This window comes from Cyprinodon tularosa, unplaced genomic scaffold, assembly GCF_016077235.1.
Source record: "Cyprinodon tularosa strain WSP-4 unplaced genomic scaffold, ASM1607723v1 ctg51, whole genome shotgun sequence".
NCBI lineage: Eukaryota > Metazoa > Chordata > Actinopteri > Cyprinodontiformes > Cyprinodontidae > Cyprinodon > Cyprinodon tularosa.
This window is the reverse complement of record NW_024039241.1, coordinates 3634546-3889307: the sequence shown is the minus strand read 5'-3', so window position 1 is coordinate 3889307 and position 254762 is coordinate 3634546. Positions and strand designations below refer to the sequence as shown.

Genomic DNA, 254762 nt, shown 5'->3' with positions numbered 1-254762 from the left:
TATTGCTAACATGCACCTAGGTGTGAATTGGATTTAGACTGATAGGGAAAGTCAGAATTTTCAACCTCTGAGAAAATTTCTATCAGAATGTCCCGTAAACATACACAGCCTTAGAATTAAGCATGGCTGCAACTCTCATCAGCAGTAGTAAAGCAATTCATTAATATCATTCATTAATATTACTTTTCAGTGTTAACAACAAAATGTTTTACTGTTCCTTATTTGTACAAAATACAGAACAAAAGAGTTCCCCCTAATCTTTGAGGGGTAGATGAACATCTGTCTCCTCCATCCAAGCTGACTCTTCTGTTTTGAGCCACGGATCGATGGAGAGTCTCTTTAGTTTCTCCAAAGTAGTCTAGATATTGCTCTCTGGGCTGAACTGCATTCACCACCTTGCTCGGTTTGTGTTTTTTTTTATTCTCTTGGATGAAACAACCTCTGTCAGAGTTTGTGAAGTTCTCACATGCACAGGGATATTGTTTTTGGAGAAATTCTCAGATGTTCAAACAATGTATGGAATGACAATGTTTTTGCATTTGTTCTGTTGTGTGGTGATTATTTGTTGGTTGTGCTAGAATATCCACAGGTCTTGAGAACTTTTTTGATGTGGTTCTGTTGTTTTTTTCCCTCCCTGTTTTCTTCGTGGGGATGTGCTCGCCTTGATGGTGTAGAGTTTTGATGACAGAAAGTTTGTTTTCCAGTGGATGGTGAAAGTCAAACACAAGGTACTGATCTGTGTTGGTTTGTTTTTCTGTAGACCTCAATGTTGAGACTTTCATCTTTCTATGTGCACCAAACAGTCTTTTGTTGTTGTTATTCTCCTCTCTGGTCAAGTTATTGTCATTGTCTATAGTTCACATATCCAAACCTGTGGAATAGTGGTGTTCCTCCAAGTAGATCTGGGACACTCATTTAGGCTCTGGCTTTACATTTAGGGTTATCATACCACTGATAGGTGAATGTTTGCCCCAATTTTATTAACATTTTGCTGTTTCTGATGGTTTTTCTTATTCCCCCCTTTTCTCTGTCTCCATCATCTCCTCAGTCGCTGATATAGAAAAGCATCCCAGGGATGCAACCACTCCAATCATCAACTTTCAGTTCTCACAGTGTGTTCAGCTAGATGTGCATTAGATGTATTCCTAAAAGGATGACAAAGAATTCTGTGCATACAAGTTCTAAAGGTACATTTTATTTTTTTGCCAACCTCGGATAAAGGTCAGATTTGTGAAGAAGACGACTAATAAATGTCTTGTGGACAGGTTCTCTTTCACCCCAGCTGTGGATCTCTGCTGCTCCTTTAGAATTAAAATGAGCCTCTTGGCTGCTTCCCTGAGTAATGCTCACGTTGCTCGGTCTGTCAGTTAAGCTGGACAGCCAAGTCTCCCAAGCTTGGCAGTTTTGCCCTAATCTGGTGGATTGAAAAATGCTTTATGCGATGCTATACAATTTAGTAAATTTTTAAAATCCAACTTTGATTCAAACCTATCCACAACTTTATTTCAGACATTAAACAACTGGTTCTATACTTAAATTACACAGATTCTAACCATATTTAGTAACTATGTGACTTTTTTCCTGATATTTTCTGTATAGTAATTAGAGGTGTTAAATGCAAATATATGATATCTTTTTTAGATTTCTTCTTGTAATAGCAATAAAGTAATGTATCATTTATCTTTTCTAATCATTTATTAATGAAAGGTTTTTATTATTTACTTAAATGTAAGTAAATAAAAATGTAAATGAATCTTTATTTCAGTAGCGAAATAAACAATACTTGATACATTATATTAACAAACATGAAACACAAAACAAATTACCCAAAGTTCACATTTCATTATTTAATGCCAAATTGTTTTCATTGTTTCATTAACAGTTGTGCAGAAGCAAAACTGATCAATATTCTTCCATTATTTGCCAGCAACACAGAGACATGAAAAGCAAGAATGCTTTGAAGAGCACCTTTTTAGAGTCTAGTGTTTTGCAATCAAACCAACCCCGTATGAACACAGCATGTAGCATGTGTTTATGTAAAAATGTGCATGTCATAACTTGAGAACAAAACCAACCACATACGCAGAGTATGAGGGGGCCACAGGAATCCCCATGGCGCCTGTTGTGTATGCAGTGACCGTTCATCCAGCGAATTCCTGCAGCACAGTGTCCTGCAGCTCTTGCAACAGAACCTAAGTGATGATTCCAACACAAGGAAATGATGATAGATGGAAAGTGTCTGTGCAGCCTTATCAACACACATTGTCTGAGATGAGAACACGGAAGGAAGGGGTTTAATTGTCCCTCAGTGGCCAGTGCTCTCTCTGAATCTGCCACTAACACTCACACACACATGCACACACACAGCCTGACCTTCATCATACCTCCACTGACTCAGCATTTGCTCCGTAATGCTGAGTGATTATTCTGCAGCAAGTGGCTGTCTGTGGGCGGGATCTGCAATTCTTTTTTTTTTTTTTTTTTTTTTTTTTGTATCCTGATGTATGAATTACATTTAAAATATAGGCAAACTGAAGCTCATAAAGCCAAAGCACGTGGAGCAAACCATCTGAAATTAATGTTTTGTTTTTTTAACAGGTAAATGTTTATGATGAGCAATCAGTGTTGGCATATATGTTTACTGCAGAGGCAAAGAATATGATCTTGGCTGAGTTATGCTCCAGAGTCTGCCAGAAAGTTTATGATTGTGAAATTAGGTTGATTGAAGCAGGTGGCTGAAGCAGAAAGTGGAGGAGCTGTGGGAGTAAAATGCTTCTTGACAGACGTGTGATTTCATTTATCAACTGCTCAGTGTATCTGTCACACTATTGTTTCTTTTTTCTTAATCATTACATCTGATTGTTATGAACTCTGTGGCAGTTAGTTGAAGCTCAGAGAAAATGTGATCCAGGAAGTATGTACGTTTAATATCTGATGGTCAGGTTTCAGGCAGCGCTGCATGAAACTGATCTGTGATAAGGAAAATGAGGTCATCTGTGGGTTTCATATTTTCTGTATTGAAAGTCAACAACAATCTGTCATTGCTGCACAGATTCAGATGTGACTTCCAGTTTACTTCAGTAGTCAATGTCATACCATTTATTTATAAAATAGATTATATTCTGGATGACTTTTTCAGTCCTTTTTTATTTTTGTTGAGAAATATTTGTCCCAGCTCACTGCTTAAGGTGACTGAGGTTTGAGAGATTTGCTAATGCTTACCTCTCTGAAAGTTTAACATCTTCATCTTATTTAGTTTCAGGTCTTTGCTTTAATTGGAAAATTTAAACACCTTGACTCTTTTCTTTCCTTTTGTTGTTCTGAATCACGACCGTTGTCAGTGATCCAGTTTAAACCAATTTTTCACCCTTTAATGGCTGAACCCAGGTTCAGTCTAGCTAGCAGCAAAATTACCTGTGCTTGCTTTAAGAGCAGCAGCAGTGAGTACAGCAGCAGCTTTTAGCAATACAAAAAGGATCCATTTATTTGGGAACAGTTTAAATCCTTAGACACAGATGCGGATAAAAGAAATGAACAAGTTTGAGGACTTTGTAGAGTCGTTGATGGCTGGCAACACAACAGATCTATGAACCAGATTGAAGCTTAAACAAATAGATCTTTGAACAACTACTGCAGAAAGTCACCAGATATTTCAAAATGTCGAAAATAAAAATATGATTGCAGAATCTTTCTGGAACCTACGGTAGTTTCCTTAAGGTGTTTTTACACCTGGAGCTCTAGGTTGATCTAAATGTAGATCTAAATCTCATCCTGTTTGGGTCAGTATGAAAGCACAATCGGACTCTAATGTGAACCAAACTAGTGTGGGATGAAAGGTGTGGTCTTGGTTTGGCTCCAGCCGAACTCATCAGTTTTCTCGTCAACCCTTCATGTCTGCACCAGGTGCGGATCTCATGGTTCATGATAAGGAGCATCAGTCTGCAGCTTCTCCAGAATCAGGCAGATCTTTCCATTTAGGGTCTCCAGTGCATCAGGATATTATTTTCAAGCTGCAGCCACACTTCATTCCTGCCTACTGCAGTCTGCTTATGAAAGTTTATGCCTTTAACTCTGTTACTTTTTCTGCATCAGGCCCAGATTTAAACCAGTTTTCAAAGAGATATCATGCTCTCCAAGCACTGCGGCGTTTGGTCCCGAGTGAGAAGAAGCTGGTGTCAAAGCAACTTTATTAACTGAAAAAATGAAAATGTGTATCATTTTAACATCCAGAGCTGCACTTTGGTGTTCACTAAAAAAGTGTGAAAGAAACCTTGGATGCAAGCAAATTTGAAGGTAAAAACCATTTTGTCTTATCTAAGAAATCAGTGTCAGGATTTGTGATAGTAGGCACTAGACCAAAATGCAGACAGTACAGTGCAAGCCACATGGTGAGAGTAAATAGCTTGTTGGGAGAAAAATTAAAACAACACACATGCAGTCACAAGGGGAGCCAAGCATGGAGCAAGGGTATTAAATTGGGTGAACAGCGAGAAAAACACAGGCATGACAATAGAAAGATCCAGTGGAGAGCAATAAGAAGTCAGGGGCTTATATACAGTACTGAGGTGGGCTAGGAGAAATAGCAAGGAAAAACAGTGAGGAGCAGCTTTGGCAGAGAGGAAGGAGAGACATTGATGAACTGGAGCTGAGCAGAAAATACACACCGGTACACAGAACTAACTGAAACTAGAAAGATCATTGAAATAAACTAGAAAGCTAAATGTAGAGAAAGGTACTAATATGTAAAATATCAAACACAGAGAATGTCACATCTACTGAAAAAAATACCAGATTATGACAAAACATGTCCTGCTGGACACGATAAGCAGTAAGAAAACAAGGAAAACAAACAAAAACATTTAATGAATACCGACTAATGTTTTTGCCAAGCTTTGGCTGTCAGACTTTCAGATTCACTTTTAACTTTTTGTCATCCAGTGGAATTAAGGGTTGACTTAATGACCTCATGGTGCCCAGGCCCTTTAAATGCAAAACAGTCCTGAGCCATCAACTTTCCTCTGGTTTTAGTTGCCTTCAGGTGTTTGAGGCAGTTATAGCTGCTTTGGTCTCATCCATCCTGTTGATATTGCTCCACAACTCTTTGGGTTAGAGTCAGGAAGTCAGTACAGTCATGCAGTCATAATCATTTAGAGACCTGCTTTTTACCAGCAATTATTTCAATAAGTCTTGCGTATGCAGTCTTTTCTAACTGTGGTCATAGACTTAAGTGTAAGCATGTTAAAAAAGCTCCAACTGGTTTTATTTCTTAATTCAATTATCAGTAAGTTCTCTAAGCATTGCATAGCCTGGGTTTGAAGTGACTTTCCTGAGATATCTGCTCGTGGAAAGAATGGTACCGACCTTAAATATGAGCATGAGTGATTGGTGAATTTAAAGAAAGTGGCCTTGTAGCCCTTCCCAGAGTGGTTACGTTTGGTCATTGCTGACAGCTCCTGTCCCTGGCAACATGCTCCCTCAGATCTGCCTGCTAAAAAAACCCCAAAATGAACACAAATAAAGCTTTCTTAGACTTGGTGATTACCAGTTAATCACTGGCATGGTCATATCAAGCAGAAGTGAGTGGAGTTTTGTCTTCTGCTTACCTTATTAATCATCCATTTTTTTTTTTACTCAGACATTTCTTTTATTTGTACCCTTTGATTAGTCTTTTAGAAATGATCATTGATTCTGCTACGATCCTGTTTGATGTCCAATTAGTAGATTATTACCTCCTCTCTTGTAACCTGTAAGAGCTCATGTACCATTGATCTCCTCTCTTTTTTGTCATCAGCAGTTTCTTAGTTATGTTTCTTGTTTATAAGCTCTTCCTTGATCTGTTTCCATTATAATTTTTAGGTTTCTTGTGGAAGATATATGTCCTATACCTATTCTTTGTGAAGTCTCCTTTTTAGGGGTTAGGTTTTTGCCTTTCAAGTCAGTGTATCATTTTCAGCTTATTCCTTCCAGTGAGGTAAAGTTTCTGTCGTTTCATGTCTGCCTGACTCCTTTGAGTTGTGTTTGGCTCCTCAAATTAAAAGGATTATCTTAAATACTGTATCTCACTGATTACAGAACACATGGTACTTCAAGCATTGTTCATATTTCCTATTCACTAAAGCATGTCACAGTATCCTACCAGATCAGCTTTTTATTTTTCTTTGGAAAAAGGAAGAAAGTCTAATAACTTTTCCTGAAAATTAAAAGAGGAATTCAGATGTCTAACTGTGTGATCATTGTCCATCCTGGTTAGATATGGGTAGTTTGTTTATTTCTGCTGTGTTCAGCCTCAAAATGACCTGTATCAGTTGATAGACTGCATGTAAACAACCAGATGTTGGTGGGTGGCATACCAATAAAAAATACAAAGTCTTATTGAGTCAAATCTGCCACTGCAGTTGTGTTTAACCAAGCTTGGGAATGATCAGAGGGGAAATCTATTTGAGTAAGAGGAGTGCCCATACATTCTGCCAAAGCAAACAGTAGAAGAGGTTTCAAAATCACTAGGTTCCCAAGCTTCTTTACCACTGAATACCTGAAAAAAATAAAAGAATGAACCACAGATCCCATGTGCTAATGACAGCATCAATTATTGATCCTCCGTTGTTTGCCTGTATCCCGCTTATCTGCGAGGAGTAACACATTAACGAATCTACCAAAACCTTTCTCCACAAACACAGATTCAGTAGATTCTGTCATACACATAACTGAAGTTCATAAAATGACACCAAAGATGAAATGGGGCACTGCAGAAGCCATTTGTTTGTTTTGAAAACTTAACCAAAAGCAGCTGTGAGATAGAACCTCAACGCTGCAGCTGCTTCTCCAACAAAAACACAGCCGACTGTGTTGCAGTGATCTCTGACCTTGCTGGTGTCCTGCTTTACAGGAGATGCTGCTCTTCCTTATCCAAACACACGACATTCTCCTTGTGAAAAATAACTGACCCTGTCTGTGCCAGAAGCTGTTTAGTAAAACTCAATTTTAAGAGAAAGTAAACAAACTGCGGAGCATTTTGAGATTTACATTCCTCTTAATAATACTGCGGGGGGTTGGGGACATTTTTGTGAGTAAACTTGGTCTGACTGGAGCCAGACGTAGAGGCCAGACAGTTTTATTGCATTGTGGGATTACGAGCTGGCTGAAATGAAAGTGTATCTTCATGGCTACCAGGCTCGTGATCCTCAGGGCTGCTGACAGGCTAGTGCGTGGCCTCTGAAGGTAACACAGCCTGGGGAGATTATAATTTTTTTACACCAGAACAAGCACGTACATCAGCCGGAGGAATGATGCCCCATGACATTCGTTCTAAAATCACTACAGGAGACAGCCGGATATTTGGCTAATTAGGAAGGGAAGGAGCTCTGAGTGTCCACAGTGATTTCACAGTCAACGTGAAACTTATTTTAACTCACTAACTTGATGAAATCAGACAAAGCAACTGGCCATCAATTTTTTGTAGTGTAGTGAGTAACATATATAGAGCATACATACGATATGCACTAAAGTGATTTTTTTAATTCAAATATTCACCTAAAAGTCAACATTATTCATAATGACCAATGGTTATGGTAGTTAATCATTTTAATCAAACATTTAGGAATCATCAAATAAAACAGAGTTTTACTGCTCAGTGCAGGGGGCAGTATCTGCAAAATGTCAACCTATTATTGGGATCCTATACTTTTATATAAATACAGATGAGGTCACAGAGGTTGTTTCCTGCTAAATAGAATCTGCTTGATTCAGGATAGATCTTTAGATGCCTAAATCATCAGGTAACGTACACTAACAGCCTAAATCACGTGTCTGTTTGACTGGGCTGTCTCTCTCTCTCTCTGCTCCTTAAGAAGGATCTCTTCATGGCGGACAAAGCACAGCTGATCAGGGCCGCTGGAAGTCACTTTGATCAGGGGATACTGTGAAACCTTTTTCTGGGACAAAAGACCTATGAGGCCTATTTAACATACAATAAATAAAAAATAAATAAATAGATTGAGATTCACTATTTTATTTTCATATACACTTCAGTGCACGCAACCAGGGTCTCTAACAAACCAACATCATCAGTTCTCAGGTAAGTATATGTGCTATTGATAAAATTTCACAATAACAGTATGCGTTTCTCAATTCACGAGAACGCGAGTACGTACTCGCGTTCTCGTCAAGTCCGTTCTTGGCGAGAACGCAGGAAGATCGGACTTGACGAGCACGCAAGCACGCAAGCACGCAAGCACGTATGTGTATTGGAGCAGAGCGTACTCGTGACGTCATCACAGGCAACGTTATTTAGCATTTCTTTAACAGTCAAAACTATTTATTCCCTACACAAAACATTTTGAAAACAATATTTTTAATTTCTAAAGCTTAAAAAACATTAAAAAAAATTACCGAACCGCAAAAAACCGCCATCAGAACGAGCGGTAGTTCACACATAACTAGACCGAGAGAAGTGCACTACAGACGGGGTAAATTTAGCCCTGGCTGCGATTACCCTCGGAGGTATGCTGGTCACTCTGGTCCGCTCAACGTCAGACTTTTTTTTTTTTATTTTGCACTAACTCTGTAAACAGACTACACAGGGAGGCTTAAATGTATAATGTTATCGCCTCAAACGATTTCAAAACGTACTTTTGAAGAACAACAGCAGCAGAAAAGGGAATGTTTAACTTAACACTGTGAGCGCTGTCTGGAATCAAGCTGCGGCCGCGGGGCATTCTGGGGAAGCGGTCAGTCTGAAGAACGCACAAGTCTGCTCTGATGCATGCTCGATAAAGAGGGCGGGGTGAGAACAACATCCGGGGATTTGATGCGTTCTCGATCTGGCGTTCTTGAGAATTGGAACGGTACTCGGGCTGAGGCTGATGACGTGTCACGAGTACACGAGCACACGAGAACGCTCAAGAACGCATATTAAGAAACGGCCACAGTCTCCTCACGCCCAGCTGCTCTCCGTTGTCATGGTTGCGATACTAGTGTTTTTCTTCAGTGGTGGTGGTTTTCCAAAAAATATCCAAAATGCATTTCTGGGCCATATTTCATCATCGTTTGTGTCATTAGGCTATGTAAATTTACTAGTCTGCTGCCAAGAGTGTATACCCTTTACTCAGTGACCACTAGCTTGACTGACGTTGCCATGACAACGTAACTTCCGTAAACTTGTGTTGATTAGGCTTTAAAATAATTAAATTAAAATCCAAATACACGCAATAGTAAAATAAAAAAAAGCAAATTACTTTGCACAAATTTATAAATTGTGCAAAGTATGTATAATACATTTTTTTAAATGGTGCTGCAGCACCCCAGCACCCCCACTTCCCGCGGCCATGCCTCTGATTAGCAGAAACACCTCCACACTTTTCATAGAACATAGATTAGAATTTAATTCGCTGTGATATTTCAGTGGCTATTTCCTGTTAATTCTACTCACTTGGCAAACTCCCCTTTTTACCTGTGCTATATTGCAGCTGGATCTTTCAGAGCTGCATACTGCAATTTGAAATAGAAGGCAGGCATACCTAAAGTGGGCCCTTTCCTGCCGGTTTTAGATACTTCCTTTCTTAAGCACAGCTGATTGTGATGATTACAGTTCAGCAAAAGCCTGTTAATCAGCTATCAATGATAATCAGCAGTGAACAGAAAACCTCTAAAACCTGAAAGACAGTGACCTTTGAGGGCATTAAACTATTTACATAGCTGTCCTATAGTTCTGTCTACTTGTCCCAGGTAAGATTTGGACAATTACTGCATATGTGTTTCAATCCTGCTTTTGAGTCTAAAATAGTTTGGAGGCCGACTCATGTTTAAGAGGTGCATGGCATCTGATCTTGAATCAGTATAGGTTTTGGTTCACTCATTATGGCGTGTTACCTGGGAAAATTGAGGTGATTAGCTCTGGATCATCATTCTGATCACTGCTCATGTTTAAAACTTGAGCGTTATGAAATAAGCAGATGAGCTATGAGTTGGTTTTCATACCGAAAGGGATGGAAAAGAGCATATTCAGTTAGTCACAATTAAAGCTGAGTAATTAGCTATATCTAACAGAGAAACAGGACTAAGTACTGAAAAACAGACCCAACTCTATCATCTATAATTGAAATTGTTGTTGCATTATTACACAACTTAACAGAAACAGTCCAGATCAAGCAACTATTATGAGAAACAGTAGAGATAAAATCAGATTATGGGTTGAAATAAAAATCAACAACTCAACAACAATTTGAAAGTAGAAATAGAATGAAGAAGAATGATTGGTCCCTAAGTCCTCCTGCAGCCTAAGCCTACAGCAGATTAACTGCAACTGTCGATAACCCAAACCATTATAAATATAAGTTTTATTAGAAAGGAACATTATAAGCATGTCTTAAAAGTAGACAGGTTGTCTGCCTCATGGAATAAAACTGGCTTGTTGGTTCCACAGGAGAGGAACTTGATAACTAAAAGATCTGCCTCTGAATCTAGGAACCACTTGTAAACCTGCAGTTCCATTCGTTCCACTTTTTTTTATATGAACGGCTTAAAATAATTCCAATTCAGTTTATTTAGAGTTGATTAAAACTGAGTTCCTCTTAGACTTAGAGACTTAGACTTGACTTTATTAATCTCTTGGGATTACTACCTTAGGGAAATTGTATAGAACTGGAGAGCTACTGGAGAGGCAGCCGTCTCCCACAGCGCCATTAGCTATCTTGAAAATAATCTGGACTTTAATCCTCCAATAATCAAAGCTTATTTTGCAAATGGAAAACATCATAGAGAGAATCACCTGAAAAGTTATTTTTTCCACCCAGGACTTAAAGGTTCAGGAGAAAATCAGTTGGCATCTCTTCAGAACCCCCACATCATGCTCACAAACATTTTAGTCTTTTACCTTAATGTCAGCACTACAGTGGACCATGTGTAAAAGTAGCCCTAGTCTGTATTCTTAAAGAACAAAATACTTGGACTTGTACTTGGACAGATTTGTCATTTTGTTTACACAAGTGTAAAACAAAAATAAATTTCATTTAGAACAGCTCTCTGGACATTTTTTTAAAGTGCAGCCTAAAAATAAATTACAACATACACACCTCACAGCCTGAGCCGTCAGCTATAAAAAAAAGAATATTTACTCTATCACACTCTCTCTGTTTTACATGCACAGATGTTCATAGTGTTGTTTACATATTCATACCTATTACCGGGACACTGAGTGCCATAACCAGGAACAGTTTCCTTGATTATGCATCCAGTCATGATCAACAAAACAGATTCTGCTATTAAAAGAATAATATTTTGTTTATTCTATCCGAACTTTTACTACTGTTTTTACTACTGTTTTGTAACTAAATAAAATTGAAAGGTGCTACTTAATGTGAACTCAGCTCAACAGTGTATCTCTTGCTGAGTCTCTACTTTGAAGTTTGTAATAATTACTTCCTGTTAATTGACCTTCATTTTTTGGGGGGGCTCAATATTTATCTGGACTGCAACCAGTAACATGTGATTGCTCAGCTGGAGCTTCACCTCAGACCATTACGGATCATTACTGCCGGTACATGGTGTTCAATTTAACAGTATGGGTAAAAGATAGGAAAAGCTAAATTTTAAAAAGTTGAAGCTCATATATATATATATAATGCAGAAGATGGGAAGATACGATTGTATTTGCTCAGTAATCGTGGAATGCTGTGGAGTTTAATCAGTGATAAGCTTCTTTATTTAAACTGACAGAAATTAAGAAAATATTCTGCTATGTTTCTGGTTTCAGTCTTTCCTCTGAAGCCGTAGGGGGGTGGCGTGGGGGGGCAATGGCCTCCGACTCCTGACCATCGCAGCATGTGCAGAGAGCTGGCCAGTGTTGGGTCTCAGTAATTAAGACTTCACGCTGTTCAACTTTAAAAGCTCCTAAATGGGTCTCCGGCCTCCCTCTGGCCTTACTATTCAAAGTAATTTATTTGATTTAAAGTGAGTTTTGCTTCACTTCATCCTGGACTCTAGCAACACTTGCAAGTGATGTGTTGAAACAATGGAGTTCCTCTCCTCCTTTTGTCTATTTTTGGTTTTGTGCTTCCTGCCTCTGTATATGATTATGGTTGAGTTTAATTAAGTCAAAAGTGCCTCAGTTTTAAACATGGGGGCAGATAGTTAGTGAGTTAAGCAGTCGAAGAAAAAAAGATTTATAAGCTGAAGGAAGTTTAGGAAGCAACAGCAGTGTAATTGTTTTAAAAATATTTGTCGCACAAATTCACACTTAACAATGTAGCTAACTACAGTGGTTTCAATCATTATGCAAGAGACATCAAATTAGTTTTAATTTTAAGTTGCCAATGTTAAATAATCTCTGTACAGTTCAAAAATTTATGGAATTGTAAAATGCAGCGAAAAGGATTATTGTCTGTTTCTCATTTTAATGCACTTGTAAAATATACTTTAGATTTTAAGCTAGTTATGATTTATTTAAAAAAATAAACAATGAAAGAGCATGAATCTAAAAAAATCACAAGGGAATTGTAAAGAATATTGTATTCCTTTGTGTAAAATTGCACTCTCCTGGATTGTATTGATTTAATATATATTGTATTGATAAGGTCATATCACCAAATAGTATGCTACTATGTTGTATTTTAGCCTTTCAAATTATATTGCATTGTTTTATCATCTTACTATACCATTGTCATTGGTTTGCTGTTTTCAAATAAATCCAGTCCAATATTCTATAATTGTGTTTTGTGATTGATTCTATTGTATCATATAAAATCCTGCTTTGTATCAGTTATACCATGCTGTATTTTAACTAGTTGGTTCGGTTGCACTCTATTATTTTATATAATGTTTTGTGAAATCCTATCCCATTAAATGTTAGCAGATTCTACTGTTTTGTATTAGGTCACAGAATATCAGACAGAACTGTTCATTGCTGTACTATCATACAATAGTGATTGATATTCACTGTGGTTGTGTCCAATCTTTTCTGTGACCACATCGTTTCTCAGTGGTCTTCGAACTCGGTCCTCAGGACCCACAGTCCTGCAGGTTTTAGTTGATTCTCTGATCCATCGCACCTGCATCAAATAATTGCACTCCTCCCTCAGCAGCCACCGTAGGCTGCAGGGGCCTGCTAATCATCTCTCAATTTAAATTAAGTGTGTGCAGCCAGGGAAATACATAAAACACACAGGACAATGGGTCCTAACGAACAAATTTGAAATATATCAGACCCAATTTTATCAAATGGCATTGTTTATTTTTTATTATATTTTGTTTTGTATTGTCTGTATCAGCTTATAGTGTGTTGTATTGTATAAAGTTATATTATGTGTTTTTGGATTATCTAAGCAGTCTTCTATAGTTTCAAACAATTTTGTATTTCATTGCACTGTATTGGAGTAGCTATAATGATCAGTCTGTGTTTGTATTATTCCTGGAGCTGTTCTTAATTAATCCAGCTAAAAAACTCCTCCTGGCCTCCATGACCACAGAAAGCCATGGTGCTACAGTATTCACTGCTGGATGTCTTCCCCTTGTTACTCTGTGCTGCTTTCAGGCAACTTAAGAGAGTGTTTAGCTATTTTCATTACCATTTCAAAGATTTAGATCTATTTAAATAAAGGTCATTGTACCAAAAATCTAATTCTATGCAAATAATGTTGGGAGAAGATAATGGTTCCTGGATCTAAACCTAAACCTGTGGACTGAGCCTAATATCTCAATTAACAATAACTATGAGGTTAAAACAATAATTGGGGCAATTTCTAAATGAAAAATCTCACCAGTACTATAACTTCTAAAAATGTTTGATTTGGAGAGCCCTGTATTGTCCCAATGAACAATGTTATTCATGTTTTGATGTAAAAGTTCCAGGTTCTTTAAATGTTTTTGACTCATACAGAAAATTTCATTTATATTTTTTAGGAAACTCTTTTATAACGTTACTCACCCTAAGACACTCACCCTTTTCCAGAGGTCCAAAAAAAGCAAAACATTTTCAGTTGTGGTTTTTTTTTCTGCAAAGAGAGAGAGTTAATTTTAACACTTTTTCAGTGTTAAACTCTTTTTTTTTTTTTTTTTTTTTTACACTTTTTTAACTCACAAGACAAAGTTAAATTAACACTCCGTGGATGCAATAGTCAACACTGGTAAATTGTAATAAAAGTAAACTAAAACAAATTCATTCAGGCTTTTTTTTGCAGTTATATTTTAAACATTTTGTACAATGAATAAACATCCATCAGAATCTTGAAATGAGTTTGAATGTTAACTTACTTATTCTGACTAATTTAAGCTTCAGGATTTTTACAACATATGTTTCTTCACATCATGAACAAGCATAATAAGAAAATGAGAATATCACTCAGGGTGCAAAGATTTCATGGCCAAAATGGAGTCGGGTTTGGACTGCACTCAAACGAAGACCATGAAGAAGGAGGAGGAGCTTATTTCTCTCTCAGCTGGCCCAATCAACTCTGGGAAATAACTTGAACACCAAATACCATTTAAATCTCCTGAGCGTTAAAACATTTATTGAGTTAAGATCAACTCTGAAACATTTAACTCTGAAATGTTGTCTTTAGTTTTTTCTGTGCACAAACCAATTGCAACAAAATACCCTAATATTGATGGAAAAACATGCTAAATGTAGCTTATAAATACTACGAATGAAATCCCAGCTAATAGTGAAGATAAGGCACCTGGAATTAAAAAAAAAGGACAAAGTTGTCTTAATTAACCAGACCCTGATCTTCTGATAGTGCAGGCTTCTGTCTGCTTTTGATACACGAAGCCTCCGATGGCACAGAGAATGAACTGAAGCTATAAATCTGACACATAATAGCCTCGTTGATACTGTAACAAAAGAGCCACATGTCCTGATAGTGAGCCTGATGATATATCATCTAGCTTAACAGCTGACTGTGACAAGCTCATCAGTCCCAGTGAGGAGAAGTCTTTCTGTCTGGTGAAAGACTTAAGAAGAAAGGGGAGCAAAACAAAGGCAAGACACAAATCCCAACTAAACAGATGATTAAGCATAATATTTAAAACTTGCTGACTGGGACCCAAAAAGCTGAGCTGGCAGTGGCTTAATGCAAAGTATAATGGCCACTCCTCTGCTTCAAGGATCTGGAACTAACTACAACAGCTTCTCTGGTGGTGGTCTGCTAATGTGGAGCTCTGACACCAAATCAAGCAGACAGGAATCACATGACAAGCTGTACCACGTACAAAAACACACCCAGAGCAGAGAGCGGATGGGACGTCTGCGGCTGTCAGACTGCATCCACGCGACCACGTCCACCTGCTCACTGGGAGCACACACTGGGATCCGTCTGGTCAGTCAGGTCAGGCGCAGCTTTCTGTGCCCAGTAGGAGGCACAGACTGACAGACACAGACAGGTGAAGGAAACAGAGCATCAAAGCTAAAAATAACAACAGAGGAAGCAGAGAATAACAACCATGAAGACAAACAGATGGGAACTTAACCCGAAAAGGAATATGGATGCAGCAAGTCTTTCTTAATATACCAACATAAAAGTAAGATACTAGCTAGGCAATCTGTTAGAGTTACTGTGGGAAGAAAAAAAAACACTTTCTAACGATGTTTTCCTTAAGCAACATTAGGAAGGACATTTAATGGTATTTTTGGAAAAGTTTTTTACGAAAATAGTCACAAATATGTAAGAATCCGTGGGATAATTTATGCTTGAAACATCCTACTGCCCAAAATAGGTCAGAATAAAAGGGATAGCAGAACTGAGAGACAAAATGTCTTCAGGAAGCAGAAAAAGTCAAGTTGATCTTTACTTTAGCAGTTGGGATTGTCATCTGTGACTGAGAATCTGTACTAGCATTTTGAAATAACAACAGGCGCCACAGAGCTTTTTAATTTATACGTTAGCTGCAGTTGAGATTCCTCTGGCAACATTTTCCAACAGCAACCATTCCTGGCAGTCAACAGTAAACGTTATCAGTCAATTTTATTAGCTGGTGCCTAATAGAATCGACAGAATCACATTTAACCAATAAGCTTTTGTGTGGGTCCTTTTAACCATCAATTTTCTTTATGCTTTCTTTAAGGATTTGTAACAAATCCAGAATCTTCCCAGTTAAACTTCTTTTGCACCACAAATCTTTCAGCTTTTTCACAAAGAAACGTGCCAGTCAATTTATGACTCTATTCAAGAGTGTCTTGTTGTTTTTCTTTTATAGGTATCCCTCACAGACATTTCCCAGGGAACACAGCATTGTTTTGAGGGGATTAAAATTCACTGAAGATTATATCTGCTCCAGCACTGCAGAACAATGCAAAAGGATGTGGGGGTCCCACTTGTCACCGCTCAGTAAGGTGACCGCCCACCCATCCTGATCAGAGCCTGTGGCATGCCATGAGCCCAATTAGCAGCTGATCCATTGGAAAAACAGTCTACCTGCTTGCACTTTACACATAACGGTGAATGCTACATGTTTCTGATGGTCAGACAGGGACATTTTCCTTTGGTTATAAAAGGAATCATCTTGGGTTTATCCTTTATTGTGGAAAAAGTAACATGCTGCCTTCAGGACTTTTGTCTCTGGAAAACATTTTGAGTCAGCAGAAAGAAATGCACCCAAAGTTTTCCGTGGCTGGAGAGTGGGCTGGGAAGCAGCCCACAGGATCTGCTGTGTGAATGGGGCTTAGTGCAATCTAAGTAACAATGTGGCTCCTCCATGAAAACCCTTATTGTCTTTGCAGGCTCTCACAGAATAGGTTTCCCTGAGCCGTCGTCTCTCACATCCTACAGAGGTTAAATGCTGTTATAAGATGATGTAACATGACATCCAGATTTGGCTAATCTGAGGGGCTTTTGGTAGATTTCTGCCTTCTTAACTTCAGCACAAAGCAAATAAACAGCTTCTAGTTTGTCTGATGGCTATAGACTCTGCTACTCAAGTGCTGCTTTAAAAATCAAAATGCAAACCTGCTTTGTGGCCAGCAGATTGGAAACCAAACCTCTTTGTGGAACCACACACTTGAAGGAAAACTTCAATGAAGAATGGAAATCTTTTTTTCCTTCATCTTTTGTTCCTGGACAAAGGATCGTTTCAAGGTAATAATTAGGTGTTTGGAGACATCTTTCCCCCCTAATTTGCTGCAGAGATGCTTGAAAAGATCCAGATGCTAAAGTTAGGGTGTTTCATAAATTACCTTAGGGCTAAACTTAAGATCAGTGATTACAGATTTCTTTTTTGGCAAATTTTTGTTCAAAAGTCTCACAACTGACAATAAAAAAAGTTCCCTACTGTTTCAGAGGTGAGAACGTCTGGGTCAGTGAATGAACAGCTGGCAAAACGGCACAAGCCAAACAGCAGATATGCAGAAGGACCAAGACTTAGCAGGAACTCAGATCACCATCTGCTTTTATGTGACCAGAAATACACAATCAAACATCATATTAATGCATGATATTAAGTCAGTTAAATAAGTTTTAACTCATAAAGCTTAAAGGGATAGTTCGGTATTTTTGACATGAATCTGTATGGCATCCCCATCACCAGTGGCATGCAATCACACTGACTTACCCCTGGCAGCGTCCTGTGAGCAGAGTTCTCGTCCAGTTTTGGTCAAGCCGAAAGTAGTCCGGCAGGTTTTTAGGAACAGCGAAATAAAACTTTTCTCTTCCCAAAACATTATGTGTTCAAAAGAGCGATATTTTTGCATCCCAAAAACATTGTAGTGGAAAAAAGTCACACGTCGTTATCACTTGGTCCTATTTTCTCTCTGTTCGTATCAGTGCGCGCCGTCATTCAGACAGCGAGAACCTGACAACAGCCATGTCTCCCTCCGCCTAGCTGGGCGTGTGATTGCATGCCACTGGTGATGGGGATGCCATACAGATTCATGTCAAAAATACCGAACTATCCCTTTAATTACAGAAAGAATTATTTATTTTAAAGCTTTCTTTCTGTCAATATTCATCATTATGGTTTACAGTAAAAGAAAACATAAACAACAAAAACAATAATAAACAAAATCAGATTGATAGACAAGATTAGTTTGAAGAATAGATTAAAACAAAAATGTGTATCTACTGAAATGTATATCTATGTACTTTGACCCATGAGTTCATTATTCTCTTCAATCCATATAAAATGTTTTTCTTTCTGGGTCATATCTCTCTCCAGGAATTCACAAAGAAGGACACATCATGTCCTGGATGCAGACATGTGAATAAATCAGGACAAATTATGAAATTCTAAATAGCATATAAATATTATATAAAACTTTAAAAAAATATTGAAATGTTCAACTAATTGAACCAAGCAAAAATAAACTAAACTAAAACTAAAAGGACTTTAAAACTTGTTGTCAAATAAGATTTTAAAAATTGTGTATTCTGGTTTGCAGAGCTTCTCAACCATGGTCTTCAGGGACCCCTGCTCTGCATCTTTTAGATATGTCTCTTTTCAAGGCACACCTGATTCAAATGAGGGCTCCTAGTCTGCAATGAAGTGCTGCAGAAGCCTGTTAATCATCTATTCTTGGTGTGATGCAACAAGAAAATACTTAAAGCATGCAGGACAGGGGTCCCTGAGGGACAGGGTTGGGAACCACTAGGTTAGAGTAATATTAGAAGAGACTGATATTTGCTCCCGTTAAGCATGGGCCAGTTACCAGTTTCACTGCATACCATCATACCATTCAGAGCAGCATCACAATGCCTACCCCCGCATAGCCCTTTGTAGTTGCTTAGCTCTACAGGGAGGACACCCTGAACCTTTCCCTTTATTTGGCTCTTAGAGACAAGTAACTCTGAAACCCAATAAAATCAGTTATATGAGAATACTTCAACTACCCTAAGGCCCCATCCACACAAAGTCAAAACGAACACGAAACGCTGATATTTTCCAAAACGTTTGCCGTAAAGACGGAGACGTAAAATAAATGTGATCGTCCACACGAATGCATGAAAACGCTGCAAAATGTATGCCAGGCCTGTAAGTGGCGCTGTGGTGCCAAAGCAAAAATAAGCGACGAAATGTTTGGCATGCGCACTAATATTTATACATGGTTGCCCTGCGGGTCCATTTTCGTGGTTAAGTCAAATTCAGGTGCTGAACTATGTTGTCGATATTGCTCTGTTCTTCCTGGAGATATTCCAGAAGAAGAAGATTCTGTTGTAAGCCTGACAGCAGGGTGAGTAGCATTAGCAGCAACGGCGCCATTGTTGTTGTGATACTGTGTCGCGCATGCGTGTTTAGAGGCGACGCTATGACGCATGCGTGTAAAAAAAAATATGCGGCTAGAGCGTAAAGATGGAAACGCCAAAACGGCGTTTCGAAATCTTCCCACTCTGAAGGCTGAATAAAAAAAAGATCGTTTACAGACCCCCGAAACGCCGGCTTTGTGTGAATGAGAGGCTGGTTTGGTGAAAAATTTGTGCGTTTAGGCCAGGGTTCGTGTTCGTGTGGACGGGGCCTAAGAAGACAGACAGCAACGGCTTGAAGAAAAAAAGTTGCCCAGCTTGATTCTGAGGCAACAGCTTGGTGATTCTGGAAGAGGTTTCACGCAACAAAGTATAAATACTTTGTTACTGTACTTAAGTAAACTTTTCACGTATCTATACTTTACTCCATTACTTATTTTTCTCCTACCTCTGACTTGTACTCATTAAATTTTCACACAAGTATCTGTGCTTTCTATTCCTTACATTTTTAAAGCAAACGTTACTCGTTAAGGTCAGGTGGGCCATTCCTTGCAACCAGGCCTCCCCAGGTCTCACTGTCATTGCCCACGTGAGCGTTGAAGTCCCCCAAAAGAACAAGGGAGTCCCCAGGAGGGGCACTCTCCAGAGACTCCAAAAAGGGCGAGTAATCTGAACTGCTGTGTGGCTCACAAGCACAAACAACAGTCAGAACCCGTCCCCCCACACGTAGGAGTTTAAGTATCTTGGGGTCTTGTTCATGAATGAGGGGAAGATGGAGCGGGAGATCGATAGGCAGATTGGTGCGGCGTCTGCTGTGAAGCGTGCGTTGTACCGGTCTGTTTTGGTGAGAAGATAGCTGAGTTAAAAAGCAATTCTCCCGATTTTAGCGGTCGATCTACGTTCCTACCCTCATCTATGGTCATGAGCTTTTGGTCATGATGACCAAAAAAATGTGATCCTGGATAGAAGTGGCTGAAATGAGTTTTCTCCGTAGTGTGTCTGGGCTCTCCCTTAGAGATAGGGCGAGGAGCTCAGTCGTCCGGGGAGGAGAGAGTTGAGGTGGCTCGGGCATCTGATTAGGATGTCTCCTGGAAGTCTCCCTTGTAAGGGTGTTCCAGGCACGTCCCACCGGCAGGAGGCGCATGGGGAGGCCCAGGACACACTGGAGGGACTGTGTTTCTTTGCTGGCCTTGGAGCATCATGGGATTCCCCCAGAGGAGCTGGCCCAAGTGGCTGGGGAGAGGGACGTCTGTGCCTCCCTACTGAAGCTGCTGCCCCCGCGAAGAAGATGGATGGATGGATGGACGTTACTCTTGGCTTCGGTTTAATGTTATAAATATTTATTTCACGTCATGAGCGCCATCCAATGCAGATCATTGGCGCCATCCCCATCTACTGAAAACTAGTGTAATTGGATGAGTCATATAACGCAAACACTCATTGGTTATTGGTTATTTGTCAAATTTGGGCTGACTCCAAAGAAAATCTTCAGAAGCAAGCAGGAGATGCCGAAATGTCTGAAAGGTCAGACACAGGGGAGAGCGTATCGGGAGATGGAGACGGAGACCAACCAGACCTCCCTCATCCTTGGCCCTATCTCAAATTTTTTTTTTCGAAAAATTGAGCTTTCAATTCATATAGTGGCATCTGGCTGTTTTTTAAAGGTTACTTTATAGTTTTATACTTTAAGTAGTTTTTGGAGCACATACTTTTTCACTTTTACTTGAGTATAAAGGTCAAGTTGATACTATAACATCTAATATTTCCCCGCAGGATTGTGTCACAACATAAAAGAACCAGACCAGGTGAGGCTATTATCATGTGAAAAAGAAAATAACATAAACAGAATGTGATACAAGCATATGACTAGTTCCTACTTAGGGGGTTTAAATGACATGCAGCCTTTCTACAAAAGTCATACATGCAAAAATCATTAATTAACATTTTGAAGAAGGTTTTTCCTGTAGCCTCAGAAGTTTAAGTTCATCTTTTTTAAATCTGCTACTGTGGCAGATTTTCAAAACAACTGCTAGTCTTTTCTTAGGTCAACAGTCAAGAGCATTCATCATGACTGAAGACCACAAAACTATGTTAGAGGTCTCCAAAAAAGCTAAAATGTCATCATAGGACTTGCAGCATAATCATACAACATTTAATGTGAAAGTGTATTTATGTAAAATCAGAAATACACAGCACAAGTTTGACTTTTTTGGGAGTTTTGCAAGAAGGAACCACTTACTTTCTAAGCAAAACACAAGCTTTGCCAGAGAGAACGAAGACAATAACCTGGAACCTGGAAATAATTTCTTTCGGCAGACTGGACACAAGTGGACAAGCTTTCTATAAACAAAATGCAGCATTTCTAGAAAAGAACCTCTTACTATCAAGCACTAAGGTGGAAGAGTCATGGTTTCGAGATGTTTAGTGCTGTTGACTTGGTCAGCTTACCACCACAAATACCACCATCTTTTTCAATGTATCAAAGGGTTATTAAGGATAATTCAAGAACATTTGTAACAAAAAAGTGGAACATTGTCCAGATTCTGAAAGGTTCACAAATATCTCCCATCTGAAAGTGAGGGGAAAAATGGATAAAGAATTTCCTCAGACTGGTATCAAACCCTGGTTGGTTTTGGCAAAAGGCCATTCGCTCTGATCCTTGTTCTGCAGGAGGTTTCTTCCTGTTGATCAAATTGTCTCTGTAAAGTGCCTCGGGATGATGTGTTAGGAACTGGCACTACATAAGTAAACAAAACTTTATTGATAAGATACGAACAAAAAGGTTTTTGGTAAAGTTATTTCAGTTACCGGTAGGTGTTTGCATATTTTCCTTGGCTAGTGTGGCAGTTCCACTCACGCTGTTATCTCTGTTGCTTGTCCACCACCCTTTTTCCTTCCTCTTCCTTTCCCATTAATATGCTAAGATAGAGTTCTCTGAATATCCATCACTGGCAAAGACCCGTGTGATTTACCCTGCTTGTGTAGAAAGCCAATGTTGATTTCCTGGACAACTGTCAGCCATATTGGTGTATGTAATGTTTGAATTTCTGGAGAGGATTTATTCTGGGATGTTAGCTGTAAATCATAATCATCAAATCAAACTAAAGAAAATTTTTAAACAAATGATTTTGTTTAATGACCCAAATAAGATATAATGTATATAATCAATACTGAAATAAGGGTTTTCTGGATTACAAACAAACTTTAAACTTATGACTTTGGTCTGATTTTTTCCCAGAAGTCTCCTCCCATCACGCAGGTGGCTGCAGTCCTTTACTTGCACGCCTAACACCGAGACAAAGGCCAGGGGAGACCGCAGGCCATGTGACAACATTTTTGTTTTAGCTGCTCCACACTCTCCCACCCTCTGCAACATTTCATTATTTCCAAACCCATGAGCTCAAACAACTTGTCGGTGCAGCTCAGTCAGTAAGGGTCTTTGATGTGAACTCCACTGGTTATCTGGTTCCGTTTAGTAGCCTCAGATTTTGGAGAGGACTTCACTTTGTCTAAATATGTGGTTTGAAGTAATATAAGCGATCAAAACTGCTGTGTGAATGACATGGAGCAAAAAAAAAACAACAAAAAAACAAAAAAAGGCGCTTTAGTTCAATCAAGATCTGGCGCTCATGTTCCCCTTTTAGGGTGGGGTCTTCAAAGCTTGCTGAAGTGACCTGCTGCTGTTTTACGAGGCAACAAACCAAACATGTTTGCTGACTGATTCATTACCTGTGAAAAAATTACCCCCCCTTGCAGCCATCTGCCCAAAACTTAAGAAACGGGGAAAACAAGCAGTAACTGAAGCCCACCAACACAGCCTTATTTACCCACCCTGCCTGCACAAACATGCAGATGCTAACAGTGATGGATTAGGATTGGGTTATCCCAGTCAGCCAACACGGTGATAACAGAATGAGTGCTTTTGGGCTGGGCAGAAGTGGACACTGACGTCCATTAAAGTAAAGTCCAAAAAGAGGGGAGCTTTCTCCCCAGCATGCCACAAGGGATTAGGTGTCTGGTTTCTTCTCCTGCTTCCTAATCTGGACCAGAGGGGACGATTGTCACTTTCCTAAGCAACTCTTATTGATATTGTGTGTGAGCACCTCCAAAGCCAGGTTAACTCTAGGGATTAAAGCCATGCACTTAGAGCAGGAGAGCCTGGATTTGGGATGCCATTGTGAATTCCTTTGTGAATGTTCTCAGGGCATGATTTCAGTGTGAGAAGTTCACAGTTTAAGAAAAAAAAAGACAGATCAGGCTCTCTGAGGAGTGACGGGTGACAGGGGAAGGAGGGGGAGATGTGGGTGGTCACTGCAAGAGCGACATAAAAACTCTTCACCTTGTGAGCCGGTGACGAAGAGGGTGCTGATTGGGACAGGATGGAGAGTCGCGTCAGACGGATCACTTGGTCCCAAAACGTGCGGAGAGTAAAAAAGGCAGAAGCTGACAGAGATCGATGCTCTCTGAATCTACAGACTGCTGCTTCAAAGAAAGAGAATGTTCTGCTTTTATTACTAGTCTGTCAGCTTTGGTGCTTATCCAAAAGCATCGACAGTACAAAGACAGGGCTGTGTTTTTGTTAAAAAAGTTTTAAGACAAGTGGACAAAAATTTGTTTCATAAAGTGCAACAGTGATCAATTGTAAACAGTGTGGGAGAAAAACATAGTGTAAAAACACATTGATATGAAGGTTATGAGCATTAAATATGTATGGTGCAAGTATGCAGTATATTGGTTTGGTGTTGTCAGTGTGATGCAGAGTCTGTGACATGATATAAAGTTTTCTCAACAGTTCAGCTGTCTGATGGCGGTGGGGAAGAAGCTGTTCCACAATCTGCTGTACCTGCATGCTTCGAAGCCTCTTCCCAGAAAAAAGTCTATGTTGGGGGTGTGAGGGGTCATTGATGATGCTACGGGCTCGGGACACCAAGAGCTGGGAGGAAATGTCTTTAATGGAGGGAAGAAGAGCCCCGATAATCCTCTCTGCTGTTCTCTCTCTCTCTCTCTCTATATATATATATATATATATATATATATATATATATATATATATATATAAATATATATATACATATATATATATACATATATATATATATATAAATATATATATACATATATATATATACGGTATATATATATATATACCGTATATATATATATACTATTCCATCTAAGCGTTTGATGGAATCTATGGATGGACTATCAGACACAATGAGCTGTGTTGGATGGTTTAAAATGCTGCAGGCAATGTTTGACTGTATGCACATTAACTCTTCTGTTCATGCAACCATAAAATAGATATTTACCTTCATCAATCATTATTCCATCAACTCAACTAAAATCAATAGTGCAGTCACCAGACTAGACTAATGTTTTAACAACACAATTATCTATAAAAACAAACTGACAACAAACAAAATGTTTGCTGCAATGGAAACCTAGAATATTCCCTCAGATTTACAGTATTACTGAGCATGTTTTCATGTGTTTAAGTTAAGGTCCATTCCTAAATCATCCTTGCAGGACACTTCATGAATGAACAGACGTTTCTGAATCAACCTTTCACGCATTAAAATTATATCGGTTCTAAACCAGATTCTAAAATGACCCAAATCATCAACAGTTTTCACTTTTTTATGATTATTTCAGCTTATATAATTGGATATTTTAATATTTTGTACATTGAAACCAATGTTTAATCAATTGTTTTATCCAATTACGTATTTACTGTATTTTGAATGTTTTTTTATGTAACAAGTATATGACTATAAGTATCCAGGAAAAGATTTTTACCTGAAAACTTACAGGTTTGGTTAACACAGTGTTAAATATGAATGAACTAAGACATGTAACCATTGAAACATATCAATCTTTGATGGATTATAAAAGCATTTTCAGACTGACATTAACTATAGGACATCATTCTATGGAGAGGGATTGAGATTTAGAGTAGAAACATTTAGGAAAACTGTCAATCTTCCAAGGAGTTTGCATCCCAGCAAACAGCCTTCAAGGTCGTTGCAATGAGAAAAACTGCAAAAAGATCCATCGCAGAAGAGGCAGGCTTAAAGTAGCATTTTAATTTTAAAAGTTTATAATTTTAGCTAAGATTATGTCAATGAATAATAATTAAAAAAAAATCAAAACACATAAAAAACATTGAAAGTAAAGCTTTTCTGTGAGTAGTTAAAATATAGTTTTGCAAAACTCAAACACTTACTTGAAGGGTTTGTTGCTAAATAATTAAAACTGTACCTCGCTATATAGTGATCCACCCCGTGCACAAAGAAGAGAGAAAGGCAAAAAGGAAAACTCATTAGCAAAACTACTTTGAAAGCAGGACACAATGACACGTTGGAGTGGAACGATGATGGTTTTATTGCAAAAAAAAGAAAAAATGAACAGACAAAATCTCCCAACTTCCTTGATTTCCTGTGAGACTTCAATCATTCAAAGAACACCGTACAAAATAATTGGCCACCAACGCTCCAGAACAGATATAAAATGTAGTGAAAACAGGGTCTCAGTCTTACTCTGAGAATGAGCCCATTGGAAGCTTGTAAAACAACCTAATATTCTGTGAAAATTACAGACCTCATACAAAAAAATAAGATTTTTTTTTCAATAATAAAAAAGCCAGCATATTTACAGGAAAATAATATTTTCTATGAACCTGGCTTGCCTTAATTCCCAGTGGACCTTTGCTTTATTACAATTTTCCCAGTAACAAACTTGTTACATGTGTCCTTTTTACACTCTGTAAGGCATGGTAATAAACCTTTTGTCAATGCTGCTGCTCTGAAAACAGCTCATTTTAAATATGAAAGTTGGATTACATATTTCAAAAAAAGCACCTCTGCCCTCTTTTAATAATAATCTTTACATTAATGCTTTCAGTTTCTGTCAGCTTTTAAAGTTTCTGTGCATTGCTCAGCCCATTTAAGGCACCAGCTATTCAGTAGGGGAGTCCAGAACAAACCCAGAATGACAGAGTACTACTAAGGCCGTTCTAATGCTATACCTAATATGTACATATAAACATTACTGATGGAAAAATCATAGGCAGCCAATAACTGCACATGCAACCAGTTTTTAAGCAACAAACCATAATGCACAACAAAGTAAAAAAACAAAAAACATTCATTCAATCAGTTGGTTTTGCTTTCTGAACTAAACTGAAGCTAATTAGAGATCATTTTTAGAGTCAAAGCAGCTGCCTGTATGGAGAAAACCTTCCCAAATAGCTGAGAGCTATGAATAAACTATACAGGGAAAATGCAGACGAGGTTGTGCCGTATATCACAGACTGTGAGAGCTGCCGCTGCCAAGCTTGATGAGGAAGGGTATAAAAGTTGATTAAAAAGCTGAAGGTTATGAGGTGAGCGCTGCTTCTTCAATGTGGCCCGAAGTGGGACCCCAGCTAAACAGATTAAAGCCTTTTATTCTGAGACATCTAAACCTGCTTTATGAAAACCAGGGTGGAGTTGTGCACCCAAAATCTATTACAAACCCCAATAAAAAAGGAGACCTCAAACTACGGCTGTGCTTGTTTTATCTGAATGGATCACATACTGAAGACTGCATTACAATGTGGGCCTGCAGAGGATTCTCTCATTTTTTTATGCTTAGTTTAAATCACTAAACCATATTAAGTGTTACAAACAATTGATTTATTAAGGGAAGAATTTAATTTTTAAAAACTGTGATTTAGTCATAGGATAGAAAAGAGATTTGCCCTCTTGTCCTGTTAACTGGTTTTGCTACTCTTAGGCTGTGTCCAAATGTCTTGGTTATGCCATTTTAATGGGGGTCCAAATGTGTAGTGGATGGAAAAGTAGTGGACTCGAAATTTCTCACAATGCAACTTAAAAAGTAGTGATCATCCATGGTCACTAGACAAGCAGATATATCCTGCAATGCTTTGCGAGAAGAGCTCTACTCGCAGAGAATCATGGGACTTGTTACAGGAGCCCGCTGTCGCCCATGACTGTCGCTATGCGGCAACGGCGACAAATAACAAAGATGGCGCAGGCACTGTGGGGAGGCGGAGTTACGTAAGCGAAAAGTAGCGATCATCTGTCCGAACGGTCAGTTAACTGAGTTCACTATAAAATCTACTATATATTACCCACTCTATATGGTCATTGAGGGATTTAGGGGTTAGGGAGGACATCAAGGGCAGCCGCTCCACTGTTATTTACAACCATTTTGTAAATAACAGCGGAACCTCCAAAAGATTCCATATTTAGCTTTAATTTTTAGTATTTTCTTCAACAGATGTTTTCACCTTGAGTTCTCTGATGGAGGCCATTTTTACTTTATAACTGAAACTAATAACCTAATTTTATGAAATGTTTAAACTACTTAGTATAATGTATGCAGAATTTTCCTGATTCTACAGGGTTACATTTTCAAATAGAGCACAGGTGGGAAAACTTTTTTCCCTCGATTGAAAATATAATGTAAAAACTGGATTTTGTTATTTTCTCACTACATTTGTCTGACACCAATATTTGGCAGACAAAAGGATTCTTTTATTTTTTTCCTGTAATGTTGTGGTGAGACAGCAAAGGCCACTCTGATCCCTGCATCATTCCTGAGGAAACAAAGCAAAGGCTTTAAGTGAAGAAGTGTGGCAAAGAATCGAGGAGGAAGAGATGAGATCACTGATGTTGTCAGCTCCTTTGACTGAAACTTAGTTTCATAAGAATTGTTGTTTTTTGGGGAAAACAATTAACAAGCCTTTCCCATTGGGAGCCATTATATCCCGGATCTGCATGGACCTGTTTTCTTTTCCCAACTCGTAGATTAGGTTTCTTATTTCCATGACCATTTCACATTCTCAGAGGAGCCAAACCCCAACATTACAGCATGCTCTGCAGTGATGTCAGCTGCTCACCAAGCTATCTGAATAATCCAAAATTCAACAGAGGGATCTGTTCAATGCGTCTCCCTCTCTATGTACATTTTGGCGATCCTGCCCCATGATGGCTGAGCGTAGAGCAGCAGCAGTAAAACTGTTGGTGGTTTATGTAGCCACATAATGTCAGATGATGACAGCCGTACCAGTTACATCTAGTATTTATAACAGATCACTTTGATCTTGAGTTTAAAAAAAACTCTTAATGACCAATTGGTGTAGAGACAGAGATCTGAAATTATTCAGGAGGAAAAAATGGAAAAGACTGCGGTGCAGCCTGTTATCAGCCCTAAGCGGGAGAAGATGGGAGGCCTGGGCTGTTTGAAAGTTCACTGAGAAGTTAAATACCAGCTGCTCTTCAAACTGCATGGATGGAATAACTTATGTCAAAGTAGTTTAAGTTATCATTAAACACCCTTTTTTAAACAGTTTGTGATTGGTGGAGTTTTTACAGTAGGTATCTGCGTGTAGCCATTTGACCTTTGTGTTTCAGATTAAGAAATAATGAGCAATTGCCTGAACCTGGTATATGATCAAGTGCCATCACTTTACCAATGGGAAGCAGACAGAAATTGACTGGTAACTGAAATTAGACATTTTTTTGGCTTAAATAGGCCTGAATGGTAACTTTCAAAATTCCACCTAGCTGCTATTAAGTTGGACTGACAAGAGTCTTTGGTGCGGAAGCTGTTATTGAAAAAAAAAAGTTAGCTATTTTTAGTATCAGTGATGTGTTTAAAAAGAAAAACAGTGAAAGCACAGAATTGTAAGAAGAGGTAAATTAAACAAACGGTATTTATACGATAGGTCTATTATCCATTAAGGCTGTAAGACTAGGGAAGAGAGCAAGACTTTCAGCAGATAACAGCAAGGCTGAACAGAGGACAGCAAATGTGCTCTGTTTTATTCTTTGGAGCCGTTATCCTTTATTTAAGGGAAACTTTGATTTTAAAATGTTTATGGGATCCTGAGAACTATGCTAAGGATTACATTATTTCTAGCCTGTAATGTTATAGGCAGTTCTATAACCATTATGTCTGTTTGGAAATTGCAAAATAATTTTTAAATGCTTTTTTATTGGTTATTTTGGAAACCTTTTCATTACTTAATTCTTCTTAATTTTAAAAAGAAATCAAAGCGGTGGAAAATTAGCATTGACGTATCAAAGCTTCATCAAGTTCAAACATCATAACCCTGCATCCAAAGTTGGACTCATCTTTAAATCAAACCAGCAAAGAGCATTCATTGTAAATATCCATGTGGCTGATAGGTCGATTAGTGACCTAAGAGCGCATTTGACCAAAACCAGACAACAGTCATCTTAGTGAATCTATTGACATTTCAAACAATATAGCTACTCCAAGGCACGCCTACTGAAGTAAAAAAAAAAAAAACATGGTAGAAACTAATTTACATCCTTTAACTTGTGCAGCTTGACTCTTAGAACCAGGTACAAGCTGCTTTACCTTGGCATGGTTACACATCTGTACTTAGTTAAACCGATATGAATTCCTGCCATATATGTTTGTAATTTTCTCGTTAATGCTACAGCCTAGGCGGCACAGCAGCTGGTGAGGGAGTTGGCAGATTAAAAAATTGAAACAATGGATTATTTTGAGTAAAGTCACGCACAATCAACGCTTACAAGCATCCCTTTTTCATCAGCTTATCTGTATCAGTTTAGCTATGAAATGACAACAAGAGTAAGCAGCTGCAGACAGCTTGTAGATCAAGAGCTGCCAGGAATATGCTACACACAAAGACTAAGATACTTAAGCGAGTCCTTCAGCTGTTTGGAAAATAATAGTGAAAGAATTAAAAATAAGATTTTAGGAACAGTTTATTTAATAAGAAAGCAAACTGAAACTGCCTTTTGCACCATTCTTACTGTATGAGACAGAAAAAGAAATAAACTTCAAGTTTGAAAAAATAAACAACGTTGCTATGATAACCGTTGATTGTTTAGGTTTAGGAACAGCTGAGTGACGAGAGTAAAGATGCACACTGATCAATTACATGTGAAGGGGACAAGTTAAACTTCTATGACTGGTTAGCATGTGGTTCTGTCATACATCCGCAGTGGCGTTACACCAAACATTGGTCATGTTAGTGTCAGCATTATGCATATGGCTGGTTACCAGAATCGGAGTACAAAAATGTTCCAAAACCAGTTTTACGATCAGTCATACTGTATTTTAGGTGCTGGCACATCTGATATTTAAAGTCTTTGTAAAATGATGCCAGATAAAGTGACAGGGGGACCAGACTTTAGTGGAGTCCTACAAGTCAGCTGATTGGAAGACTTCAACACTTTTCCCTAACTTGTAGGAAAGGCCAGAGAGCCACTGAACATTTAAAGGTGTCATCTTACCAGAAAATGCAATAATTATTGCTTCTCTATTTTCAGATAAAATCATTTATATAAACACTGACATTTAATAGTTTAATTTAAACAGCTTGATGTTGTGATATTTCTACCGTAGGTTAATAAACCATGAGAATCTTAAACTAGACCATGCCTGCACACTCGGCTCCATCGCTCTGCTTTACCTCGTGTATGACGCGCCAGCAAGTCTCCCTTTTTATCTTGTAAATTTCCCTTTCACTTAATGATACTTTAGTTTTACGAAAGCATGCAATATAATTTGCTTTAAATACTGGTTTTAGCCATAATAAATGTTTCACTTGTGTGTGAAAATGCACAAAGACCTCTTAGGAGATCCTTTTCTAAATGCCACTGAAATTGTGAGGTTCCATTGGAGCAGAGCTCATTAATTCAGCGGAATAAATACATTGATAACGAGACTGCAAACAGCTAACCTGTAGAAAAAAACGACAGGTGCGAACACAAACTGGCAGAAAACAAAACCTCGTTCACATTGTTCGACACGTCATTTTAGGCCAAGCACGAACAGGTGAAATCTCTAAGGCGTTCCAACTTTGTTGCAGGTCTTTGCTACAGACTTGAAATACAATCCAGAAGAAAAAAAAAATCTTTAAGGTTAAGTGGTTACAATCAAGGCAGAGCAAAATTGTTCATGAAGCTCAATGTGGAAGCTCAGAAATTTCCTTTATGCTTTTCAGATGAAATGATGCATCCTGTAAAGACGTGTCTGTCACTTGTTGACTGAATCCCTGTTTGTACTCATTTGTCCTCAAACATACCACTCTCTGCGTGAAATCACAGATCCGTCTATATGCGACACGTAGTCACTGTCTGTACCATTTTCATAGCAGTCATCCGGAAGGTAGGGGGAGCCGTTGTTCACAATGGGGCTGTGCACAGGAGGCCCACAGGGGTGCATGTTTTGGTTATTGTAGTGCTCTGGGTAATAGTTTCCCTCCTTCATGCCCCTATGAATATCCCCCCTGTCGTTCCAGTCATCCCTGTCCTTCCGCTCAGGAGTGTAGTCTGGGTAAATAATGTCCCCCCCCAGTTTGGGTTTCAGCTCCTGGCTACCTTTGCTCATCTTGTCCCCATAAACCTCCTGCAGCTCATGAGGCTGTAGAACATCTATCTGAGACTCCTTCTGCATGTCAGAAGGTCCCAAATACTGTTTGGTGTAGTAGTCTCCTCTGAAGGTTCTCCGCTGGCGCATAAAACAAGCACCAGTGAGGATCAGCAGGAGAATCAGAAAGAGAACCCCACCCACTACCCCGCCAATAATAGTGCCAAGGCTGCCATCGTGGATAGAGGCCAGGGTGGGGGAGGTGAACGGAGCTCTGCGCCGGTCCACATCCTTTCCGGTTCCGGACTCATAGCGGACGGGGGAGGCAGTGGTAGTTGGGGCTGCAGTGGTGGGAGGGGGATCTGCAGAGCAAACATAAAAGGATTTAAACCATAGAAAACAGACAGCAACTGGAGTGAGAGGAGAGTCGTAAAACTATAGGAAGGCAAAGCCATTATGTTCTGTAACAACTGATAAGGCAAATCTGACTCTTTTATTGATTTATAAAAACACTGTTGAGAGTTAGAGCTTCTTTTGAAAATCAGAAAGTGAAATTATAGCAGCAAAAAAAATACGCAAGGTCTTCTCACAACATCCATCTTTAATTCATGTAGTCTCATTACATTTACAGACTACAATGTATTTAACAGTTTGTGATGTTTCAATACATAATGTAAGGTTATGTGAAGCTGTGCAGTGAAAAACAAAGAACTAAGTGGACAGATTTTTGTTCTTTTAATCAAGAAAATCTAAATTATGTTAACTTCTGTGACCGTATATCTGATAGCCTAAAAAAACGAAATGGCGTTCGCTGCAGAAATATTTGAGAGGAGCTGAAGCAGCTTCAACAGTTTTAACTCTACCCAACCTGCCTAAACTCCACCCATTGTCTATGTGCAGTTCAATCAATTGTGACGTCCCCACTCCGATCCCACTGAAAAGCTAACTTTAGCTACTGTACCTGAGCCAAAAGCATAACCTTGAGCAGGTTGTGTTTTTGAAAAAAATGTGTGGGATAAAATATCAAAAGAGATGCTATAAAATAGTATCTTTGAATTGATATTAAAAAATAAAAAGCTAAAGCTGTTACAAGCTGTCACTGCATTAATCAAGCAGCTGATTGCTAGTATATACAGAGGAAAACTGATTCTGAACACTAGCCTGAATGTTCTGCTCCATGGTGAACCTTGGTGGTGACAGTATCATGGTGGGGTTGATGGGAAAACTAATGAAATGACATCAAGATAAATACAGTTTTAAAATGGGCTCACTTTTCAGAAAGACACATTGCAATGACATAGCTTAAAGGAATAGTACACCCAAAACATGATTAGCCTTCATTTTCTACTCACCCCCATGCTGAACAACACTCTGGAGTACTTTTTTGATATCTCAAATGCATCTTGAGATCTGGGAGGCTTCTTGCTGTCTGCTGACATTCAAATAATGGAGGTCTATGGTGACCGAGACAGAAAGGTCCATAAAAGTCCACAAAAAACGTGTCAATATTCCTCCATACTGGTCGTCCAATGTATTCCAAGTGTCCTGAGTGGGTAGCATCCAGAATCTACTTGAAACGAAGTCATTTAGAATGTTTTTAGAGCATAAACAGTAGTGTATAGGATTTCCTGAAAGCGCGCACATGTGCGATCATGACGCTACGGAAGCCGGCAGACCAAACCAGATGAAAGTGCGCATTCAGCGTCTGCTCTTCCAATAATGCAAGCGTAGAAGAAGAAATGTGCCGTTTACCTGTGCAAAGAAAGAAACAACGAAAGAAAAATGTCTGAGGACTTCAGTGTTGAGGAAGAGCATGAGTTCTTTGCCGAGCTGAATGCGCTGGTTTGGTCTGCCGGCTTCCGTAGCGTCGTGATCGCGCATGTGCGCGCTTTCAGGAAATCCTATACACTACTGTTTATGCTCTAAAAACATTCTAAATGACTTCGTTTCGAGTAAATTCTGGATGCTACTCACTCAGGAAACTTGGAATACATTGGACGAGCAGTATGGAGGAATATTGAAATGTTTTTTTGTGGACTTTTATGGACCTTTCTGCCTCGGGCGCTGGGTACCTCCATTATTTGAATGTCAGCAGACAGCAAGAAGCCTCCCAGATCTCCAGATGCATTTGAGATATCAAAAAAGTACTCCAGAGTGTTGTTCAGCATGGGGGTGAGTAGAAAATGAAGGCTAATCATGTTTTGGGTGTACTATTCCTTTAAGTCAAAGCGTATCTTGTTTCGATGGCCCAGTGAAAGCATAGAGATTGAGTGAATTGAGAATCTATGAAAGACTGATGATCATAGATGCTTAATTTTGAAGAATGAGCTTAAACTGACTACTTTACAGCTCTGAATGTATAAATTTGGTGGAGACCTACCAGCAAGAGACTTACCGGTAGTGCTATAACAGCAACATAACGATACATCTCTGGGTCTAAATACAAACTCATACCAAAATCGCATCATTTGTCAAAACCATGGACTCCTTTCCTTTCACTAGCAAATATACACTAGTTTGTCTTGTATAATCAATAAAACACCATGAAGTTTGTTACAGTAAAATGGTATAAATATTTGTGGAAGGTACTTTAAGTGTTAAGTGACAGGTTGTGTCAGCATGTGAGACTCAGATGGTCTACCTGCTTCATTTCTAAAGCCAGCAGAGCGAGAGACATGTGAGAAGATGAAACCCTGTTTGATCGATGCAAGGTTTCCTGAATCTGATGTACAGTATCCTCCAGCTCTTCTGATTGTAGACAGAGCTGCTTGGAGCTCAAGGTCAGGATAAGTGTCTCCAGGCTGACCTGGAGCCTGTAGGTCTAACCCAATTCGATAGGCTCTCGTGCAGATAATAAGCCTAAGTGCATTAAGAACACAGTCTAGGTCCTTGTAGACCTATAATTACTGCCACAGTTGGTTAAGTAAGAATCTAATTACCTAATATTGCACGCAAGGTGTGAGAGCAAAGGATCAGAAGGAAAGTAAGACATTAGAGAAGATAGCAGACACAGATCAAGGTTGGTGAAGTTAAACACTTGCTGTTGTTTTGGTTTTTCAATTAACAACATTTTGTTTAGGGAAAAGGAATCTAAAGGGCATGTAGCTGACTATCTATAAAGAGATGTGCAAAGAAAGCCCAAGGCTACAGAGAAAAACTGGGAATGTGAAACATAAAAGCTTAAAGGGGGCAGTGGATATAACTGAGTTCGAACAGGTCATTTCCACAGGGGATGGAGGCAAGAGGATGCATGCCCAAGACTTAATATTTGACAAGAAAAACAAGATAATTGCTCAGTGCAAATCTGTTCTGGACAAGATGTCAGCTGTGCTTTCATTCGGAGCAGGCCTGCCTGAAAACAGGCAGTCCACAGATGCAGCCTGTCAGTGTGTTTTGGGAATCCTGAGGCTCTTTCCTGGTCCTCAGTAAGATACCAGGATGACTGTGATGGTTAGAGGAAAACAGTGCCCAAAAGTAGCTTTTTACTTTGCTTGGAAGAATAAAATTAAATAAAAGGAATGATGAGAGGTAAAAATATAAAAAAAGAAAAGAAAAGAAGGGTTTTTAGTTTTCAGAGCCAACAATGTAATGAAGGAACAATGACAAAGGAAGCAGATGGGGGCAACTTAGATTCCTTAAGGTTTATTTTTAGGATGACCTGCAGCTCAAAACTATTCCCACAATGCTGAACATTTTGTCACATACCAGCAACGTTTAATATGACATTCAAGTTTTACTAATAGATATTCCACAGTTGTTGCTGAATGAGGTCTCAAAACAGACTTCCACATGCTGCAAATCAGAGAATCTGATTCATTATGTCCTGCTGTGTAACCTGACCTTAACAAAGCACAGTAAAAAGGTGATATGGGGGAAAACTTTGCTGAACCAGCAGGGATAAACAGCTTCTTTCTTATCTGAGTCATCTAATGTAGCAAAAACCACAACACAAGAAGCTTTTGGTTCTAAGATTGTTTATCTATGCCCCGTGCTCCTCTGTTGCCAGGAACGTGTGAAAGTGCATCTGGACACAGACATTTTAGATTTATATGAAACCTTAGATGTTCTAGCAGCCTGAATCACTGAGATTTATCCTACATGAATATTGCTAAATGTAAATAAAAACTAAACTTAAACTAGCATTGTTTTTCATGCTAATGTTCAGCAGATCTGGTAATACAGTATCTAACCACACTGTGAGAGAAAGTAAAAAGTACCTTGAACCCAGAAGGTGACATCTTGAATGCTGCGACCAATGTCATTAGTCACCTCACAGCGATAGACTGCTGAGTCATTGCGCTCCAGTGGACGTGTGAAAGAAAGATTGTTGTTTGAGATCTTAACACCTTCCGGCATTGATCCATCCATCCTAGAACAGAAATTAAACGTGATATATTCTACCGTGCAGACAAAACGGAAAAGTCAACACTTGAGCAGTTATTGCATCATGAAAGATTTACTCTTTTTATTTTTAGCTTTAAACTGTTAAAATCATTTTTAAGTAATCAAATCCATTCCCAAAGAAGTATTTCCCATTTTTCATCCCTATCTAGGTAATCCTCATGAACTGATACTTCCAGCTCTAGAATGCACCTAGAAATACTGGTCATGGAAGTTTTGTACAGGACTAAGAACAGAAGAGTCCAACTTATATAATTACATGACTGTTCATCTGTTGATGAAATGTTTTAGGGTTGAAATATCTTACCGTATTTTCACGACTATAAGGCGCACTTAAACGTCTTTTTTTTCCCTCAAAATGTGCGGTGCGCCCTATGGTGCGGTGCGCCCTATGTGTGTTGTAACTGCGACTTTTGAGACCACCTCATTGAGGAGATGATGAAAGAGTGGCTGAATGTAAGGAGACCAGGTGTTTTTTTTTTCCACCCCTCACCATCGCTGTTAATATGTAACTCCATGCGTGCCCATCTCACAGCTGATGTGAAAAACATGGGGAAACAAATGAATGCTGTGCTTGCTGTTCAACCGCTCGACATCTGTGTGAACCGGACCCAGCAGGTGCAGCAGAAGCAGCGAGTTTACATGCAAAGTCAATGGTTGACGCGCGTATAGGTGCAGCAAAAGGTCCTGCAGCGCGTTTTGGTGCAGCACGTCGGGAGCGTTTAAGCATCTGACGCACCGCCAACGCGCTGCTGCTGCTCAGATGGAAAAATTGAAGTTTTGCTGCTGGACGCGCCGCATCAACCAATCAGAGAAGCTGATCTGGGAGCTGACAGCGAGACAGACAGCGCTCTGATGACATATGATATTAGATGAAAAAGGCTGGATAGATGCGTGGCTGAGGCAGGTGTATCTGAGAAGACTAGGTGGTTTTTTCCACGCATCACCATCGCTGCGTGCCCATCTCACAGCCGATGTGAAAAAAAGGTGAATCAAATGAACGCTGTGCTCGCCGTTATCCCGGGGGTCTGACAAAGGAACTTCAACCGCCCAACATCGGTGTGGAGCGCCCGTTCAAAGTAAGGCTGCGAGCGGCGTGGGAGCGATGGATGACAGACTGAGACCACAGTTTCAGGATAAATGGAAGGCAGCGCCGGGCAAGTTACGCCACAGTTTGCGGATGGATTGTAGATGGACTGTGTCTGCTGGCTCTGTTGTTCAAGCTTTTGCAAAAGCCGGCATTATTTCTGAGGAGCCGCGCTGCACGGAAAGTGACTCTGACAGCGCAAAAGGGGAAACTGGCATGTCTGATTTAGCGCAGCTGTTTAATTCAGAAACAGAGGATGATGACTTTGAGGGGTTTGATTAATACTTTGTAATAAATACTTGAATAAAGCACAATCATACTCAGTTTTGCTCCCGCTCTATTTTTCTACCTGAAAACTTAATTCAACAGCAGGCTCTGGGCCGCGGCGCATCCGGACTCACCTCGGCAGGTGTTTTTTCATCTAAATCTTTTTAAGTGAGAAAGTCCACCTGAAAATTTAATCATTGCAGTCAGCTCATCCAGATTATTATCCTGCCTATGTTTTAAGTTAATTTATGCGTCAATAAACGAAGAAGAAGGGGAAACTGGCATGTCGGATTTAGCGCAGCTGTTTAATTCAGAAACAGAGGATGATGACTTTGATGGGTTTGATTAATACTCTGTAATAAATACATTAATAAAGCACAATCATACTCAGTTTTGCTCCCGCTCTATTTTTCTACCTGAAAACTTAATTCAACAGCAGGCTCTGGGCCGCGGCGCATCCGGACTCACCTCGGCAGGTGTTTTTTCATCTAAATAATCTAAATCTTTTTAAGTGAGAAAGTCCACTTGAAAATTTAATCATTGCAGTCAGTTCATCCAGATTATTATCCTATGTTTTAAGTTAATGTATGCGTCAATAAACGAAGAAGAAGGGGAAACCGGCATGTCGGATTTAGCGCAGCTGTTTAATTCAGAAACAGAGGATGAGGACTTTGAGGGGTTTGATTAATACTTTGTAATAAATACATGAATAAAGCACAATCATACTCAGTTTTGCTCCCGCTCTATTTTTCTACCTGAAAACTTAATTCAACAGCAGCCTCTGGGCCGCGGCGCGGGCTCACCTCGGCAGGTGTTTTTTCATCTAAATAATCTAAATCTTTTTAAGTGAGAAAGTCCACCTGAAAATTTAATCATTGCAGTCAGTTCATCCAGATTATTATCCTGCCTATGTTTTAAGTTAATTTATGCGTCAATAAATTGTATCAGAGGAGTAATCACAGCCCTGTGTCATCAGCGATGTGTCTCTCATGGCCAGCTCCCAGGTTTGAATAATACTTTGTAATAAATACACCTTGCAGCTTTATTTGCTGTGATCAGTGGGAATAAAGTAGTTTTAATATGTTTTTAAGTGGGAAAATCCACCTGAGAGGACATGTACCTGTATATAAAAAACGCGCCCTATAGTCGGGTGCGCCTTATGTGTGTGTTAAATACAGAAATGGGACACATAACTGAGAGTGCGCCTTTTAGTCCGGTGCGCCTTATGGTCGTGAAAATACGGTAAAAGTAAAGCAGCAGGAAAAAAACACACTAAAAAACAACAAGGCTCAACTACATATTGTGATAGAACACCAAATTGAAAAAATAAATAAATAAATAAATAAAATCACTGCATTGATGCAAAAAGTTGGTCTGTTTGGAGTCCTGGATGATGAGAAGTTGTCACCAAGGAATCATTTTTTCATTAAGGGTGCAGTGCTAGGGTTAACAGTACCAGGGTCAGGGCTAGACTGCCCGTACTTTACAAAGCAGAACAAACTACTGATTTTACTGTAATGGAGAATTAATGAGCTGTTTTAAGGTACAGCTCCAAATAGCAACCAGTCTCATGTTCTGTTTGATTTTACTTTGTGAAATAAATCTTTTGGTACGGATATAAAATAACTATTTGTATATTTTGCACCCTCTTATTTTCTAGCTCATACAACCAGCCAATTTCTTTATTGTACTTCAGTGGAAGCTTTTACTAAATTATGATTCTCAAACTTTACATTGTTGTGTTGGACAACATGACTGTATTTAACACTTTTACAAAAGTTTCTAAGTACCAGTGAAGATTTTACTACTCTAAACCTGCTAAAAGGGCTCAGACAGTTTCATCTAATGATTATCTGCGGCCCTTCAGAGAATTTAGTCCTCACATGAGTTTTTAGTGCCATTCAAGAGATTTGAGGCACCAAATCAAGATGTGTGAAGCAATTGCTTATGTGTTTTTAGTTTAAATAAAGAATATTATATCACAAATCAGTACAGTGAGTTTTCCCCTAAAGGATTTAGTAGCAAAAGTGTTTGAAAATACAGCATATTCCTGATTTATTAGTACCTTTCCTTAAAATAAACTTTGACTCAAATATAGAATATCACAATCTAATGTTTATTATGGGAACTTGGTGACCCCAAGCCTAAAAAGCAACTATAAACCTTCAAATATAGAAAACGTTATATATTGCTTTTTTTTTTTTTTTTTACTGTGCTCTTTAATATCTACTGAAGTGTGAAACTATTTGTCCTCTGAGTCATACTCCAGGGAAAAACAAGTCTTTGACTTTTGTAACTTCTGTCAAGTTACAAAAGTCAAGTTACTAATTAAAAGTTCCTGATGCTGGTCAACTAAAAAAAGGTCATGTAAAACTTACAGAAAATGCTTTATTTATTTGATAAAAAAGGATATTTAAAAACAATTTTACGCATGCAGTTTTCTCCCCAAATGAAGAAATGTACACACATTAAAGGACATTGTGCGTGAGGTGAAGTATATTTAACGATAACTGTATAGAGGGCTGTAACGAAGCATGATAGTTTTACAGTTAATAAACAGAAACTCAACTAATTCAAATAAGGAAAGGAGAGGAATCTTCTACCAATAACCTGTGTTCTGGTAAAGTTTTCTGAATAAAGAATGAACAAGCTGTGTTTGCAGGTGGCCTGTAGGTTTGCTTACAGAAAAGGTGGCAGAGTTAAAAAGAGAAAAAGAGGAGAGTCAATAAAGACACTGACCTGATCCATTTGTAGTCATGGGCAGGAGGGTTGGCTTTGGCTGTGCAGCTGATTTTCACATTTGTTTGACCCACATACCAGATTTGATCAATTCCTTGTAGGGATATATTAGGTGCAACTGTAAACAAACAAGCAACAAATGATTAGATTAAAAATTTGCCTTAGTATAAAAAAAAATAAATACATGTTTTACACCTCTTTCCATTTTCTTTAACCTCCTACAAAAATCTTTTTGGTTATGATGATAATTGTATTTAATAAAATTGTATGTCTAACAATACGAAACTAAAACTTCTTTGTCAAGTGAAAAACAGCTTTGGCAGTGGAACAAAGCATGTATTATGCACAGAACAGCCATGACCTAAGAACTGACAGGAACACTGTACAGCATCTGCTGTAGCACAAACAGATGAAGATCTGATGATGGAAAGTTAGAAAACAGCAGACTCAGTCAGTAGATCATCACTGCCTCATAAACCTCCCTGCACCATCACCTGTAATACATAATTGAAGCCCTGCACATGCTGCTGTAATAATACAAGGCAAACAGTGACACAGACATCCAGTCTTTCCTTTTGATTTCTCTGGAGAACAAATGAAGAACCGTGCATTTCAGGAATAGATGTCACTACTGGAGCCTCTGCTGAACTTTCTTCACAGCTCACAAATGTGCTTCTTTTGCACTTAAAATCCCTTGCCTCTGCACTTGACATGATTTATTGAACTAGAGAGCCTCTTTCTTCCTGCATTAACCTTGCTTTCCTCGTGTCTCCATCCTCTGCTACTTGTGTTGCTGTTAAGGCTTGATCAATATTTAATAAAACACCTTCATTAGTCTGCACTCAGGCAGAGCAAATAGACTGTTAGTTAAGGAAGCATGGTACACCTTAGTGACCCTGACTTTAATTCAGTGAAACTACAGCAAATTGATACTTTAAGTGATGCATTCTCCCTTAAAAAGGGGCCTTTATATCATTAAGCTGTCACTGCTGTCAAGATTTTAAGCAGTTCCAGTTTGAAAGTTTAAATCTTTAGTTTTCCATTATAGACAGCTGTAATTTCAAATGATCTGCTGGAGATCATTCATGCTCATTTTATTCCCATATAACTACACAAAGTGTCTCCATCTTAGTAAATAGTTTCGTAAAAAATGTAAACAACAAAAATTCATTAAATACAGCATAAGTGCGGTACATACCATAATTGTTACAGAGTTGTTACATTTAAAATATAGGCTGGAATAAGGCCTGTTTAGGTTCATCTGCACTTCAGTTTTGATTAGTGTGTCAGTCAGAATTTACTGAACAGAGACCTTCTTAGTTTTTATTGTTTTTAGGTTGGCAAAGTAGGAAAAGTTACATTTGTTTTGCAGTATACTATAAATAGCAGCATTTATTGCAAAAATGAAATAAATTTTCAAAGACTGATAAAAAAAATGAAAGAAATAGTTGAAGCTAAATTGTCAGAGACAGTTGGTGAAACAATAAAATGATGAAGAGAGAAAAGTATCAAATCTGTGAAGCAAAATACACAAGTTTATGATCAGTATGGATTACACAACCTATTTACTCTGTGTTTTGAACAAGGAAATCCTGAAACGTTGATTTTTCAACATGTAAAGTTTATATTTCGTTTTTGAACAATTATACATGATTCAATAGCCAAATAGATGCAGAACATTATCAAAGTAAAAGAAAAAATGTCTGTAATTCATATGTCGACAGTCAATTATATATATAAAAACAAAAAAATCTCTGTTGTAATTATGTGAGGGAGTTGTGTTGATTTAGTACTTACATTGAACATTTAACTTGTAGGGTATGCGGAATTCTGTTTGCAGAGTTGGGTGGCGCACCACACAGGTGAGCGTCTTTCCTTGAGCGTAACTCTGAGGTTTCCACATGTAGTTAACTCGCACTGTAGTGGTACGATTTAGATCCTCCTGCTTTTGCCCGTCAGATCTACCATACAGCTCAGCCTCCCAGAAAACCTCAGCGGCAGGACGGCCACGCTCTGCTATGCAAGTAGCCACCAGCGCCTCATCCCCACCATCCAGAAGAGCTGCAGGACCTGCAGATACGTACACCTTGGGCTCCACTGTTTACAAGAGGAAAAAAAATGGATTGGAAACAACATCTTAAAACAATTATTGATTGTTTTGTATGCATGCATGAATAAGTAATGTCCAGTGGCCTCAATATACTTAACTGCAAAAGAGGTAACATCGATTCTGCACTTTCAACAGAGCAGACATCAGGAAGTTGATGTCATGCCCTGTATTTATTTTTTTTGTTATTCAGAATGAGAAACAACTTTAGTTGTCAATTTAGTTTGCACAAACAAGGAACCCAACTATGGTTTTCCATCACCGATATTGTAATCAACAGTACAGACAACCACACTAGGGCTGAATGATTTTGCCGAAAAATCAAAATTGCAATTATTTTAGACAGTTATTGCTATTTTATTTTAATTTTCCTATGCACTAGCCACAAGCAAGTCAATGTTTTACTCCGGGGTTTCAGTTGTTTCATTCCCTTGAAAGCTTGCTTGTGCAGGGTACATTGTTGCATGATTTCACTGTAACCTTTGCTTGGAAAAGTGCTTATTTCTACTTGCATACATGGATCTGCATGCTAGCTGAAAATGTTTATTTCTTTTTATGGAAGCAAACCCACAATAAACACATTACTGCCACTGCAATTAAAAAATTTGTCTCTTAGTCTTGTCAAATGTAACGTAACCAAAATTGAGGGCCTCTGCGATTTGAAAATTACATTTTCTAAAATTGCGATTATATTGCAAATGCAATTAATTGCCCAGCCCTAAACCACACTATATAAAAGTGCGCTTAAAGAGGGAAAATACGACTATATAAAAGTAGTATGTACTAGTAAGCGTTTATATTTGGGGGATTTTCTGAGCAGTCCTGCTGCATCCTGTCTTTATGCAGCTATGTTGGACGCCTGGATGACATTGAAGGTGACGTCATCTGCAAACTTCAGGAGCTTTAGAGATGGGTCCAATAAGGGGCAGCCATTTGTGTCCAAAAGTTACTAGTTTATTCCAGTGAGTCATCAGAATCACACAAAACAACAAACCACTAACTATCACCACCGACCGTCAGGAAAGGTAAAGAAAAAGTAGGTACAGTAAGAGGACTGTACATAGGAACAAAGGAGAACACTCACTGGTCGGGAACACAAGAAAACAACCAGCATGATTAAAACTGGTTCATTTCTTCTGATTTGTACTGCAGTGCACCATCCCCACTTTCTCTGCTAGCTAAAACCAAATCAAACAACAAACAAGTTGTTGATCAGCATGTAAAGCTTTAGAAATGGAGCTCAAACTACAATCTCTCATTCTTGTCAGCAAAAAAAAGATGTCCAACAAGAAATGAACAAATCTAGAGGTACCCCCCTGTTTCCAAAAATAACAAGCCATCTCATGTACCCCTAGGAGGGGCGGGGACGCCCATCTCACAGCTCCAACTCACATTCTTTCCTCACTTCTTTCTGCCCCTCCTTGCAGCCCTATGACCTTTAAAACAGTAGCTGCTCTATAGTAGCAGCTGAAACATCAGAATATCTCATTCAGACAGACGTGTTAATTTGGAGTCGAATTCAGAAAAGGAAGGGAACTCTCTGAATGTGTGGAAAAGGGTTGGGAGTGAGAGGGTAACAATTTCCCTTCAGCAAACTGGCTGCATTGGCCCTTTTTGTTTCACTGACACACACACCCTGATGGTTTGATACTGATGTGAAAGATTCTTGAGGGGAATTGAGGGATAAATGTTTTTGGAAGCAAAATAAAATGAAAAGTTATATCTAAAAAAACCCACCATGACTGTGATGGTTACTGTATAGCAATAACACGAGCACATTGCGACATTCTGACTCATATTATATTTGGGGAAACCCAGAATCTTTTTAACAGGCCAAATGCAGATCTGAAACTACTTTATTGCAATCAAGCCATGACACTTATCTCATGTCAAACCAACTGAAAAACTCAATTTAAAGACTTATTAAGCCAGTCATTAACCAGCTAAATTAGAGAGCTGTGTTACTAAAATAGGAGACTTATAATTTAATTTGCCGAGCTTGCATGCTTTACAAAAAGGCAGCAGTAGTTTCTTATCTGTAAAATGCACTTTGTAAACCTAATTGCATCCCTGTTTTTTAAAGGTAACTCACTTGCTTGGTAGATTTCCATTGACCCACCAGCAGTTAAACACAAAGGCTTATTGTAGCTTATTCACTTAGGGTAATATTTTTCTTCCTTCTGCTGACATGAGAGGGTTTTTACCTCGAGCGGAGTAGCACAGCGCCTACTAAACTGATGCCTAAATATTATGTCCTTTCCTGTTGTTGTTGAAAAAGAAGAAAAGAAAACTCAGGCCAGAAAGCTTATGCGTGGGTAAATATTTTGGTTTCTCTCTCCTGATATTGTTCATATTCAAGATGTTTGTATCAAGAGTGTGACTTCTGAAATTACGCCAACATCCACTGCACCTGTTAATCATTACAAAGTGTGCCGTGACTTTAGTACATTACTCAAGGGCTTGACTGTTCAATGTTTTTACTGTAGCTAATTTAAAAGGAATGGAAATGCAGTCGTGTGCTTTTCAAGATCCTCAAAATATAAACAGGAATCAAACGAGGAATCTAGGGATAAAAAAAGTAACCAGTTGAAAAGGACGTAAGTATAACACATATGGAATAAATCTCAAATCAAAGGCTATGTTAGAGGTCAAGGTTTATAAAAGTAATTCTTTTTTGTTCATAATTGTACTCCCTGCAGGTTTGTAAGCGAACTGCAGGCTGTCCAGGACAACAGGAACGGCAACTTTAAAGTACATCTAAGACGTATCTGCTGCCGTGCACAGCCTGCTGTTCGCTTACAGGAAGAATTGTTCCACACAGGAAGCGCTCTTCTTATAACTGCACATTCGATCTGACTCATCTGTGGATTTTCAGCTTTCAACACTGTCCTTCTGGACATGAAAGGACTGAAAGCCCATAATCTGGGTTTATATGCTCCTGGATCAGAAACTAGAAACTTACCCACCAACAGGCCCCAGGTGGTTGGGACAAAGAAAGTCACGTCGACCCTACTGATCCTACATAATGGTGTGCCACAGGGTTGTGTTCTCAGTCCTGCCCTCTTCACTCAAGAATGTTCTGCTAATCACTAAGCAAACATGGCCTGAGCATCATTTGCATTAGTGTGACAGTGTGGTACGGAGCTGCATGGCACAGAACAGGAGGGACCGGAGGTGAGGACAGCATAAAGGATTGTGGGATGCCATTAGATGTGGATTTGGTTTGTGTTAGACAAGAACAGAGTTCCCTTCCCGGGGGATGCATTGTTTTTGCCAATTCCATTTTGAAATTGATACAGGAACATTAAAAATAATGGTCTGTTGAGCGATTCTCAACATGATCTCTGAAGCTCTTTCAGTGTTACCAGGGCCTTATTTGTTGCCACTCAGATTAATACTACCTCCTCTCTTGGAAGCTGTGCAGCTTGTGTCGCACTTTCTGTTTTTAGATTAAGTATTAAACAGTGGGGCTGCAAAGTGCTGCATTTGTAGCATGATTGCAGGTAAGCCTTTACTTCATGTAACATTGCAGCAAGAAGGTTCTAGGTTTGAATGGAGTGTCTTTTGCATGGAGTGTGCATGTTGTTCTCCAGGTAATCTGGTTTCCTTTCACAGTCAAGAAATATGACTGCTAGATTGATTGGTGTCTCTAGGAAAAATGTTATGCATGGCTGTATGTCTTAGTGTTGCCCTGCTATAAACTGGTGGTTCAGGGTGTACTGCTAGGGATAGGCACTAGCCCGCGGTCACCAGCAGTAGAAAAAATGGATTGAACAGTGCTCTATTAGATTGGTGTGGAATAATAACCCTAAATATCGGGTGTTTTACTTGGGCTTCATTGTAATATTTGTTTACCAATGGTCTGAATAAGTTCTGAGGTTTTCATAGAACAGCTGGATTTAAAATGAGAGTTAAAACATACAGGTTCCCCTCTATTTAACAGTTAGGTGAATTCTGAAAGGGATTGGTTGTTTTGGTTTTAGGCTATCACATCAAACTTTTTAATTTAACTATTGGAAACAATTTTAAAAACCAATATATAAATAATTCTTTAAGGCAGTGAATTATTTATATATTATTTAAAATGGCATTGATCATAATTTGGTTAGTGCCATTTGCTGCAGTGGAATTGTGAGCTTCATTATGATAACAAAGAGTAATTTGAAATATAGGTAGCAATACACAAACAAAAAAATGTATATAAAATAGAATATGGGAATGGCAACCAGCTGACTTTAGTTCTTTGCACTGTGAAGCTCCTTGTCTACGAAAACTACCCATTAGGGTAACCTAATTCCCACATGGCACATATCAGACACCAAAGGACACATACTTCCTCTGTAATCACATCCTAATTACATCTAAATTGTAAATAAGGCGTGGGTTTACATATGGGTGTGCATGTTTCTCCTATGAGCCAAAAAGTGCCTGAGAAACTGCTTGGAGACGACAGCAAGGTGTAACAGAGCTCTGCCAGGTTCCAGACATTGTGGCTTTTGCAATACTTAATGTAGCACTCGTTAGACATCACAGTCTTCTGTCTCTGTAGGAGGACAAAAAGCTGCACTAAATAGCACAATATCTTATGGTCAACATTGAGTCATATTTAGAGCTTAAGACATAAGCTAAAAGCAGAGAAAGGTCATCAACTTCTTTAAAAATATATTTTATGTGTAAATATGTTTGTATTGCAAACCCTGTTTGCAAGACAGGGTTTTACTCTTTTTTAAACAGTCATTTAATATTTCATGAGCTTAAGTATGGTGTGCTCACTGATCAGAACAATTATGGATTTATACATTTCTGACCTAGCTTTCATTTGTCACTCTAAAAATCAAAGATTATGGTCACAAATTGATTTCTCTAGCTAGATAGCACTTGATAAACTGAGAATGATTTTAAAAAAACCTTTAAGGTAGGATGATAAAAAGCACAAAAAGAGCCAGTAGTTGTTTTGCTTCATCCCAGATCTACATTTTCATCCAACTTGGTTAAATCTAACTGAATGTTATGAGACTCATTTTGCATCACACCCTGCAATTAACTTGTTTCTGTGTCTGATTCAAATTCAGCCTGAAGTTCTTTCATTTTGTTTAAAGGAAACAGATGAGAGACACCGTCATATTTAAAATCGTGTTTTGAAACAGCAGTGACTGCTTTTGGAAGATTAAAACTTAAAATAACTGAGGTCAAGCCAGAGGAGATTCTTCTTAGTTATAGAATCCAACATAAATTTCAAAAGAAATGTCATCATTTCCAAGTAGTAGTTTAAATGTTAGGCAGCATTTGGGAGCAGTTTATTTTATCAGAGCAAGCAGTTAGTGGTCTGTTTTGTTTTGTTTTAACACAAGAAACAGTGAACTGCATTGAAAAAATTTAAATCAAATAAAAATAAAAGAAAAACTCAAAGGACCCTTTGATTATACATTACCTGAAACATTTACAAAGGTTGACGCTTGTGTGTTGCCCAAAGGAAAAGTCGTCACTTTGCAGGTATAGGTTCCAATATCGGCCAAACCAACACCTTCGATGGTAATGGTGGCATCTCGTATGGAAGGGGAAACGAATGTGATGCGTTTGCCATATTCCTTAGCGTATGAAGTTCCATAGTCTGGATTGTAAACTGCCAGGGTAACGGGGCCTGAAGGTGAACGACGTTCCCAGGAGATCTGTGTGAGGCTGAGGTTGGATCCTGCTTCTATTAGGCAGCTGAGAGTGATGTTCTTGCCAAGCACTGCATTCACTTTGTCAGGAACAACCACTTTGTTACTGCTTACACCTGCTGGAAAAACAAGGCAAAAAAGAGGTTGAGATGTTATTAGAAAAGCAGCAAATTAACAGGAAAACTATCACTCAAAATTTGTTCATGAAGTGGAAAGATTATGGTCTTCAATTAATGAATGTAAACCAGAGGTAAGGCATAGATAAAGATTATCAGACAAGAAGGACTTTGTAAAAGTGAGATGTATGATCAATAGATTGGATTAAAATTTACAGGCAGCCAATCAAGATCAGATCTTGTATTATTCTATATTAAAATGGGTAAACAAAAAAAGCAAACAATATCTTTACTTGTACAGATAGAAGCACACCAAATCTTTCCACAACAAATCATGTATGCCAAAGATTTTAGTTTTATTTCCTTCCGTTGGTGAAAGTAGCTTCTGTGTTTAATGCATATTTTTGTTTCCTAATGTAAGAAGAAGCAGACTTCCTGTGCGTGACTGCGGGTTCTGCTTTGCCTCCATAGCGGCACACTTTCACCACAGGACACTCAGACTGCTCCTCTAGCTAATTATTAGAGCACCTTCCAAACTAGCGGATACAACTTTCTGGAAGGAGACGAAACAAAAGAACTAATTGATGTATTTTATTCCTGTTTCTTTACAAGGCCACTAATTTGACTCAGGGGCTACCTCATAACTTTTGTTGTCTTTTTTTAGACATATAAAACATGCTTTGAACATTAAAGGACAGACAGAAAAGGAGAATGCTCCAACAAATTTAGTCACAGATAGATTATCAGTATAAAAGTTATGCTTTCAAAATCTGCTGTTATACTATTTCTAGTGTTTAAAGTTGCTTTCGTGCGATTACAATGAAAAAGCTGCTACGCCTGGAGTTACATCTGCCTGGATGTAGAGTAAAATAAGAGCACTGGTTGCTCTTTACCTGTTGCTATGCACTACCAGTCAGATGCCTAAAAGTACAAGTATACTAAATGTCTGCCTGACTTAGACAGAAAGATTTGACCTGAAAATTATACTACTTGTAAAAAGCAGCCATAGAATATAACTTAAAGTGTCATCCATCATACTTACTAAGATAACACTGCCCTGAAGCTACAGCTGGCAAGCTGGTAGGGGTAACTATATAATCCAAACAGCAAAAAACATTCTGCTGAACAGGCATTTCAGAGCCACAACTCAGTTCACTTCAGGTATACTTTTTGCAAGTTTCTTGCAAGCCTTGGAGAGAGATGGTGTACATTCCCACATGCTGCTATTTATCCCAGGTTCCTCAAAAAATAACCATACACATTTACTTCTAAGGGTGGTTTTAAGAGACTTTAAGAGATGTAACTTTCAGTTCCAAATTCCAAGTTTCAAACTGTGAGACACAACAATTAATATGCTACCAGACCAGGTTAACAGTTAGTATCAGGTAATATTTTCTGGAGGAAGATGAAACAAAAGAGGCCATTTGTGTTTTTTATATATTTTTTATTCCAGCTTAATAAATACAACATATTTTTTTGCTATTTGTACTTTAAACAAAATAGCAACCGGAACTACACAAGGCAGCCATATTGGTTTTAGGGATGGGCTTTAAGAAAATTATTGGAGTTATTGAAATGCAACTTGTGTTAATTTCCCATCAGCTTAGAAGTTTAAACTTCTGACCAAAAAAAAAAAGAAATGTGAAAACTCTGATTAATACACCCATATCTAAGCAGTACAGCAGAGCCCACACTAACAGACTATGATGATGAGTCTATGAGAGATGTACAACACAACCATGCACACACACCTAAGGACCATTTAGATAGACCCAAATCCTTATATGTTTTTGGACCCCATCAACATGTTTGAACATGTAAATGCCAAGTGAAAAACTCCAACCCAAATTCCAACCACGGACTTTACTGAGTCATGGTGATTTAATACAAACTGCACTCACTGGATGATCAAACTGCATCCACAACAATTTAAAAACGATCAAATCACAGAATAAACTGGTTTGTAACACAGTACTAATGTTTACTACAAAGGCTTGCATTTTGTGCTAATACAACCCATCAGACAGACTTGAACGTAAAAATACATTTAGGGTAGGAGTTAAGAGGTTCATCCAAAGTGATGAAAAGTGAAACGTCATTTAAGGTATTTGCAGGAAGTGTAGTTTTGTGTTTACTTAAAGGCCAACATATCTTCACCTAAGCTCTAGTTCAGGTGAATCCGGTGATCAGTTTACAGACCCTCTGGTCTGATTCTATATGTTTTGAAGAAATGGGACTGGAGCATGTCAAGTCAGTGTCCAAGCGGTGTCTTTTAGCCTTAAGGCGTTGTCTATCAACATTATGTCAAATTTGTGATGAGCTGTAAACCAGAGCACATCCAACGTTTTAGCCAACTTAAATAGAAGGTGGATGTGTAGCTGGTAAAGTCAGATTTCAAATTCTAAAGTAAAATGTTAAATTAACTTTAATTAAGAGAGAAAACAAATTCCAACTGGATTCAGGTGCTCCTTTCATGCTCCTAATAAAAACCTTTTGAGAGTCAGTTATGTCTATTGGTGGGTAATTAAGCAAATACAAGAGATTGAAACTTTTCAATGTATGTGGGGTTTTAACTCAGCACTTCTCTTTTTTGAAAGCTATTTTGACAATTCTAAAAACCATACTATGTTACTAGTTTACACCATCAGTAATCTACATCATTGCTAAGAGATGGGCTAAATGGTTGTAACAGAAGGAACAAACACATCCAGCTCGGCGGTGCTATATGCTGCATCTTGGAAAACTAACCTGAAATAAATCCTAAATTACAGGTTAAGGTTGCTGCCAGGACAAAAAAAGCCATCTTAGTATGTTTTCTTTCCACTTTTTGTGAGAATGACTCATTGATTTAAACACATGCTTATTTTTTTTAAGAGGCAGTACAATCATTCATAACACTGCACCATACCGAGCAGCACAGCAGACACATTAAACCTTAGAAATAAATGTTTTATCAAGAAAAAAAAACTAAAATATTGCTCAAAGATGATTTAATGAAAGAAAATCCGTGGATTAAGAATAAACTATATCTTTGTTTGCCGTCTAAAATCTGTATGAAGTAAAACTTCACTGGTGGGTATTTCAAGTCTTTGGCATGAATATGAGTGGTAAACCACAGCAATGCTATCAGGGTTTGTGAGGAATAGAGCAGAGAAGGCTGACGTTCCCGGAGCTCCGTTTGGTGCCCTGTAATTTTAGTGATTACGCTCACACTCACACATAAATGGAGTATTTCTCTCCCCCAAAATAAAAAAGTAAGTGTGTGACCATCTGTCCAAAAGTATGACTGAATAGATGCTTCAACATGAGGAGTGTTTTGTTGGGAAGTTTCAAACTTCTTTCCTATTGAGTTTTATTCTTCCTGGGTATCTACATGTAAAAAATAAATGTAGCCTTTATTTGACTATGCATACACAACTGTGTACAACTTCATTTTACTAAGAATGTTAACACAAAATAACCCAGTGATAACGCTTCACACGTCCTGTGACGTGGAAGAAAGCATGATTTAACTTGAAAGTACCATGTGTATTTATATTTATCCCAATTTAGTCTAATATCTGAATAAAATTTAATGCACTCAGTTAACCTTAAAAGGGACATCATTAGTATGTATAGTTCAGCTGTAGTGACTTTAATCTCAGAATAAATACAGCTGTTCCAAGACCATTAGTCATTAAAAAGCATAATGAATATCTTCGTCCTCGGGTCAATGTGTTATGTTTAAGGAACAAGTCAGGGGTAAAGTTAGAGTAACAGACTACTAAACCAGATCTCACACCAGGGATGCACCAATACTAATATCAGACCTGATATCACATGCCTGTACTTGTTGTATCTGAAAATGCCCTCCAATACCTAAGGGCTGGATACTAGTATTGTTTTCCCTCTAACAGAGAGTAGAAGTTTGAGCTCAAATACTCCTGCCAAGTAAGTGGCATCATAACGCATAATAAAATGAAGTCAAGCCACAAGAAGGAGCAGTGGGAGCAGTGATGGCATGTAACAGCTATAGCAGTAGCGTAACCCTTAATTTTACATAGCGTCCAATCTGCTCCACTCCACCCAGCTGCAAACTGTGCAGCAAATATGCAATAATAATAATTAATAAGAGCATTTACAGTGTCTCCACATGGTGGTGAGGGGACGGCGTGCTGGCAGAATTTCATTTTAGGGCCACACCCAATATTTAAGTGAAAGATTGATCTATTGTATAATTTCTCCAATGATCTGAGAAGGGTTACTCTAAGTAAATAAATATTTCAAAATGTGTATTTATATACCAACCATTTAATCGAAAAAATTGTCAATTTTTTTATAGTTAGAAATTTGTCTTAATTACTGCTGTTCATAGGTTATTCCTAGGCAAATCGCATGTTTAAGAGTCTGTGTACCATTAATCTAGGAAATGATCCGATTACCAAATTAGTTGACAATTATTTCAATAATGGACTGATCATGAATAATCAAATTAATTGCTTCAGCCTAATTGATTTTAATTCTACTTTTGCCGGACACCGCAGTAAGACCACAGTAAATATTTAAAAATTTACACAGTACAATAGGAAACTGGAGTTAACATAAGACTGCTGTATTTGCTGTAAAAAAAATTGTATATATATACAATTTGAAATGCCTACATGTTATGAATGCTGGCGTACCATAAAAAATAAATTATGAACAGTTTAGTTTGTTCCTTCAACTCGTTGCCCATAGAAGGACGTTACTTGCATTACAAAACCGAATATCTTCAGGGCAACTCCAAATGATGCAAAACTAATATGGATGAGTAGAACATAATAATATAATATAAACATAATAACGTAAAATCAAGGGGCCAATGTAAAAAAACAAAAAAAACAAAACGGTGTTCCCCTTTAAGTTTAGGACTAAGGTGTAAATTGAGTTTAAGTTAGGCTTAGGGTTAGGTAGGTATCTATTGCTAATGGTAAGGCTTAGGGTCAGGGTTAGGCTATAGAAATTAGAGGGAAGTCTATGCAAGTCTATATGCAAGTGGTGTGGCAGTATTTTTAAGTAAACAAAGGTGACAGAAGAAGCAGCAACTGCTTGTTTACAGGGAGGCTTAGCTTAGCATTAGCTCAGCATTCAAAGTGATGTGTAAGCAGAGCTCCACTGCTCTGAAAACTTCAAACACACATTTTAAAGTAGACTCATTCTAGATAAAGGGTGACTGGAGATCGTGTTCAGCAAAGTTGTCCAGAGGAGTTAAAAAGACTTTGTATGAACTGTTCCAGATTTAGTTTAAAAGTCAATCTCTGTCTGCCTAGCATATTGGAGAATACAATCAATCTTTTATGTGGTATTTGGATAGGTCCTCTGTATAGGAGAGTACTAAAATGTGAATACTTGTCAATACTGAGGGCTGAATAAACATGCACATCTCACTTACCAGACTTTTATTTGTAAAAAGTTTAAAAAATTACTTTATATTTCTTTTCCACAGAATACTTTTGATTCTATAATCACAATAAAATACCTTCGGGCTTGTGGTTGTTATGTGACCAAATGTGCGAGGTATGAGCACTTCAGCAAGGGACTGTATATTAAGGCTGTTAACACATTTCCCTAAGGGAAATAAACCAGTCTCGCCTTATTTGTCATCTACTTGAAAAGACATTTGGAAAAGTCACTTTGGATTATAACTTTTCACCACCATAGTTTAGACACTTATAAACGTCTATTCCCTAAATTTGATTCATGAACCTGTCTAAAAAAAAAAAAAGGGTCTGGTGTTGCTATAATCTGTTTTCCAGTGCATGTGTTGCCCTGTTTGCATTGCTTCTGTCACAGTCACCAGGGTGCAATGCTGTGGGGGAGTGTTGGGGGTCAGAGCCATGATTCTCCTGCTTTTCTATCTCACAGTCATCTGAACTGATACAACTGTTTGCTGTCACACTATTCGTCCAACTTTGTTATTGTAGTCGAAAAAAATAGCAAAGCTTTGCAACAATGCAAACAGCTGTACAGTCATATAAAGATTTACAATACATCTATAACTGGACCATGGACGAAGATGGACAGACAGATGAAAGAGATTTAATGATGTAGGTTGGTCGAGTGGTAAACTGTCATGCTTGGCATGCGTGACATTGCATTGATGCCTGCAGACACGTGTCTTACACCAGACTTCTCCTTACGTGCCGTAGATAGTGCCTGACATGCTGCTCCAACTGCTACTGAACGATGTGGCTTGTTTCAGTTTGTCAGCTTTCAAGCCTTTCCAACCATAAGATGAAACTAGACTCCATCCATACTGTGCTGTTTGTTTTACAGTAAAGCATTGGGAAATAACGAGACCAAGGAAGGGACTCCACCCTTTACCATTAGGTGGAGCGGGAGACAGATGGCCTCTGCATGGGATACCTTCAGCCAGGAGGAGGAGGGGGGGGGGGACTTGGCTTTGCTCGCTGCAACAACACAGTTGGGCCTCATAAACTAGAACGCTGTGACATATTATCTAAAATACTGCAGGCAAATGAAATATAAGGAGCACGCTAAACAAAGCTGTCATTTAGTTTAATCAAAGGAATAGGCATATCATGGAGGTATAGTTCACAATGACCAATAGTTGTATTACTAGTAATCCATGTGAGTAAGTAAGCACAAAAAAATCTGTCTTCAAGGAAAAGCAGCAAAAAAATGGTCTTGATAGTTGTCACGACACAACACAATTGATGTTGGGTCTGAAAGGAAAGAAGAGCCCAAACCTAAAAAATCATGACTAATAAGAAATTGGCTGCACTTTTATCCTCTCCTCAATGAGAAACCCGAGGAAAGAATGAACTCATGGGCAGGAAATGCTTGCTCTTTGAAGAAAATACTTCATATTTGTTTCTTTCCCTTCTGACATCACTAATTGCGACAAGCTGCTCGACAGACACAAGGGTAAATCAAAACCTTCCTTTTTGCCTGGCAACTGGCTCAAACATTCCACACCAACCACTTGATGAGCCAAAAAATCTCCACCTACCAGGACCTGACCCAGCTTCGGCCCTGACCTCCCCAGGAGAAGTTGACTCCTGGCCTAAGATCCTCCCAATAAAGCCCCGCGGAGCATGTCAGGACCTCAAGAGACGCCAGAGGGATTCACGGTCAGAGACACTCACAAGCAGTTAAGAAAACACACAATATGTCATGTTCATGTAGACAAACTCCATGCATAGATTATCATGTCAAACAGCACTCATAAGGGACTGATCTAAAGACCTCACAAGAGAAGAATGCAGACATAAGATCTGTGCAGGAGGGAGTGTGGTTTTAGGACCAAAGTGAGAGGAAACTAAGTTCAGTAAAGAATGGATAAGAACAAAAAGCAAAAAACTAGGTCAAGTATGGACAAAGTACGGAAACAAAGTGACAGAACGACACTCCTGTGACACGTTCTATGCAAGGACAAAAAAAAAGCAGTTGGCTGAACAGGTCATTCCTACAGAAATACATTCAATATGGTAGAGAGCCTCAACATTTTGGGAAGGCCGAGATCAAAATCTTCTATTTCTGCAACCTATTGTAATGCTAAATGGCACAAGTTGTTTACAAGATGAATTAAGCAAGCATATTTGGAAAACATTTTTTTTATATATGTTGTACATTTTCTCTGATGGCTTTATAATGTGAAACAACTTTTTCAAAAGTTAGGTTTAAAACAACTGGTTTTAATGCATCAAATAATGGGGAAGGAACCCATGGTTATTTCCCAGGAGGGATGTTACGAGGACACAAAATGAACCTTCACTGTTTCTAAAAAATGTCACAAAAAATGTGAGCTTCAATTGATCAGGTTTTGTGGCAGATTTCAGGTTTTGTAGCGTTTCAGCTTAATTTGATCAAACAACACAGGTACTGATCCTTACAACGTTCCGTTGTGTCTCAAATGTGACGTTTTTTTCATTCTACAATCTAAAAAAATATCCTCTTTGCTCGACTTTAGTTATTTATCTGATCATGTAAAGATCCTCATCAAGCTCTTCTCACCTTAAAGGGTTTGAATTTTCAGGGGACTAACTCCACTGAGATGCACTGATTAGTCATCCTGGGATACGAATCAGACAGAGTCCTCACAAGGTAAAATAGTAAATTAATTTTTTCACCATTTTCAGTGTGTGAATCTATTAAGAAAAAAAAACTTTTTTTTGTACTCACTTGAGTCTATTAAATATAGATACCAACAGAATATACCGAAACATAAACTTGATACATCAACAGGGTATCTAGCTAAGAACTTCAAAAATCTTGGATTCAAAAGTAATGCTTCTGACAAAAAAAAAAAAAAACTGTAGCACTTCTTTATCTTAGAGGTGTTATGATGTGTAGGAAAGAAATCAGAGTCAGCAGGTAGTAAATCAAACAATACCAGAAATCAGTATCTAATTTTCAGACCAAGTTTCTAATGGGTTAGTACCATTGATTTCCAAAACCATTGCTACAGTATATTGACTGAGCAATTGTACCAAAGACAACAAATCACTGAGGTCTGTAAGAAAGAGTAAAGCCAATAATCTACAGCAGGGATGCAACAATCGACCAGCCCTAATTTCATACATTTTTGTGTGATCAGCAAAAATCGGAATCAGCAGGTAAAGTTTTTTAAAGATCGGTGATCATTCAGAAACCTGCGATTAGCTCATGTATAATCATTGTGAAAGAGAAAAAGTATAAAATCCCCTTACATTTAAAGCATTCATGCTATTTGCATGTATTGGGATTTGGGGAAAACATTTATCATCATTGACATATCAATTCTGGCTTTGTTTTTTTTTTTACTTAAGATTTGAAAAAAATTCTAAATTTGGTAAAAACCGAAATTCTAAAGCATTAAATTTGGCAGAGTTTGTTGTTACTTTTTGCCTTCAGACTGAAGTTGGCAAACATGACACAATGACTAACACAATCCTCAGAGAACTCCATTCTTTAAAACCCTATAATACTGTCTTAATCACTCAGAAACAGGATAGGCCAAGTGGCAAATTGGATGTTTTATAGCATGCCTTTATTGTAAGAAATATTTGTGCAGGGCGAAGAAAACATTAGTCTCTACACCAGCTCTTATCTACCCCCTTCCTTCCTTGCATTGTATTTTGTGAGGGTGTGAGGTTCTTTAGAGAGCTAATTGATGGTGGAGACAAACACAGGCTGACAGGCTTTTAAATAAGGGGCCGGCAGGCCTCTTTCACATGTCACTGTTCTCTTGAAAAGGTTTTGTCTATGCCCCCTGTAGTGATTTGGACTTAGGTACCCTTGTACTCTGATTCACATTTGATTAGAAGATTAGAGCTTAAAACCAATAGATCAGTTATGATGATATAGAAATTTTCACAGCGGCTAAAACGTCTGAGCCAAACTATAACTTTGCTCTCGCTGCTAAAGGGGACAATGTCTGCCACTGTGTACCAAAGGAACACAAACATCCCTTCAGCATCCCGTCTAAGAGTGTGGGATTTGTTATTGTTTGTTATGGGGGGGGTTAGGGTTTTAGTATGTGCACTGAGCAATATAGCTCTGGAGGTGGGTGGAAATGTTATTTTTCCATGCATGCATGATACAGAGGAACAATTTAGAAACGTCAGAGGTGGTAACCGAAATCACGGAAAGGAAAATATCTGTGCTATAAGGAAAGACTTTGCTCTTTTTCTAGACATATACCTGCCCTTCAAATGAAATAATAGAGATATGGTAGCTGCATCTAGGTCCTGTTGCTGTTCAGTTTAGTTTAAGGAGATGGTATTACTGTAATCATCTAATTTACTGAAATTAAGTTAAAAAACATAAAGAAGGTTTGCATCACATCCATAGTTCTTAACTGTTTCTGCTGACAGTAAGTTATGCTCTTGAAATCAGGCTCCCTCATTTCCAAACTTATATGCCATATACAGAGCACTTATTAGTTTGGCTTGCCAGGCTAGGGATTTGGCAGGGTTTTTGTCTCTTATTAATAGTTTTACAGCATACCATTTTCCTAACTAATCCAACATAACTATCATCAAGGCCATCTAACAAAACATTACAGCCATATATAGTAGATGTGCCTGGCTTATAGTTGAAGAAACATTTACATACACATTACCACATGATGGTTTTACACAAACAGGGCAAACAAAACAATGCGTATAAAAGAAACAACATTTTTTTTGAATGTTCTAAAAAAAAACACACTGTACAAACAGGAAAAAGTTTTGCTAAATGTGTAATTTTGCAAATGGAACCTTTTTCCTCTTTTCTGTGGGAACTTACCCATAAGTTTTGAGATAGAGAATTCATTTCCTACAGTATATACAGACTACTAGTATGTTTTAGTAGCTTTTTTTACTTATGTCTAGTGGAATTGTTCAACGTTTCAAAAGTTTAAATCTATGGCAGAATAAGTATACAACACAATAAGAAAATAATTTGTTGGTAATCATATCCCAAATGTTTTGCATTTACCTTTAACAATACAATAGATGTGCACACCAGACAAAGAACAACGTCTTACAGATGCTGAAGATGACAAAAATATTTTGGGGAATTAGATGATAAGCTCAAAAAGAGAGGATAAAGAGAATTTTGGCCTACTGCAATCGTTGTCCTTATTGCAATATTTCAAATTTCACAGCTGTTTGATTTTCTATAGTGTGCAGCCATACTACAGGTGAATCTACCTACCGGTAATCCTAACCTCAGATTAATAAATAACTCAGTAGATATTATTTTGACTTTGAATTATTAATACAGTCAGTTTGAAACCCTACAGTTGCATACTTGTTTTCAGAATAGAAATAGTCCTGTTAACACAATTTACCGTTTTTTTTTTTACTTCCCTATTCTAATTCCAAGTCGCCTGTTGGGATATATGTCTGTACATTTATACTTTTTTGTTGCTTGTAGATGAGTTTATGATAGCCTCTTAAAAGTTCAACAGTAATGATATTAAATTTAAAGGAAACAGAGCTCTGGTATAGGAAAAATATTGGGATCTGCAGATATTCAGACTACAACAAATGATTATAGACAGGGAAGGAAGGGATTTGAACTAACAGGATGAGTTAGCATCTTAAATGATAGGCTTAGCCTAACAATGGGATTACTAAGAACTAAGTTAAAACAAATTAAGTGTGAAAAATGTATAACACAAACACTGATATACTGATATCACAGCCAATTCCATTTTTAAGTCCATTAATTTGACTGAAGATAGGATGATAATGAGAATTGTATTGAAAATATAAGATGTGATCTTAAATTCTAAGGCAGCTTACCATATAATTAACAGAGCCTTAGTTACTATGCCTGTTAAAATCATTTCCCAAGACCAAAATGGTCTAATGACTATTAATGGTATGATCTTTCAGATTCCCCTTTGTGTTCAATAAAAGATACATTTATCTAATCCCTTTTATCAAGTTTTCAATCTGTGTTGCCTCAAAGCGTTCACACAAGATACTGTAGTAAATGCATAAAACCAGCTGGGGGAATATAACAGCTTGAGCCATGAACCCTCCAGAATGGCACAGAAGCTAATAATAACAAACTTGTTCTATTTTGGGTATATTCACAACAGGACACTCGCATTTGCTTGCTTCACCTAGACCGAAAGCAGATTTCTTTTTCTCTTTGCTTTTGTTTGCCTTTAAGATGTACTTTTTGCAAGTGAACTATAGCTTGGGACAAAGTGATGAGTGTGACATCCATGATCCCATTGCTAAGAAATGACTAGGGTGAGACAAAGTAGACTAAAGCCCCATGTCACACCTTGATGATTTAGACAGCATACGCCTGACGTACGAAAAATCTGGCAAAAAAGCTGGCATACATTGGATAAGTTATGGGTACGTTTTGTATAAGTTATGAGCACGCTGAAGTACGCTGAAACAAGCTGGCACACGTTGACATTGGGCGAGTATGTCGAGAAATTTTGAGCATGCTGTGCCAGCGTGTGCTCTTACGTTTGGTATAAGTTACAGGTTAGTTATCTGATTGTTCACATATGTTAAGTGTAAGTTACTCATTAGTCATTTAGCTTATCCAAAACCTAACTTGTCAAGAACTTATCTCCAACATTTATCAACCCATTTGACTTGTACCAGACCCCCACTGAACGTGTTTCTAACTTACAGCTACTGTCTAATGGTGTTTTGGCAACGTTTGGGTATAAAAGGGGGTTCACTGGAGGAAACCGTTGGTTCTCCTCCAGACTTCTTCCCCATCGTAAGGTGAGCGAGAAGGTGAGAGCGATGGATCCTCCCTGCGTTCACAGCCACGGCCACAACCGACAAACTTCCAAGCAAACATGACGCTAATTCTGTTGCAACTGCAAACCGTCTTTCTTTTTTTTTCTTTTTAGTTATTCTTTTTTTTTTTTTTGGCGGGTGGTAAGCAGCAGCTAGGTTAATACCGGGGTCAAAGAAATCTTTTTATGCAGGCACCTCCGGGCGCATCCCTCCCCCCCTAAGGACACTGGCTTGTGCGTCATTTTATGGGCATTCGCTGCCATTCGTTATGTATAAGTTAGGCTGTTGTTGGACATACGCTCTGGACTCGTTATGAATACTCTATATGTATGCCCAAAATTGAAAAAATACATAGACAGTTCAGAGTACGCCAGCATTTTAGAAAATTCTGGGATGTCAGGCATACACTGGCTAAATTGTCAAGGTGTGACAGGGGCCCAAGAATAAAAAAGATATATATATATATAGAATAGCTATATGTGTATATATTTTATCTCTTTTTATTCTTTTTTTTTTTTTTTATCTTTATTAGGGGGGCCACATGCCGAAGGCATGGCCCACCTACTACTATCTCACATATTTATTCCGCGTATTATTTTTATTATAGCTTATAGTTCTCCTCGCCACCAAAAACTTCGGCGCGTAACTAGTCACGCACCATTCGTCGGATCGGGTCCAAAGTTGGCACACGCGTCGGGACCAATGGTGCGATGCGTGCTTGTATAAAACTTTCTCATTAGTCCGAAGGTTCGCGAATTATTAGCGAAAACGTCGCAAAAAAAATCCCATAGGAAATGAATGGGGAGAGGAAAAAAAAGCATAAAAAACAGCACTTCACTGTGTCGGCATACATTCATGTAGAAAAACAGTTTAAAGCTCAGTTTGTAGATAAATCCTTCGTCTATTTAAAACTGAAGACGGTATGTTGATAACTGCTACGGTTTTTGTATAATCAGACCTCAAGCGCCACAAAGTTTTAGCAAAATCCAGCCTCCTAGAGTGGAGCAACTGAAAATTTAGAGTGTGAGGCAGCCGTTTTTTTAAGACCCAAAAACATTTTAAACTCGCCCTCACGGCCACATTTTTATAGCTAGAGTCACCATTTTTGGTCAGTTTGTAGACTGAAACCTCTGGACCCACACAATGTCTTCGGAATTACGGTAGGATTAATACTTTTCCTTAAAAACCCTCCAGACCGACCTAAAGTCGATGAAAATCAGAGCCGTTTTTCATTGGTTTTGGAGCAGAAGAGGGGAGAAAAACGAACAACACTATGCGTTTTCAAATCGTCATAAATATTGTTCTGAAAGACACACATACACCAAAGTTGGCACAGTTGGAGTCGAAGGATGGCTGACGCTCACGGTGAAAATTTTTTTTGAATAACTCATACGGTTTTTGCTCAGCAGTCGTTTGTTCGGAGGGTGTTCTAAGCACCTTAAAGCTAGGGGACAGTGAGCTGCTGCAGCTAGCAGTTAGAATCTAAGGACTGAGGACCCGTTTTTTCTTATTCTTTCTCTTCCCATTCAGGTTGTAGATGACCTACAGCCATGAAAGTTACTCCAATTGAAGACAAGATATAGCTGTCGCTTAGATAAAAATAATTTTTCAGATACCTTTTACGGTTTTTACTCAGCAGTCGTTTGTTCGGAGGGGTGCTTTAGCAGCTTAAAGGTTAGTGAGAGTGAGGTCCTGCAGTTAAAACAAAGGGAGGAGCAGGTGGGATCAACCATTTTGTTTGTGCTTCGTTTTGGGTTGTGAAAGACCTACAGACATGAAAGTTACCCCAGTCTGAGACAAAGGATAGATGTTTCTTTCACTGAAAGAATTTTTCAAATACCTTTTACGGTTTTTGCTCAGCAGTCGTTTGTTCGGAGGCTAAGCACCTGGAAGCTAGCTGACAGTTAGCTTCTGCAGCAGCCTGCCTCAGTGCAGCTGCTGACATCTTAGTGTGAGGCGGCCGTTTTTTTAAGATAAAACATTTTGTTCTTGCCTCACGGCCACATATTTGGAGCTACAGTCACCATTTTTGGTCAGTTTGTAGGCTGAAACGTCTGGACCCACACAATGTCTTCGGAATTACGGTAGGATTAATACTTTTCCTTAAAAACCCTCCAGACCGACCTAAAGTCGATGACAATCAGAGCATTTTTCCATTGGTTTTGGAGCAGCATTGGGGAGAAAAACGAATGACATTATGTGTATTTAACTCGTCATAAATATTGTTCTGAATGACACACATACACCAAAGTTGGCATAGTTGGAGTCGAAGTATTGCTGATGCTCACGGTGAAGAAATTTTTTGAATAACTCATACGGTTTTTGCTAAGCAGTCGTTTGTTCGGAGCTGTTCCTCACATTCAAAAAAGCCTGAGAGCGAAGGAACCATAGTGCTGCGCTTTTCTCTCTGTCACAGACAGGCTCGTTAAGCGTTGTCAAGGTAACCGTGCTTCAAACAGATTTTACCTCTGCTGTTTTAAACAGCACATATTAATCTAATGGAGGGTGAAAGCACTGATTTAACGTTGGGAAATGGATACTATATGACTGCTGTCCATGACACTTCCCTTGCCACTCAACACTGATAGACTTTCAAAATAAGACTCCAGGGACCCTACAAAATAAAAGCCTCTATATTTTTTACATATATTTATTGCCCTATATGGCTCAACATTATGACCCAAACTCAACCCCATTTTAGAGAATAGACTCTAGGAGACTGTTTAAAACACACCCTATGGCAAATTTCAAAATAAAAGCCTCCCATTTCATCTTCATCTACTGCCCTAATAACATGGAAAAAAGAGTGATTTAACGATTGGAAAGTCATCAACTATCATTGCTGGGTCTGAACATTTTCTCTAAACACAACTCTGTTGGACTTTCAAAATAAGACTCCAGGGACCCTACAAAATAAAAGCCTCTAGATTATACTAATGCAATAATTGATGCAAATGGCTCAACATTACCAACCAAACTCTTCCAGGTTGTTTTTATTAGACTCTAGTGACCTTTTCAAAACACACCCCAGAGCAAATTTCACAATAAAAGTCTCCCATTTACTCTGTAATACAGCAGCTATTCACCTAATAACATGAAAAACCAGTGATTTAACATTTGGAAATGGATTCTATATCACTGCTGGGCATGACCCATCTTTTGATGCACATCCATGATAGACTTTCAAAATAAGACTACAGGGACTCTACAGAATAAAAGCCTCTTCCTTATACACACTCATACATTCTGGCATATTGCTCATAGCCATTTGTAATTTCATCACTGCAATGGCTCTGAGCATGCGGGCGGAGCCCGCCATTGGTGATTTCATCACTGCAATGGCTCTTAGAAGGCGGGCGAAGCCCGCCAATGGTGATTTCATCACTGCAATGGCTCTTAGCAGGCGGGCGGAGCCCGCCATTGGTGATTCTTTTCATCGCTGCAAGGGCTCCTAGCAGGCGGGCAGAGCCCGCCAACTGCGCTTTACCCACTGCGGTTCAATATGGACAACCCATATTACCCTTGTGCATCATATGCTGTGCACGTCTATTTCCCAGATTTCAGTACAAGTGGCACTCAGCTCTCTTTGCCCATGACCTAGCCCTCTTTGCTTCCCTCAGCAGCCCTCAAAGGCGTAAGCAGCCCCAACGTCACTTGCCAGGGCCGTATTGGCCCAGTTACCCAGACGGGCAGTAGGTGGCCCCCCTCAAAATTTCTTTAGAAATTTTCTAGTTATATTGTATAGTTGGATGTGTGTATATATTATATAAAACTGTAACTGGAGCGTGTAACAAAAGTAATTTCACTCTGGGATTATTAAAGTATTTCTGATTCTGATTCTGAAACTGTAGAAAACCACCAACAGAGTCCTGAGGTAGTTGTTTGATCTTGAGTGGGGTTTAATGTGTTCAGACCTGAGCAAAAAGGTCAGAATCAAGGGAAACAAACTCTGGTCTATATCAAGTCAATCAAGAGTGGTAGATGTCAATTCATCCTTAGCATCAAACACTGTTTCAATTACATATGCATGAATTTTCCTCAGAAAAGGTTCCCACTGAAAAAGAAGTTAAAGCAAAGCACAATCATCTTTAAGGTCCACAGTGACCAAACACGGAATTCACTGCCCTCCTCTGGATCTAAAAACTCTACTTGTGCGTCATTTAGATTGGCGGATCTAAAATACCAAACATTGTTTCCCACATTACATAGAGACCCAGAATAGAATTTTAAGTGTTTTCCTTTGAACATAAGTTGCCTGATTAGAATTCTGTTTTGTTTTCCATTTCTACCCCAAATAACGCCAATATATGGTCAATAAACACAATCATTACATGTATTAGATGCAAAAGTAATAGCAAATGAGGAAAAATAATCAGTCATATATGTATTTAAACAACAAGATTTTTTTTCTTTTAGCTACAACTGGTTTAAGTATGGTTTTAATCTATCTATACTGAAGCAGCTGATGAGGACAAGGACAACACAAAACCAATGTATTTTCTCACTGAGATAATTGGCCGATGTCTACTGGTGAGTAATGAGTGGGACACATTCCTAAGATCGACCATCTAATACTGATGAAATGCAGAATGTTATCATAGTATTTTGAAGCTATAGAAGCAAACACATGGCTTTGATATGAATAAAATGTCCTGGAAGTCTGCATCAGCAGATGTCCCTTTTCTTAATTACCCAGATCAGTATCTAAGGCAAAAATCCTGATTGCAAATACCAATCAAACATAGTCAGACTCTGTTCCTATGCTGTTCTAATCAGGGGGGTTTGGCTGCTGGTTCATTCTTTTGAATGAAAAATATAAAATAGTGCAGAACAGTTGTTAACATTAAGGCTGATTAAGGTAAATGTGATAAATGAATGCTCTTTGCACTGTTGCTCTCACCAGGATGGGTTTAATTTCAGGTGTTCCCCACTGTGCAATCTAAGAAAAGCTTAGTGCTACACACACGGTATGTTTCTGTGCATTCTGTGAGTGGGACATTTCTTTTCTACCCCTAGAAGTACAATAATGAACTGCCAAATAGAGTACAAATAACACTTTTGCATACTAGAAACAACAGAAAGAACAAAATAATCATTACAATTTATAAAAATATTCTGAGTACAAGACAAGGGTTGCAGAAGGTACCAATAACCTTGACATAAAAAAAAAGAAAAAAAGAAATTAAATTAAACTAGAATCAGCCAAGAAACTGCTATCTGTGCATCTCTGATAGTTTGCTCTTGTCATGTAAACAGCATTAGGCTTCTGGGTTTTGAATCATCAGCATCACCGCTTTGCACGTCAGCACTTCTCAACACAGGAAGGAACTGAATTTAACCAACAGAAACCTGCTGTGGTCCTGTGTGTTTTCAGTAGTCAATAAAAACAGGAAGCACTTTGGTCAGTGTGGTATCCCCAGAATTATTTTGGTCAAAGGAGTCCATTTTCCCAGCACGCCCACTTTTCCAGATGCATACAGGACACTGAACCTTTTTCTGCCAGAGGTTAGACGAGTAACATCATCTCACATGCACCAACCACTTCTGAAGGAGACGGCATAGTACAGTACCCAGGTCATCCTTACTGTAAAAAGCCATGCACAACCATACTGATTTCACAGGGAAAAAATGTTTCCTGTTCATTCAATATAACCAGCTACTCTTGTTATGATTCCATTATTTTGCTAAAATTCTATTAATTATACCTAGGCATCAGAATTGGAGATAACCTGCTGTTTGTAATGTGAAAATGTACATTCCCCTATTTATTTATTTTTTCCATCTTAAAATACGACTTTATCTAGTCTGACATTCCTTGCAGTTTTTTTGGGTGATTCTTCTCTGTCTTGAGACTCAAATTGCTTTGTTTTGACATGAAAAATAAATTTTATGAACACATAGAGATTCTAATTATACGTACTTCTTGGTCTAACAGGGTTTGGATCTATAGTGGAAAGGGTTCGTATCTACTTTAAACTTTAATACCCATTTGTGTTAGATGTAATGCAACCAATGTTATATATGATATTCCAACAACATTTTACAGCCTAAAAGAAACTAGACAGTTGTTTTCTTGCAATCCAAGTCGAGGCAAAAAATAGAACTGAAGTTTGCCAGAAGTGGGCAGGACTCCATGCCTCTGTCTTCTCTGTGTCATAGCAGCTAGGCCATTGGAAAAAAAAGAAGAAAAAGGTACAAAGACATTCTCCACTTTCCGTTGTAAATATTTAACAGAAATAAAACCTACAGTTTATTTGTTCTTCTTGTCTAACACTTTGATCAGGATGGGAACATTTATTCTGGTTTGGACTCTGTCTGAAAAGGGAAGAGGACAAAGAACTAATATATCAGGAAACTGGTTAAATGCAACCAAAACAGAATTATTTGCTAAAAAAAAATTAACAAAATGTGCTATCATCCTGGTGTGCAACAACCAGCTCAATAGCTATGTTTTTTATTATTATTATTTTTATAACAGGATGTGCTCCCCATGTAACATATGGATAACTCCGAGTCACACCCAGAAGTATTAAAACCTTTTAAGAACTGCAAGACATTAAACATTTATGAAGTGGAAATACACGTTTATAGGTTTATTCTGCCTGAAGGTCAAATGATTCTTTGTATTTTTGCCACTAAAGATTTGACCCAACAAGAAGATAAACTGTTCTTTTTCTAAAGAGATGCCAAAGGGAAACTAAGTATCTGTACACTATACTTTATGCTATTCAACAACAAAACCACAGCAATCCTAAAAGTGGAAGATGCTACTGAGAAAAGAAGACTCAACAATGTCTATTTTCAGTATCAGGAAGTTGATTAAAAACAAAACCAGAAGAAAACGCATTGATGTAAAAACCCTTTTTAAAAGAAATATATTTGTTTTCAACAGGAATAGACTGGTGTTGATTCAGAAAATTATTGTTTTATTTCACTGTAAAAGTTGTTTATTTCTGATCTAAACAACAAAAATTGTCTAAAATCTGAATGCAAAATCATTCTCATCTTAGAAGGCAGATCCTTTTTGTGTTATGTGAAACCTACTGGTTTGATTAGTGCATGTGCAATGGGAAAGGAGATTTGAGAGCTTGTTAAATCCAAGCTAAACACAAAGCAGGTGGGAAAAGTAGGCAGGAGTAGCTATTGTTCGATCTGCTACAGTAAAATGCATGTCAACTATATTGTGTACTCCCAAGAGAGATAAGGGCAGATAGAACAGCCCGCCATTTAACTGGTGGGTGTTAATAATCTCCCACTTGGGTGGTAGGGGGGTGGGTCAGAGCACACAACTCACTGTGTGCCCATCCCTTGGCTGAAAGGACTGAAACAAATAAGATTGAGAGGTGAAACTCAGCCACACCTGTTTCCCATAACCTTTGTGCTCCTCTCATTGGGGTTTTAAATGCTGACTAAGCACATGCTCCGAGTATAACTCTTTAATATAGACAATAAAGCCACAGCATGTCCGAGTGACCCTGGTCACAAAGTGGGATTTTGACTTTTAGGGAAAACCCCCGATTCTTGAAACAGCAGGGAAAAAAAGAAAGAGTTAAAATGTATCCCTCTGTTCATTCACAGCAGGCAATTAACCATGGAAATATCTGGAAGCCATTTATATAGCCCAGTTTCCTATGACTCAGTGACTGAAACAGTGAGCTCCTGTCTATCCAAGATCTTTTGGTTGACAAGACATGGCATAAATCACAGTAAAAAAAATACTACTGCTAATATTAGCATTCTAATATATGTCATTTCACCCATTTCCTTTAATTTTAATGTCTACTTAACATTAAGTATTAAATTCAATGGTGAGGGTAAAAGCAACAGATGATTCTATATATATGTATAAATAGGTGCATATTTCCTGTATTGTCCCAGAGTACGGCAGAGTACCTAATAAGGCTCGGGCACATGACGTCACACGTTGCGCGGCAGACATATTGATAGCTGGTCAGCCCACTGTTTACACTCTTCTGCTAGTAGTTTGCTTAGTTTTTTGCCGTTTCATTTTACCTCTGCTGTCGTTATGGTCGCCCGTTGCTGTGTCGTAGGGTGTAGTAGCGCAAGCTGTGACTGGACGGGGAAAGAAATCCCAAATGGATTGTCTTTTTACCGTTTTCCAACCTGGAGGCGTCTCAATGGAAAACAAATGTCCTCCATAACAAAGAGTCGCCGGCTAGCATGGGTCGCTGCTGTAAGACGGCCAAATATAACTTTCAACTCAATCCCTGCGTCCATGAGAGTGTGTTCCCGGCATTTTCATTCTGGTAAGTTACAGAACATACTGTTTTTATTCATGTATCATTTCAAGTTAACCGTTGTTGGCTGATCTGTAGCATGTAGCATGAGCTGAAGTAGGGTTGTGTTCCAGAGGGTTAGCCAGGTCCACTGAAACACAAAACAGTTGTCCTACTCTGTTTATTTTGTCATTAATAGTTTATAATAGGGTTAATAGTTTTGGTTGTTTCACCAGGAAAGCCAGTAGATACATTTTTGATGTTTTACGTTAGTGCCAGCACCTAGTCTTATCACCACAACAAACACCACACCATGTTGAGACGGTAGCTTACCTTGGCTCTGATGACTGTGTTCTCATTCGGTTTGATTACTTCCATGTCATGAACTTTTCCATCTGTCAGCTGTTTGTAAGCCTCTAGCGACTTGTAGCAGCGAAACTCTTCATGTGTGTAGGCACTGACGCCACTAACTGGATACGAAAATACGTCCTCCCTCGCAAACGGCGGTAGAAATTCTTCCCCAACGCTCCACTCCTTGCTTTCTACTTCGTAGGGATCAAGTCCGTTTATGAAGCCCATCTTTTGCAGATAACGGTCCCTGGCTTCCCTCTGCAGTGTGTCTCGGTATATTCCGCATCCTTTCTTCACTTTTAACATCGCTGTTTACTCGTCTTTCTGCTCTGTCTCTATGCTGTTTTAGGTCTTTGTTTACCGTAGCAACTAGCTACTAATATGGCGGCGTACCCAGAATGCAACGCGCTGTGCCCAAGCCTTATAGAGACCACTATAGTAGGGTCATGTGCATTTTCAAATAGAAATTCAGAGGAATAGCATTACTTTCAGTCTGAACAGGCTTATCCTACTGTACTGACTTTTATGTAATGTTGGCATTATTTTGTCAACATTACTTATGTTGACAAGTATTTTTATTGATTTTTTTAACCTTACATATTTACACGAGAGACACAGTCCAGTTATTTTAACTTAAGTCAAAAAGCAAAGATGTACAAGGCTAAAACAAAAAAAAAGTATTATTAACACTGCAGAGTACAGTTGCACCATGAAGTTTGCTGGTAGAGTTTGATCAGCACTAAATGGGAAAATTCCTTATATTCAACCAGTAGTGCTTTTGTCTTTTTTGTGTCAGGTTCCTCTAACTGTATTAGTCTGTTAGCACAGCAGCACACAGGTTAATGTCTTTTATGGGTTCTAGTTGGCACAGTTGCTTCTGCTACTTAATTATTCTTTGCTGCTGCAGTTTTATGGTAATTTTTTTATATAAAAATAGTGACATTTCTAAAGTCTAACATATTTGGCTTCTGTGATTCACAGAAAATATATTGGTACTTCTATTTGCAGGTTAATTGTGACCTGCAATTTTTTCTGAAATATTCCAAGCAAAACCATAACTATTTGAGATGCCCTGCGATGATGGATGAAGTTATCTATGCGCGTAATGAGTTGATTAAAAGTTGATTGATCTTAATGATTAACTAATCATTAAAATTTTCTCTTGTATCAAGAGGCTCTTTCCATAATACAAGGGCTAAAAGCTTTTACAATATGCTGAACTTTAAAAAGAAGCACATCATCATCATTTGACAATATGTATTAAACAGGAACCTACGGTGATGCCCACATCAATACGGTTAACGAGTAAAAAAGGCAAAAGGACTAATATATGTAAAACACCTATAATCCCCCATGAAAGGAGATGTAAAACTACCATATAGAATAGATTAGAAAATCCCTTTATTGTCCCACAATGGATAAATTGTGGTCTTTACAGCAGCAAAAGGTTATAATAGAAGTGGTCATAAGATGCGCACCTTATCATCATCTTGATATACTCTCAGACTTTCCTTTCCTTTCCTTGCAGCTCTGTGTCAGCAGTTACATTTACATGTACAAAAATGTCCAGATCTGATCTAAATGTTGGTTAGTCGGAAGTTCAAAATTCCTGTTTATATGGACCCTAAATAAAGTGATCCGATCATGACGTTTGTATACATGTACCAAGAGTTCAATCAGAATAAACTAAGTTGCCTGCTTTGTAAACAAACCCAAACTTCTCCGTTCATCCTTAACTTTAGCTATTCAATGTGCCTGCCCTGGACATTTCTTTTTCCCCCCGTCGTGTCTGTAGATGCAGTTGTTTTTCATTATGGATCTTCTTGCATCATAGTTTGCTCTGGTGGTCATTTTAGCGAAGAGCTCAGCAATGCTCCTTGCTACAGGGGTGGAGGCAGGATGGTATGATCCGTACATTACAACATGAAAATTTTTTTATTTAATCAGTCCTTCAATCCGATTTAAACAGTCCATTTAAACATTTAAACAGCTCCAGGACAAGCATTAAATCACATAACACCTCACAATTAACCCTGGACGTTTGTCTAAGTGGAGATTTTTATTTGAATGGAACATTTTTGATCTAATAAACAATTAATGGACAGTTAATCTCTAAGCAAAATGTTAATAACTTTTGACAGAAGTGTTAGCTTATTCTAAGCTATGTAAAATTATTTTTTAGGTAAATATACAGCACTTGGGGCATATTGATGCTTCGAGCAGGCTGTCCTTTTGAAAAAGCTCATCTATCTCACTTGAGAGGGTAAGATTAATCTCTGAATGGGTCATCTGACCTAGAATAATGCTTGGCAGTCTGGGGATCATTAAGCAACAGACCTAACCAAGCTAAAAGTTGTTGTTAGGCAACAATATCATTATGTCTCTTACCTGACATATTTTTGTTCTAGTGGGGTAAATGTGACTTTGTCTTTATAAGTAATTCAATGATTTGACAATCTGCTGGTCCAAATCGGTCTCCCGTCAGATTACAAAACACGGAAGACTGCACTTATAGGGTAGCCCCTAGTGGCTACAAGTTATAAAGTTGACTTATTATATCCAAACAGTTAAGGCCAATTTATACTTCTGAGGCATAGCCTCTGCAACTGTCAAATCTGTGTCTGTGCATGACCACGCCCCCCATGCAGAGGCTCTGCAACCTTCATTGCGCACCTCAAAAAAATCTTGACTACAAAGCCAGACGGTCCCAAACCCGAGCAGACCTCAAGCAGAAGTGCGTAGACAAAAAGCAGCTGTGGTTGTTCCTTGGTATGCCTTTCTGGCTGTCCATGTGGTCGTCCTTCACGGGGGTACGCCACTTTTAAAAACCGAGTAATAACAACAATGGATAACCATGTCGAAAGGTTGATCGAAGAGGTTCGTAAGTACAACCCCTTGTACAATGCCTCAGACATGTTTTGGAGAATAAACACTCCTGCCGGCGCTGCCGAAGAAGTTCTTGAGATCATTCATTTTAGTTCTTGCGAGTTCTCGTATAGGCTCACTGTAGCGCTTTGGCAGTAAACTGCTATGTGTCCCTAGAAATTCCAGACCGAAGTTGCAGATTGAAGCATACCAGCAAAACTGGTTTGCGACCAGATGCAAGCCACATTTGATGTGTGCAGTTACAGAATTATAATCAGCCCTTTAGACCTTAATAACGTAAAAATCCCCAACCACAATTGCATGTTTACGTTGAAATAAGTATTCAAAAGGACTAATCAGAATAATAGATGTGTTAAGTAAAAAATATTACTCAGAAGAATCTAATCAGATACTGCTTAATTAGAAAGAAATACTATTCTTAGCAAGAGTGGTGGTTTATGTCGATCCTCTATATGGAAAGTTTCCATTTAACACTTGCGCTATCATGTCAATTGGACTGAGGCAAACTAATCTGATGGTGTATGTGTGTGGATGCTGTGTGTAAATGAAGGGGCAAAAGTGCTATAGTTGGAGGCAGCACAAAACTAGGAGGAATGTTTATTTTCTCCCCCTCTCTCATCCTGTAATGCAGGAACTACAAAGGCGTGAGATGTTAAAACTTTTGCTTATCTATTAAAATCAATCGGCCTCAGTCACTGTGAGAACCATCAGACCATCTTGGGCACATTTAGAACCAATACATTTCAGGTGTTTTACAAAACATAATAACTTTGAAAATGCACACAGATCCATGCAGAAAAGAATGGAATAGAAGTACTTCTAGCAGAAGGAAGCACTTCTAGCAGCAATACTTCTAGCAGCAAGCAAGAAGTAGGCACTTTTCAACACAATGCAAAAGTTCCCTAAAATGCCATGAAAACAGAGAAACCATGAGCCCAGGAGTCAAACAAATATATGCTAACGATTACACCATAGGAAAATCAAAATAAAATTACATTTGCAAGTTTCGGTGAGAAAAACAAAACAGTAACAACAATTTCTCTCAAGTTGACATGTGTTTGTCGGTTTTGCAGAATTGTGAAAGAATCTCTAAAGTTGTGTGAAACGCTGACTTATTATGCACAAAAAAAGGAAATACTAAAGCAGAACATACACTAAAACACCAACAACAAAGTGTAATGTTCATGTATAGGATTATCCAACAATGCTTTCATATGCAAAGGTAGAGAGGGAGACTCAGAGAAAAAAATCATCTCTTATCAGCTAAGCATACTTTGATACTGATTGATCAATGAAGATGCTAATGCCTTTTGGGGTTATTTCTATAGGAAACCATAACTTCCTTAACAACCCCTGGCAGTTGCACGGCAACAAAAACATTTGGTAAGAGGAAGTTTTCATCATAAAAACTGACAATATCTGTTTGGACACAGAGAAACACAAATATATATACTAATAAAAAGGAAACTACATACAGTTTTACAATTAATGTGTTTGCCTGGGTGTGGTTGCATGAACTTTGTGATGGGTGTAACATTTTTAAGGAAATTAGAAATAAATGAATAAAGATTAAGGAACCAGAGAAACCAGATAAATTTAGCAGGATTATTGAATATTTTTTAAGGACTTTGGAAAAGTATTCAGATCTCTTGTGCTTTTATTACATTTTGCCACTTGGCAACCACAAACTTCACTGCTTTTTATTTTGTTTTATTTGATAGACAAAAGCAGAGAAGATAATTGTGAAGTGAAACAAGCAGACATGATATTCAAACCTTTTTACAAGTAAAGATCTAAAGTGTGTCATATGTATAATTTTTTTTTATCCCCTTTCATTTTCATTATCTGTATGAAAATATCAGGCTTCCTATTGATCCAAACAAAACAAAAACTGGCTAGGCAAAAAAAGCTTTATTAAAAAATAAAAAAAAGTTACACATCTAGAGGAACTGCAGAGATTCACAGCACAGGTAAAACCAGGCATACACTGTACGATTTTTTGCCCTTTTCGGGACGATTTTTTCCTGGGAATTTTTCGATCGGGTCGACTTTCAGCCTGATCTTGTGTCGTGTAGTGTACAGCGGGTAACGAGGAGCGATCAGCCTCTCACGACCACCTTCCGATCAGGAATCGTAAAGTTGGGTGAAAGTCAGACACGTTTGAAATGCAGTCAGCCGTCGTAGGACCGCTTCAGAGCGTCGAGCCACACAGCGCGAGAACGTGAGCTGTGAACCCTCTAAAACCCTGCGGTTTCATCGTACAGTTTGAGCTGTAGCTGCGTGCAATGATTGAAAATATTGCACAGTGTATACCCTAAAGAAACTTTATGAACAAGACAATCATTAGTCGTATCCTCCATAAATCTGGCTTCTATGGGGAACTGGACATAAGAGCAGCCACCGATGAAATAAAGACTAAAAATAAAGACTAAAAATAAAGATGAAATAAACTCCTCTCTGCTCAGGGTTTATACAGGAATAAGTAACTCTAATTTAATGCTCTTAGAAATACTTTTAATGCTATATATATATATATATATATATATATATATATATATATATATATATATATATATATATATGAAACATGCCAAAGTCCTTCGTCTTCTTTACCGTAGACAGGCTGCAGCCATGTCCCGAGTTCTTCGTATTTCCAGCCACTTTTGTTGAAATTGGCATTTTTTCCATTGTCTAGCTTTTTCTCTGCCTCAAGCATCTTTTCCGAACATACGGCTTTACGATCAACCGGAAGCCGTTCCGCACATGCAGAACCAGTTATATCTGATATAAATGAAACAAATCGTCTTTATAAATGTTTTTTTTTTTTTATATATAAAGCATTTTAAATGCCAAAATAATCACATTTTCTGACTTTTAATGCCAATAAAGGCCTCAATTAAAAAAAGTAATAATTTAATGACTTTTCATTTTTATTGACCCGCGGAAATCCTGTTCCTGTTTGCTACAAGCTATTTAGGGTCAACATACAGAAGAAGGTGCTATGATTTTTAATCTAAAACTGAACTAATCTAAAACTGAACTGAAAACTATAACGCAATGTGTTGACATGAAGGTTTTCAGATTCCCATTTATGCAAAAGAAAACAAAAGCAATTTATCAATTTTTCCACTTCAAAACTACATACTACTGTGTATTTCTACTACATAAAAATCTTAGAATATACAGTGACATTTTTAGCTGTATTGTGAAAAATTTAAAAACTGATGGAGTATGGACACCATTGCAAACAACTGCTTGTATAGAAATCCTGTGCTACTTGTGCATTCAGGGTAATAGGAGCTAAAATAATCTGATATTAGCTGTCACTGGTATATTGGTTTTTTTTTTTTTTTTTATTGTTTTTGTTTTTTTTCATATTTCATGCTACGTATGGCATGCAGAATCTGTTCAACATGCAGCTAAGAAAGCCCTCAGTAAAAACTGAACATATTTTAGCTAAATGCTTTTGTAGAATAACTATACAAAAGTAAAACTTTGAAGTTGATACTTGACTTAAAATATGTCTAATGATGTGGCATGCCCCCTGTGGACATATTTATATGTTTACGCAAACACAGGGTCTATTTACCCCATGACTGCTGGATACATTACTTTTAGCAGTGATTGTCAGCCTCAAAAATTGATGTACAGATAGTAAAATGACCATCCAAGACTTAGCATGACCCTTAGATCAAATGTCTTAGGAAAACACAGCTTTAAATATGTTAGGAGATACAATCCTGATAAAAAGAACTTGACGTTTTTAGCTCCTTTTTCATTAATAGACCACCAGGGAGGGGACAGCTTCTCCCAGCAAGTCACATCTGTTGGGGAAAAGGAAGCAAAGGGTGGAGTCAACAGAAGCTGGTGACCACAGCCTGCTCCCTGAACCCCACACAAAAAACTAAATGTTCCACAACAAAGCCCCGCACTCATCTGCTGCTGCCAGATAAAACCCTGCCTGGGTTTAAAGTGATTAAGAGCATTCAATCAGCTGCTTCGCAACTAAGATTTAGGATCAAATTAGAAGGATCAGATGGGTGTGACAGCTGTGCACTTAAACATCCTTTAAAATCATTTTCTGTTAATAATTCTAACATTAAACAACTAAAGTGAACACCCAACAATGGCCACCAGAAAGCGGATCATTTATTTCTGTGAACTAATGTTTTAAACTTTGAGTCATTCAAAGTAGTCTTGGGTTACAAATGGTACCCTAATATTACCATAACAATAGCATAGAGGGGCCTGCATGTGTCTATGTATCTGTATTAGGTTATTGGGCAATCGTGTTGAACAAAAGGCCCTGACCTTAGGTGCCCCATACCATGTGGCGACGATGCCATTAACCCTACCAGGGAACCATATATGCTCTTTCAGTAATTCATCTTTTTTTTTTTTATCTATTTCTGACTCTGTAATTTCGGTGGCTCTATTACTACATTATTTATTTATATTGTGAATCATGCGGCCCCTGGAGAAGAAACCACACGACGTTGCTCTTCAATTACAGACCTCACAGTCTGTAGCCACGCCTTGGATGAATCCCCTCCTCAGAGCCCTGAAAACTGACAGCAACACTTTTTTGTCAAACTCTTTCCAACAACTTCATATTTCCAACAACTTCATATCAGTTACAGTTTTCACCAAACAGGCCACTAAAGCTGTTACTTTTCAGCCTAGTTTATTGTCTGCGCTGACAGTAAGCTAATCTGACTGTCAAGGTGAGTATTTAGACAGTACATCTGCATCCATAAAGTACAAAGCAGGCTGCATATTTGGATGCTAATCAGCTGAGATTGCAACAGTGTGTTGTTTATCGGTTCTTCTTGTTGATTTATGACCCAGTGCTTTGTGGGTACAAGCAGGAAAAGAATGGTATGAATGCAAAAACATGTGTCTCGAGGATGTGTGTGTATGCTTAAAGAAATGGGGTTGGTGAGCATAAACAGAAGCTATTACATGAGCAGCTTTGACTAATGTCAGAGGGTTTCCTTAGTTAGGGTTTCTCAGATAATAATATTTTCAATTCATCTCTAATAGCAAGTTAAACGTTGTCGATTTCTTGCGAGATAACATGTTGGGCTCTGTGAACCTGAAAGCGATGCTTTAACAAGCAGAGCAATTGAGCGAGCTGATCATTCTTTCATCCAGGTATAGTGGAGGATTTTCGCCTTCTCCATTTAAAAAAAAAATGCACAACCCGGTTCCTGCTCCTGAGAGGGAACGCCTATTAAACGCGTGTGAGAGCATGAACGAGCCCATTTCTCCTCGTGCACGCTCTATTTACGGTAAAAGTTGCTGTTTGCATCTCTCATACAAGCTTACTTCCCAAAAGAAGATTTACAATTTTTTTCACTATGACAGGCTCACCACTGCTAAGTGAAAATCAGGATGAGCACGTAAGACGGCTTTATGTAAACATTACACCAGAATGATTGACAATTGGGAGGACCACTTATTTTGATGATCCACCCAGAGAAGCACATCCTCCACTATGTCTTGTGTTACTCTTATTAACTTTGTGTTCATGCAATGCTTTTGCTCTCCATTGGCAATGCACTTGGACAAGTAGCTGTGTGTTTAACAGTGTCTCTTTTTGGAAGAATATAAATAAACATTTTTTTTAAACTTGTTCCATAAAATCTAAAATAAACATAACACTTAATAGGTTGATTTTGTAGTATTTGGAGCATTTATTTATACTTGTACAAAATTTAAGGGTATGGAGGACGATCTTTTATTTCCGGGTGGATCATCAAAATAAGTGGTCCCCCTAATTTTTAATCATTCTGGTGATACGTTTACATAAGGCCATTCTAGGTTCTCATCCCCAGTTAGCTATCAATTTCTGGGCATGCGCACTTTTAGGGCTATATGTGTTGTGAGCTACAGTTTCAGACTGTCATTGAACCTCACAATTCTCACCATGGTTCTTTGAAAACGGCCAAGGGTGGTGAGAGAAAAAATGTCTATGAAGTGAATGAGAAGAAAAGAAAGGCCTTAGAAGAGGCAGATATATCTCGGAATGCTTTGCACAGAGAGCTCTCCTCGCAAAGCATTATGGGATTTGCTGTCACAGCGGCCCGTTGTCGCCATAGGCTACCAGAGAGTGGCGACTAATAACAAAAATGGCGCAGGCACCACATGGTGGAGGAGGAGTTATGTGACCAATGGTGCAAAAAGCAGTGATCATCTGTCCGACTGGTGAGTTATCTGAGTTTGCTATTTAGTTCACTATAGTCCCCGCTCTATATAATAATTGAGGTATTTATGGGGTTAGTGTGGACGTTCGGACACAGTAAGCTTGTATGAGCTATGAGAACAGCAACTATTAAACAGAGTGTGCACGAGGGGAAATGGGCTCGCGCATGCTCTCGCACACGCATTTTTTTAAAGTGGAGAGGGCGGGTCTTTTAAAAAATTTGTGAAAACCCTCCACAATACCTTTATATATGCATGTATAATACATGGCTTTAGATAAACTATAAAAGTCTGTTATTAGTCCATAAATAGGAGAAAATGTATGTGGATCAGCCTATTATAATTAGAAGCTCAAAGGGATTTATCAAAAATATTGATACATAGGCCATGCAATGATAAAAGCATAATTAGACTTCAATAAAAAAAGAAAAAAGAAATATTCATTCATTTAATTTACACCTATACAATTTGTGAAGTTACATAAATATATATATATGTTGTTTTTGGTACTATATAACTTAACTGAACAGACTTTATTGGCTATGTTAAAGATATTAAGGATATCTATGCAGGAAGACTTTATTTCCTATGGTAGAAGTTGGCTGAGATGCACAAATTTGTGACAAGCTTTTTTCTGCCCTTGAATTTATTGATTAATGTAATGCTTCATGGTAGGATAGTATTTACTTAGCAGCCTCCTGTGTTTGTCCCCTGTTCTGTCTTTGCAGATGAGCCATGCCCTGTAATCCCAGCTGAAGGGTGGGATACAGCAAAGCTCTCCAGCTGCTCTACCCTGGTTAGTAAAGGGATGGGAAGGTGCTGGCTGGCATGCAGCCCAACTTCAGGTCAATACTTCCAGAGACTTAGCAACTGCAGTGGCTGCCTTAAAAATAAGTCTTCATCCCCTCCTCTTCTGTATCACATAACCTCTTTTTTATCCCCCATCTGCAACCTACAGCTTGGCAAACTTTTCACATCGGGAGCTCCCTCTCTTCCCTCACCATAAGTGACGCCCAGATTATTCCATGTCGTTTCTATTTTCGTCTAACCGCAAAATCAGTGCTGCTGCCTCTCAATGGGTTCTGAGGCAGACTGTAGGGAGAAATCCCAGCCGGTATTTCACTCATATTTCCCCGCATGATGTTAGCTACAAGTACCTTTGCTGCAAAGTGTGCAGCATAATCTTCCCCGGTTAAAAACAGCAGCGCACCACGTTGTCTCCTGGACTCCTTGAGTTACTTTTTATTTGCCTTCCACGCATTTGGTTTGCAGTCTAAGTTAACGCTGTTTTAAAGACAGTCGCATTAAAATGGAAGGTTTAGCTAACGGTCAACGGATGCCTGCGATGACTTTCACTCGCTCTCGAACGATGACTGTCCACAGACAAGGGCTAGTCCCGTTTTATCATGAACTTATTGATAATATTGTTAGAAGCAGTGTTTGTTAACTCGGCTGTAATGAACAGTAACGACGAAGGACCGAAGAGAACAGAAATACTTCAACTTCTCTCCGTTACCACAAAAAAGTAGCCTGGGCGAAGACAGGCAGAGGGACCGTTAACTCACCGGCGGCTCCGTAAAGGATGAAAACAAACATTAAAAGTCGCATTCCGTTATTAGATACAGTCCTCCGGTTCTGTGCTCGGTTTGTGGGTCTAGCCTCCATGGTTTCTCTGTGTCCGTGCACTCCGGCACTCTCTGATACGTCCTTCTTTCTTCCCCACTCTTGCCCTCTCTTTCTCTCTCTCTCTCCCTCACTCGGCTCGCGCTTCTGGTGAACCGCTCTCCATGGCAACGGAGCCGCGTGGGTTGTACCTCCTAGACAGGACAACAAACAGATCCACAACGTAGCTCTGCTCAAAAAGTGTACCACAAAAATTACAGATGAGAATATTTACAAAACAATAAAAATTTATTTTAGGGGTGTTTTATTTGGAATTACAGAATATAGAAAACAACTCTCTGACCATTTCTTTGTATGTGATCTTTAGCTTCTGTTGGCCAAATTTTATATATTTATACTTTATATTATATACTTTATATTTCTATATATCCATAAATGTAAAATTACTATGACTAAACCATCATGTTTTTTCTTTCTTAAAGGAAGCAACAATTTATTTCTCTACATCATCCTCTTCCAATAACAAAAAGGCTGTTAAAACTTTATCTCTATGCTTTATTTTATGTATGTAAGGGGACATAAGGGTTAGGGTTAGGGGCATATAAGGGGCATATAAGGGGATTCATATAATCCCCTTATATGCCCCTTATAAATATGCTTCTATGTCTTCACTTTACTATTTTTACGTTGAGTCTGTTTTTTATTCATTATTACCGTACTATTTTTGTTGAAACCCCTGGCGATTGTTCTTTGGAAATTGTACTTACATCTTCTTGTATTATAAAATTCTTTAATAACGCTTAAAAAAATGAATTAGAGATGAGAACGGGGTCAATTACTTACATTATTATTAGTAGTGTGTAGGCTTAAAATGTAACATTTAACACTTATTGTATTTATGGACACATTTCTGGTGAAGATGGCTACATTGTAGCCACAGCTGCCCTGAGGCGTGCTGACAAAAGCAAGGCTCTCTCAACACCATCAATATCTGTGCCCCAGCTGAATGACACAGTGAAGGGTGGGATACAGCAAAGCAAAGAACCTTTGCTGCAAAGTGTGCAGCATAATCTGCCCTATCGAACCAGAGCAGCAGACAGATATTTTTCTTAAACTTCTGCTTTAGTTAGCTTGTATTTGCACTGAAAAGAAACAAAAAGCAAGGTTTTGCTAACGGTCAGTGGATGACTACTATGACTTTTATTCACTCTTAATCGACTGTCCATATAGACAAGAACTAGTCTTATCTTTTATTGGCTCACATTTACAAAATAAGACAACTATACATACATTTTTTAATGGTTATCGTACCTCAAACAAAGCTTCCAAGTTAGTGGAAGCCTGAGTAAGTACTGCCAGCAAACAGCAGAGGCAGCAATGTTTATGCCTGCTGATCTTGCAAAATTTCTTTTCAGGCTCGAAAAGGACAAAGCAAACACTATCAGGACGAAGAGTTGGTACATATTGCTTTATTTAACATGACTGTATGGGTTTTTTAGTGTTTCAGTATAGGCATGGTAGCTGACTGGGCCTCTTTAAGATAGGATATGATACCTCCAAACCCCCAAGAACACAGGTTTATGACAAAAACATTTTAATATGCAGCATTTTTTACATGAATGTCTTATTCTTATTTAATTTGCTTGTTTGTTTTTAATGCAAAATCTAAAATTGGGAATTAAAGGTGATAGCAACACGTTTAGCACCTCTTGGCAAGTAAATGACATACTCAGGTTTGCCAGCTCTCTCTGTACTTTTTATCAGCCGAGAAAGTGTAAAAATGAACTTTGAAAATAAATTCTTATCTGGGGTAGGGTTTCTTCTTTCTTAGGACTAACCATGCAGGCATTTTAAATACTTACCACTAACCTATGTCTATTTTAGTTTAGATTAACAGGAAATATGTTTAACAACTTCTAATGATTCTATGAGGTTTGCTATAAAAATGATCTTGCTTTCACAATCTGATAATGTTTGGCATACTAAAATGTTCTAGCAGTAGAATATTTATTGCAATGAGAAAAAGGGAACAACAAAAACTATCTAATCAACTTAATTATTCCAAAGGGAAATTAAATGTTGTTATAAATTATAGTCTTTTGTTTATCTTAACAAGTTGTTGTATATGTCAATAGCTGTAGACAGGAAGGAACAACTAATTTGTTCTCTTCAGCTGCTTCTGTGCTTACAGATCTTAAGAAATGAATTTATTTTGTTATGACACTTTGTTGAAATGGCTTAGAAGGTTGGCAACTTTAAGATGAGAAAACGAGAAAACATTTTCCTCAGATAGGTGGAGAATACTGTATGTTGACACGCGTGGATAAAGAGGAGAGCATTACGTTGAATTAGTACGTCTTTTATCCTGATTTCATCAAGTGTATCTGTGGAGATAAGGAGACAAATCATTCATGGAGGTCAACAGGCCACACATTGTGATGCTGTGCAACACATTCATGGGTGGGATTATTATTCCTCATGTATGGCTTGAAAAGTTATCTGTATCACATGAAGTCCCAAAGGTTGTAACTCCAGCTTTTCTGGCTGTAGCTCTAGCTTATCATGCTTAGTGTTTGTAATATGGCTAATTTACTGGCTAAATTGCAAAATAATTTGTGTTGGAAGAAAGCTGCTAAAACTTGGAAACCACTAGGCAGACACGTTAATGTTTCTTAGGTGTTTGAGTTTCTTTCCGGTCTTTCTTTCTCCTGCTGTTTATTTTGCCTTACTGTTGCAATTTTAGTTCATTCTCCTTTTCACTTTGTATTATGATTCCCTGCAAAAGTGCTCAGCTCCTTCGAACTTTTCTACATTTTGCCACTTTTCAGGCTTCAAACATAATGATATAAAATTGTAATTTTTTGTGAAGAATAAACAATAAATGGGGCACAATCATGAAGTGAAATGGAATTTATTGGACATTTTACACTTTTTTAACAAATGAAAAACTAAAGACTGGGGAATGCAAAATCAGCTCCTTTACTTTCAGTGTGGCAAACTCTTTCCAGAAGTTCATTGAGGATCTCTGAAAAATCCAACGTTGACCTAAATGACTGATGATGATAAATAGAATCCACTTGGGTGTATAAATGCACCAGTTCTGTGATAGTCTCAGAGGTCTGTTTAAAGTGCAGAGAGAATCATGAAGAACAAGGAACAAACCAGCAGGTCAGAGATACTGTTGTGGAGAAGTTTGAAGCTGAATTTGGACACAAAAAGATTTCCCAAGCTTTAAACATTTCAAGGAGCACTGTGCAAGCGATAATATAGAAATGGAAGGAGTATCAGACCATTGCAACTCTACAAAGACCTGGCCGTCCCTAAACCTTCAGCTCAAACAAGAAGAAGACTGATCAAGGATGCAGCCCATGATCACTCTAGATGAACTGCAGCCTTTATGGAAGAAAGTCATTTCTTAAAGATATCCATACGTGGGAGACACAGCAAACATGTGGAAGAAGCTGCTCTGGTCAGATGAAACCAAAATCAAACTGTTGGCAACAATGCAAAACGTTATGTTAAAAGCAAAAGCAACACAGCTCAGGTGGTGATAGCATCATGGTTTGGGCCTGCTTTTCTTCAGCAGGGACAAGGAAGATATTTAAAATTGTTGGGAAGATGGATGGAGCCAAATTCAGGAGAAAATTCAAGAAAATCTGTTGGAGTCTGTAAATGAGATGGAGATTTATCTTCCAATAATCCAAAACGTAAAGCAAAATCAAAAATGGAACAGTTCACGGATAAACATATCTAGGTTTTAGAATGGCCAAGTCAAAGCTTGTCTGCCTGGGTGTGTGTTTCCTGGATGGGGTCGCCATTTACAGTTACTTTTTGTATCTCTGCTTCTGTCTCCTTGAACCCCAGTCGGCCTCGGCAGATGGCCGCTCACACTGAGCCTGGTTCTGCTGGAGGTTTCTTCCTGTTAAAAGGGAGTTTTTCCTCTCCACTGTCGCTACAAGCATGCTTAGTGTGAGGGGTTGTATTTGAGTCAATAAGTGATGCAATCAACTGGTTTTCCTTAGATAGAAAAACTTTGAATCAATTTGACTGTATGATCTGGTTGAACAGTAAAGTGCCTTGAGATGACTTGTGTTATAAATTGGCACTATATAAATAAACTGAATTGAATTGAACTAAAATGTTCCCTTAAAGTCAGGTTTCCCACCCTGAAAGGCCGGGTTCCAATATGGAAGTTCCTTGTATAATCAACTGTAAGCTATGATGAAAACCTGTTTCATTCAACAAGACACGCTAATAAGTGTGCATCCAGAATGTTAAGTGTAGCAGCTGCGACTCTAAACTGAACCAATTAAAAGTGGAGTTTGCATAGAGGAAGTAAAGCTTATGTTAATGAGAAGTACTTTAACCTTTTCTGGTTGTCGCCATCCTGGAATCCTTGTAGTGTCCTTGGGGATCTCTAGTTGGTGCTCGACCTTGGTCATGCTAGACAGGTGCTGACGCCAGCAAGATAAGCCGGGGCCAGGTGGATGGGTGATGAGACAGCCATCCACAAGGCCCGCCTCTTATGCAATGGGTTCTGGTAGGCATCCCCTCGTCCTGGCCTATGAAGGTGATGCATAATCAGCCTGTCCTAACTCTGTCCCTCCAGGTTCCGGCTGCAGAGCTGAATTGGAACCTGCCTGGAGTACTTGGGGCTCTGGGGAGGGGGCCCCTTTGCTGTGGGTGGGCGCCTTCACACTAAGCAGATGTTTCCCCGGTTGTGACTGGGTAGGTTTAAACTGTTTCTCTTTGGCTTCCATGATGCTGTTCCTGTATCTCACTGGGGACCTACCACTGTGCAGGGAGATGCTTTCTGTGAGGGCGCCTGAGACTGCTACAGCCTTTCAGTGCCCGCCTGCCCTTTGCTGCTTTTAATTGCTGGGAATTGCAAGCCTTTTACTGTCCTAACCACAATTAAAAATATACATCTCCAGGTGACAAATTCACACTCATATACACTCTGTAAACAGAAACCCTCACATGATCCACACACCAACACAGATACAGAAATGGTTAAAGGTCCTGCTAAGACAGTTTGATATAAGATCAATTTCATACTAGATTCAATATATTCAGTTTTTCATTAAGATTAAGTTTCAAGATGTCCTTTTTTAAAGTGAAACTGACTTGGCACATGTAGGTCACCATTTAACATGGTATGCCTGAAATTCCATGACTTTATATGCACACAACACCAACGAAAAAATAATTTGCCTATGACTAAACTTCCAAAAACCACACTGAAAACGACAGTTTGAAAAAAACTTCTGTTACGTTACATTCAATTAAATTCTGTTTTTGTATGCTTTTTCATTGTGATTGTTGTTTTTAGATAATTACAAGTAACTAATGTTACACTTTTTGCTGTTTGTCTAAAATACCTCCAATAAAAGCATAATCTTTAGGAAAAGGCTGGTTAAAAGATGTTAAAAGCAAGAAACACTCTAAATAATTATTTTCCAAATTGTTCACCCAATATGATGCATTTATGTGAAGTATTGGTCTATGCAAATGGGTGGAGCTGTTAAAAAAAACTTAAAATTTAGTTTGATACACAAGTCTAAGCATTTTCATGAAAGAAGAAATAGATCTAGGTTATTTCTAAAAATGTTTACTATGTTAAAAGTAAAATCATTTTTATGCAGTATGTGTGTTCAACAGAATAAAAAAAAGGAAAAAAAAGTGAATTATTGGGAAATCCCCTTTTCAGACACACTCCTTGCAAAACACATATTAAGATTGAGCAAAAATTATTGTAAAACCTCTCATTGTTCAAACTACCATTTACTTTTTACTGATGATTATTGCTCTTGCAGCAGCAACGGAGAAAAAAAAGAGAAAAAAGTGTTGGATATTGTTTAAGAAGAGACGTAACTTTTTCTGGTTTCGGCAGATCCCTGAGGAGTAGTATCAACTCTGACAGCTACTGATTACACTGCGGTGTCTCTATTTACCCAGTCAAGCCTATTTTTAGATTACACATTTAAATACACATCGCCTTCTAAAAATATTCATACATGTGTTTACTTTTTGACCTTTGTCTGCATAAAACACTCAATTTTGTATGTATTTCACTGGGATTTTATGTGACATATAAATGCAAAGTGGTGGATAATTGTGAAGTTAATGTTTTACAAAAGTCTGGTGAAAGTTTGTATTCCGCCCCTCTGAGTCTGTAATTAGGATGACTACCTTTTGTCGTAACTTCAGCTGCAGGCCATTGGGAGTACGTGTTTACCTACGTTACTCATCTAAAGACTGAATCATTGTCCGGTTCTTTTATAGAAAGTGGTTCAAGCTTGTTAATTTATGTCTGGACTTTTACTTTGCCATTGTCACTCATTATGATAAACATGTAACCCATTCGATTATTGTTTATTATTTGGCCATTGTCCTGCTAGAAGATAAAAATGTCACAGCTTGGTTGATATGCAAAAGTTCATAAGCATACGGTTGTAATAAAATGATCATCAGAGGAAGCAGTTTTTTCCTTTATAGACTCGTTTTCTGGATATGTAACTCGTATTAAATGATAAAACTGGGTGAAAAAAAGCCCAGAGGATTATCTAGTGAAAGAAAAAGCAGTCACAGGCCACTGGAGCGCTGCAAACATTTTCTCCTAAAAGCTTCACTACCCCCCCTACCACGCTGTTCTGAAACAAAGTGGTAATAAAGCATTCTCGCATTGTTCTTTTCATTGAGATAATTACAGCTTTTACTCATTCAGGAATCTCTTGCTGTGTGCAGCAGTGCTATTATCGTGCACCGAGGCCCGAAGTGTTAAACATGCTTCCTCAGCAGTTCGAGGTAGACATCATATTTATTCAGTAAAGATAAGGAGAAATGCTTGTTTCAGTGTTGCTCCTTTGCATCCAAATACTAGTTTTGTTTTAATCTGTGACATCCTGAGATGTCCATCTTTGAGTCCCTACTTAGAGACTTTAACATCTCTTTCAGATCTGTAGTTTGGCTTCATTGTGATAAAAGCAAGACCTACTGTATGTATATAACACCAGGCTTTTATATTATCTGGTGGCTCTCAAAGTGATATAAATCCAAAAATGAAAATACTTTCATTTTGTTAAACAGCTGGATCCCCTCTCTTCGGAGAGACAAAGATGGTTAAAGAGGGAGTTTGATGTTGAATGAAAAAAACATTCCCACACTTTTAGTTACCTCTAAACATTTAGAGGTCCAAAAGGTAAATTGTTTCACTAAGTCTTATTTCACGCCATTTGTGTAACTGTATGATGTTTCAGAAATGCTTGAATGTGTGGCAGTAAACAGCCTAAAAGCATTTATGATGCATAACCTTTGTAATTGTGGTTGCCTCACTGGAGGGTTTGTGCTGCAAATAATAAAAAAAAAAAAAAGGTCCTTCATGGCAAACCCGCATTGGCACTAACTCCCCTGTGACCAGCGGTTGCACATCCACAGAACACAGGCTGTCTGGGACGTTTGGTTTTCATGGTCTGTGAAAACAGCCTTTGTTAAACAACAGCATTCCTCACAGCTCACACTGGTGAGCCATTTGTCTCACACCTCAAACACCTCCCCAGTCCTATCCTCCTCCCTCCTGTAGCCACTATCACCGTCCCATCCTCTGCCAATGCTCGGACGTCTACGGTACGGAGAGGTCACCTAACTGCTGACGCGACACACTCCTGTTTGCAGCTCCATGTAGGTTCTTTCCCATAATGAGCTTGCACTGAAATGGCCCACTGCAGTACACACTGACCTTTAGAGTGTGTGTATCAAGTCAATTAACACAGCTTACCCGTTACAGTGAACTTCAACATAGTGATGAGTAAAGAAAGATAAATTTGCTTATATTACGCATGTCCTTTAAAATAATCTAACGAAAGGGATCCTTTATGATGTGCATCATGAACATGATAGGAACAAGGCTGTATCACAAAGCTTTTTATGTTGAAAGCTATACAATTACAGCCAAACTGTTGGACAGGAGAACAATATACCTGTCTTAGTGAGTGATCTTCACTGATAGGATATATTATCACCTAAAGAGAAGTTATCTAAATGTATTAGGGTTACAGGTACAGAATATAAAACTGCAGTTTTATCTGAATTAATAGAGAGCGCCATCTGCTGGTGTTCTGGTAAAGTATTTACTGTCTTCACATACACGGTGCATAGCAATAACGTTGATGAATATATCTAGAAATGTTATATGATAGAATAACACAAGTAATGCAGGATTTGAAAATGTCTCAAAGTGTCTAAGGTATTGTCTCTGAGGTCAACCTTATCAACCTTTTCCAGGCTGAGGGCCATTTCATGGGTACTGAGTCATAGTAAGGGCTACTAATACTGATCTATGAACTGGAGGGATTAGCGGTCACCTAAAATTCATGTTTAATCAACATATTTTTAATGTTTTTTTTTTCTTTTTTTTTCGTTATTAAACAAACTGTAACCTACTTCTACTAAGTATTTGAGGCAAATATTTTCCATATTTCTACAACAGAGGACATTGGCCATTTCAGATTCTGGAGAATAGAATAAGAATGACCTTCATTCATGACCTCTCATATGGAAATAGACATAGTATATAGTGTATGCCCCCAATGTGCAGATACACACAGGGGTAAAAAATATCAAAATTAAAGTAAGAATTAAGGAAGGGCTTCATCAGGGAAAATTGGCAACATAAGAAGAAATAATGTACAATTAATAATTGAAAAAAAAAAGAAACATATTAAATGATTCCAGAGGTTGGCAGGTTTGCATGGTAAGCCTAAGAAAAGCGCAAAAATGTGTAGCCATATTTATGCATTATAATACTATTAGACAATTTACAAGAATAAAAATACCTGTTAATAAAACAGGGATTTAAGCTCTTATAGCGTTTGTTGGGAGCTGTGATGGTTATTAGGTCTAACAGCTGCTGGCAAAAAGAATCTGTAATAATGCTCCTTTGCAGTAGTCTGTCACTAAATGACCTCTCCATCTTTACAACAGCTTTGGATAAAGGCTCAGTGTGCAATGTATTACTAAAAGATGACCTTTTTTTGGCGTTCCATTTTACTTTAACACAGTTTGGAAGATTATCAAATAGTTGTTTCTGATTAGAATATTTTAGTTTTCTTGCCAATCCTGACTGCTAAATTAAATCATGTGACCCACTTTAAAAGATTAAAACCAAAATAAATTTTGCTCTTCGGATCATTTGTATTTGGAAAATTAAGTCACTCAGTTCTACGCTACCTTCTTTGGTCAATAAACTGCTCAGAAGTTATAAAAAAAAAAAAGAAAAAAGCATAGAAATTCATTGCTATTAATTTGTGTTGCTAATAGCAGTTAGCATAGCCATGAAAAAAAAAATTATATATATATATATATATATATATTTTTTTTTTTTTTTTAATAATCAATGTTTAAGTGGGACTGGTAAAAAGCATATTTCAAATGTAAATAAAATAAGTTCCTTTATTTGCATGAACCATCCTTAAATTTGCCTCCTAACTCTTAACATTAAATTGAATATTTTGGATGTTTGTTTTTCTAGGATGACTAGTTGCCCTCAGAAATAACATTTTTAGAAATTTTAATTTTAGTTGCAATTTTAAAGCAGTTTTTAAGCAAATTTAATAAAAAAAAAACACACACAAAAAAAAACAACAGTACACGACAATACATTGAGTTCTTCATGTTGCCTCATGAAAGCTCGAATGCTCTCTCCTATGTGTCCGTTTTTGGAAGATGAGATGTTGCAGATGAAGTGACGACAGGGAGGGATGGTGGAGAAAGGATGTGAAAGCCCAGAGGGAGAGGGTCATGGGTAATTTGCAGTGAAGGCAAGAATGCCGAGTAAAACAGAAAGGTATGAAATAACAATCAAGTGAACTGTGTTCTCAAAAAGGTTCTCAGATGAATAGACTGACATGGGCATTTGTGCAGGGTTAGTGAAAATAAACTAAAATAATACTGGTATAGTTTATTTACACATAATAAATTAACATTTATTAGATAAAAGGTCTAAACTTAAAGATAACTCACACCACTGTTTAAGTTTCATGTCATGTGCCATTATTGGAAACGTTAAATTAAGGTACATTTTAATTAAATAAAAATATCCTTTCAGTGTTTTAGTATAATTTTTTTAACAGCTGTTATTAAAAATTAATGTCAAACCTGAAGAGGCCTGAAAACTAAAAGAGGAAAAATTTATAGTGACCGAACACAGAATTAAAAACTAAAGGATAACGAAAAAGGGATATCTCATAAACCTCCACACTACAAAAGCAAAGACCTCAGAAAACACTGCATACAGTACAAGGCAGCAAAGCAGTGAACATTCTGCAGAAAATCCCTTTGCTCCTAAAAACTTACAGCTGTGATTCCAAAGGCAGAGTTTATGGTTTTTAGCAGTAAAATATAAAGGGTGCAAAAACATATGGCTGCTATTATAGGGTGTACGTTGTCGAGTCAGAGCATTAAAAGTATATATTAACTAGGAAAACCACCAACATGTACCAGCCTTTTTTGGATCAAACCAGCACTAAAAATGGAATACTTGCCCAAAATGATTGGATGTTTTTTTTTTCTATCCACAGAGCTCGAAATAACATGTCTCATCCACATGGAAGCATGAAATTCACCATATTTTTTAACTACCCCACTAAATGTGCATTATATTGATGAAAGAGGTGTTTAGAAGACATCTAAACTTTTATCAACAAGTAAATGAAATGGTCAGCCACAATGTTTAATCCAAATAATGCTAATTTTAAAAGAAAATATTACGTTAGACCACCAGCTTGAACCTTTCAGGCCATGGGGAATCCCTTTGGTCAAGTTTAATCCAAACTGGGACTCTAATGCTGGATTTTGCAGCTGAAACCGGGACTCATGGGACCAGGCAATGCTTCAACTAACTTGAGTCTAAGTTAAAGGTAAAGTGGAGGATTTTCACAAATTTTTGGAAAGACCCACCCTCTGCACTTTAAATAAAATAAACATGCACAACTTGTACTGGCTCCTGAGAGGGAACGGTTATTATAAGCATGTGAGAGCATGCATAAGCTCTCTTCTCCTCGTGCAAGTCCTGTATAAAAGTTGCTGTTTGCATCGCTCATGTCAGACTCCCCACGATAAGTTAAAAAGCGGACAAGCACGGAATGATTGACAATTAGGAAGACCACTTATTTTGATGATCCACCCTGAAAAAACTAAACATCCTCGACTATACCTTAAAGCTAGGTCACTGCTCCAGGGATTTGGACTTCTGCTGCCCTCGCCTGTTTCAAGGTGACGTGCATTTAGATAATGTGTCAATTCAAATTAGTTTCTTCCTTCTTTTCACATTTGAAAACGTATTTCAAGCCACATAACTGCTTCCCAGTGGCTATTTTTCATTAATCATTAATTAGAGATATCTGTGAAAAGCAATAGTTGCAATTTTGCTAGAGTATCTAATAGGATTATAGTTACACGGATAAAGTGTATAAGCCCTAGAAATACACTAAATGCATTCAACCCAACCTCATTGTTTAATCTTAAAAAATGTAAAGTCTGTTTAAAGGGTTAAAAAAAATGTTCAAATAATTACGTTCTATGTTTATTGAAATAAAATCAGAAAAAATATAACACAGAAAACCCCTGCATTTTAAATTACCCCAAAACAAACACTTACATGAATAGTTTGCAAATATGCATCAACAAACTATAATTTTTAAACTAAATTCTGAATTATCAAGCTATATTTATTAAGCTTAACTTCTAAAACGACAGATGAGACAGAAGAGATGTTTTTGTCATGCTCTCTTTTAAAGACAACCAATCAACTTTTACCATCCAATACCAAAAAGAATCCAGAAGGGAGTGCAAAGCTCCATAAATTATCTGATATTAAATGTATTTCAGTCTTCTCTTAGGTAGGCCTCAGGTATCTCCTCTTCATCATTGTTGCTCCCTTGGCTGGCAGCGTATTGTGTCATCTTTTCAACCTCCATGACTTTAGTCTCTGCAAGCTTCTTTTCAGCATCCAGTGACAGTTTCTGGGCCTCCTCCACCTGCGACTGGGCCAACAGAATGTTTGTCCTGACCGTGACGGACGCATTCTCTGCTCCTAAGCACACACAGGTACAAAACGCTCAAAGTTCTAAGATACAACATCTCAAGTTCAGACTTTAAAACAGCTTCATTAAGCAGGACATGTTGTCCATCATCATTCCCTTTGTCTCCCCCGCCCAAAGACCTGCAGAGTGACAGCTAACGATCCGTCCACTGTCTGAAGATGAAAACCAACAGGTGAAAACACTTCAGACTTTCAGATGCAAACCTGATATGTACGCCGCCTCGGCAGCCATCTCACACAGCCTCACTGAGGTCACCCAGGTCGACTCAAAGCGCTTCATTTCCTCTTGTTTAGAGTTAACCTGCCACAAAATAAACCCTAGTCAGACATAACTAGATTTACAGCTTTCTGCTTTAAGATTTTTAGTTGTAAGATTTGAGCATGTAAAAGAAACTCTTCAATGTGAAAGGAACACAGAGACTGACCTCTGCACGCTGGCTAATGATCACCTGCCAGATGGCATCTTCTTGTGCTGGACTCAATTTTCCTAAAGAGTCTAAATACTGCCTTTGTAGGGCGATGAGTGTGTGCACAGCCTGTTAGGAAGCAAATGGAAGGGTTGTAAAGTTTATAACAAAAATAAAAGACAACTTAAAGAGACAAAACTTATTAAAATGTAGGATTTGATTTAAACACCCTGGGGTTAAACTAAAAGCTACTTCTTTTGACAAAAGAAAAAACAATAAAATCAGACCCTAATAGAAACAAAACTGTCTGAATTATTCTTCAATTTTCTTAAGCCAAATATCTGTATCTCTTTAAACGGATGCACCTTTGATAAATTGTATCTTTCGTATATTTCTTCTGACATGGAGCAGTTTTTGAGAAAAAAATGTAAATCATTATCAAGTCTATGCAGATTTGCTTATTATTTCAGTTTGATCGATACAGGCATTGTGCCGATGCAATGACTTTTCATATTTGCAGATTGATTTGTAGCTTTTCTTCTTTTAAAGTTGGAATCCTACAACTTTATTCTCATTTATCTTTTTTCTTGTTAGTCTGACTCCAATGCTCGGACATAATTTTAAACCAAAATGACAAATAAATAATTTAATTCATTAAACCACAGTGATTCTAGCATATGTCTTTTTTTTTTTACCCACTTTTGGAAAAGTGTAGGGTCGTGACACTCATGTACATAGGGTTAAAATCAACTATAGAGATTATGCTAGGTTAATTTGTTTTTTTTTTTTTTTATATTTGTGCCTCTAAGGCTACGTTCACACTGCAGGCCTTGATGCTCAATTCCGATTTTTTTATGAAATCCGATTTTTTTTATGTTGCCGTTCACATTTCCAAATATATGCGACTTGTATGTGATCTCCTGAGTGAACTGCAGTGATGCAACGCGTGTCCCACATGTCCCACCAGCAAGCTCTGTGTTTACGGAAGTAAACATGGATGGTAGTTCCGGAGCACATCTAGTGGTCTTTTCCAACCATAAAAACTCAATATTTTCAATATGTCGAAACATAAATACTGCTCTCCGCATCATCATCCGCAATGGTTGTTGTTTTTCTTGCCGCTTCTGCCTAGCAAGACGCAGAATAGTGATCTTTGCCGGGTATTAATGACGTTCAGGTCAGATGAATCTGACCTGGCCGTTCAGACACAGGTCGCATTTGAAAAGATCAGATTCATATTGGATTTAGGACCACATAGCCAAGTGGCCTGGGTCAGATTGGAAAAGGGGTGTAAATCACACCCATCATGGCGATTCAATTCAGTATCGACTTCCTGACCCAACGATTCGATTATTTTCGATAGCGAAGAATACACCCCAAAATACTTCCACAGAAATGACTTGAACCCGCAAGGGGTGTGTAAGTCACCTTTTAGTGCTTCAGGAGTCAGAAATTACATAGGAGCGATTGGATAAAAATAGACCAGAGGGGGAAAAAAAAAATCTATACTCTTGCGGACGTGTCAGACGTGAAAATGCATTGGATCATCGGCTGCTGGATCGACGCATCGACACAAAACTGTTATTATTTACAACCCTAATTTATAGAGGACATTTTATAGTAGAATAAAGCAATAATTGTTACTTCTTTTAATTGATGTAAAACTCTTGGATGGCTCTTTTTGCAGAGAAGCAAAAGTGTCCTTTAAAGAGGTTTTTTTTTTTTAATGATCACTTGACTTTAGAGCTTCCCCAGCAAATGTAAAGTATCAGTCAAGTCTCACATTAAAGGAGTTTCAGTCCCAACATGAAGCCATACCTTTGCATACTCTGTGATGGCATCAATCAGAGCCAAAGTGACCTGAGAGAGGAAAGTGCTTGAACTGTCTGTAACCAGAGAAGCTGCTCGTCGGACCAGGTTGTCATGAGAAAGGTTTTCAGCCTGCAGAGGTGGAATTCAGATGGGTTTACTTCAGCGGAAACTTACAAATATGCCCAACGAGGACTTCACTGCAACACTCACCTGTTTAAAAGGCACAGCACACAGACCACTGACAACTAGAGGAGCCACACCTGAACGCAGCACACCTGTCCATAGGTGGGATTTGGCAACAGATGGATTTATCCTGAACAGGAACCGAATAGAACTCCTGAACAGAACATGTAGTGTTAACAAACAAACAAAATATCCCAGAAATGACAAAGACAAAAACGCCACACAACAAATCTGAGAGGAAAATGCCGATGATTAAAGATAACTTCTCTTTTTAAGGGTCTTCTAAAAACTATCTAATGACAATTTAATCAGAACATTTCGTTTACATATATTAATTGTCGATATAAGGACAGAGTCACATTATGTAACTGTAATTACGACCAACCTGAATAAACTGAGATAGTGCAATCTCCTCCACAGCGCGGCCATGTTGGTCCGCCAAAATAAAGAAGTTCCTCCCACGATCAAAGGTTCCCCCTTCTTCTTGATAACTTTACAGCACTGTGCAAGATAATAGATGGTCACCTAGCGCCATCTCGTGGCCTGTAGTGAAACGGAACCTTCTTAACATTAAAGATTTGATCCATAAAAAAAAAAAGTTATTTTCACTTTCGTGTATTGCTGAAATTACATAATATATTTTTTTCCTATTTGAGTGCATGAAGAATGAGAAATAGTTTTCTTATAATGAAAATTATTCATGGTTTGTCCATAAAATGATCAGAGACTGAAAAACCTGGAGGTATTTTTATTGTTGCTTTTATAGCATTTTTGTGGCTTATTTTTTATTTATGTGTAGTGTGTTGAGCAGTTGTGGTGATTTTGGAGGGAGGATACTGTTGTTCATGTGGTTAAAATGTGTTTACAGTATAAACACTATTTTTCTTACACAACATTATGAGTAATAATTTCTCCCTAAGTTAGGTCCCTATGAAGATTTTTATTAATATTATTATTTTTTTTTTTTTTTTTTTTTTTTTTAAGGTTAAGGACTAATGAGTGAATATATCTTAAAATATGTGCTGGTTGTGGTCAGGGTCAAGTTAGGCCAAATTAGTCAATTAACAATAAGGAGAGGTCAATACAAAATCCTTCTTAGGATAGAAAAACACAGTGTGGGGTTATGTGTGCTATTAAGAAGAAACATCAACCAAATATAACACTTGTGATATGTTTTTATTTTACATTAAAATGAGATTTTTCTTCATTAAATCAAAATGTAGAGTCAAACATAATGGTCAGAATTAGGCTTTAGAAGTTCTATAAAATGATTGGAGCTTCTAGTGACCTACAAATACAATCTTCTGAAATATCATACGGAAAATACATTTATGGATATGTTGATTATCACATTTTGCATTATTTTGCTGAGCCTGTGTTCACAACTTTGCTGTCAAAGCTTCTGGTTCAACTACCTGCCTCCATGACAAGACAAACTCAACACTGCCCTCTTGTAGTGGCTGATCAAGTTTTTTTCTCCCTCCTCCTTTCATCTCCTTCTACCTGAGGAAGATTTTATTTTATATTTATTATTTCAAGTTTTCAAGTCTTTCTGTCTGATAGACTCAACTTTTAATGACAAACCAGATCTAAAAAAATCTAAAAAATAAAAGCTTAAAAAGATATTATCAATCATTATAATTATTACTGTATATTACCGTATGCCTGACTGACGGTATAGACAGTGTTTGTGCTTGATTTTTATTGTAATAAATGGCATAGTTATACAATAACATGTCTCCTCCTTTATTAAGGTTTTTAACATTTTATCTGGCCATGACAGGATATAGAATTTTTCCCTAATATATACCTTTCTTACATCATCTGTTTTATATAAATAAATTCATTTACGGTTAAAAAAAGGTTTTTAGTCTTTTTTATATAATTTGTACAGAGTGCATAAAAAAAAATTACCAATAAGCCATCTTCTCATTACATTCTCATAAATTAGCCTAAGAGACCTTAGGGCAACTTTTCTTTTTCTTTTTTTTTTTTGCTGTGTAGGCCACAAACTCAACCATACTACTTCTAAAACTGAAAAAGTTTAACCAACATCAGCTTTTATGGATAGCAAACAAGGAATTTTCAGTTTTCTGCACTTACAGTGTACAGACATCAAACATGATTTAATAAACTTTTAGAGAACAAAAGAAAAAGAGCAACTTGTTTATACTATACATGTATACAGCCAACATTTCTATAGACATGCAGGTTTTGGTAATGTAAATATGTTTATTTCTATTTCACATTTTATTAAGCTGACTACTCTGTCCTCTAAAGTGTATACAAAACATGTAATGCCATTTAAAAGATAAAAATTTACCAGTGTCACTATTTTATTAACAAAATGGTTTAATACAACTAAAACAGTAGAATAAAAGCCTTAAAATGTGCAATGCTTAGAAAAAAAAAGTAATGTAACTCAATAAAAACGTGTCACTCCAAAAGCGATGAGGAACAAAAGACACACCTAGTGTCCATGGAAGGCTGCCTGGACCCAGACCCAGTCAGCAACAAACTATGGGCTAAGCTTGAACTTTTATTCAGTTTACTTCAGTTTTCCAAAACAGAGATAAACAGATATTAAAGGTCTGGCAAAGTTAGGGAAAGAGGTTCTGGCTAAACAGTTTGGGGTTTTCATGATTTGTGATCATTTAATGGGTTTTACTGTTATGTAAAACTTGCTAAGAAGATGTTAATAGCGACCATTTGGTGGCAAAGCTAATGCTGACAAATCCCATTTGCTCTTAATTTGTTTAAAAGCTCCTTTGACTTGATTCCAAATTCTTCAAGAAAAACTTTGGTTCTCAAACATAAACTCCATGCCAATTTTTGAAATGAGAGAGGTTGGATAACGGGGACAAAAGGTCAGACTGGATCTGTGTGGTGAATAAAAAATAAAAGGCGAATAAATAATTCATTTACAGCAGGGCACATGCAGATCAGGAAATAAAGGAATCTCAAATGCAGATGAGTTTATTCGGAGATCATAGAAGCAGCTTGGGCAGAAGGAGTGCAGGAAGACTGAGTATGGGAGTGAAAATAACAGGTGGAGATGAATAGAGACACAAAGACTATGTTCACACAGCAGGCCAATGTTGTGCAACTATAATATATTTGCTGCCCACCCCAGTAGGGGTAGTAAATATGTTTTTTAATCAGATAATATTCATCTGGATGCTCTACTGGCTCAGGTTTAGAAAAACAAATGAAAGTGTGAATCGAGCTCATTCCAAGTTCCATTCAAAGTAAAAACTCTTGACTAAACTCAACTAAACTAAGCTACTATATTCAAAGAAGAACGAAAAACATAGTTGAAAGCCATAATCAATAAAATCATCCAATATTACAGTTCGTCATGGATTTTATGTTTGAAAACCAAGGTTTAACTTGAAGAAGTTGAAATGTGGTCAAATTAGCTTTTGACTAATTTAGAAGAATTGGAATGTGTTCAAAACTATACACAATATAAATCCAAGAGGTAAATAAAGCATTATATAATGTCTCCCACCCCATGCATGAAGCTGCTGCAGAACTGGAGAGCTCCTTCAGTGACAGACTGCTGCTCCCTAAATGCACCAGGGAACGTTATCACAGATCCTTCCTCCCAACAGCTGTAAGACTCCATAACCACCACTGTTCCCAACAACCTTAATAAGTTGTTACATCCATGCTGATTTTGCACAGTTTCTACCTTATTCAGTTAAATAACATGCTCATTTTGCACATCTCTGATGTTGCTGCAAATTTCAAATATCCATTACTGTAAAAATGTCCATAGCTGTATATTGGTTATTTATTCTCCAGCTGCACAGTTTTATATCGTTAAAGCACTTTAAAGTGCAGCATTTTGTTTGTTCCTTTTTTTAAATTATGATTATGCTATTTTTAGACACTCTTCTAAGGTCCACATTTGTGTGACAATTTTTACTATAATCTTTTTCCTGTAACGCTAGCATTTACCCACTGTGGGACAATAAAGGGACGCTCTATTCTATTTACTATTTGGCAAAATAATGTTTTATTTTAAGATTTTCTTAAACAGAAACCAAATAAAATTCAGTTAATACATTTTTAGCCTTTTTTTGATTGAGGTAGTAGCTAGCAAACATGAGGACTCCCACATTTTGGTAATCAAAATGTAATGAGCATATGAGAAAACACATGAAGGTAAACCATATATTAGTGCTCAACCCCTTAGTTTTAGCTTTATAAACAACAGCTTGAACATGTCAGCATGGTGTCCTATACGGTTTAACGAGTTAACATGTCCTTAACCCACATTAAACACATTAAAATTGTCAAAAATCATCAAAGTGACAAATTATTTATCCAGAAACCCTCCCTGACTAGTGCCAGACGTTTGCATCTTTATTTCCGTTTTGAAGGCTTGAGTTTTCTACAGCATTTAGCAGCATAGCAGCAGGCCACAGCAGAGTAATTCTTTGTTTAAGCCAGGTACTGAACATTAGATTAGATTAGATGAGCTTTATTGATCTCACAGCGGAGAAATTCACTCGTCACCTGTTGGCATAGAAGTTACTGAAGGTGCAAACAGGGAGGAAAAGGTGCATTAAGAATAAGCAATATATATACAGTATATCCAGGTATATACAGTATATCAAGATAAATAGAAATAAGGTGCAAGTGTACATGTATCGCACACAATGAAAACAAAATAAAAATAAGAAATAAGACAATAAGAAATAAAAAATATGTACAATCCGGGTGGCTTATATACAGGGGGGAGAAATATTGCACATTTAGCGTATTGCACAGGATATTGTTCACAGTCAATAAATAAAAATAAAAATGTAGCTGCACAGTGGTTTTTACAGGAGTTATTGTTATTATAGTGCAATATTATAGAGTCTGGTGGCAGCAGGAATTAATGCCCCATTTATACTACCCCTCTGAAACCGATCAGTGCCGAGTTTGGACCGAGCATGGATTTATACATCACGCTAGCACGGTTCCTTGCCTCCAATCAGTGGTGCACGTCACTACAGCTCTCAAGGAGGAAATTAATATATACACAAATGGTGGCGTCCATAACATTCAGGAACTAATGTGCCTGGATAGCGTCCTCTGCCCAAAATTTCAATGAAAGCATCGGTCTCGCATTATCCCAGGTCGCACTGCGCTCTTTTGATGCCATTTGTCGTTATTATGCTAAGAAGCAGTTTTTGTTGTGAACAGGTGAAGAGATCTTTCAATTACAAAGCCATACATGGCAAATAACCTTGCAAATGAGTCAGGTGACTGTAAATAGGAGACAACGCAGTTTGCTCATGTGCTCTTGGTTATCAGAGAACCGAGACAAAACTGAACCGTGCAGATCCCTACTGTTGAACTACTAATAGATTTAGCGCGGTTCAGTTGGGTCTGGCACGGTCCAGTTCAGTTGCGTTTCATTTACACTCAATAGTTATCTAGGTTACCGTGCTCAGAGTGTTCTCGGCATGGTCTCAGAAGGGTAGCGTAAATGGGGTAAAAGGAAGCTTCACGCTTCCTGTAAGAATATGAACGTTCTAAAAACTCAGAGGGAAATTTTGCAAAATGTTTTGCAGCAATTTGGTCCTGATGTCACTCATCAGCTCGACTTAGCCTTTGGCCATTTTACAGCATAAGGTCTTTTGCATGTGAGCTTTCATGCTGGCAACACCAATGTGATCCATATTTAACTTTTCATGGCAGTCTGACCATTTAAGTTCTGATCTTTTCACACAAAATGAAACCTGATGGGAATCATTTCAATATATAGAGACTACATCAGATACATATCTGATTTCTTTTAAAGCATCTACAGTCTAAACAGTCATGTTGCATTGCATCAGACTTACGTAATTTCCCTAGATCTGACTAAACATCTACAGAGACTTCTCCACAGCAGCAGCAGTCACTGCTTCTGTAAAGGGGGTTGTTAATAGTGATGCTTTTTCTTCTTTGTCTTCTTGTTTTGATGTTTTTGTTGTTTTGATGTTTTGAGCTGCCATTGCTCAACAGTTTGACAGTAGCACATACATTAACATCAGTATATATATATATATATATATATTTATATTTTTTAATGGAGCTTTATTGAACATTGCTTGTAACAGTTGCCACCCCGGTTCGTAAGGGAGAAATCTCCATGTATTGCAAAAAGGAAAAAGCATTTTTATGTTTTTTTACAAAATTTATTTCAATAAGTATCACAACAATACAGGTGCTGGTCATAAAATTAGAATATCATGAAAAAGTAGATTGATTTCAGTAATTCCATTTAAAAAGTGAAACTTGCATATTATATTCATACATTACATACAAACTCATATATTTCAGATGTTTATTTTGTTTAATTTTGATGATTACAAATGACAACAAATGAAAATCTCAAATTCATCATATCAGAAAATTAGAATATTACTGAAGACCAATAAAAACAAAGGATTTATAGAAATGTTGGCCAACTGAAAAGTATGAACATGAAAAGTATGAGCATGTACAGCACTCAGTATTTAGTTGGGCCTCCTTTGGCCTGTATTACTGCAGCAATGCGGCGTGGCATGGAGTCGATCAGTCTGTGGCACTGCTCAGGTGTTATGATAGCCCAGGTTGCTCTAATAGTGGCTTTTAGCTCTTCTGAATTGTTGGGTCTGGTGTATTGCATCTTCTTCTTCACAATACCCCATAGATTTTCTATGGGGTTAAGGTCAGGAGAGTTTGCTGGCCAATTAAGAACAGGGATACCATGGTCCTTCAACCAGGTACTGGTAGCTTTGGCACTGTGTGCAGGTGCCAAGTCCTGTTGGAAAATGAAATCTGCATCTCCAAAAAGTTGGTCAGCTGCAGGAAGCATGAAGTGCTCTAAAACTTCCTGGTATGTGGCTGCGTTGACCCTGGACCTCAGAAAACACAATGGACCAACACCAGCAGATGACATGGCACCCCAAACCATCACTGACTGTGGAAACTTTACACTGGACTTCAAGCAACGTGGATGAAGTGCCTCTCTTCTTTTCCTCCAGACTCTGGGACCTTGATTTCCAAAGGAAATGCAAAATTTACTTTCATCAGAGAACATGACTTTGGACCACTCACCAGCAGTCCAGTCCTGTTTCTCTTTAGCCCAGGCAAGACGCTTCTGACGCTGTCTGTGGTTCAAGAGTGGCTTGACACAAGGAATGCGACAGCAGAAACCCATGTCTTTCATACGTCTGTGTGTGGTGGTTCTTGAAGCAATCACTCCAGCTGCAGTCCACTCTTTGTGAATCTCCCCCACATTTTTGAATGGGTTTTGTTTCACAATCCTCTCCAGGGTGCGGTTATCTCTCTTGCTTGTACACTTTTTTCGACCACATCTTTTCCTTCCCTTCGCCTCTCTATTAATGTGCTTGGACACTGAGCTCTGTGAACAGCCAGCCTCTTTAGCGATGACCTTTTGTGTCTTGCCCTCCTTGTGCAAGGTGTCGATGGTCGTCTTTTGGACAACTGTCAAGTCAGCAGTCTTCCCCATGATTGTGTAGCCTATAGAACTAGACTGAAAGACCATTTAAAGGCTTTTGCAGGTGGTTTGAGTTAATTAGCTGATTAGAGTGTGGCACCAGGGGCCATCAATTTTGAACCTTTTCACAATATTCTAATTTTCTGATATGATGAATTTGAGATTTTCATTTGTTGTCATTTGTAATCATCAAAATTAAACAAAATAAACATCTGAAATATATGAGTTTGTATGTAATGTATGAATATAATATACAAGTTTCACTTTTTAAATGGAATTACTGAAATCAATCTACTTTTTCATGATATTCTAATTTTATGACCAGCACCTGTATGTGATATTAAGCAAATAATGCAGAGAACCAATTCTTCATCACAGGCCTGGTTCACCTCAATAAAGCACAAACTTAAAATTTCCCTTCTTTTTATCCTACAGCTATGCAACCTTGGAATCCCTCTGGCTCTCCCAAAGCCTAAGGTTGCAGTTTCCTGCATCCGGAGCACACAGTATCCAAGTAAGTTAAAAGAAGTACGCAGTTCATCTTGCCCCCAACCGCAAAGTTCCCAAATAAGGTAAGAAAAATTCACAGGGCATCTTACATCTAACATAGTACACAGTTAACTTTTGTTACATCTATCTCTTACACAATCATATTTGCTATAACTTCGATAAAAATGTCTATTTCTGTTTTTTTTTATTTTATTTTTATTTATCCTTTATTTAAACAGGTAATACCCACTGAGATTAAAAATCTCTTTTGCAAGGGAGACCTGGCCAAGATAGGCATCAAAATTACATCACATCACATCATTACATACACTATATTGCCAAAAGTATTTGCTCACCCATCCAAATTATTGGAATCAGGTGTTCCAATCACTTCCATGGCCACAGGTGTATAAATTCAAGCACCTAGGCATGCAGACTGTTTTTACAAACATTTGTGAAAGAATGGGTCGCTCTCAGGAGCTCAGTGAATTCCAGCGTGGAACTGTGATAGGATGCCACCTGTGCAACAAATCCAGTCGTGAAATTTCCTCGCAGTCAACTGTCAGCTGTATTATAAGAAAATGGAAGTGTTTGGGAACGACAGCAACTCAGCCACGAAGTGGTAGGCCACGTAAACTGACGGAGCGGGGTCAGCGGATGCTGACGCGCATAGTGCGAAGAGGTCGCCAACTTTCTGCAGAGTCAATCACTACAGACCTCCAAACTTCATGTGGCCTTCAGATTAGCTCAAGAACAGTGCGCAGAGAGCTTCATGGAATGGGTTTCCATGGTCGAGCAGCTGCATCCAAGCCATACATCACCAAGTGCAATGCAAAGCGTCGGATGCGGTGGTGTAAAGCACGCCGCCACTGGACTCTAGAGCAGTGGAGACGCGTTCTCTGGAGTGACGAATCGCGCTTCTCCATCTGGCAATCTGATGGACGGGTCTGGGTTTGGCGGTTGCCAGGAGAACGGTACTTGTCTGACTGCATTGTGCCAAGTGTAAAGTTTGGTGGAGGGGGGATTATGGTGTGAGGTTGTTTTTCAGGAGCTGGGCTTGGCCCCTTAGTTCCAGTGAAAGGAACTCTGAATGCTTCAGCATCCCAAGACATTTTGGACAATTCCATGCTCCCAACTTTGTGGGAACAGTTTGGAGCTGGCCCCTTCCTCTTCCAACATGACTGTGCACCAGTGCACAAAGCAAGGTCCATAAAGACATGGATGACAGAGTCTGGTGTGGATGAACTTGACTGGCCTGCACAGAGTCCTGACCTCAACCCGATAGAACACCTTTGGGATGAATTAGAGCGGAGACTGAGAGCCAGGCCTTCTCGTCCAACATCAGTGTGCAACCTCACAAATGCGCTTCTGGAAGAATGGTCAAAAATTCCCATAAACACACTCCTAAACCTTGTGGACAGCCTTCCCAGAAGAGTTGAAGCTGTTCTAGCTGCAAAGGGTGGACCGACGTCATATTGAACCCTATGGATTAGGAACGGGATGTCACTTAAGCTCATATGTGAGTCAAGGCAGGTGAGCAAATACTTTTGGCAATATAGTCTACGTACCTGTTTGTGAACCATTCAGACAGTCTGGTATCATTAGCATTTTATCAGTAATGTGATTGATGACACTAAAAAAGAAAAATAAATTTTAGCCAAAGATCAGAATTGAACATCAAGACCTGCTGAGGGAGCCTAATCCAAAAAGCTCTAAATCAAGAGAGAAGTAAAAATACTAGCATAAGGAAGTGTAGCGTAACACTGGTAATAAAATCTCATACCTAATCAAGAAACGAAACACAATAATATAAACTAATATTGCAAGACAAAGATCGAAGTAAACAACAGTGAATGGTTGGGGTGACTGAGACCACAGCACATAAGACAAAGTGAAGCTGCCATTTTTGTTTGTAGTTTTTTTGACCCACATGTAGAATCACACAGAGAGCCAATGAGTTTTAAGTTTTATTTACAAAAGCAACAAGAGTCTGGAAGTGGAGAACTGATGGAAGTCAGTTGAATTTTCTGGGTAGTCTGAGGTGAAAAAGCAGACTGACCAGGAAGGTGTTGGTTAATGACAACTGATGACATTTATACATTCAATATAAATGTTTATTGTTTAGTTGAAATTCTGTAGCAGATCTAAATAACCCATACTAGTTGATCAAGGACCCCAGGTAGGGTCATGACTCTAATTGTGGGAATCAATGATTTTGAGGAAAGTGTAAGTCATGTGGTGAAACTGAAAGTTATGCATTCCCGTACAATACAGTAACAGTAAAATGTAATATATCAAGCATAACGCTAAAATAATAACAAAACAGGTAAGTCAACAACCATATTTTAGGTGGTGCTGTATATATAACAGCACTTTATCTATATATTTGCCTTTTTCAGATTAGATCAAATCTATATTAGGATTAAACTTGTTAATCAAGTTATTGTCTTTAAAATGCTATTGAAACTGTTGATCATTCTAACTTGTAAAGAAAGATTTGTTGTATAGGTCTTTATAACACTCACCATGATTGACATTTTCTTCTGTAATGTAAGCTTTTCAAGTTTTCATGATCTTTTTAAAAACATTATGTTTTTTAGTTCATATGAAGTATTTTGCAGCTCTTTTGTTTACAATATGTTTTAAAAAGTATCAGAAACATTTATGGTTTAATGTTCTTACCTATGCTGAGGGTGTTCATATTTAGAGAAAGTAAACAGATCATTCTTTGAATAATTAATGACACTCTTTCAGCATCATTTTAATGAGTTTCAGAGGAGCTTATTAAGACACAATGGAAAACAGACAACATGGTAATTATTATCGTCATTACTGCATGAACAAAAACAACTTTTAATGAAAAACAAAACAACACTTCTGAGTGTAATACTCCCACTTGGCACATGAAAGTCAGTATCAAAACTTGACGACTTGACAACTATTCAAGGCCCTACATTAGCAGCCAAAGTTAAACACTTTCACAAACAATTGTTCACCTTATAGTTTCCTTTGCAGTGACTAGTAAAAGTATTCATCTTCCATGAACATTTTCCCATTTTGTGAATTTACTATGAAAAAAGTTCTACTTATTTTATTGAAAGTTTATATGACAGATCAACTCAAAGTAGGCCATTACTGCAGTGGGTTACTAAAGCTTGTCGCTTAAAAAAATATGAAAACAATATAAAAGGTCTATCAATTTAAAAAAAGCTAACTTTTGTTGTCTTTTTTTTTTCATTTATTACAAACGTACATGTTAAATAGGTTTTACCCTTCCCAATAATCAGTAGAAAGGTCTCTACTGACCACAGAAAAATCTGGAATTTCTTCTCAATTCTTGATCTCTTTTTTGCACACTGGGTCCAAATCTTTGAGGTTCCAAAGCCTCTTTGCCATCAACTTAGTAATTAGTACCAACAAAAATTTTACCATCCTATTCAAGGCTCGACTTCACCTAAAACATTAATATTTCTTCCTAATCAGAAGAAACTTTCTGAAAAAATTAACTGCTTATACTTTTATTACGATTAATTCTATGGGCTTTACTGTATCTAAAAAATAAACAAAAGTAACTGTATATATTAGATACAGTATCTATTAGATACAGTTACTTTTGTAACCGCTTGCAAATGCTTCCCGGTCGTAGCAATTCTGACTGGAGCCGGCTGCCTTTGTTCCTGAGTGAGCATAGAGTATCATGGGGTAATTGGATACAAGAAATTTCTCTGTCCTCTCTGAGTCATCTGAAGCACAGAACCTTGTTGTATGGGAGGCAAACCTGCTGATAAAGCTTGGTTTATACTTGCTTCATTGAACAGGGTACGAGGGTTCACCGGTCAAAAGTGACGAAATCATGCCATCTTATGGCATGTTGTTACTTTTTATTCAGTGACTGAAAACAGCATACAGGGATGAGTACATTGGACGAGCTTGTGGTACAAACAAAGATTTAAGTTTTGTTCCATCACATACAGCATAAATAAAGTCTGAAACAACTATCCATGGTATGTAATGCATAAAAAAAAAAAGGTATGTATGGGCTTCACAGGCAGGCTGACTTCCACATTGTCATGTCTGTGGCCGTTTCCGAACATCCGCCCTATGCCCTAGATCCCTCAATACCTATGTAGTACGTGGACGATATATTTCCCCTCATCTGGCAAACCACAAGTGTTGCACACCTTTGTGTTTGTTGAAATGGGAAATTTATTTCCATCAGTTTTCCTGATTTTCCTCTTGCTTTCTTTTCCGTTTTTGGTAGGTTAGTGGACCTAGTTATTTATATTAAAAAGAATAATAGCTGGTAACAGGATAGTGTTCATATTATAATAAATTTCAAAATAGACCAACTGTAATTGTCAGTAGTTCTTCAATTTGATCTGCTTTCTCCATTGCTGAACTATTCAAGTTATAAGGGTGATTATATGGAGACATTTGATATTATTTTTATTGGTTTGGTGCATGGGGAGAACATACGAACTCCATGCAGAAAGACCCTGTGCCATGATCCTGGCACTGGTGGCTGATTGCTCATTTCATTCACCTGTTTAACTCTGCCCGGTTTCTCATTACTGGTAATCTGTTCCACCTGTTTCCAGCTCCTATTTATGCTGCTTGCTTTCCAGCTACCGGTGCCAGATTATTCAAGCTGTTCAGTGTGAGTAACTCTTGCGTTCTGATCTTTCTTCTGATTGTCTGATTCTGACCTGTTTCTGCCCTGTGGATCCTGAGTTTTGCTTTACCCCTGTCTACTCTGTTGATCTGCTCTGTTCTGGGCTTATTCTTGGATTCTACTGGCTTACCGAACCTGGACTGTTCTTCTGACCTCTGCTTGGATTCCCCATCAGTACTTCATTGGCTCTCTGATCTTCTGGTCCAAGAACTTGGTTCTTCTATGACTTTGGCTTTGGATATTCCCTACTCTCTCCTGGAGCTCTCCTAGAGAGATCTATGGGAAATGGAGGCATTCAGGGTAAGCTTTACCATCAGAGCTGCTTATGATGTTTTTCCGACACCTGAAAACCTAAGCCAATGGTATGGCGATGACCTCACATGCTCCTTGTGCCCAAGACCAGCAACACTGAAGCACATCTTAGTGGGATGCAAGACCAGCCTTACCCAAGGTCGCTATACCTGGCGACACAACCAGGTGTTCAGCAGTCTTTCAGCTGTGCTGGAATGCCAGAGGATGAGTGCAAATGCAATTTTGCACACTTGTTTGAGACGGTCAAGCCAGCTTCACCATCACCAGTATTGCTGACATCGGGCAGCTGGGCAGAGCACAGGAATGGAAAATGCGGAGAGCCTGAACAAAAACTTGTGCTTTCCACAAGAAATTTCATCCACCAACCTGCGTCCAGACCTCATTCTGTGATGTCCCTCCCTCAAGCTGGTGTACATCATTGAGCTCATGGTACCCTGGGAGGGTGCCGTATAGGAAGCCTTTGAGCGGAAGAAGCTGAGATACACCAGTCTAGCAGCAGTTGCCCGACAACAAGGATGGAACGTGAAGTTACGCCTGGTGGAAGTAGGCTGCAGGGGATTCATAGAGACCTCAACATCTAGGCTACTGAGGGAGATGGGGGTGCGAGGGAAAAGTCCACAGGTAGGGAATCAAGGACCTCTCTAAGGCCGCTGAAAAGGGCAGCCAGTGGCTGTGGACCAGGAGGAAGGACCTGGCCTGGGGCTCAAAGGGGTGATGGTTGGTGGGAGTGAACCTGGGATTCTGGGATTCACTGCTGAACCCTCTGGAGGAGTTGTGGGCCTATCAGTGAAACACCCAAGAAGGAGGGTGCCCACTTGAGAACCCAAGGCATGCCATCACCCACTTGATGATCACAGGGTCTCATCGGTGCCTTAGGCATCTATTGGGATAACAACATCTTGTCCTACTCAACAGATCTGGACACTGTTGCTCCTCGGCGTTGGTTGACATCAGCTCTGCTCATCACCCAGAATTCAGGGGGCAGGGGCCGCCTCTAGCAGAGGACATTCTCCCTCTTGGATTCATCTCCTTCCTCTGGGATCAGACTGAACTTAGAACCAAGGTCATGACTATTGCTTTAGTAGGTGTCAGCCCTTTATTCTTAGTCACTGACCTGAGTTTCTGTTCCTACAGAGGATCCAGTTTATCCATTCCAGCTGACGAGCAGCCGCACACTGTTAGTGACATAAAGACTTTTTGAACTTATTCAGATCTGTCTGTTTTGAATATTGGATCCAAGGTTTTGAGATTTTGACACCCTTGGCTGGGAATCAAACGCATAATCTCTTTCTGCAAGGTAACAGTGCAACAGCTTGTACCACTGTTGCACTCCTCTCTTACCAAGTTCCAATAAGTGATAAGAAAAACAAAACAATTAATGTAACATATCATTACATTGTGCTTAAAAAATGCTTCTTTTTAATGCTCCCCACAAAAAGGCCTACTGATCCCTGGGCAAATTTTTAGTCATCCACATCATGGCAACCAAGAAATTACATTACATTACATTTACAGAATGCAAATGAAACAAGAAGTTAGCAATTTCTCTAGATATTTTTCTAAATTGCCATGTGGATTGCCTTTGCATAATGACTAGGAAGCCCAGAGATATGGTGTTTAAGTGAGTTCTACATGCACGTCTTAACTTAGATGGTGTTGTGATATTTTACCAGTAGACTATGATTATATTAACTACAGTTGGAAACTGTAGTTAATTAATATCTTGAGATGACCGAAACGTTCGCTGTATGACTAATCCATTTAAGACATTTAAACTGCCTTGACTTGAAATCGCTAAGGATGCTGCTCCTGCTGAAGATAAACCAGGAGTGTTTGTGATGTTACAGCTGAGTTTAATGGTTTGAGTGAATATTGATTGCCAGCTAATTAAATCTCTGCAAAGTGGGGTGGCTCCCTGCTCACAGAACGAAGGGTCGGGGGAAGAAGTTGGTGAATCTATTCCTGCTTTAGAGAGGTTTGATAGACAGGGTGCCAAGGGAGCTCCTCCTCAGGCGACCACAGCTGAGTGTTGGTGTGAAGGCGCAGGGAAGGTTTGGTAGTACAATGCCTAGTTCCACTAAACAGAACAGCTTCAGAATTGAGAGGATGAAGGACCTGAGTGGCATTCATAATTTAGGTTAAAGAGCAGCACTGGGGCCTGACCTAATTCGAAGTACCATCTGCTATGAAACACCCTTGTTACGACGGTAGCAGGACAGCCAACTATGGGACTCTGGTCAGAGTCATCACACTGAGCCGCAGCCATAGCCTAGAGCAGGGGTCACCAACCTTTTTAGGGTGAGGGCCACTTCAAGGGTACCGAGACGTAGGAAGGGCAACCATTACTGACCCATGAGATGCAAGGGTTAGCGTTAGCCTAAACTTTGTTCATTATCAACATATTTTTATTGTTTCTGTTAATTTCTAAGTTTATTTAGACATTGTCATTTTGAAATCTCTATAAATGATTAAAAAGAACAGCAACAGAATAAAATAAAATTTCAAACTTAGCCCACTGGTGGGTTGTTCTTTATTTAGAAGACTCTGAGGGCCCCCCATGGGGTCCTTGAGGGCACCTTGGTGCCCACGGGCACCGCGTTGGTGACCCCTGGCCTAGAGGCTATAGAGCAACAGATCCAGAAGTGTACCATGAATGGTTTCAGAGGCCTTCTAGGAGGTCAGAGCAGAAGTTTCCATCCTACTGGGATAGCTGCTGGCTACACTTGTCAAACGAGAATTTGGATGGCCCGACTCCAACCCTAGAACTGGGACTACGAATATGGCAACTTGAATCCCTTGCCCAAGACATTAAGCGTTTTGACCCCAGTAACACTGAATCCACCATTGATGACTACCTTAGAGAGGTAGAACGCTGTCTCATAGACTTGCCTAATCCCTCTATAGGTAAGTCACAAGTAGAATCTGGAAAACCACTTCAAGAAGTGTTCGTGTGTTCATGGAGAGCCTTCAGCCTTCCATTTGAGACTGCTATTTTTCTCTTTGCCAGGCTTTGATAGAGGAATACTAGGTGCACCACTGACCCAGCTTATGTGATGTTCGGGAATCTGGCATCTAGCAGAAAAATAATTAACAGCCAAAAGAATATTACCGTCATTACAAGCTGCCTATTTTCAGGGGCGAAATGCTCCTGGTTGGGAGGAAAACCACAATCTTCCTCCACAATCTTCATGAGAGCATTAGGGATGAAGTCACAGATAGCAGATAACATGTGTCCATCCTAGCAAGGGAACAGATAGCGAGAACAGGGTTGGTTATGGAGTCAGATATGTGGTGGATAACGTTTGGTTCATTGAAAGGTTTTATCTGTACGATTGGGCTTGGCTGACATCTAAGCACAGATTCCAGTATCTCTGTCGTGAGGGGACTATGAATATGATAATCGTGACAAGAGTACTGCTACTGAAGCTCCTTGTAAATGTTATTATCAACCAGAACTGCAGTGATAAGTTCTGCATCCATTTTTTGCCTGCTTTGTGTTTCAAATTTTATGTCTGCTAGGCGACAGTGCTTATGGGCAGTGAAAGCCAGAGAAGGCTGGACAAGTTTAAATCCATACCTAAAACTCTTCTGGCCTCTTTATTTTCCTGGACCTTGAAGGACCCAGTCCAAACAGACTGGATCCTTGGAGGATGCAGCCTCTGAATCAAACACACCCTATGAATGATGATGCCTCATTAGAGTAAGGGGCGTTCCAAACCTGCAGATGTGTTAACTGTGTTCTGATCAGGGCAAGTTAAGAAATACTTGATCTATGAGTTAGGTGAAGTCTTGCTCTCTGCAAAGCTTCCTCGCATTTAAGATTGACATGACTAACAACAGCTCTGTTGATGGTAAATCCTTCATCCGCAAGATTAATGATAAGGTGATAATTGTACAAATTTTGGTGGTAATTTTTCTATGCATTAACTTTGTGTTAATTACAACTTTTTTTATGAAGGAAATCTTCTACACAAACATGCGCTACATTTTATTTGCCAACACACTTTTTTGTGATTGCACTAATTTAGTAATCACAAATATTTTGCTGAACTTAAGCTATTTTGCTGTTCCTATACCATTATGGTTCTGCATTATCCTCTTCATTGTATCATCGTTGTGTAATTTTGTCACTCCATTGACTCTGACAGCAATGAGCCTGGAGCGCTACGTGGCTATTTGCAAACCACTGTCTCATGCAGAGCTCATTACCTCAAGCAGAGCCCTGCAGGGCATTCTCCTGATTAACTGTCTCAGCATTATACCCTTTATTGTAATCCTTTTATTGTTTTTCTCTTCAGTCAGTTTAAGCCTGTTAAAACATTTTGTTGTCTGCTCTGTAGAAATGTTTATTTTGTACAGATGGCAGAGTGAAGTTAGGTCTGCAATTAGTCAGTTTTACTTCCTGATCATGTGCATCCTCATTGCCTTTTCATATATTCAGATAATGAAAGTTGCCAAAGCTGCATCGGGAGAGAATAAAGTGTCGGTGCGCAAAGGACTCAGAACAGTAATTCTACATGCTTTTCAGCTCTTGCTCTGTCTTATGCAGTTGTGGACCCCCTTCATTGAAGCTGCCATAATTCAGATTAATTTGAGCCTGTTTGTAAACATTAGATACCTTAACTATATATTTTTTAATCTTGCTCCGCGATGTTTAAGTCCTCTGATCTATGGACTCAGGGACGAGGCCTTTCTACATGCACTGAAACACAGGGTGTTTGGTTGCCCATTCAAGAACAATTTGAAACTCTAGTTCTTAAGCATTGACACTGAAACATTATTATTGACCTGTAGAAACATCAAGCCTTTGTATGCCTACAGATGTACTGTATTTTTTTAAGTTTTACTATATCATTTGAACATACTTTAACCAATGTACTCAGAACTGATACTCTAAAAAGGAAGAAATAGTGAACATGGTTAGAAAAAGCATAATAGCTATTTTTTTTACTTTGTGATGTTTGTCGTAATGTGAGCTTAATACCTTTATAGTTCAGAGTAAGAGATGTCAGCTGCTTACATTTTTTAAATGCAGGTCATTAGTTTTTCTTATATCAGTGACAAAAAACTACCTTGTTTCATTTTTCCTAATGTCTAATTGGTGAGCACTACTAGTAATATAATAGAAAAGATAAATATCGTATTTGCACAATTATCTGAGTAATTATGTTTGAAAATGATAAGAAATGAAAAAAAAATGTAGAAACAATAAGATGTGTGAGATGAAAATGTTTCCAGCAGGTGTGTTATCTGTGTTGCTTTAGGACCCAATGTTAATAAGGAAGCTTATGCTAATAATCAATAAATCATAGAAATGCTTGGTTCTCCTGTGTGGACAGGAGAACGAGTCTCAACCCCAAAATGTTGTCATTTAAACAATGTTATCTTAACCTTTTTTAACATCTGGTGGTTGTACATAAACCATATATGCAATTATGTGTCAAAGAGTTGAAAGCGAAGAAAAAGTTAAGGAAAGAAAGAGGAAAAAGAAAAAAATTAAATCTTCTGAGGTGACACTTTTTAAAGTTCCATGCATAACAGTTTAAATACATCCAGCAATTTTTGGAAAAAAAAGTTGTAATTGCTTAAATAACATAATGTACATATGTTTAGTTTTTTGGTGCTGTGGATATAAATCTGATAATGTCTGGAAATTATGGTGTGATAACTGAAGCTTCAGTTAAGTGAGTAGGCTCTTATTTGCATTGTTTCAAGTACAATTTTTTTTCTTCTGTTGTAATGTACCTTCATTTGCTAATTAAAAACCTGAATTTCCCCACTGTGGGACAATAAAGTATTATGTGTATTTTGGCTGATTTCTTTTGTTCAGAACCCCACACACACACACACACACACACACACACACACACACACATACACACACACACACACACACACACACACACACACACACACACACACACACACACACACATTTTTTTAAAGTCATTTTTCTGACTTTATTTTATAAAAGCTTCACTGTTTATTATAATGGCACAATTTGACAAATCAAATTCTTATCTATTAAAAATCGATAGGGATGTTCGATAGGGATGTTCAGTTTTTTAGGGCTAATAATATTTATGATCTAATAACATAAATGTGTGCAAATTTGACAAAACAATTTTGGATTCCAAGAACGGAGCAAGAAGGGGGCCAGTGGTGACCATGGCTAACTATAGTCGATCATTGGCCACCCCTACCACAGTTTGTTTGCAGTTCCCCTTGAAGCATAAATGGCAATGGTCTGTACATTTCTTTTTAGCAGGACGTATGACTTTTAACATGTTATAATTATGCTATTGATTTTATTCATAAGTGTTTTAAAGCGATGTTTGGTTTTACATTTTGATTTTACCCTTCTATGATGATTTTACCTGTAGCAATTTAAGATTTTTTTTAAATGTAAAGTGCATTACAAATAAAATGTATTATTATTATTATTACTTATATAGCACTTTTTCAATTCAGCAGACTTGATCAAAAACTACGTTCAGTCATTCACCCTTTCATGCACACACTCATGATGGCAAGCCCCATTTTAGCAACAGCTATGATCCTTCAGTCAGGGTTGGGATAACTGACAGAAGCAAGGCTGTTGTACACAGGAGCTACCAGGCCCTCTGACCACCATGAGTAGGTAATGCGGGTGAATGGTCTTTCCCAACGACATCGAAAGCTGGAGCAGGTCAAACTCCTGCCTCTTACAACACTGTCTTCCCACATACTTCTACGACCTACAGAAAAAGCCGTTCACCTCTAAAACAGAGCGCGGCAGAAGTGATGATCTCAGGTGAAATGTTCTAACCAGCTTGATTTTTCAGTTGTTAGTTTATTAAAAACAAACTGAAAACAAAATGAGAGTAATAATTTAACTGTTGACATAAAATTACTAAAGTTAAATATACCATAAACAGAATTCACCCTCTTTTCTAGTACTATTTTTTATGATTTACAGAAATGAGGGGATGTTTTGTTCCTCTGCAGTTATCAAGAAGTCTTCTTTAAAATGAGCAATAAAGAACTCCTGCTCAATCCATTCATTGTGTATATTTCAACCAATTTAGACAATATACATGGATAAATATTTATGTAGAATTAGGTAGTGAAGGCTTTGTAAAAATCTAGCCTGTGTGATTGATTTATTTGTTAAAGATGGATGTTTTGCTCATTCACTTTCCTGTTGGTACAGTGTGATTAGACTCACCCTTAACTTGTTTTAGTGCTGATCAGTTTTTGGCCACCCTTCGATGTACATTGGCCACTGTCTAGCCACCCCTATGAGCATTTTCTGGCTCCACCACTGTCGAACTCCATCATTTTTCTTTGCCTCAATCACTGATACGGCTAAAAATGACTACATGTTTAGCTGCATGTCGTCATTCAGGTACTGGTTGTCTCTGTGGTGCCCTGAAAATGATGAAGGATACGTTGATAGTTGCCAAACTTTTGAGGGAAAACCTGATCTGATTCCCAGAGACAGCATCCATCCCATTTTGGATGGAACAGCTCATCCCCTAGTAATGTGGACAAATTTAGTCTTCCAAAACTTTAACAGCCCAGGTTCAACACCAGGAAGCATAGATTAAACCACCTCTCTGCAGTTTCTGTGCAGTAACATACAAATTACTCCATTCAGACAGTATAAAAAATATTGAAAAAAAGTCGGGATAATCTCATTAAAGTCATTATGAGTCCAAGTGAACAAAAAGTAAAAACAATTACATGTGTCTGTATTTGTCATTTCAAATCTCTGCACTGCATTTGATACAGTCGATCAAAATATTGTTTAGAAAGATTCCAACATACTGTAGGAGTTAAGGGAAAACACTATGCTGGCTTAAATCTTATTTGTTTTTTCAATTTCAATTTGCTCATGTTAATGATAAATATTTAATGTTAATGATGAATATTTCTCAATTTCAAAGTTACTTGCGGAGTACCTCATGGATTAGTGCTAGGACCTTCACAGTTTATTTTATAAAGGCCTCCATTTGGTTGAATTATCCAACAGCACTGGGTCATTTTCATTGTTATGCTGAAAATACTCTGAAGATACACCAAGGATGAAACTGGCTTGTTTTTTTAGATTACAGGCATGTCTCGAGGAAAAAAAAACCTGGATGACATTTCTGTTTTTTTTTGTTTTGTTTTTTATTCAAACAGGACAGAAGTTATTCTCTTTGGACTAGAGTCCTTAAAATATAAGCTGATTAGTCAGTCACTTTATCTGTATGACATTAAATTGGCCTCTGATAATAACATTAAAAAAAACATATTTCCGAACAGGACTTAAATCCCATATCAATTCTAAACTTCCCTTCTTTGATTTCTGGAATGTTACAAAAATGGGATTTTTCTTATTCTAGGTTTATACTCTAAATAGAGAATGCTGCTCCAACTTAAATTAATTGCTTCAATTGGTAACAAGCAATTGACTCAAGTTGATCCAACTTGATTTTTTAAGTTTTAGGGTTGAAAACAGTTTTTTTTTTTTTTTTTACTAATTAAAGCAGTTCAAGTTTGAGCTGTTTTTTCTTTTCAGAGTACATGGCGAGAGACTTTGCCTTTGTTACTTTAAGACTAGACATTGTAAATTTTGCAATCACCAAGTCCACAAAATGCAATTAAAAGGTGTCATTTGATCCAAAAGGCTTCAGCCAGAGTTTAAAGGGAGTTTTTTTTTCTCTCCACTGTCACTGCATGTATTCTCAGTGTGCAGAATTGCTGTAGAGTCAACAGCACAAAGCAAGTGAATGTCTCCTGTTGCACCATGCTCATCCAGAAAGGGACAATTCTGCTAAATGACAATTCTGCTGCTAATGACAGCTCGGTAAAATCAGCAGGGTTTCCTCAAAGAGAAAGCTTTTAACCAATCTGTCTGTATGATTTGATTAAATTGTCTCTCTACAGTGCCTAGAGATGGGATGTGTTGTGACATAAACAAAATGAAATCAATGGATTTGACTTTCCAGTGTAATACCCCTATTTGTTCCAGTATAATTGCCTGTACTTATATAGAGCTTTATACTATATTCAGTCATTCATAGACAGACTAATGGTGGCAAACCATAATAATAGCCACAGCCGCCCTGGGGCACACTGACAGTGAGGCTGCTGGTGGCTCTGTATCACATCTATGCAGGTGAAGTGTCTTGCCAAAGGACACAAAGACATGAAAGCCAAAGCCGGAGCTTGAACCGACAACCCTTCGATTGCAGGGCAAACTCCTACACCCAATGTCACTGTCGCCCTAATAATATTTATTTTTGAATCATTAACTATAAAAATGTTTTTGGTGCTCAGTACAAAGCAGGTGACATAAAACAAAGTTTTACAGCAAAAGAGTTTTGCGCACAGAGTTGTGTCATAATGACACCATTGTGTTGAGGTGTGCATCCTTAACTTTACTGTAGAGAGGTGGCTTAAATAACATTTTCTTTCTACAATGAGTTCTGATGCACCTATTTTCCCAGTTTGTTTCGTGCATTACCTCTAATAATGTTTTGTATGCTCAGTACAAAGCAGGTGAAATAATAAAATAGTTTGTCAGTAAAAGGGTCTTACACTTCTCCACTAACTGTAATAATTATGCAGTCAAGAGGTGTGTCATAATGATAACATTGTGTCCACGTGTGCTCTGTGCATCCTTAAGTTTACTGTACAGAGACGGCTCAACAGAGAACATTTTGTGCCTTCAATGAGTCATGTTGCCACATTAGAGCTTGGAGAGTTGAAATGAGAGTGATCTTGTTTCTTTGATTTAATGCTTATGTAGATTATCTTAAATATGTTAGTTGTGCTAATCAAAATAATGTCTGTATCTTAAGGTTGTGAAAAATTTCTTCTTGTAACTAACAAAGTATTGGGGATATTTTTAGAGTGGCCTGATAACTTTTTGAGGTTTTTCTGTATCCTATACAGTCTTGATGTCTAACAACAGCTCTCTGGATGGTAGTAAACCTTTACGGCGAGTGATGGGTGATCAAGGGATTTTTGTACAGGTTTTTGTAGCAGTTCTTCTTTGCATTAACTTTTTGCTGATCATAACGTTTTTTACGAAAGAAGCCTTTTTCACAAACATGCGCTACATTTTATTTGCCACTGCATTATTTTCTGATTGCATAAATTTAATTATCACAGATGTGTTGGTGCTGTTTTACGCTTTTGCTTTTCCTATACCCATGGGGTCATGCCTTATCTTTTTCATTGTGTCATCTTTGTATAATTATGTTACTCCCCTGACTTTGACAGCGATGAGTCTGGAGCGCTATGTGGCTATTTGTATGCCACTGTATCATGTAGAGCTGTGCACCAGACAGAGAGCCCTGCAAGGTATCCTCATCATACACAGCCTTAGCTTTTTACCCAGCATTCTGATTCTTATAACCTTCTTTTCTATAGCCACCATAGGCTTCTTTGAAAAATATGGAATCTGTTCTGTGGAGGTTTTCATTTTGCAAAGATGGCAGGGTCATTTTAGATCTGCAATAGGTCAGTTTTATTTCTTAATCATGTGTATCATCATTGCTTTCTCCTATATTCAAATAATGAAGGTGGCCAAAGCTGCGTCAGGAGAGAACAAAGAATCAATACAGAAAGGACTCAGAACAGTGATTCTTCATGCTTTCCAACTATTGCTCTGTCTTATCCAGCTTTGGTCCCCCTTCATCGAAGCCGCTGTGCTTCAAATTGATCTAAATCTATATATCAAAATCAGATTCTTTATCTATGTTTGTTTTAGTCTTGCACCACGGAGTCTGAGTCCTCTGATCTATGGTCTTAGGGATGAGGCATTTTTACTTGCACTGAAACAATACTTGTTCTGTTTTGCAGGAATTAACAAGTTAAAACTCTAAATTTCCCATATTATTCTACATTTGAAAACAAAAAATGTTAACATACTGTATTTGTAAGATATATCATATACTGAGCTTGTGTTAACAGGCCAAACTGAGCTTCAGAATTATATCTAAATATCTCAGATAAGGCAGATGACCTTTACCAAAATTCTTCTTATTCAGAACTCCTCTGGACAAGCCAGTTTGGCTTTCCATGCCCACGTGCTCCAGAAGGCTGTACCCAAACATCCCTCAACCATGAAAACTAGTCAGAATTTGTAAAACTAGCCGAGTATCTAATTTATCTAATAATACATTAGATGAAGGCCGTAGAATGAGTGATGTGCTGCTAAAAAACACTCTCCACAGCTTATTTCCACTTATGTTATGAGGGGAATGCTTTTCAAAAGGATAATTTTCTTCTGCTGTGCAGGAATGCCAGGTATAAGGAAAAGAGTCAGAAATGTTTAATTTAAGTTGATGAAAAATGGAAAATGTAGCTTTAATGTGAAAATGTAAATAATCAATTAAGACACCTGCCATTTACATTACATTAAAGATTATATATGCATGTGAACACTGTTGTGCCACAGTTATATTGATTTTACATAGTGGTGGAACAGGATGCCCGTTTGCTTTCCTGACTCTGAAAAGAAGTCCTCTCTGAAAGACACTCTTTCCTATAAAAGCCGTGCTCCCTCCACATCCCCATTTTTACACATCGATCCAGTGGAGAGGTGGAGAGGATGTCATCTGAATGTCTGTTCCTTCAGGCTGAGGCAGCACATTCTTCAACTGTTCAAAGTGAAGACCTGCAACATACTTAACCAGATAGTTGCAAAACAGGCTGTCTGCAATTTTTGTTTGAGTTTGCAGGAAAACAATGAAACTATATATCCAGAGACTGGATAAAACATGAAGCCTCACAAGGGACAGCCAGATTCCTGTCTAGGCTATCCAGACTAATCCTCATCATGTTGCTCAAATTTTGTTTCCTGAACTCTGATCCACAAAACCTCACATACAGCAAGTTGAGTGTAACTGCCAGAAAATTACGTGATTAAATCTTAAACATAGTCACAACAGCATATTTTTGAAATGTTTGAAAAGCATTCCCCTTATAACATAAGTGGAAATAAGCTGTGGAGAGTAGTCTTTAGCAGCACATCACTCAATCTATGGCCTTCATCTATTGTATTATTAGATACATTAGATACTCGGCTAGCTTTACAGATGTATATCAATTTATAGGCCCACATTAATATTTAACACTGATTTTAGAATGCCAAGAATGCAAAATTATACAGAAATCCAGGTATCAACTAACCTGCGATTACATATAGTCCTATTTGGTGTACAGGTAAGAAGCCAGGGCATATGATAAATTAATTCACTGGCTGCATCAGGGCACTGGACACTAATGGATGGCTATTGTTACCATGATAACTGTATTTTTTCAATGTTAGTGGATCAATGTATCAATATAAAATCATCTGTCAGCAGGTGAAAAGGAAGTCTAAAAACAGACTTGGTTGGACCTGTCAATCATCTCATGAGATTCCCCTTTTATTCTCTTTTCCACAGTATTTACTGTGCGAGTGTTCCTGTAATTACTCCAAAGCTTTTTTCTGCTCCTCATTACAAATTACCATCTCAACTCTCCATAAATTGACTTCCCCAATTTTCTTTATTTTGGGCTTAAATTACTGTTTATCTTCAGCATCTAAATATTTCTCTGGCAACCTTCCTTAGCAGTTATTTCATCTGAACTGCTTTCTTCTAATTCCCAATTATTTCTTTAATTGTCAAACCACATTTACCTCTCCCATTTGAAACTGTTGTCCAGCCTTCCTTATATCTACTTGATTTGCCATTTTGTTCAATCCACCAACCCGTCAGGCAAAAAACCCCAGAACCTCCCAAGTCTGATGTTAAGTTTCAGCTGTGTATTTGAAATGCAGACAAGACCTGGAGAGCAAATGACATGGGGTTGGCAGGGTTAACGGCAGTGCCAAGGCAAAGGGTCTGGGAGGCTGGTGATTTTCTAATTAATCATTCTGTTACTAAATAAGGTAAACATGCCCACTGTATTCAATACTAGCACAGCAATGACTTATGCAATAACTATATCAGGAAACGAGTACAGCACATCGTCTGGGATGGTGATATCAGCCATAGTTAATGATTCTGTAAAAACCAAATTAGCACAAAGTAGCACTGAAAAAGTAGGCTAGATAATATTCAATTAAGAGCTTAATGGGGGGGTGAGGGAAGATAGCTGACCTAAATATCTCAAGCACATTCATTTTCTAAATGACCACTTTAAAGGCACAAACCTGCACTAAAGCCATGAAGGCACCTGAAACGGCAGCGAGCTACCAGCGGGGCTCGCGAAATCACCGCCTCCTGTGTAAACGTACCATTGGACCCAGATTTAGAAGTGTTTGCCCTTTTAAAGGGAAGCCACAAACTGCAAGCTTAACATTTTTACTTTGAAATGTTTTAAAATTTCATTGGGAAGGCTTCCAGACATCATTCCATTTTTCACATCTATTAAAAGGCTGCAGATTCCAGCTTTTTTTCCTCCCCCTTTAGCTCATCTTGGAAGTTTCCCTTTGACCTTTGTCATTTCCAACCATTTGATAAGGTGTGGTTTTAAACGTAAAACATTGATAATGCCCCACCAATCCCATCTAGTTCTTAAACTGATTTCACATTCAGCATGAAGTCTAGTTGGAAAAAAAAAAAAAAAAAAGGTTAAATTATCTTTAGGTTTTGCAGAATCCAGTCCAAACAAGCCAGAGGTTGTTTCTTTAAGCTCTGCTGCAGCCCATTTATTACAGTTCTATTTTAGAATTGCTTTTTGCAGTACAAATGCGTCTAGTTATATCCCTACATCTCCATAGCAGGAAAGCCTTTTAGCTTTTCCTCTGCAGATTACCACGTTCCCCGCGATCAGGATGCCCAACAGAGTAGTGTAAAGTGCACCATTCAGGCCTCCCACATCCCTTCAGATAGAGCCTGAATAACTTGGCAAACAAGAGTTTGATTGAAAGCAGTTTATTTAACCAGATAGCAGCTCTTGAACCTGAAAATAAAATTTCAGAATCAGATCAGTAGCCAAACCTCAAATCTAACCATTAATGTAAAACTCACCATAGCTTTAAGATTTCTTCAATGGATCCACGCCTTGATGACCAACCTTTTGCCCTGGATGGGGAAATGCTGGAGGCTGGATGGCATCTGATCGTGTCGGGTCGTAGTTGAATGTGGAGACCCGATACTGCTTACGGCTGTAACGTGATCTAGACTTTTTGGAGTAGACTACATCTTGTTCGTTTACAGGAGTGAACTCTGGCTCATCCTCACCAGGATCAGATGAGGAGCTATAGCTCTCCTCTCCAACCTGGACAGAGCTGCCATCACCTGGAGCACCATGATGGCTGCCCTGCTGGACCCCAGAATTTGAACCACTGCCAGCACCCCCGGCACTGCTTGGGCCACTGCTGTAGTAAAATTCTGGAGGGCTGTAGCCACCAAAACTGCCAGCCTGTCCACTGGGATAGTGGTAGAGCGGCAGATATGGCTCCTGTTGAGGGTCTGAAGCTCCATACCGCAATGGTGGCCGATATTCAACTCCACCATCTGAGGAAGCAGTTCATGTAGTCAGAACAAACATCAACAGCCAATTTCAGACTTCATGTTGGATTAAACTCACATGAAAATTGAGGAGCACATGTGATGCTTCCAATAAGCAAGAAGGAAATCCACAAAATCCTGCAGACACATGGTGGGTTATATCATTAAAAGCATTCAGACCAGAAAGTTCTACAAAAAAAACCTTTTCACTCCAGGATTCAAGCTCCTGCTGAGGCAGACCTCACCTCATTGTGGTGTTAGAAGAGCAGGATAGAGCTCAGATGCCTTTAATAGAGACTCAAACCTGCAGGAGCTGCTTTTATATGATCTTCAGAGCAGCTGAAGATGATTGGAGCTGATTGCTAAGTGGAATCAGAACCACCATCATGGAGCTCCTCTCATTGGTTTTCTCTTTCTGAAGTTGGAGGAGGAGAAATGTTACACTGTAAACACTTAGAGGAGCAACAGAACCAGTAGGGACAGGAAGGATGGATCTAAGAATGACAGAGGTCAACAAAGTTTTACAGTCTGTCGCCAGGAAGGGATCAGAAGAAGGATCTAAAGAAAGTCTTTGATCTTTAAGAGAGGTTTTCTCTTAAGGGGCCCATGGGCGGATCTAGAATGGGGCCAACAGGGTCATGGTTCCATGGCTGGCTCTGTTTAGGAAAGAAACAGTTAAGCAGACGGAGTAAGAGCAATCTTTATTTTTCCTAATATTTTTTTTTAATTTTCATTATTTAAAGCTGCAAAGCTAAAACTTTGTTTCTTGGTCTGGAACCTGGGCTGTCGAGTCTTGAGGGAACAGCCATTTTGTCTAAAGTGGGTGTTTTTGAGGACAGAACAACCATTGGTTAGATGAATACATGCAAACATGCAGCTACACATGTTATCTTTAATCTCATAAGGGACAAACACAGAGGAAATTATGGAGTCTGTCCTGGGTTTTGGTGGCCTTCAATTTGTGTAACTGGGTGTCATTTCAAACATACACTATATTGCCAAAAGTATTTGCTCACCTGCCTTGACTCACATATGAGCTTAAGTGACATCCCGTTCCTAATCCATAGGGTTCAATATGACGTCGGTCCACCCTTTGCAGCTAGAACAGCTTCAACTCTTCTGGGAAGGCTGTCCACAAGGTTTAGGAGTGTGTTTATGGGAATTTTTGACCATTCTTCCAGAAGCGCATTTGTGAGGTTGCACACTGATGTTGGACGAGAAGGCCTGGCTCTCAGTCTCCGCTCTAATTCATCCCAAAGGTGTTCTATCGGGTTGAGGTCAGGACTCTGTGCAGGCCAGTCAAGTTCATCCACACCAGACTCTGTCATCCATGTCTTTATGGACCTTGCTTTGTGCACTGGTGCACAGTCATGTTGGAAGAGGAAGGGGCCAGCTCCAAACTGTTCCCACAAAGTTGGGAGCATGGAATTGTCCAAAATGTCTTGGGATGCTGAAGCATTCAGAGTTCCTTTCACTGGAACTAAGGGGCCAAGCCCAGCTCCTGAAAAACAACCCCACACCATAATCCCCCCTCCACCAAACTTTACACTTGGCACAATGCAGTCAGACAAGTACCGTTCTCCTGGCAACCGCCAAACCCAGACCCGTCCATCAGATTGCCAGATGGAGAAGCGCGATTCGTCACTCCAGAGAACGCGTCTCCACTGCTCTAGAGTCCAGTGGCGGCGTGCTTTACACCACCGCATCCGACGCTTTGCATTGCACTTGGTGATGTATGGCTTGGATGCAGCTGCTCGCCCATGGAAACCCATTCCATGAAGCTCTCTGCGCACTGTTCTTGAGCTACATGAAGTTTGGAGGTCTGTAGTGATTGACTCTGCAGAAAGTTGGCGACCTCTTCGCACTATGCGCGTCAGCATCCGCTGACCCCGCTCCGTCAGTTTACGTGGCCTACCACTTCGTGGCTGAGTTGCTGTCGTTCCCAAACACTTCCATTTTCTTATAATACAGCTGACAGTTGACTATGGAATATTTAGGAGCGAGGAAATTTCACGACTGGATTTGTTGCACAGGTGGCATCCTATCACAGTTCCACGCTGGAATTCACTGAGCTCCTGAGAGCGACCCATTCTTTCACAAATGTTTGTAAAAACAGTCTGCATGCCTAGGTGCTTGAATTTATACACCTGTGGCCATGGAAGTGATTGGAACACCTGATTCCAATAATTTGGATGGGTGAGCAAATACTTTTGGCAATATAGTGTATCTTACTGACTAACCTTATCTCTAGACAGCAGTTTCGGGTAGAACTGTATGTTGCCAATTTTGGCCCCTGGGAAAACTTTGATTATGGTCCCCTGTGTCTCTAATGCAATGTTTCTAGCTATGGAATTACCAGATACCAGTAGGCTTTTCAGTGGGTGTTTTGCAAAAGGAGTAAAACTGATTAAAAACATAAACACTTTGGTGGTGACCCACGGGCTGGGATCCAGGACTATAGGGTCCACTGACTAACTTCCGCTTGGCTTAAGAGTTCTTACAAATTTTGTAAGATTAATGAATTAGTTTAATTAATTAATTCAGATTGACTACTAGGCTCAAGCAATCATTACATAAAGAGCAAACATAGAACCCAAGTTACACTACCTAAGTAAACTGCCAATGCAGCTACAGAGTGTTGCTGGCTGACATAAGCATACAGCAGGAGCACTTCCAGCCCCCCTAACCAACCATTGGCCACTTCTGCAAGCATACCCGGACTGGCCACAGGGAGAAGCGGGAAGCGCCAGCCTGGGATTGGCCTGCTGGCTTGCATCTCTCTGGAAAGACCAGGCCACTTTGGCCAGTAGCATTTGAGGAGGGACACAGAGAGCAGAGTGTGGAGGAAGGTGTGTGAGATGTGTGTCTAGTTCCAGCTGCTTTGGTGTCTGTAGCTAGCGAGTGTCTGTAGCTAGTGAGGTGCAATTTTTCGTAACATGAGTTCCTCTCTCAGTCAAACGTATCAATGATTGTCCAAAAGTACAAAAACTGAATAAAGACTATTTTACTTAATCTTTTCATTTGAGCATTTAATTTTTATAAATGCTTTCCTTAAATACAAAATAAAATCATATTATAAACCTGTATTTATAAAAATTGAGCTTCCCTATAGTCACATTTAAACTTGACGAATTGGGAACAAAACTCATAGTCAGACTGACTTAACTTGTTTTGCTTTGTTTTCGTCAAGACACCTTATCTGCTTTGATGAGCTCTGATAGCTTAGTGTGAAAAACAGCTGATCCCAGTCTGTTCTGTACATCTAGTCTGTACTTCTGCTTGGTTTGATGTGTTTCAAAGCTACGGTGAACTCAAACATAATAAAAACTTAATTTTTGGTTGATGAAAGCTTGTTTGATTTTTCAGCTGTGTCCTCACAAAGCAAAACAGATTCCAGCCCTATTTTATTTTAATACATAAGAAATCAGTCATGAAAAAATCTCCCAGTCCAGCTCTGTCTGCAAGGTGATTTGTTGTTCGCACTGGGAGAAAATTCACAACCTCTCTAACAAGAGGATGACAGCAGTGATACTATCGTGTAGAATGATCTAAATTGACATTTTATTATGTTAGCCAAAAACTGACAACAAAAATACAGAAATTAATTATTCACAACAATATACTAAAGAGGACAAAAAATATTTGTAATTAAAGACTAAGACAAGTTTCTCAATGCTTTTATTGTATATATTATGCTGCTCCTTAATTAATTTAAACAGCACCAATGCATAAATGCATGCATTTGGGCTAAAGCTTTCAAAGCTACCAAAATCAAAGTATTTTTAGCCTTGCCCAAGAATGGCCATTGTGTGTGCTTATGGACCTGCCTGAGCTCTTGAAGCAGTGCAGAAACATTTGCCAACTTTATGTAGGCCTATCCATTTCAATGTATTCCATCTTTATTTGTTTATTAATTTATGTAATTTCACTTATAACAATTGCCCATTGTTGGATGTACATTGGCTTCAAAAGTAGTTTCTAAACCGTAGAGCTGACATAAGTATTTTTATATATATACATATTTTGCAAGAGGCAAGGTAAAAATAAAATATACAGCATTCGTAACAGTGTTGCACCACTGGGTCACCAGATGTCCCTCCTGTCTTGCACGCACCTATAAAGATTTTCTGCAGAGTTCTCTCAGATGGCAGCACAGAATGAGGGTGAAGAAATCTGTGAATGTGCCATGCTCAGGTGGTTGTTGACTGGGTGACTGGGCGTAAATAACATTTCTGTGAATATTTTAATTATAGCAAAGATAGTCAAGATAGTCAATATATCTGTTTAGAGTAGTGTGATTTTTTTTGTTGTTGTTGTAACTGGCAACATTTTTGTATTTAGATCTGTCATTATAGTCCTATATATATCTTTTTTTACAACAAAGAATTACATGGCTTCCAACAACTCGCTTCTAGAGCAGTTTTATTCCAGAAAAATTAATTACAAGGTAATTTTAGTTCAGGTTTTGGTCTGTGTTTTTCTCTGCATAAATGTTTTTCTGATCACAACTTTTTTTCTAAAGAATTACTTTCATACAACCATGCGCTACATCTTATTTGTCATAACACTCTTTTCTGATTGTCTCTTTCTGATAATGACAGATATGCTTCTTATTTTGAGCTACTTTAGTTTTGCCATAGAGATATGGCTGTGTATCATTATCTACATTATTTTGTCTGTCTACACGTTCGTCACACCCCTTACTCTCACAGCCATGGTCCTGGAGCGCTACGTTGCAATCTGCATGCCCCTGCGACATGCAGAGCTTTGCACCACACGCAGCACGGGCCACCTAATCCTCACCATACACAGTCTCAGCTCAGTTCCCTGTGTTGTTGTTATCTCTATATTTTTTGCATTCACATCTTTTACTTTCTACACCACAGGCAGGATATGCTCTGTGGAGATGTTCATCTTGTACAAATGGCAGGGTCATCTGCGATCAGCTATAAGTCAGTTTTACTTCCTGATCATGTGTGTTGTCATTGTCTTCTCCTATGTTCAAATAATGAAAGTGGCCAAAGCTGCATCAGGAGAGAATAAACAGTCAACATGGAGAGGCCTCAGAACGGTGATTCTTCATGCTTTCCAGCTGCTCCTATGTCTCGTCCAGCTATGGTGTCCCTTCATTGAAGCTGCTGTGCTTCAGATTGATTTCGTGTTATTTGTCAACGTTAGGTACTTTAATTACATAACTTTTATTCTAGCTCCAAGATGTCTGAGTCCTCTGATCTATGGTCTCAGGGATGATTTGTTTTTTCAGGCTGTCAGGTACTATGCTCTCTGTGGATTATACAAGAAACAACCATCGGGTTAAGAAATGCATACTTGAGCTTGTTTTTATCTTATGGTTTTATTTGTTAGAAAATGACATAATATGTACAATTATAATAATTATTTACACAAATCTGTCAAATAAAAGTGAAAACAGCGCCCTTTTGGATGGTTTCTGTAAAAAAGATTTAATTGACATTAAAGTGTCCTTTATGTGAATGTTTAAAACTAGATGGCATTTTTCTTTTTTTTCTGACATGAATGCTCAGATTATTTCAGGAGCAAGACAAATCAAAAGTGCTGCACATGAAAAAAAGAGACATAATGGGAGAGCAAAGATGAAAGTACTTTGCAGTGGCATAGGGGCAATAAATAATTAATGAGCATGAATAATTAAAGAGAATATAATGAACAATTATAATGTTAAGATGATAATAAAAAGGTAAAAAAATATTAACAATAAAATAAGACAGTTGAAAAACTTCAAATAATGTGTAGATTGCACATTGATGACATTTCTGAAATGTCAATATCAACACATTCTCTATTAGACTGAATTGATGTGATTCTCCTATGATGTTATATTAACTGCAGCTGACAAATATTTTATAATCCACACTTTAACCCCCTAAAACACATGGAAGTACTCAGCTTTATATTTTTCCTAAAGATAAATAAAAGCAAAGAGGCTGGTTAGGTTACATACACATCTGTATAAATATTTAGCCATCTGGGCCATGGTATCTACAAATTGTTAAATCAGAGGCAACTGGACTTTTGCTCATTTTTTTATGATAGCTTTCCAGGAGTGTTATGTTAATCTTGTCGGTTCGCAGCAACCCATGCTTGGAGTGCTCATGAAAGCCTTTGTTATCCAACATAATGAACAAATCACAGTAGCATTTAGCCTTTGACTTTCGAGAGTTCTTCCAGTTTAGTAACTCTGTCAATCAATCTGCAGATCTCTTTTCCATCTCACCTAATGTCTTTCCTCTATGCGTAACCATTGCAAGCTGAACATCTGACCATACTACTGTACATACCCTCATCAAATCCTGTCTGACTCTGTTTCTGTTTTTGTTTAGTTAAATTTTTATCAACTACAGCTGTTAACCACTCTTTGGCCCTTTTTGGCTCTTACCAACAATTCTAGTCGGAATTGGTGTTAAAGATAGCCAACAATTAAGTGTTGCATATCATCAGGTTTCTTTTATCATAGTACATGTTATTACAGGGAAATCGGAAAAGGAAACTGAACTTTGCAACATATATTAGCATTTTTGTTGTCATTTCCTGGGGAAAATTAGCTCAGTTATACAGTATAGTTTTAATGATGAATTGCAAAAGATGCAACTCAAAGGTTAAACTTCATCAAATGAATCATATCTATTTATTTAGTAAGTAGGACTCGTTTCTGGTGAGGGTTGGACTCCGCCAAGGTTGCCCTTTGTCGCCAATTCTGTTCATAACTTTTATGGACAGATTTCTAGGTGCAGCCAAGGTGTTGAGGGAATCTATTTTGGTGGCCTTAGGATTGCATCTCTGTTATTCACAGATGATGTGGTTCATGAGGTTAGGTTCATCAGGGTGTGATCTGCAGCTCTCACTGGAGCGGTTCGCAGCCGAGTGTGAAGAGGCTTGGATGAGGATCAGTGCCTCCAAATCTGAGACCATGGTCTTGAGCTGGAAAAGGCAAAGCTCTCGATTTACCGGTCAATCTATGTTCCTACCCTCACCTATGGTCATGCGGTCTTGGGATTCCCCCGGAGGAACTGGCCCAAGTGGCTGGGGAGAGGGACGTCCAGGCCACTACCCCCCCAACCCAACCCCGGATGGATGGATGGATCTGTTTATTTAAATTGTATACAAATATTTATGTTTGTATATGACATAAATATACATCAATATATTTATATTTATGGTTATAAATAAAGAACACTTTAAGTAATGAAATGAAAAGATATGATCAATCATCACATTAAGAAAAGTTTAATATTCCTAAGAAACTCTGGAAATATAAAGAGACATGGCAGGTTATTCATTATACGTTTTATTAAAGATTCAAATTAAAAAAATATATTTAGTATTTCAAATTATCAAATTAAATGTAGCAACCTTTATATTAAGTAGTGCAATCTTCATCCATTATCACATTGATGAAACTCTACATACACTGAAAAAAATAATGCGACCGCTTTTGGCATTTATTTTGAACCATATTTAGTTACTTTAACACAATTCTCTTATGTCCTACCCTGCTTAAATTAAACAATTGTGTTAAATTAACTAAATATGATTAAATAGATGCCAAAAATCCTTTGCATTACCTTTTTCAGTGTATTACTTTGGTCTTTGTATTTGCACTTAGAAGACAAACAAGTCGATTTATTCTTTGGTGTAGTCTAGTCTATTCTAGTGGGTTTGCTAAACCTCATCAAATATTTTCAAGCATAAGTAACGTTTCTGTATAAGTAGCCATGTTCTTACTTCTAGCACATGACTTATTGGCCAGATTCATAGCAAAAAAGGCAAAATGTAAGTTTGCCGTTTCCAATATGCAGGCTGACCTGTTTTATGTTAAAAACAAGCCAAGTCTTTTTGAATATTATCCAATCTCGACACACCTAAGCAACAGTTTTGCCCAATCTTCTATGCAGTAATTCTAAAAATAGCTATTTTTAGATCTCTCTAAAGAATTATTTTCAGATTAAAATCACTCTGGTTTGGCCTCTTCAGGACATTCACAGAAAGTTTATGGAGTCACTCCTTTGAGGTCCTGGCTGTGTCCTTTAAATCAGGCATCCCCAACCTCGGTCCTCGAGGCTGTCATGATGGGTTTGAGGTTCTTAGCCCACATGCAGAACACAACGGAGGCTGGGTAAAAGTTTAACAGAGTTTATTGAAAGTTTCACAAAACACAAGATAATGTACTGGGTCAGGAACTGGTCCGGGCTGGTTCACTGAAGTCTGCAGAGATGATAGTTTGATTAGAAGGCAGGCAGATGAGTTATGAGTCTTTGATAATTCTGGATTATACCTTGACTGAGTCCGGGCTTCTCTTTGAGAGAGAGAGGGAACCGTTGGGTCCAGAGACTGTTTGTTCAGCAGAGTTCAAGAGCAGCTGCAGCGTCTAGCTTCTGACTTTGAATGGCAGACCTTGATCAGAGTTTCCAGCTCTTCACTAAGAGCAGCAGGGGAATCCACATAGGAATCTTCAGGTTGGCTCACCAGGGCAGATTTGGCAGGTTAAGCTCATCCCGAGCTTCAGGCTAGAGACAGGTTTCCTGTGAGGCAAAAACAGAGGAGAGTTAGAATCTGATCCCTCTCAAGAGACAACTAAGATTTTTCAGTTTCAAGGCTCAGGTTGCTAACCAAACTAAGGTCAACACTACGGCGTCGAAGCAAGGTCTGGCAGCTGGTTATAAATGAAAGGTCTCCTGATGAGTAGATGCGTCTCAGGTGTGCTGGAAAACTCCAGCTCCAGGAGACCCACGGCGCACTCTGCTGGAGGAAGGTGGTACAGCTCCAGATCCCAACAGAGGCCCGCTGTCCTGCAGGTTTTAGAGGTTTCCCTGCTTTAGCACAGCTGATTATAATGATTGCAGTAGACCAAAAGCCTGTTAATCAGCTTTCAGTTAAAATCAGCTGTGCTGGAGCAAGGAAACCTCTAAAACCTGTAGGACAGCGGGCCTCGAGGACCGAGGTTGGGGATGCCTGCTTTAGATCATTGCCCCAGTCTGATGTCAACTACGCTTTTCCGCAGGTTTTCATACAGGGTGTCCATGTATATTTCTGCATTCACTTTTACCTCTATTCTAGTAAGTCTGCTAAGTCCTTGCTGCAGCAAAAAACATTACTATAGTATGATGCTGCTACTGTATTACCATGCTTCACTTAAAAGACAATGGTGGCATGTGCATGAGTGATTTCTGGTTTAATCCAAACAAGACACTTTGCATTCATACTAAAAACACTTCTGCAATGGGTTCATGTTTGTTTTGGTCAGAGTGCCCAAAAGTGGAGGACATATCAACTGGACAGAACAGAAGTAAGGTGAGCAATCTGGAGCTCATAGAGCAGCAGTGTGAAATCAGTGCAAGAACACCAGCTGAGAAAGTTTCATAACCGGGATGAAGCAACCAGCAGTGCCTCCCCCTGAAACTAAGGAACCACAACGGTAGCTCACGAGGAGAGAAGAGGAGAACAGCAATGGATCGGAGAGGGCTACCAGGAAGACAGAATACTAAAGGTGGTGGGGAGGGGCTGCATCTGACCATGAGACCATTAGAAAGGAGAGCAGTATATCGTAGAAGGCTGCCAGGGAAACAGAGCATGAAGATGCTAGCCTCTAGAGGCTAACTGCTGGAGGCAGAAGGAGAACAGCTGAGGATCAGACACAACAGTGGAGCGCTGTCTGCTGTCTACACTGGAGGTAGGAAGAAGGAACAGTCCTTCTAGGGCTACATTAAAATGGCTCTTTGTCGATGATTAAGAATTATTAAAATCATTCTTTGTCAACATTTATTTCCCTATTTTCCAGTTTTAATAAATTAATCCTGCCTGTGTAACCTCCTTTATTAAAACAGTGGTCATTTGAGAATACTTCTGATTTTCCCTTTTTGTAGGTGCTCAGTGGGGCAGTGGGTAGCACCACTGCCTTACAGCAAGAAGGTTCCAGGTTCAATTCCTGGCCTGGTGTTAAAATGTAAGCCTTTGGAAAATATGTCCTCAGGTTGCATGTCTGTAAATACTGCTCTATTCTGTTTTAGCGACACAAGAGGGCGCAAAGAGAACAGTAATGTGGGAATGTGATCTCATGGACTTCCCATAGATGGCCATTGATATGTGTGAGTTTTTCACAGCCCAACTGGCAGATGGTCACGTTATATCGTTCAGTGGAATAAATCTAGAAAATGAGAAAAGCCGTCACCCTCTTTTCTCCTTAAGCATATATGCTTTCCAGTTTTTCACCAGTCACCTGGTAAGGTTGTTGACAACCTGCCTAACTTAGCACATTGGGGTGCTATAAATATTTCTTCTTTAGTTTCTTCAGCTTGTTTATAATTTAATCATTGACAAAAAAAAAAATGAAAAAGAAAGCCTCCTATGTCTGTTCAAGTAGCTCAACATTAGATTTTTGGTGCTTGATTAGATTTTGGTTTGAAACTCTACACAAGCCAAGAAGAAATCAAATTATTGTTGTCCCCTGTAGCCAAAAGAACAATCATCTTTGCTGTCTTTTTATTTAGTTGCCATTATCTTCAGTTGGCCAAGCGTGACCTCACAGTTTGCTCTGGAGAACCAGGTATTCCACAGTGCCCAACTAGAGCCACTGTTCCTTTTCTTAAACCTATTTTTTTATTGAAACACATGACATTTGTTTCAAAGTGGACAGGGTAAGTTAAAGGAACTAATCAGAAGCTTTAACCCGAAACATTAGTAACCAACTAATGTTGTTAATCACTTGCTCATTTTCAAATAGCATGTGTGCGCAGGTCTTTCAATGCAGCAAACTTCAGTGACTCTGTACAAAAGTTGTACAAAAAATCTTTAAATCTTTTTTCTATTTGTAAGAAATTCCATTAAGCTAATTTGAAAGAAACATCCTGAGCTAATTTTTCTGTTCCCTATGGTGAACCACTGAGGTGCACAAACAGAAGCAATGACGACACCTGATAGCTCATTTGCATTTGATGATCCTCTTAGACCCAATACTTAAAGCCCTCGTGCAAGGAGATTTTTCTGAGCAGGCTGTTAAAAGCATGTGACTCAGAGAATTTATAGCTTTAAATTGCTGTATTTATTATTACATCTGAGCTCTTTGGGTGGGCACTCCCTAAATATTTTATTGATAGAATTCAGTGTATGTAATAAAATTTAAACAGAATGCAGTCAGTGGGATGCTGCATCATTCAATGTTTTTCTTTGCTTGAAAACAAAAATGTCAAATAACAGCTCTGGGGTTGTTAACATTTTCCAGGAATTGATCAATTTCCGGGCTATGTTACTGCAAATGTTCGTGATTATTTTTCTGTGCATCAATATGCTGCTTATTGTGACCTTTTTCAAAAAAGAGTGTTTCCACACAAGTGCTCGGTATATATTATTTGCTGTTATGCTGCTTTCAGACAGTTTTGTGTTACTCCTATCTGATGTTTTGCTCATCGTAAACTCTCTTGAGTTCACGATACAGGTCTGGTTGTGTACCATTATTTCTGTTGTCACTGTCCTCTATGTTATGGCTACACCTGTGACTCTGACAGCAATGACCCTTGAGCGTTATGTTGCCATTTGCCTACCCCTGCGCCATGGGGAGCTGTGCTCCACACGGCGATCAATGCATTGCATCCTCATCATTCATGGAGTCAGCTCTGTTCCTTGCATCTTGATTCTCACTATGTTCTTTGGAACAGCCTCTTTGGGCCTCTACAAACAAAAGGCTTTATGTTCAGTGGAGGTTTTCCTTTTGCAACCTTGGCAACGTCATTTCAGGTCTGCTGTAAGTCAGTTTTACTTTTTGATCATGTGTATCATCATCATTTTCTGCTACATTCAGATAGTGAGGGTGGCCAAAGCTGCATCAGCTGAGAATAAACAGTCGACAAAGAGAGGACTCAGAACAGTGCTTCTTCACGCCTTCCAGCTGCTGCTCTGTCTCATCCAACTGTGGACCCCCTTTTCAGAAGCTGCTGCACTTAATGTTGATGTTAATTTATTTGTGGACATCAGGTTCTTCAATTACATGATGTTTAATCTTGCTCCAAGATGCTTAAGTCCTCTTATTTATGGACTCAGGGATGAAAAGTTTTTTCTCGCACTCAAAAACGATGTTTGCCTCGGCTACTGTAAAAGATACACAGTCTAAGTTGTCTTAAAAATCCCGTAAAATGTTATTATTGTTGTTGTTATTATCATTAGTATTGTTAGCATTGTCTAGTGTGCATCTGCCTTTCAACTATAGACTGCTGGAGATAAACACTAGCCCCCACACAGAAGGTTGTGTCTGCAATTGTACAGCAGTTCTTGGGCCCCTTTTTAATGTAGCTGAGATATGCAGCTTTTACTGTATAAATAGGTGTGATTGTTGATGTTCATGTATAAAGGAAAAAAAATATGTCAATTTACAGTTTACTAACTGTGGACCGTCCAAGCATCAAATGCTCAGAATGAAATAACTTTTTTGAACAATATTTTATTCCTATGTGAACATTATTCTGTCCAACCAGCTAAGGATTATTTATGGATATAAAAAAGTTTAATTCTCTTTCCGTACAATCTTGAATAATAGGTTATAGTAGAGCCAGCTACATTTATTCAAGTGTGGTTTTTTATTAAGTGTAAATATGTCCACAATGCATTGATTAACTGTAACTGTAATGATTATAATGTTATGATTTTATATACCTTGACCTGAAATGATAATGTGAGCATCTCATAATATATCTTTTAGGAACAAGAAACAGTTTAATCGTAGTTTCCCATTGTTATTGTAATAAAATAGGGTATTTAATAAAAAAATCATTGAATAATGTTTTTTTTTTAGATAAGAAATAGAAATTAAAAAGCATTCCTTGTGCAAGTAAATCATAGGTATGCTTCTGCAGTTTTAAATTGACATCCCCTTGATAAGAGAGATAATTTGTTTAGTTTCAGTGGCTGTCATGGAGTTTATAAACTTTGAAATATTTCAAATTGTACTTATCTGTAAACATAGGGATATTGTAGCCATCATTGTGGTACTTTCAGGCATATTGTTTAAGTTTAATATTTTGAGTATTCGGAGCTGTGTGACAACTGTAGTTTTTCAAAAATACCTCGGTATAAACTGGTAATATGACCCAAACTAAACTTGCTTCTAGATTAAAGTCCTGACAATAATTTCCTGTATATTTCAGTTTAATTCAAGTGCAACTGCTGTGATTTGATAAACATGCAAAAATGAAATATTTATGTTGGAACATAAAATATTTCATCAATAAATAAATAATAAATTATTCCTTTTTGCTTGTAAGTCACTGTCATGTCTCGTCTTTTGCTTTTTCCAAAAAAATATGAAAATATCATTGTTTCATGGTAATATGATAAAGCTAGACATATTACAAAAAAGAAAACAAGCAGATTATTGTTTTTTTTTTTACTTTTTTATTTGTTCTTTTTTTTAAGACATAGCAAAACTGATAAATGTGATAATTAGAAAACACACATGTTAAAGTAAAGCATCAACATAGTTTTTTCTCATACGACTCACAGTCAAGAGCCTTTTTTCTCAATTTCATTAATTGTGGAACATTCACAAATCAAATAAATAGACTTAAAAAGTTATACAGTGGTTAATGCTCTAAAAAGTGCTATTCAGTTATTTCCCTTTAAAATTAGATGGCTTTCACGTTAATATAAATATGCTCAATATATACAATGCTACAGACTCCAGAGAGTAGTTAAAGGGGAGAGGAAACAAACACTGTAGGTATATAAAAATTTCCTAAGGAAATCAATTGCACTTTGACAAGGTTTCTATTCTGCTTGGCTCAGTCTTCCCGTAGATAAGCCTCATGAACCTCATGCTCGTTGCCGTCCAGAAAAGCATTGTATTCAGCCATTCTCTGGATCTCCTCCACTTTAGTCTCAGCTAGCTTCTTGTCGGCCTCTGCTGACAGTTTTCGTGCCTCCTCCACCTGGGACTCGGCCACCTGAATATTTGTTTGGACCAGGATGGATGCCTGATGAGCTCCTGTAAATACAGTGATCAACCACAAATATTACTTTCTGAACTGCACATGTGTATAAAGCTTTTTATACGTATATATATTCATATCAAGTCAGTTTTAGTACAATGTTCTAATTTTGCACACCTGATGAGTATGCTGCCTCAGCTGCCATTTTTGAGATATTAACAGCATTGATCCAGGTTGAGTCATAATGTTTGCATTCATTGAGTCTCTCAGCAGCCTGTTAGGACACATGCAAAATATAATCAGCATGAAATATGCTCTCTTTTTTAAGAGAAAAAAAATCTAATGAAAGAACCAAACAACTTTTTTCAATCTTACCTCTGCACGCCAGCCACTGATTGCCCGCCGGAGGGATTCCTCCTCCGATGGACTCATCTTGCCCAGTGATGCAAGGTATCGTTTTTGAAAGGTGATTCGTGAGTGCACAGCCTTGTGAAGAAAACAGCAAAGGAGCAGGTTTAGTCTTTTTTCTATAATTTCTGATCTCTTTAAAAATCAAACCCAACAATTTTGTAATTAGTTTTTTTTAAAAATTTAAAATGAACATCTACCTTTGAGTAGTCTGTTAGCGCTTCCGTGAGAGCCAAGGTGGCCTGAGAGAGGAAGGTACTCGAGCTGTCAGTCAGCACTGAGGCGGCCCTCCTGATTAGTGAGTTATGGGAAAGATCTTCCACCTGCTGCAATGAGGAAAGGAAAATCAGTTTTAACTAGTTTGTTTATGTGAGGCGAACAACTTTTTTAATTGTTACAGTCTTTGAATTGAGTCTTTGACTTACCCAAAGTCCGTGGCCAACACTTAAAGAGGCCAGGCTGATGTGTGTAGGGTTTGTCAGTTCTCCGGGTTTCTGGACTCCAGACCTCCTGTTCTCACAAGTGCTGTAGAAATAAAAGAAAGAAAATATTTATTTAGAGATTAACAGGCATTAACAATAACTAAGCAGTAACTACTGCTTACAGCCTCTTTTAAAACAACGTACCTGAGGTAGCGGATGCTAGATGCACTTCTTCTTTGCAACAGGGATACATCTTGATTTCGTACAAGTCCTCCTACAGCATGTCTTGCACATGCAGAACACTGACGAATAGCTTGCATTTTTGCAAATATTTAGTTTAGCTGCTCTTGCTGGTTATTTTTTAGATTTTTTTTTTAGCTATAACTGCAGAATTTCTGTTTTCAATAAATCCAGATTCCTGCAAACTTACTGAAGATCTGTCTTTGTAGAATGAAGAAAAGAGTCCAGTTTTAAGCCAAAAGTTTGGATTCTGGATGCTTTACCACAAAGTAAAGAGTCTGTTGAATGAATACTGACGGTTGTGTTCTGAGGGTATTTATAAGGCCTGAGCCACTGTCTGTTACGCAAAAGGTATATTGATCTGTTGACGCTGCAGGCAAATGACGTATTATCTAAAGTCCTGCTGGTACGTGTGAGATAGTGAGGTTGATGGTGACAGTTTGAACAAGCCAAGTCTATCCTTTGTACCTTATTCTGTGTGTGCCTGCAGGTACTAAACAGTTTAAATGTTGATGTTAGCGTTTACTGGAAAAAACATTTACATCAAAATTTAAGATGATTTGATCATGCATTTATTATCATTTTAATTTCTTATTCTCTGAAAGACACTCTATGTTAAGTTTGATGTTCAGTCAAATATGTCCTGTTCATGTTGTTCAGATTTTAGTGAAGCTCCACTGATTTTATTAAATCTGTGGTATATAAACAGTAAAAAAAGCTGAGTGCTTATCTTTTTTTTTATTTTCAGGAATGATGCAGTTCCAGAACCTGTTTCACTTTTTATTGCTTATTTTGGGGCAAAAATGTCCTCAGTCTGCTCCTGTCGTGCCAGCTAAAGAACGTTCTGTTATTTGCATCCAAATAGGACTATAGGTTGCCCATGTCTTCCCACAGTCACATTATTCTATGTTTAAAACATGCAAAATGAAAACATCTCTGGCTTGCTGCTGGAAACACTTGTTATCTTACTGTATGGTAAATAGCTCTGATGTTATAATAACTGGGTAAAACAATTGATATTCTGTAAGGTAATATACCTTCCTGCTAATGAATGCAAATATCAATTGTTACAACAGAAGATGGGAATTAATCTGAAATAGTTTGAGAACCAACCTCAATCCCAATTCTTCTGCAGTTCATGCAAAATGCTGGTGACGTATTTCTCTTCTTTAAATAAGTCTAATCAGGTAACTTCTCCACTTCAGTACAATGCAACAAAATATTATGAGTAGGTCTGAACATTTCCATATTGTACTGCTTGATATCTATGTTATTTTTTATTTGTTTTAAGAAAGGCCTTACAGAGTCTGCAGCTCTCTTCTGCTCATTCTTGCAGCCCGCACTGGTACTTGAGAAGTTTATTTATTTATTTATTTTTTTTCAGCTTACCGGTACATGAAATTGACATTGGTATCTGAGTTAAGCTGGATGCTACTGAGTATCCACAAAATCTATCTTGAAAACTAAAATAGCACTCAGAGAGCGCAGAACTCTGCCTAGCAGCAAATTTTGCCCCATATTGTGAGTTACACCTATAGATGAAACTCGCACATGATCTGGATGATTACATATTTCAATGAATTATTCCTTGGCATTTGGTGCACCTTTGGTAACAATTTCCTTAAAATTCATTCAAAGTTTATAAATAAGGTACTACGTGTGTCTGCAGCCTCTGGTGTCTGTTCTGCTCTCAACCTTTTTCATTCACTCTGCTTTCTTGTTTGATCAGCAGATCGACCCTTGGCTCACTTTTCCTGTGTTTTTGTCTTCAGTCTAATAATTCAGTATAATGCCGAAGCTGTCAATAGTCACTGCTGCCACTCTCTGGTTTTAGGGCGAAGCTACTTGTTCTGCAAAAAAAAATCAAAGAATCCCATTTGGGGTTTCAGTTATGCTTTGATTTATTTTGTTATTTCTGTGTTTGCTGTTAATATTATTTGAATTTTACTCTTCCCCCTCTTTTCCCCTTAGCTCCCATCTAGCTGCTTCTTTCCAAACCTGCTCCCAATTAGCTAACTACTCCATTCATTGTTTTGTTTCCCATATATACTCATCTTCTGCAGTTCCTCATTTCTAGATTATCTTAATTCCTCTTGTATGTTTCTCCTGAGTATCTCTTCGTTTTGGTTCTTTAGTTTTCTGCCTGTTTTTTTTTTACTGCAACCTACTTTATCATTAAATCTGCAAAAAACCATTGCTACCTTCCATCTCTGCGTTTGAGTCCTTTATGAACCTCCCCACATCCTGACAGTCTAATCCAGCCACCATGGACCCAGCAAAGCACAGCCTGGAAGATAACAAAATAAACCTCTTTTTTCCTCAGCCCGCCCTGGAGGAGGATCAGGGCAGTTGCCCAAATGAAGGATATTTTTCTTCAAAACTCCACACTCCTTCATACCCTATAAATAACTGGACTATATGAGGAGAGTTGGAATGGAACCTTCAACCTGCCTTCGCCCAACTCTTCAACAAATCTCCACCGTTCAGACCACAATTGGCCTATCTTTCTGTTCCTCCTTCTGTCACCTCGGTCTCAGGTGTTTCTGCTGCTGCTTCACCTGCTGCAAAATTGCCATTGCCCCTGTCTCCTCCATGTGGAGGCATTGCCGGCCTCCAGAGACTTTGCTTGGTCATCACCTCCTAGAGACTCTGCTTCGCCCCCTAGAGACTCCGCTTTGTAGCCGGCCACCTTTGTTGGGTTGTTTTAGTTGTGATTTTTTTTTTTTTTTTTTTTGGTTGTTTGGTCCTTGCCGCCATTCCTTGATCACCTTCCTTCCACCCTGCGTGGGTTGTTTTGTTTGGACTCTGGTGTTTGGTTTTTTGTTTCATTGCTGGATTCTATTCATTCCTACAGGACATGTTTCTACCAGTTACCGAGTTCTCTGTATGTTATTTCTGGATTTATGCTTCTTTTGCAACCTACCTCATCATTAAATCTGCAAGAAACTATCAACTATCTCTGCCTTGGTCTCTGCATTTGGGTCATACAAACCTCCACATATCCTGACATGGACTGAGCTGCACCTTTAGTAAAAATTTTACCAAAATCAGTTCATTTTCAAGTCATCCTGTACATAACAAAAACAAACACACACACATACACACACACACACACACACACACACACACACACACACACACACACACACACACACAACCTCTACTAAAAACATATGCTCCTTACTGAGGTAATAAATTTGATCATTTACTAGGTCAGACCCATTTACCATGACAGGCTCGCATCCACTGATCAGCGCGTGAACTTCTAATCCTACGTAAAAATTGTAAAATAGACCAAAGTCTTACAGATGCATGGGAACGTTTTAGTCATAAAGAGTCAAATAAAAAGGATATTTCAAAGATACTTTGGTAAAAACTTGGATAATGTTCAAGCAAAAATGTTTCCTATAACACTCATACAATGCTTTGTGTAAAAGCAAAGTGTACGGTCATGGGAAATTGTACAGGTATAGTTATCTGTCCTGCAAGGACATCTGTGTGGGCCTATGGGATACTTTGCTTGAAGCTATGTTCTAGTTCACAGGTAGGAAACATTGCTCGTTGAGTGCCACTTTGCTGTAACTTTTGCATGTATCCCATGTTCAGCACACCTGAAAAAGATGAAGGATTGATGGCCAGTCCTCTGCTAACTTCTTGAAATCCTAAGGAGGTAATGTAGCCCTCTGTTTCAGGCATGTTGGAGCAGGGATGCATGCAAAAGCTGCAGGACAGTGGCCCTTGAGGAAGGACATTGCCTTCCCCTGTTCTATTTCATACGCATATTTGAGATCTTCCACACAGGCCTTGTATATAGAAGGCCAAAACAGAACCACAATAGGCTGCCTGACTGGCTTAGGTTCAGTTGCAAATCGGTTTGGTATGTAGCTCAGGGCTAATGCCCCATTTCGACCTCAGCAAGCTGATTCATGCTGAGGACTCAGGTATCGATGAAAATTTTCAGGCAAATATGGTTCTCACAATTCTGGTTAAGACATTTTTAAAGTATGACTTATTGCATTGTAACTATGGGGCAACCAATAGTGCTATTTAGGGCTTACGTCCATCCATGACCATCCATTCGTATATGCATTCAGTTAACCAAGCTGTAAGTGTGCTAGAAAGTGCATAATTCAGGGAGCTATTTTATAATTCAAATTAAGAAACCAGTTTGATCAGGAGTGACTAGCTGCAATGTGGATAAAAAAAAGTCTTTGCAGATTCCCCACCTTGCTCAGCCAAGTCTGGATCTTAAATTGAACTGGAATGAGAATGGATCACCTTTATTACATTTTTAGACCCTATTAGTATGCATGTCCATCCTGCGTTCTGCAAAGGTGTTGCTGAACCATGCAAATTTCACTTTTTTCTATATCAACTTGAAAATATCAGGATTTGTTTACCTTTTTTTCTGGGTCATTTAATATTTAACCAGGAACCATTTTGCTTTGAGAAGGAATAACTCTGGCTTATGGCCAAAAAATAGGTCAGCTAGAGAGTTTGCTTTGGAAAGAGTTCAGCTCAACCCTTGTCCAACCTTTTTACTGACGCAGAATTTACGTAAAGAGCTGACGAAACCCAGCAAGCTGCTCTCTACACACTCTGCTTGTTTGCTGAACAGATTAAACTTACGGTTGCAACAATTGATGCAGACATTCTTGTTAATAATTGGCCTAATCTCAATTAAAATCCACTCTTAAACTGTGGTGTATACAAAAACTGGTTTTAAATTCTATAGTTTGGACCTTTCTTTGCTGATTGAATCATCTGTTTTCAAACCTGGAACCCTGAGCAGCGATCTCTGACCTCAGTATTGTTGTGAAAGTTGGTGAGACTGGAAAATTGTCAAAATAGATAAACCAGGGCATAAAATGTACCACCTGTTTTTGTCAGACCTACGTTTTTCAAAATGTTTTTACCTTTTCCCCTTTAATCCAGAGATGCCCTGGTATAAGATTAGGACCTAATGTCCCGATCACAGCCTTTATGGAACAGATAAGATTAGATGTGTTATGTTAAAATAAAGTTTATTCAGACTACAGCTCTCAGAGAGATCCATGGAAGGTTATTTGATGCTTGAAGCTCTGACAGCATTAGAGAAAAAAGAGGCAACATTTCAAATTTTTATATTATGTAAAATCCAATTATATTTTTCAAGTTTTTATTCTATAAAAATGAATACTTTATTGCAAAAGCAAGAGTATAGAAAAACAACAAATCACACCTTAGAGTCTCCTCCATCAGTCTAAACTCCATCTTAGCATTTTCTCATGAAACAATGTTGGGAGAAAACTGATAACTGAAACACAGGCTGAAAAAAGGAAACAAGTAGCAATAACAAAAAGTGCTGAAGGGGGGAAAACCCAGAGAAGGAAGCTGCATATTGACAACCATGATTCTAAAGAAACTTTAAAAAAGCATCAATCTAAATTTGCCTATCCAGGTTTACAAGCATCTTTATTGGGAATTTTGACCAGTCTTCCAAAGCCCTGTTTACACAGCAATATTTCAAAATTGTTTCATGGAGGAATAATGATGAGTACTATACCAAGAACACCTTCCCTACTGGGAAGCATGGGGGTGGTAGCTTCATGCTTTGGGGATGTTTTTCTGCACATGGGACAGGATTACTGCACTGGAGAAGATGACCGGGGCCATGCGTTGTGAGATTTTGGGGAATAACTCCCTTCCCTCCGTTAGAGCACTGAAGATGGGTGGAGGCTGGGTCTTCCAACATGAAAATGACAGGAAGCACACAGCCAGGATAACCAAGGAGGGGCTCAGTAAGAAGAATATCAACCAGTCTCCAGACCTAAATCTACACATTAAAACCCTATAGAGAATCTTTGGTGGGAGCTCAAACTCCATGTTTTTCAGAAACCTGACTAATCTAGAGACGATCTGTGTGGAGGAGTGGGCCAAAATTCCTCCTGCAAACCTGGTTTGTGCAAACCTGGTGAAAAACTACATGAAACATTTTACCTCTGTAATTGCAAACAAAGGGTACCAAATATTAACATTGATTTTCTCAGGTGTTCAAATACTTATTTGCAGCTGCATCATACAAATAAGTAAAAAGAATTATATACTGTGATTTCTGGATTTTCTTTTTTAACATTATGTCTCTCACAGTGGACATGCCCCTATGATGACAATTTCAGACCCCTCCATTATTTCTAAATGTGAGAATTTGCAAAAGAGCAAGGTGTTCAAGTTCTTATTTTTGTCACTGTATCTGTAAGACACTAATTAGTATTTCATATTCTGATTCGGATATTGATTTATGATAATAATGTTGTTTTTGCCTATATGAAATTTATTTTGAATCACAGAACTATCCATAAAACTAAAAAAAAATCCAAACCTACAAACCTACAAAACCGACCTTCCCTCACAAAAATGTCAACAATGCAGCATTGTAACTACACTGCTACACACACACACCCTAAATATGCCTTGAAGAGCTGAACATAACCAGCACCAACAAGGCACTAGGCAGTGCTTTGGTGTTTACACAGACCTCAGAAAAATAGAGCAGTGTGATCCAGTTCCTGCTGCTCATCAACTGGACAGACCAGATACTGATAACACCTTGGTAGTATGAAAAAAATGAAACAAGGTGGCATAGCACAATGGAAATGAACAACTGATAGTTAAAACACCTAAAAAAAAATATGTTGTTTGGAAATTGTTCTTAATGCCAGCAGAACTACAAAGCTCTGATTATTATCAATAAAAAATGCTAACTATAAGTATTACTCTACTGTATTTTGATCATTCATGATTTTTTGAAACATTTGTAGGATTCTGTTGTTTTTTATGCAGACTAAAATGATCCCAATCAACAAAGTTGTAGATTAATTTAATGCTATTAAAGTCTAGAAATTTTCAATTATTTTCAAAACTCCAACTAGACAGATTTTTGTGCTCCTCATCTCTTTTGGGGCTCCCCTCAGTGCAGGAAAACCGAAGTAGAAAAACGATAATTTGACCTGCAAAATGACCCAAGTTTCAGGTTTTTACAGTGTTAATCTTGAAACAATAGCTGAACAAAGTCAAAAGATTACGTATTCCAAAAAAAAAATCTCTGTAAGGAGATAACTTAATGAAAAGCTTTGGAGGCCATCATCTGTTAGCGAAATGGGAACTTTTGTCAGCAGCGAACTGAACACTGAAATCCCTCCTGATGAGCGAGGAAATGGAAAGCAGGTTAAAATCGGTGATTTGTTTCCCGTATTTTTTTTTTCTAAACATATTTACTCATATTTGTTATATGTTGTTGGATCTCTATCCTAAATAGCTCATTTAATTTAAGAAATTAGAGTATCATTCAACAGTATTTTTTTCCTTAATTTAAATCCCTAAAGGAAACAAAATATATACAATAAATACACACAAACTGATTTTTTTAAGCCTCTTTTCTCTTCAAACTTATGATTGACTGCTAAAAGCCCATTGGAAACTAGAATATATATCAGAACAAGAAAAACAAACATTTAATACAGAATTGTGGCCTTAATAAAAATTAAGTCTGCTTTTAAGCTAACAAACAAATTTTCTTGTTTCATTTGCTATATTATCATTTTTAATAAGTACATAAAGAATATTAAGTTTTTTTCCCCATGCCTGTACTAAATGCACCTATTCCACTGCAGTTTTCCATGACAGTTTCAATTGTCTATATTACCCACTAAGGCAGGGCTAGGATACTGCAAGGTTTTGATTAGTCTCTACTTTAAATCACCCAGCTATTGATTGAGATGTGAAGGGAAAGGGTCACGTAATAAGACAGGTATGGGAGAATTATCCTGCCATAATGCAAGAGCACATAATTTCAATTTGAGAAAAGAATTTCATCTTCTTTCACTCAAACCTTATAATGTTCACACTCAAAACATGCGCTCTCTCTCAAATATTTTCTCTTCTCTCTCAAATCTTTGTTTCTTCTCTCAGATGTAATGCTTCTTGCAGATATTTTCTCCTCTCGCTTGCCTCCTTCTCTTCGCGCACAAACCGCGCTCTGCTCGAGTCTCAGATACACTCGCAAACCCGTAGGCTCTGCTGGCGGATTTTTTTTGCTCTCTCTCAGATTGGATCGGATCGTCGCCTAGCAACCTTTCCAGCCAATAGAACGACAGCCTCAGAAAGGGTGCGCTTGTCTAACTCTACTGTGTGCGCCTGTGATAAACCTTACCGACAATAAAATGGCAGAGCCTACGGGTTTGCGAGCGTAACTGAGACTCGAGCAGAGCGCGGTTTGTGCGCGAAGAGAAGGAGGCAAGTGAGAGGAGAAAATATCTGTGCAAGAAGCATTAAATCTGAGAGAAGAAACAAAGATTTGAGAGAGAAGAGAAAATATTTGAGAGAGTGTGCATGTTTTGAGTGTGAGCATTATAAGTTTTGAGTGCAAGAAGATGAAATTCTTTTCTGAAATTGAAATTATGTGCTCTTGCATTATGGCAGGATAATTCTCCCATTGACAGGGGTCTTCATCCTTCGTCAAGACCAGCTGTCCTGCATGTTTTCTCTTCCCCTTCAGGTCATTAATATTTTCGCAGCAGATAGTATTTATGCCCAGTTCAAAGCACTTTGCTCCAGAAAATGATCTGGATCATCCAGGATTGTTCTGGCCAGTTTGGCTGACCTCAGATCAGTTCAAGGAATTTAAGGTGACACCAGCACTTTTTTTTCTTTATTTTTTGCTGAAAATGGCAGCAGAATTTAATATTCTATACAGGCTCAATAAAGCTAAATTAAATCATAGCTACAGAATTGACATCAAGGTAAAACTTACCTCACAGCCTAAAGAGTACCTAAACTCAAGGGCGTAGGTTTGATTTGAACTTTGGTAGGGACACTATTGGTCTGGTGTCATTGGTGCTATGCAATATGCATGCCCTTTTTTATGCTCGATGTGAGCATCCGTACTGATAAGAGGAATTCATTGTTAAAAGAGAAAAGCAACATTTTGCTCCATTAATAAAAATGTTATAAGCTCTACACTCATTAGATGCTGTTTATCAATGGGATATTAGATTTTTTATTTTTTTTTACTCAAAGCTGAATCCCTTCTTAAAAGCAGTTCATCTGAGGTTCTTCTGTTATGGTGGTTTAGCTCACAATCTGAACTGGGAATCGGATGCAGAACAGGTCTTTGTTGTCTTTATCTCTCAGCTCCCACTCCACAACACATTTGATAGAAGGATACTCGCTCTTTACTGGTAATGAAGCAAAATTGTAAAAATAAAAATAAAAACAGTAATATCAACTAAATTTCAGTAAAAAGGAAACCCTCACATTTTCTTTTTTAGTTGGCTGTGGCTAAGAATCAGAAATGTTGATGGCTTACAGCCTTTATTTGCCCATTTTTCCAGCAGTCTTCAGAACTCCTGGCTGACTCAGAAAATTTCGTTTTATAAAAGAAAAAAAAAAGGTTTTTGTTTTTTAGTATACATGATATTCATTTTTTTTTATTGGGACTAGTTTTGTAGCCTAATATTAATTGTTGTAACCGCTGCATTCTAGTGTGAATAAATTTTCAATGTTGTGCTCCAAGCACACGCGGACTAGTAAACAGCCAATCAGAGAGAGAGAAGGCGGAACTTAAGGCAGAACAACCAATGAGAGTTGAGTTAAACATGCGCAGCACAGTTCCATGCGCTGCTTCATGAAAGGGACAGGAGAGAGCAGGCAGAGGAGCTGCGAGAGGAAAAGAAGCCACTGCTGCAACAACAACTACTGCTGTAAATTATAAACATGTTGCTCACATAAAATTATTGGTAGGGACAATTATGTCGGTTCAAAATTTTGGTAGGGACATGTCCCTATGGTCCCTATGCAAACCTACGCCCATGCCTAAACTCCAAATCAACCTTTTTCAATGCAAATTGTATAAATTGGACCTTAAAGGTGCTATATGTCACAGCCTGTGTTCACTAATTAAAACTGCAAGAAATCACCTCTGCCTCTGCATTTGGGTCCTCTAATCTCAACCAAACCCTGACACTATGTTCATGTTTATTTGCAAAATTTTAATACTTCAGTGTAATTCTTTATCGTTATGTAATATTTAGCGTAAAACTCTCTTAGTTCTGCACTCTATGGATTAAAACCTTGCTACTGCAGTGGAATTTTCCTGCTGATTACCTCAACCAAGGAGGCTGTGTTTTTAGGAGAGTTTGTGTGTTTCTCTGTCTGCATACAGGATAACTTGATCTTAACAAAACATTTTACCAAAAGTGAATCTTGGTCTGAGGAACAATTTGTTAAAATTTTGTTATGATCCAGATCATGTGCGGGTGTTAGCTGTAGCTTTAAGTGACAATATGGGGCGAAAGTGTGCTGCTTCTACACTCTCAGGGTTTTTCTAGTTTAAAACAATTCTAGAGCCACTAACATGACAAAAACACTGTTTTACTTGGTAATTTTATTTCCATCATCTTGTGGACTTCCTGCCTTAACAGATTGGGGCTTTTTGGGAAGCAAATGGTAGACCAAAAAATATATCATTTAGGTCATAATCAGTGCTATCAGGATGCCTTTTAAAGACAGTACAGGAACTTGTGACCCTGTTCCAAAAGTGTTCACTCAGCTGAAACAGCATTTCATCACAATCAATATGATGACTCCCCTTGCTGCTGGGAGAGGCCCAGCTGCTCAAACACTTCCTAAAGGGATAACTGATTGTCCAGTCAGTGAAACTTTGCCACCTCTTCAGCTTGCCTCATTTTCCGTGACGTTCTCCATCAGAGGTTCATGTACTGTTGACTTTGATCAAGCCATAATAACATCGGTAGGTTTAAACATATAGCTGAAGATAGCAATGTTATAATCTTGAAGGAAAAACTGTTGCCATTTTCTGAAAAATTGATAAATTCATATGTAATGTGTATATTTTAGGGGAATCGAGTAATGCTTGGATTTTCTCTTAATATGTATTTATCTTTTGGATCATTTATGATTTTAAATGCGTGAAAAAAGTCTTTTGAAATGTCTTCTTGCTTTATTTTCTATATTTCCACAAAACTCTAATCAATAGTCTTTGGGTCAAACTCATTTTAGAAGTGATGTATTATTTTCCATGTGCTGCTGTAGGACTGTTTCCTTGGAGAAGATCTGAGATTGAAACCCTGGCATGGTGTCTTTTTTCGTCTGAGTACTCCAACTTCCTGTGGATGTGAGGTTGATCAGTCTATCTAAGTTGGATTTAGATGTATTTTTCTGTCCTGTGTGTCACCCTACATTGAACTGGTAACCTGTACAGGTCTAACTCCCTCTCGCCTAGAGACTGCTGAAAGTAGGTATTGGCTGCCTGGTGGACAATAAAATATAAAAGCAAAGAAAATTGATTATTTTGTTTTTCCTTTAATGTCATATTTCATATTAAACACATTAAAACGTCTTAATGCTTGTGGTTGAAATGTGACAAATTAAATTTTATAAAGCTTAAAGGCTATATGTGCTTTTTTGGCATAATGCATTTTGGCTAAAATCCCTTTCAGAACGTCACACATGTCCTTTTAACCGAGACTATTAACAGAGAACATGAGAAGGTCCTTTTTGTTTAGTTCTATTATCTGGAAAGTTTCACTTTTATAAAATGCTTTATGAACCTTTGTTGTTTGCCTTCCTCCCCTCTGAAATCTGTCGTTAATGAGAATCATATGACTTGACGCTGACGATGGCGCTGCGTCTCTGGAGAAACAAGGTGCAGCTTTACATTCTGGAATGTGACCAGAATATATCATTTAAGGAGGAGATTCTTCCTGAAACCTTTCTCACCAAAGCGATGACGAAAAGTAGAGAAATTAGTAGAAAAAAAATGAACTCCTCTGGCTGATTAGGGCATTGTTAGGTGAGTAAAGTTGAGTGTATATGAAAATGTTGAGCAGACATAGATTGTTTTCTGGTTTCTTTCACTGTTTTTTTTTTTTAAATTGAAATTTCAAATGTTTTTTTCTTGAACAGGCATGCTCTATTCACAGCTGCAAAATGCAGAATCTGACTGAGCTTTCTCCCAATGCAACTTCTCCAAAAAGCTTCTCTGTGATTATAAAGGTCTGTGTGGTGATCCCATTTTTCTGCATCTTTCTGTGCTGCATCGCTGTCATGCTACAGATCTTTGCCTCTCAGAGGCAGTTTTTGGACATTTCACGTTACATCCTGTTTGCACACATGTTGATCAATGACACCCTGCAGATCCTGTCCTCTGTGCTGCTCTTCCTCTTTGTGATGGGTCAGGTGAAGTTTCCCCTCCTGTTCTGTGTCCCTCTGCTCTTTGTGTCCACCGGTACCTTTCAAAACACCACCCTGATCCTGGCGGCCATGTCTCTGGAGCGTTACGTTGCCATTTTCTACCCCCTGCACCGCCCGGCCTCCTGGCGTTCTGACCGTATTTGGATTATTATTTTGCCTCTGTGGTTCATCAGCTTCTTATTCCCCATCATCGAGTTTTTTATCGAGAAACACAATCCAGCTTTAGATATCTTGTCTTCCAACATGCTTTGCAAAGCTACTGTTATCAACTCATCCCCGATCCAGGGACTGTACCGGCTTGCCGTGAATGTGCTTTTCTTCACAGTGGTTGGTGTTATCATCCTCTTCACCTACGTGAGGATTTTGCTGGAAACCAGGAAACTGAGGCAGGACAGAGCATCAGTAAGCAAAGCCATGCACACTGTGTTACTGCATGGCTTCCAGCTGCTCCTATGCATGTTGGCTTTTACCAGTCCCATTTCTGAAACTCTTGTGCTGCACAAAAAATGGCCGGCTGAGGATGTAGCCTTTTTTAATTTCTTCTGCTTCATGTTGATGCCTCGCTTTCTCAGCCCACTTATTTATGGTTTCAGGGATCAGAGTCTGAGGAAGCACATTGGGAAAATGTTCCACTGCTACGCACATAAAAATGACACCCTTTTCAAATATTGATTTTGCCTTTAATAAAAATTGAACTGTCAGAGAAATAATATGTTTTATTTATGTGCAAACATAGTATGAGCAGGTCCTCAAGTATGAGTGCTGTCAAACAACTTTATTTGGAAAGATCAATCAAAAAAATAGGAATACTAAGAATGTTTAAATAATAGAGGATTTTATGTTCTGCTCTTGGGGGTTAGCAGGGTTTCCTAAGCACCTAACAGTAAAATACATTTCTTTTTTATAGGAAATAACTTATAACATACATGTCATAAAATGTCTGGCAAGATTTCAATCTGTTTTCCTGGCTTGCAAAAGGTACAGTTAAGATTTAATCAGCAAACTTGTTTTTGAGACGTTTTCTCCAAACTCGACTCCTATGTGATGCAGAAGCTGACTGATGAAGCTAAAGAAAAATAAAGAAATTAAAAGTCATGCATTGTTAAAAGTCAAAAGAACTGAAATAAATGATTTTGTTGTATGTTGTGATCTCACAGCATTGACATGTTTTCAACTCGAACATAGTTATATTGTCCAAACCTATTTGAGAATTGAAAATACAACCTTTTTTGATAAATAAGTAAACATATGTAATTCTATCATACCAAATACTAAAAATTCAAATTTCTGTTTCGTTATCAAATGATGCTTTAGTCCTATACCTGTTATAATGCTTTAAAATCAACAAGCCCTTGTTGTTTAGAAAACCTGAAGAATTGTGTGATTTTTCATAAATGATTCTCCATTTCTGTTCTCCTTCTCACTGTACACCAATTCATTTACTTTAGAAAATGTTTTTTTCCTTTGCATTGTTTCTATATTTGTTTTTGAGGAAAGCCCAATTTGTGCAGACAAGATCAACAATGTTTGCAGGTCAGTCTCTGTTAACCATAAACCAAACGGAGGCGGTGTATCTACGTAGACATTTCTCAATGGTAGATCTGTCTGTCCTCTCACCTTTTATCAGTCAACAAATGAGGGGCTGAAGGTGCAGAATTGTTTGTCAACTGTGTAAATCAGTTAGAGAACAGTAAATAAAAAGATTTTAAATCTATAATCTACTTAAAAGACTTACAACACATTTTGCAGCTTTCCTTAACAAATACAGTTCATTGCTTATAACAAACTAATACTTTCAAAGAACAAGAATTGGATTCTTAGTCTAAATTTAAGTGAATCCCATAATTCAGTCAGTAGATATACTTTGTGAAACTCGAAGGAATGAGAAGGTTATTCATTCCTTTGAATCAGGTGATGGACTTTAAGCACACAAAAGGCTCCAGGAAACCTGTCTCCCAGGACTATGGTTTGACCGCCAACCATAATTTGTAAATCTGTTGAATATTTGACTTCTGCAAAATGTGTATATTTTTCCAACAGTTTCTTGTATCAATCAAGCTTTTAGCTACTTCTTATGAATTTTCAATTGTCCTGACTTTTTATAGCAATTTGCAAAAGAATTCAGAGGTAGTAGTTTTCCATTATTCTATACACCTTGTGCAATTCACCCATACTACTACATAGCAGATAAAAAGCCACTCTTGATGACCCCCCAATGCATATCAGATGGTACATTGTTCCTTGTTTGGAAACCCAACCTTTACTCCAAATAAATCTACATCTCCTATCACAATAAAAGTTTTCCTTCATTATGCTTCCCTGAGGGGCTGCTGTACATTTCCATCCAGTTTTAAGCTTGCCAGCTGGTGCCTTTTTAATAGTCCTCTCAGTCCAGGTTGATTCTTCATGTTTTTTCAGGATTTTTGTAATGCATGGTTGTAAGGCAGCCAAACATTAAAGCAATGGCTGCAATTCTAAAGTCAAGGTGCAAGGGACTAGATTTATGTATGAATTTGAGCCTCTATGTAATGTGAATTAGAGTTAAAAATGTAAATCTTTTCAGTTCTTTTCTAAAAAAAAATAAAATAAAAATTTACAGCTGTATTTTGTACAGTCTATCATTTATAGCCCAAAATGAGTAAGAATTGAACTGTCAATTAGGTTGTAAAAACGTCAATGGACATTGATGTAAATATCATTTAATTCTGTCCTGTACATAACTGTTAAATGTTAAAACGATTAAGTAATTGCCTTGATACTGTTAAAGCTGTAGTCTTATGAGGTCCTTTACAGAAAAAGTAATATAATGTAAAATAAATATGGCATTAAAAATATATCAGACAGCAAATGCTCAATGGGAAGTGCATCATGTCCTAAATACATTGTTTCAGGCACTCAGCCATTCTTTTCTTTTTCAGATGTTTCTTATCAAATGTTCATTTTAAGTGTTATGATTAACCTCCTTGTATCTACTGCAGTATAAAAACACCAACTTGAAGTATCAACTTGACCTCTTTACTCAAGTAAAAGTGAAAAAGTATGTGCTCCAAAAACTACTTAAAGTATAAAAGTATAAAGTAACCTTTAAGAAAAAACAGCCAGATGTCACTATATAAATTGAAAGCCTAATTTTTTGACTATTTCGAAAAAATTCGTGGATAGGGTCATGGATGAGGGAGGTCTTGTTGGTACGATACGCTCTCGCCTGTGTCCGACCTTTCAGACATTTCAACATCTTTTTCTGAATCAAACATTGTAGCATGGCATAGACAATTCACGTTTACAGTTTGAAAAACACCTGCTTGCTTCTGATGAGTTCCTTTAGCTAACCAATGAGTGTTTGCGTTATATGACTCATCCAGTTACACTAGTTTTCACTAGTTTCCAATGATCTCCATTGGATGGCGCACATGGCATGAAATAAATATTTATAAACATTTAACCGAAGCCAAGAGTAATAAGTAACATTTGTTTTAAAAATTTAAGGAATAGAAAGTACAGATAATTGTGTGAAAATGTAATGAGCAGAAGTCAGAAGTATAGTACAGTAACAAATTATTTGTACTTCGTTACTTGACACCTCTGGAAAAGACAAACCTTTCTTTTTTTTTATTCAGCAGAGAAATATTGTAACAGCTACAAATTAAGTAAAGTTTTAAAGACAAATGTTACTTAGGGTGTATTAGTACACAAGTTTTTTCACAATGAACTTATCTGTTATGGCATGATGTAAATTTACTGATGCAAATCCCTAAATTAAAGACAATAGTGGAAAACATAATGGGAAAACACAAATTATGGCCCGTGACTTTGACCAGTCAAGTAAAAGGTGACAGACAGACATTCCTTCATTAAAAAGAATAAAAAAAAAAGAAAAGCTGGTGTCAGTTTTTTTACTTGTAATTTCACAATTTCACCAGTAGATGGCGCTGCTAGACAAATACTTGAGAGAATGCGTCCTTGCGTTTTAACTCAAAACTCATGCGCAATAAATTCACGATTTATAATAATAAGGTTTAAAAATCTTCAAATAAAGGCGTATAACTAATATGTATTTCTTATCAGAAAAATATTTTACATAAACTGCTTATTGAGGCTGCAGATGAGAACCCAGAGATCAAACTGTGGATCTTTAGACGGGAGCAGAAACGCTCAGATGAAGTGTGGAAGCAGCGCATCCGATGATAAACTAGGCTGCAGAGGATGAAGGCTGTTTTCTTTTTCTCCTGTTGTTTTTTGACCACGGCTCTGGCTTCCATCGCAGCTGGAGAAATATTTACGTCGCTCCAAAACGTGAGGCAAGCCATCCTGGTTGAAAGGAAACTGATCGGTTATCTGAGAACTTATATCGACAGCGAGTTGGAGAGACTGAGGGACATCAGGCGGTGAGTGATGGGGAAACTGGACATCAGACTGGGACATAATAACACATTTGAGATGGATGATGGAGGAGAGATCTCCATTTATTTCAAGTCATCTCAGTCATCCTAAAGTTTGAATTGTTATTAAATTATGATGTTGACCTAATAAAGCTTGGCCAGTGACCTCATCTTTGGATACAGAGTTATACAAGGGCTTAAGAAGAAGAACAAAAAACTTTCCTTATTCCCTTTTAAGGAAGTAATCTAGCTGTCTGGAAATCTGCTTTGCTCAAAATACCGACTGCTTTTCTGCTCACTGTCTGTCTAGACCCTGCAAATGATCTAGTGCTGCCTCATCTCTATTAGTGTCAGTTTTCTGGTTTGACATTTTGTTTCAATTTTTAATTCAGTGTATTTATATAGCGCTAATTCACAACACATGCCATCTCAAGGCACTTTACAGTTCACCAGAACATCAAATTGATTTAAAGTTTTCTAAAACCAGTTGATTGCATCTCACACTAAGCATGCTTGTAGCGATAGTGGAGAGGAAAAACTCCCTTTTAACAGGAAGAAACCTCCAGCAGAACCAGGCTCAGTGTGAGCGGCCATCTGCCGAGGCCGACTGGGGTTCAAGGAGGCAGAAGCAGAGATACAAAAAGCAGCACATCCAACCAGTCACGGTCAGAGAAACAGGACTAAACTGGAAAACAGGCCGATCTCCAACATCTATAAACAAAGGTGTTGAGGGCAGCCGCACAGCTGACGTTTCCCCTTAAGGATGGCGTCACAGCCAAACAGGAAGAGATGAGGCGAAGCTACTATGTAAAGGCAGAGAGAGCAGAACGTTAGAGATTAAAGTAAAAGATTCTACAGAGTGGAAGAATAGAGATAGAATGAAGCAAAATTATGAAATAAGATTCCTTATATCCTCCAGAAGTTGTAGCCTATAGCAGCATAAAGTTTGAAGATAAAGGTTTTTAATAATGATAAAATCATTATAATTCAAAGTAACAGCAACAGCTTCCAAAAGCCTTATTGAGCTTATCTTTTTCATTGAATTGCATGCCCCTTGTATAAATTCATATTAGTCTGTTACATTAAAACTCCCATTACTGCAATACCTCTAAAGACTCTATAAGTCTCCTAATTAATAAGTGAGCTCCTTGATACTTCAAAATTAAATACAGATGTTCGTTAAAGCCCTCTGAGGTTTGTGAAAGTGAACAGCATCAAACAGGTCATTAAAGCTACTGAGAAGTTTAAAGGAAGCTTTAAAATTCCACAGCTCAGGTGTGAAAATCTTCTGAAAGCTGCAACATTCTCTATCTCTTCTTTTACGGAAGAGTGGCACACAAAGAGTTCATGTTAAAAGAACGCGTTAAGAAGTCGAATTTAAAGCTTGAAACAAGCTGTGAACGAGACACAGCAAACATGTGACCGAACCTACATGCATGTAAAGAAACTAAAACTGAAAACTCTGAGCACAATAATCTAGACTAAAATGTGGCTGTGGCATCATAATGCTGTGGGGATACTTGTTAACATTTAGGGAATTTAAGTAAATCAGAGTTGAAGAAAATATGGAAGGAGTGAAAGAGTGACAATCCTGGAAGAAAAACGTGTAAAATGCTCCAAAAACGTTAGAGTGGGGTGGAGGTTCAGCCAGGGCGACAGCAGGGTGGTTTTAATTAAAACACATTCATCTGTCAAAATGCTCCAGCCTTAAATTGAATTAAGAATATTTAACAAGATTTAAAAATGTGCTTTTCCCAAATGGTATTCACACAGTTAGAACAACAGTCAATAAATACTTTAATTAATCCTTTATTATAGCAGAATCTAATTCTTTAGAAATGATCCTGTCGGGGAGGCAGGATACAAATCAAAGCCACACCTTTAATTGTTTTTTCAGTGTAAAATGTTTCTGAATCATGTATTATTTTATTTCTTTGTCACAATATGTTACATTCTTTTTGGTATATGAAGAAAAATGGCAATAAAAGTTGTTAAACCTTGTGTCTATAACCAGATATAATTAGAAAAAGTGTCTGGAAGGCACTGGTTATTGTCCATTTCCAGCATGTCCTGTGTTATACTCTCCAATCTAATGAAGACCATATGCCAGCACCTACTCTGACTCAATCTCATCTTTCACTCAGGTTTTATGCCAAAGTTTCTGACCTGCACGCAGAACTCTACAAAGGCCCTGCAGCTGCAACAGCAAACCCACTGGTTGCCTTCACCCTGGTCAAACGGCTACATTCAGAATGGCTGAACATCGTTTACAGCAATGAAGCTCAGGAAAACACTCAAAGTGGGCTCTCTTTTTCTACTTCCTGGTGACATCAGGCTGATATCTGAGGCTTATTCCTCCTCTGATCTCACACAAACAAACCTCACCCTTCACTACTCCTCTGTTTAGCCCTCAGGTCCAAATATGAGGAAGAGGAGGCCGACCTGCCCAAAGTCGAAGACCTTCGAGGGGCTGCAAGGGGGCTGATGAGGCTCCAGGATGTGTATTCTCTGCAAGTTTCAAGTCTTGTAAAGGGTCGTTTCCAAAGGGTTACCAATGGAGGTGTGATTGAAGTGTGCTCTCCTGCTGTGTCTGTCTCCCTCACTGGTGACGACTGCTTTCTGGTCGGAAAGGTGAACTTCTAACATTTCTTTTAATCATCACCCAGAAAAGATACATTTGTAATGGAATCTTTAGACCATACCTCACTGATATGTGTTCAGTCTTTACCTCTCAAACTCTGCAGAGAAAAGAAGCAAAAAGTCAAGTTTTGAAAAAAAAACTTAAATAATGAACACCTCATATTGATGTTTACTGAGCTTGATTTCACATTTCATCACATCATGATGACAAACTGTGTTCCTAGGAAATGTCAAAGCAGGTTGACTTTATAAAACAATGTGTACAATTTTAAACACAACAATGAACAGTAGTCAGCCCATCATCTGGAAATGGAAAGAGTATGGTACAGCTGTTAACCTATAGCACCACATGCATGTCTACCTAACTAGAAAGGCCAGGAAAGAAGAGTGTTAATAAAAGAAGCAATCGGTCTCCGCCAGTCACGTGACATTTGTTGCTAAGACGCCAATTTAGGTGGAAAAGGCGTAGTGTAAACAACCGCAGCATAGCTAAACGAAGGACTAAAGGCCTGTTTACATAGCAGCCTGTCCAAGACAAGTCATTACAGTTAACATAAGCCTGAAAACAGGGGCGGATTTAGGAAAATTGGTCTCCGCCAGTCACGTGACATTTGTTGCTAAGACGCCATTTTAGGTGGAAAAGGCATAGTGTACCGCGCCCGAGGTAAACAATTGACGTCACTTGGCGGAGACCGATGAGAGACATTCTGTATTTCTGGAGGAGCTACACAGATCACAACAGGTGGCAACCAGAATGAAAACTTATGAGACATCCTTAAAAGGGTTTATGCCCTTATAGAAGAGTAGCAATATAAAAGGCTGTTAAAAGTTTAATCTAAAGTTTTTTCACAAGTTATCTAAGCATGATTTTAAACAAGCCTGATATACTGAGCTGGATGATTCTTTACTTTCTTAGATCTCTAAGTCATTTGCAGCCATTCATGAATTTGCCAAAACTGCTGGTGGTGTATTTTGCTGTGAAATATGAGTAATGTTCAATTTCCAAATATTTAAACCTGTTAGAAACGGTTGATAAATCCGAGAAACTCCTTTCAAGTTTTTTATTGGCAAATAAAGAAAAAAAAACATTTTTTTTTATTTTTAATTTTTCCTCCTTTTCAGATTTATGAAATTACTTAAGGTTTATGGTAAAAACCTGACACAATTCTAAAAACCATAAAGGCCAAACATCAACAACTGTTATACGGAAAATTTGCAAAGCTACAGAATTGAAAATGATCATATAATTCTAATAGAAATGAACAAAAATGGGCCCTAAAGAAAAACTAAAAATGTATCTTATTTTCCTCAAAAAACACTTTGGAAAAAAAAATTATGGTGGTTATTCAACATCATTGTTTAATGGAAGCAAATTACTTCAAACCATATTTTGGCAAAATTGTCTTGGCAAACAAAAGAAACAACTGGTTTGACAAAATTGAAGAGAGAGTTATCTTAGATATTCTCCATGAATAACTCTCAGCATCCGGAAAAAAAGAATATATGGGTTTCTCCCAGCTGTAGACCTAATCTTCTCCTTCAAGAGAGCCTATAGCCTGTTCTACACATGGATTCCTTTTTTGTACAGTGTTGATGGTAACAACAGGGCACTGTGTGGGAGAGACATGCTCTGGTGTGGAAAATACATTATGTCATCCTTATGAGCAATGGACTCCGAGAGCATTCCCACATACTGAAACAGTGATTAATGGAAGCAGAGATCCTTTATTTGGAGGTTTTAAGTGAGGGTTTTAGAAATATTTCCAAAATGTCTTTTTGAAAACAGATCTGGTTTATTGTAACTGTATTTAAACATTTAAATCAGGGGCAATCACGCTTTAGCTTCACAACAGTTCTTATCTCATAAAAACTTTATTGGCTTCTAAACTGTAGAAAGTGATGCTGACAATTATACAGATATAAAATGAATATCTCTGTAGGTGTCATTAAAGTGAGAGTTGAAGTGGTTCTTTTTCTGACATAAAGTATGTTTTGGGATGTTCTGCATGTCAGATGATTATAATCACCTGATGACCGAGATGCTCTAACCTGTTATCTTTGTCCACGTTGAAGCTAACTGAGGAGTCACATGGGAATTATTGAAAACAGGCTGCACTCATAAGAATAAAGGATTTATTACAGGGAACCATTCGTTTCCTCTTAAATGTGCCTAGGCGATTCACCGTAGTAATAAATCAGTAATAGATTTGAATCATGTGTAGCATATTTTAACTGCCTGTTGATAGCTTTGTACATCTGCAAATGATCAGTAAAATCACTTTTGGAAGGCTCCACATCTGGGCCCTAATCATGTTTTGCCAACTTTCTTCTCGGAGCCCCAAACAGCTTTTTATTGTTAAAGATTTTCCCTCTGGTCTACTAAACAAGATCCATACAATGTAGAAATCAGGTTATTAGGTTAACCCTGCAGTCATGGTTTTTGACTGTAAGAGGAAATCTGAGAGCCAGCAGATAATATATAATTGAGGAGAGCATAAAAAAAGGCTGGGATTAAAACCAAGAACAGAAAAAGATAACATGGCTACTATTTTTTCCATTCCTTATATCAATTAAATGTTAGACACCTCTTCAAGTCAATATACGTTTATAAACATATTATAAAGGCACTATAGACAATTAACGACGACTCAGAATGAGAGTTTTATTGTGTACAGGTGGCCTATGAGCAGGAAGATTATTACCACTCAGTTCACTGGTTGGAGGAGTCGGTGCGTCTCTTCAGGGGAGAAGGAGGAAAGTGGAGCCCTGAGAATGAAGGGACTTTAGAGGACGCTCTGGATCACCTCGCATTTTCCCACTTTAAAGTAGAAGCAAAGAACAAATACAAAGTGGTCCAACATGGTTTATCTGATTAGACTGCCTTAAATCCCCTTTGCTTTATTCAGACAGGAAATGTCTCCTATGCTTTGAGTTTGTCCCATGAGTTACTGCATCATGGTAAGTCTCTCATCCCATTCCACATGCAGTTATGACATATAATTTTGTTAAAGAAGATAAAAGTGTCAGGGAAATTTTCAAATTTACTAATTAGGGAATTTATGAAGTGGAAGGAAAACAAAAATATCAAATTTTAAGTTTTCCACAAATAAGAAGATTGCTTTTAATTGAAAAATGATAAGCATCACTCAAGAGATTTTAATTTAAGTTTTAAGAAAAAATATGAATCTTTTCCAGCCCTCCTTATAATTATTTAGCTGCCTTTTGCATTTTGATGCTGACATTTTGAAGATTTTTGCTCCATTCCTTCAGATTGCTAAGTGTATGAAGGAGATCCTCTAGTGAGACCAGCAGTAAGCTTGGCCTTTATGTAAAGAACAAGGATGACTGATAATGATAAGGAAATATAGTAGAACTGTGTTTCTTTTGTGGAATCAGAGAAACTGGTTGGTTTATTTTAAATAAGTTGGATGTCTCTGAATATGGAAATCTGCTTGCAGCCTTGCCTAAAAGATATGAAGCTGTAATTTAACCAGACGTGTTTGTATTGTATTAAAGTACGTATACCACATATCCAACCCACATATTTGTATCTGTCAAAAAGTTAAGAAAACCGGGCCAATATCCTTCCAACTGTCAGTTAATGTGTGTGTGTTTTTTTCTGCATATTATACAAATAAAACACATGAACATCTGTAGTTATCATGTGGCCAAATCTGGGAAAGAAGTTTCCAGAAGTTGAAATGTTTTTGCAAACATCGTATCTGTCATATGATACAATTTCAAGATGTATTAATGCATTTTAATGATTCTTCTCTCTGTGACTCCTTGCATCTATTTATTTATTCAGATCCAATGAATGGACGGGTGTTGCAGAATGTTGAGAAATACGAGAAGCTGCTGGGTTCTGCTGGTGCATCAAGTGGGGGTAGTTTAAGAAGACCCAGCTCTACTTATTTAAGGACACAGGACACTTATGAGAGACTGTGTCTGACTCAAGGCTCCCAGGTTATTATGAAAATGTCTTCTTTAGATAATGTCTTGAAGTAACCTGAAACTCATCTTACAGAGTCATTGCAGAAATATCAGCTTTTTTGCCATTTTGAATCTGCAGCAATCTTTTGAATATGCAGCAAACCTTTGCAGAAAAATGTTGGAGGGATAAACAACAAACAGACATAAAAAAACAGGAGGAAGAAGATTTAAAAGAAATATATTTCCTGAATTTTGCATTCAGGAAACGAGATAAGAATCATGGATTCATGCACTGAATAGGGTGACTGAGGCACAGTTAACTTGTTACACAACATGAGATACAGCTGAGAACTGAGTCCCTCAAATATCAAGTATTATTTTGTCCAGTTTAGTTTGCAATTTATTTATTTCATCTTAAATTTATATAAAAGTATTTCCTGTTGTCATTAAAGCAGCTCCAGGTTTTGATTTTACATGTTATTGAATTACTCTTGCTTGTTCTTTTAAAAATGTCCCTACTGTATAACCTTTAAGATGTATCACTCTTGTGTTTTGCTGATTGTGCAGAGACTGATGATGAAATCTAAAGATTTTCCATGTTAAATCTTATTAATGGAATGCTGATGGTGGTTTTCCTCTCACAGCCAATGCATTTTGAAAATCCCAACCTGTTCTGTGACCACTTCACCAACAACAACAGCCCTGCTCTGCTGCTGCAGCCTGTGAGACGAGAGGTGCTGAGCCTGCAGCCTCATGTTGTTCTGTACCATGACTTCATCACAGGCGCCGAGGCGGAGGACATCAAACAGCTTGCCCAGTCTGGTGTAGGTGATGGTACATTCGTAGGTCAAGGTTTCAGATAAAAATCTGCATTTGACCTTTATTTGTGTGACCAGGAAGCTTTTAATTAAATCTGAAATAGTGAGGTTGAGTTCATTTGTTTTTTTATTGTTTGCACAGTTTATAACCAATAAATAGAGGAGTTTTGGCCGGAAATCCTTTATATATTTTAATTATTGACTTGTGGTTATTTTTAAAGCCTCTGATGTGAAAATAAACAGATTTTTTTATTTTTATGTTGTTTTTATACAGGTGCTGGTCATAAAATTAGAATATCATGAAAAAGTAGATTGATTTCAGTAATTCCATTTAAAAAGTGAAACTTGTATATTATATTCATACATTACATACAAACTCATATATTTCAGATGTTTATTTTGTTTAATTTTGATGATTACAAATGACAACAAATGAAAATCTCAAATTCATCATATCAGAAAATTAAAATATTGTGAAAAGGTTCAAAATTGATGGCCCCTGGTGCCACACTCTAATCAGCTAATTAACTCAAACCACCTGCAAAAGCCTTTAAATGGTCTTTCAGTCTAGTTCTATAGGCTACACAATCATGGGGAAGACTGCTGACTTGACAGTTGTCCAAAAGACGACCATCGACACCTTGCACAAGGAGGGCAAGACACAAAAGGTCATCGCTAAAGAGGCTGGCTGTTCACAGAGCTCAGTGTCCAAGCACATTAATAGAGAGGCGAAGGGAAGGAAAAGATGTGGTCGAAAAAAGTGTACAAGCAAGAGAGATAACCGCACCCTGGAGAGGATTGTGAAACAAAACCCATTCAAAAATGTGGGGGAGATTCACAAAGAGTGGACTGCAGCTGGAGTGAGTGCTTCAAGAACCACCACACACAGACGTATGAAAGACATGGGTTTCTGCTGTCGCATTCCTTGTGTCAAGCCACTCTTGAACCACAGACAGCGTCAGAAGCGTCTTGCCTGGGCTAAAGAGAAACAGGACTGGACTGCTGGTGAGTGGTCCAAAGTCATGTTCTCTGATGAAAGTAAATTTTGCATTTCCTTTGGAAATCAAGGTCCCAGAGTCTGGAGGAAAAGAAGAGAGGCACTTCATCCACGTTGCTTGAAGTCCAGTGTAAAGTTTCCACAGTCAGTGATGGTTTGGGGTGCCATGTCATCTGCTGGTGTTGGTCCATTGTGTTTTCTGAGGTCCAGGGTCAACGCAGCCACATACCAGGAAGTTTTAGAGCACTTCATGCTTCCTGCAGCTGACCAACTTTTTGGAGATGCAGATTTCATTTTCCAACAGGACTTGGCACCTGCACACAGTGCCAAAGCTACCAGTACCTGGTTGAAGGACCATGGTATCCCTGTTCTTAATTGGCCGCCAGCAAACTCTCCTGACCTTAACCCCATAGAAAATCTATGGGGTATTGTGAAGAAGAAGATGCAATACACCAGACCCAACAATTCAGAAGAGCTAAAAGCCACTATTAGAGCAACCTGGGCTATCATAACACCTGAGCAGTGCCACAGACTGATCGACTCCATGCCACGCCGCATTGCTGCAGTAATACAGGCCAAAGGAGGCCCAACTAAATACTGAGTGTTGTACATGCTCATACTTTTCATGTTCATACTTTTCAGTTGGCCAACATTTCTATAAATCCTTTGTTTTTATTGGTCTTCAGTAATATTCTAATTTTCTGATATGATGAATTTGAGATTTTCATTTGTTGTCATTTGTAATCATCAAAATTAAACAAAATAAACATCTGAAATATATGAGTTTGTATGTAATGTATGAATATAATATACAAGTTTCACTTTTTAAATGGAATTACTGAAATCAATCTACTTTTTCATGATATTCTAATTTTATGACCAGCACCTGTATAATTATTTGGCTTCATTCTCCATGCTCTTTATCTGATTAATTTGTTTGGGGTTTTTAATTTGAATTACATAATTTTTGCCTCTCACATGTTTGAAAATTTTAAAAGACCCAAAGGAGAAACTGGTATTCCCCTCCCTAAAGCAGTAGAGTTTTAGCCGTATTACTCCAGTAAAGCAAAGAATCTGAGTTTTGCCAGAAAACAGTGTGAGCCTCATGCAAAGATGACATTTCACAGAAACGTTGCTCCAAACTTACAGCCTGTTGACTCATTTTCCTCAGGAATCATTTGATGGGTTTACTTGAATGATGCTCTTTTATCCGCTGAGGTTTTGGCCTCTTGGAGTTTTCCATTCTTTGCATACAGTAGATGGAGAGCTGTTTTCATGTCATCATTACGTCAGCTTATAAGCTGATTGAAAACAGGCCTGTGACACTGAGCTCCATGGTTTTTACTTTCCTGGTGTCCTAAATGCAACATTAAACATCTGTTTTAGTCGCTCTTTCATTAAAGCTTATGTAGTTCCTTAACATTATGAGAAAGTTTTATTGAAAGTGGACTGCCTTTGAATTTAGGGAATTTTAAAATGCTAAATTCAGTTTGTTGGATGTAAGGCTGCTATTAGACATTGGAGAACAGATTAAGTAGAAGGCAAAGCGACTGCCAAGAAGTTTCTGTGGTTTAAAGAAACAGAAACTCAGCCCAAAGATATGTGCAATGACAGAGTTTGTGGTAAATTTTTAACAACTTGAGCAATAAAGAACAAGCAAAACCTATAATCATGTATTTTCTATCTCTCCCAACAAGTTGAAGAGATCTGTGGTGGCAAGTGGGAAGAAGCAGGAAACAGCAGATTATCGAATCAGCAAGAGGTACAAAACTATTAATGCTGCTGTTGGTGTGTGCATTGGACATAGAGAGCAATGAACTGAATAGATGTGTCTGATTTTTAGCGCGTGGCTGAAGGGCTCAGAGGGCTCCATCGTTGGAAGGTTGGACCAAAGGATTTCTGTGCTAACAGGTTTAAATGTGAAGCATCCATATGGCGAGTTCCTCCAGGTGGTGAATTATGGAATCGGTGGCCACTATGAACCTCATTTTGACCACGCTACAGTAAGACGATAATGTGTTATACTGACTGGTAAAGATATTCATACACCTTACATTTGACCACATTTGTTGCATTACATCTGCAAACCTTAATTTATTTGAAATTAGATTTGATAAATCAACACAAAATAGTACGTAGTTGTGGAGTGTGAATTGTAATTCTTTAATCCTTTACTAATCAAAATCTGAAAACTAATATATTTGTATTTGTCCCCTTTTCTTTTATACGACTATCTTGGCCAAAGTTAAACCTGCATTAGAAGTCTTAATCGTTACCATTTCTTGGTATGATAGCTGAAGTGTGGTCAGATTCTATGGAGGGTTTTCATGTGCATGAAGTTTGGAGTCTTGCCAAAGATTTTTAATTGACCATGTGTCCTTCTACAAACTTCAAGGTTTCTCCATAACTTTCTCCCTGAACTGCCTGAGGTGTTCCTTAAACCTCATGATGCTTTTGTTCACTACTGTTGTATAAAGCATTTAGGAGAACAGCTTTATCTATACTAAAGGAAATATACACAAGTTTTCACTAAAACTTATCTTACTAACAAGGTTTTTTACTGATTTTTATTCTGAGGTCTCAGAGTAAAAAGTGAGTAATTACACAGGAATCCACATATTTCAGATTTTCATCTGGCAAACGTTTTTAGAAATATAATTTTACCCACTTCACAAGATTGTCTTTTTTGCTATATGACTTGACATCCCAATAATCTACATTTGTGATTTTAGCATAATAAAATGTAATAAGGTTTAAAGGGTATGTTCATTTTTCATGATTTCAATTGGTTTTTATATTTCTTTTACAATACAGTCGCCCACCAGTCCTGTTTTCAAGCTGAAAACTGGGAATCGTGTGGCAACCTTCATGATTTATGTGAGTGAAATTGACTTTTTCTCTATCAGATCAGATTCCTGTTGGTTTTTATGTGGTATCAAGTTGATCCACGCTGCTCTCAGGAGCTTTTTTATCTCTTGATCCTGTGCAGCTAGTCTCTTTTAATTAGTTTCTTTTTTATGAGGATAAACTGAGTTAAAAGAGGAATAATTTTTTTCTAAATCAGTTCTATGGGAAAAAATGTACTTGCATAAGATACACACACAAATACAAGACACTGTCTAAAGGAATGTTTTTTCTACAGCTCAGCTCAGTTGAAGCTGGTGGGTCCACAGCCTTCATATACGCCAACTTCAGTGTTCCAGTAGTAGCGGTAAACAATTCCAATATCTGAATATTCTTCTTAAACCTAAATGTTTCTTTTAATGCAACCTTGATTTATTTCCTTTTTTGTTCATTTTACCTAATCCGATAGTGGGAAATATAAATTGAGAGATTTTTTTACCCACAGTCCTGCTTTCAAACTTTATGTTTTTTTGTTGTTGTTTTCAACAAGCATTTAAGATAACAATTGCTTGAACACTTGACAGATTTACCGTAAGTTTCAAAGTATCTTTAATTTTACCAACATGTTTCTTTTTTGTTGAAATATCATTAGCGTTTTTTTTTTTCCCGAGTATGTAGTCCGTCTCATAATTAGTATTTACGTAGAAAGGTGTGAAGTTTTATATTTGTTTGAAGTATGACCCTTTAGCTGATTGGATATGTTGGGATTTTATGTAATTTGGAACAGAACAAGTAAAAGCAATCAGATTTTTGCCTTAAAAAAGTTAAATGAAATTATTTTGGTTATTTGCTTGCTTAACTTTCTCATGCATCTGTTAACCTTAAATATATAATACCTGTTTTATTTAGGCAGTACCAAATTACCTGGATAGAGCTTTCCAAAAACACACATTTTCAAACTGGGGAATGGTCTAACAGAAATATATACAGATTTAGAAAGAAAAGAAAACAGTAATAAACAAAAAATCGAAAGAAAAAGAAAGGAACAATAAGGAAAGGATGGAAACAGAGACAAAATACACCTCATATATATATTTATGTATGTATATGCCAAGAAAAATAAAGGGAACAATCAAGTAACATACGTATATAGCGTTAGTTGTTCATTTTAAAATATGTTTTTTATGTTATTTGAATATTCCCAGAAGTCTGCCCTATTCTGGTGGAACCTCCACAGAAATGGACAGGGGGATGAAGACACCTTGCATGCTGGTTGCCCAGTGCTTATTGGTGATAAATGGGGTCAGTATCTGTTTCCTCTTATTAGACTTTATTAAAAGCCACCAAAAAGGGATGTGCTTTCCTAAATATCAATCTTATTTTTTAATATATAACAGCTGGACTCCATTTGTGTTTCATTTTGAGTTTAGAGATATCGCCGCCTACAGTTCAGGCTCTAAGGGTTTATCTTAGGAAGTGAACATCTGCTGCTGTTTGGCTCAGAAAAAGAAATATGTTTTGCAGACTAATCAAACCAACAGATGCATCATAATAATCAGGAAGCAGCTGCAGAAGAAGTTGCTTTTTATCACAGCAATTTTAATGTGAAAGAAAGATGGAATGCAAGTTGTCTTTTATTGAAACTATTTTTGAATAGGTTACAAAAAACAAGGCAAGATCCTTTATCAATGCAGTTTCTGCCGATTAATAACAGTAATTGGATTTTTTGAGTCGTTTGACCACCATTTTGCTGTATTTTTGTGCTGTAGTAGCCAACAAATGGATCCACGAGTACGGCCAAGAATTTCAGCATCGCTGCAGCCTGAATCCTAAAGAGTGAAAGGGACAAACTGATCCTGTGAAAAAGAAGCCTTGACCACCGTCAGGCACATTGGCAAAGAGAGAAGAGGCAACAGCCAGAGTGTGTGTTTGGAATGGAGGGATAACTTGAATCTTTGAGGGAACCTGGGCACTCCTGCAGTGGACACTGAGGTGGAAAAGGAATGAGGTATTTGGAAATCAGCCTACGGAGGCCAAATATTTCCACTTGGCAATTCCTCGCAATGGAGAAATATTTACATTTAGATGGAAACGCTAGCAGAAGCTCATGCAGGATATTTGATCTGCAGAGGACTGTCAATTATTTCAGGGGGATCAGATTTAACAGCTGTTCATCCTAACTCTGGTAACAAAGCTAAGCCTTAGTTTAACGACTCACTCACCGGGATTTGTTTGTTTAGTTCTGCATGATAGAACAATGTTGCCATTCCTACTGTTTTTGACTCAGAATGATGTAGAAACCAAAAAAATAAACTGTTAATTCCACTTTTTAATTTGCCTCAGAAACTAATCGTTTTTGATTAAGAGTCTGGAGGATTCTGCATCTTTTTGAACTTACACACATCATCAAAATATTGTTTTAGACAGCTGTCAAAATACTTCACAGTACAGCTGATATAATTATGGAGAACTTTGAGTTTTGGTCAGTTATAAACAGCTATAAAACCCAACTCATAAGCATCAGACCCTTCTAAAGGAAAATGTTGTGGGAATCTCCCGCTGCGTGATGGGCTAAGATCTTAACTTAATACTTTTTCTTTCCCACAGGGACACGCATTTTTTTTTCCAGCTGAGGCAGTCTTTCCAGCCACAGACAGAAACACAGAACATATATGAATAGAGCATGTATTGGGTCTCTATTGCACATTCCTGTGCACACACGGAGACCAAGATATTCCCATAGAGCTGTTAGAGAGAAAGGTTGCTCTTTCTTGTTTCACTGTGGAACCTATCAACAAGTTTTTACGATTAAATATGCAATTCTGATGCATCAGATAATGTAAGTATTGAGTAAAAACTAATTCTGATTATAACGACAGCTCATATGTCCTTTTTTTTTTTTTTTGAATTAGACCTGCTGAAAGTTTATCCAGTCTGCAAACACATAATGAGAGAGTTTGGAAAATTAAAGTCACCGATGTAACCTTATTTTTTCCTTTTTCCTAAATGCAGCTCTCACTGTTACCACAGCAAACACAGAGGGACTCTCAATGGCTTTTCAAACTGCCTAAAACACATGAGTAGATGTTTGGCATTCTGCAAGAAACTGTCAAAAACAAACAGAAAAAAGCTGTTTAAAGTGAATTGGGGGGGGGGGAAATGGGGGATTTGTTGTTGCATTTAACTAATAAGTTATTCTCATTTGAGTTAACATCAGTAAGGGATAAAAAAAGAACTTTAAAGTCAATAATAGAGTTTTGTGCATTTGGTCAGTTTTAGAGAAACCATAGGATCAGTGCTTCCCTCTGCTGGTGTTAAAATATAACAGACAAGAGTCTTAAGTGATGGATTATTTTTAAAATAATTGTTCATATACTAACGGCTGTAAAGAAAATAATTCAGTTTTTTTTCTGTCTGAAATAAAGAACCTACCAATTTGAATATGTTTTGTTTTTTGTTCTTTTATTTTGTTCTTTCTTTTCTTCTTTTTTCTTTTTAAATCAAGACTATCCACATTAGGATGTTTTAAATGCTTCTCCTCTGAATCTGTGAAGGGGCTATACAACAATTCCAAGTGTAACATCTTACATTTATTTACAATCAGCTGATGCATCTCTTTATCATGATCATTTTGACAGGAGAGCCTGTGAAAATGGTGAAAAGTAACACTTCTGAGATACTGGTGATCTAATTAATCAATACAAACACACACACATAATGAAAGAAAGAAAGAAAGAAAGAAAGAAAGAAAGAAAGAAAGAAAGAAAGAAAGAAAGAAAGAAAGAAAGAAAGAAAGAAAGAAAGAAAGAAAGAAAGAAAGAAAGAAAGAAAGAAAGAAAGAAAGAAAGAAAGAAAGAAAGAAAGAAAGAAAGAAAGAAAGAAAGAAAGAAAGAAAGTTTGCAAAACCAATCAGAACAGCAAAACAACGGTTCTGGTGAGATGGAGCAAAATGTTTTACAAAGTCTGTCATATTTTGGGAATATGCCCTCCTAGACTCAACACTGGGTATGCCCAGGTGCCTTAATCTAGAGAAACTTCTTTCACAGAATGTAGTTGCAATAGGAACCACAACCAAAATTATACTAAGCCTAAAATGTTCATGGAAAACCTCTTTGTTAGGTTCCAAAAACACAACAAACTCAAGTAGAGAAGCTGGTCTCTCCACTTTTCTACCCTCTTAAAAGAAGCCGTCTGGTTTGATGAAGCTCATACTTAAGATCTTCTAAGTCTGATTTGAATGTTTTCCTCAAAGCAAGCAGCGGCTCCTCTTTTAGGAATGGTGGGCAATGAAGACAATTTGAAGATATCTATGAAGATTGTGAGTCATCCAGGTGATGGTCTACCTTGAAAAAGCATCAGTGGTTCTACGTGAAGCTTTCTAGATGATGTTATCCAAGAGGCTTCTTCAGTTCAGACTGGTAGTGGGGAGCACTAAGATTAACATACTGTAAGTCTAACAAAGAATTAGGGGGGGCAAAACTTGGCTTTGATCTCCCACTGGATTGGCCAAGGAGGTCACATGGTGGGACGTCACTTTTCCCCATTCATGTGTATTGGGCCGTTACTTTCAGATATCCAAAATGACATTACTCCTATCTAAAATAAACATTCTGGAAGTCTAAAAATGAATTTAAGATCTCCCTAATCCAATTGTTACTGGTCTTAATCTTTATTTCAGACATCAAAAATGAAGATATTATTGCAGATATACAAAGTATAATTTCTGACATCTAAGATATATTTTTACTAGTATAAATGTCTTTACAGATATCTACAACTACATTTGTAATACTGCTTTCGATGGCAGTAATGTAATTTCAGATATGTGTAACAGCCCAACACACATGAATGGGAAAAGTGAGGTCATTTGTACAAGTAAGAATTACATTTCAGATATCTGAAATTTTCATTTTAGATACTATTAAAGATATCTGAAAAAGATATCCGGTCAAGCAAATATATGTTAAAAAAGCCACTTAAAATGAGGGAAGTTCTTACTAGTACAAATTTGATTCTAGATTACTTATAATTTAATTTCTTCTGGCAGAAATGTAATTAGTGATATTTAAACTTCAATTCTGAATAGAAACATAGTAATTGTGACCAGCTAGACTGCTTAAGTGCTATCTCTAATAGAAATGTGTCTAGTCAGCCTGCCAACTTATGTTAAAATGGAGCCTCATCATCCTTTTGCAAGTATCTAACACTGCATTTTATATAGGCATTATTAAAATTTAGATATCTGGAACTCTATTTTAACTAGTCATAAAAAAATTTCCCTGTGGGAAAGAAAAGTATTAAGTTAAGATCTCAGCCCATCACGCAGCAGGACATTCCCACAACATTGTCCTTCAGAAGGGTCTGATGTTTAATGAGGTGGGTTTTATTACTGTTTATGACTGACCTAAACTCAAAGTACTCCATAATTATATCAGTATTTTGACAGCGGTCTAAAAAAAAAGGTTGATGAAGCGTGTGAGTTTAAAAATCTGTAATGACATTTCCACTAGCAGAAATATATTTTTGATGTCAAAAATTTGATATCAGCAATGTTATATTCATTTTTGATATCTGAAATAGTAATTCTGAGTAGCATTAACTCTATTATGGAGATCTGAAATTTCATCCTCATCAGAATTAATTTTTATATATGAAGAAATATATAAAATCTTCATAATACATAATTAAAAAATAGAATGTAGGTGATATGAATTTATGTCACTACATACTCATGTACAGTAGGTGGCGGTATGCTACCTAAAGTTGCTGCATTCCGCCACAAATTTAAAGGAGAGGAAGATTTCCCATAATGCCTCAGTAAAAAATGGCGGTAGGGGATGTTGTTTGTTTTTTTTACTACAACTTTAATTCCAATTTAAAACAGATGATCATGTACACAATTTCAATTAATATTGAAAGCGTTCAACATTTCAAGATAAATAACAAGCTTTAAAAGTCAAAGCTAAACAACGCGAGATATTCTTTAAATGTTAGGAGGCGTGAAAATTCGGTCACCGGGGGAGGTGGATTGGCGGATCCTGGGAACCCGCTGTTGTTGCTAGGAGACAGTTCTTCTTCTTGTTGTTGAAATTTGGTGGTTGGCAAAAAACGTTAGGTGAGCATTACCGCTACCAACTGGTAAGGAGTGTGTCGGAGACAGGTTTCCGCGCTTGTGTAGTTCTGTGTGCGCGCGCACTACTCTGCCTCTGTTAAACTGATTATTATTTTACTAGGCTGATAATGAACATTTCTACGAAGGTTCCGGTCTGCGTCTCGGACAGACTGTCACTAACGAGCTGTTTTTCATGAACAAAGTAATGAAGAGTAAGAAACAGAATTCTGTCAAAACTGGAAGCAACAAAAGGAAAGGTAAATAGAACTAAGCTAGCTGCTAATGTTATGCTACTCATAAGTAGCCTGTAACTCCCAACTGTCAGCTTTCCATGAGCATAGTCAGAAATTAAAAGGAGACAAAGCACATTGTTCATATTTTAGATTATTCTTCAATCTCTCGCTTTAAATTGTCCTTATAAAAATAAAGTTACCAAAATCACACTATAGTTGGTTATGTTACAGTATAATCGTCACCTAAAAAGGCTAAAGTTTTATTCTGCTAATTATTTCAATTTCACCATTGAGTTATATATACTGTTTGACCATTTTATGTTGTTTAATGCTGCATAAAGTGTTTAGAAGGGAAGGATATGGTAGGAACAGAGATTAACTTCTTCTAGGTTGTTTCATTACCTGAGAAGAGGGACCTTTTTATTCAGATCTTTTTATAAATTCTAGTTTTGAGTAAATTTCTCTGCAATCTATTTTTTCTGTGAACCCAAAGGAGAAAGACTCTTAATAATAATTTTTTTACACATCATATAACTATTGTAACCTTAAATAATATCTAATATATCTAATTGTATCTACATCCTAAACCTATTATATCATGTAATTGCATTTTGTCTACAGTTTGCTGTACTCAAAAATAAAACTCTTGCAGTCCCTAGTGATGTGTCTCCATCAACAAGCCTCCCACCTCTTGTTGAGGGTCAGCTGAGATGCTTCTTGTGTGTGACGGTAAGCAGGGTGTTATGGACCGTCCAAAAGCCTCCGTCTTCAACGTTCATCAGGCTGCGCTGGTGGGGAGAGTCGTCCAATGGGACGCACTTTTTTCCAAGAGATGGATCCCAGATCGCTCAAAAAACCGTCAAGAGCACAGCTCGTTTCCCTATCCGATGTGGCCCGCAGCAGTTCACCTCTTATCTTACAGGTGAATAAGGCGATGTGGATATCTAGATTATTTTTTTTTGTTTGTTTGTTCCTAAATCAAGTATTCTTCTTTTCTGAACAGATATGGGCTCTTTGGTGTTGGAGGTCCTAACTAAACCAGATCATTTACCGATTGCTCGGGCTCAAGTAGCTGGAATCGCACGCCTGTCTCTGTCACAACCTATTAGTGGATTTTATACGCTTGTATCACCAACATCCGAGAAGCTGGGAGAGATCCAGGTGAGTAGATGGATCAGTTCAGAAACTTTGTAACTTAAACGTTCTTGATTAATAAATAGTTTGTTTTTTTGTATTGTTTGCTTTCCTTTCCAATGTTCTCTGACCGTCTGACATCTATGTCCCATGTTTGAACCGGAGGTTTCTCTGAATTTGGAACCTCTGACAGAAGCTTACGACAGCAGCAGCTCTGGTCCCGCCACAGACATCAGTACTGATAGGATGCAGGTACCAAAACTGACGGTCCCCTCGCACCCTGTTTCCCTCTCAGCTGGAGGCGGGAAAGGATCAGCCGGGAGCAGTGGTCGAAACACACCAAGGTTGGCGAAAGTTAAAAAGGACAAACATCCATAAGAAATTTATGGATATCCGTTTATGGATACTTTCATTTCCTTTGTTAATATCTTATGTTTCTTGCTTTATTTTTAGAGGAAAAGACCACTTGTATTTTCAAAATGTCCAAAGGGACAAGGAGACGCTGGAGAATGTGCTTCCTGCTTCCAGCAAATCCCAAAACAGTCAAACTGTTGGGAATCTTTTGCATATGGAGTCATATGATGGACGGATAAGTAACGATATTATCTCAGGTCAGCGTCAGCATCATTGCATCACAAATATGCCAAAGAAAACACATCCAGATATAACTTTCAAATATTTTTCTCACCATAGTCATTCTGGAGCGTGGAAACAAGCTTAGAAATGCAATGGTGGAATCAGCGTTGAAATCTGACATGGACTCTGCTCTGCCTCTAAAAGACAGTCCTCTACCTCTGCCTAAGGATAACATCCAACTACCTATAGAGTGAGTGTTTTTGATATTATAAGATATTATAAATGCAGGTTTTTGATACTTACGACCTTCCTTTTTGTTTGCAGCTCTTTTCCTTCTACCTCTGGTGTGTTTCTTCAAGATATCCTCCATGCAGACTCAGCCCAGAAGCAGCTTGATGATGGAACGTTCCCCTCAAACAGCAGCGTGGACTGTCTTCCAGACATGGACAGAAGAGCTGTGGATCTGCTGCTTGGCAGGTAGAGGGCTTTCCAAGTTGAAACCAGATTTTTACCACTGAAATTTTTTCACCTTTAAACATTATATTCGCAAACTTCCATTAATATTATGATGTCTATATAATGCAGTAGTGATAGGTCCAGCAACACCAATGCTCAGCCTCTTAGAGCAAAACACTGTGTGGGTGCGCGTATCTTTTAGAGAAACTCAGACAACGGATACAGGAGCTGTTTCATATTGACTGATGCACTAAAATGTTTTTCTAAACGTATTTGACAACAAGATCCATCTGCTAAAAAAAATCTCGGATCTTTTGTAGTTCATTATCAAAATGATCAAGAATTATTAGGCAACCTCAAGGCAAAAAAAACATTTGATCTCATATTAGTTTTCATTTCCTCGTTGTCATCCTGTTCCTCTCAGATAGAAGGTTAATTTTAAATGGACTCTGAGTTTACTGTTTTTACTGTACTTGTTGCTTTAAAAGTTTTTTTTACTTTCTATTCCACAAGTACACACATTCACATGTTCACCTACATTTTCACGTTATATGTTCACATTATTTTTTGGCTGCATCTAAAAATATCAAAGATATTTTCAGTTTAAAAGTATATATGAAATAATACTATAACCTGCAGTAACAGAAAATTATATTATAGTTCTAGGTCATCAAATTCAGTTTAGTCTGTCACATAGGCTACTTGTAGGGTTTTTAAAGGTCCAGCAGGTGTCAGTGTAACGCTTTATGACACTCAATCAACCCATCGCTAAAACGTAGCGCACAGTTGTAAAATAGGAGAATAAGGTCGGTCCCCCACAAAATCGAGATTTTATATATAAATTGATCATTTAGGGGTATTTACCATTAAGGATTTATTGATATGAGTTAAAGATATCCCTCATTGATCCAGTATTTTAGCTATAACTTTGTTTTAATAAAACAAAAGAGTAAAACAAAGAAATAGTACTGACACCGGTGCTTCTTAAGCAGGAGGTCAATATTGGAATCTCCCTGAAAAGTTAAATCCAACCTTAATAATACTAATTATATGGCAGATAAGACTGAACTTATTAGTGTGTAAGGACTTTCCAACATTCACCCGTGCTGTTTCACTTTATGTGATCTGTGCTATATAGTGTTAGGACTAGCAGAAAGTGTGGTCTCTGTTTCTATTGGTTTTACCCTGAGCTACTCGAACAATGGAATTTATGGTCAGAAATAAATGGCTTTATTATTTTCTGTTATAAAACTGGAAGTATTTTGGAATTTCCCTTAACAAGCTTTGCACAAACATAAACTGGAATGAGTGGACTGAGTTAGGCTGAGTTATTTTGTAAATACCATTTGCAAAATAACTCAGCCTCACTCAGATTTGATTGCAGCTTTCAAGTCTTACTAAAATACTTTTTCTATGAGTTTCTGGCAAAATATGAATATTTGGAGTCTGAACAAACTTCTATCTTGCCACCTTGCGAACAAGATCAAATGGCTTTTCTTTTTTGTAGAGTAAACAGCCATCTTTAATGATGAGATATTGTGCACTTCTAATTCAAACGCATGAAAACACTTTGATCTAAACTGTCCTATTGGGACGTTGATGTCGTGAGCACATCCTTTGCCATGGTTTAGTCCACAGGATATTACTGAGATCTCCTTTAACAATGTTTACTACCAGTTTTAATAGTCAAAGCTGCCCTTTCAACATATTCTTTGACCTGGGTTTAAAACCAATGCAACTCCCCCAGACTTGGCATAGAACTTGCCTTGTTTGTTGAGTTAAACAACCTTATAATATTGAAGTTTTTCCAAAGCTCCATTTCTTAACTGTAGATTACGAGCACTGTTTGATAAGATGTTTAAAAATGTTTTGCAGCCTAGCTCTGCTTTAAACTCCTTCATTTCTAACCCTGGTCTGTCTGCTGTTCCTTTGTCAACATGTTGCTGTATGTTTACTGAAGTTCTCCTAACAAAGCATTGAAGCTGGGAGAACAGCTGCATTTATGCTGAGATTAAATCACTCAAGGAAAATAGACAGCATTTACTAATTTAATGACTTCTGAGGACCATTGGATGTGTTGCATTGTATGTAGGGCTTTCAGGTTAAATGGAGCCAAATACAAAAGCATTTAATGTTTTCTCAGACTTTCTTTTTTTTAATGTTTGACACATTTTGTGTTACTACTTCTTTTGGTCTGTCATATGATATTCCAGTTAAATAGAGCTTGTAACACAGGGAAATGTTAAAAGGTTTAGTGGGTGTAGAAACTTTCAAATACGTTATTTGCACTTTTCTGTTTACAACTGTGAGGTAAATGTTTGTCCAATTTAGTCTGAGCATTAGAACTATAAAAATTGTGCAAAGGATAAACAAGAAGGAGTCTCTGTGTGTGCCAGACCAAGAAAAGAAACGAAAATTATTTTTTAAATATTTGTTTATAACTTAACTTTAACTTTTTTAAATTCCATTTTCTATTCTTTTCCATAATCTGTAGGTCGTCACTGCCACTCTGGGATGTACAGGGCTCCCCTCCTGAATCCCTTTCTGGCCACAGCAGTGTGTGTGCAGACAGCGAGCTTAATGATCCACTTTATGATCAGAGCTTACTGGAAAATTTGTTTTACAAAACTCCTGTAAGTAGTTACCTTTGCCTTGAAGTTTTCATAAGGATTATAGCAGAAATGTTATTGAAGTCATTATTTTAGCACTCAGGTACTAGACCAGATATTTCAGATGAGGACGTTCATGGATCAACATCACCAAGGAAAAGTCAGCCAGAAAAACTAACACGGTCAGAACCTAGAATCAGTCAAAGGTGAGAATCTCTACAAGTTTAATTTGGTTTCACCTTTAAACTACAAGGACCATTCTGACCTGCGTTTATCTTTGTTCAGTCCAAACCTGGATCAACAGCAGTCCTTAGGCCAATGCGATGACATCTACCCGCCACTCAGTAGAGAGCAGTTCAAGTTTCTAAGTTCAGTACAAGTAGCACGAGTTACTGTCGAGTCACTGGCCTTACCCTCAGGCAGCCCAAACACAACAACCAGAAATGCCTTCAAAGGGAAACCTCCGCGGCCATTTCCCAGCAAGAAGTGGTATAATATTTAAATCATTTTTATTTTTACTAAAGGCTTATTATAGCCTTTGTTTGAGAATTTCTAAAAATCTCTTTTTCCAGCACATATTTTGTGGAGTACGTTTTCCCGATGACTCGGATAGGTCGCAGTAAGGCTGGAAATGGTGAGGTAACCAGAGCCGTTTCCAGTAAGCTCACTGTTGGAGGTAACTTCAAAAAAAATATATATGATTAGTTTAACCCATCCTTTTTGTTTCTGACATAGACTTCAATGTTTTTCTTTGTTTTAAAGCTGTGAAGTTCCACCACCTCTCTGTGTTTCCTGTCCACTTCAACGCAGCAGCAATCAGCCAATGTTGGGAAACTGAGCTCATTTTTAAGATTTATTCAAGAATGAGCGACCAGAAGAAAGTAAGTTAGCCTGAAGCTGCAGTCATCAGCATTTATTTGTAAGGCACATATGATGCAGTAACATAAATGTTAATATAAATATAAAGTCATGTTTGAGTCGTACAGACCTCCCAATTTACTTTTCCAAACCTTATGCATCTTAAACATTTACATATTCAGGGTTAATTTTTCATGCGGTACTGGAAACTCTCAACCCTCTGACTACCTTACAGCTTCTCTTCCTCGCTGACAGGAGACACAGAGCTTTACAGAAGCCAAGAAAAAAAAGATAAACATGAAAACAGCAATCAGTACTCCCACTGCAACTTATTGAAGCAATGTAAAGGCAATAATGAGGTTAAACACAGCAGCCACCCACTGCAAGCAGTGATGTGGGGCCTGAGGAGCTGATTCAGTGAGAGACTTTGATGCTCCTGTGCTCAGGAATTAACAGAGGGCAGGGTTTTATTTATATTATGCTGAATTCGGTTCTTTTTATATTTAGTGATGGATTTATATTGCAACATTTTTTGTTCTTCGGATATATCCATCTTTTATTTTTCTTTTCTTTCTGACCGTGGCGTGTATGTCAATGAGAAAATGAATAATTAAGTTTCCTTTTGGGATGATTAAAATATGTCTGTCTGTCCAAAAAGTTTAAAACTATTTTAAACTATAGAAATTAAAAAGTCCTAATTGTAATGAATAAACAGTAAAGACTTCTTATTTTATTTTATTAGTTAAGTTAATAAGCATCTTAAACCATAAAACTCCTATTCCAGTAATGTCTAATAAGTATGTATTATTAAGATTATGATTGATCCTTTTTAGTCAGTTTTGAAGCCTTTTAATTTACGATTTAGGGACAAAAATGCAAATCAGACACCTGTCTAGATCAGTAACCTACTGCTAGTGGTTTACAAATTTTAAATATGAATTAATTTATCCAAAAACCTCTATTAATTAAAAACAGCCTCATGTAAAATAACCCTCTAAATACCGTTTCCATGAAAGGCTTGATGTATTGACCTGCAGTCAGTGAAACTGGCTCTAATGATTTGTTTCCTTTGTTTTTGCAGCCTGTTGCTGTTGGTCAGGCAGTTCACCCACTGTGCTCTCTGCTGCAGAGCACGGAGCTGAGTCAGTCTGTTGTTTTGCCTGTGCAGAGCTGCGAGGGAATCAAAGGAAGTGAGAAGATTGGACCTCTCAGGGTGATTTATTTCTAGTCTTTTATTTGATTTGATTCAGATAGTTATGGTACCTGTTAAGTGACTTGGATGCTGTCATTGATGTAATGTTAACATATATTTTTCAGGTTTCCATAGAACTAGGACCACACAGCCAAAGATCCTCTAAGGAAAAGGATAAAAAGGTCACTTTGAGAGACATATCAACTTCAAGACTTGATTCCAGCCCTAAGAGAGCAATCAATCAGAGGTCCCAACATGTGGAGTCTTTAACAGCTCCCTGTTTAGATCATCCCAGGCTGAATGTTTGGACTCCTGAGAAATCTTTGAGAGAACAATCAAACCATCCAGGGAACAGAAAATCTCCTCTGAAATCTTCTCAGGAGGTCGAAGAGGAACCTGAGGTCCTGCTGCATGCTTTACTCATGGTTCCAGATGGGAAGAATTTCAGCTGCGGGCCCCTGCAGGCCCCGAACATCTTCCTGAACTGCAAGCTGTTTTGGTCTGATGAGACGGCGAGATCTACTGTTAGCTGGGGCAAAACAAACCCCACGTTCAACTTTGTTCAGGTGGGTTCAGGTGCCTAGTCTCTGATGTTAATTTAACTCTGTATTGGATGGTATGCATGGTCTCTTCAAGCAGAAGAGAAACCAATATATTTGTTCAGACATAAACCTCTGATACAAAACAAAATGCAAAAAAAGAATATTTTAAAAAGTACTATTATCTTATATCTTGCTTTTGTGTAAAAGGTAACACCAGTGGGCTTGACAAGAAAACTTTTAGAGCGGATGAAGAATAATGTGATGGTGATCGAAGTGTGGCAGAAAACTGGGAGTTCTGGAAACGACCGACTCCTTGGCCTCGTCAAACTACCCCTACACCAGTTCTACATGTCATTTAGGTAATTAAACAAAAAGCACCTTCATCTTTTATTACTTTATTATGACAGCAAAACATGGTGGAATCATTTTAAAAAGGAGATGATTGAGTACTTTAGGTGTTAGATAAAATTCATAATGTTGTTGATGGGTTACTCAGCTTAATGGCCAAGTTTCAGGGAAAAGTAGAGCTGCATAGTGAATCAAACTCACCATTCCAACATTGTAATCTCAAATAACTGTTCAAGCAATATTTGGCAGGGTGAGGTTATTGGTGTCTGGTATTTTTGGTCAGTTGGTTGAACTGGAGCTGTTTTTCATAACGTTTGATAAATATTCAGTGGCTGAGAAGCTGCTAACAGTTGAGTATGGACATTCTGGATTAATAGTAATCCAAGTCATTATTGCTATTTTTAGCATTAGTTTGATAATGTGTTTCTGATATTGTGCACCTTTGATTGCTGTTTCTTGTTGCTTATTAAAATTGTCGCACATGTAAAAAAAAACTAGTCATAGTAAATATATATTTATTTTAAAAATTGACAAACTAATTTGGTTGCTTCTCACCTGACTGATAATCGAAGGTGCTTTTTTATAAACGTCAGTTCATTTAGATTTACTCATCTTAAAGTTTTCATGTTTAGGTCTTCCTCTAAGAGGCGCTGTTGCATAGCTAAAGAGTTAATTGCACAGCATAAACCTGATAAATGACTAAAAATTGCTCTGCAGGAGCCTTTTTAACACTATTTGATATGTGGCATTCTTTTCAGGGACTCCAAGATCAGCCAGCTCCTTCTGCAGGCGCAGTACCCCGTTTTAGGGGTAGACTGCTACATGCCAGTGATCGATGTGTTCTCAGGTACCAACAAAGGACACCTCAGGGTGGTTCTGGCCATGGGTCGAGCAGAGCAGATCATCTCCCTCCAGCGTGCTAGAGATGAGGAGTATAGCTCTTTGTCTCATATGGTGAGACCAGTTCACTTGCTGGATCAACAGCCGCACTCACACACAAAGGTACGAGTTCAACACTTGGAATTAGTGTTGTTGGGTTGGTTTCACTGCTTTTGTGTGTTCGTATTAAACATATTTGCTCGGAGGTATAAATCTTATGTAAGATCCTCATAAGCAGTACCAAAAACGTGGATTAGGTGAGTGTATAACTTTGATTTAAATGAGCTTTTTGCCTCACCCTGTTCTTGTACATACAAGTTAAATACTGTAAAGGTGCAGTTATGACTGTATCAATGAACACATTCTTTACGTAAAACAAACACTTGTACACCTTGTTTAAGTTTATTTTCCTTTGAAATGACTTCAACCCCAGTGTTTGTTTTTCAGGTGAGCACTTCTCAGGTGGAAATTATGAGAGAGCACGTGTTTGTTGTGAGCGTGGAGAAGGTCAGCGGGCTGACCCCTCTGCAGTCCACAGTGTGGGGAGAGGCTGACTGCTATGTTCAGTACTCTTTCCCCACCCAGGATGCTTCAGATGTTGATCAGAGCCTCATAGAGAGCAGTAAGGCCACTTCTGAACATCAAACATTAAACCCAGAGGTTTTCTTTCACCTGTCCCTAACTCACCTCTTAGCTCTGATTCTGAACCACCAGGTCTGAACCTGAAGCCGTTTCGGACCACCACCACGCTTTGTGTCCCAGACCCATTGTTTGGTCACACTGAGACGCACGTTCTTCTGGCTCCAGAAGGAGTTCCTGTTCAGCGTCTGCTGCTCAGCACCCTGAGCAGTGGAGGAGGCGTCCAGTTCGAAGTGTGGTGCAGGTTTGTAGCTTGAGTAGAGTTCAGGCTTGACAAAAAAGACTGATTTGTGTAAGATAAATCCTGGCGTGTGAAGCTCCTTCACCAACACTTCATTGTCAGAATTCTTAGAGACACTTTCACTGATCACATTTAATAACATTTAAAAGCCTCTACTCTTCTATTCTTCCTACTATTAAGGCTCCTGGTTTGTCTAATTTTATTGAGTTTTTCTTTTGACAGATATTACTATCCAAATGTCAGGGATCAGCTTGTGGCCAGAGGATTACTTCCCTTGTCCAAACTGTGCGCCATGGTAACCATGCAGAAGACGCATCTTAACAAAGCTGAGATGTTCTCCCTGTCCCTGGTTCCCAGGACAGAGGCCAACTCAGCATTTCAACCTCAGCCTTCAGGTGAGCTCATGCTAGTTTTGTAAATGTGACCCAGCAGACGCCACATGCATCATAACCATGTGTCTGATCCGTTTCCTTGCTCAGGTTTACTAGACGTATGCATACGATACAAACATCGGCCGCTCCGGTTTGGAGCACAGGCTGGGGGAGGAGCTGCTCCTCCTTCTGTGACACTTGTGGTTCAAGTGCACAGAGCTTCTGGTTTGAAGGCAGCAGCAAGGTACATCTTTATACCAACCACATGTTTATTGTTGATCTCTCTCAAGAAAGTAGTTTTCTTGTATATAAATGCTTTGGGAAAATATTCATAATTTGCTAACTGTTTAGTGGATTTTTTTTGTGAGGAAAAACACAAAGTAAATCTATTCGACTAATAGATTGTTTTCAGGTCATTTTTCTGCCAGAAATCTTTTTGAGGTGTAACTTATCTTTGCAAACAAACCCCTTTTGGTCTGATACCCCTAATAAAACTACATCCCTTTAGAAGTCACTTAGTGAATTGTCCATCTGTGTGTAATCTGATCTCAGTTTAAATACATATGTTCTATAAAGCGCTAAAATGTTTGTTTGAGTACTTTGGTGAACAAAACATCCCAAAGATGGCTGAAAAATAACTTCACATCCTCCTCAAAATAACATTCCAGTGGTGAGCTACAGTGTTGGAATAGTCAGGGTAAAACTGGTTATCAGCTGCTAAGAAGTTAAGCTGGTCTGTGACCCTAAACACACAGCAGAGGTACATGGCTTAGATCGCAGCATATCCATGTGTTACAATGGTCAAATCCTCTGATAATATGCAGCATTTCCCTCCCATATACATCATGTTTTTAAGGGGTGTGAAAATCCTGCATTCAGGTTTTTATACGTTGGATAATATGTTGTAGAGCTGGGTTGGTGTGCAGGAGGTCAAACACACATTTATTATGTTTTCCAATGCTGTAAAATTTGTATTATAAATACATTTAAACAATAAATGTAAACATTTCTGATAACGAAGATTTGCGTCATAGCATGCAACACACGTTTCAGTATGGCGTGGTGCCATATGAATGTTGGAAACACACCGGCGGGTGTTTCTTGGGCCATGGATCTTAAATGGAAAAAAAGGAAGATAGCTGATAGCTAAATAGGGAGCGAGACAAATAGTGCGAGTGCAGAAATTCTGCATAGATCAGAGGAGAGCAGAGATAGATTTAAGAAGTGGATTGCATCTCCAAACTCCACTACTGCTGCTAGTTTTGTTGCAAGCATGGAAAACCGTTCGCAGATCAAAAACAGGTAGCGCTCTTTTGCAGGTATGTGAACTTTCTTCATTTTTTTCCCCAAATCCACAAAAAAAAATAACAAAAAAGATCAGATTTCTTCATCATGTTTCTATAATTTCGTCAAAGCAACAAAACCGAATACATACAAACCGCATGGTGAAGCGACGAAGGTTGAACTCAACGCTGTGAGAACGTTCACTGCTCCTCCCTCACCTCGTGCTACTATGGAATTTAAACTTAAAGCACTGAATATCGCACAGTAGAGAAGTCCCATGATGACATTTGCTCCTGAATAAACATTTAATCATAAATGCTTATTCTATATCTAAGCCCATGTAGTCTGTTTTTATAGTGGGCTTATAAACTTAGAGCTCGTGTTGTCTTAGAAGGCTTATGTAAGATTTTTACAGTTTTGCAGGTCCAGAAAGATTTTTTTTATGTGTTTTTAGTCTAATATTATTTGTCAAACATACATTTGTTTTCTCAACTTCAGTTAATGTCACCACTTTGCATTGATGACACCATTTTCACCAGCCTCCTTTTGACCTTTCCAGGGCGATATCTAAAGAAAATGATCAATTAAGCTATTTGATGGACGTTGGAGTGAACCCTTTCATCACGGTTCACCTGTCCTTCCTCCCTGAGAGTGAGAGGAGCTGTTCCCGTATAGCAGCCAAGACGTTCTGCCCTGAGTTTGACCACCACATGGAGGTGACCTGTGATCTGCTGCTTCACCTGAGCAGTGGTGAAACCTTCAGCCTGGCTGAGCAACTGGAGCAGGCGTCTGCTGTCTTTACTGTCTGGAACAGAGACGACCACAGAGGTAAGGAGAACTCCATTTTCATTTAAAAAAAAAAGAACAATAAACCTATTAAGATGTGTGATGAAAGTCCTGTTTGGTTTAAAACTCAATACTAATTTTGTTTTTATTTCTGGTATCTGAAGGATTTTTCTTGTCTTCTCTTGCAGCAGTGAATCTCCCTAATGAAACAGATATAATATTGGGTACTGTGAAAATCCCATTGATTGATCTACTTCATAAAAGAACAGGTATGTTTAACATAAATTCACTCAACCCGTCTAGCTCTTTGATGTGAACACAGAAGTTATATTGTGTTTTTTTCTGGTAATCGTAGGTATTTCTGGCTGGTTTGGGCTTTATTTAGGCCGTGAAAAACATCCTTCACAGGCGGAGCAGATCTTGGTTGGGGGCCTTAAGGTTTCCATCAGCTTTGCTCACCACTCAGACAGAGAGAGGGTAATTAAAGCTGCTCGGGGTCTGGGCTGGGAAATGGCCAACAGGGACTGTGCAGCACAGGATGATGAAGGATGCTGGGAAGAAGACATTAGAAAACTCTCTCTGACATTTTCAATGCCCAAAGCCTGGCTTCCTGTCCATTGTCTGTTTCTGCCGGGCCTCAGGGAGCTTCAGCGCTCTACTTATTGCTACCTCCGGTACAAGTTCTTCGACCAGGATACCTTCTGCTCCCAGTTGAAGCACCCATTTGTTGAGGAGGGCAGGCAAGCCACCGTGAGTTTTGAAGGAAGTAGGACTGTGGAGCTGAGTACCACTCAGCCTTTGATGTGGTATCTTCGAGAAGAGAAGCTGGAGGTTCAGCTGTGGGTCACCTTCTCTAAGAACAGAACTACAAGGCCAAGTGACTCAGACCGATTGGTGGGGTCTGCGTTTGTTGATCTGTCCTCTCTTGCAAAGACTCCCAAGCAGAAGTTGTCTCTCAGTGGTATGTAGAAATACTTTATTGGAATCATTCCTGCAGCGGGATGTCTGATCTGATTTGTGTATTTTTACAGGAGTGTACCCACTGTTCATGCGCTCTGCTGCTGATTTACAAGGAGCAGCTCTCAGGGTGCACATCACATCAACAGCTGGTTCTGTTCCCACAAACGTATCAGCAGCATATGACAACCAAGTGGACTCTGAGAGTCAGGGGGAGATCTTATTCGAGGAAGTAGAAGAAGCAGATGGTGCGCTTTCTTCAGTTACTCCCAGAAAATCCTCACAAAGGAGTAAACCGTCCAGAGAAACTCTAGACATAACATCTGTGCATCACACAGCGGTGAATGTTGAGGATTCTTTCCCTGTGACTATAGCTGTGGATCGAGCCATGCACCTGAACCTGACGGGTGAGCGTAAACCTAAAATATTTGATATTTGTGTGCAGTTTTAACCATTTACCCGCTGTTACGTTTTGTCACAATATAAAAGCAAACTTCACTTTTTATATTACATTTTTAAAAGATAAACCAACTCCAAGTAAAACGGCATGAAGCTGAGAAAAATTCATATTTGTTATTGAAGGCAATGCTTTGTTGTGCTGTCTTTGCCTGCAATTATAGCAGCAGGTCTTTTAGTTTATATCCCCACCAGCTTTGCACTGACATAGCCAGAAGTTAATCAACTGGATGAAGGCTGCATACCATTAGTTTTTTTAAATGTATATTGTTTTTGATGCAAACTGAGCCACTCTAATGCCCTTATATGCTTTGATCCAAGCCATCCCTTTGGAGCTCTGGTTGCTTGTTTAAAGTTGTTCTCTTGTTAGAAAAGGACCAAACTTCCAAGATTGTTCTGCATTTACAAACGCATTGCTCCTGCTTCCTCATCCTAGCTGAAGAAAATCATGCTTAAAACATGCACTCTCCATCATACTTTGCTAGATACTCTATAAGAAGATTGTTTTATTGTCCTTCAGGTTGTCCTCTGTCTGCGCAGACTGAAGGGACACCTAGTTGCTGTGTTTCCTACGTCACAGTTGACTCCTCTGAACCAGTTTCCACATCTGTTGTGACCAACACTGACTGTCCTGTGTGGGACCATCAGCACGAATGCAGGTCAAGTAAGACTTGAGGAAGACAGACCAAATTAGATCAAACACAAAGTTAATGTGTTTCCTTTACATTTGCAGGCTTTCGAAGGAGCTGCTGGTTGATCCACAACAATCTCTTGTGTTTAAAGTCTGGCACAAAGGAGGTAGACTGAGAAGAATCATGACCACGGCAGCTTTTGCTGGTTTTGCTTTTTTGTTTTATTGTGATGGTTTTCTTCCACAGAAATAGAACGGGTGATTGGATTTGCCACAGTAGACCTGTCTCCCTTACTGTGGGGATTCCCGTCCGTGTGTGGCTGGTACAACATCACAGACTTCAGTGGTCAGTGTCACGGTCAGATTAAGGTGTCTATAACTCCTCTTAGGGGAGTCCAGGATCTGCGTAGGCAGAGAAAAAACGCAACCGAAGAAGATGCCAAAAACTCCTCAGTAAGAGTGTTTTTTTTTTTTTTTTTTAACACCCAGTCTGTTATGTCCAGCCCGATTTTGAAATGAACGTGAAATTATTGTATTTACAGGCTCTGTTTCAGGCCATTCCTCTCTGCTACCAAACCACAGCCATGTACAGCAGCTTCCCCTCCCACATCAGCAGGTTTCCAGAGCAGAAGATTTCCTCACCAAACCACAGCGACAGGGTGTTCTCTGAAAGGTTGGTGCAGAACAGTTTGATGACCCACGTATAAAGTGGAACCGTTCTTTTATGAACTGTTTTATGTCGCAGGCCAGGTGAGAATGATCGCCATGGTGAGCACATGGATAATGTACGCCTTTACCATCAAAATCTGCACGAACAAACAGCCTCTCACGCTGCAGGTGGAAGCTCAACCAATGATAATTCCTCCGGCTCATTTTTGTTTTCAGCACTCAGGTATTTAAACTCAGTTTTATTTCCATTCTTTGAATAATGATTTCACATTTGTATTTGAAGTGATAGTATCAATATAAAAATCCCCTAAATTGCTTTGACAGGAGGAAACTTAGTGAGCTGGACAGCATTCAAAGGTACTTCAATCGTAAGCTGTCTACTCCTACATTCCCACCTACAGAAGAGCAAGACAGAAACAACCACGATGTGGATCAGAGGACCTTGGAGGTCGACTCAAATCAGCTGCTTTTAAAGTCCAACCAGCTTGTTGGGGAAGTCAACAACATCATCAGTGGTGAGCTTCTTCACTTCACACAAAAGTGTTTATATTTTCTTACTTGTTACAAAAAATAAAAAGCCTCCTAAAAACAAAGTATTTTATTATAAACCCATTCTATAGAACAGAGTGCTATTCAACTTAGTCAAAGATACATAACAGCAGATATAAGGTGAAAAAAGAAAGAGGCACAAAAACAAAGAATTACAGCTATGCTATAAAACATGTTAAAGTCGTAGGGAAGTCATATTTAAATGTCAAATCATTCTGGCTTAAACATGTACTGTATATAAATTAGGGGTGGAACGGTTCACAAAATCCACGGTTGGGTTCGGTTCACGGTTTCGTGGTCACGGTTTTCGGTTCGGTTCGGTATATGTTTATTGTTACACCGAAAAATAAAAATAAATGTAATAAAAATGATAAAAATTAATGAAAAAATAAAAATTAATGAAATTAATGAAAAAAATCCAAACAAATTAATGAATTGTAATTATTTTTAATGATCCGTGGAAACCATGGATCATTTCCGCGTGTCTTGCTGCTTTGAATTTAATCATCTCGCGCTGCCCTCTACGATCTCTAAGGAACTCAGAGCGGAGCGGACGGGAGCCACAGTGGGGGCTGTAGGCTTTGCTTTGTGCAGGCGGTCTGGAGCGCAGCGGGGCGGAGTGCTGACGGAGTATGTGGGATTTCGGGGTTAGCATGACATGTTGGTCATGTTGCTGTTAGCATAAACAAAACATGTTGCACAATGCTTGCACACTGTTGCACTTTTATCCACAACTTTCTTTCCGCTGTCATCGTAGGTCACTCTAAATGCAAAGCGCTCCCATACAGCAGACCTATAAAGTGCTGCTGGCGCGTCTTCCAACTCCTGTTCTTTCCCACTCGCCAGTCCGACACAATTCTCCACAACAACTGATTTTTTTTCTGCTACGCTGCTTCGCTTCTTCTTCTTGTTTACTACTGGTGGTTGGCTTTGGTCGCAGTACTGCCACCTTCTGCTCTGGAGTGTAAACGCTTCGCCTATGAGAAAAAGGAGCACCGCATGAACCAAACGCAACACACGCGAACCGAGGCAGTCGAACCGAACGGTTCGGACGATTTTCATAAACCGTTCCATCCCTAATATAAATGTACTGTTTATCAGATAATATTCTCCCAAAATTTAGAAAATTTCAATAAAAAAAAAATCCTGTCTTAAAATCTGTTGGGGTTTTTCGTTATCTTATGCAGCCAGTTAGTTAAACATCAGCTTTTACACCTAAATTTGGCCAATCATATATCCACGGTCATCTGTTAATCAATTTCTTTCCGTCATAGCATCTTGATTCATAAGTCGCAGCTAATATACGCAACGGTTGAAATAAGAATCATTATTTACTTTATCGTTGAGTTCCGTCCCAGTGTTCACAGGGATGGATGTTTGTGTCTTCGGCAGGCATAGAGCTAGCAGAACTTGTACGACTGTAAGGCTTGCTTGTGAACCTTCCGCCACAGCAATCCCGCCCCCTTGATAAAGAACCAATCACATTCACTTTTTTCACTCGTGTAAAGATGGGCACCACTCACAGCCGCTTCCCTACGACTTTAAACATTAAATATCTTCTAATATCAACTTGGTTGATAGTTTTAAGGGACCATGCCTGACTAAAAAAAAAAAAAAAAAAGATTTTCTTAATTATATTTTGGTTTGTCTTCCAGGTCTACGCGGTCACTTTTTGGAAACGATTCCCTCCAACAGTCCGAGCTCCTCTAACTCACCCACTGAACATAGCAGGCCTCAGGTCATCCCAGGACATACATCCAGTCCAAGCAGAGTGATGGAGGACGATCCAGATGATGGATCTCCTCTGCCATCGCTGCCCACTGAGATGTCTGAGGACAACACAGACTCCGACCACGAAAAAGAAAAGAACCAAACAAACTACAGGGGCAACCTGTCAGGAGACGAACACAAAGGCGAGACGCATTTTAGAATGGATGACGAAGCTGATGATGATTACGGTGATGAAGAAAGTGAGGATTTTGAGGAGGTGGTTCTAAACCCAAAGTCTCTAAATGAGGTCACGTCGTTAACTGACAGAACTAGTCCTTGGACCAGCATCCTATCAGACCCTGATCTAGTTTCTGCAGAGAACAATGAGACGCTGAAGGAGTCGGGTATGAGTGAGGAGGAGGAGGACAAAAGTCTGAAAACTCTAGAAAGTGATATTTCTAATGAGAAGTCCAGAGAAGAAGATTGCCATCATAGCTCAGATGAATCGGAAATTGGGGCGTCACATCTAGAGGGAGATGAAAACAGCATGCTTCAGTCTGTTGATCACACAGAACCAAACCAGCTGAACAGCCCCAACAAGTCTGGTGACACGTCACCCAGTCTGCAGCATGCCACTGACACACACAGTGCTTCAGGAACTCAGGACATCGACGAAAATCAGCTCCAACCGTATCCTTTTTCTATATATATATATATATACCCAATTTACATCATCATGCTTTTTTATTTGACCAAATTATCTTTTTAAACCAGATATTTATTCCATCGTGGGCTTCCATTATTAATTATAGAGCACGGCACAGCAAAGTCAAAAAAGATTACAGTTACAAAATAAAAGCAGGGATGAACATTCGCTTGTAAACCAGGCATTATTTATTTTAAAGTTTTTTTAAAGCCTGTGATTTGAATTAGGATAGAGTGGGTTGGTGTTGAGAAATGAAGCCAGTGAAGGTTTTTGAGGACAGGAGGGAAATCTGATACTAGTGTTGTGTGTGAATAGGACATTCTAGTAGTCCAGATGCCAGCTGACTTGTTGACAGATTGACGTTTTGGCGAATGCCCTAGTTGGTTGGTCTAAAACTGCTTTATTTGATCAAGCTGCAGAGGGCAGAGCAGGTGGAGTTCAATACTGGAAATTGAATACAAAATGTGGTTGAAGGAGGCTGTTTGCAAGAAGGAAAATTTCAGAAATCTCTATAATATGATAATCTATTTCTTTAGTTAAGTATTACAGAAGATCTGAACATTTAGAAATTAAATTACCGTTAAAGGATTTTATTCACTACAGGAGAGACATTAGTGAATGATTTAGATTAGTTACGCAATGAGGAACATTTATTTTGGCCTAATAGATGACATAGACGGTCTCGGATGTGTTTGGTAGTTTTGATGAAGCAGGCCTTGTTTATGGCAGCACACATATAGTAGTGTCTAAAACCATCTAAAAACATTGATCTTGATTTCGTTTGTGATTTTACCTATACATGTATTCTTCTTATAACCTGTACTTGGTACCTGCCAACATTAACTTATAATCTTTATAAGGCTTAGACATTTTATTAAAGTGGGAAGAAAATTATTCCTGCTTTTAATATTTGTTTATTTTGTGACGTGGGAAGCCAAATTCAGTAGTGTCACATAGAGGACTATAAAAAGTTTAAATCTGCAGTAGGAAAATGTTAATTATTAGGGCTGCACCGATTTATCAGCCAGCTGATTGATTGGCCTGAATTTCCTTAATTTTGGAAGAATGCTGATCCGCGGAAACTTGGATATGAAAGCGATCTTTTCCAAGAGTCTGATCTAACTCTGTAGAGGTCTGAAAACCACTCACTGTCAGGGCCTTAAAGCAGTTATTTTATTTACAATAATTCATGATTTTTCAATTTGATAAGATTGAAATATGTTGTTATCTTGTAACCACTTACAGTGTCAGTTATAAAAAGAAATCTGTATCAATCAAAACCAGAATCGGCATGTCAAGCTTTTTAAAGATCCGGAATCTGTGATCGGCTAGAAACCTGTAATTGGTGCACCTTTAACAGGGATGTAGAATACTACCTGTGTTTCTGGTTGTTGTTTTTTTTAACTTACCTTAAGCTTGTTGCCCATGGAGATCCCTAATTTCTTCCTCACCTCTCACCAACTAGAGTCGTCACTGAAAGCAATCCGTTTAGCACCGTCTTTCTCTCAGGCATCTTATGACTCTGTAAGTATTTCTCATTAGTTTTACTTATGACAATAAAATCTATTTTATTATTCCTGTTTTAATCAGATTAATTCTACACCATCAAGGTGCTGGATGGTTCAGGTATAAAGATTTCAAATCTTATTATTACTCCATAATGAGGTTTTAATCTGTTTAGTTGGGATACCAGAGAAAATGGTTGGTCTCTCCAGCTGTATAGAATATTGCTAAGTTGTTTCTCCACATGGACAGGCCGATTTTTTCGATTAAACGATGAATCGGACAAAAAATATTTTTTATACTAACCTCTTTATTCCAAAATAAACATTTTAGACAGAACAAACAAGCACACAAGTACAGGTTGCTCATTAACTGTACTGGTGCAATATGAAAAATAAATGTTTGTGTTAAAACTATGCACACTTACATGAGAAATGTAGCTGTACATCCACAAAATATAGGGTACTTTGTTTCATAAAGTGTAAAAAAAGACAGGCATTTTTGTTTTTTTAAAAGCCCCTAAGGGGTTCAAACAATAGGCCCCCCCATTTCAACAAATGATTTTTTTTTAGACTAGAAGAGGTTCTGCCTTTTAAGACAGGAAAGTATAGTTAAAGTTGCTACTTGAGAAAATACTGAACCATAGAGATAAAAATAGCCCTGTGATTCAAATTATAAATTGTATTTGGAATAAAAATGAGAGAACTAGGGGCGCCTCACAGCAGCAGCTGCTGCTGCCGGACAAGAGTAGGAACAATACATGCTTTCACGTAAGAGTCTCCAAAAGCCGCCAGCAGTGACACCGTAAAAAGTCGCCAGATTTGTCGCTAGTCGCTTTTTAAAAAAAATAGTCGCTGGAGGGGTCTGAAAAGTCGCTAAATATAGCGACAAAGTCGCTGAGTTGGCAACACTGCGCACCTGCAGCGCTGGCTCGCTCTGCCGTAACTTTTTTTTCTTCCCCCGTTTCAGTCAAGTGGCAGTGATGACCGCGGCGGCGGATGACGCATTAATCGAGCGACACAACTAATCGATGATGAAATTCGTTGCCAACGCTTTTAAAAGTCGATATTTATCGATTTTATCGATTCGTTGTTGCAGCCCTACTTTATTTCATCTTTAATTTTTTTATGTAAACACCATAGGATTATATTATTTAGGTTAACATAGAATAAAAAACAGCTTATAAGATTCTTTAGATGAAAAGCTCATTTTCTATGAATTTTAAGTTTTGTCAGAATCTGAAGTTGACCATTTGAGAGATGTTAGCCAATTTTAGAGTATTGCCAAGTACTACTGTTAACCACTTTAATTATAATGTAATTCTAATTAAGTGTTTTTTAAGCTTTAACAGGTTATAATATCTCACTAGCAATAACATGACAGATTAACACTTTCTTTTACAGTACATCAATAACCATGAAATAACATGGTAATAACATAGCAAGTCACACATAACAGTTTCTATCAATGGCCACCACCTACCAACGGCTTACAAAGTAAATTGTAACATGAGATCTGGTAAATAAAACATTATAAAACTGAACTCAAGTTAGATATGAATAAGATTTTAGTCAAGAAGATTAACTTGCTCTTTTCTAGATTTGATTTTCTGTCATATGCCAAGCAATAAACTGCGTTTTACACAATAATAGCACATTTATTTATTGCTGTCGATGTTATTACATGGTTATTGATGTACTATAAAAGAAAGCATTACCCATGACAGCTACTGATTATTGTAAAGGTCATTAAAACTCAGCTTTGAATAATATTGTATTTGAAACTTTACATTAAGGCTTTGGGTAGGTTAAACATTGAAAAACAATGAAGCGAATCATAAAACTAACATACTATCGTCCCTGATATGCAGACAGAGTTATTAAGCAAAATTTTATAAAGTAGAATATTGTTGAAAAGGTCATTTATTTTGGTTAACTCAGTTCACACAAAAAGAAACATTGTATAGATTAGTTATTCAGTTTTTAAGCATTCATTTCTGTTTTGATGGTTTTTCACATGAAGCTAAAAAATTGAGTATTATAATTTTATGTTAGAGTTTGTCATTATTTAAAAAAATAGCAACATCTGTGTTCAATCTTCCTTTGTAGCCATCAATGGGTTAAATAATAATCAAAGCTTTCTGCTCTGTAGAACCTGATGGTGTTCAGGAAGCTGTGTGTTCATTGTTATTGCCAGCGACTTGTCTAAAACATGTAGGGATCGAAAGCCCCCCAGGGATTCTCAGCTGTTTGCCTGTTTTATTTGAAGCCATAAAATCTTCACTTCCAGCATTGTGTGTAGAGCAGAGTTGTGGTTTAGAAAGTCATCTGTAAGAAAATATTGAACAAATGTGATGAAGCTGCAGTTAAAGCAGCATGCCTGAAACCAAACCTACTGTACGGTTTAAGAACCGGTTTAAACCTGTTAATTTCAGGGTTGTGTTGTTATGTTCTGCATAGAACGATCAGCAGTAACCAAAGAACACCTTATTGAGTTGGAGTGATGACACATCACAAACATGCAAGTCATTATGTCAGGCTTAGACATACCATTGCATAGGAGCTTCCCTAATGTTATTATGATTCATCTCTGTGGTACGTTTGTAGGGTCCGGCTTCAGATCACCGCAGCGTTCAACCCCGCAGACGTCCTCGCCAGCGACCCGACATGTCGCCTTCGTCCTTGAAGAAACAGACGGAGAGAATAGCTAAAATATTTGCAGCACATTTCGATAAGCCCAGTTAGCACTGTTGCTTTACACCACAACAATCATGTAAATTATTTTTATGTCTGTATCTTTTATAAATAAATATGGAACATTTTTTGCACTTTGAATCTTTTTGTCTACATTGAAGTGAATCTTTACTGCCTTTTACACAACTTGGAAGATAAGCTATTAAGATCTCTTTTATATTGTTAGTCTTGGTCAAGATGATTGAAAATTCCCAAAATATATCAATGTTTTATTTCATTTATGCATCAAGAGGAATCATTGCTTTTAATAAAAAAAAAAGCCCTTAATGTTTATTACCATCTAGTTGTTCCTGTAGAGCAGCACGATGCTTCGTACATTTAGTTTTTAGTTTTGTCCTTTCTTATGCCTTGTGGTCCTTAGCTCACACCACAGGTTGTTTAGATAAAGTGGAACCGACCTCCAGATGGACTGGCAACCTGTCCAGGGTGTACCCCGCCTCTCGCCCATTGACTGCTGGAGATAGGCACCAGCACCCCTCGCGACCCCAATTGGGACAAGCGTGTAAGATAATGGATGGATGGATGGATGGATGGAATCGACCTCCATTGGCAGTATGATTTCCTCTGGAATGTCAAATAAAACTTCAGCATTATAGGTCCTCCATCATGCCTAACTATGGGAATACGATGATTTCCCATATATCTTTTTGTTTTTCACCAAAACCACTTGAAGTATTTGCTTATTTTCTTAATTTTAGTCTCCTCTGATCAAAGCATGCAGCTTTACTTTATTAAAATTTTTTGTTTGCAAAATAAAAATGTATTTTATTTTATAGGGTGGTAATGTACATCATACATTTCTAATGCGTTGCACGCAGGGATTCTTCTGTAGCATGCTCTCTTAACCATGATAATATTTGTAACAATGGCTTGTTTAGGAATCATTCATAGTTCCAAAATAAATTGTTACATTTATTAAATTGTTATATGTTAACAAATGTTTAAATTGGACTATGATTCATTTTAAAGGCTGGATAAAGCTGGATAAAAACTTAATTATGATATTATTTGCTAAGCTGATCTGGTTTAAACCAGATTGCCACCAGTCAAACCAGCTGTTTAAATGTTCATGTGATCAAACAGGTGGATCAGCTGTAAAAAAAAAAAAAAAACACGCCCTCCGGCAGTGAAGCTTTAGGTACTTTGAGAGCTCACAGCACACCTTGTTCACTGTGTCATAACCACAATGGGTGTGGTACTTCTGTTACTGTTAAGAATAGTTATCAACATGTAAATGGATTGTCTTCAGTCGAGGATTTGTCTCAACATACCAGCTTGTTCTTGTTTTCCAACTTTCAGACAAATCCCCTCCAGCTGCAACAAGTAATGGAACAAGAGGACCATACTCTAAGAAGCAAATTCTATTTATTATTACCTGAAACCTGATGTTGGCTCCAGTAGTTCGTTTCCTGACATGAAGTCCTGAAAGGATGCGGAAGAAACTTTGTTGAAGTTGCAGCATGACAGAATCCTCCGTTGATTTTTATTTATTTATTTTTTTCTTTAAAACTTGATCTTTAAAAGTTTTTGAAAATGGTGGGAGGAGGAAAATCTGATTCGGCTCCAACAGCTGTTAAGATTTTTTCAGCAGGATCCGCCGGTTGCATGGCTGATCTGGTCACCTTCCCGTTGGACACAGCCAAAGTACGACTACAGGTAAAAGAAAAAAACAACAATCAGGATGTACTGTAAAGGTTTAAAAAAAAAAAAAGTATAGGAATTGTAATACATTATTTATAATAAGGGAGATCTTACATTTTTTTGAACTTTTATCCTTTAATGTTAGATGTGATCCAAATTTGTATAATAAAGTTTTAAGCAGAACAGTTCACAGATTTAAAAAAAATTTGAGTTTATGTGAAGTGACATCCTTCAAAACAGCCTGCCTTGACATTTATCCTTAAAGAAATCAAATGCTTTACTTAGTGAGAAAACATCCCAATAATCACTGCTTAAATACTGCAAATCTATGTTAAATACTAATTCTTACAGATGATGCACTGTTTTATTCATCTATGAATTATCTTCAATTTAAATTTAGTTCTAGATAAATTCCAGAGCAAAGAGCAACAGTTCCATGGCCTTATTTGATGTAATTTTCTTGCTTTAGTTAGCATAAAATGTTTGGTTTTTTTAAACATACAACCTTTTTGATTTTTTTATTTCTAAGATTAGTCATACAGGCTGGGCACAGAGAGAACAATCAGGACAGCAGCCTGAAGGAACTATAGAAGTCATAGGAAACCTATTTTTAGTTTGCCATAATCCATGGAGGACAACAAAAATGTGGAAAAAGGTGTTTATGTGAGATGAGAAAATCCTGTCTAATATGCAAAACGCCCTAAACACAATAACCAGAATGAAACAGGGTGGTGGCAGCATTATACTATGGGGATTTGCTGGAGGCTTAAAAACTTTAAAGTTCAGCAGACCGTGACTAAAAAAAACCAGCAGAGAAATACATCAGAACATTTAGTCCTAGAAAGGCCTAGTTAAAGCCCACATCTAAATGGGGTTAAAAATTACATTTAATAGAGTCTCTCTATTTTGCGATGGATTGTTTCATTTTTCAGAAGTTTTGAAAAACAAATTATTTCCTCTGACTTCACAAATATGAGCTGCCTTTCAAATAAAATCCTGTTTACATATTTGGACCTATGTGGTTGCAAAATCGACATGATCAATGGCAAAATGTCCAAAAGAGAGATTTAAGTACCGACTTTTTCTTTGTCTCGAAATGTTTTTTTTATTTCTTCAGGTCCAAGGTGAATCTAAGGCTCTAACAAAAGGGGAGAAGCCAAAGTACCGAGGTGTTTTTGGCACCATCATCCCTATTGTGAGAAATGAGGGGCCAAAAAATCTATACAATGGGCTCCTGGCAGGTCTACACAGACAGATGTGCTTTTCCTCAATACGGATCGGTCTGTACGACACCATGAAGCAGCTCTATGCCAACGGATCAGAGAGTATGTTTCTGCTGACAAACGCTACCTGTGACGCCTTTCTAAAGGGTTCTGATATTAAGAATTGAAACAATTACATTACAAACAAAATGTGATATTGTAAAACTATGAGTGGCTTACTTTCACAGTGCGGTAAAAAAACGGTTTATATAAAGCTTATTCAAACAGTACACAGCTTGGATTTTGTTCAGCTTGTAAATGAGAAGTTCTAAGAATAAACATGTCTTTAAATTTTAAATATCCGACACTGCTCTCTTGTGTCAAACAGCAAAAGCTACACCAAAGCACATTAAAATCATTTACTTTAGCTTTAGTTATCTGTCCACACATTTTTATTGATCCCATATTAGAAAACAAATCTATTTTTTCTTTAATGAACCTAAAAAAAAGGGGAAAGAATAGAGTTGGAGTTGTTATTCTCGCTTTTAGGATGTAGAACACACATCAGATTTCTCACTGAAGAGGAAATCAAAGGCCTTATTAAGCCAGCTTCTCTGTCACCGTTAATTTTATTTAAAAAAAAAAAAAAAATATATATATATATATATATATATATATATATATATATATATATATATATATATATATATATATACAGAGATGGGAAGTAATGAAGTACAAATACTTCGTTACTGTACTCAAGTAGATTTTTCTGATATTTTTACTTTACTTTACTACTTATTTTTATGGTGACTTTTTACTTCTACTCCTTACATTTTTACACAAATATCTGTACTTTCTACTCCTTACATTTAAAAAAATTGTCTCGTTACTTTAGTTTTGAATCATTTCAATGGAGTTACCGTTATTATTTTTCACGTCATCAATACCAAATTCAATCTAATGGGCTTTATGCACAGCTCTACTACTTCCTGAATTTAAGGTAGCTCCTTTGTTTCCTGTCTTTCATTACTGGACGAACTGATTAATCCAGGTGTGTCTGGCCAGTTACTTAGGTCTTACACACTTGGATTAATCAGTGCATCCAATCATGAAAGACAGGAAACAAAGGAGCCTCCTAAAGTTCAGGAAGTGGTGGAGTTGTGCATAGAGCCTATTGGATGAGAATCTACGTTGCATTTGACGCACCACTACAAGATGAATCGACAGATTCGGCGGTATTCATTGGCGGCAAATCATTGCAGCTTGGTGGCGGTGGCGTTAGCATAGTAGCATGGACGACGAGATGATTGAAAATAAACACAACGGAGATCTAGTCCTATTGGCAGACATCCATTTAAAATGTAGGCAACGGCATGAAAAAAGTGGTTTCTACTTTTACTTTTATACTTTGAGTAAATTTACAAGCCTGTACTTTGTTACTTTTACTTGAGTAAAGAAGTTTAATCAGTACTTCCACTTTTACCAGAGTATTTTTTAACACAAGTATCTGTACTTTTACTCAAGTACGGAAAGTGAGTACTTTTGCCATCTCTGTATATATATATATATACACTCACCGGCCACTTTATTAGGTACACCTGTTCAACTGCTTGTTAACACTTAATTTCTAAGCAACCAATCACATGGCGGCAACTCAGTGCATTTAGGCATGTAGAAATGGTCAAGACAATCTCCTGCAGTTCAAACCGAGCATCAGTGTGGGGAAGAAAGGTGATTTGAGTGACTTTTAATGTGGCATGATTGTTGGTGCTAGAAGGGCTGGTCTGAGTATTTCAGAAACTGCTGATCTATTGGGATTTTCACGCACAACCATCTCTAGGGTTTACAGAGAATGGTCCGAAAAAGAAAAAACATCCAGTGAGCGGCAGTTCTGTGGGCGGAAATGCCTTGTTGATGCCAGAGGTCAGAGGAGAATGGCCAGACTGGTTCGAGCTGATAGATAGGCAACAGTGACTCAAATAACCACCCGTTACAACCAAGGTGGGCAGAAGAGCATCTCTGAACGCACAGTACGTCGAACTTTGAGGCAGATGGGCTACAGCAGCAGAAGACCACACCGGGTGCCACTCCTTTCAGCTAAGAACAGGAAACTGAGGCTACAATTTGCACAAGCTCATCGAAATCGGACAATAGAAGATTGGAACAACGTTGCCTGGTCTGATGAGTCTCGATTTCTGCTGCGACATTCGGATGGTAGGGTCAGAATTTGGCGTTTACAACATGAAAGCATGGATCCATCCTGCCTTGTATCGATGGTTCAGGCTGGTGGTGGTGGTGTCATGGTGTGGGGAATATTTTCTTGGCACTCTTTGGGCTCCTTGGTACAAATTGAGCATCGTTGCAACGCCACAGCCTACCTGAGTATTGTTGCTGACCATGTCCATCCCTTTATGACCACAATGTACCCAACTTCTGATGGCTACTTTCAGGCAGGATAATGCTCCATGTCATATAGCTGGAATCATCTCAACTGGTTTCTTGAACATACAATGAGTTTCCACTGTATCAGATGGCCTCCACATCACTCAGATCAACCAAAGGAGCCTCTAATTGGAAGTGTGGGTTGGAAACGGTGAGAATTCGATCATTGTGAGCGCACCAACTTACAAGTGAATCACAGATTCGCGATATGGCCAAAATCCATGGATGCTTCCGGCATGTTGGCTTGCAAGAGAATGGAGGCGTTTGAAAAAACAAACGGGTCTAGTCTAGATGGCGACATCTTAAAATGTGGCCGGATGAGTGTTTACTATTACTTTATATACTTATATAATATTTACAATGTATGTTATTTACTTGAGTAAAGAAGTTTAATCAGTATTCATTTTACATAGTATTTATTAACAAATACACTTTTATCAAGTAGCAAAAGTACTTTGCTCACCTGCCAAATTATATATACATCAGGTTATTCCAGTCACTACCTGGTAAACAGTTGTAACACAATTTCTAAGCACCTACATGCAATGTGCAAATCATTTTGTTGATAAGAATGGGTCGACATCTCCTGCAGTCACGAATTTCAGTGTGGGAATAGTGATTTGGATGACAACTGTGCAATTAGAACGGTCTGAAATTTTCGAACTCCTGAATATATTTCACGCAACCTGTCTAGGGTTTATAAGAAGAATGTCCGGGAAAGACAGTCAACTCAGCGGCACGTCGTGGCTGGAACGTTGATGCGAGGTCAGAGGGAATGGCTAGACTGGTTCGTAGTGATAGAGTAGCAACAGTGCTCAGACAATCAACCAGCCTTCAAACCAGTGGGCAGATAGCTCTCAAGAACAGTCGCAGAGAGCTTTATGGAATGGGTTACCAGCGAGCCAACGTGCACTCCACCCTAAACAAAACAAGGTGCAATTTTGCAAAGCTCACTGGAAAACGCGACATTAGAGCATTGGAACACGTTCCTGGTCTGATGAGATCGCGATTTCCCTCTGCAATTCGATGGAGGGTCTGGGATTTGGCGTTTAGAACGGTAATGCTGACTCCATGTGCCAAGTGTAAAGTGTGTTGGATGGGGGGTTAGGTGTCATGGGTGGTTTTTCTTGGACTCTTTGGGCCCTTGGTTCCAAATTGAGATCTTGAATGCTCACATCCACTGATATTTTGGTAGACCATGCCCCCATACTTTATGAACATTTTACCCACCTTCTCTCTTCTCAACAGGATGATGCTCATGTCACTAAAGCAAGGTCATTAAAGACTGGTTCTAAACAGACATGGTTCACTGAACTCGATGGCCTGCACAGAGTCCGACTCAATCCATAGAACACTTTGGGATGGATTAGACGGAGATTGAGAGCATGGATTCACGCCAACATCGTGTGCAACTTGTAATGCCTTTCAATGTCAATGGAAATTCCCTGAGAACTCTAGCACCTTGTTGAATCTATCCACGAAGAATTGAGGCTGTTCTGCGGGCAAAGGGGGACCGACGTTCATATTGAACATGGTATATAAATGGGATGTTCATTAAGCTATATGTATAGTAAGGTAGTATATATATACTATTTTTTTTTTTTTTATTTTTTAATATAGTGTATATATATAAAACTTCACTGTGCAACCCAGGCTTTCAACTGACTGGCCAAGAAGAACCAGTCAGCCTACAGCTGCCTGCCTGAACTAAGTCTATAGGAAAAATTAAAATCTTACGTGTTGTCATAAAACTTTGACAATCTGACTGACAATTTGCATGTTTCTGTGAAGTTGCTTGTAGTTGCCAACTGCCATGAACTGCTGTGTGACAGATCCTGGACTCGGGACCCGACTTCTGGCGGGCTCCACCACAGGAGCGATGGCGGTGGCTTTTGCTCAGCCCACCGACGTGGTGAAGGTCAGGTTCCAGGCTCAGATTCATCGGCCTGAGCACGGTTCTGTGAAGAGGTACAGCAGCACCACCAATGCTTATAAGACCATAGCAAGAGATGAAGGCCTCAGAGGGCTTTGGAAAGGTATTTTCAAAGTCCCACTTCTTTTTAACTTTGTCTGCATTGTTTATGAGAACTAATGCATGTCTGGATGTGGGGTAAAAACAAACATTGGTTTAGGTATAATGCATGTGAACTATTGTTCTTTTTTGGGGGGAAAATGAACAAATAGAGCAGTCATTGCATCGATGGACCGAGTACATTGAAAATAATCAGGGGAAGTTTATGAATAAGAATATTATTATGAACAGTTTTGTTGTGAGGTTGTGGACTTCAGCCCAGCTTGGATTATTAAAGGGGGGAAAGCAAATACCAAAAGGTGCGTGCAACACAACCGTACCATTACCCGGCATGCCACCAGTAAAAAGTATTCTTCACTGAGAGCTAATAAACTGCAAAGCTTTCATGCTTATTCTATAATCATTGTATAAATAATCCTATGAACGCATTTTCACTTCTCCTCCATCCCGTTTTGGTTTAGTCTCTGAGCAGGGATAGTATGCACAGTTTGGAGGTGTGTTCTCTTTCTCCACCCCCAGCCTGAAACCCTGTCTGGTACCAAAACAATCTCGGTGTGCAATGACCATTATGCATTTTCAATTTAGGTGTTTATGCCTTGATTCCTTCTGTTTTCTTTCCCCTGCTAATTTATATAAAACTTATTTTGTTTAGGATGTCTGTTGAACATAACTCGCAACGCAATTGTGAACTGTTCCGAGCTGGTGACGTATGACATTATTAAAGAGCAAATCCTGAAGAGCAAACTGATGACAGGTAGTTGCCCTTCCTCTGTTGATCCCTCATGAGTGTTTGCAGACTTTATTTAAGTATTTGCTGTATTTTTCTCTGCAGACAGCATGCCTTGTCACTTCACTGCAGCCTTCGCAGCAGGCTTCTGCACCACAATCGTTGCGTCTCCAGTGGATGTGGTAAAAACCCGCTTCATGAACTCAATTCCTGGGCAGTATAGCGGTGCCGTAAAATGCGCTCTGACAATGCTGCTTCAGGAGGGGCCCTCAGCTTTCTATAAGGGGTAGGTGTCTTTGTTAAAAACCAGGAGATTCAATCCAAAAGCTCAGTGATCATATGTTTCTTTTTTTTCTAGCTTTATGCCTTCCTTCCTGCGCCTTGGATCCTGGAACATAGTGATGTTTGTCAGCTACGAGCAGATTCAGAGAGCTGTGATGAGATTTCAGCGCTCCTGGGAGCATTGGATCCGAACAGTTTGATTGCTGGTTAACAGCTGGAATGTTGGTAGTGAACAGTTGCAAAGTATTTAACCAGAGAAGCCATTCTTGAAAGGCCATTCTTCAGGAATGATTGATGATCATTACTAATGTAATAATTGTAACGTTTTTTTTGTGTTTTTACTGAACTTATTATTTTAGAAAAAGTTTGATAACCAGAGGAACTTTATGACCATTAAAACAATCAGATTAATGTGTTGGATCAGAACTTTTAAAAGTTATTCAGCATGTCAGCACAGTTACCCTTTCTGAAAAGTCTGAATATTAAGATTAGACTAACACAGTTTAATGTGGTTCTGCCTCTACCAGTTCAACAGGACCACAGCAGGTTTGGATGTCGGCTTATTTTCAGGTTTCAGGTAAAGGATCCAGTAAGAAGAAGTTCTTTCAAATACTCTGAAATACCCCAACATTAAATAGTAAATCATTTATTAAAACTATAGAAGTGTTGAAGCAGTCAACTTACTTTTGTGCCTTTTTTTTTTTTCAAATAAAATGTTTCAACAGTTTTTTGGACGCTTAAAAATTAAAGAGTTAAAAGTTGTTGTAGTACTAATGAGACTTTTTGGAAATCCTGATCATAATAGTTTCAAGTAATGCACTGCTGCTTGTCTCCCAACTGTTGCTAAGCACTGCTCTTCAGCTGGCCCAAAGAAGCTCTCAGTCATAAGAAGAAGACACATTTTGAAGATAAATTAGCTTGATTTATCAGTCTGTATTTTTAGATGATACTGTTTTTATAAACCTCAGCTGTGAACATTATGTTTGATCAGCTGATTGCTGATTTTCTCACCTGACATACAATTTAATAAATAACTTATGCCGTAATGACCCAGGGCATGTGTTAGAAAGATTAAGGGTATCCAGGTGAACTTATCTAAATGAGGAAACTGGCAGCCTCTCACACAATACAGTGCAGAGAAAAATAATGTTATCTTTTCAGGATCAAGTTTTATACTCATCTAATGATTAAATGAGGCTGTCTTCTTGAACAGCGACTCACCCCTCCAGAGGGTTTGGTCACGGGGAAGTTGCCAGCCAATGAAATGTTCTCCTTTCAGTGGCTGTCATTTATACTACTGACATTTGGAATTAGAAGGTCCAATTTTTCAAAAGTGTTTTAACTAATTCTTTAAACCATTAGATTTACAGCATAAAATATAGAATTGCAACAATACATGTAAATATAAAAAAATATATAGAAAAAAGAGAGCTACGACATTCAGTGACACAGAATTCCATCTGTGGGGCTAGTGGTTTACCAGAAGCCTTTTGGAACATAAACCCATAAATGTAGAATTTTTTTTTTTTGCAAATCTATTAAAAAAGAAAAACTGAAATATCAAATGGTCATAAGTATTCAGACCCTTTCCTGTGACACTCATATGTAACTCACATGCTGTCCGTTTCTTCTGAGCCTCTCTAAGATGGTTCTGCTTCTTCATTTGGGCCAGCTGTGTTTAATTTAACTGATTGGACTTGATTAGGAAAGGCAGACACCTGTCTATAGGAGACCTTACAGTTCACAAAGCATGTCAGATCAAATGAGAATAATGAGGTGGAAGGAACTGCCCAAGGAGCTCAGAGACAGAATTGTGACAAAGCACAGATCTGGCCGGGTTACCAAAGAACTTCTGCAGCACTCAAGGTTCCTAAGAGCACATTGGCCCCAATAATCCTTAGATGGAAGAAGTTTGGACGACCAGAACTCTTCCTAGACCATCCCATCCTTCACACTTTACACTGGCTCCCCATTCACGCCCGTAAAGAGTACAAGATTCTTCTGCACACCCATCACTGTGTGCACGGTGCGGCCCCCACGTATCTCACTGAACTGCTCACACCACACACCTCTTCCCGGACCCGGTCAGGCCAACAGCACCGTCTGGCCCCACCCAGGACACGGCTAAAAACAATGGGCGATAGGGCCTTCGAAGCCGCAGCTCCCCGTCTGTGGAATGCCCTCCCAGACCACCTTAGGGCCCCACAGACGGTGGATTGTTTTAAGAAAGGACTAAAAACTTTCCTTTTTAGAAATGCCTACAATTGTTGATTTTAGATTTTTTAATAGGCTATGTATGCCTTTTAATGTATTGATTTGAATGACTGTCTTTTTACTCTGTTTTTAATGTTATGGTCTTTTAAACTTGTTTTAATTTTTGTAGCACTTTGAGATTTGAAGTCAAATGTAAAATGCGTTATAAATAAAATTCATTATTATTATTATTATTAGACCTGGCTGTCCAGCCGAACTGAGCAATCGTTGAAGAAGAGCCTTGGTGAGCGAGAGAAGAACACAAAGACCACAGTGACTGAGCTCCAGAGATGCTGTAGGGATGTGGGAGAAAGTTCCACAAATCAACTACCCATGCAGCCCTCCACCCATCTGGGCTTTATGGCAGAATGGCCCCGACGGAAGCCTCTCCTCAGTAAAGACATATGAAAGCCTTCATAGAGTTTGCCAAAAAATACATGAAGGACTCCCAGACTATGAGAAAAAAGACTCTCTGGTCTGGTAAGACCAAGATTGATCTTTTTGGCATTAATTCTAAGCGGTATTTGTGGAGAAAACAAGGCACTGCTCATCACCTGCCCAGTACAATCCCAAATGTGAAACTTGATGGCAGCATCATGGTATGGGGGTGTTTTTCAGGTGTAGGGACAGGACGACTGGTTGCAATTGAAGGAAATGTGAATGCAGCCAAGTACAGAGATACACTAGAAGAAAACCTCTTCCAGAGTGGTCAGGACCTCAGACTGGGCCGAAGGCTCATCTTCCAACAAGACAATGACCCAAAGCACACAGCTAAAATAACAAGGAGTGGCTTGGGAACAACTCTGTGACCATTCCTGACCTAAATCCAATTGAGCATCTCTGGAGAGACTTGAAAAATTGTTATCTACCAACGATCACCATGCAACCTGACAGAACTGGAGAGGATCTACCAGAGAGAATGGCAGAAGATCCCCAAATCAAGGTGTGAAAATTTGTTGCATCTTTCCATGAAGACTCATGGCTGTACTAGCTCAAAGGTGTGCTTCTACTAAATACAGAGGAAAGGGACTGAATACTTATGACGATGTAATATTTCAGTTTTACTTTTTTTTTTATACATTTCTGTCAATGTGGGTTGCTGAGTGTACATTGCTGAGAAATGAAATGAACTTGATTGATTTTAACAAAATGCTGCAATGAAACAAAAACTGAAAAATTAAAAGGGGTCTGAGTACTTTCCGTACCCCCCTGTATATCAAATTGAAATTGAAATCCCTTACATACCTCTAGCAAGTAAGACGATTTTCAGCAGCAGTTTAAATTATTGTTGTTTTTTCTCTTTTTAAAAGTCTGTAATTACAAAATGAAATCAGGAACACAAAACTGAACACAGGGAAAGAAATAAAGCCAGCTGTAACACACTGAAACTCTGAACAACATGTGTATAACTCCAGGCCATTTTAATCTTTTTTTTTTTTTTTAACAGCTGGGCTAGACATTTTTAGATTAAGTATTTCATCCTGAAGCAGGAAAACGACCCACATGTTTTTAATGTAACACTGAAAAAACATAATCTAATTTATTGAAGCATCTTGTACAGTTAGGGTAATTACATTTTACCCTATATTTAAATCTCCACAGGCATATCAGAAGAATGAGAGCACAGACAGACTTGCAGAATTAAAAGCAAGGTTTTGCATTTTTCCAAAACAATAAAACTTAATGCTAAAATACCAAAGAAATTAAACAAAAGAAAGCAGCTTTAGCAGCAGTGTATTAAACACAGTTTGTCTCAAATCTTTCCAAGGTTTGCCTTGAATGATAATTCTAAGTTTATCTAAATTATATTCCTTCAAGCCACCTTTGACCTTTAGGCCTTTAACTTGTTTTTATTTCAACCCTCCATCAAAAGGAATCAGTTACTGACTCTGAAAATGAAAATGACAAGATAGGAATGTTCACCGTTTCTCTTTGAAATACAAAGGATAGCACAGGGCACAAGCAGGATAAGGCTGTGGTATAAAGTTTGATGGAGGGATTCTTTCCTTGTTCTGATGCCAAATCCTTTAGAGCATAAAATTCATCACCAATATGAATAAACACAGCTTTAAACATTAGACTAATTGTCATAGTTTTTAAGACCATTGTGATCAATGTTTTGGTAATTTTTTTTTTTCATCTTTATGTGTTAGTAAAAAGTTGTTCTATTTATCAAATTAATATTTTGAGAGACATGACAACATTTGGAGCCTTTTTTATTTCCTGTAAAGTTGCTTTTCACTTGAAAATGTTCTTGTGGATAAAAATTGAAATGTCAGTTGTGGTAAGTTATTAAAACGATGTGATTCATCTCACTGGGTGAATGGATACTATAAGCAAGTCAGTCAGATTAACCTTTTATGAAGTATTCAAAATGTTTGAAAATGAATCTCAGAATCTAAAACAATCATAGTGATGCCAAAATATTTATATTCTTTAAACAAGCCTACATTATGTAGTATTACAGCTGAGGGATCTGTGTCTGTTGTCAAAAGCCTCTACGTATTAAAGTGACAACTCTTAAACTGAACTCTTTTTTTTATTATTTCAGATAAAAGATAGAGAAATGATAACAGAGATCAAAGCTGAGACTCCAGCCAGATAATGCAGTTGCAGAAAGAACCAAGAGTATTGCATCATGCATCACAGCTGGGTACACCCCAACAAAGGATGTTCACTTCTCCACAAGACATCAGTAGAAATAGGTGTTAATGTATGGCTATCATCTGATACCCATGTTGCTGAAGCATGCTAATCAATCCACTTACAGATTTTTCCAATAAACCCACACAGGGGAAGAATGTTTGTCTATCTATATAAGCTGCAGAGTATCTCTATTCTAACAAACGGATAACTGAAACTACTGAATGAGGATGATTATTCTTATCCATATCCTAACAAAAGGGATCTCAAAACATAATCAAAATGACTCTTAACAAAACTTTAAAACAGGTCAGGGGCAGTTTTCTGCTTTTTTTTTTCTCTGCAGGGCACCTGGCCAGTTGGGCAGTATTAGTAAGCAGCCGGCACACAAGCAATAGATAAATAAATATATGTTAGTTTCACAAATTTGTGCTGTTTGTTTGTTTTGCATGCAGTCAGTGGGAAGTTGTCATGTACTGTAACTCCATATTGCCACTGCATGTCTGTTACACAGGAAGGCTTTTTCAGGTGGTGTGTTTGGGACAACAGTGCAGTTCATATTGGAGGTCTGACTCAAGTCACTGGTCTGATTACTTGAGATCTCAGTTGGTTAAACTAGAAACATTTTGTGGCTTTAGCTCAACTTAATTCCTTACAACTTGTGATTTGACTGACTTGAGCATCTTTTCTTGAAATTTCTTGAGTCTCTCCTTAAAGTAAACAACTACCATGTTAAATAACATTGGAAATTAAATATTGATCCCAATCTTTTTTTTTCTTATTCTCAGTAAGGTATCAGGGATAACTCATTATGACTTGTTAATGATTGAGACTTTAATAATAATAATAATAATACGTTTTATTTGAAAGCGCCTTATCAAAACACCCAAGGACACTGTACAGGCAGATAAAACATTAAAAACAAGAAGCTAAAAAGTACAAGCATAAAGATGCCGCAGAAAACAAAACAGCAGGAAGTAAAATAAAGCCAAAGGAAGAAAAGTAAGTAAACAATATTGAAGTGATGCATATGAACTAGATGGGAAAAGACTGTCTGAACAGGAAAGTTTTGAGTCTGGATTTGAAAAACACTTTAAACCATAGGATTGGGTCTTGTTAATATTGACTTGTGATTAAATTAATAAAGGCTCTAGATTTATTTCAACATGAGATTTATTGTCTTGATCCAACCACCAGCCCCACAATTCAAATTATTTTCTGTATTTAGATTAGGTGAGAATTATGCTTTTTTTTTTACAGTATTATTCCACTCTTAAATTTACAAACTTGAATAAATGAATACATAATAAATTTGATTTAAATAATAGATGATAAGAATGAGACTGACCTAAAGAGAAAATTATACATACAGTAGTTTAACATTTCTGTAAAAATAGCATTGGGATTTGTTTCTCCCTTTTGTCAAAACTCAATCAATCTGATCAAATATATGAAATAAAATTAACAATACTGCCTATATTTAGATAGAAATTATTATGAAGCAGTGCCTGCTTGACAATGACAGCACCATATTTGTTTTTTTATGGTGCTGTCATTGTATAAACACAACTGAGTGTCCATCTGTCCTCAAAATAACTCTGCTTCATCTATATGTAGCCTGAGTTAATCCCTAAGACGTACACTGCTGATGTCCCTGACCGCGCTTCAGTAAACGTCCTGCAGAGCAAGAGGAGCCTCTGCTGCCATCAGCATGCCGATTCACAAAAACAACCTTGGGAACAGGATGCCTCCAACCTGTGAGTAAATCTTTTAGCTCCAATTTCTATTAGTTTTAAGGCTAATATTAAAGAAAATCTGAAAAGTTCATGTGTTTTCCTTCAGTTCATGAAAATAGGAAAACAGAACATGAACTCTCCTTAATGTCCCAATGTGCTGCATCAGACTGCATTTGTAAACATTGTGTATATGTATGGGAGTCTGGTGCTCTGTGTAAATATGACGTTACAAGCCAGTTAAAGCTTCCCACTAAGTGACATAAGAGGCTTTTCAGTTCTTTGTACAGTATATTAGGTAACAGTGAGTCTCGTTCACAGAGAGGGGATTGTGATCTACTGATAGGCTCTGGACACAGGATGGAAATTTCACATTTTCTGTTGAAAATCTGTTCCTTATTATTCTTAGACAAATGTGAAAATCTATCTTTGGTCTTTGTTTTCCCCCCAAAGTACCCAGCTGGTTGAGAATTTAGCTAATAACATGCAGGGGTTCATTTGAACCTGCATAGATAATTGTTTTACTCATTTCACAGTTAATTGTTGCTGCTGTAGTAGTTACAGCATTAAGTTGAATGTTTTCCTCTTAGTGAGCTTGTTGTCAGCAATGCTGTTGTCATAAAAAGCAATAGAATGCTAAAGAGAACCAAATGTTACAGCCGCAGATTGTAAAAGAAAAAGGATTCATAGCAAAGGTTAGTTCGTGTTGAGTGATTGAGGGGAAGCTCCATCATGTTTAAAAGGAATATAACAATGTTTTAATTTACTGAGCTCAAATTTAAGATGTGTTAATTTTTTTCTGAGTCGTCTTCTCCCAATATATCCTCTATCACCATTTAATCAACCGTTTGTTGAAAGAAAGAATAAAAATGCACTTTCTTTATCTTTTATTTTAAGAAACGTATGCTACATTTAGACAGCACGCGATTGAAGCAGCAAAAAAGCATCTGCTGCTTCATTTTTGATGCTTGTGCACATAATGGTTCAACTCAAGAGCATCCTCGATGCTCCTGAAGAGTATCCAGTAAAGTGTGTTCAGATGCATCTGATGCTTCTGCTGCTCTTGTTCATTGGCAGGGAGCGGCTTTGCTATATTTGCTGTTATAAGTGGGAAAAAAGTAGTTTTAATATGTTTTTAAGTAAGAAAGTCAACCTCAAAACATAATCTGTGCAGTCATTTCATCAAGATCATGATCCTGCCTTGAAATATTATTTTGCTGTCAGACCAGCAGAAAACCCCCGTACACCGGCAATGTGATGTCACTGGAAACAGCTGCCTCTGGCATGGTCAACTCTTGGTGGTTTTCTGCTACTGTTCGTGGCAGCAGAAACGAGATGTTAAGGGTTTTTATGTACGTAATCAAAGCTACAAGCACCAGAATGATAAAAGCAAACAGTTTAGCAGTCTGATGGCAGCAGGAAAAACACTGTTTCAGAACCTGCAGGTCCTGCATTGAATGCTGCATAGCCTCTTCCCAGAGGGCAGCTGGAATGAAATGTGTTTAATGAAGGGAAGAGGAGCCCCAATGATCCTCGCTCAAAGATACAGACCTCATTCATCCACAGACCCTTGATTCAGAAAAGCAGCAACCAAAATTAAAGTTGTGTTCACATTGACAGGACTTGTTTCCAAAGATTACTCTACTATGGAATTGTCCTTTTGTATGCCGACGATGATGTTAAGTATTGCAGCCTCTTAAGCTTTAGGCTAGAAGTTTAAGGCCTAAAAATGGTACCTAATGCAATCAGACTAGTAGGAAACTAACTGGGCCATCAAGGTTTGGGTTGTAAAGTAATAATTTAGGGACTTTTTGCGTCTTTTCATATGATTTCCATACAACACTTCAGATTTACTTCTTGATGCTTTTCCTCCTCAGGGATGCAGTGATGCCCTGTCTGCCGACCCCACTGAGCCATCTGTGGGACATTAAACTGTGAGGAAACGCAGAACTACAAGGGAAACCATGAGCTCTGACAAACCAGAAATGGACTTAGATCCCCAGGGCGAGCTTGCCGACATGATGGCATCCATAAACGTAGCTCCCAACCGCTTATCCCCTACTAACGGCTTCAGGCCGACAGCCCACAGGTCAGCCGCAGGCCACAGGGCCCGCCTCGCAGACAGGAAGATGTCTCTGCAGGAGAGGGGGAGCCGCGTGGCCCGACAGCCAACCATTGAGACCAAACGGGTGTCCATCACCGACGCAGATGTGAGTAGACTCATACTGTTTCAGACTTACTGTACCTGGGCATAAAATGAGACTCTGAGATTGAAACTTTCCATTCCACCTGTATAGGACTGTCTCCAGCTAAACCAGTACAAACTGAAGAAAGAGATTGGAAAGGTGACACATCCATTTAAAAACACACTGTTGTCATTGATGATTGTTTAGTTACAAAACTAGTCTAATTGTTTCTTGCAGGGCTCATATGGAGTGGTGAAGCTAGCCTATAATGAGGATTCTGAACAGCACTACGTAGGTTGAGCCTTTAAATGTCCTAAAACTAACTGTGGCTTTATGAAAACATCATTAACTTATTTTTTCTTAATCAGGCGATGAAGGTAGTGTCAAAGAAGAGGCTGATGAAGCTGTGTGGATTTCTGCGTGAGTGAAATAACATTTGTTTCTTGGTGTTGAATTAATGCTTTTTAACCATACCTCCTGCTGCAACTACTGTATAGTAGTAGCCATTCAAAATGTCCCCACTTTCCTTGATGGGTTCTTGGCTGGTCCCCTTCAATTCCTTTTTAAACATCAATCTTTGTACTAGAATATTCTTTCTGTCATGATTTGTGGACATTAAGATCTAAAGAGTAGCATCATCTCCTGGTCAGACGCTGTAATTCAGTGCAAGGGTGGAGTCAGAGTAAAAAAAATGTGCACGCCAAGTGGCTGGAAGTTGGAGGGGATTTTGCAGGAAGTGTGCTGCCATTCGGCTGGCATTTGACTGGGAAGGATCATTTTGAATGGCTGCTACTGTATATAGATACATAATCTCCATATTATAATCTAAATATTAGGATGGATACAGACTGCAAACAGTCAGTAGTGCAGAGCTCTCCTTCCTCTATACAGCACATGTACAGGTATAAGGTTTAAAAAAGGGCCAACTATCGTTTTTTTGTGTTGTCTTCGCTGAAAGGCAAGAAGAAAAAAATCAAACATCAAAGAACTGAGTGGGGGAAAAACTCTTAGTTTAGATTTCTAAGTCTTTTTTTCTACATATCTACAATCAGAAAAAAAATCCTGGATTAAACTTCTTCTTTTTTTTTTTTCCACCAACACAATGGGAAAAAAAAGAAAATAAAACTTGGTTAGATTTCTATCTTTTTTTCTCCAACACAAGGCCAGAAAAAAAAAAAATCCCGGTTGAAATTTCTAAAATCTTTTTTTTTTCCTCAAGTCTTGTAAGAGAGGATTTTTTTTTTTCCCTCACCAACTCATTTTACTGTTTGTTTTTGTAATACCTAATATGTCCATCATATGGGTGGTGCTTCCAGCTACATTGTAGGTGAGTGCAGGAAGTTATATTTTGATTTAAAAACATCTGTTTGACCCTAAAAAACATTTGGAGTTATATAAGTCAAGACTTTTGACTTAAAAATACTAAATTTGGAGACGTTAAAAAATAGCAAAAAACAAGGCTTCTGTTCAATTCACAGTGGTGGTTTTAAAGAAGCAGAGGCTCGCATCAGATGCAGGTCAGAGTTAGAGCTCTCTGTATACCGGCTGATAAGGAGGTTTGATGTTTATAGTTGGATCTTAGATATAATCTTTTGTGATGAGATAGTAAAAGAAAAAAAAAATTCTCTCTTGCAGCGCCTGAAGACTTAGAAGTTTAAACTAAAACTTTGTTTTTTTCATGCGTTGTTTTGTGGAGAAAACAGAAAAACCTAGAAATCTAACAAGGTTTTTTTTAAATAAAATGAGAGGGAAAAAAAATCTAACTTTTCATTTCCAGATTTTTTTTCTCTCTTTCCTTTCACTGCTTCTGTACAAATGGCTGCTGGAAAAAAAGATTTATGTTTAAGGGATAAACATTTAAAGATTTGGCCATAATGAAATAATGTATTCTGAAGTAGATTGGGTAATTGTTCTTAACTGAGCCAATTGTCTAGCGTGGTGTTCAGCTTTTTTATGTGGACTCATTTCTGCCACTGTTGCTGATACATTTCACTATGTGAAACAGAAAAAAAAGTATGAAATACTCCTTTAATTACCTCAATTCGACAATAATACAGTTTATATGTGTTCTAAATGGTAGTGATGCCTAAACACTTCCTGTTTTACCCAGTGATCATTAACAAAAGTCCATTGGCAATGGCAACAGGACCATTTGGATTAGCCTGACTTGTTAGCTGTGGAGAAATCCCTCATGCCAAGCAGGGATGTAGAAGATAGCTCATTAAAAGCCCAAGGTCAAAATGACTTTCTTTCAGACCGGGGTTGTTTGTGTGGACTTGTACTTCCAGGTCGTCTTCCTCCTCAGGGATCAAACTGTCAGCAAATCCCCAAATTCATGCAGCCGCTGGAGAGAGTGTACAGAGAGATCGCCATCCTTAAGAAGCTGGACCATCCAAACGTAGTTAAACTGGTAGAGGTGAGTGAGACAGTGACAAGTTAAAAGATATGATCAGAAAAATCAGACCACAGAACAAAGTGCATAAATTTTTTTTTTAAGCAAAACTCAATGGACACCTTTTGTCAAATAGAAACAAATGTAATTCCTCATAAGTGCTATTTCTGTTTTTATAGAGTACCAAAAAAAATGATTAACTAACATATAGTGTTTATATATCTTGCAGGTGCTGGATGATCCTGAGGAAGATGGACTTCACATGGGTAGGGAAGCATTTACTTTGTCTACTGTGGCAAAATAATTCAGGATAATCATTAAATTCAGATTGTACTGTTCTTAAGCCTTCGAACTGATGAAAGAGGGGTATGTTTTGTTTATTATTCAATTAGTTTGAAGTGTTAGAAGTCAGAGGAGGCAACCATACGATGCAATAAGATTCATTTTTGGTTTTTACTTCTCGTCACTTCAGTCCGGTCTTGGAGGTGCCCACAGACAACCCTTTAACTGAGGAGCAGGCGCGCTTTTACTTCAGAGATGTCGTCCTGGGAATAGAGTACTGTGAGTAAAAAAAGGACTCGGCAGGATTTCTTTAAGAGCTTTTGGGTCAGATTAACTCTTGTTTCAGTCATGGGTCGACACATACATTAATTAATGTTGTATTTAGCGAGGGGATATTATTTTTGTAGTGAACTACAGTTTCTTTAAATAATAGAAGTACCTCGTTTATACTATTAACGGATCAAAATAAGTAAAAACCTTTATACATTTCTGTATTTAAGAAGGTAAAAAACATGATGTGCCAACAGAAGGCGTGTTTTTGCTCTTTAGATAAGCTAATAAGATGCCATGCATTTAAAATAAGGTAATCTGGTCCATTTTTGATTTTAAGCATAAATCTCTTATTTTATTGGAAAATTGTTGTCCTTACCTGCTCAAATCAAGGAAAAATACACTTATTTCAAGAAAAGTTGACTTACTTGAAGATTAAGTTTTCCAGTGATAAGAGTTGTCACACATAAATTTATAATGTGGGGAGTGTTGGCCTAGTGGGTTAGCCCACTGAGCGGAGAACACATTTCCCCATTATCGGACAATAAAGGGATTTACATTACATAAATACCTGATAAAAATTCATCAGAACTAGACAAGACAAGAAAACTGATTGAAATATTTCAATGTCTTAGTTATTTAAAAATTATATGAAATGCAATGAAAATATCCATTGTCATCTCAAGCTACTTTACAGAGATAATTCAACCAGGTAAATCATGAAAATTTAGAAAAGTTTCCATGGTTTTAAACAACTCAGCTATGTATTAATTCATCGGTAAATAATTGTTTAGATCCGTTTCAACTTGATTATTGCCTTTGCCAAGAAGGTTTTGTTTTTAGGCGATTTTGTGTGTTTTTCCGTCTGTGTACAGGATAACTTAAAAAGTTATGAACAGATTTTTTATCAGAGGTGCACCTCTGTCTAAGGAAGAGTCCATTAAATTTTGGTGAAGACTTACATCATAATCCAGATGCAGGATTTTTAAGTTGACTATTGACAGCTTCAGCATCAGTCTCAAACAAGTCCAGAAGTATTAAACTGAAGATAAAAACACAGTAAAGTTGAGCCATGCCACACTTGAACTCTCGATCTGCTGAACAAACAAGAAAGAAAGAAAGCAGAGTGAATGATGGAGAAAGCAGAACAGACACCAGAGGCTGCAGACACACACTGTGCCTTATTTATAAACTTAGGAAAGGATTTTAGGGATATTGATACCACAGGTGTGCCTCATGCCAAGGAATAATTCATTAAAATTTGGTAATGATCCACATCATGTGTGAGTTTTAGGTGTAGGTCACAAATCGGGGCAAAAGTTGCTGCTTGGCGGACATCTGTCCTCTGAGTTATTTTCTAGTTTTTTTAATGCTAAAGTTTGCTTTGTTTGATTTTTTCTTCTGTTGTTTCATTAACAAATATGTTCTCATTCCTTTTCTCATCTAAAATTTTATAATATGTCTATTTTATGGAATTTTTGAATTCTCATTTTTGTGGATGCATTTAAGATTTTTTTTTTTTATTGTATTTTTCACCATATGATCCACAACAACTCTCTTCTGTGTGTATGGGTGTGCTTTTGTGTGTGTGTTTGTGTGTAGTGCACTACCATAAGATCATCCACCGAGACATCAAACCCTCCAACCTGCTGCTCGGGGATGATGGTCATGTTAAGATCGCAGACTTCGGTATCAGCAACGAGTTCGAGGGGCCGGACGCCCTCCTGTCAGGCACGGCGGGGACGCCAGCCTTTATGGCCCCTGAGATGATAAAAGGGCAAGAGCAGAGCTTCAATGGAAAGGTGAATTGTCAATCAGTGGACACTGTTTATTTACTGACAGACTGTAAACATGAAGCTTATCAGTTGGTGTGCTTGTTCCACAGGCGTTAGACGTGTGGGCGATGGGGATCACACTGTACAGCTTTGTCTTTGGGGAGGTAATGTTACCTGCAGGATGCTTGTATGAGAAATCTAATATTTATTTCTATTTTGTCTATCATTTGTAACCTACTTGTCTTCTTCCAGTGCCCATTTTATGATGATTACGTTATTTCTCTGCACAATAAGATCAAGAACGAGGCTGTGGAGTTTCCAGAAAAGTAAGCAAATAAAACTAAATCTTGACTAAAAGCTTTCAAAGATGATCATAAACTATAGAAGCTCTGAAACAAGAAGCCATGCTGCTTACCTGACCTTTTACTTTGTTTTTGTTAAAATTATCAGTGATTTTAAATTAACCCTTTATTCCTGTTGTCATGGTAACATGCTCTCATCTTCTATGATGCTGTTTATGGTGCTATATAACTGATCTCTTACACTGACACTGAAAAACAGATTTGGTATAGTAGAATCCAACATTGTGACTGAAACTTTTCATAATAAAAGGAAACAGCAACACTGACGATTATATGATTATTCTCTCTTTTTAAGCTGCACCTTTTTTCAGTAAAAGAGAGATGTCAGTCCTCAGCTATAGAAAAGATTCTTTAATCTATTACTATTTTCATTATTAGCTATGTAATTGGTCCATAATTTTATGAACAATAGTTCATTTGAACCTAGTGCTAACTTCACTCACATGAATACTAAGTGGATTGATCAGGTGCTGCAGCAATAACAGGCAGCCATGGCTGACATCAGTGTCCCTGTTTTGGAGAGTCTAAAAGTTTTCTGTTGATTAATATATCTTTTTTAATCTGTAGTTAATTATATAGATATTTACTACTGAAAGACCCTGGCTGCCATATGCTCCTATCTTTCTAAGAGTTTAAAGCAAGGGTCCTTCTAAATGTCTCAGTTTGTAGCTCCTACCTCCTGTTCCTACCTCCTATCCTTTCATCTTTTGCCGGATCAACCTTAAGAACAGTATTCAGTAAAGGAACTCCAGACTGCTGTGCTAAATCCAGATAGCCTTTGGCCTTATGGAGATCATTACATGAAATACCCATACAGAGATAATGCTGGTCAAATTGGGACTACAGCCTTCCAAAAGAGAACTGCAAAAAGCAAAAATTACACAAATGTAGTGAACGGCTGAAGCGCTAGAGTAAAAAAACACAAAACATATAAAGACGCTTTTGTCGCACAGAGTACATGTGAAGAAATAATGTATTTTTGTTGTTTGCTCTGTCCTTACTACCAGCGCTATTTTGACAGTACTTATCTTATGTTATCATTTAAGTTCTCTTGATTTGCACTATTTCAAAGGAGCACAAGTGCAGTGACGCTAAAAACATTTCTCATTGAAAAACAGAGTAGCAGTGTAGAAACATTATGACATTATTAGTGTCAACGTTTCTTTTTATAGTCACGTATTTTAATGGCGATATTTGTTTCAGAATGTTTCATTTTACTATGTCTGATTTTACAGTGTTTGATTTTACAGTATTTGATTTTACAATACCAAATCTCTGTAATTATATTCCCTGTATTATCAATACAGGCAGCCACTGATTTAGGTCCATATCAGAATAAGAATCAGAATCAGAAATACTTTAATAATCCCAGAGGCAAATTACTTTTGTTACACGCTCCAGTTACAGTTTTATATATATAGACACACATCCAACAACACAAGATAATAAAGATAAAAATAAAAGAGATAAAATATATGCACATATAACTCTTCTGTATATATATATATATGTATGTATGTGTGTATGTGTGTATATATGTATATATGTATATGTATATATATATATGTATATATATATATGCATATGTAAAAACTAGATGATCTAAAAAATAGATGTTAAGTTTGCTGTTTGATTCTGTCATTTCAGTGCATTTTCTTTGTATTTCAGGTAGTTCTGTTTTGTTTGTAAAGCCAAATAATTGCCTTTTTTGTTTTACTCAATTTGCTTAGTTGAACTTTGTGATTTGTCCTTAGTTGTAAACAGGATGCACACTAAAAGGAATAATATTACATCTAATAATGTTAAACATTAAAAGCAATCTTTGTTTTTCAATCCTCCTGCTCAAAACTCCTCTTCTTTTCATTAACTTTAAATGTATCAGCTTATATTTTATTTTCTAATTTGATTTATTTTATTTAACATTTCCTTAACCAGTTAAAGAACCCTGCAGATTTAGTCCTCTTTTATAAGGGTGGCGTTTGTTTTCTTTGATTTGCATCATCAGAGATGGAGGTCAAGAATAACCTTTTGTAGCAGCAATAATTTATGGTTTTAAACCCCTTATGTTAGATATCCAGTTGTTGACGGGGCATTTTACGACTCCTGAGCAACAACTAGTCCTTTTGTATTGGTCAAATTAAAATTAAAACAACCATTTAAAAAATGTCAATATTTGCATGTGCAAAAATTAAACATGCATTTCTTTTAAAAAGCAGCTTTTATTTTGAAAGGGACTTCTTCCATTGCATTACTTCTGCACTCGTTGCTTCATAAATGAAAAAAATAAAAAGAATGAAACAGACTTTTCAACACTGCATAGATTTAGGAGCTGCCCAACAAATTATCGTCACAAAGGTAATTTTGATATGGATAATATTACAAACACTATATATTGCACAGCATTTTTCCGTTTACTTCCAGTTAAATCACGCTTACTTAAGCATATCAACGAGGTATGCAGGCTAGTGGATGGAGTCTCCCTCCAGTCTTAGCATCAGAAGCAATACAATTACAATTTTCTGTTTGTGTTAAACATCAAATACCAGATTAGGAAGAGGAAAGGTCATATCCCTAAAATCGGTACAGGTTTTAACTCCATAGATAGCTGCTATTGTAATTCATGTGGGATTGCATTTAAGTTATAATAGAGCGCTCAAATCAGACAGATTAACAGATTCTATGACAAATGCTTTTTGTTGCTCCTTTATTAACAGCCCTTCAATAAGCAATGATTTGAGAGATCTCATTGAAAGAATGCTGGATAAAAACCCTGAAACAAGAATCACCATACCTGAAATAAAGGTGAGCCTGGGAACTCTACACATTGCTTTACTGCAGTGTAAGCTTGTTTACCATAGTGTGTGTGTGTGTGTGTTGCAGCTCCATCCTTGGGTAACAGAAAATGGCTCGAATCCTCTCCCTCTGGAGGAGGAGCACTGTGCAGCGGTGGAGGTCACTGACGAGGAGGTGCAGAACAGTGTGAAACTCATCCCCAGCCTGTCTGCCGTGGTGAGCTACACACCGTCCACCACCTACCCACTGGGAGAAGTTTTCCTTGCTCAGAAATGCCATCTTTAATTTTCCTTGTGCTGTAGTGTGTATGGTAGCCAGCAATGCTGTGCAACACTTGAAATGTGTTTTGCATGGAACTTCTAACAAGGTTAACAAATATCTTTTAACCTTGCAAATATCTTTAAACCTCCTGAAGCCTTTTATCCAACAACCACAAGCTTCTTTTGTGTTTTGGGGATTTTGATAACTCCGGAGGAGCTGCAGAGATTCACACATCAGGTAGAAAAAAAAACCTCAACAGGACCTCTAGAATTTCCTAACTCCCTTCATGGAGGAACAAAAGAAAGCCATAAATGAATGAAAGATATCAGAAAAGCTGTTTATAATTTACCACAAACCACATAGGGGCATTTACGCTGCAGATGATCTTGGATCAGAGACAATATAAACTATACATCATCATGGAAACACAACCACTGAAACGTGATGGAGGCATCATACTGTATGATTGTATTTTATTTTTTCCTTTATAAGGCATGTGGAAGATGGTAATAGCTAATGGGAAAATGAATAGCTCCAAATACAGAGTACTACTAAAAGAAAAGCTGTTAAAGGCTGTGAAAAACTACAGTCAGGCAGAGGTCTGACTTCCAATTGGAAAAAAACCAAAACATACAGTGAGAGCTACAAGATAAAGGGTCTTTTGTGTGAATGGCCTATTCAAAGTTTTGAACTAAATCCAATTATAAATCTATTAGAAACAAAAGAAATTGTGTTTGTAAATGTTCCTTATCCGGTATCTGACTGGGATCATGGATGGTTATACATTTCATCCTTTCTTCATATGTACGACGCTGATGGTCTTAATCATAAAACCTCAATAACATGCACTAAATTTAATGTTTATGAAGCGAAAATGTGCAACAAAGTTTGAGAGGATTTTTAAATATATATATTTGCCATTCAGAGCAAACTGCCAGGATAAAAAAGGAGATATTGTTTATTATTGTCAATATCAACTACTGTATGAGGGAAATGACAGATTTGATCCCTTATTTGGAAAAGTGTTGTCTCACTAGCCTCTGATAAAGAAATGTTACATGTCCATTGAGACTCCTAATGTCCACTGCAGATTCTTGTGAAGGCCATGCTGAGGAAACGTTCTTTCAGTAATCCTTTCGAGTGTCAGGGCCGGCGGGCAGAGAGGTCCATGTCTGCCCCTGGAGGTCTTCTTACGTAAGTAGCCTACTCTGTAAATCCTGTCTGCTCCTATCTGCCAGCTCTGCGATTAGGCCTCTAACAGAACAAAGAAGCGAGCATATGCTTGGATTAAAAATAGATCAGTTCCATTCTTTACATGTAGTGTTTCGCTCACATATAGCCTGCATGCCAACACCGATTCTGAAGAGCTTCATACTGTCTGTCGTGTACTTGTGAAACGCTTTGATTCTGTGTTGAGAAACTAGATAAAAAAGAAGTTCTCAAATAGAAATACAAGTCAAATGCGGAAGTCCAACAACCCAGCCTGGACACTTCAAACCTTCATTAAGATTTATTGCCATAATAACATATTGTTAGAATAATTTCCCTTCCTGAAAATTATTTATCTGGATGTTTGACAAAAATTTATTCCATGCTGATACTCCAGTTGCGTCCCTGTTTTTTTAACCTGTTTAGCATGCACTCATATGAAGCTGTTTCCATCACTTATTGGCCCGTTCTTTAATATTTGGGATTGTTTGGGTTTTCCAAGGAGTTAAAATAACTCTGGCAGCCACTGACATCCCCACCATGATTATCCCCCATGATATGTTAGCTCTCTGTGCTCTCTCTCGCTCAGTAAACAGAATCTAGGACAAAGAGATAAAGTTCTTCCTAACCAATCACTTATACTACTAGTAGCCAGAAAGGTTTAATGACTGGACATTCCCACAGTGTATAAGAGATCTGGTGTCTTCCCAACACTTCTAAAATAATGATTTACTCATCAGACCCAGTCTAAAATGTTTTGCTGAAGCCCAGTAGTATCTTTGTAGTATCTTATACTTTGTAAAAAAACAGTCCCTCTATATTGTCCAATACATTTTCCATCTTTTAAACTATTCTTCATCCGTTAATACAGCTTCGATGTCCATTTCCCATAAAATGTTTGAAGTTCTACTGTTAAAACTGAGTGCAGAGTTCATTCTCCTGTAAAACGTTGAAGCTCGACGATGATGGTAGATTCAAACAGTTCAGGATAGGATTGTTCCCAAAGGGTTGCAGTAATGATTTCAAACTGTTCCTTATCTGAATATATATTTTTGTGACATCTTATGATATGACATAAATACTCCAGTAGATGGAGGCCTTTCCAATACAAATGCAGAATGAAGAAGTGAAGTGCAACACAGCTTATGTGCTTTCATTCAAATTTCATTTGAATGTAACAATCACCTTAAAACTAAGAGAGGCATTCTACAGGGGTAAATATTTCGCAATGACTTAATTATTTCACTAAATCAAAGGATTTATAATTTAATTATTTGCTATGAAATCATTTTAATGCTAGTCAACAAATAAATGACCAAATAAATTTTTTTTCTACTTTAGGTAGTTATTATTTTTGTCATTTTAACTTAAGCATTTTAAGTCATTTTCATTTTAAAAGATAATTAGTGGTAAAAACTGTTTTAAGTTTTCCTGATTAAACCTTTTTATGATAAAAGGTTGAAGGCAAGTGTTTTATAGAACAGCCTTATGTTGGAGCTTTATGAAAGCTGAAATATAATAGCATTGCCAACTCAAAACATAAATGCTTTGTTCGGGGCATCTTCCGGTGGCCGGTCGGACCCTGCTTCATTGTATGGATGTGACAACATGTCAGAAACAAACCTCAGATCTGACTCCAAGTTGACACAGCAACAGCAGATTTTTCAGCTGTCCATCTCTCATTCCCCACATCCCAAAGATGCTCTATTTTTATTAAGAACTAGGAAACATGGAGAAAAATCCAATAATTTAAATCTTTGTCATGCTGCTATTTTTAGATGAAATTGATTTCCTCTGTTGCTGTAGTCCATCTGCTGCAAGCTTTCTTGAGATGATATTTCATATATGTTGGTCATTTGAGCTACCATTGCATATCTACTTCTCAGCATAGATCAGCCTATTGTCCTTTGACCCCTGAAATAAAAAAAACATTTTTGTTTTTATAACTGCAGCTCACTCTTCAGACCATTCTCTATATAACCAAGACATCATTGCACGCAAATAACGAAGTGGGTCAGCAAGTTTCTAAAAGCTGATGCTATAATTGATCTCTGACATTTTGGCAGCGCTACATCTGGATGCTTAAATGTTTAAAAAGTTCTGTGATGTATTTGGCTGATTATGTTAACAAACAAATCAATGGTTGCATCTTGTCAAATCGTTCATCACAAGAAAAGGCCAAATATTGACACTAACAATTTATGTGCTATAAAGATTTGCTAGTCTGACTTTACTTAAGTGGAAACAATCTTTGGGTTTTGATATTGGTAGATTTGTTTGCCCAGAGATCTCATCGCAATCTAAAATGTACTCTGAGCGTTACATCCTTCTGTATTAATTTATCTGTTAAGGCACAGGCATTTGCAATTTAAAATAAAGGTACTTTCTACTATTTCTATCCTTTATTCTAACCCTAAACTACAATCTGTTTACACGTAAAAAACTGTTAACTTCCTGCCTTCCTTACACTTCCCACCTTATTCTCTCAATAAATGCCTCATGGATCTGGATGTCACCTTTAAACTGCTGCAGCAATGCTTTAATAAAATGTATCTATAATAAAGTTTTTTGGGGTATAAACTCTTCCTTTTATATCCCACCCCCTTCTTGCAGAGGATCTTGGGGCTTACTGGGGTCTTCGCCTCTGCCTCATCCATCCTTAAGGTAAACTGCTTTATGGAAGCATCTTAGGCTGAGCTTCGTACATGGCGCTTTATCTGTAGTTCAGCTCATCTTGTTTTTGTTTAGTCTTCTTCCTTTCCCCCATTTATGCTCATAAACTATATTTTTACCTAATATGTTCAACAGATAAAAAAAAAAACATTTGTCTCCCACAGGAAAATCAGCAGAGAAGGGAGCAGAGAAGGAGAGTTGGAGGATTTGTATGAGGACGAATCATTCACAGAAAATGGAGATTAAAGTAACAGGATTTGGATTAAAGCTGCAGGATGGCAACATAAAAGCTAGTTTTTGTACATTTATTTGGTCCTTTTTATTTCCCTCATTAATTTTTCAGTCATGTTCCAACTCTGTGCAGAAGATCTTGAGGTTAAAATAGTTTTTAGAATAACACACTAGCTGTGCTTAAGGGTTTAATAGTAGGAATAGATATAGTTTTGTCCATTTTGTGTTTATTAGTTTTTCTCATTAAGCTTAGGTTACAACTGGCCTGAATGTCTTTGAATCTCAAATGAATGTATAGACTAAGAATGTAAATATTATCCAAAAGAAAAGTATTTTTATGTTTTCCTACAGCACTGAAATAAATAAATAAGTCATTCAAACTGGGGTTTTAATATTTTATGTTATGTGTGATGCAACATCCAAGGTATAATGTTAATCATCAAACACAAAATGGCCACATGTAGTTACTTGTGATATTAAAAACAAAAAAGCCTTTATTCATAATAGTGTGTTAGAAGTTTAAAATATTCACATTTACCCAGAAAATCAAATAATAAATTTATTTTTATTTTTTTTAATCGGAATTGACAAGGTCCAAGGTCTGAGTGTTTTATGCACTTCTGATTAAAGACCAGAAGAGGGCAGCATTGCCTTAACAGCAAAGATCCTATTGAACTAACAAATAGATACAATAAAGTGCTGCAATAATTTCTGTTGAGTGCTGTTCTGTTTCCTAAAGTGTATACTTCTGGATAAATTTGTATGTTTATAAGCCTGAAGCTTTTCTTTCCAGAAAAAAAAAACTCTGACTCAAACATCCACAAACACTGAAACTCAGAAACATAACACTGTGCATCACTAACAGGAACAGAGACCACCATGCAACATGAACTCTTTTAAGTCTTTCCAAAACCCATCCAGGTTAGTGTTGCCAGTTGCTTTCAGGGACAGTGAGCCTGGAAGGTGCAGGTCTAGCACCCCTAGTAGCTGCACTGTGTTGCTCTAAAAGCTTTCAAATAAATACATTTGAAATATTTGGAGTGAGTTGTGACATGAATCTCACTCTGGGCATGCACCTCCTCCTCACCCACAAAACTAAACACCAGAACTTAGAGCAGCTAATCTGATTTTTGTTTCATCTGGTTTTGTTGTGCCCCCTGTCTCCCTTCCACTCTGGGAAACCGTCCATATCATGCAAAAAATTAGACTTTTTAACAGAATGGGTACACTTTAGGAGGTACTGTATCATAAAGCAAAAGAGAATACAGACTGATTTGTAAGATTCATTATTTATTGCTAGAAATAGAATTGAAAATATCAGAGTCAAAATGAAGTTTACTGGCCAAGTTTGTGAGTAAAGGTGTTTGACATCATATCAGCGCATATAAGCATCAATTTGTAAAAACTAAGAAGAAATAAAATGATGTAAAGATGCAGTTGTGTGCGCACAGTCTCCAATTCATTATTTTTATCATTTTTTCTATATGAAGAAAAACCCATGTTGTGAAAGTGCAGTACGCTTATTGGTTTCCAAGCAGAGTAGCTGACTATCCAGACTGTGAGATGTTTGCTGTGTTCATTGGAGAGACAGCCCAGGGAAATAAGCTGTTTTTATAGAGGCTCTTTTTTTTTTTGCAAACAGCGCTCTGTAGCACAAGCCTAAAGATAAGAGTCTAAACTGTGACTTGAACGTTTGTGGACGGCAGAGGTGTTTGCTGCACATTTCCATAGAATATTTGATGTTTTTAACTTCAAAGATAATAAAATGTATATCTTTGATTTCTGTCAACATAAATGTTGGTTTTGTTGTTATTAGTACAGTTTTTTTAGCATTATTTTATGAGTATTAAAACACAAGATAGACAAAATAAAACATTTCCTGAGAGAAAGAACAACTTATTTGGGATTCTGCTTCATAGAATACATTTATAGAGTTGATTTAATTCCCACCATCGATAGGTTTTTCTCCAGCGTTATCATTTATCTAAAGCACTTATTCCTACTCAGTTGATTATGCTGCAAAAAAGATGCCTTGGCTTTGAGGGTAAAGAAGAAACATGATACAGCCCTATGGAAGCTCCCTAAGCATAGAAATGGAAGTATTATTCCAGCCATAGTTTTGCCGGTCAAGAAAAGTTTTTTTTCCGATGAGCAAAAAATAATTTTTCTGATGAGTGAAAAATTCTGATTCAGCATTATTATGAACAAAAGACTAACTAAAGACATTTTTCAGACTACAGAAAAACCCTTTTCTGGTGAGGAATACATGAAAATGCACCCACATTAATCCCAGTCAAATAGCTAAAATTACACACAGATATATCACATGAAAAGCACATGATTAGATCTAAAGAGATATCATACTTTTCGGAAGAATATTCATGAGTCTTGTTTGGGTTTTAAGGAGAGAAAAAAATCTACATTTCACCTGTTAACAGTCCACAGGTACGGGACCCTCCAAGCAGGTTCTCACTGAAAGTCCTCAAAACATCCTAACCCTAATGTTATCACTTGTCCTAATGCAGGCTGTAACTGCTGCCGATTAAAAATAAATTTTTGTAGATTCAAAAAAGATGAAAAAAACAAACCAACCTTTAGTTAAGTTCTGCAAAAACAAAAAGCTTTGGGCCCCGAGAAAATAAAAGGGCAGTAAGACAAAACTATGGTTTACAAGATAGTTGTTGAATGTTCTGTATGTACGAACAGTCCTGCTGACTATTATTGGCACCCCTTCATGTTTTGCATAGCTGAGTGAATATCTTCAGAAATAAATGGAAATGTTGAAAAGTTATATCAGCAAGAGCTTTCAATTTAAGGTCCAAAATAATTTAACAAAGACGGTTACCATTGCAACACAAATACTTTAATTCCAAAGGACAAAACAGAAAACCAGCATGTGTACTAATATTGACACCCCTCCCTAATATTTGGTTGCACAGCCTTTGGCAGCAATGACAGCCTCCAAACATTTCTTATATTCATCTATAAGCTTCTTGCACTTCTCAGGTCGCATTTTCTCCCACTCTTTTTTTGCAACCTGCTCAAGCTCTTGTACATTTGGCCATTTTAAAACAGTAAATTTTTTCCCTTTCAACCATTCCTTCGTGCTTTTGGAGGTGTACTTTGTGTCATTATCTTGCTGGAAGACCCAGGATCTTCGCCTAAAACCAAGTGGGAAAGACATTTCAATCTAGAATTTTTTGATAATCTTTTGATTTCATGATGCCTGTGATACGGTCTAGGCCTCCAGTACCAGATGCCGCAGAGCAGCCCCACAGCATTATGGATCCTCCACCATGCTTGATTATTGGTATGGTGTTATTTTCTTTAAAGGGGAACGCCGTTTTTTTTTTTTACATTGGGCCCTTGATTTTACGTTATTACATCATTTTCTACTCACCCATATGAGTTTTGTGTCATGATGTTATAACGTAAAATCAAGGGCCCAATGTAAAAAAAAAAAACAGCGTTCCCCTTTAAAGGCTTCATTGGATAGAATGGTACCAGAGGCTGAAAACAGCCCCACATTTAACTCATCCCTTAGGGAGCAGTGCCCTGTCCCACTGATTGCACTCATAGATCAAGGGTTTCTTACAGTGTAAATATCTAAACGTTTGGTTATCTAACATAACCCCAGTTCTTAGAATAATATGAGCGAGGTGTCTCGCTATGGGATGCAGCCTCCTGCAGCCCTGATAGAAGCATCTATCTCAATCTGCCAATCCTGATTGGCCGGTGGAAGTGCCCGTCATACGCCACGCCCCGTAGCTCCGACTACTAAAGCGTGTGCGGATCACGGCACTCCAATTCAACAAGCAAACCTCTTCTCGCCGCCCTGCAAGAAGGGTCGTCTGGCGAGACACCTCGCTCATATTATTCTAAGAACTGGGGTTATGTTAGATAACCAAACGTTCTTTGGGATATGGTAGCTCCCGTATTGCCAGACAGCTTATCGAACAAGAACCGGCCGATGTGGAAGGTCCACAAGGTCAGTTATGACTCTAGGACCGCACTGGCCACGCACGGTCCAGACACGTCAAGCATGTAGAACCGGACAAAAGTCAGAGGCGAAGACCAATTCGCCGCTGAACAAATGTCCTGAACGGACACTCCCCGAAATAAAGCCCAGGACGCAGCCATCCCGCGGGTAGAGTGTGCACGCAGACCCGCCGGGGGCTGCAGACCCCTGCTTCCATACGCCAAAGCTATAGCCTCCACCACCCAGTGGGCGAGGCGTTGCTTTGTGATCGGCTGCCCCTTACGGGGCTCCGCCCAGGAGACAAAGAGCTGATCACTCATCCTGAAGCTCTGCGTCCTGTCCATATAAGAGCGCACGGCTCGAACAGGGCACAGCGTGTGCGCTCGCCGTTCACCTGGGGGGGCGGCGAACGCCGCTAGTTCGATCGGTGAACAAGAACCAACCACTTTAGGAACAAAGGCCGGGTTGGGCTTCAGAACCATACGCGTGTATTCCGGGTCGAACCGGGTACATGCGGGGCTCACAGAGAGTGCATGAATGTCGCTGACTCGTTTCGCAGAGGCCAGGGCCAGTAACAGCACTGTCTTGAGAGACAGATGTTTAAGACTGGACCCCAACAACGGTTCAAATGGGGGTCCCTTAAGCCCCTCCAGAACCACCGACAAATCCCACGGAGGCAGCAAAGGTCTGGAGACGGGGAGGAGCCTGCGGGCGCCCTTCATAAACCGACAAACCAAAGGGTTTTGGCTCGCCGTTTTGTCTCCAAATCCTATATGGCATGCTGCTATAGCTGCCAGATAAACCTTAACCGTGGAAAAAGCTTTTCCTCTATCAATCAGTTCCTGTAAAAACGACAGAATCGCTGGTACAGAACACTGAAAAGGAACGTAGTCCCGTTCAAGACACCACCGCTCAAACAGTCCCCACTTGGAGCCATATAGGTTCCTAGTGGAGGGAGCCCTGGCGTTTTGGATAGTATTAATTACACTCTGAGGGAGCCCGGCAGTGGTTAAATTAAGCCACTCACGGGCCAGGCCCACAGCTGCAGTCGCTCCGGGTGTGGGTGGAACACTGTCCCCGCACCCTGCGAGAGCAGGTCCCTGCGCAGCGGCAGCTCCCAAGGCTGGGCGCACAGCAACTGGAATATCTCCGCCAGCCAGTGTTGCGCTGGCCAGTGCGGAGCTATTAGGATCAGTCTGTGATTGAATGCCCTCACTCTGGCGAGAGTGGGGGGTATCAGGGCCAGCGGTGGAAACGCGTATAGCAACTCGTGCGGCCAGGCGTGCGCTAGTGCGTCTACGCCCAGAGGGGCATTCAGAGTGCTCATAGAGAAGAACAGCTCGCATCGAGCGTTTTCCCTGGACGCGAACAGATCTATCTGAGCGCGCCCGTAGCGCGCCCATATCTGCTCCACGACCTGTGGGTGCAGCGTCCATTCCCCGTACACTGGCGCGCCTCTGGACAGCAGGTCCGCACCCGTGTTCAAGTCTCCCGGGACGTGCGTCGCTCTCAGGGAGAGAAAGTGGGCACTGCTCCAGAGAATCAGGTCGCGCGCCAGATTGTGCAACATGCGGGAGCGCAGGCCCCCTTGGCGGTTGATATACGCCACTGTTGTCGTGTTGTCCGTCCTCACCAGGACATGGTGACCCGAGAGGAATGGGAGGAAGTGTCTCAGAGAAAGAAACACCGCCGAAAGTTCGAGAAAGTTTATGTGAAGGCGCTGGAGGGCCTGGCTCCAGCGACCCCTCACAGACCTGCCCTCGTGAATGCCGCCCCAGCCTGATAGGCTGGCATCCGTGGTTACCACTTTCCTGGACGAGACGGTGCCCATAGGCACCCCTTGGGTCAGGAAGGACGGGGCTCGCCAACAGCGCAGAGCTGTTATACAGTCCGCTGTGACCGTTATCCGCCGTGCGCCATGACGCACGGGGTCCATTCGGAGCGAAGCGACCCAGCGCTGAAAGTCCCGCATGTGAAGGCGGCCGAGGCGAATCACGAGGATGGCTGAGGCCATCAGACCCAGCAACCGAAGGCACAGTCTGAACTGGACAGACCTGTGCAGACGGAATTGTGCAAGGCACGCTCTGAAAACCGTCACTCTTTCCTCTGACAGGCGGGCTGTGAACGGAACAGAGCGCAGGGATAATCCCAGAAAGCATATCTCCTGCGTCGGAGATAGGTGGCTTTTTTCCATATTTATCACAAAACCTAAATCCATCAGGTGTTTTGTGACAATGTGTGTGTGAACCCTGGCTTCCTGTTCTGACTGCGCTAACAGGAGCCAGTCGTCTAAATACGTGGCCAGACGTATCCCCCGGCGTCTGAGCGGGGCTACCGCGGCCTCTGTGCACCGTATGAAAACCCTCGGACTGAGAGACAGACCGAATGGTAGAACACTGTATTCGTAACACACCCCTTGAAAGGCAAACCGGAGATATTGTCTGTGAGGGGGATAAATGGGAATGTGGAAATACGCGTCTTTCAGATCCACGGACGAAAACCAGTCGTTCGGTCTTACTAGACGCAACAGAGCTGCATGTGTCAGCATCCTGAACTTGTATTTCCGCAGGAATTTGTTCAGGGCTCTTAAGTCCAGAATAGGGCGGATTCCTCTCCCCCCCCCGTTTGGCGACGAGGAAGTATCTGGAATAAAACCCTGACAGACTCTGTTCGGGAGATACGACAGAAACTGCTCGTTTGTCTATCAGAGAGAGAATTTCCTCCCGTAAAACTCGAGCTGATTCTCCCTGTGCATGTGAGTGTATTACACCGGAGAAGCGGGGAGGGACAGTGGCGAATTGAAGCCTGTATCCCCGGGAAATTGTGCGCAACACCCACGGTGGAGCTGCTGCTGCTCTCCAGCTTTCCCATCTGAGAGAGAGCGGGGGAACATATTGCGGCTCCTGCCCCGCGCCCCCCTGTGGTGGAACCGAGAAATGATTCTCGGGCATCACCGGAGGCACGGTGGAGCGCTCTGCTCTGCTCCGCGGGGACGGCGGTGCCCGTCCCGGGAGCAGAGCTGCAGGGGGCTGAGCGGCCACCCTGCTTAGAGAGAGCATCGTCTGTTTTGGCTTTTTTTATTATCTGCACCCTCGGCTCGTGGCCTGGCTGTGACAGATTTATTTTTATTTTGACACCATTTTTTCTTTGAACAAGGGTGTGTGACTGTGCTTTTGGACATTCCGCTCGGGGCGCAACCGCGCAGACCTCCGGGGCGATGTCCTTCTCCTCGCGGACCGGCTCTGGGATGGGCAACGGTGGCGTGGGGTGCGCACAAACAAGCCAAAACGGTGGGCCTGCGCAACGGGGAACAGCAGGCTGCACCAACTGAGGAACTGGCGGCTGTCAGGCCGCCCTCTTTTTCTTCCTCGCCTGTGGGACCGAGCTCGCGGCGGCTGTGGGCGGCGGCGGCGTAGCGGTCGTGGAGGCAGGTTTCCCCTGCCAGCCGGCTCCGCGCTCCTTCCTCATTGTAGGGGGCGGACCTGGCGGTGGTGGCCGTCTTGGTATCTTGAAACGCGGCGGCTGGGAGGCTGCATGCGCAAAGGTTTTGCGTTGCACCGGAGGTGAAGGCGCAGGGGCTTTCCGAGGGAGACAAAGTTTGAGGGCCTCGTTGTCCTTTTTCTTTGCCTCACATCTTTGCTGCATTGTGGCCAATGCAGAGCCGAAGATGCCTTCAGGGAAGATCGGCATATCCAGGATGTCATCCCGCTCCCTGTCGGTCAGGTTAGCGAGACTGAGCCATCGCGCTCGCTCCTGGACGACGAGGGTTGCCATCACCTTCCCTGTGGCCTGGACCGCGACACGTTGGTCCGCGATGACCGCCATCTCCTCCCACGCATCCGGGTCTTGCTCCTCAGCAGACGCGCCAAACAACTCCGCTTGGTAGGCAGTGAGGATGGAGAGGGCGCTGAGGGCTCTGGCCGAGAGGGCTGCTGCTTTGTATGCCTTTTCGGTCAGCGCAGACTGGAACCGTTCGGGCTTAGCTGGCAGCGTCGGGCGTCTGGGGAAAGCTGCAGACAGCTGGCTCACGCTGCCTGGGCAGAGGTGCGCAGCTACCGGGACTTCCACCGGAGGCATGGAGAGGAGGCCGTGGGCGTCCATCGCCTCGCAGTCGAGGGATGCTGCGCCCGAAATAGGGCTCCTGTTGCTGTATGGGCAGCTAGTCCATGTTTTGGAGAGCTCCGTCAGCAACTCGGGGAAGACAGGGAGAAGCTGCTTCACCGCATTTCGTGCCAGGGGAAGCCGTTTGCCTTCGTAGCGGGACCGGGTGGGCTCAGCTATTGCGACCGGCCAGGGAATCTCCAGCTTCTCTGCCGCGCGTTTGCACACGTCGAGCAGGTCCACATGGAGGGAGGGAGCTGGTGAGCTCGCTCCCCTGTCTTCCATGGCGGAAGGGCACGGCGGTTTAGGCCTCTCAGGCTGTGCTGGGGCCATGAAGGTGTCATCCTCTTCCTCGTCCTCTGATATGAGGAACGAGGTGTCGTCATCCTCCTCCATGGGGCTGACTTCCAGCACGTCTTCCTCGGGAAACGGGGGGGGCATGGAGCTGCTCGCACTGGGCACCCCAGTCGTAGTCAGTCTCCGGGGCTTCCCCAGCTGTGTCCACGTCCTCCTCCGCGGCTGCACTTTGTGCGGCGGTGGGGAGGAATGGATCATGGTCCGAGATGCTAACCTGGCGGGCTAGCCTGCGTCTGAGGCTCTTGACCGTGAACACTTTGCAGTGTCCACAGGAGCCGGGAATTTCTAGGGCCAACCTGGCGTGGTCGGCTCCTAGACAGGTACTGCACACCGGGTGGGTGTCTTTCCCTGAAATTTTATTCCCGCAGCCGCAAAGACGGTAGTCTCCCCTGGCATGGGGGTTTTGGACGGCCGCCATTTCCCGATGAGCTGGAGTGCTGGTAGGGAAAGGAACCGTAGCTAGCTGGCGTGCTAGCGTGGCGGGGTCGAGGAAGTAGCTGGTGTGCTAAATGCTCGTCCGACTCGAGCGTCCGTGGAGAGGAGCCGAGAGGGATTCCGCCGTGAAGAGAGACAAAAGGTTACCGGTCCGGTCTGGAGTGAGCGGACAGGGCAGAAGCCAGAGCACAGTGCTAGCGTCCGGCGACGGAAACTAGCAAGGTCCGTCTGTGGGCAGTTAAGCTAGCGAAGGCCCCCGACGTGAGATAAGCTCTCAGGTGAGAAGAGGTTTTGAATTGGAGTGCCGTGATCCGCACACGCTTTAGTAGTCGGAGCTACGGGGCGTGGCGTATGACGGGCACTTCCAATCTGCCAATCAGGATTGGCAGATTGAGATAGATGCTTCTATCAGGGCTGCAGGAGGCTGCATCCCATAGCGAGACACCGAGTGAATATTATGAAAAAGAACTAAAGGTAGTATGATTATCTAGCCTGTCTAAACTTTTCCTTGGTAAAAAAAACAAAAACAGGTTTCTTTTATGCCTGAAACAAACCTGATTGCTGTGTTGCTGCAGCCAGGCTATTTTAAATTAGAAAAGACAATCACACTCGTTTTCCTCATTTTGAATGTCTTAACTTTTGATATCCTAATTTTTTTCCCATTCTATTTAGAATGAGCTCATCTGATTTAGTCTTTTTTTTTTTTTAATAGTCCACATGTCAGTCCGTCATCTCTTTAAGCCAAACTGGACTAAAGACGAATTACAGTTTCAGGATCAGAACTTGTTTTGTCAAGATTATGGATGAATTTCAGCAACAGCCTCTATTTTCTCCAGTCGGTATTTTAGTGCGTCCTGATGTGGCTGATGCAATACAGTTAAAAACTAGAAATGCAAAGGTTGATGCTGCAAAATGTGATAACCACATGTGTCATTTTCAACCGTTAGCTTTCGTGGTAAATGTCTTCAGAGCTGAATTTAAATAACGGCTCAGCTGTTACAGGCTAAAATGGTTGATTTGTATTCCTGCTGGCTGCCCTTTTTTTCCCCCTGCTCGCTGCAGTTATGTGACGACCAAAGAGGAGTGTTTCTGAGCAAAGATTTCTGTGGAAACAGTTGCCATGCAACAGCACAATACAGCATTTGTGCAGAGTGCTAACTTCACTGTAGACTGCTGGCTTTCTTTACCTCATGCAGCCATGCAACATCCCGCTTGCTTCTCTTCTGTTCTTTCTACTGTTTGCTCAAATGTAAAATAGAGTCTTTGTATGGGGAGGCTGTTGGTAACTGTGGTCTCCGAGTTTCATCGGTGGTCAGGGGAAACTTTCTTTCAGCGTCTGCTCCCACACCCAGACTTGCTTTTAGTTTCCACAAACAAAGCCAGCTAGTTCAACCTCAGCAAAGCACTAATCCTTGGCTCTCACTGTTAACGCTCCACCCTAGTCACTATACTGCATTTCACCTCTTCACTTTCAGCTTTTGACCTTTCAATGTGTATTATTCATCACATCCTTACAAAACAGTTTGCTATCACTGTACATCCCTTTATTTAATCGGGGAGAAGTGAAGGAAGTAGTCTTTTAATGCTTACTCCCTGCACCATGGGAATCCCCTGTGCCCACATCCATAATGAGTCACCATCTTTGATGACAGACAGCAGACCCACAAACAGGGGGATGTAAAATATATCAACCAGCTTGCACCTCAGGAGCTGATTGTAAAACGCTGCAGGACAGGCTAGACATTGTTAAGGTAAAATCATGTACAGCGTATTTAAACTTTTATAAAATTTTGTCAAGTTACGACAAAAAACTTTACAGCACTTTGTTAGGATTTTATGTCATTCCCCAAGGTAGTGCATAATTGTAAAGAGCAGAGAAAAGAAATGTCTTCACAGATGACTATAAATACAATCCCCACGGTAGTGGCAGCATCATACTTTGGGGATGCTTTCTTAATACAGAAAATAAGGCCTTTCAGAGCTGACAGGCAGCTGAATACAATCCTGAAATATGCATTGGAATGAGAATATCAACGTAGGGTGGAGGTGGGTTGAGGACCCAAATGCAGAGATTAGGTTTTGCTGATTTAATAGCAAACAAAAACAACACCTAAGAACAAAATGCAGAAAACCCAAAAAACTGGAGATGTCAGGGGAAATACTTGAGGATCCAAGTAACAATAAGAAACCAGCTATGAGGAACTGCAGAAGAGGTGTATATATGGGGGACCAAACAAAGAATGGGCTAATATGGAGCAGGTGTGGATAGAGGTAATTAGAAGGGAGCTATGGGAAAGGAGACTGGCACAAGGGGGTAACAGAGAGTAACTCCAAAAAAATGCAACACAGCTTAAATATAATACAAAATTGAAAAGAAACCAATGACCAACAAAACACAATGAACATAGAACTGAAAACTCAAAAAGAAGCTAAAAAAAAAGTCCAATAGGGGAGAACTTTAACAGGGTAAGGTCAAAGCACTTTCATGTAGAATGACTCAGTCAAAGTACAGTCTTTAACTCAAATAGGAATATGAACCAAAAGTTTTAAAGTTACAACACTCAAACTTTCAGATTTATTTGAAGGTAATGGTAACGCTGAAAAGGACTGATTGCGAGACTGAATACCAATCTATGTCATGCATTTTAAGACTTTTAAGTTGAAATCCTTTTTTTAAAGATGCTCTACTTTGTGTTGGTCTGTTTGGTAACAACCCACCAAAATGATTTGAAGTTTGTAAAAAGTTTAATAGTTTTCAAGTTTTTTGTGTGTGTTTTTATCAGAGTAGATTCATCGGTGTGAAACAGGGACAAGGAGGCCATGAAAAGTTCATAAAGAAAGTTAAAAAAGAGACCCTTCCATCAATTATTTCCACCTTATACAGACATAAATTTAAATCAGAGTTGACAAAGTTCATCATTCATTAATCGTTTTTCAGATGAATGGTTAAAAGGAATTAGATGTATGCATTGCATAATGACATTTAACCTGGTTTCTTTTTTTTTGTTCCATCTCTCCAGAAATGGGCTACCATAAAAACCAAACAGTTATGTAACACAACAGAAAGGATGGGGATGAGAGTGGGGGACTTAATTTTAGACTCACCTTCTACAAACTTATCATCATCACACAGGTCTTTGTAGTTATAAATAATCACATCTGATAGTTGCACAGAAAATATGTGAAAAATGAAACTGCTGATGCTGTGGGCTGCAGACAGATGGGAAGTGCAAAGCAGCTTTCTATGCTATGGGACAGGCACTCATTCAAATAGCTTTATAAAAAAAATTTTGTGGCACCACTTGATAAATAATACAATGTCTAAATGTTAGCTTAAATTATGTATTTTGAAGCAGTCAAGCATAAGTGTCTGTCTTTGTTGCAGAAAATTTCAACATCTCTGCATTTTTTTATTTATTACTTCTGCAATTATCAGTCATGTTTGTGTGAGTTTTTGCTATATCTGGTGAGAAAAACTCATGAATTAGGTCCTTTAGCTATAGGACATGATTCATTCCTAGCCGTGCAGAGATGCATAATTGTTTCTTTGTTGGGGAGGTTGTCACATCGATGTCTCTGGTCTCCTCACTGTCTACTCTCAGGCTGCAGGGAAGCCTATTTATAGATCTGTCTCTGTTCTCAGTCCCCTTGTTTCCCTTTTTTTTCTTTCCATCACTCTTTTGCCCCTCCTTTTCTACCTCTAATGGCCTGATATTTTGGGAGCTTTGCAGCTATAATCTGCCTTTAGATCTATAAGTTTCAGATCAGAGCAATTTGTTTTCTAAAACTTCTAAAACTTGATGTCAGTGTTTTTTTCTGGTGGGTTACTTTTTGGCTTGTGATCAAAAATAAAGTGGTAATTATAAATAAGCATATCTTTGGAATTTTTAAAAGCAAGCAGCTAGTTTGGTGTAATGCCCAGGCCCAAAACCTTGATTTCCTTAAGGCTTCTTCTATCCAGAAAAGCTCCATGCATGCAGAACGGTATTCAGTAAAAGCAAAAGATAATAGCAAGAGAGGCCTGACCTTGTGATAAGTTTTGAACAAATGTCCCAAACTGACAGATGAAGAAAGAGCAAAATACTTTGGTTCTTTAGATGTAAAAAAATAAATAAAAACAAGATCAGAGGGAAAAAATGGCAGGAAGATTTGTAGCCAACAGAGTGATGTTCGTATTCAATTAGTTGCAGTGATTATGCGCATTACAGTTTATTATTTTATTTATTCATTTTTTCAGTCTACATGCTAACTTATAATTTGTTAAGTTCTATATAAAAACAGGAAACTTTCTTCAGTTGGTGAAAAAGAGCTGACTCTGCATTTTGTAACAACTTTAATTTTCAGAGCATAGACCCAGTGACAGTTGAAAAGTCTCACATTCCTTATTAGTTAAGAAACTCATTAATGCTTGTATCTGTGAAAAAGTTTGAAAATCTGCCTTTAATAACCAAAATGATGGCAGAACATCATTACATGATCAAAATCCTGTATTTCAAGAGAGAGAGAGACTGTGATGCAGCTGCTAGTTTCTAAGATGGTGGTGTGCAGTGATAAATGAAAGGCGGACGGACTCATTAAACTTGTATTTGGACACCTTAAACTTTTCCACCTTTTGTTTTGCCACAATCATACGTTTAATGAAATTTGTTGGGATTTTAGGCGACAGACCAACAAAGTTTTATGTTGTTGTGATGTGAAATGTGCAGGTGCGGCATGCATTTTTATTTTTTGTCCTTAAGTAACTTTGCTAATGATCTGGTGGCCTGCATAGGGTCATCATCCATTTGGAATGCCAAGCTTTGACATAATGGCTTTAGTGTTCATTCCTCTTGGTGCCATATATTTTCAGAAATGCACCAGGCTCTCTTTAAGCAAAACGCCCACATGCCTCTTTGTACATTGCATTGTGTTAAAAGTTTAAGTGCATTTGCAAACGGTGATTTAGCTCTTATGTCGGTCGTAATCGTTTCTTCCTCTATGAGTGGAGTTCCAGCCCATGCCAGTGCAGTTCTTATACTCTGTAATAAAGACACTCTCTTACAGCCTTTAACCAGCATCTTCACAAGGTCTTTCTATTTTATTTAATAGAAGCTGATGTATACTGTTTACGCTCTTAGATGCTCATCTCCAGAACAAAGGTGTATATCTCCATTTATTCTTTAAACCGATGAACATGGCACTTTCAGAAATTTAGACATTTTCCCCAAGGATGAACCAGACTTATGGTCATTCTTCTTTTCCTGATGTCTTGATTGATTTGTCCTGAATTCCTCTTGTTTATGCACAAACTTACAATTTAGGGTTTAACCCTAAATTACTTGCATAGATGTGTTTAAAGTTAAGTCAGATGTTGTAAATGAACAATCAGAAGATTAGAATGCCATGAAATAATCATATGGGTTTGAATTAATTTTAATCAAAATAAAAATTTATTTAATGTTGGTTGATTGACAAAATGTTGCTAACTGATTCAAAACGGGGAAATTGTTCGATTTACTACATTTTTTTAAAATGAATTTTCTTTTTAATAACTATTAACTTGATAATTCTGAAAAAGTATAAAAAATCCCCTTCCAGAATTTACCAAAATACATGGCAGTGCTCTCCTCTGATCTGCTTTATGGATAATATGTGCACCGTCATCCTCTCCTTCCTGGGGACTATGATTGAAGCAGGGCTGGCTCAGAAGGGCAACAAAAATGCTTTATGCGAGTTACTTCTGGTAATGTAGAGGGACAACAATTCAACCTTTTATTACTTATTAAATGTACCATTATTATGAAAATCCATATCATTCCAACACAAGTGTTTTTAGTGTTGCTTTAATTTAGAAGAATTTGTCATGCAAGCTCTAATGTGAGTCTGTAGCTTGTGGAGATTCAATTACACATCCATCAGCTGTCTCCTGAGTGGTCAGGGACTTGTAATGTCATCGGACTTTTCCAATATCCGGTGTGCCAGTGTGCCTGAAAATGTTGCACTGCATTAAAACTCAGTCAGGTCGATGTTAAATCCTGATGCCTTTTGCGCTTTAAGGTTTTGGGGTTCTTTTTTTTTTTGTTTCAAGATGCAAAAGGTGCCTGCAGCAAATGTAACAAGGAGCTGGGCTGATGGTGGGATACTTATTATAGCCCTAGTAACAGAAGCGGGATTGGAGGCTGTGAAGAGAGAGCCTTTCAGCGATTGGCTGGCGAAGAGGACCTTTCAAAGCACAGAATTTCATCTCATGAAAGCTTCAGTGCAGCAGGCTGCAGCAAGAGAGGCTGCAGTTTGAGGGTGGGGGGTGGGTGGGGGGAGTCCAGCAGCTCCTATCTCAGTTTATCAATCAGTAGTGGGTTACATCTCTGTCTGAAACACACAGATCTGCAGCATAGATAGCCTGGATTTTTGTGTGAATATGACAGGGGAAATAAAACCCTCAAGAGATGATTTCCTGGCATTATCTGATAAGGCATAATACTTTATAAAGTATTATATTTGTGATTTGTCTAATGGATGTTTCTTTTTTAAGAAATGTGTCTTGTGTATCACGGTTGGCTGTCTCTGCTCTGCAGCGGAAACAGACTCCATCTCATGTGCTCACCCACAAGCACTCAGCGCATTCATCAGTGCAGGTTTATACAACACGTACGGTACCCACCTGAATGTGGATCCAAGCATGCATATATATCACACACTAGTTATGAGACCCACAGTGGGTTATATAAAGTCAGTGAGTTCCTGTGTGGCACTGTGTAGGCAAAGATTTATCCCTGCAGAATGAAGATGAGTTGGTGAGCTGTGTTGATGCATGATGGCAATACATGCCTGAATTAGACAAAAATGAATATATAGAATAATAGTAATAAACAAATAACTTTAATGGACAACAGATGGCAACTCAAACAAAGATCTTGAACCATACAGGCTGCTTCCCATTTTCAACTTTAGGTCAGATCCTCTTGATCAAACTACCTCATAACTTGTACATGCATGATGCCGAGTCACTAAAAGAAGGATTTAAGACAAAACCTAAGAATAACAGCCAAATAATCATAGGAAATCAATCAAAAAATAAAAAAAACAAAAAATGTCTATTTTCTTTGCAATGAATGACAGTCACAGACATTATTTACCTTCACAAAAGAAACCATATAAAGTTAAATCAAACCGTTTCGCTGTGCGAGCATTGGTTTTTCAAGCCGTTTGTCCAACGAGCATTTGGAGACCTTCTGCACTTTGCGACGTTTAAAAATAAATCAAAGCAGCTGTGACATACTGTGAGCTCATGCAGGCTGACTCATGATGGAGACACATAATTGGCATACATGAGCAAGGTTGAATTACTGACCTTAAGGCTTCTGGTTTCCCCCTTTCAACCATCAAACCAGAGATTAGAAAATTAAATATAAAAAAAACTGCTGTCCATGTGAATATATTATCTATAGAAGTAGCAGCATTAAAGACAACAAATCTGTTCAGCAGCTTATTTAGTTTGTTCTAAAGAGGTGAACCCTTTACCGAATTATCAATGCTCTCCCTGCAATGTAATGGTGTGCATTAGTGTTAGATGTGCATATCTTTAACATGCTTGCAGGATTTTAAAAATATTGTAATATATTCCCTTTTTAAATGCTAGAGATTAACTTGCAAATGAGGCATATAAAATGATACAGGCACAGAAATAAAGCACACAAAACAATAAAACGACCTACGAATGAAGTGCTTCCTCCTAAAAGCAAAGTGTACTCATGGGTGACAATACAACAATACACTAGACCACCATGGAAATGGTGCATGTATAATTTAGTCATATTCTTTTTTATTATCATAGCTATTATTCCGATTCTTGTGCAACTGCTACATAATGACTCACATTCAAGATATTTTTGTCACTCAGGAAACAGCTGAAAGGTATAAAAAGAAATAAACTTAAAAAATGAAAAGTATACCGTCAGAAACAAAACATGGTCCATGTAGTGGATTCAAAACAGAAACACCGAGCCTGGAAACGTCACGATTATCATTAAATCTGGATAGCATGACAGAAAAGAAAAAAAAAAAAAAGTACTTTTAAATACTGTTCAACAAAGAAAATATATCATAATCATACTTCAAAGTGACAAACACCAGCTGGTAAGATTAAGTAAGCACTGGTGGGTATTTTTTTTTTTTTTTAATCATTCATTTTTTTCTTTCATTAACAAATTAAATACACATATTGCATGTCACTAAAGCAACGCCCATTACAGGTCTATTTTTACGATCACCATTTTGGTATAGCAAATCAGAAAAAATTGAAAAATAAATTAGAATCAAAAATAAACATCAGACAAAGCCTGTTTTCATATGAATACTTAACACCCACAGTATAAGTTAATAAAGTCAAGCTACTGTATATAAATACATCACCAGCATGCACAATATTGAAGCGATATTATTGTTGTTGTCATCTTACACTGAAGAAACAGTATAGTAGGCATGTGCATTTAATAAAACAAACACAGAAGTAAACCACAAACTCTGAAGCTGCTTTTATCTTTGTTTTTTTTTTGTCTTTTTCTTTTAGCAATTAGTTTCGTTAAGTCTCTGCCTTTAATAACCCTCACCTCCGAAAAAGAATCGATGGTTCCAGTAACACAACAGACTTTATCTGTAGGATGCCAAAATCTGCTTAATTAGCAATAATTACTTAAACTTTTTTTTAACAATTCGGTAATTCAGTGCTGTAAGAATGTAAGCCGTTCTTTTTTTTTTTTTTTTTTTTGACGTTTTAGTGTCTGATTAATAGCTTTCATGGACCTCATATCTACTACAGGAACCAATGCAATCTAGTCTTCTTGTGAGGCTTTTTTTTTTATTTCCCCAGTCAAGCATTTTCTCTCTCAAGTGAATCAAATGCATCTCTATCACGCAAAAATCTAAGTAAGCAGCTTATCTCGACAGAACAAGATCAGTTCCTATGCCAGTGTGAGGCTGCCATTTCAATCCAACAACAACCACTTCAGGCTGATTGACTGACATATCAGTGGTTTTTGGCAAATGTCAAAGAGAAAACCAAGAAGACGGAGGCCCTCCCTTTCCAACTATCATATATATTTCTATATATATTTAAACTAAGATTTTAACCTCCCACTCTCACCTCTCTTTTTGATTCTTTTCTTTTAACACATGGAAAAATAAAGAACTGGTGCTGCGGTAGTTCATCGGCAAAAGCGGCTGCCAAAGTCCACCGGCCCTTCTTAATTTTTTTATTTTTCTATTTTGGAAGCGAGGCCTCCCTTTAGTTGTTGCCCTCCCCTCCCTCGTCATCCTGCTGGTCACTTGTCCACAGTGTCAAGTTGTCTCGGAGCAGCTGCATGATGAGAGTGGAGTCTTTGTAGGAGTCCTCGTTGAGGGTGTCCAGCTCGGCGATGGCGTCATCGAAGGCGGTCTTGGCCAGATGGCAGGCTTGCTCCGGGGCATTCTGGATCTCGTAGTAAAACACAGAGTAGTTGAGAGCCAGGCCCAGGCGGATGGGATGGGTAGGCTGCATGTGCTCCTTGCTGATCTCGTGGGCCTCGTTGTAGGCCTTCTCTGAGGACTCCACCACCGTGGCCCTCTTCTCGCCGGTGGCTACCTCGGCCAGGTACCGGTAGTAGTCGCCCTTCATCTTCAGGTAAAACACCTTGCTCTCATGTTGCGTGTCGCTGCAGTTTTTGATCAGGAAGTTGTCTAGCAGGTTGAGCACGTCCTGACAGACCGCCTCAAGCTCTTTCTCGATCTTCTCCCGGTAGGCCCTCACCATCTCGATCTTCTTCTCGTTACCGTCGGCGGATGTTTTCTGCTCTATGCTAGAGATCACTCTCCAGGAGGAGCGCCGTGCACCCACCACATTCTTGTAGGCCACAGACAGCAGGTTCCTCTCCTCGTTGGACAGAGCCTCGTTCAGCTCCGTCACCTGGAAGACAGGCAGCAAATACTTTGAATTCTAAAGAATCACACTGAATGATCATTGATATATTTCAAAAGGTTTCCCCTATAAATTAAAGTGGAAGTGGAACTGAAGTGGAACTACAGTCCCTACAGAAAACAAATACGTCCAGTGATCTGTTCAGTTTAAAAGCTCTTCACCATAACTGCAGATAGCACAAATAAGACAGTCTACTCCATCATCACAAAGTTCTCACCACCCTTCCTGACTTTAGGATGTTGATAACTAAGATCTCAACCATATGAGAGTTTACAAATAGAAAGGCAATGGAAATTGCTAAAGAGATTAATTTAAAAGCAAGGTTTTAATGTATGGAAGCTGAAATACTGCAGCTACCCAAATATTGTATCCAAGCAGCTTTTTGATTCATTGGAAAACCTTGATATTACCATACAGAATGTTTACCTTAAATTGCTCAGTTAACAAATAGTTTCACTGCAGTGTGTCTTCATCTCAATTCCCAAAGCATCCTGGTCAAAGACATGGCTTGTCATTGCTAAATAAATTCCTCAAGCTGTGAAGCCAACTCAGACCTATAAGGATGGACTGGCATCTCAGGCATTGATGGGTCTACTTTAACGATACCTCAATTGGAAGTCCCTTCTAATGGAAAACAAACCTGCAGCCACCCTCTGGTGCATAAAGATCATTAACAGATGTAGATATCCTACACAAACATGCCTTTTAAACTCAAACCTACATTGTGGATATAAAGGAAGGCGCTGTGGAAAACTCAACAGATGCAGTTTTAGACATTAAATAACTGACAGAAACCTTGTTTAAGTTTAAACATATTGGTGGGACTTTTTCAGATTTTAACCAAGGTTGTTGTTAACATAAAATATATATAAATGGGCATGACATCAAAACCCTTAAAATACCCACCCAGTCTACTGTAATTAAGCCAAAGCCTAAACCTTCAATGTCAGGTAAGCCCCGAATAAGTGGGCTGATAAAGGGCTGGGAGCCTGTGACTACCTTGCTTGGTGGGTTGACTTTAACCCCCTGCTGACTCAGACCTCCCTAAAACAGGAATGTGTAAAATCTGGCCCTGCCTTTGAGGAGCCAAAAGTAGGGCCAGATATAAAGAAAAATAAATAAAATATGTTTTAAATAAGTGTCAGAAACCTCCCAGTGGGTTAAACATGTGAAATATCTTTAGTTTTATCTAGAATAATTGTTGTTGAGTGGTGCATTCAGCTGAGCCTATCTAATTTGTGTCAAAGATTGAGTAAAAGTGTCTCTGAAGGAGCCATTAACCTTAAATCTTTTGGCCAGCTTGCCATCGTCATGCCACAAAGTTAGCCCACCTCCTCCTCAGTTAGCAAATATGGGGCTCTGATAACAGTGACTGTAGCAGGTTAACCTCGAATGCTGAAGTCACTGTTTGTCCTCTTAAAATAGAAACAGAGACAGCAAAAAAGCATCCAACTCCTGGGGGGATTTGTTGTAAAAGAGGCTTTTGATAATTGAAAGCTCTTTAGTTTAGATAAGAGAAAAAAGATCCTTCTTTTCATCTACCTCCTTTTCTCTGCCTCTGATTCCAATGAAATCCTCCCCCTGAGAATTATCTTTAATAATGATTTCTCTGGAGGAAAGAGATTATTAGATTAGCTAGCTGTACTCCTTTGGCTGCAGACCATCCTTATTCCACAGCAAAGAGGGTGAACAATATTTCACTCGTCATGCCCAATTCCCAGTTTCCATGGCAATCCATTCATTAGGTGCACCAGTAGCTCCAGCTGCCACGTGTGCAGCTAATGCCAGTTGGCCAGAAATCATATCCAAGATAGTGGGGGGGGGGCATGAGAAGGGGGATTGGAGACCTTTAAAATATTCTCGCGAGCATGTAAGGAGGGGCGGGTGCAGTGTAAGTGAAAACCATCACTGCGCTGGAGGTTCACATGTCCCATTGACCTTCTCTCTGGCTCAAAATGACCTTTTTTACCTTTTGTGACATCACTCTGAGCTGGACTGTTATATTTAGAATGGGACGCATCAGTTTACAATTCATGTGTATAAATTAGCAGATAAAATTAATCGGATAGTGACTAATGTGGGGGGGGGATCATACAGAAAACTGATGTGAGGACTATTTCATATTTCATGAGCAGTCTTATCTCATTCAATATGCAGTCAGGATGAAAGATGATGACGTCACAGAAAATGGGTGGAGAGAAGATGGACCTGTCCAAGTTTGCATTCATTCGTCAGCTGTAAGTTCAAAGACGAAGCTACCTCCATATCAATTTTTCATGGGGCTAACCTGAGGGTGACAGGTCCACCCTGTTTGTCATGGGGGTGAGGGATTCCCCTCGATTAGAGGGTGAGCATTTACATCCTGCCAGGGTTTGGCCCTCACTGACACAGGAGATCGTATAATAATTTTTTTTTTATTAATTAATCAATTAAAACCCTCTTTCTTGCACAAGAGGAGGAGGCTTGCATCATACCAGAAAAAATGGTCCTCCATTAACAGAAATGGGGCTAAAGGAGGCTGCAAGTTCCAATGACACAGCATTTCTTGAGCCCCCTTATGCCAGAGAAGGGTCACAAGAAAAAAAGAAGGAAGGAAGGAAGACAAGTAGACAAAGGACTTGTCCTCAGCAGTGACCAATAGGAACTGGGAGTGCTAATGTGAGGCAGCCCATCCACAGCATCCTCCTCACATCAGCTTTTAAATCAGCTGAAAAAGGATGATAAAGGAGAGAACCTGATCAAACTGCAATATGACAGAATATTCTGCTGCTATCTTTGTTAAAATGAGAGAACAGCTCCTGCAGGGCGGCATTTCCTATAAATCAGGCTTGTTAGAATAAAAGCATTTATACGGTTTTAAAAAGGAGCCTTTGTACGTCTCCGTTATCTGTATAATTTATGACAAAGAGAGGAGGACAAGACAGGAGGGAGTGGGTGTAAGGGGGAGGAGGTGGTGGAGGTGGAGGAGGAGGCAGCAGTTGATGGGCTTTTTCTAAGGAAAAATCATTATGGAGCATCTCTTGCTCCATAATGGAAAAAGAAGGAATGAGGTGGTAGCAGAAAATGAATGAAAATATTAAAAAATGATGTTAATGAATCACAGCAGGACTTTTCCACTGATGAGAGGCTCTTATCTGAGCCCAGGCCTGCATGCAGGCACCGCCCAGTGAGCAGAACAGGGTTTGGACCCAACCAGAGGAGGATGGGGGGGTGAACTGCAGCTCAGCTGATGACAGCGCAATACAAAAGATTTACGGTAATTTTACAGCAGCTTGTGAGTGCGGTTAAAATGGAGCCCATAAAGCGCAAACAGAAGCACATTTCGTCCTGCTGGGTTCAGACTTACCGACTTCATAGCTGCTGCCATATCATCATATCTCTCAGCCTGCTCAGCCAGCCTGGCTTTCTGCACCAGCTGCTCGCGGTCCACCATTTTCTTTAATGATTAGCTGGGGAGAAGTTTGCTCGGCCGAGCTGCGAGACGTGGGCTTCGTGGATGAAACGCCTGATAATGTAAATGGCAATGCAGTGAGATCCAAGGCGAACCGAGTGCTGCAGCTGTTCCCTGCTGTCTGTCTGAGCTCAGCGCAGACGGGACACCCTCTCTTTTCTCTCTCTCTCTCTCTCTCTCTCTCTCTCTCTCCCCTCCATGACTCCCTCCTCCTTCTCCTCACTAACTCCCTTCACGCGCTGCGTCATCACCTGGGAAGGTGGGTGTCTATAAAAATGATGTAACACTCCATACATGGGAGCTAGAGAGGACCAGCATTGTGGGCTGGATGGGAGCAGAGAGCAACAACGCGCTAAAAGCATCATGGGAAATGGAGTTCTCTGAAGCGGCAGCATGCTGGAGCAGAAAGTAACGGTCTCATGGCGGTGCTCTGTCAGACCAGCATACCCCGACAGATCAGCATACCCATAGTCAATACCCGTTTATTCTTTTAGTTTTGTACGAAAATACAATTTAAACCACCTTAACGGACGTGTATCCCGTTAGAAATGCAGGGGCGGAGCTAGATGGGGGGCCAGGGGTGGCCATGGCCATCCTTACCCAATCATTGGCCACCCCTACCATTTTTCCCCCATAATACTGACAGTGGCAGCAGTAAAACCCTCAATATTCACTACTTTTTAATTTGTCATAGATTAACAATTACTTGACCACGAAAAAACACTGTGGTTAATCATACACATCAATATACTAGTTTTAAATATGATAAGTACAGAATTCCTGCTATTTTCATAGCTAGATGTTTTGTTATATGGGGTAAAGAGAAAATGCAAATCAGTATTCACCTAAAACAATAGATAAATGACTATTCTAATAAAAATTTAGCAAATAAGCATTTTTTTAGATATTAGTACTTGCAAATATCAATTTTATGCAGAATGATTATTGATAAAAGTAGCTAACTCATTATGATGGAAAAAATGTTCAACCCAGAACTCAAACCTGAAATAACTTTTTCCACGAGAACTTTTATCTAGATGGTTAAATGTATGCGTCTATTTGTTAGCAAAGGCTGTAGTAATTACTTACTTTTTGGTGTTTCTTGAAGTGTGTGTCTTTTTTGTACATGAATAAAGGGAAACACGCCTGTTGAGGTAATTTAAGGTGTATTTTCGTACAAAACTAAAGGGATAAACGGAGATAAACTAAAGGGATAATGCACATGTGTATTTATAATGCATATGCTGGTCTGACGGGTTATGCTGATTTCACAGAACAGTGGCTCCAGAGATTTTTTTCGGTAGGCGCTAAGGTTGGGGAGGGGTGGCTTAGTGAACTAAGCAGTGATTCTCCACAAGGGGTACGCATTCCCCTAGTGGCCCGTGAGTGCATTGCAAGGGGTACATGAAAACATTGAATTTCTTATGTATTAAAATAAAATAGGGTTGGGATCTGTTTTGCTTTGTGAAGTTCAATTAGAAAAATTAAACAAGCTTTTATCAACCAGAAAGTAAGTTTTTAAATTATATGTTTGAGTTCACCTTTAGCTTTGGCACACCAAAACCAAGCAGAGGAACAGGCTGGATGTAGAGAACAGCCTGGGATCAGCTGTTTTTCCACACTGAGCTGTTGGAGCTCATCAAAGCAGCTCAGGTGTCTTGATGAAAACAAAGTAAAATGAATTAAGCGAGTTTGACTATAAGTTTTTTTCCAAATTTATTCAAGTTTAAATAATTGATTAGTGATAACTATAAGTGATTATAAGGGAGTTACTCAGAGCAGCTCCAGTTTTATAAATAGAGTTTATGACTTTATTTTGTATTTTTTTAGATTCCTTACTAACTTCCAGGAAACATATTAATTTGTTATTTTATTTGAGATGGAAAGCATAAAAATAATGAAATGCTCAAAATAAAAGATTAGATAAAATTGTCTTTATTTTATAATCAGTTATTATCAGAGATGGGAAGTAACGAAGTACAAATACTTCGTTACTGTACTCAAGTAGATTTTTCTGATATTTTTACTTTACTTTACTACTTATTTTTATGGCGACTTTTTACTTCTACTCCTTACATTTTTACACAAATATCTGTACTTTCTACTCCTTACATTTTAAAAAATTGGCTCGTTACTTTAGTTTTGAATCATTTCAATAGAGTTACCGTTATTATTTTTCACGTCATCAATACCAAATTCAATCTAATTGGATGGGAATCTCCCTTGCATTTGACGCACCACTACAAGATGAATCGACAGATTCGGCGGTATTCATTGGTGGCAAATCATTGCAGCTTGGTGGCGGTGGCGTTAGCATAGTAGCATGGACGACGAGATGATTGAAAATGAATACAACGGAGATCTAGTCCTATTGGCAGACATCCATTTAAAATGTAGGCAACGGCATGAAAAAAGTGGTTTCTACTTTTACTTTTATACTTTAAGTAAATTTACAAGCCTGTACTTTGTTACTTTTACTTGAGTAAAGAAGTTTAATCAGTACTTCCACTTTTACCAGAGTATTTTTTAACACAAGTATCTGTACTTTTACTCAAGTACGGAAAGTGAGTACTTTTGCCATCTCTGGTTATTATACGTTACACTTTGGGACAATCATCAAAACTTTTGACTGAGAGGGGTACTCATGGTAAAACCAAATGCCTAAAGGGGTACAAAGTCAGAAAATGTTGGGAACCACTGCTTTAAAGGATTGAAGGGTCTGATGTTGCAATAACATAAAGAAGATGGATTCACTTCTCTGACTTCTGCAACAGTCAACTTTAAGATGCATAATGAACACAAGATATTCAATTGTGTAGAAGATCCACTTTGGAAAGCCAGAAAAATCATGGTTTTTAAGAAATACGAAATGCCTGACTCTACTGTGAAGTGTTGTTTATGTAGTAAAAGATTATATGTTAAAATATATCCTTTGTAAAAAGAATTTGAGGAAATTAAAGTATTGTGGAAAATACCAGCAATATACTAGGAGCTGTGCAAATAACAATGAGGTAACCTTGCTATGTAGAATCTCTGCCACCATCATTTCTGTCCCAAAGAAGCCTCAGGTCACCTCATTCAATGATTACTGGCCAGTTGCGCTGACTCCCATCGTGATAAAGTTCTTCGAAAGGGAGGTTAAAGAACACATCGTCTCTACTCTCCCTTCAACATTTGACCCGATCCTGTTAGCCTACCGACGGAACCGCTCCACTGAGGACGCCATCTCCTCTGATCTTCACCTGAGCAAACCTGGAGGAGAAGAACACCCACGTGTAGATGCTGTTCCTGGACTTCAGTTCAGCTTTTAACACCAACATCCAATAGCATCTGATAGGGAAACTGGAACAGCTGGGCTTCAATACAGCCCTCTGCAATTAGCTGCTAGACTTCCTCACCAACAGATCTCAGTTAGTCCAGGTCGGACAGAACACCTCTGATGTCATCACTCTAAGCACAGGCTCCCCTCAGGGCTGTGCCCTGATCCCCCTGCTGTTGCCCCTGATGACACATGACTGCTTCCCCAGGTTCACCACCAATCACATCTTGAAGTTTGCCGACGACACCACAGTGTTGGGCCTCATCGTTGACATCAGGAAAAATTAGCCTAACCACATCATCAACAGCTCAGCTGTAGAGGTGGTCAACAGAACCAAATTCCTGGGAATGCACATCACAGACAATCTCACCTGGACTGTAAACACCACCTCACTGGTCAAAAGGGCACAGAAGTGCATGTACTTCTTGCAGAGGATGATGAGAGCCCACCTGCCCCCACCCATCCTCACCACCTTTTACAGAAGCACAATAGAGAGCGTTTTGATCAGCTGTCTCAGTGTGTGGTGTGGAGGCTGCAGCGCCTCAGACTGGAAGAAAGGGAGGAAACTAGTGAGAACTGCAGTGAATATCATTGGGGCTCCTCTTCCCTCCATTTAAGACATTTCATCCCAGCGCTGCATGCCTTCCCCTCCGCCATCAGACAGCTGAACTGTTGAAAAAACTCTAAATCATATTACAGACTCTGCATCACACTAATAACACCAAACCAAAATCCTGCATATTTGCACCATACATATTTAATGCTCTGAACTTCCATATCAATGCGTTTTTGCACCATGTTTTTTTCTCCCACACTGTTTACAGTTGATCACTGCTGCACTTAATGTGATGGAAATGTTTATTTCACTGCTAAGCTGCTGCTCATTTACTGCCTGAAAGCTGTACAAAAATGAAATTGCATTTTGTGTACACATAGTGTATACAAATAAAATTGTCTAAATCTAAGAAATGAAAAGAATGTTAAGAGTATTGCTATTGTATGTACTCCTTTTATGTTTGTTGTCTTCCTGTTACATGTTCATCTTTTTTGTAATTTATTTGATAAAAAAACAAATAAAACTTGTGAAAATATTCTTCTATTCATCAAAACACATCTAAACATGGCGTATGTATAGGGAGTATAAAATAGATTGAAAGCTGTAACAACAATTTTACAGTATGTTTTCATGTTCTGGGAAAGCAAAATGCAGTCATGGTGAATTCAGCACTGGCATGTGGTGAAGTACATTTATTGTACCTTATCAGTAATGGATTAATCATGAATGGTTACACCAGATGTTCAATGGTAAGGCAAGATCATATTCTCAAATTAATTTAAACATGATAAGGTTTACTAGCTGGGAATGGGGTATTTAATAGAGAGCAAGGAGTGGCTTGATTATATGTAACAACAGCCCAAGCCTCCCACAAAATGTATTTAGACTTTGGTTCAGTTTGGATTGAGAATTGGAACAACATATATTTGGTTCAACAATGGATCCTTAGTAATGACTTGGATTATACTGGATCCGGCTCTGTGTCAACATTCTGGCCTTCGGAAGTACATCTGGACTTATTCCAGGATGCTTTTCATGTGAAGCAAATTCCATTTGTTTTGGTTTAGTGGTTTCAAGCCATCAAAGATAATGCAGAAATAGCTTTGTACGTTAGACTGATCAAACAGAAGTATATCAAGAATACAATATCTTTACGTAATACATTCATTTTAATAACGTATTTATTTATAAAGACTGCTTAATATGTAAAAAGAATTTTAAATTTTATATTTATTCCTTATTTGTCTCTTGACATCCGAGGATCAATGAAGTGCATAGCAGGTATGGGTACAAGTGGCTCTCAATGTAATATCTTTTTAATTGGAATCAAGAATACATTTTTTTAAACTGAAACTCTAGAACACAAACTGATTTACGGTATGATTATGGATGCATGATCTATCTGCACATCTTCACATCCATCCTACTGGTGCCTATCTCTGGCAGACTGGGGGAAAGCAGGTTATATCCTGGACAGGTGACCCGTCCATTGCAAAGTAATATAGGATAAACAACCTGCAGAAAGACATGGTTTAAAAACATGTGGATGCAACATCTGTGGTGCAATATCCACTAAGAAAGCAGCAAAATGAAAGTAATTTCTCAGTTGTGATTACTCCAGAGTTAAAGTAAACATGGGTTCTCTTCTGAGCACCTGAAATCCCTGTCTTTGTCCTCTCTTTCAACCTTGGAATGACTCAAAATGTATAGGATTCCTATATTTTCCTCTGCACTAATTTGCAGCCCATATATGACTTCTGCTTTCTAATTTTGTTACCGGATGACAGATGATGCCTGCATTTTATGTTGTAGCCTAACAAATGTACCAATGGGAAACAGAAAAATGAAAGGGAACTGAAACATGAAACCAAATTTGACAGGAAAGCTAAAAACCTATTGGTTTGTCAAGTAATGTACAATTCTTTGTTTTAAGACTTCTACATTTTATTACATTAAAAAGAAAACTTCAAAAATATTTGAAGTTACTGAAATTACATAGTGAATTAAAGCAAGTACAGTTCCCAAAATATAAATTGGAAATACAATTGCATTGGAGTGGCAGCCTGGTCATCAGGGCATAGAGCTTGGAATCCTGAGGTTCTCAGTTTGAACCCCACTCCCACAGACTGTCACTCTGGGTCTCTGAGCAAGACCTTTAACCCCACACTGCTCCCCAGTTGCCACACAATGACAGCCCACTGCTGGCCGAGGGGGTGGGTTAAATACAGAGGTAAATTTCTACAATGTGAGATCAATAAAGTTCTATTATATTTATTATTATTGTATGACAGAAAGGCATTGAGGAATATTTTTCAAGTAAAACCACAATTATAAATGTCCTCATGTCTGATTTCTGGGTGATTAAACAAAGACAAATGTAAAATATTTAGCCTCGCCAAATTTTTTTTCCAAATAAAAACACTGAAAAACACCATAAAACCCATTTGAAACTGTGGATGAACTTTATAGATCCACATCTTGACTATAGTAGTGCCAAAAGTGGCCAAATGCATTTTTCCACTCATAAAGGAATCTGTCCAGAGCAATATGCTGATTTACATTATTGGAGTCTGACTGCATATTACAAAGCCTTTGCTCCTAAGATTTATCTATTGTTTTAATAATAATTTATTTCAATAATAACAATAATATCACCAAACTGAATAGAAAATAAGAATAACAAAGCAAGCTTATGCAACGTGTGCCAGTTACATCTCCTGAAATGGTTTCTATTTTCCATTGATGCCGGCCATCAGGGGGTGTGGCTCAAAATGAATACCTGCTTTTTGCTTTACTCCAGCAGTCAGACATGTCAGGTTGAATTTTAAATCTAATTTTATTTGTTTACACAGCTATAAAACAAAAAGTAATTGTAAAAGAAATAATTTTGAAACATATTTGAGAAATTTTAACGCCCCATTTTGAAAGGCATGTGGATAAAACACCACATGACCACATAGTTTTAGCCATTTCTATAACTGGTACACTGGAAAAAATTGAAATCTAGATCATTTTTTCTTAAAATAAGTGCAATTTTTCTTGGATTGAGGAGGTTAAAATACATTTTGCCAATGGAACAAGACAATTTACATTTTAAATAAGAAAACACAATTGCATTGTCTTATTTCAAGTGCATTAATTATCTTATTTTAAGAGTAAAAATACTCATTCCTTTGCCAGACTACCTCATTTACGGTCTCAAATAAGGGGAAGTACACTTAATTTAAGACATTTGTACTTATTTCTAGATCGTTTTTCTAGTGTACTGGACCTGCTCAAGGGGTTAAAGGAGTGCATTATAGTGGAAGGAAGTTATTTTTTTTTTTAAAACACACAAGCTAGGTTGAAGGTGCCCTAATAAGATAAGACCAATGTTTACGTTTCTGTCCCAAATGCAAAACACCTTATGTAAAGGAAAACTAATCATTTAGAGCCCGTTGAAACTGCCATACATACAGGTTGCTTTTCTTCAGCCAACAAATAGCAAGAATATTACATTTGAGGGGAAGATTTTTACAGCACAAAAATGTGTTAAAGTAAAAATAACATTTCAGGAACTTTAGCATTTAAAAACATTTAAAAACACAGAAACATTTAAGCTTACAGACTTGGTTTAAAACCTCTCAAATGATGAATGAAGCAACAGCCAATTTCCTTCCTGAAAATATTTTTAGAAATTATCTTGAACAAGGCTGGGGACTGTAATTTAAAGGGAGAGTTTTAACTTTAAAGATTTGTGGCCATGGTGAATGTTAAAATTACATTTTCAGAGTTGTGGAATAGGTTGGATGTGTAATTCACATCGTTCGTTAGTCTGATTTTAACATAAAAAAATGTAAATACTTATATGATGCACTACATCATCTACATAAGGAGTTAAAAGTTAGATTTAAAAAAACAGCTGATAATCTTGTTTTTTTTTTCTTTCTTTTTATGTGTTTGGCTTTAAAATTGGAGACTAAAATAGAAAGTTTGATATAAAAGACGCACTTCAGCGATTTCTTTATTATGATAATTGTTTATAAATTTTTTTCTCACATGCATTACATTTTTATATTTCTATTTTGATTACAATTCTTAGGGCTGCCTGTTATTTCTCATGCTGTCTTTAACAGCAGGTGCCTTTTGTGTGTAACAGCTCCCCCTTCTGGTCAGGGTTTAGAAAGACTGTAAGGCTCTTATGACAAATAGTAAGATTTAGTTTAAATTCTTTTAAAGATACCGGTAGCTCATATTTTTAAGGAAAAAAATCTCAAATAGTTGTGAAATCTAAAGAAAATATGAAAATCCTATAAATTGATTGAACCAGAAGATAATAATCCACCACCTGAAAGAAACACTTTACAAGTAAAGCCTGGAAGGGTCGGGGATGCTCTTGTAAAGTTAGTTTGGCAAGTTTACCACTCCTAGAATGGTAAATGAGTGATCCATGTTGTTTGTTTCCCATCTGCTCTTAACTTTCTTCAGATCAGGGCTTGGTTGTTTTTTTTTAGTTCACTAAAAAAGTACTTTCATAGTCAGAGAAGTTGCATTTAAGTGGAGTCCAAGTCTGTAAGGAATTCTAATGTCAATTTAACATAAATGTGAATATGTGGGTAATCTCAATTCATTTTTAATCTAACATGTGGCATCTCTGGTTTTCTAGAAGTGGGCTGGATGGGTTTCCCTTCAGAAAACAAAAATCTGATAATTTTAGCATTTACTTAGGTTGTCTTTGCCCAACAGTTCAGGTTTGTTTGATGGAATTTAAGTGTGAGAAAAATGAAAATCAGTCGGGGGTTTAAACACTGAATCATAAATAAATAAAAATACAAACCTAACATATTGTTAATTTCAAGATTCCCCAGAGCATACCGAAATCAATGGTTCTGATTTTGCCAACCCAATAGTATCAGGATCTCATCTGCCAGTGCTTGAATAAGGCTCTGGTGGTGGACACATGTAGACCTTTTCTCAGACCAATAAGACCACAGATAAATGTCAAAGCGTACAAATTTCACAGCGGTGACAGCACCAGGGTGTTTATTTATACATTGCAGCTGAAACATGGTTTGTACACTAGGTAGGTTGGTTTGTGTGACACAGGGTAACATGCACAGCAAGTTTCAAACATTTCCTTCTTATTTGGTGCACAGCAGACATCCTGTGAAATTAACCTTAACTCCTGTTAATCTGGGGCTGAAATTAATAGATGACAAATATTGTATAGGTAATACAAGCCCTGTTTCCTGGAAGGTATTTGCTTTTGATGTTAAAAAGTCCTTGCTTAGAGATTTCTGCAGCGATGGGATGTTTGTTACAGTGTCATTTGCGGTTTTTGTGTGTGTGTGTGGGGGGGGGGGGGGGGGGGGGGGGGGGGTCAGGCTTTATATTTTCAGGTATTTATTGTGTAAATTGTTCACACAAAAATGCCTTTTTACATTATTTATCTCGCGAAAATAAATGCATTTATTAGTACTCAAACAACAAAAATATCCTTTTTAATCATAAAGAAAATGTATCAACAACAAGCTGAATATGCACTATCCAAACTGAGCTAGAGGCAGGGCCTACACCATACATTACTTCATAGTATGGATTCAGGTTCGGATAACAGGCTGCAGGATGACGGAGTTTGTAGCACAGTTGCCTTGCAGCAAGGAAATTAACTAAACGTCTGGGTTTGATTTCCAGCCCGGGGTCTTTCTGCAGGGAGTTCATGTTCTGCTTGCGCATGAATGGATTATCTCCAGGTACTATGGATTCCTACCACAGTCCAAATAACATGACTGTTAATTGACATCTAAATTGTCCTGAGTGTGTGCATGGTTGTATGTCTTTGTGTGTTTCTGTGTTGCCCTGAGACAGAATAGCGACCTGTCCAGGGTGTACCCTGCCTCCCCTCCATAGCCTGCTGGACATTGGCACCGGCCTCAATCTGACCCTGATAGTATAGGTGGTTAGATGGTTTGGATTACCTTAGTTCAATGTTTTTTGTTGTTTAGCATTTTATTTGCTGTCACCCTGTATCATTTAAAAGAGATCCAGAACTGTGCTTGTTTGACTCTGCCCAGAACTTTCTATTGTCTAATTCTCATCTAGTACTGATGGGTTTAACTGTATGCTTTTCCCAGATTTGGCTTTGCATCAACATGTTGCTGGGTTCATTTCTGCTGTAGCTCTATTTTTTTACTCATTTTTTTACGTTTTCTTCAAGCACATCTGCATGCACCATGAGTCCTCCATGGTGGTGAGCTGACCAGGTCTGACTGCAGTAAAGTATCCCAAAACCACCACACATCATGCCTTACAGACAGTATCAGGTTCTTTTCTTAGAGTGCATCCAATATTTCATACATTATCTTTGGCAGTTGGACTCAAAATCTTCAGTTGTACTATGAGAGCAAACATTTCCTCCTTTTACACTTCCTATAAAAGGTCAAGTTGTTGAGGCTGCTTTCTGATTGTGCTGATATGCAGTTTTGCATAAACTCTGACATAAATTTCAAGTTGAACACACATAGCAAAAGCAATAGGCTGCTTTAGGCCCATTGGTGACCTTTTAGGCTTTTTCCTTTAGCATCTTGCAATCCGCTCTTTGTGTGAATTATCTTGGAAGGCCTAACTAATAGTGTTGAAGGTTTTTTTTAAAGGTCCTTAGTTTGTATAATACTGTCCATAGAGTATTCCCCTGCATGGATGGTAAGAAAAATGTTCTTCTATCTCTTTAGTTCACCAAACTAACCATCTTAGGTTTAAGTGGGGCAAACCTTCTGCCAAACACTGACTAAAGATGTTCTTACAA

The 254762-nt window shown here is 38.5% G+C and overlaps 13 protein-coding genes across 17 annotated transcripts; 9 read left to right on the top strand and 4 right to left on the bottom strand.

The window, feature by feature from the left end:
* Positions 1-25517: 25517 nt before the first annotated feature.
* nectin3a (nectin cell adhesion molecule 3a) lies at positions 25518-79568 on the bottom strand. Of its 2 annotated transcripts, none has more exons than XM_038303359.1 (6): positions 79383-79568; positions 47565-47915; positions 41824-42123; positions 40027-40144; positions 35750-35901; positions 25518-31894 (listed from the first exon to the last, which is right to left on the bottom strand). In XM_038303359.1, exons 1-6 carry the CDS (start codon positions 79480-79482, stop codon positions 31239-31241), a joined length of 1677 nt encoding a protein of 558 aa, XP_038159287.1. In that variant the 5' UTR covers positions 79483-79568; the 3' UTR covers positions 25518-31238. The 2 variants fall into 2 exon arrangements, with proteins under 2 accessions (XP_038159287.1, XP_038159288.1); XM_038303360.1 differs by having other exon boundaries at positions 47565-47912.
* An 11440-nt stretch (positions 79569-91008) lies between these two features.
* On the bottom strand, positions 91009-94430 carry LOC119795344 (diablo homolog, mitochondrial-like). The gene is made up of 6 exons (XM_038303286.1): positions 94328-94430; positions 93970-94096; positions 93766-93888; positions 91966-92076; positions 91745-91841; positions 91009-91531 (listed from the first exon to the last, which is right to left on the bottom strand). The coding sequence occupies exons 1-6, from the start codon at positions 94369-94371 to the stop codon at positions 91323-91325; spliced, it is 711 nt and encodes a 236-aa protein (XP_038159214.1). The 5' UTR covers positions 94372-94430; the 3' UTR covers positions 91009-91322.
* Positions 94431-110708: 16278 nt separating this feature from the next.
* LOC119795433 (odorant receptor 131-2-like) lies at positions 110709-112665 on the top strand. Its single transcript, XM_038303452.1, has one exon. It carries the CDS (start codon positions 110728-110730, stop codon positions 111652-111654), a length of 927 nt encoding a protein of 308 aa, XP_038159380.1. The 5' UTR covers positions 110709-110727; the 3' UTR covers positions 111655-112665.
* A 3940-nt stretch (positions 112666-116605) lies between these two features.
* LOC119795427 (odorant receptor 131-2-like) lies at positions 116606-118306 on the top strand. Its single transcript, XM_038303447.1, has one exon. It carries the CDS (start codon positions 116831-116833, stop codon positions 117758-117760), a length of 930 nt encoding a protein of 309 aa, XP_038159375.1. The 5' UTR covers positions 116606-116830; the 3' UTR covers positions 117761-118306.
* Positions 118307-125771: 7465 nt separating this feature from the next.
* Positions 125772-126698, top strand: LOC119795334 (odorant receptor 131-2-like). Its single transcript, XM_038303275.1, has one exon. It carries the CDS (start codon positions 125772-125774, stop codon positions 126696-126698), a length of 927 nt encoding a protein of 308 aa, XP_038159203.1.
* A 5721-nt stretch (positions 126699-132419) lies between these two features.
* LOC119795428 (odorant receptor 131-2-like) lies at positions 132420-133973 on the top strand. Its single transcript, XM_038303448.1, has one exon. It carries the CDS (start codon positions 132597-132599, stop codon positions 133518-133520), a length of 924 nt encoding a protein of 307 aa, XP_038159376.1. The 5' UTR covers positions 132420-132596; the 3' UTR covers positions 133521-133973.
* Positions 133974-134791: 818 nt separating this feature from the next.
* Positions 134792-136707, bottom strand: LOC119795341 (diablo homolog, mitochondrial-like). The gene is made up of 6 exons (XM_038303283.1): positions 136365-136707; positions 136164-136263; positions 135939-136064; positions 135706-135816; positions 135508-135604; positions 134792-135386 (listed from the first exon to the last, which is right to left on the bottom strand). The coding sequence occupies exons 1-6, from the start codon at positions 136478-136480 to the stop codon at positions 135184-135186; spliced, it is 753 nt and encodes a 250-aa protein (XP_038159211.1). The 5' UTR covers positions 136481-136707; the 3' UTR covers positions 134792-135183.
* Positions 136708-147200: 10493 nt separating this feature from the next.
* or129-1 (odorant receptor, family H, subfamily 129, member 1) lies at positions 147201-151396 on the top strand. The gene is made up of 2 exons (XM_038303461.1): positions 147201-148251; positions 148365-151396. Exon 2 carries the CDS (start codon positions 148389-148391, stop codon positions 149322-149324), a length of 936 nt encoding a protein of 311 aa, XP_038159389.1. The 5' UTR covers positions 147201-148251; positions 148365-148388; the 3' UTR covers positions 149325-151396.
* A 1323-nt stretch (positions 151397-152719) lies between these two features.
* Positions 152720-166216, top strand: p4ha3 (prolyl 4-hydroxylase, alpha polypeptide III). 3 transcript variants are annotated; one of them, XM_038303460.1, is made up of 13 exons: positions 152730-153037; positions 155176-155330; positions 155439-155662; positions 158347-158496; positions 158578-158629; positions 159480-159637; positions 160249-160428; positions 163117-163181; positions 163263-163422; positions 164234-164296; positions 164562-164630; positions 165469-165565; positions 166033-166216. In XM_038303460.1, exons 1-13 carry the CDS (start codon positions 152856-152858, stop codon positions 166101-166103), a joined length of 1626 nt encoding a protein of 541 aa, XP_038159388.1. In that variant the 5' UTR covers positions 152730-152855; the 3' UTR covers positions 166104-166216. The 3 variants fall into 3 exon arrangements, 1 of the variants encoding a protein (XP_038159388.1); XR_005282331.1 differs by lacking the exons at positions 165469-165565; positions 166033-166216 and having other exon boundaries at positions 152720-153037; positions 160249-160426; XR_005282330.1 differs by lacking the exons at positions 165469-165565; positions 166033-166216 and having other exon boundaries at positions 152720-153037; positions 160249-160432.
* Positions 166217-170086: 3870 nt separating this feature from the next.
* c2cd3 (C2 domain containing 3 centriole elongation regulator) lies at positions 170087-192538 on the top strand. Its single transcript, XM_038303362.1, has 34 exons — positions 170087-170378; positions 170497-170632; positions 171261-171530; positions 171612-171769; positions 171908-172086; positions 172196-172353; positions 172436-172568; positions 172643-172795; positions 175269-175407; positions 175480-175589; positions 175669-175872; positions 175956-176059; positions 176146-176264; positions 177323-177454; positions 177559-177999; positions 178183-178334; positions 179082-179325; positions 179650-179824; positions 179917-180085; positions 180305-180477; positions 180562-180697; positions 182297-182565; positions 182712-182792; positions 182879-183484; positions 183555-183887; positions 184457-184595; positions 184670-184734; positions 184815-185020; positions 185110-185240; positions 185313-185459; positions 185561-185751; positions 187441-188185; positions 189617-189725; positions 192311-192538. Exons 2-34 carry the CDS (start codon positions 170569-170571, stop codon positions 192446-192448), a joined length of 6573 nt encoding a protein of 2190 aa, XP_038159290.1. The 5' UTR covers positions 170087-170378; positions 170497-170568; the 3' UTR covers positions 192449-192538.
* Positions 192539-193621: 1083 nt separating this feature from the next.
* On the top strand, positions 193622-201438 carry LOC119795342 (mitochondrial uncoupling protein 2-like). The gene is made up of 6 exons (XM_038303284.1): positions 193622-194113; positions 195216-195423; positions 199578-199781; positions 200430-200531; positions 200610-200790; positions 200863-201438. Exons 1-6 carry the CDS (start codon positions 193991-193993, stop codon positions 200984-200986), a joined length of 942 nt encoding a protein of 313 aa, XP_038159212.1. The 5' UTR covers positions 193622-193990; the 3' UTR covers positions 200987-201438.
* A 1781-nt stretch (positions 201439-203219) lies between these two features.
* Positions 203220-221907, top strand: camkk1b (calcium/calmodulin-dependent protein kinase kinase 1, alpha b). 2 transcript variants are annotated; one of them, XM_038303278.1, is made up of 18 exons: positions 203223-203982; positions 207300-207439; positions 209293-209625; positions 209713-209760; positions 209839-209892; positions 209970-210021; positions 211890-212017; positions 212223-212259; positions 212338-212359; positions 212466-212554; positions 214148-214347; positions 214431-214484; positions 214573-214646; positions 217397-217484; positions 217563-217691; positions 218827-218930; positions 221559-221609; positions 221783-221907. In XM_038303278.1, exons 3-18 carry the CDS (start codon positions 209380-209382, stop codon positions 221862-221864), a joined length of 1458 nt encoding a protein of 485 aa, XP_038159206.1. In that variant the 5' UTR covers positions 203223-203982; positions 207300-207439; positions 209293-209379; the 3' UTR covers positions 221865-221907. The 2 variants fall into 2 exon arrangements, with proteins under 2 accessions (XP_038159207.1, XP_038159206.1); XM_038303279.1 differs by lacking the exon at positions 221559-221609 and having other exon boundaries at positions 203220-203982.
* Positions 221908-237560: 15653 nt separating this feature from the next.
* ywhag2 (3-monooxygenase/tryptophan 5-monooxygenase activation protein, gamma polypeptide 2) lies at positions 237561-244256 on the bottom strand. The gene is made up of 2 exons (XM_038303349.1): positions 243999-244256; positions 237561-240640 (listed from the first exon to the last, which is right to left on the bottom strand). The coding sequence occupies exons 1-2, from the start codon at positions 244083-244085 to the stop codon at positions 239984-239986; spliced, it is 744 nt and encodes a 247-aa protein (XP_038159277.1). The 5' UTR covers positions 244086-244256; the 3' UTR covers positions 237561-239983.
* Positions 244257-254762: the final 10506 nt, after the last annotated feature.

Coding starts and splice junctions, on each gene's coding strand:
- nectin3a (XM_038303359.1), bottom strand. CDS start 79,482: ATGGAGGCTAGACCCACAAACCGAGCACAGAACCGGAGGACTGTATCT. Junction 35,902..40,026: donor CATGACTACAAATGGATCAG/GTCAGTGTCTTT, acceptor TTTCTGTTCTAG/GATGGATGGATCAATGCCGG. Junction 31,895..35,749: donor TGTCACCTTCTGGGTTCAAG/GTACTTTTTACT, acceptor TTTGCTCTGCAG/ATCCCCCTCCCACCACTGCA.
- LOC119795344 (XM_038303286.1), bottom strand. CDS start 94,371: ATGGCCGCGCTGTGGAGGAGATTGCACTATCTCAGTTTATTCAG. Junction 94,097..94,327: donor CACTATCTCAGTTTATTCAG/GTTGGTCGTAAT, acceptor TGTTCTGTTCAG/GAGTTCTATTCGGTTCCTGT. Junction 93,889..93,969: donor GTGCTGTGCCTTTTAAACAG/GTGAGTGTTGCA, acceptor CCACCTCTGCAG/GCTGAAAACCTTTCTCATGA.
- LOC119795433 (XM_038303452.1), top strand. CDS start 110,728: ATGACTAACAACAGCTCTGTTGATGGTAAATCCTTCATCCGCAAGATT.
- LOC119795427 (XM_038303447.1), top strand. CDS start 116,831: ATGTCTAACAACAGCTCTCTGGATGGTAGTAAACCTTTACGGCGAGTG.
- LOC119795334 (XM_038303275.1), top strand. CDS start 125,772: ATGGCTTCCAACAACTCGCTTCTAGAGCAGTTTTATTCCAGAAAAATT.
- LOC119795428 (XM_038303448.1), top strand. CDS start 132,597: ATGTCAAATAACAGCTCTGGGGTTGTTAACATTTTCCAGGAATTGATC.
- LOC119795341 (XM_038303283.1), bottom strand. CDS start 136,480: ATGCAAGCTATTCGTCAGTGTTCTGCATGTGCAAGACATGCTGTAGGA. Junction 136,264..136,364: donor TCTAGCATCCGCTACCTCAG/GTACGTTGTTTT, acceptor TTATTTCTACAG/CACTTGTGAGAACAGGAGGT. Junction 135,817..135,938: donor CGCTAACAGACTACTCAAAG/GTAGATGTTCAT, acceptor TTTCTTCACAAG/GCTGTGCACTCACGAATCAC.
- or129-1 (XM_038303461.1), top strand. CDS start 148,389: ATGCAGAATCTGACTGAGCTTTCTCCCAATGCAACTTCTCCAAAAAGC.
- p4ha3 (XM_038303460.1), top strand. CDS start 152,856: ATGAAGGCTGTTTTCTTTTTCTCCTGTTGTTTTTTGACCACGGCTCTG. Junction 163,423..164,233: donor CTCATTTTGACCACGCTACA/GTAAGACGATAA, acceptor TTTACAATACAG/TCGCCCACCAGTCCTGTTTT. Junction 164,297..164,561: donor TGGCAACCTTCATGATTTAT/GTGAGTGAAATT, acceptor TTTTTTCTACAG/CTCAGCTCAGTTGAAGCTGG.
- c2cd3 (XM_038303362.1), top strand. CDS start 170,569: ATGAACAAAGTAATGAAGAGTAAGAAACAGAATTCTGTCAAAACTGGA. Junction 184,596..184,669: donor GACCATCAGCACGAATGCAG/GTCAAGTAAGAC, acceptor TTACATTTGCAG/GCTTTCGAAGGAGCTGCTGG. Junction 184,735..184,814: donor TAAAGTCTGGCACAAAGGAG/GTAGACTGAGAA, acceptor TTTCTTCCACAG/AAATAGAACGGGTGATTGGA.
- LOC119795342 (XM_038303284.1), top strand. CDS start 193,991: ATGGTGGGAGGAGGAAAATCTGATTCGGCTCCAACAGCTGTTAAGATT. Junction 194,114..195,215: donor CAGCCAAAGTACGACTACAG/GTAAAAGAAAAA, acceptor TTATTTCTTCAG/GTCCAAGGTGAATCTAAGGC. Junction 195,424..199,577: donor CTATGCCAACGGATCAGAGA/GTATGTTTCTGC, acceptor GCTGTGTGACAG/ATCCTGGACTCGGGACCCGA.
- camkk1b (XM_038303278.1), top strand. CDS start 209,380: ATGAGCTCTGACAAACCAGAAATGGACTTAGATCCCCAGGGCGAGCTT. Junction 209,626..209,712: donor TGTCCATCACCGACGCAGAT/GTGAGTAGACTC, acceptor CCACCTGTATAG/GACTGTCTCCAGCTAAACCA. Junction 217,692..218,826: donor TCCCCAGCCTGTCTGCCGTG/GTGAGCTACACA, acceptor TGTCCACTGCAG/ATTCTTGTGAAGGCCATGCT.
- ywhag2 (XM_038303349.1), bottom strand. CDS start 244,085: ATGGTGGACCGCGAGCAGCTGGTGCAGAAAGCCAGGCTGGCTGAGCAG. Junction 240,641..243,998: donor TGGCAGCAGCTATGAAGTCG/GTAAGTCTGAAC, acceptor CCTGTCTTCCAG/GTGACGGAGCTGAACGAGGC.